This window comes from Harmonia axyridis, chromosome 6 (genome assembly GCF_914767665.1).
Source record: "Harmonia axyridis chromosome 6, icHarAxyr1.1, whole genome shotgun sequence".
Lineage (NCBI taxonomy): Eukaryota > Metazoa > Arthropoda > Insecta > Coleoptera > Coccinellidae > Harmonia > Harmonia axyridis.
In genome coordinates this window covers 11,065,895-11,354,252 of record NC_059506.1, presented here as the reverse complement: position 1 = coordinate 11,354,252, position 288,358 = coordinate 11,065,895, and the positions used below count along the sequence as shown (strand labels likewise).

The 288,358-nt window shown below is 34.7% G+C and overlaps 4 protein-coding genes and 3 long non-coding RNA genes across 7 annotated transcripts in view; 4 read left to right on the top strand and 3 right to left on the bottom strand.

Annotated features, from left to right (window-relative positions):
• LOC123683507 (methylglutaconyl-CoA hydratase, mitochondrial) overlaps nt 1–103,762 on the bottom strand; it is a 222,969-nt gene extending 119,207 nt beyond the window's left edge. Inside the window, exon 1 of the mRNA XM_045622596.1 lies at nt 103,403–103,762. Within this exon, the coding sequence (XP_045478552.1) occupies nt 103,403–103,685 (283 nt within the window). The 5' untranslated portion in view covers nt 103,686–103,762. The remainder of the gene's footprint in view (nt 1–103,402) is intronic.
• On the top strand, nt 7,524–10,354 carry LOC123683506. The gene is made up of 2 exons (XM_045622595.1): nt 7,524–9,522; nt 9,581–10,354. The coding sequence occupies exon 1, from the start codon at nt 8,051–8,053 to the stop codon at nt 9,335–9,337; it is 1,287 nt and encodes a 428-aa protein (XP_045478551.1). The 5' UTR covers nt 7,524–8,050; the 3' UTR covers nt 9,338–9,522; nt 9,581–10,354.
• Nucleotides 99,315–102,517, top strand: LOC123683508. The gene is made up of 3 exons (XR_006747993.1): nt 99,315–99,517; nt 100,494–100,566; nt 100,622–102,517. It is a non-coding gene; the product is annotated as an uncharacterized LOC123683508 (long non-coding RNA).
• A 32,327-nt stretch (nt 103,763–136,089) lies between the features above and the next one.
• LOC123683502 lies at nt 136,090–138,194 on the bottom strand. The gene is made up of 2 exons (XR_006747991.1): nt 137,728–138,194; nt 136,090–136,345 (listed from the first exon to the last, which is right to left on the bottom strand). It is a non-coding gene; the product is annotated as an uncharacterized LOC123683502 (long non-coding RNA).
• Nucleotides 138,195–138,198: 4 nt separating this feature from the next.
• On the top strand, nt 138,199–283,757 carry LOC123683500 (N-sulphoglucosamine sulphohydrolase). The gene is made up of 7 exons (XM_045622592.1): nt 138,199–138,334; nt 153,399–153,665; nt 211,177–211,324; nt 246,559–246,797; nt 246,919–247,227; nt 275,631–275,803; nt 283,352–283,757. The coding sequence occupies exons 1-7, from the start codon at nt 138,241–138,243 to the stop codon at nt 283,637–283,639; spliced, it is 1,518 nt and encodes a 505-aa protein (XP_045478548.1). The 5' UTR covers nt 138,199–138,240; the 3' UTR covers nt 283,640–283,757.
• On the top strand, nt 196,124–197,786 carry LOC123683501. Its single transcript, XM_045622593.1, has one exon. It carries the CDS (start codon nt 196,130–196,132, stop codon nt 196,817–196,819), a length of 690 nt encoding a protein of 229 aa, XP_045478549.1. The 5' UTR covers nt 196,124–196,129; the 3' UTR covers nt 196,820–197,786.
• Nucleotides 228,515–230,531, bottom strand: LOC123683503. Its single transcript, XR_006747992.1, has 3 exons — nt 230,407–230,531; nt 228,868–229,948; nt 228,515–228,788 (listed from the first exon to the last, which is right to left on the bottom strand). It is a non-coding gene; the product is annotated as an uncharacterized LOC123683503 (long non-coding RNA).
• Nucleotides 283,758–288,358: the final 4,601 nt, after the last annotated feature.

The window sequence follows — 288,358 nt, the reverse complement described above, 5'->3', positions numbered from 1 at the left end:
GAGTGGGCCAAGAATAGACCCCTGGGGAACCCCACTTGTGACTTGTCTGTCAGAAGAAAAAGAATGACCCACCTTGACAGTGAAGGTCCTGTCCGTCAAGTAATCTTGAATCCACAGGCTTAGTTGGCCCCGGATACCGAATGTGTCGAGTTTATGTATTAGCCTCCGCACTGGGACCCTGTCGAAGGCCTTGGCAAAGTCAAGATAAACGATGTCTGTCGGTATTTTTTTATCGTAAGCTGTCGTTCAGGCACTGTAGAAGATTGCTGGTGTGGACTTACCTTTGACGAAACCATGTTGCTCCGATGGAATGATTGGGTGTTTTGTTAGAAATTTTGACATATCTTCCACAATTATTGATTCCATTACTTTGGAAGGCACGGAAAGAAGAATAATGGGCCTGTAGTTGATTGGATTGAGTTTATCACCCCTTTTGAAAACAGCAGTGACAGAGGCCCTCTTCCAGGCCCGTGGGATTTGCGATTTTGCAAAAGAGACAGACATGATTGTTGACAATGGAGAGCAGAGAACCTCGGAAAATTTGTTGAGAAAAAAGGAGCTTATTCCATCCAAACCAGGAGATGAGTTTGATTTAATATTCGACTAATGATTTTTAATCTTTTCCGAAGTAAACGTCACATGGTTCAGACTATCATGCAGTCGTTCTGCCTTAATCCGCGGCAGTTGACCACCTGGAGGCTCAACTGAAAAGGAGCTTGTGAAAGAGTCAGCCAAAACTTCAGCCGACTCGGTGTTTGTAGAGGACAGGGAACCGTCAGGTTTTCGCAAGAGCGGAATGCTTACTTTGGTATTCAGGTTGGATCGTATGAACTTGTATAGTTTTTTACCGTTTTCAGAGTTTGCGATAGATTCCTCAAACTCACGACGTGAGGACTTTAGTGCTGATACCAGGTGTTCAGAGAAACTTCCATGAGTTTGATAATCCTCTGGGGCTCTTGATCTTCTGTATCTCCTCCAAAGCCTTTTTTTATGATGTATGAGTGACATTATTTCGGTATTTATCCATGGTTTAAGAGGGTTTTTTCGGCACAATTTGCTGTGGGAGTTCTTATCAATAGATGCAGTTACGGTCGAGTAAAATCTGTCCCAGAGGATGTCAACGTCGTTACATGTATTTAAGAGGGCTATCCAATCTATGGTGGAAAGTTCCTCTGATAACCGATCAAAGTCGACTATTTTGAAAACTTCGCTTTCGCATTTGTTTGGAATGAAACAATTGAGCTGAATAGTTGCGTAGATCACAACATGGTCCGATATTCCAACAGGCGGCAGTACTTCATGATCTGTGACAATGTTTTCATCGTTGGTAAAAATGAGGTCAAGAACAGATGGTTCGTTGTTGTTTCGGAATCTAGTTGGTTCGGTGATAATTTGAAAGAGGTTTGAATCGGCAACAAAATGCATGAAATTACTCATGGCACTATTTGTATCAGGTATGTTATTAATGGGCCACGCGATATTGGGGTAGTTAAAGTCACCAGCAATGATGAGATTGTCAAGTGTCGACAGTTGGCTCAGGTAATCGATCAACTGAGCATTGGCTTCGGAGGATACCTCAGGAGGTCTGTATACACCTACTAAGTTTATGTTTTCCTTGGTGAGGCTGAGAGATTGAAATACCAAAGTTCACAGGTGATATAAAAACATTTAAACCCTTTATAGACATGTTTGAAAATCTCATTCATAATAATACCTCTCTTTCGAACATCGAGAAATTCAATTATTTGATTTCCTCTTTACGAGGTCCGCCTCTCACTCTAGTGCAGACTACGCCAATGTCAAGTGCCAATTATGCGATCGCCTTTAAATCACTTTCAGAACGCTATAATAACAAAAGACTTATAGCATTTGCTCATTTTCAAGAGATTGATAATGCAATTATTATAAAAAATTCAAAGAATACTCAAAATTTGAGGATTTTACTGGACACCTACACAGAGAACCTTGCCGCGCTCGAAAATATGGGTATTCCAGTGAAGGAATGGGATTTCATGTTATATTATCTTTTCACAAAACATTTAGATCAAGAAACCATTTCACGTTTTGAATTTGAGAATCCAGTAGCATTCGATGAATTACCTTCTTTCAAAAAATTGGTTGCCTTTGTTCAACAAAGATGTAATACGCTTGATGCTATTGATCTCTCAGTGGGTAAATCCTCAAACACGCTATCACCCAGTTCGAAAAATGTTCCAAATTTTTCCTCTCATTCGAGACCAAAACAGTCTTCAACATACTTCGCAAACGCTTCTAAGGGTATAAAAAATTCAACTATTACATGTTCATTCTGTAAACAGGATCATACAATTTACAAATGCTCTGAATATCATAACAGAACACCTAATGACAGATCTCTTTTTGTCAAGCAAAACAAACTATGCACAAATTGTTTAAGTTCGCAACATTCAATTTATAAATGCAGGTCAAAATCAACTTGTCATTTTTGTCATGAAAGACATCATTCAAGCATACACGTAAATAAGGATCTAACTAAAAATTACTCTTCTTCCGATAATCTTCAAGTCAGTTCTCAAACAACTCCGCCTTTACCTAGTACTTCCAAGTCACCAGACATTTCCACATTTTCTGGAATGATGTCTTCAGCTGTTGGTGTTTTACTTTCAACTGCAATAGTCGAGGTTTCTGATTCTTATAGTAACTTTCAAAAGGTACGTGTGATATTAGATAGTGGTTCACAAACAAGTTATATCACCGAAAAATGTGCGAATAGGTTGGGTTTATCACGTTTCATTTGCTCACTTTCGATACAGGGTCTTGGAAATATGACTAACATGACATCCAAGAGTGGTGTTACATGTAAAATAAAGCCTGTTGGAAAAATATCTCCTATATTTACCATCGACGCGGTTGTTTTACCCAAACTTTGTGCCAATATGCCGGTCTCAAAATTAAATCATACTCATTGGGTTCACCTGAATAATATCCAACTAGCTGACGAATCATTTCATAAACCTGCTCCGGTAGATATGCTATTACGAGCCGATATTTTTCCACATATTTTAAAAGAAATGAACCAGTAGCTATCAACACTATTTTCGGTTACATACTTATGGGTAAATATAACGCTTATGATACTCATATTACGGCCAATGTGTCTACATTTTTCGCAGCTCTGGGCAATAATGCTTTATCGGTTGATAACTTGATTGGGCGGTTCTGGGAGGTTGAGGAAGTTCCTTTAGTCAAATCAATATATTCGCCTGAAAATGCGTTATGTGAAAAAATTTTCGCTGAGACTCATGAAAGGGGTAATTTTGGACGTTATACTGTCAATTTACCATTCAAAAATTCCGAACCTTCATTTGATTCGGAAGATATTCGCTCGATACCTCTGCGCCGTTTTTATTCGCTCGAACGTCGCTTATACAAACAACCAACAGTATTCAAACAATATTCAGATTTTTTGAATGAATATCTCAAAAATGATGATGATTATGAGAACAGTGACAATCCTATCGCAAACAAAAATATATTTTATCTACCCCATCACTGCGTAATGAAAGATAGTACTACCACACAGCTCAGAGTAGTTTTCGATGGATCTACGAGGTCGAAAGGAATATCGTTAAATGATTCCCCTCTTGGTGGGGGAGAAACTTCAGAATAATATTTTCGAAATATTACTCAAGTTCAGAGTGCATTCAATCGTTTTACTGCCGACATAAAGAAAATGTTTTTACAAATTCTAATAAATTCTAAGCATCAAGATTATCTGAGGATATTGTGGAGGTTTTCGCGAAATGATCAGGTTAGAGAATATCGCTTAAAACGATTAGTTTTCGGTTTGTCTTCCTCACCATTTATAGCAAATAGAGTCATTTTGCAGTTAGCCAGAGATGAACGCGATGATTTTCCTCTGGCCGCAAATATTTTGGAGGATGATATCTATATAGATGATGTGTGTTCTGGGTGTTCCAGTTTAGATGAAGCAAAGTTAATTCGCGATCAATTAATTAATATTTTAAACAGGGGATGTTTTGAATTGCGCAAATGGGCATCCAACACTCCATTACTTCTAGATGATTTACCAATTGAATATCGTTACAACAATAATTCATCGATTTCTTTCGATGATGAAAACTCCTGCATAAAGGTTTTAGGGTTGAGATGGCAACCATCCTTGGACGCTTTCATATATACTACAGATTCAACTGTTGTGGGTTACACAAAAAGACAAATTTTGAGCGATATAGCCAAAATTTTCGATCCTTTAGGATTTCTCGCACCATTGACATGTTTCGCGAAATTGATTATGCAACGTTTCTGGACTTTGGGTCTCAACTGGGATGATACGCCGCCTCGCGAAATTTGTGAAAAGTGGTACCAGTTTAAATCGTCTTTCGCGATGTTGTCAGATTTTAAGATTTCTCGGCGTTTTCTTGTTGACAATTGTGATGAATGCCAAATTCATGCCTTTTGCGACGCTTCTGAGAAGGCATATGCCGGGGTCAAATATTTTAGGGTTCAACAAAATAGTAAAGTTAATTTATTTTTTTGTATGTGCAAAAACAAAGGTTGCTCCCTTGAAGAGTATTTCAGTTCCCCGTCTGGAACTGTGCGCCGCGGTATTGCTTTCTAATTTACTGTCAGAAGTGTTGACAATTTTTGATAACAAAATTAAATTTTCTAATGTATATGCCTACACCGATAGTATGATTGTCATTCATTGGATTAAATCATCTCCACATAAGTGGAAAACGTTTGTCAGCAATCGAGTAACTCATATTCAAGATAAAATACCCCCAGCTTCTTGGCAACATATTTCAACAGACAACAATCCGGCAGATTGTGCCTCTCGTGGGTTTTTACCTGGTGAAATTCTACAAAATAAATTATGGTTGTCCGGCCCAGAATGGCTTCAATCGTCGAGCGAATACTGGCCAGGCAGTAAATTCGATCCGAATTATGTGAATTTGTCTGATGAAAAGGTGGAACAAAAAATCTTGACTCTCACCACTTTAAATATTCCGAATTTTATCGAGACACTAATTCAAGATTGTTCTACTTTATCTAAATTGAAAAGAATTCTCGCATATATTCAAAGATTTTTATATAATTCTGCAAATTCTGTGAACAGAAGAACTGGTGTACTCACAGTGAAGGAGCTTAATGATTCCTTAATGACGCTGGTTAAATATGTTCAGGTTTTTCATTTTCATGATGAAATTCAGGAATTGAAAAATAAAAAATCACAATCAAAATTCTTAAGAAAACTTAACGCCTTTTTAGATAAAGACGATATTCTCAGGGTAGGAGGTCGTTTGAGAAATTCAAATTTGAGCTTCCTTCAGAAGCATCCCGCAATTCTGCCTAAAAGGAGTCGTTTCACGGAATTAATAATTCAACATTTTCATATCACTCACTTATATCCGGGTGTCCAAACCCGTCAGTTTTTAATTTCACAGCAATTTTGGATCTTATCAACTAGAAGTTCCATTAAAAGGGTAGTATCAGGATGTAAACAGTGTTGGCGCTTATCACCAAGGCCTTATCAACCCCCTATGGGTAATCTTCCTGATTTTCGCGTTTCTCAGTTGAAGGCGTTTTCAGTAGTTGGTCTCGACTACGCCGGTCTCTTTGCTATAACACTTGGTAAAATACGCGGTGCTAAGACTCATAAAGCGTATATTTGTCTGTTTGTATGTATGGCTACTAAGTGCATACATTTGGAACTGGCTTCAGATATGACATGCGAGATTTTTATTTCTGCCTTGAGGAGGTTCATAGCTCGTAGAGGACGCTGTGATTGTATAATATCTGACTGCGGTACAAATTTTACAAGCGCAAGTAGGGAAATAGGCACTTTAATGAAGCAAGCTGCTGAACGCGAAACAATCAAGTTCAAATTTAATCCACCTGGTTCGCCACACTTCGCAGGTATGGCCGAAGCAGGAGTGAAGTCTGTAAAAACACATATTCATCGTGTTGTGGGTCAACAGATTATGACTTACGAGGAGTTTTACACTCTTCTGACGCAAATTGAAGCGCTATTAAATTCTCGCCCCTTATGTCCAATGAGTAATGATCCCAATGATTTGTCAGTTTTGACACCGGGACATTTCTTAACTTTAGAACCTCTGACGTCATTGCCTGACCCTGATTTAACCCATTTAAATATCAGTAAATTGAACCGATTCCAATTTTTACAACGATGTGTTCAATCCTTTTGGAAAAGGTGGCAGTTAGAATATTTGCACACACTTCAACAAAGAAGTAAATGGTTGAACGCCTCGCACCCAGTTGGGGTCGGTGCAATAGTTCTCATAAAAAATGACCAGACATCGCCAATGAAATGGTTAGTAGGGCGAATTCAAAAACTTTATTATGGAAAAGATGAGGTTGCGAGAGTTGCCGATGTACGAACGAAGAATGGCGTTCTAAAGAGGGCTTTGGTAAAATTGTGTCCTTTACCAAGTGCCGAGCTAAGTAATGGTATTTAATAATAATAATAATAATAAATTATTTAAATTATTGCATAATTTAGTGGGGGAGAATGTTCGGTATTTTCTCTTCCACTAGTTCATTTTTGTTTTGTTTAGTTTTGCTGGGATAGAAGTTCACCTCAGTTTTTCTTTTATTCTTTCTTAGTTGTTTTCGTTTTTGAATTGCGCGGGTTTTGTTGAGGGTTGCACATGTGTGCCGTGTCATGTGGAGTTTACGAAGATAGGAGACAGTATGAAAACAACCGCCGCAGAGCTATATATGCAAGATATCACCGCATGTTATTTCGTCTATGGAAAATACAGTCCACTCGCAAAAAAAGGTAAGTGCACACTCAACATTCGAAATAATTCTAAAATTTCATTATTTCCGCGACACAGACTATGCTTTGTTTAAATTTTTATTTGATTATCGAAATTCAATTCATTCCACGACTGGAGTAACACCTTCAGAATTAATGTTTCGACACAAAATTCGAAGTCAATTCAGGTCGATATTACCACCTTGTTCACCTGTAGTGAAAGAAAAAGTTAAATGTTCACAATTGAAACAAAAGTCATGTTTTAAGGGACAAAGAACGGTATGCTTTGTCCCAGGGGAGAGAGTTCTTGTCAGGAAATTTAGTGAGAATAGAGAGTATTGGGAAAAAGGTACAATAAGAAGTACAATAAGTATATCCATTTTCTTAGTATGGGTTCCAAGTAGAAATTGTGTACTGAAAAAGCACGTTGATCAATTGCGTAAAGATCATTTAGATTTGTCATTACCAATTGAAAACGAAGTTCCCAAGACAGAAGAAACTGATATTAGTGTAGAAACACAAACAGGTATTGTAAAAAATGAAACTGTTGACGAAGAACCTTTAACTCTCAGGAGAACTAAAAGAATTGTTAAACCACCTGAGAGATTTGGATTGTAAATGTATATCCTATGTATTATATTGCATATTTGTAAATAAAGAAAAATTGTAATATGGGGATTCAAATTAGTGCCATTATGTTTTGAATTTTCTGGGGGGGAATGTTATATATTGTATCCATAGCAACGGCAGTTGCGCATGTGTGATATGGCTCTCGGGGGATTAGTCGACCCCAGCCATGCCAAGGTCTGTGCTGGCATGGTTCACCGCAGCCTCCTCGGGGCGAGAGTTGGACAGTGATCGACCGACACTGACCAATGCGGTGCGACTCCCCATACCCTGCTGTAGTGTCGTGGCTTGGGGTATTGCACGGGGTTTACGATGCCAGGTATGCAAGGGATCAGCACTTCAAGCCTGATATACCGACATGTGGAATCTGATGTCTGTGTTCATGTCTCGCGAGCAGAGGACACATGCCGGGGGATTTGGCTTAACCGCCTGAACCGAGTGTATGAAAGACACAATAAAAACTTTCCCCAAGACAAGGTGGAACAGCGTATGCCGAAGTCTGCGTGGCTAGTGGGAGGATCTAGTCCTGAATATGCGAACTCCAGATACCAGGCGACCTCTGGTTTAATTGGCCTTCCAGGGGCATGCGGGGCTCTGCCTCTGGTGACTGAAATTCCCTAGCTGCACGTGGGACTTCATATGGACCAGATAGAAAAAACTAAAGAAGGGTCTAGCACTAGCCCTAATGTGCTAATCGAGGAAGTGCAAAGCCTCGCTCAGCCTGAGGAACAGGGCGCAAGTCCTGACCCCATGGCGGAGGAAATGCTGCTGAAGAGCAGCGATGAAGAGGTCGTAGCTGGCTTCGAAAAGCTGACGGTCAGGAGACATAGACTCTCCGGGGCCGCCAGAAGAAGGATGAAGTTCCTTCTAAAGAAAGGGATGGCTCCTGACGATGCCAGGAAAGAAGCCTCCAAACCAATTGGTCCAAAGCAGAAAACAGGCCGAGGGACCAAGAGAAATAGGTCGGAGGACAGCACGCCTAAAGGCAAGCAGCCAAAGAGTGCCAAATGCGAGGCTTCAAAAGTCGCACGGTCCTCAGGAGGTGCCGGGGCTCAGGCCTCGGGTGCCTCCAAAGTTCAATCCTCGGGAGCTTCCGGGGCTCAGCCCTTAGGAACTCCCAAGGGTCCCGCATCAGGTGGGCCCACCTACAGCCAGGCTACCGCTGGTCTGAAGGTGGGGATAATGCACAAAAAATTTCCAGAGGTGATTTTGGAAATGGACAAACTAATGGCCATCAAAAAATCGCTAATGGAAGAGATTATTGCATTGGGGAACGAGGACGCCATAACGCCTACGTTCCACCAACTGCATATGAGGCCAGGCTGGCTTGGGCTGACATGCTCTGACAAAGCCACTGTGGAGTGGCTGAAGAGCATACAGCCAAAACTCAAACCCTGGGAGGGAGCTGATCTAAGGATAGCCGAAGAGGCAGAACTGCCTCACCCGGAGATCCTGGTCGGATATCTCCCCTACAGCCATGATCTCTCCAATGAGAAAATTCTCAAGGCGGTAGAGAATCAGAACGCAGGGCTCAAAACCTCCAGCTGGAGAGTCCTTCGAAGGGGACCATCAGGACCCATGCTCGAGATTGTCATCTCGGCTGATAGAACATCGGTCGAGAGACTTAGAGCAAAGAATTGGCAGATAAATTACTTTTTCGGCCAAACAAATCTCCGCCTTAAGGGACCAAAGACAATGGCCGAGAGGAGAGGAGCTTCTCAGGCCCCAACCTCTGGTCCGGCGTCGAAAAGGCCCAAAGGGGAGGTAAAGAAGAAGGTGGTGAAGCCTCCAGGAAATGAAGAGGCCATAAAACTGACCACCAGCTCTGGGGGGAGGGCTGATCCGCAAGGGCGTGATAAGGGGGGGTCCGACGGAGAAAAACCGGCGGTCCCTTCCGAAAAGCCTAGCGGACAACCTACCTCATAAGGAGTAGATGTCTGACATGCCTTCAGATAAACCTCCAGCACTCGAAGGCAGCCTCTAGTGCCTTATGCTGGAGAACATCTAGAAGGCATGTTGACATAGGGCTGATACAAGAGCCCTGGATCAATGGAGGTCAAGTAAGAGGCCTACCAAACAAAGTATATCAGACGATATACTGCGATAAGGCAGTAAGTCCAAGAGCCCTAATAATACTCAGAAGCGGACTAACCTGTCTTCCACTTACAGAGTTCCTGACAAGGGATCTTGCTGCGGCATTGGTTGAGGTGCGAACTGAGAACATCAAGAGGCAGCTTGTTATCGCCTCAGGATATTTTCCAGGAGACGCCATCAGCCCACCACCGGAGGAAGTACAACGCCTCATCGAATGGTGCCGCATAGAGAAGAAACAACTTATTCTGGGCTGCGATGCGAACGCACACCACAAAGTATGGGGCAGCACAGATATAAATCATAGAGGTGAGGATTTACTTGACTTTCTATTTTCTACTAACATAGAGATAGTAAATGTGGGTAATAGTCCAACCTTCATGAATGCGATCAGAAGGGAAGTAATTGACCTTACACTGGCGACACCTTTTATTGCGGGGATGGTCAAGAACTGGAGGGTCTCAGAAGAGCCATCCATGTCAGACCATATGGCAATAGAATTCAACGTTGAAGCAACTGCTTCAGCTGATGTTGAGTGCAGGATACCCAGGAAGACAGACTGGGAACTTTACATAGCCCACATGAGTTCTGATCTGAAGGGCCTGAAATACAACATCAGCTCCAATGAGGATCTGGAGAACGCCTCTGCTCACTTCACATCATGTCTGAAGAGGGCATTTGAAAACAGTTGTCCACTCAGGAAGAAAACGATCTCCAGAGACGTCCCCTGGTGGAACAATCATCTTGAAAACCTCAAGAAAATTGCTAGAAAAGCCTTCAATAAGGCTAAGCGAGAAGGCAGCTGGAATGCCTACAGACTAGCCCTGACCAACTACAACAAAGAGGTCAGGAAAGCCATGAGGCAGTCCTGGAGAAGCTTCTGTGAGGGAATAGATAAAACGGCCCCAGCAGCTAGACTTCAAAAGGTTCTATCTAAGGATCACTCAAACCCAATTGGCCAAATAAAGAAGCCATGTGGGGAATTTACGAATGATCCTCAAGAGAGCCTAAGTCTCTACTAGAGACTCACTTTCCTGGCTCCAGGCAGATTACCAGTGAAGATGGGGCCCCCGCTGGGGAAGTATACAACCCCACCAGGTGGGATTCTCAGAAAGCTGGTAGACTATTCACACCAGAAAGAATTGAATGGGCGATAAAGAGCTTTCAGCCCTTCAAATCAGCAGGCATGGATGGTATTTTTCCAGCCATGCTTCAGAAAGGTGTTGAAGTACTTATAGCCCCGATAACTGAGCTCTTCAAGGCCAGCTTTACAAGGGGCTATATCCCGAAATCATGGAGGGAGGCGAGGGTAGTATTCATTCCCAAAAAGGGTCGAAAAGGCTCCCCAGAGCCTAAATCCTATCGACCCATATGCCTCACCTCCTTTCTCCTGAAGACCATGGAGAAAATAATTGACAACAACATACGAGGCAGTGTAAAACTCCATAGCAAACAGTTTGCTTATAGGGCGGGTAGATCTACTGTAGACGCCCTTCATCATCTTCTTAGAGAGGTGGAAGGCACCCTCAACGCAAAGGAGATTCTGCTTGCAATGTTCGGTGATATCGGAGGGGCCTTTGACAATACCCTACATACCTCCATATGCAATGCAGCCAAAAGGAAAGGGATAGAACCCTCCACTGTTAAGTGGATATCAGCTATGTTGAAAGGACGAACCGTTACAGCCTATCTGGGAGAAACCGAAGTGACTGTGCTGACGTGCAGAGGATGCCCTCAGGGAGGGGTTCTATCACCCCTGCTGTGGAGCTTAGTCATGGATGGCCTCTTGGAGAGGCTTACAACAGGCGGATTTAACGTCCAGGCTTACGCCGACGACATAGTGGTGACGGTTAGAGGCAAGCATGTGGGCCCAATAAGTAGCCGAATGCAACTTGCTCTCAAAACTATTGAAAATTGGTGCGGGGAAGAGGGGCTTACTGTCAACCCCTCGAAAACATCAATAATCCCGTTCACTAGAAGAAGGAATCTCGACCTCAGAGCTCTGGTCTTAAATGGTCAGACTCTGCACTTCTCTAGTGAGCGTAAATATCTAGGTGTTACCCTGGACAGTAAACTGAACTGGGGGAAACATATAGATAAGACTCTTTCCAGAGCCACGGCGGCTATGTGAACATGCAAAAGACTCTTTGGAAAGACATGGGGAGTGAAACCGAAAATGGTACTGTGGTTATACACAGCGGTGGTACGCCCTATTGTCACCTATGCATCTCTAGCATGGTGGACAAAAACCGAGGAGGTCACCACACGCATCAGGTTGCAGAAAATGCAAAGGCTGGCGTGCATTGGTGTCACAGGAGCTATGCGCACAGCTCCTACGGCAGCGCTGGAGGTCATACTAGACTTGCCTCCCTTACACCTACATGTAAGGAAATGTAGCCTGCTCGAAGCAATAAGGATTTCCCATAATGGAAAGCTCCTTCCTGGGAACTGGGTTGGACATATGAGGATACTGAATCAACTAGATTCAAACCTCCTCGCAAAACCATCAGATATTATGCCAACCACCTACGATTTTGAAACGCCCTTTGAAACGGTTATAAATGACCGTCATAGTGCAATAAGTTTCATAAATCGTCTAGACAAAAAGTCATCCATATGGTTTACAGATGGATCAAAAACAGAGAAGGGCACCGGCATTGGGATATATGGACCTAGACTGAGGATCTCTAAAGCCCTGGGAAGTGAGCCCTCGATTCTACAAGCCGAGATAATGGCTGTTTATGTATGCGCCCAGGAGTGTCTCAAAATGAACCTCAAAGGGGCGCATATCTACATCACCACGGACAGCCAAGCCACGCTGAGATCCCTGGAATCGTGTTGTCAGGGGTCTCTGCTGACTTGGGAGTGCCGTAACACCATAAAGCAACTGGCCAGAGGAAACAAGGTGACTCTACTATGGGTACCAGGGCACTGTGGTGTTGAAGGAAATGAGAGAGCGGACGAGCTTGCAAAAAGTGCATCTAGGCTAAGACCTGCTGGACCTGAGCCTTTCTGTGGGATAGGAAAAGACCAATATAAAGCTGCGGTCCAGCTATGGGAGTTGAACAGTAGGACAATCCACTGGACTAACACTCCTAGACTTGCTCAGGCAAAGAAATTCGTGAAGATTTCACCTACTTACACCAGAAAACTCCTGAAGCTGTCACGAGCGGAGCTTCGGGTGATGGTGGGACTGCTGACGGGGCACTGTCGGTACAAACATCATTTGTACCGTATGGGTAAGTCAGCAGACGAGATTTGCAGGCTCTGTGGATCGGAAGTAGAAACTTCTGAACACTTGATATGCAAGTGTCCAGAGCTGTCTGGCCTAAGAACCATTCACATGGGCAAGCCGGTCCTGGATACCAGAGAGGTAATGGCCACGGCCCCTAGGGAGGTTGTCAATTTTATTAACGTCGTTGACGACCTCCCTGGGTTTCTATGAATGAGTAGGGTAGTGAACAAAAGATCTGCATGGTCGCAGTTCCCGGAAGGCTCACCGAAGCAAAACGACCCCAGTTCAAATAATAATAATAATAATAATGTGTGATATGTGCCGATGTGCAGTTTAGTTGTAACAGAGTTCAGTTGTAGAATAAACGAATTAAAGTTAATGTGTAGAGAGTTTCATTCCAAATTGAATGACCCTATTTATAATATTTATATCAAATTATATAAATATTTCGATTAAATATCGACAGATATACTTGGGATGAATATAAGCGGTTGCGGAATGTGGTCAATCACGCGATAACGAAGGAAAAACGAATACATTTTTAATATGTTACATCGCACTCCTCCAATAAGAATCTGTGGAGGAAAATACAATCATTGGGCATTTCAAATAAATCGCATGTTGATGTCAGTCAGAAATTAGAGGACCCCGATGAAGTTAACGATTACTTTCTCAGCTTTTCTGGCGGTACTTACTACTGACAACTCTCTTATTGATTTTTACAAGAACAATCTTGTATGCGCGGATAAGTTTTCTCTTAGGCTTGTAGATGATGAAGAAACTGTTTTTGGTTATCTGAGGAGGATCAAAAACAGTGCTGCGGGATGTGATAAAATTTCAATTTCCTTTATTAAAATTTGCTGTCCCTATATACTTCCTTTCATTGTGAATATTTTCAACTCCTAAATACAATATGCCTATGGGAGTATCGGATTTTAGACCAATTAGTATTTTATCGGGATTGATGGAAAAAATAATGGCGGTACAACTCGAAGAGTTTCTTGAATTAAATGGGATTATTCCTGATGTTCAGTCCGGTTTTCGTCCGGGTTACAGCACCACCTCTACTCTTTTGGGTGTTACCGATGATATTCTTAGGTCAATTGATGCATCTGAATGTGCTGCTTTGCTGTTACTCGATTTCAGCAAGGCCTTTGATACTGTTCGACATGACATTCTTATTGCTATACTGAGGTCTTGTGGTATATTTGAGGGCGCACTCGATCTCTTCGAGTCTTATCTGATTCGTCGTTCGCAAATTGTTAAATTGGGTACTAAAATATCTAAAGCTAAAAGTGTATCAATTGGAGTCCCTCAGGGTTCGGTTCTTGGACCCCTGCTCTTCATTTTGTATACCAGTCAATTTGTGAAGTTCATTCGTCACTGCAGGGTCATATGTATGCCGACGACTTTCAGCTCTTCATTGATTAGCTAAATAATGCAACCATCCGAATCAATGAGGATTTACATCGGTTATGGGACATTGCTAGGAGACATGGCCTGTCTTTAAATGCAAAAAAATCATTTGCTCTTGCATTCGGCTCCAAAAACAATACACAACTCGTTAAGGATAATCGTGGTTGCGAATGATGTTGTTACTTTCGTTGATAGAGCACGTAATTTGGGGTTGATTATGGATGAGTCGCTGAGGTTTCGCGAGCATATAGAGAATACGGTTGGTAGAGCTTATGGAGCGTTGAGAATTTTATATCCGCATAGATCGTATTTACCTATCTATACTAAAAAACTTCTGTGTGAGAGTCTGGTATTATCGAAGTTCAATTACTGCTCTGTGTATAGCTTTTGCTTGGACTAGGACTCTCTTGGTCGAATTCAACGGGTACAGAACAAGTGTATAAGATTTATCTTCGGTATTAAAAAATTTGAACATGTATCTCATAAGCTGGTGGAGTTGAGTTGGCTTCCTATGACACTTCGTTTCAACTATCATGCTCTCTGTACTTTTCATAAAATAGTTGTGAAGAGAAGACCACCTTATCTCTTCAATAAGTTGCAATACAGAGCTGATATTCACAATGTTAATATCAGACATAGAAATTTGCTTACATGTCCTCATCATAGAACCTCAACATTTCAGAGAAGTTTTAGATACAACATCTGTAAATTGTACAATGTTATACCTTATGAATTGAAACAACTTAATGATCACAGATTCAGGAACAAAATCAGAGAATACCTGCTCAGTTCCTCCTAGCTCACCTTCTATCTCCGAGAGGGTAAAAAAGGAAATTATTTTTTTTCAATTCTTTATGCTCTATTATTGTTTTTTTTTTTATCTATGTTATTGGATGGATTGCACACAATGTATGTATGTGTTTAATTTTTTTTTCTTTCATGCATCAACAAGGGTTAAGTGGTAGAACACCTATGGGTGAACTTCCCCTTGAGATTTCTATGAAGAAATAAAGGCCTTATTAAATTAAATTAAATTGAAAATCTCTCCGAGAATTATCATTTTTTCGGCCGGACGAACAGAATCGAATTTCAGGACGGATTCATCATCAGTGAGTCGAACCCTCGGTCGAACCCCATTGTTTTGGACCATCGCTGGCACAAAATTCATAAATTACAGACATTAAGACGAAATAATAAAGCTGAACGACGGCTCAAAAAGATATGATCATAAGTTTTCAAGTATGGAATAATAACTCATCACATTCGTCCATTCCATCTAGGTTCCTGCTATTTGATATTCATTCTATATGTTGGTTAACTAGTATCATTCATCATTATGAAAATTCAATTTTTAATTTCATTCAAATATAGTCAAACATTTTCTACAAATAAAAATTGAATTGTTAGAAATTCAAAATCATATTTGAAGAATATGAACTTGTTCTCTTTCATTTTCATTTTGCCCATTCTTTTTTATTTTGATAATCCTGTTTATATTATCAACTTTGAAAAATAATATCTTATTTTTTTATTTTCAAAAATTTAGTATTTTGAATCAGTTCGCTTCTATAAAGTTCTGCTGTACTTCTCATCTTACCCTACCATAATCTCACATATGTTTATAGGAACAATATTTATTTCGATTAAAAAACTTCACTTTCAACAGTTCCTACTAAAGTGCTTAGTGCTCGAAATTTCGAATTACTTTTACAAAGTGCTTAGTAATCGCGAGTCTTTTGTGAAAATCGGTGCTTAGTGCTGGGTGGTTGAAGCCCTTTTTTTTCGAGTGCTTAGTACTTAGTGCTCAAGCACTTTTTTTCAGTGCTTGTCACAGCTCTGTTTATAAGAATAAATAAATTAAGAAATAATGATAGAAATTAATTTGGGATTTAGAATAAAGTAGAAAGGAGTTCTTTGTATTTGTTTCTGTTTGAATATAAGTGATATATATGAATATAAGTGATATAATATATGTATACTAGCACTGAATATTTTGGTTTTTTGTACAAAATAATGGATTGATCATAGAGCTGTACTACGATTATTTTATTGTTTCGCGGTAATTATAGTTATGAATATGTTGGAGACACTGGGATGGGATGAGGCGTCGGAGCTACGCTGGTTGGAGAGTTAGGTGCGGGGGTGTGCTTTGGGGCAGGATTATCGCGTTTTGGAGTACTACACTTCAACATAAGTTTGAGTTTATAGGTATTTGTACCTCTACTCTTATTGTAACAATAATAATAATAATAATAATAATAATAATAAGAAGTATTCACAAAAATTTTAACCAACTGTAAATATATTTAGAAGAAATTGACTTAAGAGAAGATACATGTTATAATCCTTTCAGAAACTTTCACTATTTATGGCATTGAACTATTTAAAATAGAAGGATTCGATATGTTCCATAACGGTTCAGTTCATAATAAGAATGATGGTTTATTTGTCTATTTTAGGAGTCAATGGAATGTCAAAATTCACAAAGTGGAACTCACTCAAACTATTTTCTCTAGGCTTGAAATCGCATTAGATCTGATTGTTTTAGGGATAACTGCAGTTTACAGACCCCCGTCAACTAACTAAAGTTTGTTTTTGGAGGAACTAGAAAAATATTTATAAGATTTGGAACAAAAACCTGTTGAACTTTTCATTGGAGATATAAATATTAATATTCTTGATGGCACAGATAATAGAACTGATGTATACATGAATTTGTTAGCGTCTCATGGATATTTATTCTATATTAATCAACCAACGAGAGTTACGGAGTCATCGTCAACATTAATCGATCATATTTTCGCGAAATGTAAGAACAAACTAGCAAATCAAATCACTCTGAAACCATTTATTTTCGAGTTTTCCTTGACAGATCATTTTCCTGTGGGATTAGAGTAGCAAATTCACTAAGCACACATCTAATATCAAAACAAAACAAATAATAAACAATACGAAAATCTATATTAACATGCTTAATACTCGTTTTGCCGAGGAAAACTGGCAAAATGTTTATAATATTAGTAAAGAAGAGGAAGGTTAGATCTGTTTCAAAAATACATTATTGAATTATATTAATAACTGCAAAAAGACTCATCTCATAAATAACAAAATTAAAACCTTGGATCACTCTCGGATTAATAAATTCAATCAGAAAAAGGGATGAGATGAAGTTGGAGTTGAATAAAGCTTATTCGGTTTGTAATAATCGGGAATTTGAGATTCTCGATTATTGGGTCTGGACGTCGCCAACGTGCGGTAGGTAGACGAGACCCTTTTCGAAGACGATGTAAGGTCAGGCACTTGACACTAGACTTGGTGGCGACTAATAAACTGCGAAATTTATTGGTTTGCTATTTGTCAAATCTGGATGATGGAAATATTTTTGTACAAGTCGATACTTAGGTACAGCCTCGACCTCAGGCGATAAGAGTATAGGGTGTTAAAAATTAGTTGTATCGAAGTTTGTTGAGTGGTCCCCTTATGGGAACATTCGATCCGTGGGAAGAGAAAAACTCGGCAACTACAGAAAAAACCCATGACGTTCTTTTTTGAAGGTACGCCCATCTGGGGCGGGAAATAAGTAACCTTAGGCCAAATCATAGAAAAATTAATCAGTTAGTCACAAGTAAGTTGCGGGGAGTTGAGGACAACTCAAGAAACATTACGGGAAACAGTTAGTCACGGGGAGTTCAGGGATACTCAAGAATCGGTTCGGGAATTGGTCGCGGAAATTAGGTTAAGAAGTTAAGAGTTGAAGGTAGATCGTTGAAATCTGTAGTTAGTAGAAGTTAGGCGGTATAAGTATTTTGGAAGAAACGCAGTTGATAGTTTGAAACATTCAATAATAATTTTTTTTTTGGTTCTGTCACGGGTGGATAGAAGATTTAGTAGATCTAAAGATTAGGCAATAACGGTATCGTTTCGACAAAATTACGTGAAGTTCGAGATACATTTCGCGAAAGTGGAGTGTGAGAGTCCATTTGAAGGATTATTATCCATCGAAGAAATTAACAGGTAGCAAGTTGAGAAATTCAACATTTTAATTTTTGTTTGTTTGTTCTGTCCAATGTTCTGAAATCTCCAGTAGTTTTGTGAAGTTTAAAGGGAATAAAAGAGACCTGCCAGTTTGAGGCAAGTACTTCCGAAGATTAATTTTTGTTCAATTTTGTGTTATTTTTTTGTTAGAAAAATTATAAAAGGGCTTATGCCTTTCAGTTATCACTAGACCTGTTTCCAAAGAAAAATTCAGTATAACACTAAGTCCTGTCCCTAGTGTAACAGGTCTTACCCACACTTTATCTCTTAATAAAGGAGAAAGAATTTAATTAACATCTTCAATAAAACTACCACTACTTGATCAGAGGAAAGCCGCTCTTCCGATGATCATAAGAGGCGGTGAATTAGTACAGGTTGACAAAAGAAGTAAATTCATAAAATACAGAAATACCCTCAAAAAATAATTGAACAATCAAAATACGATTACTATAAAAAAAAAATTAACGAAACTAAAAATGATACGAAAAAAGTTTGGAATTCAATAAATGAAGCTGTGAATGTATGTAGGACAAAACAAAATATAAATTGCATCTTGAGCGAGAATTATGAAGTACTCACCCAACCGGTTGAGATTGCGGATATTTTTAATCGGTATTTCACTAAAATAGGTGAGCGAATGCAAATAAATATCGAAAAAACTGATAAGAAATACAAAAACAAGATAGGTACTCATAGATCTTTCTTTTTGAGGCCGGTGACTCCGCAAGAACTGATTCAAGAGATTGCTACTTTAAAAAATGATTCGTCAATGCTTCAAAAGAAGTGAGATCCCCTCTGATTGGAAGACCTCTATAATTGTTCCCATATACAAATCCGGTGATAAACAAAAACTAGAGAACTATAGACCAATTTCCCTCATAAATAACTTCACTAAACCTTTTGAAAAATGCTTGAAAAAACGTATCATGAATTTTTTAGAAACTTAAAATTTACTAAATAAAAATCAATACGGTTTTAGATCTGAACTAAGCACAGAGGACGCAGTATTTAATTCAATTAATGAGATAAACAACACCTTGAAGTATGTATTGACTTGGCTAAGTCATTCGATACAATACCTCATGAGCTATTAATGAAAAGAATGCCTAGGATTTCGAGGGGATACGAACTCACTTCTAAAAATTATTTGTTAAACCGGAGCCAGAAGGTAAGGATTGAAGATGCCTACAGCAAACCAGAGAAGATAACTATTGGTATACCTTAGGGTACTGTTTTGGGACCTCTTTTATTCCTTATATATGAGAATGAAATAGGATCAAATTTGGATAACGCTGTAGTTATTTCATATGATGACGATACAGTTGTGGTGTTCAGAGATTACGGTTGGGAAGAAGTAAGGCGAAAGAGGGACTAGATCATTGTATAACTGGCTGAATAATAGTTCACTGAGCATTAATTTGAAGAAAACTCAATACATCACTTTTTCCGTCACTGATGTTGATAAACCCCAGAACACCCAATTGAAAATTGATAAAGAACAATGCTCAAATAATAAATGTTAAAAAATTAAATATTTGGGCATTATAGTAGATCAACACCTGAGGTGGAGTGATCACTGTTCTTACCTCAATGGGAAAATTAGAGGGTTACTCTCCAGATTTCATCAATTGAGCAAAATCCTAAATGCAAAGATGCTCAGGACAATTTACATGGCATTGGTGGAATCGGTGTTGCGCTATTGCTTGGTTGTATGGGGAGGCTGTTTAAGAAACGCTATGAGAAATGTATTCATTTCTCATAATTATGCTCTCAAAATTATTTATAGGAAAAAACGTACATATCCTACAGACTCACTCTACAGGGTCTTTCACGAGGAACCTCACCCATATTTATACGGGAAACTACTGAACGTATTTTCATGAAATTCAGCACTTATAAGTATTTCACGATGCTGATGAAATCTAAAATATTTTCAAGGCATGAGCACCTCCGGTTTTTCCGGAAATGACGTCAACTTCTGTTTTTCAAATTAGAACACCATTTTTTATTGCAGAAATAGATTCCTTAGAAAATTTCAAGTTATTTTGATGTAACATTTTTCAGTTTTGGTTGGAAAATTCTCTCTGAGCGGGAAAATTCGAAAAAAAAATCGAAAATAGAGCTCCGCTGAAACAAGAATAACTTCGAGGTTTTTGGATGGAAAATTTTCATTTTTGGGATTTTTCAAGATGTAAGATTGATGTATCCACTTTAAAAATCGAAATCGCGATTCATGATACAGGGGGTGGAAAAATCGCTTTCAAAGTTAGGGATGACAAAATCGTGCAAAATCAATTTTTTTAAATTAGAACCCCATTTTTTATGGCAGATATTGAATCTACGTTAAAAAATAATGTGAGTGTATGCATCACACCCTTGCCCTAAAGTGGATATTTTCTGAGTTATTCACAAAAAACTGTTTTTCGTCTTGAATTTTCAGCTATTTCTTTGCCCTTCACGCCAAAAAGATGAAATTTTCAGGAACTGTTACTTAAAGCATGTGTTAGATTTTACTACCCTAATATGTAAGAGAAAAAGTTACAGGTTGTTCCTAAATAGATGGCGAATTTTGATTCGAATTTGTATCGGAAACCTCTTTATTTCAACTAATCGGCCATCGGTTTTCTCTCCAGTGATGAATGAATAATTCCTTATGAACCATATGCAAAAACTTACCATGTTTTACATTCTTTTTTTTGAAGATAGATATCATTAATTACATCTGCCAAATTCCTCTTTATTCAGTAGCATTTTGTGTTTACTATTAATTTGGTGATAATTCGTATCAAGTAATAAAATTGATCACTATGCCTAATTTTACCAATGAAGATTATTTAAATCTCATTCTACTTCATGGATAATGTAATAAAGTTGTAGATAGAACGATTCGACTGTTCATTGAGAGGTTTCCTGACCGACCCAGACCAACGAGAGATACCATTAACAGAACCATGACAAACTTGAGAAATGTCGGATCTTTCGTTAAGAAAACTATACATAGAGAAAAAAGTGTAGTAGAAGATGAGAACAACGAAATTACAGTTCTTGCATATTTTCGTGTGAATCCTCAAAATTCTCTCAAAGATGCCGAGATTGATCTGGGATTATCTCAATCGAGTGTTTGGAAAATATGAAAAAAACATAAAATGCACCCATATAAATTCAATAGGGTACAGCATTTGAAGGAAACTGATTTCGCCAGGAGAACAGAGTTTTGCGAAGCTATGATGATTCGATTTCAAGAGAATGAAAACTTTTTGGACTGTATAATTTGGACAGATGAATCTAAATTCACAAAGAATGTTTCTTTCAATAGGCATAACAGTCATTATTGGGATGAAGAGAACAACCACCACTTCAGACAATGGAACTTTCAAGAGACCTGGAGTTTCAATGTTTTTTGCGCCATCAAAAATAATGCAATTCTCGATGTTCACATTTATGATGGGACTTTAACTGGTAAGATAGAACACTACGCATGTTTGCATTATTTAAAGAATGTTCTCCCTTAGGAGATAGATATTCTGACATATTGACTCAAATAATTGAGCCGCTAGTACAGAACCATAATGACTTATGGTATCAACAAGTTGGCGCGCCTCCACACAATTCACTCAATGTGTCAAATATCCTCTACAGGCTATTTGAAGATCGATGGTTGGCGAACAATGGTCCACATCTTTGGCCACCACGTTCTCCCGATTTAACTCTTTTAGACTATTATATTTGGGGTAGGATAAAAAATATTGTCTACTCAACTCCCCTGACTGATAAAGAGGACTGCATAGAACGAGTCAGAAATGCATTCAGGTTTGTTTAGATTTTTAGATTCATAGTTTTGAAACTCAATTTGGTTTTTAAACACTTTTGCAGATCTCTTCCTCCCGATGAAATAAGAAGAGCAACGCACGAAGCATTCCTGAGACGTATAAATAAATGTCTAGAAATTAACGGTCAAAACTTTGAGCATCTTCTCTAGTTATAACTGCGAGAGTTTGCCATGGTTCTCCTAATAGTAACTTGAAGTCGGTTTCAAGAAGGGGTAAAAAATCTACAGCATGGTTCAAATAACAGTTCCTGAAAATTTCATCTTTTTGGCGTGAAGGGAAAAGAAATAGCTGAAAATTCAAGACGAAAAACAGTTTTTTGTGAATAACTCAGAAAATATCCATTTAAGGGCAAGGGTGTGATGAATACACTCACATTATTTTTTAACGTAGATTCAATATCTGCCATAAAAAATGGGGTTCTAATTTGAAAAAATTGATTTTTCACGATTTTGTCATCCCTAACTTTGAAAGCGATTTTTTCACCCCCTGTATCATGAATCGAATTGATTGAAATGAAATGAACGATTTCGATTTTTAAAGTGGATACATTAATCTTACATCTTGAAAAATCCCAAAAATGAAAATTTTCCATCCAAAAACCTCGAAACTATTTTTGTTTCAGCGGAGCTCTATTTTCGATTTTTTTTTCGAATTTTCCCGCTCAGAGAGAATTTTCCAACCAAAACTGAAAAATGTTACATCAAAATAACTTGAAATTTTCTAAGGAATCTATTTCTGCAATAAAAATGGTGTTCTAATTTGAAAAACAGAAGTTGACGTCATTTCCGGAAAAACCGGAGGTGCTCATGCCTTGCAAATATTTTAGATTTCATCAGCATCGTGAAATACTTATAAGTGCTGAATTTCATGAAAATATGTTCAGTATTTTCCCGAATAAATATGGGTGAGGTTCCTCGTGAAACACCCTTTATAGGGAGACAAATGTCCTACCGCTGAGAGACCTATATGTTCATGGTTGTCTTAACTTTTTACCTAAAAACAAAATGCTATTACCTGATAACACCATAAAATACAATATTAGAACAGAGTCTTTGAGAACCCGACTATAGGGGGTGTTTCAAGTTTGACGGCCTATTAGACGTTTCTGGAGAACGGGGCCGATTTGAAATCTGAAAATTCGGAATATGACATTGTTCATGATGTCCTGTTCAGCTAAAATATTTTCGAAGTTCCGGCACTTCCGGTTATACAAGAATTGAAATTTTTTTTCAAAAAACTCTTTTTTTTTCATTTTATGATATTATCAAGATTTTCATTTTCAATAACCCTTTGCAAAATTCAAATCAATCTTTATTCATCATAATCATAACAAAAATTACAACTAAAATTCATATACATAAATTCAAAACAAAAAAAAATATATGAATGACAGCTGTTTCGCGCTAAACCAGGAAGTAAATTCCAGGTCCGTGTTGCGAAACCTCTGCCCAACCTTTAACTGTTGAACGCAAAAGAGAAATGGAGTTGTGGAGAAAAGAAGAGCCAAAGGCGACCCAGCCGGCGGCCAGCGGGAAAAGCATTCACGGGAGGAAATCTCATGAAAAAAATCACTGAGAAATTCACATGAACATCTCACCATCTTAATTTATAATAAGTCATGAAACATCCCATAGTGTTCCTGAATATATTTCTTCGTTATTACATTAAAGTTTCTCTTGTTATTTACTGTTGACTTTATGGTAGGAGGAAGTCTATTGAAAAATTTTGGAGCAAAGTAAGTTACGAATCTCTGAGTATGAGCTTTGGTATATAGTCTAGTTCGCAATGACCCTATTCTTAGATTATAATCTACAGTGTAGTCCGGAAGCATAAATCTAATTTTTGGTAGATAGATGAGGCAGCTGTGGATGAAAAGCGCTCTCAGGGGAAGAATATTTGCTTCTTTGTATGGAGACTCTGTGGAATATGTCCGTTTTTTTTATATATAACTTTGAGAACATAATTTTGAGTGACGAAGACATTATTCAGAGCGTTCCTGAAGCAACCCCCCCAAACTATCAAACAATATCTCAGTATAGATTCGACCAATGATATATAAACAATTCTTATCATTTTAGTATTTAAAATCTCCCTCAGTTGATAGAACCGATAAATCAAGTTTCTTATTTTTTTATTGATGTAATAGGCGTGTTCGTTCCATCTCAAATGATTATCGACAATAACACCTAGATATTTAATATTTTCTACATTTTTCATTATTTCGCATTGACAGTTAACATGTTCGACACAGTATTCGTTATGAATTTTTAAAACCATAGTAAGCGGCCTACCAACATCGGAGACAGAAAAAGCGATATACTTTGTCTTTTTCAGGTTTAAACTTAGGAGACTATAATTTAGCCAACTATACCGTTCTTTGCTCCTCCTCCGCCCTCCTGAAAACAACATCCCAACTCGAACCACTAAAGACAACAACAGTGTCATCCGCATAGGAAATTACGACAGCTCTATCCAAAATTCTTCCTATTTCATTTATATATATGAGGAACAAGAGAGGACCCAAAACCGTTCCCTGTGGTATATTATACCAATTGAAATTTTTTCTGGTTTGCTGTAATAATCCTCGATTTTAACTTTTTGGGTTCGGTTTGTTAAATAATTTTTGAGAAGTAAATTTGTAGTCCCTCTAATGCCTATACACTCCATTCTGTATAACAATTGTTCATGAGGAATTGTATCGAAGGCTTTTGCTAAGTCAATGAAAACTGCCAAGGTCTTCCCGTCGGAGTTGAGGTTGCTATTAATTTCATTTATTAAGTTAAAAACTGCATCCTCTGTACTGAGGTTATTTCTGAAACCATATTGATGTTTATTGAGTAATTTGTTATTTTCTAAAAATTCTATAATTCGAGTTTTCAAACACTCTTCAAAAAGTTTGGTGCAATTATTGATAAGAGAAATCTGTCTATAGTTGTCCATTTTCTGTTTGTCACCAGACTTATATATGGGTATTACAACCGAGGTCTTCCAATCCGAGGGTATTTCGTTTTTCTCAAAGCATAAATTGATTAGGTAGGTTAAAGGCTTATTAATTATTGCGTTAGTTCTCATAGTTTTCAAAATATCAAGAAAAAAACCGTAAAAAAGAGAGAATTTCCTCAGTAACAATTACGTGAATTATTTTAACTGTGAATATCCTATGCGTATACTCAATTCACTTTCTTAAACTAGAATGAATATCGTGCATATCTTGAATTTGAAAAATATCATCGCAGGGTGTTTCAAATATTGTGCCAAAAATTGTGAAAAAAATTTGATCATAACTTTCGATTTTCGAATTAGAACCCTATTTTTTTGTGATTTCGTTTGATTCTACGGTGAAAATAAGGATAGTGTGATTATGCTCTCAAATTCAATAATTCAAGAGTTATTCAAGATTTTATGAATTTATGTCATACGTAGGGTCATTTTCATTCGATCTGTTTCCAGACAGACTACCATATTCACGATGAATACAATAGAATTGGTAGAACTCATTGAATTTCAAATCAGAAATTTCCTCATCTTCTTGAAAGGATGTTTCATACTTTATGAATATCCATTGTACTGGAGTAGGTACCTACCTAGAAAAAAAAGACCTGTATCTACCAAATGAGATAAAATCATGCAGGACTCTTGTGTGCCAATTCTATTCATATAAAAAAGCGGTAGAATACTTCAGGAAAAAATTAGCGTGGTGATGAAAAGGGAGTAACAGAAAGTTTGAAACATACTTCCGAAATATCTTCTCGTCAATTGGTGGTAAATGTGAATAGTTCTGATTGAATGCTCGACAAGTTCTCGAAACAATTCTGTTGCATTCACCGTGGATATGGAATAGATCCAGAATTTCATTATTTGCATAACATAATTTTCATATCGTGAAATTATAAACTTAGCTTCAATAATGAGTACACCTGTCACTTTGGAATAATTACATATTTTAATTTCTATGATCATAGAATACTGATTTGAAACGCACTCTAGAAACAGATTGAATGAAATTGACCCTACGTATAACATACATTCATAAAATCTCGAATAACTCAAATTATTGAATTTGAGAGCATAATCATGTTTGGACACTACGCTTATTTTTCACCGTAGAATCCAACGAAATCACAAAAAAATAGGGTTCTGATTTGAAAATCGAAAGTTATGATCAAATTTTGTTCACAATTTTTGGCACAATATTTGAAACAACCTGTGACGATACCCCAAGTTCAAGATATGCACGATATTCCAACATCATTCTAGTTTGAGAAAGTGAATTGAGTATACGCATAGGATATTCACAGTAAAAATAATTCACGTAATCGTGACTAAGGAAATTCTCTCTTTTTTACGGTTTTTTCTTAATATTTTGAAAACTATGAGGACTAACGCAATAATTTTAGAAAAAGGTAATTGAAAATGGAAATCTTGATGATATCTTAGACATTAAATGAATAAAAAAGTTTTTTTTTAATTTTCCTTTCAAATTCTTGTAATAATAACAATAATAATAATAATATATACAATATACAAAATCATCACATCATGTTTGGCATCTCGTATCTACAAACATTGCGAGAAAAATAGAATAATTACAACACAGCAGAAAGGATGTTCCAAGAATGCACAAGGATCAAAGGAGCAGCTGGTAATAGATTCCATAATATGCAACCAAGCCTTCAAGAAACGTAGAAATCTTTTCATGACTTATTTGATTATAAGAAGGCTTTCGACTCACTTCCACATGGCTGGCTGAAGAAAATTTTGGAGATATACAAGATCGATTCAATTATAACCAATTTTCTAAAGCTTGCAATGGACAATTGGAAAACGAACATCGAGCTTTCCACGGCAAACATAAAAACCAAACTGATTCCAATTAAGAAGGGAATTTTCCAAGGAGACTCCTTGAGCCCTTTTTGGTTCTGCTTGGCGCTGAACCCACTCTCTAAACAGCTAAACGCTACTGAAAAGGGTTTCAACATTAAAGGAAATAATTATACTACCACTGTTCAAACCGCATTTTTTTTTTGTTTCATATTTGTTTATTTGGTTCACAAATTTCATTTTTCATTTTATTTCATTTAATATCACGCACTATTGACCAATCATTTTCGTATTCCCCCCATACCTTCAAATCTATCTTTTACGTCTTTCGACGCACGCATGGATCAACGCAATTAATAGTCGATTCAATTGACATCTACGCATAAGCAAGACGTATCAATTTTCCATACGATTTTCATCAACTTTTCAAGATTTTTCTACAAAAACAAGAATTTCTACAATTTCTGCAAAGCGGAACATGAAAGCCGAGAGCCTTTGGTTAGATTTCGACTTCTGCACCATTCATTCATTCATTCATTCTTTCTCGCTTATTGGGCTCAACCTTTGGTTATGTACCCAGTCACAAATATGTTGGATTTCTCCTAATTTTCTCACATGTATTACATTTAATTCATACTCTCATTCATTCTTATGTCAACATACAATTTTTATTATCTCTCAAAGACCCGAACAACCACTAAACATCCATGCCCTTGCCGGGATTCGAACCCGGTACCTTAGCTTTGGCAGTCGGGAACCATCCCACTGCTGCCACCAAGGCAGGCCGACTTCTGCACCACTTCAACCAAGAACCACTCAAGAGAGACCCAATCTTCTTCTTTAACTGCCGTCTCCTCAACGGAGGTTGGCGACCATCAACTGGAATTCCTCTCTGTCTCGTGCCAAATGGATGATCGTACTGGCCTCTCTTATATCAAACCACTGGCGTAGATTTCGCAGCCAAGAGAATCTTTTACGCCCGACGCCTCTTCGTCCTTCGATCTTTCCCTCAACGATTAGTTGCAGAAAACTGTACTTGCTGTTCCTAAAAATATGGCCGAAATAAGCTGCTTTTCTTCGCTTTACTGTTGTTAAAAGCTCCTGTTCTTTATCCATTCTTTGGAGTACCCTATCATTTGTTACTTGTTCGGTCCATGATATCTTTAGTATCCGTCGGTATCGTATAACCACATCTCAAAAGAATCCAAACGTGACATGGTCCGCGCCTTCAGCGTCCACCCCTCAACTCCGTATAACAGTGTGGACAGTACATAGCATTTGGTGGCTCGCCATCGAGTAGTCAAACTCAGATCACGGTTGCAAAGCAATGTCTTGATTTTAAAAAAGGTATTTCTAGCTATTTCGATTCTACTCCTAATTTCTTCATCAGGAGAGAGACCCAATCAGTGCAACGGAAAAGGTAGGATTTGAAGGGTTTAAGATTTGAAAATTTATAATACAGTCCACTTTAATTCAATCCCACAACATTTGGTCCAATTCGGGCACGGATGGTCAATTTTGAGTGTTCATTCTTTGATTCAGGTAAAAATAAATTCATTTCATTAATTTCATTTTATTATCTTATCAGTTTCATTTCTTTCACATATGCGCCTCACCTTCAATACGCTGTGTTGATTTCTATCGGGGCATACACATTGAGAGGTTATTTCGAAATTATCATAATTTTCATTTAATTTCATTTCGCATTGTCATTCATTTTATTAGGTCAGATAAATTGAAAAAGTCTTTCAATCTACGCCAATCTCAATTTAATTCATTGGATGAGATTTATAAAACTGCCATACATGCAGAAACAGACATGAGTTTATTTTCATTATTGGAAGTATCGATGGAAGGCGTGAATCGGATAAGGGATGAGTTTTACGGTTATCATAATACGATAATTGGAGTCGCTGACTCCGTTGAAGGAGTAACTTTCGAGGAACAGGATGTTGTTAGGAAACAGTTCAATGAAAAATTTCTAAAAATAAAACAAGTTTTTCATAATTTGAGTTCAATATGTACGAAAACAGACAAAGGAAATGATCAGGTTTGTAATCTTCAACTGAAAGAGATTGAGCTCAAAACATTTTCGGGTGATATTACGGAGTTTCCAAAATGGGTTGATATGTATGATGCCGTTGTTCACAACAATAAAAAACTCAGTGACATCGAAAAGTTCAATTATCTTTTAAGTTCGTTAAAGGGTCCAGCCTATTCACTTGTTCAAACGTTGACCATGACTTCACTTAATTATAAAATCGCTTATGACACTTTGAAAGACAGATATAAGAATACTCGTCATTCAGCTGTGGCGTATTGGTCTAAAATTGAAAGCACCCCAAGCATGTCATCAGACAATTCAAGTGAATTGCAAGTACTTCTAGATACCTTTGAGGAAAATAAGCGTGCATTACTCAATTTGAAAATCGACAATTTTTGGGATTTTGTTACTATGCAAATGTTACTTAATCGATTACATATTTCTGTTGCCTCGCGGTTTGAATCGTTTCATAATTCTTCAGAAATTCCCACCTACCAAAAACTTCACGATTTTCTCTCAAAACAGTGTCATGCCTTAAACAATGTTAATTTAGGCACTTCTTCCAAGATCCTACGGAAGAACACACAGATTAAAAGGCCTTTCACTAGCAATTCATTCATTTCACAAACATCAGGCAACTCGTCTATTACATGTCATTTGTGTAAATCACATCATTTAGTTTATCGATGTCCTAAGTTAATTGAATTGAGTCCCCAACAAAGATTCAAACTAATTCAAGGCGAAAAATTATGCATTAACTGTCTCAATAAACATTCAGTTTCCGTTTGTCAGTCCAAAAACTCATGTTTCAAATGCGGTCAACTACATCATACACTCCTACATTCAGATCCTCCTCCAGTTCAAAAAAATCCAACTGCAGGTTACTCGCAAAGCGCACAACAACCTAAACCTCACTCCTCTATAAATGCTGGTTTTCTTTCTTCAACCTCAAGTGTTTTACTCGGAACAGTCAAGATAAATGTTTTGGATAGTTTTCACCGTTTTCAACCATGTCGATGCGTTATAGACTCGGGGAGCATGACCTCTTTCATTTCCCAACGTTTTCTTCTGAAATTAGGTTTTCGTAGTAACGATTTAAGCATTAATCTTAACGGATTAGAATCGATGAGCAGGCCTCAAGACTAGGTTGTGTATCACTTTCAATAACTCCTCATTTTGACACCGACACTATATTCAATATTGAAGCTATCGTTCTGAGGAGAATTTGTGACCACCTCCCTTCTGGTCCTGTTTCATGTAGTTTACCAAACAGTTCAAATTTAGTATTGGCTGATCCCAATTTTGCAAAACCAGGAGCTACAGACATGCTCTTAGGAGCTGATCTTTTCTCCAAAATTCTACTAAACGGACATGTCCACGGATCTTCCGGGGAGCCAGATGCTGTTAATACCCATTTAGGATATGTTTTGATGGGTAAAATTGAGTTCGCAACTTCAAGTAATTCAATTTCATCATTTTTGTGCCATTCTTCTATGGAAGAGATCGCTTATGACATCAAAAGGCTGTGGGAAGTTGACGAAATCCCAAGTCAATCTGCTATCTCGGAAGATGACTTGCTGTGTGAACATATATTTTCAGAAACATGTTCTCGAAATTTCGAAGGTCATTTTACTGTTTACCTTCCTTTCAAACAATTTCCACGTCTACCAGAATTTCTCTGGAAAAAGAGATTAATACGGGATCCTCTCTTTTATGAGCAATACTGCTCTTTCGTGAAAGAGTACTTAGATCTAGGTCACATGTTACTCAGTACGCCATGTGAAGATGAGTTTTATAACTATATTCCACATCATCCCGTTTTGCGACCCGATAGTTCCACGACTAAACTTAGGGTGGTCTTCAATGCCTCCGCTCATCTACCACATCAACCTTCACTGAATGAAACTCTTTCGATAGGCCCTAAGCTTCAACGCGATATAGTTTCAATATTGTTGCTTTTTCGTTTACATGCAATTGTATTCACCGCAGATATTCAGATGATGTACAGACAAATTTTGGTTCACCCTAATCACTGTAATTATCAGAAAATTTCCTGGCGATTTTCACCTGATGATCCTATTCAGAAATATCGACTACTCACGGTCACCTATGGTTTGGCCTCATCCCCATATTTAGCTCTTCGTACTTTGACGAAATTAGCCGAAGTAGAAGGAAACAAATTACCTTTGGCTGCTAAGGCGGTTCAAACTCACACCTATGTGGATGACGTCGTTCATGGTGCCTCTTCTCTGGAGCAAGCTCTACTGTTGCAGACCGAGCTCATAGACCTCTTACATCTAGAGGGATTTCACTTGAGAAAATGGGCCAGTAACTCTACTGAATTACTGATGCATTTACCACCAGCTGATCTCAGCTATACACCTCTTCAGTTTGACGATCGAGCGTCCGTCAAGGTTCTGGGGTTGCAATGGGAGCCGAGGTCTGATTCTTTCGAGTTTTTTTACGATGTTCAGAATACTGACTGCACCAAACGAAACATTCTTTCACACCTGGCTCGAATTTTTGATCCCCTTGGTAACATATCACCAATAACTTGTTTTCTGAAATATTTAATTCAAATGATTTGGATTTCCAAGATTGATTGGGATGACACCCCCCTTTTGAATGTTATCAAGTTGTGGAATCTTTATTTGCAGGAGATTCCACTTCTTCGGGAATTCAAAGTTCCTCGATTCATTTTGCCTCATGGTGAAAACCACCGTCATGAGTTACATTGCTTCGGAGACGCTAGTGAGAGAGGATATTGCGGGGTTATTTACCTTCGTAGCTTTGTTGCTGAGAGAGAATGCCAGGTTCAAATTCTAACATCTCGATCTAAAGTTGCTCCAATCAAGAAATTAAGTCTACCTCGTTTGGAGGTATGTGCATCAGTTTTGGTCACTAAACTTGCCTTTCATGTTATACAAACTTTTCAGGATAATTTGCACATCAGTAGTGTTTATTACTGGAGTGACTCAACCATTGTATTGAATTGGATAAAGGCTTCTCCACACAAATGGAAAACCTTTGTTGGCAAAAGTTTGCTTCTATTAAATCTTAATCATCACCTCAATCCTGGTTTCATGTTTCCTCTGCCTTGAATCCAGCCGATGTAGGATCTAGGGGTGCAAGCCCTCAAGAATTGCTACAAGGTTCGTTATGATGGGCGGGTCCTAAGTTTCTTCAAGCTTATAATTTTCAGCCAGGACCTAGTGAACTTCCTATTTGTCAGGATGTTCTAGTGGAAGAACGACACGTATCTTTCAGCACTATTCCTTCTCACAACCTCTTAGATGATTTGATATCGAAACATTCATCATTTTCGTCTCTAACCCGAATCGTAGCTTTCATGTTTCGGTTCATAAATAATTCTAGATTTCCAACAAAAGGCATTTCAGGGTGCCTTGGTTCAACCGAATTTTATAACGCATCTCTTATTCCCGTTAAACATGTTCAAATGATATTTTTCGAAGATGAAATTGTCAAAATTCAAAAGAGCATCAAACTTCCGAAATCTTTTCTCAAACTCTCTCCGTTTATTGATTCTGATGGTGTTCTAAGAGTTGGAGGTCGCCTTAGAAATGCACCTATTTCACTAGATAAAAAATTTCCTGCTCTTCTGCCCAGTCGTTGCAAGTTAACTGATATTATTATCATGCATTTCCACAAAACTCATTTTCATGCTGGTACCCAAACGGTCCAGTTCCTGATTGCACAGCGCTTTTGGATTATATCATTTCGTCGCTCAATTAAACGAGTTCTTTCGAAATGTTTGACGTGCTTCAAACAAAATCCACGTTCTTTTCAACCTCCATTGATGGGAGATCTTCCCATTGCACGCATTTTACGCTTAAAACCGTTTCTTCATACAGGAGTCGATTACGCCGGCCCTTTCAAGGTAACTATGAGTCGACACCGAGGAATACGCTCCTCTAAAGCATATCTCTGCCTTTTCGTGTGTTTTTCGACGAAAGCGGTCCATCTCGAATTGGCTTCGGATCTCTCCATGAATTCGTTTCTGGCTGCTTTGAAACGATTTGTTGCTCGCCGCGGTAGGTGTTCTGATTTGTATAGCGATTGCGGTACAAATTTTGTGGGTGCTCATCGCCATTTGAATAAGTTGTTCGCAGATGCGGCTGCTCAAGAATCAGTTAAATGGCATTTCAATACCGCCTCTGCTCCCCATTTCGGCGGTCTCTGGGAGGCTTCGGTCAAAAATGTCAAAACTCACCTATCACGAGTCGTAGGAGATCAGATCCTCTCGTACGAAGAACTATACACGGTCATAACACAGATAGAAGCATTGCTCAACTCGCGACCCTTAACTCCATTCAGTCATGATCCGAACGATTTCACTGCTTTAACTCCGGGTCACTTTCTCACCTTGGAACCCTTAACTGCTCTACCTGAACCTTATCATTCTAGCCAGCATATAAATAGGCTCACCCGGTGGCAAATGATCGAACGAATGCATCTTGATTTCTGGACACGTTGGTCTAAAGAATACTTGCACCATTTACATCAACGAAGTAAATGGACCACTTCTGAAACTCCTATTAAAGAAAACACCTTGGTTTCAATAAAATCTGACAATCTTCCACCCTGTCATTGGCAATTAGGACAAATAATTCAATTACATCCAGGTGCTGACGGTCAGACAAGAGTTGTGTCTGTCAGAACTAAGAATAATGTTCTCAAACGCTCTATTGTAAAACTCTGTCCTCTTCCTATAGAAGACAATTAAACACTGCGTGTTTGAGGTGGGCGGCATGTTCAAACCGCATTTTTTTTTGTTTTATATTTGTTTATTTGGTTCACTAATCTCATTTTTCATTTTATTTCATTTAATATCAAGCACTATTGACCAATCATTTTCGTATTCCCCCCATACCTTCAAATCTATCTTTTACGTCTCTCGACGCACGCATGGATCAACGCAATTAATAGTCGATTCAATTGATATCTACGCATAAGCAAGACGTATCGATTTCCCATACGATTTTCATCAACTTTTCACGATTTTTCTACAAAAACAAGAATTTCTACAATTTCTGCAAAGCGGAACATCAAAGCCGAGAGCCTTTGGTTAGATTTCGACATCTGCACCACTTCAACCAAGAACCACTCAAGAGAGACCTAATCAGTGCAACGGAAAAGGTAGGATTTGAAGGATTTAAGATTTGAAAATTTATAATACAGTCCACTTTAATTCAATCCCACAACAACCACCCTCAATCATTTGCTGTACATGGATTATTTGAAACTGATAACAGGCAATAAGAACCACCTAGAAATTATGGTCAAACTAGTGGAACATTTTTCGAAAGATGTAGGTATGGAATTCGGATTGGACAAATGTCGTACTCTCAGTGTTGAGTTGCTTTCTAATTATATAAAATAAATACTTGGAAGGTGACTTTTTGTGACGATTTTTTATTGACAACTTCGTTCTGACTTAATCTTGTGTCATAAAGACAATAACTCACTACAAAAAAATATAACATTTAAAGCATGAAACAATGAAGTACAGCATGTCCTAACATTCTCCGGCCCCAAGCTTATTCCACACCCAACCTTGCTGGAGCCTTCAAGATTCGACCAAACCTTGATCTTTCGACTGGGTTTTCATTCTTCTCTTCTTTTTTCTTATTCTTTTGTTTCTTTTCTGTAGTGATAACTTCTTTACTGTTTGATTCTGATGCTGTTCCTAATTCTAATGGATAAATCCTTTGGAATGGCCTAATTATTATTCCGTTCTTCGTTTTTACTTTTGCGACCCGGCTAACTCCATCTTTCCCATTATAAATATCTAATATTCTTCCCATTGGCCAAAGTAACCGTTTCAGATTATCTGCTTCAACCAAAACTACATCACCAACTTTAATCTGCTCCGTCTTCTTCCTGTGACCTTTATTAACTAACTCTGCAAGATACTCATTTTTAAATCTTTCCCGTAATGAATTTCGAACATTTTGCAAATGTGTAAAACGACCTTTTAAAAATGTCGCGTCTACCTCGTCTAAATCCGCAACTTCACCCAAAAAATTTGTACCTAACGACTGTGAGTGTATAGGCCTTAAAAACCTTGCAGGACTAAGAACCTCCCACTCATCGGCGCTGGAAACATAGGTGAGTGGTCTTTCGTTAATTACTGCTTCTACATCGCAAAGCACAGTGTATAACTCAACATAATATAACGATGCTTTTCCCAACGATCGACGCAATAATTCTTTTACAACCTTTACTAATCTTTCCCACCATTCGCCCCACTACGAAGCCGAAGGTGGATTGAATATCCATTTAATTCTTTTTTGTCCCGAAAAATTTTCAATTTCTTCCCAATTTAATATTTTAAACAAATTATTACTTCCACGAAAGTTTGTTCCGTTGTCAGAATAAATGGTGTTTGGTCTACCTCGTCTACTGATGAAGCGTCTTAGCGAATATAAAAATGCTTCTGTTGAAAGCGATTTAGCTAGTTCAAGATGAACTGCTCTGTAGACTGCGCACGTAAACAATACAATCCAAACTTTGCTACCATCTTTTAGTAGTAATGGTCCTGCTAAATCCACACCCACAACTTCAAAAACCCCCGCGTCGTTTATTCTGTTTGCTGGAAGAGGCGCAAAAGGAGTTTCAAGTGGTTTAGATGTATGTTTTTTACAATTTACACAGGCAAATATTATGGAATTTATCGTTTTACAGGCTTTTAGTAACCAGAACTTTTCTCGGATGACTCCTAATAAAATTTTTGGTCCTGCATGACAACTATTTTCGTGCTCTTCTATAAGTAGTTTCCTAACAATTTCGTTTTTACTTGGAAGAATGATCGGGTATTTAAAACTTTCGTTAAAATTTCCAAATTCAAGTCTTGTTTCCATTCTTAAAATCCCATTATCGTCTGTCATATACTCAAACTTACGGATTCCTTTTAAATTTTCTCCTAAATCTTTCCTTTGTACTCCTCTTAAAAGACATGTTTCTGCTCTTCCAAGTTCTTCTGTACTCAAAATCAAATGTTGGAATTTATTTTTGTCTTTTGCTTCTAAGCACTTGTTTCTTAGTTTATTTTTTAAATTATCGCCAAACCTCAAAATCCATCCAATAATTCTTTTAATTTTATTATATTTTGAAATTTGATTTATTTTTTGCCAAAATGCTTCATCTACTAAACTCTCTACTAAATTTGTATTGATGATCTTTTTTCGCTCCTTCTCAATTTCATCTTCTGTGGCACATAATTTTTCGTTTGGCCATTTTTCCTTACTTTCTTTTAGCCATTCTGGTCCTTGCCACCATTTTTTCTCCATAAGCTGCTTTCCACTGCAACCACGTGATAAAACATCTGCTGAATTAATTTCTCCTGGTACGTGACACCATTGATCTGCACTACTGTATTTTCTTATTTCCTTGATTCTGTTTCCAACAAAGGTATTCCACAACCCTTTTGTTTTTTCCAGGTCAAAACGATCATGGAATCGCTCCAGTAGGTAGTTTCTAGGTGTTTGAAGTCTTCTACTTCTTTAACCGTTTCCGCTAGTCTTACCCCAATTAAAGCAGCCATTAATTCAAGCCTTGGGAGTGTAATTGGTTTTATTGGACTCAACCTAGTTTTTGCTAACAACAGTCTAATGAAAACTGAATTTTGATACTCCAACCTAAGAAAAACACAAGCCGCATAAGATACTTTTGGCGCATCTACAAAAACATGAATCGATTTTTTTGTTATCATGTCTTCATTCTCTATATTATCTGTCAAACATCTAGGAATACTACAAAAACTTAAAAGATTTACACTTTTCAGCCAATTCTCAAATCGTTTCTCTAAATCCTCAGGCAGTTTTTCATCCCACATAAGTTTCAAGCTCCAAGTTTCCTGCAGCATAAGCTTTGGTAACAACGTAAAAGGAGCTGTGAAACCAATAGGGTCAAAAACTCGCTGAGTTGCTGATAAAATACCCCATTTTGTCCTTGGAATATCCTGAAGAGAACCCAAATTTTTAATTCCGCATTTTAGAATGTCATTTGCAAAGTTCCATTGCATTCCTAGAATAGAAATAATTTTATTTTCGCTGTTTTCCTGGTTTATTAAATTTTCTTTATTTTGTCCGTTATAAGTCCACCCCCTTAAATCAAAATTTGCTCTTGGTAAGATATCTTTTGACTCCCCTATAAATTTTTCCAAATCTTTTTCGTTTTTTACGCTGTAAACACAGTTATCAACATAAAACGCATTTAAAAGTTGACCTGCAATTTCTTTAAATTTTTTCTCTTTTTTTAAGTGTAAATTTACTGTAGCTGCTAATAAAAATGAACTAGGCTTTAACCCGAAAACGACTCTACAATGTCTAAAAATTTTAATTTGTCGTTGTTCGTAATCTTTCCACCATATAAATCGCAAATAGTCCCTATCTTCTTTTTTAATGCTAATTTGTAAAAATGCTTTGACGATATCTGCTGTTATCCCTATTTTATGTAGCCTAAATTTTAAGATAAGAGGAATAACTAACTCAATCATATTGGGACCCTTTTCTAGTAGATCATTAAGAGAATTACCGTTTTTATCCTTTTGTGATGCATCAAATACTGGCCTTATTTTTGTTGTGTAGCTTCCTTTATGACAGCATGATGCGCCAATAGTGGTGTCCTTGTTCACATTCGTCCTGTTCCACCTCTTGGATAATTCCCATTTGCTCCCATTCATTGAAAACTTTATCGTAATCTTTAAATGTATTTATTGAAAATAAACGCTTCGTGTTTGAAAATAGTCGATTTTCCGCTAGTTTAAAATTTGATGTTATGTTAGGAAAACCGTCCACCCATGGTAAAGACACCTCGTACCTGTTTTCTTCATTTATTCTGATGCTTTCCATGATCTTTTCCAGTGTCTGTATCTCTAACTCCTCTCTGCATTTTTTCTCTGCTGGTTCTTTTATGCCCAACACGTCTAAATTCCATGAATTTGCTAAAGAAGAATCAGAAAAATAAGTAGAAACAAACATATTACTTTTATTACAGCTTTGTTGACCAATTATGGTCCATCCAAAGTTTGTTCCTACAACTACTATAGACTCATTTAATCTGATTATATTTCCTGTAAGAATTTTTCCAAAAATATCTGCTCCCATTAATAAGTTTACTTCGAAATCGTTAGAAGCAACGTCATTTACAAGTATATTTTTTAATTTTAACTCTTCAATAATATTGATATCATTTAGCTTTGGTATATAATTACAGATTTTATCCTGTTCAAGCAAAAACATACCAACGCTAAAAGTTTGTTCTAAATTTTGAATATTTGCTTTGAATACGCGATGAATTTTTGGATCGCTTTGTAATCCGCCAAACATGCCCTGAACAATATTTTCCTCTCCGATTTTAAAAAGTCCTAACTCTTCAGCGCATTTTGTTGTTATATATGAACGCTGTGAGCCAGAATCTAGCAGAGCCCTTACTGTTCTTGATCTATTATTATCAGAAATAATTTTTACAATTATTGTTTGCAGCAAAGTTTCTGAATTGACAGTTGTCATCGTTTGCTCAATTCTCTCCTGCCTATTTGCGTCCTTCTTTTCTTTCTCTTTCTCATGCAGATCGGGACACATAAGAGCATGATGTTTTCGTGTACATTTTACACATTTGACTATAGATTTGCAAGTTCTAAAACTGCGATTGGGTTTCAGACATGAAAAACAACCTCTTTTCTTTGCTACAGTTGTCTTTTTTTGTTCTAACGTCATTTTTGTGCTCTTATGCAATCCTGACTATTATGAGAGTTTGAATCGCAAAATATGCGAGAAAAATTGAGCTTACCTTTATTATTATTATTTGAACTGGGGTCGTTTTGCTTCGGTAAGCCTTCCGGGAACTGCGACCATGCAGATCTTTTGTTCACTACCCTACTCATTCATAGAAACCCAGGGAGGTCGTCAACGACGTTAATAAAATTGACAACCTCCCTAGAGGCCTTGGCCATTACCTCTCTGGTATCCAGGACCGGCTTGCCCATGTGAATGGTTCTTAGGTCAGCCAGCTCTGGACACTTGCATATCAAGTGTTCAGACGTTTCCACTTCCGATCCACAGAGTCTGCAAATCTCGTCTGCTGACTTACCCATACGGTACAAATGATGTTTGTACCGACAGTGCCCCGTCAGCAGTCCCACCATCACCCGAAGCTCCGCTCGTGACAGCTTCAGGAGTTTTCTGGTGTAAGTAGGTGAAATCTTCACGAATTTCTTTGCCTGAGCAAGTCTAGGTGTGTTAGCCAAGTGGATTGTCCTACTGTTCAACTCCCATAACTGGACCGCAGCTTTGTAATGGTCTTTTCCTATCCCACAGAAAGGCTCAAGTCCAGCAGGTCTTAACCTTGATGCACTTTTTGCAAGCTCATCCGCTCTCTCATTTCCTTCAACCCCACAGTGCCCTGGTACCCATAGTAGAGTCACCTTATTTCCTCTGACCAGTTGCTTTATGGTGTTACGGCACTCCCAAGTCAGCAGAGACCCCTGACAGCACGATTCCAGGATTCTCAGCGTGGTTTGGCTGTCCGTGGTAATGTAGATATGCGCCCCTTTGAGGTTCATTTTGAGACACTCCTGGGCGCATACATAAACAGCCATTATCTCGGTCTGTAGAATCGAGGGCTCACTTCCCAGGGCTTTAGAGATCCTCAGTCTAGGTCCATATATCCCAATGCCGGTGCCCTTCTCTGTTTTTGATCCATGTGTAAACCATATGGATGACTTTTTGTCCAGACGATTTATGAAACTTATTGCACTATGACGATCATTTATAACCGTTTCAAAGGGCATTTCAAAATCGTAGGTGGTTGGCATAATATCTGATGGTTTTGCGAGGTTTGAATCTAGTTGATTCAGTATCCTCATTTGTCCAACCCAGTTCCCAGGAAGGAGCTTTCCATTATGGGAAATCCTTATCATAGACAAACTAAAAAAATAGATGAGCCACTCGTACATTCCGCGCCATCTGTCGGAGTAGGACACTAATACACGAAAAAATTATTTTCAATTTGATAGTTAGATGTCGTTGCATTCATGGAGATCACTCGTGAATAGTGGCTCCCATACACGTTACGGTCTATTGGGAGGAAAGTCTCCAGGTTTATATGCAGCTTGTGTGGGGAGATGTATGAAAATAGTAAGTATAATGTATAATCATTATTATCAAAAAACCTTTGAAATGTCAACTGACACAAGGAGTTGTTTGACACGTTCTTTTTGAAATATAATAAATTTCGATATGCCTGCAAGAGTGAAGACGTGCTGTGTTATTGGATGTGAAAATCGAGATGCAAGAAGGTAATTATAAAATATGAATTCAAAACCCAATTGAAAACTTTTTAACGTCAACACAAGATTTGCAGTACCTATAAAAAGAATATATTTATTTTATTTTCGTAGATATGCCATCACTACCGATGAGAAAATTCGAAAGTTGTGGCTTGAGCGCATCGGCAATAGGAAACTTTTGGAATTGGAGAAATATCAAATTAAGCATGTTAGAATATGCCAGTGCCATTTTCATGGTGATTGTTTGGAAAGCAATGGAAAACTGAAAAAAGGTTCTTTGCCCTCAATTGATTTGCCAGGTAATTAACTACTATGATGCATCCTTCAGAATTTTATTTGAATATTTTTCACCAAATGATTTCTGAAACTATTTTCTTATTACCATTATGTTTAAACTCATTCAAAATTTTGGAAAAGTTAGCTGATCAAATTAATATTCCAAATATTGAAACAATTTTCTGCAGAAATCATGTATCTTTTTCCAATTTTCTGATCAAAAAAACTATTATTTTCTTCATTATATTTTATATTAAAAAAGTCAATAAAGTTCTGAAGGGTACAGATCTTAGACACAAAAATTTCGATGCGGTTTGTAATTTGGCTTTCCAAAAATATTTAAAATGGAAGAAGAAGAAATGAATTGATTATTTTTGGTTCATAAATTTTATATTATATTCTAGAATCTAGATAGTTTATATTATTAATTATTTCCCTATTATAAGTTAATTAGTTCTGTTACCTATAAGAATTTAGGATTTTTCATGTATTGAATAAGTTTAGTTTTGTATTTTGTATTATTGAATTCATTAGTTTTAGTTTTTGAGAATGTTTTCAATGCAATTATTAGTTTATTGATTAGATATTTATGAAATAAATCTGTATTTTCAATTGGTGATATTTCAGTTAATAAATTTTTATTCTATCCAGAATTTGATTATTGATCCTCATTTCTCGATTCCAAAAGAAAATCAGATGAAAGTTCGTTGCAGGTATTATTTTCATGAAAATAAATTTCCTCACTCATCGATAACTTGCACGAATCCATTTCTGATTTCCTTTTGGAATTTGAATTTCAAAAAACTTTTTGCCTCTTGTATATGGGTGTACCTACCTATTCAAAAGGTGCACTACAGAATTCTTTTTGAGGCAGCTTTACGATACAGATTCCTTTTTCAATTGAGCTTTTTTCACGAATTAGTAATGTTCCACAAAAACAGATGGCGTTGAAGCTTGTTCTACTAGTGTCTCATCTATTCTCCGTTTAAATAGTCTATGATCCTTATTGCTTCGAGCAGGCTACATTTCCTTACATGTAGGTGTAAGGGAGGCAAGTCTAGTATGACCTCCATCGCTGCCGTAGGAGCTGTGCGCATAGCTCCTGTGACACCAATACACGCCAGCCTTTGCATTTTCTGCAACCTGATGCGTGTGGTGACCTCCTCGGTTTTTGTCCATCATGCTAGAGATGCATAGGTGACAATAGGGCGTACCTACCATCGCTGTGTATAACCACAGTACCATTTTCGGTTTCACTCCCCATGTCTTTCCAAAGAGTCTTTTGCATGCCCACATACCCGCCGTGGCTCTGGAAAGAGTCTTATCTATATGTTTCCCCCAGTTCAGTTTACTGTCCAGGATAACACCTTGATATTTACACTCACTAGAGAAGTGCAGAGTCTGACCATTTAAGGCCAGAGCTCTGAGGTCGAGATTCCTTCTTCTAGTGAACGGGATTATTGATGTTTTCGAGGGGTTGACAGTAAGCCCCTCTTCGAGCTTACCTTTAGTCTCAGTATTTTTCACATGCAACACAGAACACCTATCCTGACCCATTTTTACTGCTTTTTCCAAAGAAAAACTGGTTTGTGCAAGTTTTATTCGCTCGTCTGCTTCCACCTCGGCTTTTAGGAACTTCAGTAGACCCTGTAACTCGTTAACAAATTTATCATTAGTTAAACGGTTTCTTTCCCAAATTATTAGCAATTCGTGTGGTATAGCTGACTCAACCAATGGTAAAAGCATCGCGGCGTATTTGTCGGTGGTCACACCCAATGTTTCCAGCGCCCTGAGCTGAGTCTCCAATTTATCGTACAAATTTGATAAAGCCATACCTGATTTTTCCGGTGAAATATGTTGACTTAAATCGAGGCTTAAAAGCTCTCTTACATAAACCTGAATTAAAACCTCGTCCCTTGCAAATCTAGTTTTGAGATGGTCAACGGCAATTTTGTAATTGTTTGCTGAGGGTGGGAAACTTTCTACCAAATTATGGGCTGGCGAGTTTTCTTCGGTGGATTGGATAAGTTACTGGAATTTGTCTTCATCGGGCAAATCTAAATTTCCATCTATCTTGCGAAATTGACCCCAAAAATTTATCCAATGTTTGACATTTCCGTCAAACTTTTTTATTTCTAATTTTGGTAGGTTAAAATTCTTTGGAGCTTTTTTCCAGTAAAAAATTGCATTTGTTTGTACACTTGGTTACCTCAGTGCAAAAATTCATTTCCTCTGTGATTTCTTCACTAAATTCTTCGTCGCTGGGTTCTTCGTTACAAAGCAATTCTTTTATATTGTTGTCTAGGGAAAATACCTTTTCTGCTTTGACTAAAACTTGTTGCAGTAGTTCACTTATTTTCTCCTTATCATCCTGTCCTACCTTCTCAATCTCTTGGAAATGTTTTCTTGCAGCGTCCTCGACAATCTTTCTTTCCGTTTTCAAAGACTGCATGCTCTTCTCCAAAATTACCAGGGATGCCAATTATGTTGAGTTGCTTTCTAATTATATAAAATAAATACTTGGAAGGTGACTTTTTGTGACGATTTTTTTATTGACAACTTCGTTCTAACTTAATCTTGTGTCATAATGACAATAACACACTACAAAAAATATAACATTTAAAGCATGAAACAATGAAGTACAGCATGTCCCAACACTCAGCGTAGTGAGAGGAAGAATACAAGATGAACCGATCACTCTCGCAAATGGACAGCAAATAGAAGCTATGAAGTCGGATGATTTTTATAAATATCTTGAAATGAAACAGAACCGACGAAGCAACTACCTAAGAATGAAGCAAGACTTAAGGACTGAGTTCATTAGGAGAATCAAAAAAATCTTAAAAACAAACCTCAAAAGCAGGAACATGACGAGAGCCATCAACACATATGCATGTTCAATTCTAACATACTCATTCGGTATAGTTCCATGGAGCAAAACAGACATCGAAAACTTGCAACGTAAAATGAGAACGTTGATGACAAAAGCAAACAAGCACCATCCGAAAAGCAGCATTGAGAGGACTACACTGCCGAGAAATGAAGGAGGCAGAGGTCTTACGGACATCATGGAACTTGCTAGTGTGCAGATAGAAAGCCTACGGGAATACTTCAGAGATCAAGTACATCAGAGTTCTACAAAATACTGTGTGAAGCAGACGAATCAACACCTTTACAACTTCACAAGGAGCAGTTTTCATTCAACCACCAGACAAACCAAGAAAAACTGGAAAGATGGCGAGAGAAGCTTCTGCATGGAAGACATTTCAACGAGGTGAACCAGGATCATGTCGACATTGAGCTTCGAACTATTGGCTCACATCAGGTGCAATGTACCCAGAAACGGAAGGTTTTCTTTTAGCCATCCAAGATCAAGTGATATCAACTAGAAATTACTGCAGGCATATCATAAAGGATCGAACTATTACTGACGATCGATGCCGATATGGGTGTTCAACAAATGAGACAATACAACATATCACGGGAGGATGTCAAATGTTTGCAGGAAATGAATATAAAGAGAGACACGATGCAGTAGGAAAGATACTACACCAAGAATTGGCAACCATATTAAAACTAATTCATTGTGAAAAAATGCTATATTACAAGTACCGACCGGAGACCATCCTGGAAAACGAACGCTATAAGCTGTACTGGGATCGTACAGTTTTGACTGATAAAACAGTCCCTCACAATAGACCAGATATATTACTAGTCGATAAACATCAAAAGACAGCATTACTCGTTGACGTAGCAATACCAAATAACAACAACCTGCGTCAAAAGGAGGTCGAAAAAATTTCAAAATATAGGGACCTCGAATTTCAGATAAAGCGCCAGTGGGGAATGGTATCAACGAAAACTATTCCAATTATCATCTCAACAACTGGAATAGTGCCCAAAAATCTCAAGAGGAATATCAAGCAACTGGGACTTAGTGAGTATATGTGTAATATAATGCAAAAAGCTGTTCTTTTAGGTACTGCAGGGACGGTGAGAAAATTCCTAGGAGGCGAAGGACAGGTCCAAGGATCACGTGTAAGAGGACCAGAAGTTCGACGAGAACCAGGGGGACCACAAGGACCGGACACGACCGAGCTCTTTCCTTCTGATATTTTAAATATCTGGGATTGAGTGAATGTTCCTCTTAGCGAGGAGTGAGAAGCCGACGGCGAGGAGAAATCCTACGCGTATAGGCAAAAGTCGGGATAATAATAACCTTTATTGATCCCATAAGACATACAAATATGTATAAGGTAAGTCAAACTGAAAAAAGTAAAGAAAAATCAATCCTTATACTATACCTAAGTAAGAAAAAGGTTTTTATCAGCTAGATATTCACTAATGGAATAATAGCATTTTTTAAGCAATTCAAATTTTACCAATTTCTTGACCCTTATTACACTCAACAGTTTAATAAAAACAGGTAAATGGTTGTACAAAATAATTGCCTGGTAAATAGGAGAACATTCAAATTTGGTTGTTGCATGAGCTGGAATACATAAAGTTGTAATATTTCTGGTGGAATAGTAATGGAAACCTGATAATTTAACCATTAATTGTTCATGTTCCTTTATATAAATTAAACATCTGTAGATATATAAACTAGGAAGAGTAAAAAGTTTATATCTTCCAAAACAGGGCTTACATGAATCACGTGAATTCAAGTTGAAAATTAAACGTAATATCCTCTTTTGAGCCACAAATACTCTACCGGAATCAATCGAATTTCCTCACAACATGACATTATAATCAAGAAAGCAATAAACCAAACTATAATAAATACTTAAAATTGACTCTATGGATAACGGGTCTTCAATTCTGCTGATAGCGTAATAAGAACTACCCAATTTTTCGCAAACTGACTCGACTTGGTGATCCCATCTCAGAGAACAGTCCAAGTGTATTCCCAAAAACTTGTCTTGTTGATATTTAAAATCAAACCATTTGAGTGACACCACTCCACAAGCTTGCAAATAAGTTTATTACATATTGCCGTGAGTTCATCAGGACTCTGTGCTGAGACCGCCATCGACGTGTCATCAGCAAATATAGACAGGATACCTGGATTTCATGAGTCTCGAAGTTATTGAGATTTTTGTGCAACCAGAACAACTTTTTCAAGTTAGCACTAGCTGTTCTTATTTCTGAATTGATCCAATTTCTCCTGTTATTTGTGAATATCCTTGAAAATTTCATAGGACAAGTTCTTTCAATAGAAAATAATATTAAATTAACAAACTCAGAGAAACAGTGATCAATATCAAAGTGTGAATATATGTTATCAAAACTTACATTACTCAAATATTCAACTAAGGCATTCAAAGAATGAGGAGTTATACTTCTGAAAGATATTCTTTCAGAGTCCAATCTGTCAACAATAGCCGGTTTATTCATAATATAATCCAAAGCTAAGACTTTATGATCACCTATGTGACCTTCAAAAAGTCGAGCTCTACAATTTGAAGTATCATTAGTAGGAATGTAATCAATTTTAGATATAATAATAATAAATATATAATATAATGTTTATTCACTATAAACATCAAAAAAAAATTACAGAGGTATTCATTTCGCATTAGATGTTGAATTATTTATGTTAGTAAAGACTCTGGTCGGATCATGAGAAGTAACCTTCAAATCAAAACAACAAATCAAATCATCAAACAGCTGTTTTCGAGAACAAGTACCATTTTAATAATTGATATTGAGGTCACAACATAAAAATAAGACCTCTGCAAGTTTGATACATCTTTGCAAAATAAAATTTAATTTTTCAAGAAAGAGAAGAAAGTCACCGTCTGGAACTCTATAGGCACTCATTACACAAAACTTTTTATCATTTTGTACCACTGTAACTCCACAAAACTCAAACTGCATTTCATCAGAGAACTTAGATATTTCTATATCTTTCACAAGTAGATCATCCCTTGTGTAAATAGCAACGCCACCATGTTTATGGGTTAGTCTGCAATAGGAAGCCACACATACATAGCCATGAATAGTTATGGACTGTAGCTTTTCAGTATTACACCAATGCTCAACAATACTCACTACAAAAGGGCGCTCCTCCTCAAACAGCAGCTCCAATGTGTCAACCTTGTTGATGAGGGATTGAACATTTATATGAAGAATCTTGAAATCATGTGAGACAGTTGCTATTTGTTTAGATTCATATTCTGGCTCCGGAAAAAATAATTAGCACAAGCATTCTTCGGCCAATTTTTAGCATCCTGTACTTTCTCAAATTCACTGACAGGTACGAGAACCTTGAAGGATGCATAGATCTCCGCATAACGTGATTTGAGGATCTCGCATTTTACATTTTTGAATTTTTGTACAAGAAATTTTTGGAGCTCTTCAACAGTGGTGGAAGGGTTCAGCCTAGAAACATGGAGGGCTTTAAATTTTTCAACACCTTGAACAGTTGTTGGTTCCGAACACTTTCCAATAACCAGAGCAGGACGATTTTTCCTTTTAGCCTTTTTTAGAGGAACAGTTTTCCAATCACTTTCATTGATTACTTCAGAATTTTTGGTAGTCTGATTAATTCCTTTACCTAATTTCACATTCATGACAACATCATTCACCTGTTTAATTGTGATCTGATTTGTTTCCTGACCAGATTTCATTTGGGGGAATTCCTTATTGGATGATCTCAACACAGATTCACGGTGAATCCTCAGGTCATTAACCTGCGCAGGATTAACAGCTGCCGCACTCGCATTGCAATCATCGTCACGAATCCTCACCTTCACAGCCTTTCGGTTGTTTACATGTTTATTATAATAATAATAATAATAATAATTGACTTTATTCCCACAAAACAAGATCAATACAAATAATTTTACAAAGAAAAAAAAATAACCTCGAAAATGTGAGAATAGGCGGAGTCCAGTGATGCACCTAAGTACATCTTCTGTTCAACTCAACCTAAACAAAATATAACAAATTTCATTGGTATAAAACAACCTGAGACGTCTAATTACATTAGAAAATTTATACATATATAATATTTACAATAACTCTCTCTCTCTCTCTCTCTCTCTTTCATTTGGTTAGGACTATTTAAATACACAATTCAGTCCTTCAAATTCGATTCTGCTCAAGTTGGTAATGAGAAAAAATACTGGACTTGAATTTTTGCAGGTTCAATATTTTTAGTTGAGAAGGAAGGGCATTGTACACAGAAGCGATGTTGTACGTGAAACACCTCTGGAAAAAAGTCGTCCTATGCGCCGGTGGTGTTATTAAACCTCTACTTCGTACATTTATATTGTGTACATGACTTCTGTAGATTATTTTTCGGTAGAGATATTTAGGTACTTTATTTACCAGGATTTTATGATAAAAACATGCAGCGTGATATTTACGGCGATAATCCATATTGAGCCAACTAATCTCTTTTAATTTAGGCAATTGCCATAGACAACATCGGCGTAGTTGAAGGTTGATAGAACAAGAGAATCGCATAATAGTTTCTTCAATTTTTCCGGGATGAAATGGCGATTATTGTATATCGTTCTTAGTTTATACCGAGCACGTTGAATACAACTGGAAACATGTTTATCGAACCTTAAATTTGAATCAAATGTAAGTCCTAGATTTCGTTTGGCGTCTTCTATTTTCAGCAAATTATCTCCTATTTTTATTTTTATCATTTTCTTGATATCTTGAAAATGACTCCTTGGACCGAACAACATAACACAACACTTCTCTGGGTTTAGAAATAAATTGTGATCCAATGAGTACTTGCTCAATTCAGAGAGTTCGCGATTCATTGTTTCACATGTGTCATGAGCATTTTCCCTGTTGAATGACAAGTATACTTGAGTATCGTCAGCGTAATAATGTACTTTTGATTTTTTAAAGCAGCAGTTTTGCCCTGAGGTATAAATGGCATATAAAGCGGGGCCTAAGATTGAGCCCTGCATTACGCCGGTTGTGGTTATCAGATCCTGCGATACGGTGTTATCGATTATTACCCTCTGTGATGTTCCCTCAAAGTAGCTTCTGAAGAACTGGACTGCGCCCTCGTCCAGTCCGATATAGTGGAGCATTGCTAACAATACTGAACGATCCAAAGTATCAAAAGCTCGAGTGTAATCCAACAACACCAGCATGGTATACTGGTTATTGTCGGCTGCTCGAACTATATCATCTACGATATCAGATAGCGCAGTAGAGCAGCTGTGATCCTTACGAAATCCAGATTGCGTTTCTGGTAGTATGTTATTTGAGGTTATGTAGTTAAGAAGTTGTCCATTAATTACCTTCTCTAGGATTTTAGATAGGCATGGGAGAATGCTGATAGGTCTGAGATCTTTATACTCATTGGGCATGTTCACCTTAGGTTTCGGAATTAGAAGGGCTTTCTTCCATGATTTTGGATATATAGATTTTGTGATGCAGAAATTAATAGTATGAGTCAAATAAGGAAGGATGAAAGGACAGCATAGATGGATAGTATACATTCCTATTTCATCTAAACCGCATGCCTTGGATTTGATTTGGCTGATAATTTTGAGGATCTCAATTTCCGTTACAATCTCGAATTTCAGTACAGAAGTCAAATTTTCTCTCTTGTTACTTGAATAATATGCAATTGTTTGATTTAAGTTTCTTGTGGTTTGAGGGATTGAGGAGATGAAATATTGATTGATTTCGTCAGGTTTTTTTAGGTTTTCTGGAATAGTTTTAAGATTATCCTCGCTGTCACCACAATAGTATTTCAAATCATGCCAGAAGTTATTAGATGTTGAAAATTTATTATCGAGAAATGCTTTTTCTTCTTTTTTGATTGTTGATGATGTTAAATTCCTAAGTGATTTGTAATAAGCTCTATTAGTATCAGAACGGCATTTTTTATATTTACTAAGCGCTTTATTACGCATTTTTATCAGATTAATGACGTTCTTCAACCAAGGTTGCCTGTTACGTTTAGTTAGTCTTACTGTTCTTTTTGGCGCATGTAGATCCAATAAAATATTCAAACTCTCAGTTATAAAATCAACCTTCCTATCTATATCATTCATGTCATATATATTCCGCCATGGGATAGATTTTAGGTCTTGTTCAAATTGGCTGATATTAATATCACTCCAGTTCCTGACCTCTTTATATTTAATAACCTTAGTTATACTAGGTATTTCTACCTCACAATAAATAAATTCATGATCCGAGAACTGGAATGGCAAAGTGTCACATTCGAATATCTTAATGTTATTAGAAATTATAATAAGATCTATTAAGGAGCTACTTTGTGTAGTTATTCTAGTGGGGTGTGGAACTATCTGAGAAAGATTCGCCGATTCCAACACAGAATTGAACTCCATAACTTCCTTCGATAGGGAATCCATGTAGTCTATATTGAAATCGCCAACGCAGCATATTCTATCACAAAGAGGTACAAAGGATGATAAGATGTCGTCAAATTCAACTAGAAAATCAGATTGTCTGTAATGAGGGGGTTTATAAATACATCCCAGAATGAATTCACTCTTGCCCATCTGAACCTTAATCCATATTTGCTCGAAGTGATCATTACTTGTTAGTTCATTTTCCATCCGCGTGAATTTATAACCTTGTTTTATGAATAAGCCAACTCCTCCTCCCCTACTTTTTCTGTTCTGGAAAATACCGTGATATCCATAAACCCCTACATTCGTGTCTAATGAATTATCATTAAGCCATGTTTCAGATATGCCAATAAAATCAAAATTCTCAGAGTTCACGAATTGATCGAAGTCAGAAAGGTTTGGAGTAAGAGATCTAATATTAATGTGACCTATTCTTAAATTTTGAGCAGTTTTCATCGGGAATAGAGTTAGCAGAGTGTATTATAAGAATTTAAAGTAAACATTCATAAGAGTGATGAGTAAAACAAAAAAAAAAGAAAAATCCAGAGAAAGAGGCACAAAGATTTCTCACTGAGTGCTACTAAAAGAAATTTATCAGAATTAATCGAAAAATGACTAGTTATTAGAAATGAGGGAGAGCTTTACAAAAAAAAAAAAAAAACCCAATATAAAATATGAGCAATAGAGAAAACGAAAAGTATACGCTCACATAGATACCGCTCCGCCCTCAATTCACCAACTCTTCTAGCTGCTTTTCATCGGCGATCTGGATCTTTCGGTTGTTATGAAAGACTAGAATTCTTCCTCGATCGGTCCATGATTTGTTCTTGAATTTCTCTCTCACTTTCAGAAGGAGACTATAATTTTCAGTTGACAGCATTTCACACACCATTATATTTTTCCCTTTGAGTCGACTTTTATTATAGAATATTTCATCACGCCGCCACTGGGTGACGAATTCAACTATCAAAGGTGATGGTCTGTTCTCTTCTTGTTTGTTGTTCTTTCTTTTCAGGCGATAACAGGAGGCGATTTCGTTTTTATCGATATTTACGCCCAGATTTTTATGAATCATACTTAACAAATCTTCCTTGATGTCTAATCTTCCATTATTTTCAGGAATTCCACGAAATAAGAGTTTCTTGTTGTTATTCCCATGCATGATCTTATTTATGTTACGTTCATTTTTACTCACTTTTGATTGAATAAGTAGTATATTTTCATTCATCCTTTTTATTTCAGCTCTGATTTCATATTCGAAGCTTTTCAATTTTTCCTCAAAAACTGATGGGCTAGATGATCCTGTTGCATTGTGGTCGATATAGTCCTTGCGTAATTTTTCGAGACCTTGCTGTAGTTTTGCTTCAATTTTAGTCATTCTTTCAGTAAGATCCGACGGTGTCTCGTTCGATGGGTTTTTTCTTGTTCCTCCCATGTTCAATTCCAAAAAAGATTTACAAAAGATATCGAAATAAATTATGAAGAATTTTTCCAGAGCAGCGGCTCAATCTTATAGTACAAATATATTTAGCGGAGCTAGTTCGTCCCGTGTTTACGCTACGAACGTCATATGACGAATCCCTTATCTTGTTTGATAATTTTTTTTTCACATCTGCTACATACTTTCGTTCTCTTATCCATCAATTCACTTTCTAACCTTGAAATTTTGTATTCAAGTAATGACGAATTTTTCTCTAATAGACGATTTTTGTCCTCCAATTCATGTATTATTCTCAAAAGCAATTCACGATTAGAAGAATCTTCAGAAATTTCAATAGTTGGCTGGAAATTATCAGTCAAAGATTCAGCCTCATCTGACATAATAGCGAGAATAGAAATCAAATAATTTGACAACTATTGTGTCTAATCCTTCACAATAATATATCTATATGATATATTTCTGTCTTGGAATGATATTCCAATTTTAAATGACAAATTTAATAATCAACCAAAAGAAAATTCAAAATTACTAAAAATGTATCAATTAAGTAAACGGTTAACTAATTAAACAACTACATCAACATAAAGACAGACGTACGTTTCGGAATTTTTGTATTTAATAATACAATTTTTCTTCATCAGTGCCTTATAGTTCAACGAAAATCATTAAATTTGCAAACTCACCACGTGTACAATATTCAATCAAACTGCAAGCTAGAAACTACAGACTAACTTAACGTACTATTTACTCTATTGAGGATTCATAGATAAACATTACTGAAGGTAGTCATAGATTTCTCTCTTGTTATTTTTTGAAATATATATACAAATCGACATTTAACATTGAATAAACACTTTCAGGAATTTTAAATTTATCAATTGGTTGGTAATGACTCTCTAATCAATAAATGATTACATCAAATTATAAAAGTTTAATGAGTCCACTTGATGAAGGATATTTAATATAAATCAAATAATTTGACAACTATTGTGTCTAATCCTTCACAATAATATATCTATATGATATATTTCTGTCTTGGAATGATATTCCAATTTTAAATGACAAATTTAATAATCAACCAAAAGAAAATTCAAAATTACTAAAAATGTATCAATTAAGTAAACGGTTAACTAATTAAACAACTACATCAACATAAAGACAGACGTACGTTTCGGAATTTTTGTATTTAATAATACAATTTTTCTTCATCAGTGCCTTATAGTTCAACGAAAATCATTAAATTTGCAAACTCACCACGTGTACAATATTCAATCAAACTGCAAGCTAGAAACTACAGACTAACTTAACGTACTATTTACTCTATTGAGGATTCATAGATAAACATTACTGAAGGTAGTCATAGATTTCTCTCTTGTTATTTTTTGAAATATATATACAAATCGACATTTAACATTGAATAAACACTTTCAGGAATTTTAAATTTATCAATTGGTTGGTAATGACTCTCTAATCAATAAATGATTACATCAAATTATAAAAGTTTAATGAGTCCACTTGATGAAGGATATTTAATATAAATCAAATAATTTGACAACTATTGTGTCTAATCCTTCACAATAATATATCTATATGATATATTTCTGTCTTGGAATGATATTCCAATTTTAAATGACAAATTTAATAATCAACCAAAAGAAAATTCAAAATTACTAAAAATGTATCAATTAAGTAAACGGTTAACTAATTAAACAACTACATCAACATAAAGACAGACGTACGTTTCGGAATTTTTGTATTTAATAATACAATTTTTCTTCATCAGTGCCTTATAGTTCAACGAAAATCATTAAATTTGCAAACTCACCACGTGTACAATATTCAATCAAACTGCAAGCTAGAAACTACAGACTAACTTAACGTACTATTTACTCTATTGAGGATTCATAGATAAACATTACTGAAGGTAGTCATAGATTTCTCTCTTGTTATTTTTTGAAATATATATACAAATCGACATTTAACATTGAATAAACACTTTCAGGAATTTTAAATTTATCAATTGGTTGGTAATGACTCTCTAATCAATAAATGATTACATCAAATTATAAAAGTTTAATGAGTCCACTTGATGAAGGATATTTAATATAAATCAAATAATTTGACAACTATTGTGTCTAATCCTTCACAATAATATATCTATATGATATATTTCTGTCTTGGAATGATATTCCAATTTTAAATGACAAATTTAATAATCAACCAAAAGAAAATTCAAAATTACTAAAAATGTATCAATTAAGTAAACGGTTAACTAATTAAACAACTACATCAACATAAAGACAGACGTACGTTTCGGAATTTTTGTATTTAATAATACAATTTTTCTTCATCAGTGCCTTATAGTTCAACGAAAATCATTAAATTTGCAAACTCACCACGTGTACAATATTCAATCAAACTGCAAGCTAGAAACTACAGACTAACTTAACGTACTATTTACTCTATTGAGGATTCATAGATAAACATTACTGAAGGTAGTCATAGATTTCTCTCTTGTTATTTTTTGAAATATATATACAAATCGACATTTAACATTGAATAAACACTTTCAGGAATTTTAAATTTATCAATTGGTTGGTAATGACTCTCTAATCAATAAATGATTACATCAAATTATAAAAGTTTAATGAGTCCACTTGATGAAGGATATTTAATATAAATCAAATAATTTGACAACTATTGTGTCTAATCCTTCACAATAATATATCTATATGATATATTTCTGTCTTGGAATGATATTCCAATTTTAAATGACAAATTTAATAATCAACCAAAAGAAAATTCAAAATTACTAAAAATGTATCAATTAAGTAAACGGTTAACTAATTAAACAACTACATCAACATAAAGACAGACGTACGTTTCGGAATTTTTGTATTTAATAATACAATTTTTCTTCATCAGTGCCTTATAGTTCAACGAAAATCATTAAATTTGCAAACTCACCACGTGTACAATATTCAATCAAACTGCAAGCTAGAAACTACAGACTAACTTAACGTACTATTTACTCTATTGAGGATTCATAGATAAACATTACTGAAGGTAGTCATAGATTTCTCTCTTGTTATTTTTTGAAATATATATACAAATCGACATTTAACATTGAATAAACACTTTCAGGAATTTTAAATTTATCAATTGGTTGGTAATGACTCTCTAATCAATAAATGATTACATCAAATTATAAAAGTTTAATGAGTCCACTTGATGAAGGATATTTAATATAAATCAAATAATTTGACAACTATTGTGTCTAATCCTTCACAATAATATATCTATATGATATATTTCTGTCTTGGAATGATATTCCAATTTTAAATGACAAATTTAATAATCAACCAAAAGAAAATTCAAAATTACTAAAAATGTATCAATTAAGTAAACGGTTAACTAATTAAACAACTACATCAACATAAAGACAGACGTACGTTTCGGAATTTTTGTATTTAATAATACAATTTTTCTTCATCAGTGCCTTATAGTTCAACGAAAATCATTAAATTTGCAAACTCACCACGTGTACAATATTCAATCAAACTGCAAGCTAGAAACTACAGACTAACTTAACGTACTATTTACTCTATTGAGGATTCATAGATAAACATTACTGAAGGTAGTCATAGATTTCTCTCTTGTTATTTTTTGAAATATATATACAAATCGACATTTAACATTGAATAAACACTTTCAGGAATTTTAAATTTATCAATTGGTTGGTAATGACTCTCTAATCAATAAATGATTACATCAAATTATAAAAGTTTAATGAGTCCACTTGATGAAGGATATTTAATATAAATCAAATAATTTGACAACTATTGTGTCTAATCCTTCACAATAATATATCTATATGATATATTTCTGTCTTGGAATGATATTCCAATTTTAAATGACAAATTTAATAATCAACCAAAAGAAAATTCAAAATTACTAAAAATGTATCAATTAAGTAAACGGTTAACTAATTAAACAACTACATCAACATAAAGACAGACGTACGTTTCGGAATTTTTGTATTTAATAATACAATTTTTCTTCATCAGTGCCTTATAGTTCAACGAAAATCATTAAATTTGCAAACTCACCACGTGTACAATATTCAATCAAACTGCAAGCTAGAAACTACAGACTAACTTAACGTACTATTTACTCTATTGAGGATTCATAGATAAACATTACTGAAGGTAGTCATAGATTTCTCTCTTGTTATTTTTTGAAATATATATACAAATCGACATTTAACATTGAATAAACACTTTCAGGAATTTTAAATTTATCAATTGGTTGGTAATGACTCTCTAATCAATAAATGATTACATCAAATTATAAAAGTTTAATGAGTCCACTTGATGAAGGATATTTAATATAAATCAAATAATTTGACAACTATTGTGTCTAATCCTTCACAATAATATATCTATATGATATATTTCTGTCTTGGAATGATATTCCAATTTTAAATGACAAATTTAATAATCAACCAAAAGAAAATTCAAAATTACTAAAAATGTATCAATTAAGTAAACGGTTAACTAATTAAACAACTACATCAACATAAAGACAGACGTACGTTTCGGAATTTTTGTATTTAATAATACAATTTTTCTTCATCAGTGCCTTATAATTCAACGAAAATCATTAAATTTGCAAACTCACCACGTGTACAATATTCAATCAAACTGCAAGCTAGAAACTACAGACTAACTTAACGTACTATTTACTCTATTGAGGATTCATAGATAAACATTACTGAAGGTAGTCATAGATTTCTCTCTTGTTATTTTTTGAAATATATATACAAATCGACATTTAACATTGAATAAACACTTTCAGGAATTTTAAATTTATCAATTGGTTGGTAATGACTCTCTAATCAATAAATGATTACATCAAATTATAAAAGTTTAATGAGTCCACTTGATGAAGGATATTTAATATAAATCAAATAATTTGACAACTATTGTGTCTAATCCTTCACAATAATATATCTATATGATATATTTCTGTCTTGGAATGATATTCCAATTTTAAATGACAAATTTAATAATCAACCAAAAGAAAATTCAAAATTACTAAAAATGTATCAATTAAGTAAACGGTTAACTAATTAAACAACTACATCAACATAAAGACAGACGTACGTTTCGGAATTTTTGTATTTAATAATACAATTTTTCTTCATCAGTGCCTTATAGTTCAACGAAAATCATTAAATTTGCAAACTCACCACGTGTACAATATTCAATCAAACTGCAAGCTAGAAACTACAGACTAACTTAACGTACTATTTACTCTATTGAGGATTCATAGATAAACATTACTGAAGGAAGTCATAGATTTCTCTCTTGTTATTTTTTGAAATATATATACAAATCGACATTTAACATTGAATAAACACTTTCAGGAATTTTAAATTTATCAATTGGTTGGTAATGACTCTCTAATCAATAAATGATTACATCAAATTATAAAAGTTTAATGAGTCCACTTGATGAAGGATATTTAATATAAATCAAATAATTTGACAACTATTGTGTCTAATCCTTCACAATAATATATCTATATGATATATTTCTGTCTTGGAATGATATTCCAATTTTAAATGACAAATTTAATAATCAACCAAAAGAAAATTCAAAATTACTAAAAATGTATCAATTAAGTAAACGGTTAACTAATTAAACAACTACATCAACATAAAGACAGACGTACGTTTCGGAATTTTTGTATTTAATAAATTAATTAATTTAATTAAATTAATTAATTTAAAATTCCTGAAAGTGTTTATTCAATGTTGAATGTCGATTTGTATATATATTTCAAAAAATAACAAGAGAGAAATCTATGACTACCTTCAGTAATGTTTATCTATGAATCCTCAATAGAGTAAATAGTACGTTAAGTTAGTCTGTAGTTTCTAGCTTGCAGTTTGATTGAATATTGTACACGTGGTGAGTTTGCAAATTTAATGATTTTCGTTGAACTATAAGGCACTGATGAAGAAAAATTGTATTATTAAATACAAAAATTCCGAAACGTACGTCTGTCTTTATGTTGATGTAGTTGTTTAATTAGTTAACCGTTTACTTAATTGATACATTTTTAGTAATTTTGAATTTTCTTTTGGTTGATTATTAAATTTGTCATTTAAAATTGGAATATCATTCCAAGACAGAAATATATCATATAGATATATTATTGTGAAGGATTAGACACAATAGTTGTCAAATTATTTGATTTATATTAAATATCCTTCATCAAGTGGACTCATTAAACTTTTATAATTTGATGTAATCATTTATTGATTAGAGAGTCATTACCAACCAATTGATAAATTTAAAATTCCTGAAAGTGTTTATTCAATGTTAAATGTCGATTTGTATATATATTTCAAAAAATAACAAGAGAGAAATCTATGACTACCTTCAGTAATGTTTATCTATGAATCCTCAATAGAGTAAATAGTACGTTAAGTTAGTCTGTAGTTTCTAGCTTGCAGTTTGATTGAATATTGTACACGTGGTGAGTTTGCAAATTTAATGATTTTCGTTGAACTATAAGGCACTGATGAAGAAAAATTGTATTATTAAATACAAAAATTCCGAAACGTACGTCTGTCTTTATGTTGATGTAGTTGTTTAATTAGTTAACCGTTTACTTAATTGATACATTTTTAGTAATTTTGAATTTTCTTTTGGTTGATTATTAAATTTGTCATTTAAAATTGGAATATCATTCCAAGACAGAAATATATCATATAGATATATTATTGTGAAGGATTAGACACAATAGTTGTCAAATTATTTGATTTATATTAAATATCCTTCATCAAGTGGACTCATTAAACTTTTATAATTTGATGTAATCATTTATTGATTAGAGAGTCATTACCAACCAATTGATAAATTTAAAATTCCTGAAAGTGTTTATTCAATGTTAAATGTCGATTTGTATATATATTTCAAAAAATAACAAGAGAGAAATCTATGACTACCTTCAGTAATGTTTATCTATGAATCCTCAATAGAGTAAATAGTACGTTAAGTTAGTCTGTAGTTTCTAGCTTGCAGTTTGATTGAATATTGTACACGTGGTGAGTTTGCAAATTTAATGATTTTCGTTGAACTATAAGGCACTGATGAAGAAAAATTGTATTATTAAATACAAAAATTCCGAAACGTACGTCTGTCTTTATGTTGATGTAGTTGTTTAATTAGTTAACCGTTTACTTAATTGATACATTTTTAGTAATTTTGAATTTTCTTTTGGTTGATTATTAAATTTGTCATTTAAAATTGGAATATCATTCCAAGACAGAAATATATCATATAGATATATTATTGTGAAGGATTAGACACAATAGTTGTCAAATTATTTGATTTATATTAAATATCCTTCATCAAGTGGACTCATTAAACTTTTATAATTTGATGTAATCATTTATTGATTAGAGAGTCATTACCAACCAATTGATAAATTTAAAATTCCTGAAAGTGTTTATTCAATGTTAAATGTCGATTTGTATATATATTTCAAAAAATAACAAGAGAGAAATCTATGACTACCTTCAGTAATGTTTATCTATGAATCCTCAATAGAGTAAATAGTACGTTAAGTTAGTCTGTAGTTTCTAGCTTGCAGTTTGATTGAATATTGTACACGTGGTGAGTTTGCAAATTTAATGATTTTCGTTGAACTATAAGGCACTGATGAAGAAAAATTGTATTATTAAATACAAAAATTCCGAAACGTACGTCTGTCTTTATGTTGATGTAGTTGTTTAATTAGTTAACCGTTTACTTAATTGATACATTTTTAGTAATTTTGAATTTTCTTTTGGTTGATTATTAAATTTGTCATTTAAAATTGGAATATCATTCCAAGACAGAAATATATCATATAGATATATTATTGTGAAGGATTAGACACAATAGTTGTCAAATTATTTGATTTATATTAAATATCCTTCATCAAGTGGACTCATTAAACTTTTATAATTTGATGTAATCATTTATTGATTAGAGAGTCATTACCAACCAATTGATAAATTTAAAATTCCTGAAAGTGTTTATTCAATGTTAAATGTCGATTTGTATATATATTTCAAAAAATAACAAGAGAGAAATCTATGACTACCTTCAGTAATGTTTATCTATGAATCCTCAATAGAGTAAATAGTACGTTAAGTTAGTCTGTAGTTTCTAGCTTGCAGTTTGATTGAATATTGTACACGTGGTGAGTTTGCAAATTTAATGATTTTCGTTGAACTATAAGGCACTGATGAAGAAAAATTGTATTATTAAATACAAAAATTCCGAAACGTACGTCTGTCTTTATGTTGATGTAGTTGTTTAATTAGTTAACCGTTTACTTAATTGATACATTTTTAGTAATTTTGAATTTTCTTTTGGTTGATTATTAAATTTGTCATTTAAAATTGGAATATCATTCCAAGACAGAAATATATCATATAGATATATTATTGTGAAGGATTAGACACAATAGTTGTCAAATTATTTGATTTATATTAAATATCCTTCATCAAGTGGACTCATTAAACTTTTATAATTTGATGTAATCATTTTTTGATTAGAGAGTCATTACCAACCAATTGATAAATTTAAAATTCCTGAAAGTGTTTATTCAATGTTAAATGTCGATTTGTATATATATTTCAAAAAATAACAAGAGAGAAATCTATGACTACCTTCAGTAATGTTTATCTATGAATCCTCAATAGAGTAAATAGTACGTTAAGTTAGTCTGTAGTTTCTAGCTTGCAGTTTGATTGAATATTGTACACGTGGTGAGTTTGCAAATTTAATGATTTTCGTTGAACTATAAGGCACTGATGAAGAAAAATTGTATTATTAAATACAAAAATTCCGAAACGTACGTCTGTCTTTATGTTGATGTAGTTGTTTAATTAGTTAACCGTTTACTTAATTGATACATTTTTAGTAATTTTGAATTTTCTTTTGGTTGATTATTAAATTTGTCATTTAAAATTGGAATATCATTCCAAGACAGAAATATATCATATAGATATATTATTGTGAAGGATTAGACACAATAGTTGTCAAATTATTTGATTTATATTAAATATCCTTCATCAAGTGGACTCATTAAACTTTTATAAGCGAGAATAGAAGTGATCTTCTCCTCGCAGCACCTTTTTACCCTAAATGCACATCTACGATGAAAGATATTTGGACAATTGTTACACTTTAGTCCACTTTTAACAATCGAATTTTTGCAGCACGCGCATTTTAAAGAATTATTACGCGCATCGCTACCGAATCCGTCCGTCTTGTTCGCCGACATGATTACTACTTCGGGTATAATCGGAAGTGCCGGAACTTCGATAAAATTTCAGCTGAATACATCATCATGAACAAAGAACAATGTCATATTCCGAATTTTCAGATTTCAAATCGGCCCCGTTCTCCAGAAACGTCTAATAGATAAATCCGTTCCAGTCTAATGGAGATCTTGATAATATCTAAGACATAAAATGAAAAAAAAAGTTTTTTTTGTAAAATTTTTTTTCATTCCTGTATAACCGGAAGTGCAGGAACTTATTTCAGCTGAACAATGTCATATTCCGAATATTCAGATTTCAAATTGGCCCCATTCTCCAGAAACTTTTAATAGGCCGTCGAACTTGAAACACCCTGTATATAAAGTCCCATACTCAAAGAATTGTCACATGCTTCGCTCCAAAATACTTTAATATACTTCTGGATAATATAAAATCCTCAATAAATAACAAAAAAAAATTCAACAATCTAACTGAAATATATATCCAGAAACATTAATTGTCTTTCATTATTCTTATGTAGAAAAGATGTATTTGATCTTGCTAATAATAACTTATAGTTCTACCAATATTTGTGGCTATTTGGCTAAGCGGCTCTTGTCTCCTCTTTTGCGCAGACTCCATGATTCTACATCTGCGTTTTTCAGTTTGTAAATGGGCAAATGTTTCACAACACGAGCTGATATCCTCATGGTACTTTAATGCTCAGCGTGAGACATCTGTCAATGACGCATTCGAAACTAAGGTAATAGTCCGAGAGCTGGCACGAATTTTTAGGTAGGTATTTGAGGCAAGCTGAAAACTTGTCAGATACCTCTCCTATTACATCCCAACTCGGAATTGCAGACCTGGGGTAGGATTCTGTAACTTTCGTTATCATAGCAAACGAAAGCGATAACGTTACGAAGCGAAGCTAAGCGAAGCGAATGCGGTATTCTGTAAGCGTCTTTTTCTTTATCGTTTCGTTATCTTTACGCTTTCAGTTTCGTTGTCGGAGCTTACCGACTTTACACGAAGGAACATTGGCAACGTTGCAAATAAGTAGATATTTAAGCTACTGTAGGATTCTGCAGGTTTTGACATATGAGGTACCTGAGATAATCTCTAATAAGTAGGGTTGCCAGATGTCCGGTTTTCGACCGGACAGTCCGGTTTTTTTCTTGTTTGTCCGTTCGAAAAAATCTGAGTAAACCGGACAGAAGATTGTCCGGTTTTTAAATTTCGCGCAATATCTGGCGCGACCGCGCAATATCTAGCGCAACCGCGTGACAACCAACAGTATTGTTTGTAGTTACATAGATAGATATTGCGCATGTCAATGTTATGGGAAATCTATGGACTGACGAAAGAAATCGTCTCGACGTAAACACTGTAAAATATGAATTGTGTGTTTATGTCAATATAAATGCTAGTTGCACGGAATTTAAGGATGCTATGTCAAGCAATAAATCTTTGTTGAAAGCAGTCTCGTCAAATGCTAAGTATATAAAGAAGTAGACTGTAAGCTTTTCGTAATTTTTTGTTATATTTTGTAATTTGTAATATGAACTAATAAAAAATAAAAATTTGTCCGGTTTTTTCCTCATATACATCTGGCAACCCTACTAATAAGAGCAATGAGATAAGAGTCCCTTTTATGGACTCTAGCTGTAATGTCCTTTGAATAATCCACAGCATTTAACTTGAGTATTGTCAGAAATTGTAGCTATTAGATTAGAACATCCATACATAAATTGGACTGTAAGGTGCTGGGTTGTTGAAGTTCGAAGGACCATGAAATTTTCCACACTATTTATTGAAGTAGGTTTATATATACAATTACACAAGGTACACTTTACAAGATTCGCTTAACTAGTTATCGAAAACTATGAATCAGTTCCACGCACTTATCCAATAACAATTTACCGACTTGGGTATTAACGATGACCGACTGAAGGATCTTTCCTAACCACGTGGCGACAAGGCCAATATTTAACTAACTTGATATGTGCAAGGTGAACACTGTGTCTCAAGGGGCGAGAGCAACGACGAACTATACTAAACTGTACTTGACTTGTACTTACTAGGCTGTGTGTAGAATATTCTGAACTGACTTGAGCTCGAATCGATTGAAGTGACGTTCGATTTCTTACCCCCCCTCGACCTTTTTGTCGAACCATCGAAAAGGGTTAAGAACATAGAAGTGCTACAGATAAAATGGACCTAGTTAAATTATCATTATAGCCAGCCGTCATTATAAGGACGACTGCGCGCAGCACACAAATAAAGTGGGCGGAATTATCTATAACCAACTTCAGGGGTGAATCTTTGGACAATGGCAGCGCTGAGTTCTACGAACCTTGATCAAAACTTAACATACTCCCCGGGCTGAACCGTCCAGGTTAAGGATAAAAGTGAAAATGAATAGAAAAAAAATTGATGTAATGATAAAGAAAATTATTTCTTGGAACAAATAAAATAAACAAAAAATAAATAAAATAGAAGAAGTAAAGAAACAATGATATTGATATATCATACTTGATTGTCAATGTTTTTCGTGCTGAATGGAAGTGGACATATCTTAGTGATTGTTCTAGTGAATGTTCCTCCTTGAGCTTTAGCACGAACAATGCGAACGCGTGAATCTTTTCCGGGAATCAATTCTACTACACGGGCTAAAGGCCATTTAAGCGGCAGTGTTAGATCTAAATTTGATTGAAGAAGAAAATCGGGACCCTGCCACCATAAATCTGAGACAAATAATTGTGATGGCAATGACCCTCTCGAAATTATACCTGCAGGATTCAGGTGCGATCGAATATGTCGCCAAGTAGCATCTTTGGAATTGTTCTGAATTTGCACAATTCGATTTGACACAAATACAGACCAACTTGATGGATGTGATCGAATCCATGCTAATACTATTTCCGAATCAGACCATAGATTTATAGAATTTATATTTCGTAAGTGAATTGGTACTAAAATTGATATTTTTGAAACAAGGGTAGACAGAAGTAGTGCACTTATTAGTTCGTGCTTGGGTATAGTAAATTTTTTCAAAGGTGCAACACGACTTTTAGCTGTAATTAGATGTGAAGTGACTTGCGGAGTCAGTCAAACAACGAGCAATAACTTGCTTGTTGTGTGAATCATATAATTTTACACAGGCAGTAGCTAAGAGAACTTGGTTATTAGAAGAGAGAGACGAAAGGCTAGACACGTTTCTACCTGGACTAATATTTCCATTACGAGTTGTAATGATTGGTTGAGCACTAGTAGACAAATAAGAAACTGCTTGAGATTCATTCTGAATTTGTGATAGATTATTTGATCTGGATACTTCGTTGTTGGATCTTGGATTAGGAACTTCATTAGAATAATGGCGAGTTGAAGTCCTATTGAAATGGAGCAAACTATGATGTTTTTTATGGCAATTGAAACATGTGTGTTGACTAGAACACGATTGTACACTATGACCCAACGTAAGACAATTCAGACAAGCATTCTTTTCTTTCACAAGACTGTGACGATCGTTATGAGACAAATTCATGAATTTCCTACACGAATATATCTTATGTTCATCCGTATTACACATAAGACATTTGAAAAATTTATTTTTGTTCGTTCGACGTGTTAGCATGATAAGAATTAGGATTTTGACTTTGCGAGTTTTCGAACTGATTTATAGTTCTCGTTGCCATAGATATAACCTTAAAATACTTAGTTTCTACAATATCTCTGTCCTCTTCATATGAGGCAGAGTCAAATAACTCCAACTGAGTTTGAACAAGTTCGTAGTCTTTGAAGATTTGCTCTATTTGACATTTTCGAGCACTACATTCTTCTCTATCTTTATTATTATCTTGGCCGAACCAATTGGCCATTCTAGTTAGTTTACTCTTAAGTATGGTTCTTTGTTTAACCAAATTATCGATTTTAGACATTTTGAACAAAAGAAATAATTAAGGAAATAGGTATATAAAATAAATAGAAATTCTAAAGTTAACTTATCACTCTCCAAATTTGCTTGCACTGGAACCAAAATGGATTCTGGACAGGAACGATACGTCGTAGACAGCGACCTTTTGTTGCGAAAGAATTCACCACACTTTGCGCATGCGTTGATAAAGTTAACCTCTAAGTTAACCAATATGTCTGCTTCAGGCACGTGGGTGATACTTCAATTGTGGAAGTTGATAATTTCTTCAGGGATATCTCCAATTTATATACGGCTCCAAGGATCAAATTTATATCCGGCTCGAAGAATCAATTTTATTTCCGGCTCGAAGGATCAAATTTATATCCGGCTCGAAGGACCAAATTTATATCCGGCTCGAAGGACCAAATTATGTAGCTATTAGATTAGAACATCCATACATAAATTGGACTGTAAGGTGCTGGGTTGTTGAAGTTCGAAGGACCATGAAATTTTCCACACTATTTATTGAAGTAGGTTTATATATACAATTACACAAGGTACACTTTACAAGATTCGCTTAACTAGTTATCGAAAACTATGAATCAGTTCCACGCACTTATCCAATAACAATTTACCGACTTGGGTATTAACGATGACCGACTGAAGGATCTTTTCTAACCACGTGGCGACAAGGCCAATATTTAACTAACTTGATATGTGCAAGGTGAACACTGTGTCTCAAGGGGCGAGAGCAACGACGAACTATACTAAACTGTACTTGACTTGTACTTACTAGGCTGTGTGTAGAATATTCTGAACTGACTTGAGCTCGAATCGATTGAAGTGACGTTCGATTTCTTACCCCCCCTCGACCTTTTTGTCGAACCATCGAAAAGGGTTAAGAACATAGAAGTGCTACAGATAAAATGGACCTAGTTAAATTATCATTATAGCCAGCCGTCATTATAAGGACGACTGCGCGCAGCACACAAATAAAGTGCGCGGAATTATCTATAACCAACTTCAGGGGTGAATCTTTGGACAATGGCGGCGCTGAGTTCTACGAACCTTGATCAAAAATTAACAGAAATTATATTTTGATTTATGACTCTCATTGGAAGTTACTTAACAAAGGGTTTCATACCATTTTAAACTGTTTAGTTTATCATTAAGAATGAATTAGCTAATTGAATACAGCACCTGAATGCAAATATTGAGTATTTCAAAAAGTCTTATTTGAGCACTGGAAGAAATTCGAAATGGAACCTCGTTCAGTGGATTATAATTCAAAACCTTCATTCTTATTCCAGTTACAAAACCTACCCATACTACAAAATAAGTTCGGGGAGTCAACTAATAGTGTGTATAGGTATAAAGAAATATTCATCATGTTTTCAATGATTCTGATCATCGACGAGGAAATCTCAAGAAGAGTTCGTCTAACTCTTACAAGAGAGGAGAATAGATTTCTTCGAGATACAAGTGATCCATTTAACTTAACGGATGAGAGATGCATAGACGTTTTCCGTTTGTCGAAACATTTAGTTCACGTTCTATTCGATGAATTGAAACCATTTATGGATAATTATTGGAGGAACACGAGAACGCCATTTGAACAGCGAATATTGATAACTCTGAGATTTTTTGCCAGTGGAAATTACCAACGCGGTATTGGACAAGAATATTTGCTAGCAGTAAGTCAACCCATGGTCAGTCGTTGTGTTAGTGAAGTGACTAAATTGATTAACCATGTATTCCAAGGAAGAATTAAATTCCCTAATGATTCTGAGAAGACCCAAAATAAAGGGAAATTTTTTGAGAAATGTGTGTGTTCTTTTCTTGAAGATAACTTTCATAACGCAATTTTTCAATAATTAATAGAATAAATTTCAAACTTAATATTAAGAATTGTGATATTGTGAAGCAAAACATTCAAAATTATAACCTCGAAATCGAAATCATTCAAGTGTCATAATATGATGCTTAAGACTTGGTCACGTGGTAAAAGTAAACCAATCAAAAACGTCGTCGGACTTTTCGTAATGACAACGAACCCTAAAATGTTTCGTTATCGTCATGAGGTCGTTCTTTGCTTCGGCAAACACGACTATTGCCGAATCCCTTTACAGAATACCGAACCGAGCAAAACTGTCGTTTCGTCACGTTTTCGCTTCGCTTTGCCGTTACAGAATCCCACCACTGGCTGGTGAGTAGCGGGGCTCAATCAACCCCTAAATTTTTAAAATTATTATTTTTTTTTCCAAAATATATATTTGAGGCACTACGCAATTTATATATGTTTCAGTGTAATACTTAATGAATACGAAAAAAAATAAGTCAGATAATTTAATTAAAAATATTTTGCAAAAAGTTACAAAAAATGTTTTTGAGGCAGCTTGAAATTTTAATGGAGTGTTATTTATAACTAAAAAATAAGATTCCCAAAAAGACAGATCATTTCGGTGGGGCCTACTACCTCCCAGGTGATCAAACAAATAATGAATAGGTACGAGCCTGTAGTGCTATAGACAAGCTGTAGTGTGAGAGAGAGCGCATAACGAAAGCTGTCTTTGTTCTTGCCTGCCGCTTTTTGAGAGTTTTCTCCACAAAAGCACTTTAGCACCATTTTTTTTACAAATAACACAAATGAACTCTTCACTAGACATTTTCAAATTATTTCAGTTTTAAAACGTGCAACACCATTAGTAGAATAATACGACTGAAAATAACGACTCCAAAATTCCGACTGGAAACCTCATAGGTCACGTGGCCTCGCCAGAGCAAATAGTAACGCTGCAAGCAAGAACGAACGTTATGCGCTCTCTCTCACACTACAGCTTGTCTGTAGCACTACAGGCTCGTATCCATTCATTATTTGTTTGATCACCTGGCAGGTAGAAAGCCTCACCGAAATGATCTGTCTTTTTAGGAATCTTATTTTTTAATTAAAAATAACACTCCATTAAAATATCAAGCTGCCTCAAAAACTATTACTTGGTTATCATCCATTGTTATTTAATAAATAAGAAAATATTGGGAATATTGGACACAATTTTATTCTATTGTTCAATTTGTAACAACGCCGACGTTTCGAAACAGTTCGTTTCTTTTTCAAGGCTAAAAAATAAATAAATATATAAGCCATACAATATGACATAACATGATAACATAACACATTACCTAGTTACGACAAACAATATTGTACGTTTATTAAAATCATTAAGACAATCTTCAAGGAATCGAAATTCTTTTTACCGCAGATAATCAACATCAACATCCATTAAGTTATTTCCAATACGACAATGACATAAACATAAGATTACGATAAAAAATATTAAATGGACTTAACACTATTGACGTGGCCAGCACTCATCTTCTAATTATATTTTTATAAATCGTACTTAGGTGTTGTACATCTTCTCTATGATTAACTGTGTTATTTACTTTTATATTAATCATTTCGCTTATATTTCTTTTATAACCAACCTCTTCCCTATCAAGAATCTGTACATTATCAAAATCAAATTTATGGCCCGTAGTCATTTGATGTAGTGTTAAAGCTGTTTTATTAAAATTTATAACACTCTTACTATCATATTTATGTTGTTTAATTCTATCTCGTAAATATTGTTTTGTTTGGCCAATATAACACTTGTTACAGTCAGCGCAAGGTATCTTATATACTAATCCCGATTCTAAGCTATGAGGAGTTTTATATTTTAAATAGGTGAAAAATTTTCTTGTTGTGAGTAAATTATAGAAAGCACACTTGACATTTAATTCCCTCAACACTAAATTTACTTTATGAGAAAGGCCAGGTAAGTACGGAAACTTGAAGTACGAAGTAACAACTGCGTTGGAAGGAACATCAACTGTATATCCAACATAAGAAGTGTGTTTACTTATTGTTTTATCAATCAAGTATAAGGGATAGTTATTCTGCTTCAAAATGTCTCTAACCCTATCTAAGTTCTTCGTATGAAATTTTTTGTTACTTAACTCTAATGATCTTTTTATCAAATTCTCCATTATATTAATTTTTTGTTGCATGCTGTGATTGCTGAAGAAATTTATGCATCTATTAGTACTTATCGGTTTGGTGTACCAATCTGTGATAATACCAGAGTTTTTTCTAATTATTAACAAATCCAAAAAAGGCAAACTATTATTTTTCTCTACTTCAAGTGTAAACTGTATTTTATGATGGTAAATAAATAAGTGTAAACTGTATTTTATGATGGAATACTTGTCAATATGTCGGAGAGTGCGGACGTCTTGACAAACGAGCTGAACAAACTAAGAAAGAATGAACTAATTGATTTAATTATAAGTGCAACATTACCGAATCATGTGACAAATGAAACACTGATAAATTTCGCCAAAAATCTCAATGATAAAACAAGCCAGAAAAATGGGGCCGAAAATACAAATCTAAGTGAACAAAAAGTAAACACAGAAAAGTTAGAATTCCTTAATCAGCAAGTATCATACCTACAGCAACTGTTAGAAAAATCCAAAGACAAAAACAATATATTGAAGCAAAATAACGGTCTACTAATCGAAAAAATTCAAACTATGGAGAATAAAGAAGAAAAACCTAAAAAAAACTCAGGTAAATAGTACAAAAACAGTCACACAATCTAACAACAAACCGAAAGATTCCAACATGAATAAAGTAGATCCCTCTACTTACGCGAAGATTACTTCAGCAATGGTAAAGAAGGTGGCGCTACGTCCCAGCCCCTATGCGCACCCGACACAAGAGTTGATCGAATATAACCTCAACATAAACAACGTCAACAAATCAAAACAAACAACTGTGCCACAAGAAAATACTATACTACATAGCAATTCTACAACAGACGAAGAAGAAGCTTTTGTAGAAGTCAAACGAAAAAGAAAAGGACGTGCCAGATTTCCAGGAAAAAATAAAGGAACTGGACAAAATCACACTAATTTCTCGGGTCAGGAAAGAAGAGCTTGGATCTATATCTATCGAGTAAAAAGAAACACGACAAGTGATATGATAGAAGAATACTTGTCTTCTAAGGAAGAACTTAAAGACATAGAATTAATGGTGAAAGAAATTCCATCAGGCGAAAAAGGGCTAAAAAGATTTGTACTGTCTACCCCACTTGAAAAGAAAGAAGTATTTTACAATTCGGATTTCTGGCCATCAGGCGTAGGAATAAAAAGATTTGATTTCACCAGACATAGAGAATTACTGAAACAAGGCGCCGATTTTTTATAAATAAGATAACCCCACAGGCAGAACCACAAAGTCAAACAAGTAAAGATAAATCCAAAACAAACAAAAGAGAAAACACCGAACGGGAGAAGAACTATAGTTCTTCTTCACTGTAAAAGTGACACACATAAACATTCAGTCAATATCAACATCTCTAAATGGCCTTGAGATCTTCACTCAACAAAATAATGTCGATTTCCTTACACTGACTGAACATTGGCAGACAAATGATCAGCTTGCAGCTTACAAACCCAATGGTTACAGGTTAGTAACAAGTTTCTGCAGAGAACGAAACAAACATGGAGGATGTGCAATATATGTAAAAGATAGTCTACATAATAAATGTAAAATAATGGAAGATATCAACAAGCTGACGGTTCCCCAGGTGATCGAGTGTGCGGCCCTAGAATATAAATCACACAATATAAAATTAATCATTATTTGCATATATAGGCCCCCACCTACAGAGAACATATACATTTTCTTCCAAAAATTAACATCCATATTAGATTCACTCGTCGCAGGAAAAAAATTTAAATATACAGGGTGTTTCCTAAACATGCGGCAAAAATTCAGGGAGTTGTTCCTTGGACTATTCTAAGAATATTTTGTCCTTTGATGATTTTTGAAAAACCTATTTGTTTCGAAGATATAGGGGAAACAAAATTTCAGATAATAACATTTTATTATGAAAAATTACATGAAAATTCAACTCAACCTACAAAAACTGTTGAAAATGACCACCTCTAGCCAGCATACAAGCATCCAATCTTCTCCTCATTGATTGCATAGCGATTCATAATAGTCAAAGATAAAATGTTAATTGCTAATACATCACAAAACGAATTCAAATGAAAACCGTGTTTAATCTGTATTCCTTTACCATCTGCACTTATCAATTTTTAGTCAAAAAACTGGCCGTTTTTAGTAATTGGAATGTTGTTAAACAAATTTAAAAATAAATTGTACCTACTTAGTAAACACAGTGCGGTACGCATTTTATTTAAACTATCAGGTGTGTGAATAAGTCTTTCCCGTTTTTTTCAAATTTTGAGCCTTTATTGTGAAAAAATGGTTACAAATGAATTATTGAAAGTATTGGCCATCGCTAGCTACACTTTTCCCCATCTTTCTGGCAACATACGAATCCCGTTGCGAAAAAATTCGACCGGTTTGGCCTCTATCCAGTCATCCACCCATTTTTTGGCTTCCTCGTAGGAATGGAAGTGCTGGTAAGCCAGGCCATGCGTCATCGATCTGAAGAGATGGTAATCAGACGGAGCAATGTCTGGACTATACGGCGGGTGGGGTAGGACTTCCCATTTGAGCATTTCTAAGTATGTTTTCACCGACTGTGCAACATGTGGGCGAGCATTGTCATGTTGCAAAATAACTTTGTCGTGCCTGTCGGAGTATTGTGGCCGTTTTTCTCGCAGTGCGCGGCTCAAACGCATCAATTGTCGTCGATAGACCTCGCCTGTGATCCTTTCATTCGGTTTCAGAAGCTCATAGTAAACCACACCTAGCTGGTCCCACCATATACAGAGCATGAGCTTGGCGCCATGAATATTTGGCTTGGCCGTCGATGATGATGCATGGCCGGGCAGTCCCCATGATTTTCTTCGCTTCGGATTATCGTAACGGATCCACTTTTCATCGCCAGTCACGATACGATGCAGAAAACCCTTTCTTTTATGTCGCTGAAGCAGCTGTTCGCAAGTGAAAAAACGCCGTCCGACGTCTCTCAGCTTCAGTTCTTCTTGCGTTTGACACGAATCTTCATCAAGCAAAGTCACCAATTCTTGATCTTCAAAGATTTGCGGCCGCCCGGAACGCTCCTTGTCTTCCACGTCGAAATCGCCACTTTTGAAGCGTCGAAACCATCCGCGAACACTTGAATCATCGACACAACCTTCTCCATAAGCTTCCTGAAGCAACTGATGCGCCTCGGCAGCAGATTTCTTCAAATTGAACCAATAAAGTGAAACTTCCCGCAAATGAGGTCGACTTGGCTCAAATTTCGACATTTTCACGATTTCAAAAATTTATGATGCGAGAAAATTTCAACTAATGTGTTAGTGTGGAATTGTTGACAGATGAATAAGCTTTGATTATGACATATGTAACCATTAAATACTCGCACAGTATTGGTGGCGCCATCTCTTACAAAAAACGGGAAAGACTTATTCACACACCTGATATTATTAATTTTAAAAATATGAAAAATGTTGTTCGCCCTGTATCTTCGAAACAAAGAGGTTTTTCAAAAATCATCCAAGGACAAAACATGCTTAAAATAGTCCAAGGAACAACCCCCTGAATTTTTGCCGCATGTTTAGGAAACACCCTGTATAATAACAGGAGACTTTAACATAGACATTTTAAATGCACAAGACAAGAATACTGAAACACTGAAGTCCATACTACAAATGCACAATCTGAAGCCACTCATTAATGAATCAACAAGAATAACATCAACCTCACAAAAATGTATTGACAACATTTTTTCAAATATTGACGAAGGAACTGTCTCAACAACACAACCACATCTATCGGACCACCTCGCACAAAGTTTTAGCTTCAAATTGAACGAGATCATAACTCCGAAGTATAAGACAATAAAAACACGGAACTTCAATGAACAAACATTTGAGAATTTCAAGGAGGAACTATCGAATTCTGATTGGACCGAACTATATAAATTTCAAGATGAAGACGTGAACGGTATGTGGAATTTTTTCTTTTCAACTTACTACAACCTGTTTGAAACAAATTTTCCATGTATCACTAGGAAAATCTATACTAATCAAAAAATACTTTACAACAAAGACCAAAAAACTGAAAAACTCAAACAAAGACTGGACATCTTATTTCTTGTGTCTAGAAGGAAACCAGAGCTACTGGAACTATACAAAAAAGTGAAGAAAGATTATGACAAAAGTATAAGAGAATATAAACAAAAATTTTTTTCTGACAGAACACGACTATCAGACAACAAAACAAAAACAACATGGCAGATCATAAAAAAACTAACTACAAACTCTAGCGACGAAACAGATCCTACAATTCCACCAGGTGATCCCATTAAACTTGCAAGTGATTTCAACAATTTCTATGTGAACATGACATCACGTATCCGAGCAAATCAACCTCATAAAGAACATACCACCAATATCAAAAAAGTCAAGAAGTCTATGTACATATTCCAGGTTACACCACAAGAAATCATACAGACAGTTAGATCAATGAGAAATAACTTCTCTAAAGGTTATGACGATATTCCTGTTCACATAATAAAGAAGACTATAGTGATAGTGGCGGACCAAATTGCTTACATTACTAACAAAGCATTTGTTGGGGGTGTCTTTCCAGATCCATTGAAGATGGCGTTGGTTAAACCTATTTTCAAGAAGGGAAATAATGAAGACTTTGGAAACTACAGGCCGATGAGTATGTTGACATCATGGTCTAAGGTCTTTGAGAAAGTGCTGGCAAACCGTCTTATATCCTTCTTCAACAAAAATGACGTATTATCTGTTCACCAACATGGATTTGTCAACAAGAGAAGTACAGATACCGCAATATTTGAAGTTGTTCAACAAATTCTGGATGCTTTTGAAGGTGGATATATTCCTATAGCTTTATTTCTAGATTTGTCTAAGGCTTTCGATTGCGTGGATCACAGAATATTACTTGGTAAACTAGAAACATATGGCGTTCGAGATAAACAACTGAAACTACTGGAAAGTTATTTGAAAGGCAGAACACAGAAGATCCTTATAGAAACTCACAATCAAACAATTACATCAGGAGAACTGGAAATTAAAGAAGGAGTAGTACAAGGTAGCATATTGGGTCCTCTACTGTTTATTATTTACATCAATGACCTACCTGAAATTGAGACAGAAACAAAAAGACAAGACATCGACAATGACAATGACCCGACAGACATAAAGAGAGACAGTGAACAACTCGACACTACTGAACCATACGAAAACAACATCACGATTTATGCAGACGATACAAACATAACTGCCACGGCTAAGGACACAGTAACAACAATAAAAAATTTAGAAATCCTTTTCAACAGAGTCGAAAAATGGTGTATACACAACAAACTTAAACTGAACATAAGTAAAACTGAATGTACCATATTCCATACTGAACAAACAGGACATACAATCCCACAAAATTTGACATTGAAAGATGAAGACATAGTACCCTCTAACGAAGTGAAATTCTTAGGAATTTGGCTTGACAACAACATCAAATGGAAGCAACACATAGAACACCTAAACAAGAATTAAACTCTGTTATATATACCTTAAAAGTCATTAAACATCACGTACATGAAAATATAATGAAAACACTATACTCCGCCAATTTTCAATCACTTATTACGTATGGGATTATTTTTTGGGGAAATAGCTCTCAGATTAAAAAAATATTCACAACTCAAAAACACGCGATAAGAGTATTATACAATATGAGGTATAGAGATTCATGCAGGGGGGTTTTCAAAGAAAAAGGTATTCTAACAATCATAGGAATTTACGTGTTGAAGTGCACTCTTTTTGTACGTAACAATAAAAAACTATTCGAAATGTACGAAAATCACAATAACACAAGAAGAACAACTCCATACAATTACCCAAAAGTTCAACTGACACTGACACAAAACAATACGAAATACATGTGCATCAAAATCTATAATTCACTACCCAGGTGCTTCCACGAAATGACCGATATGGAGTTTAAGAAGGAATTGATGAAGTTTTTGATGGATGCGGAACCATACCAAATATCGGAGTACTTTGAGAAATGCAAGACTCAGAAATAATCCCAATAATTGACTTTCAACTAACACTAATAGAATTGTATTTAAGTTTTCTTTTTAAATTGACGTCGATCTTCTGCAATATACCTATACTGTAAAGTATTTGCTTTGGGAAATAAAGTTATTATTATTATTATTGTTGGTACCATATGATAGAGTACAACACATTTTGGATGTTTTCAACTCTTACCATCATAAAATACAGTTTACACTTGAAGTAGAGAAAAATAATAGTTTGCCTTTTTTGGATTTGTTAATAATTAGAAAAAACTCTGGTATTATCACAGATTGGTACACCAAACCGATAAGTACTAATAGATGCATAAATTTCTTCAGCAATCACAGCATGCAACAAAAAATTAATATAATGGAGAATTTGATAAAAAGATCATTAGAGTTAAGTAACAAAAAATTTTCATACGAAGAACTTAGATAGGGTTAGAGACATTTTGAAGCAGAATAATACTTATAATTAATTAATATATATATATATATATATATATATATATATATATATATATAATATAATTAATTATACTTGATTAATAGAACAATAAGTAAACACACTTCTAATGTTGGATATATATAGTTGATGTTCCTTCCAACGCAGTTGTTACTTCGTACTTCAAGTTTCCGTACTTACCTGGCCTTTCTCATAAAGTAAATTTAGTGTTGAGGGAATTAAATGTCAAGTGTGCTTTCTATAATTTACTCACCACAAAAAAATTTTTCACCTATTTAAAATATAAAACTCCTCATAGCTTAGAATCGGGATTAGTATATAAGATACCTTGCGCTGACTGTAACAAGTGTTATATTGGCCAAACAAAACAATATTTACGAGATAGAATTAAACAACATAAATATGATAGAAAGAGTGTTATAAATTTTAATAAAACAGCTTTAACTTTACATCAAATGACTACGGGCCATAAATTTGATTTTGATAATGTACAGATTCTTGATAGGGAAGAGGTTGGTTATAAAAGAAATATAAGCGAAATGATTAATATAAAAGTAAATAACACAGTTAATCATAGAGAAGATGTACAACACCTAAGCACGATTTATAAAAATATAATTAGAAGATGAGTGCTGGCCACGTCAATAGTGTTAAGTCCATTTAATATTTTTTATCGTAATCGTATGTTTATGTCATTGTCGTATTGGAAATAACTTAATGGATGTTGATGTTGATTATCTGCGGTGTAAAAGAATTTCGATTCCTTGAAGATTGTCTTAATGATTTTAATAAACGTACAATATTGTTTGTCGTAACTAGGTAATGTGTTATCATGTTATGTCATATTGTATGGCTTATATATTTATTTATTTTTTAGCCTTGAAAAAGAAACGAACTGTTTCGAAACGTCGGCGTTGTTACAAATTAAACAATAGAATAAAATTGTGTCCAATATTCCCAATATTTTCTTATTTATTGCCTCAAAAACATTTTTTATAATTGTTTGCAAAATATTTTTGCACGCGTCTGGCAATGTTTAAACCCGGATTAAATTATCTGGCTTATTTGTTTTTCGTATTCATTAAGTATTACACTGCAACATATATAAATTGCGTAGTGCCTCAAATATATTTTTTGGGAAAAAAAATAATATTTTTAAAAATTTAGGGGTTGAATTAGCCCCGCTACTCACCAGCCAGGTCAGCAATTTCGAGTTGGGATATAATAGGAGAGGTATCTGACAAGTTTTCAGCTTGCCTCAAATACCTACCCAAAAATTCGTGCCAGCTCTTCTACTATAATTATTAGCATCCTCGGATAGAAATACTCGGTTAACCGATTCTTAAAATGCTCGGTAACATCCGAGCATCGAAATGTTCGCATCGCTAAATACTCGGCACTCTATCTTCAGTGCGGAGACTCGCATCTCGAAATTTTTTGTTTGATTTCGTTATTCATATGCTGTATCTACTCGTACTCGACGAGGATTCCTCGTGTACATTTCCGATTATTTAATTCACGATTCCCGTGCTCTTAAATTAAATCGTGATAATCGGGATAAGAAGAAGAATTAGGATTTAGGAATAACGAATAACAAAATAACTTGGACTTGATCAGCGAAGAATATGTGTGTGGGTGATCTATTTTTTTGGGAAAAAAAACTGAGGTGTAGTATATTTGAATTTATTGGCGTTGAATGGTAGAAACTGGAACGGAAAATGAAGATTAGTTTTTCCTCCAAAATATTTGTGAATTCTTTCACAAAATAGACACATAGCCACTTGATTATCAGCTTTGCTGAAGTATTTCCAAACAAATGACTTTTTGGCTCCAGTATGCATTTTTATTTTCTGAAATAATTAATCGTTCCAAGATGAAATCACTTTCGTTGGAACATTCGAACTGAAATGTATAAGAGCTATCCCTTTTTATTTTATAGGAATAACGGTTTCTAATAATTCATTAATGGCTACGTACTTTTCTGACTTCAATTCAGAAAATGTATTATTTTGTTGAGATCACTCTGACATGCCAAATGCATATTATTTACAATTCATGAAACTTCAACTCCAGTTTCAAATAAATTTGGAATAGAAACTCAAGTATTCCCTAATTATAAATGTTTCTGTATCAGGATTTTCGTCCAAGTTATCGATGATGAAAACGAATTACTCAGGAATTTGGACCTTTAATGTGGTTGTTAAATTATTTCAAATCTTCGCCAACGTTTCGGATACAATTTTGATCCTTTATCAAGGCTAAAAATATAACAAAATCGTTTAATAATTGCAGAGTTCGTCTGGGAGAGCAAGAAACAGGTACCCACTTCAAATTTTCTTCAATCTAACATATAAAATTTTGGAAATTCTATCATTAATTTTAAACAACTCCGTAACATTACAGTGAAAAATTTTGTCTCTTTCTTTCTTTTAGAAATACGCGAGGAAATACGTGATATGTTATCGAACAAAAAGTTAGGTTGGAGTATAGAATAATGTTTTGTTACTTATTTCTTTTCTCAAGTTTTGTGATCCGGGTAGGCATCCGAAACCTCCCCGTTCAAGCGCCATCAGCATCAACAAATTAAAACATTGTAATATAGTAATATAGAAATTGAAACAAGGTTTTTGAAAAACAATCTACAAGTCAATATTACACACAAAAACAATTAGTTGGGCACACAAAACAAATAAATTAACGTTATATAAATCTTTAACTACAACTTCAAACATTCCAAAAAATTTTTTCTTTCTTTCTTTTCTCTCAAAAAACTATTCAAAGTATAATATAGACCTTCATCCTTCACATGAGTATATTCACCCCTCGATTCACCCCAACTCGCCAACTTATCAGCTTTAAAAATATTAGTTTTAAATAATTTTATTTTTGATGAAAAATATTGTCAGAATATTATCTATTAGTCATTATTCTACCATTATTGTTCATCAAACGATCATAAATTTTGCTAAGGTGTTGAGTATCTTCTCTGAAGTTAACCGTATTATATGTTTTGATATGAATCATTTCACTTATTAACCTTCTGTTGTAATGTTGTTCTACGTCTAATATTGTAACACCGTTAAAGTCAAATTTGTATCCTTCTGTGTGCGTGTGTGCTGTCAGTGCTGTTTTTTGTGCATTGTCAAATTTCTTTGAGTCATTAGAGTGTTGTCTGATTCGTTCTTGAAGAAATTGTTTCGTTTGACCTATGTAGCATTTTTGGCAATTAGAGTATTCAGTCTTATAGACCAGTTCTGATTGTTCCAAAAGAGGTGTTTTGTCCTTTAATTTGGTGTAAAACAATCTTTTATTATCCATTTTGTTATAGAACGCAGCGGTATAATTGTGTTCTCTGAAAAATTTTTTAATTTTATATGACAAAATTGGATAGAATACCAACTTGTAGAATTTTTTCAATGTGGTCTGTGATGATGTTGTTTGTTGGTGTGGTCTGTCTGTATTGTCCTGAGTGTTAGCATTTGAGTTAGTATTTGATCGTTTTGTTCCACGATAGTTATTGATGCATGTTTTTACATAATGTATTGGATAGTTATTACTTGTCAGTATTTTTGTGACCTTTTGGAGATTTTCAAAATGATATTCTTCATTACTTAACACAACTGCTCTATTTATTAAATTCATTGCAATGTTTTTCTTTTGTGAGGCACTGTGGTTGGAAAAGTAGTTAACACATCTATTTGAATTTATGGGTTTTATGTTTCAGTTAGTCTTGAGTTCATTTTTATCTCTGATTATTACTATGTCCAAGAAGGAAATCCTAAAATTTGTTTTTTTTTCTAAGGTAAATTCAATGTTTTTGTGAAATGAGTTAAATACATCGAGAGTTTCTTCAATTTTGTTTTTGGGAACTAAGAGTAAGATATCGTCAACATATAATTTTATCAGCGGGATTGTGAAATCTAATCTTGAGACCGCAAAATCAAACAAAGCATGCATTATCAAATTTGCGAAAGTGTTACTTTCTTGAGAGCCCATTGCTGTACCTTCAATTTATTTGTAATGAACATTGTTAAGAGAAAAACAACTACTATCGAAGCATAAGTTAACCAAGGTTAAAAAATCATTCTTATCTAAATTAGTGAAGTTTTTTATGTAATGCCACTGTAATGCTATGGTTATGTTAACAAGTTGTTTTGGTATGTTTGTATATAATGATACTACATCTAACGGAATCAACTTATAATCTTCTGGTACTTGTACCAATTTAAGTTCTTCTACTAATATATAAGAGTTCTTCACATTAAATCTTGATGTTGACAATACATTGCTCAATATACCTACAATGTATAAATTTTCCAATTTTATAGCTAGGAGACTAAATGCTACTTACAACCGGTCTTAAGTTAATAAAAACTTTAGCATTTCCTTCTTGGACATGATAATAATCAGAGATAAAAATGAACTCAAGACTAACTATTACATAAAACCCATAAATTCAAATAGATGTGTTAACTACTTTTCCAACCACAGTGCCTCAAAAAAGAAAAACATTGCAATGAATTTAATAAATGGAGCAGTAGTGTTGAGTAATGAAGAATATCATTTCGAAAATCTCCAAAAGGTCACAAAAATACTGACAAGTAATAACTATTCAATACATTATGTAAAAACATGCATCAATAACTATCGTAGAACAAAACGATCAAATACTATATCAAATGCTAACACTCAGGACAATACAGACAGACCACACCAACAAACGACATCACCACAGACCACATTGAAAAAATTCTCCAAGTTGGTATTCTATCCAATTTTGTCATATAAAATTTAAAAAAATTTCAGAGAACACAATTATACCGCTGCGTTCTATAACAAAATGAATATTAAAAAATTGTTTTACACCAAATTAAAGTACAAAACACCTCTTTTGAAACAATCAGAACTGGTCTATAAGATTGAATGCTCTTATTGCCAAAAATGCTACATAGGTCAAACGAAACAACTTCTTCAAGAACGAATCAGACAATACACTAATTACTCTAAGAAATTTGACAATGCACAAAAAACAGCACTGACAGCACACACTCACACAGAAGGACACAAATTTGACTTTAACGGTGTTACAATATTAGACGTAGAACAACATTACAACAGAAGGTTAATACTTATTAACCTGAAGTAAGCCGTATTATATGTTCCGATATGAATCATTTCACTTGAAATGATTCATATCGGAACATATAATACGGTTTACTTCAGAGAAGATACTCAACACCTTTGCAAAATTTATGATCGTTTGATGAACAATAATGGTAGAACTTAGAGTAATGACTAATAGATAATATTCTGACTATATTTTTCATCAAAAATAAAATTATTTGAAACTAATATTTTTAAATTTGTAAGTTGGCGAGTTCGGGTGAATATACTCATTTGAAGGATGAAGGTCTATATTAAACTTTTAATAGTTTTTTGAGAGAAAAGGAAGAGAGAAAAAAAATTTTTGGAATGTTCGAAGAACTATTTTTGTTATTTTTAAAGTTGAAGTTAAAGATTTATATAACATTAATTTATTTGTTTTGTTTGCCCAACTGATTGTTTTTGTGTGTTATATTGACTTGTAGATTGTTTTTCAAAAACCTTGTTTCAACTTCTATATTACTATATTACAATGTTTTAATTTGTAGATGCAGATGGCGCTTGGACGGGCAGGTTTCGGATGCCTACCCGGATCACAAAACTTGAGGAAAGAAATAAGTAACAAAACATTATTCTATACTCCAACCTGATTTTTTGTTAGATAACATATCACGTTTTTCTAAAAGAAAGAAAAAGGAAAAATTTTTCACTGTAATGTTACGGAGTTTGTTTAAATTAATGATAGAATTTCCAAAATTTTATATGTTAGATTTAAGAAAATTCGAGGTGGGTACCTGTTTCTTGCTCTCCCAGACGAACTCTGCAATTATTGAACGGTTTTGTTATATTTTTAGCCTTGATAAAGGATCAAAATTGTATCCGAAACGTTGGCGAAGATATGAAATAATCTGACAACCACATTAAAGGTCCGAAATCCTGAATAATTCGTTTTTATTATTATAAATGTTTATTATGAATGTGTTGAAAATTTATGTATAAATTGTAATTTGATGAATAAATTGAATTGAATGAATTGAATAACTCTACCAAAAGTCTATTATTGGCGCATTAGAGAATAAACTGCAAGTAGACTCTATATAAACGGACTTCTCCAAAGCTTTATTAGTAGCAAAGCTCGAATCCATAGGATTTGAAGGAAATATCTCAGAGTGGATTAGATCCTATTTAAGTGATAAAGTACAATATGTCAAATACGGGAGTTCACTGTCTGACCCTATCAAGATCCCTTCTGGGATTCCTCAGGGATCTCATATGAGACCCGTTTTATTTAATATGTTTGTTAATGACCTTATTACCAATAGTTCCTTTCTGTTGTTTGCTGATGATTCGAAGATGTTTAGAACGGTTCAATCCAAATCTGATGCTGCGAGTTTGCAGTCTTATTTAAATAACCTTTCAAGGTGTGATATCAACTTGCTAAAACTGAACTTGGCTGAATGTCAAAAAATAACTTTTTCACGTAATTTTGAGACTATCGATTACAGTTACCAAATCAACGGCACCATTTTATCAGTATGCAATAAAATCAACGATAGGGGTTATTTTCAATTCGAAAATTAGCTTTAAGAATCATATAATTGAAACCTCATCTCGTGCTCGAAAAATGTTAGGCTTTTCTCTTCGTTCAGCGAGAGATCTGTCTGTCAACTATCTCAAGATTATCTATTGTGCACAAGTGAGGTCCATACTTGAATATAACTGTCATTTGATCGCCACTTTATAAAGTTGATATTGAACTCTTAGAGAGTACCCAAAATAAGTTCTTGAGATACTATGGCTATAGCTTGAGAATGAATAGAGATGAATATTTTTACCCACGAATGCTAGAAACTCCGAACTTGAACACTTTAACACATAGAAGATTGGAGATCGATTTGATGTTCCTCCATAAGATTATTATCAATGGCTGTATCGATTGTCCTCAAATTGTTAAACTTATCCCGCTATCAGTAAATGTTGGAAGAAATAGAAATAGTTACATTTTCAAGATAACAAATTATGGACAAAATGAGTCTCTCAATAAAACAATGAGATCAGCAAACACTCATAGCAACAAACTTGATCTGTTCGATTCATCCTTGGTTTCTTTTAGAGAAGCTATTAGAAGGTTGTGACTATTATTTTTGTTTTTTCTTTCTCTCCTTCTTTTTGTATTCATCCTATGATTACATTCATGTGTGCACATGTATTTTCACTTTGTATATTTCTATTTAATTGTAAATTGGCTTGCCGTTTAATAAATAAATAAATGAATATTATCTGCTCCAACAGTCAAATTTGTATCATCTGCAAATACGGTCATGCTCTCATTCCCATTCAAGTTTTCCGTTATATAACATAAATCATTCATAAAAATTAGGAAAAGAATTCGTCCTGCTATACTTCCCTGAGTATAATATCTCTGATTTTTCAACAAGTCCTTCCCTGATTATTTTTACACGCTGTGTTCTATGGGATAGATATGATTTAAACCACTCACAAGCTTTTCCTTGTACACCATATATTTCCATTTTTTTCAATTCGGCTGAACGAGTTTTTTTTATTCAGGAGCAATGTATAGACTGAGATACAGAGAGTCGTGCCGTGGTGTTTTCAAAAAGAACAACATACCAACATGTCATGGTCTATACATTTATCCACTTCGAATTTTTTTTCTCAAAGCATAGTCACTATTTTGAAGAATGTAGGGATAAGAACGACACTAGGTCACTTCCTAGTGACAGTGAACATCATATACTTCTATCCATTGCATTCCAGAAACCTGACTGAAAGAAATATGTTCTATATGGCAATAAGACTTTTTGAATCTCTAACAGAAAGAATCGAAGAATTTAGTAACTTATGGTCTTTCAAAAAGAAAGTCTACAATGTAGGAAGCTCCGGCACTTCCGGTTGTACAAGAACTGAAAAAAATGTTTTCAAAAAAAACTTTTTTTTTCATTTTGTGTCTTAGACCGAAAAAAAGAGAGAATTTCCTTAGTCACAATTACGTTAATTATTTTTACTGTGAATATCCTATGCGTATACTCGATTCACTTTCTCGAACTACGAGTAAAATGATGTAGGAATATCGTGCATATCTTGAACTTGAGAAATATCATCACAGGGTGTTTCAAATATTGTGCCAAAAATTGTCAACAAAATTTGATCAAAACTTTGGTTTTTTAAATTAGAACCCTATATTTTTATGATTGCGTTGGATCCTACGGAGAAAAATAAGGGTAGTGTCCAAATATGGTTATGTTCCCAAAGTCAATAATTCAAAAGTTATTCGAGATTCTATGAAAGTATGTAATACGTATAGTCAATTTCAATAATCATGATTCACTATTTTGAAATTATTTCTATAGGACAAGTATCTCAGAAACCAATGTTGCACGCCTTCTATGCGTTTTATGTGGCACTTATAATTTGAGTTCCACACAGGTGAAGCAAAATTTAACTTACTGAAAACAAAGGAATAATATAACGTTAGGCGTGCTTTATTACTTTTAAGTAGCTTTCCATGGTGTAATGTGAATCCAAGCAACTTATTCAAGATGAGATGACACTATCAATATGCTCAATGAAATTCAGCTCAAAGTCGAAAATCACACCTAAATCACGTACACTATCGACTTTCAGCAGTTGCACTTGATATAACGAATATTCGAAACCAATGACCATTTTTCTTGTGAAAGTTATTGAAAGACACTTGTTCAAATTTAGAAAAAGATGATTATTCAATGAATAATCAAGGGGGTCTTGACACACCCCCAAAAATGGTACCATCCAACACTTAATATGCGTTTCAAGTAGACAAGGTACAATATTGAATCAATAACAATATTAGTTGTGAATTAAAAAATTCACATATTTTCCGTTGAAGTGTACAGAAATTATCCAATTGGTACAGAAATGTGTAACGTCATAAATATGACCGAATTATTTCGAAAAATTCATATCTGAACGGGTTCCTATCTTCAAAATACATAAGTATACAATTAAGAGTTACATAAAAATGAATGAATAGCTTGTAGCAATAGGTTTACGATCCCCATCCCTAAAGAACGTGTTTCAACTTAAGGTTGTAGACTACTTTGCGCTGAAACTGCAATTCCGCTAGATGGAGCTACCCGAAAAGTTTTGGTAGATTTGTACCTGACACACCCATTCTACTTGAAGAACCGCCTGTTTGGTATTTATTGCCCCTAATAAAATCTCAACTCTCGATGAAGCCCAGCAAAGAGTAAATTTGTGTTTCTGTAAACTTTAGAAATTCAGTTCAGTTTAGATACAGTGGCGTATCCTAGGGGGGGATAAGGGGGATCTATACCCCCAGGAGGAATATCCATTATATGTAACCACCTTATATATCACAATCTTATTATGAGTAAGCAGAATTCTGTGGAAAACTTTTTCAAAAGAAGGAATATTTGAATCTGTTTTTCCTTTATCCCCCCTCCAAGGCTTATGTCTGGGTACGCCACTGTCTAGGTATATAATACTAAATAAGAAAATCGCTGAAAATATTGTGAAGACAGAAATTACAATGAACCACTGTCATGGACATATTTTGAGTATGGATAATAGAAATAGCAATTTATTTGAATTGAGAAAAAATATATGATCATCTCTGGTTGTAAGATTTCACAGAGAAAATCAGAAAAATTTGCATATTGAGATTTCTAGAATGAAAAATTCTAAAAGCTTTTGAGTTCTCATTTTATGCGCCTTTGGAGGCCACAACACTGTGTATAGGAATATGAGATATGTGATTTATTAGGTTATTGTTGTCGGTCTCTATATCTAGATGAGAATTTGTTATATTCTCCTGAAATTCAGAATTATTATTTGACATTTGACACGTATTATAAGTCGTAAAAAAAATTAGTGAGGGCAATAAGAAAAGAGTAACAGAATAGGAATGAAAAGTTGTATTTTGTTCTGTCTATCGGGTGTCACTTTGGGTTTTTACAGATATATTCAGCTCATCTAAGTTCAATATTCAAGCTTTGTTTCATCGAATCGGATGAAAAGGGTTATTGTCAAATAAAATTCACACAATAATTTGTTTTACTAGGGGACAATGTAGTGATTGACTACCTTAGCTGAATTCCCAGCCACGATACGCTCAGCCATGTATTAGTATTTTTTATAATATGACTCGGCTATGAACTATCAGCCGCGGCAATCTATCTACTACTTTGCTACCTATAGTAAAATAAATAACTATTGAAAGTATTTTTTATTTGACAATAACTATTTTTATCCGATATTAGCTTGAATATCGATCTTTTCATTTATTTTGTAGTGATAAATTAAAATAAAATTTGATACAAATTGCAATTGTTGGTATGGTTGGTTGCTATGGAAATGTAGGTATATGTCGATGTCCATAATAATTATAGTTTGACAATTTTTTGGAATGTTTTATTTCCATTAATCATTTCTGATGATGCCTATTCATGAAACTACTTACTTTGCTGTCTAGGCCATAATTGAGGTATAAAATAATAGTAATATAAAATATATCACAAATAAATGCACTGTTATTCACACGTTTTTCGAATAGCTTAAACTAATATTTTTTGTATCATCCATTCGAATATATAGGTATAGTATATCCAAAGTCACTTGAACTAGGCTTGGCCAGAGATAATTGCAGAACAGTCATAAACCATAGGCGCACACTTTTTAAACCCTTGAATTGAAAATAATATTTTTGCGTATGTATGGGACTCAGATGTCGATTCTTTCAGAAAATTTGTGACATGAGTAGCTTTCGCTGTTAATCAAAAATGATACTATGTCATTCTACGGTGTTATAATTCGATTATTCTTTATTCTCGACCTATAATATACTAGAACGTTAGAAGAAGAAGAAACGTTATCAATGATGATCGTTGCATAGAATTATAAGAACACGAAAATGTTTGAGATCAATTCGGAAAAGTTCTGTCTGAAGATAAGACAAACTAGGGTAGAATAGGTGCATGACCTTGAGATCCTTGAATGACATCCAATTTTCTACGTCAAATTAGCAGCTCCGTTGCCGAATTGAGTTTTATTTCTTCGTTATTGTTAGGCGAAATTTATGTCCCTCAGTGGAAGCAGAAGATTAAATGATAATGACGTCCAGGGTGATTCACCGCGATGGCCTATTAGACGTTTATAACTAATAATAATTTTGTGCTGAAAATTTATAAAATTTCCTTTTATACCGGAAACAGAGTACTACTTTCTTATTTCAAACGGCACACCTAGTATATTATTGCATTATCAGATAGCTTGGTTGATGATAATTTCAGCAATATGGCAATACTTGAGTATAAGCTCAGCGGTTCATAAGTTAAAGAGATTTCTATAGATATCTTATGAAAAGTTTTTTGGAAAAGACGTATATTTTTTATTCATCCAGTGAATTTTACGTAGGTATAAAAAGAGGGGGGTTTCAAGCAAATCCTATACTTGAAGAGTTATCGAGGAAAAACTAAGGAAAACTACGATTTCTCATTGAATGGAGTAGTCTATGACTTCCAGAAATCATAAAAAGAAACTAAAAAGTCGAAATTTCATGAATTGTAATAAATCATTCGTTAAGATGGTTGAAAATCCATAAACCAAAGAAATTTTCAATTACGAATAATTAATGACATTCAAATTCATGAAATGTCAAATTTAGTTATCCAAATTTCGATTTTAGTTTCTATGTTTTCCGTCATAGGTCATAGACTACTCCACTCAGTTAGAAATTGTAGTATTTCCGCAGTTCGAGTTTTTCCTAGGTAACTCTTAAATTTTTCGTATTCAGAATCAGAATAAATATTCAAAGATATATGTAACCTATTATTAAAACTGTCCCGACTGATGGCAGGAAATGGTGAAATATTTCTATTTTCTGTAGAATACTTGATTGATTTTTCGATCTGGCTACGTAGCTGCTAATTTGACGTACTAAGAGCTTCAACATCATATGCCTATTCTACATGATTTCTCAAACCAGTAATAACATTACTAAAATCAGAAAATGTAATGAAAATTTTGTTGGTAAATCCCATTTCAATCAATTCTTCCTTCAGTGGAATGAAGATATTCAGGATGCGAAATCATTGTCTTCAGAACCTGTCATATACCTATCAATTCTGACTTTGGAAGTAAATGGAGGAGTAGATTTGATTGCGAAATATTCATCTTTTTTTACATAAGCCATAGAATTGTGCCAAACATCATAGTCGAAATCATTAAAAGAATCAGTCACACAACGAACTAAAACTACGTAAAAATGCATTTCAATAATACCCCTATGGACCACACTGGTCTATGCGAATTATTAGAAAGTAATTAAGAAGTGATAGATGCAGCCAATGAGTGTAACCAAAAACGCTCTCGAAGTGGAAAGGGGAATACGAGGGGAAATATTCAGCCAATAAGATCAATCAAATCGCGACATTCTTATTTCCAAGACGGTTTGCTGAATACCAGGGATTATTTCAGAGTATTGATAGCAATATTTTCATAAATTCCAAAGGAATTTCTGAAAACCTGGACAACCCTTGTATAATTGAAATATTCAGGCTTCCTCTAAGTTACTTTGGATATACTATACTCATCATATAGAGAATATACTCATTACACAGTAATTAGTAATTAGATATTGCAATTTCTAAAACTTTTATGACATGAAATTTTCAAGGAGGTATGTATACAAGAATGGCTTCACGAAGCGAAAAATGTTTACTAAAATTTTATCATTCAGTTAATATTAATGAAGAAAGTACGAGAACATTTTCTTAATCGAGAATTGCCTATTTTTAGCGTTAAATTAAAACGATAAATATTGTAGATAGAGTTTCGGGAATAGAGAGTTTTTCACAAGAAATTTTTTTTTTGAGAATTTTTTTTCAGATTTCTCAAATATTAATAATTTTCCATATTTCGGCAAAAATCCAGATACAATTTTTTCATCTTGATTTCTTTATGACTTTTGAAATTTTCTTTATGCTACTAAGCGCTCAAAATGTACTTCTCTAGACATCATTACGAATAAAATCAGCTAGCATATATATTTTTAGGAACAGTATCGTTTGTAATTCTAACAATGATTTCATCACAAGTTTTCTATCTATCCCTATTCCTCATTGCAATATTGACATGAACTAGTAATGTCCACAATTTTAGCCAACCAGAGAAACCCTTCCTTCATAAATCATAAAAGTGTCATTCATCTCGAGCCATAAAATACAGTTCAAGATTCTATTGGTGTTTATGCTGCAAAAAGGAGTAAACCTTTGAGAGGCGTTCCAAAAAGCATAATTACATTTGAAAAACATCAATAACTAGAGCAAATCAAGAAATTTTTGAAAAATGTTTGCACCAATTCAAAACTCATAATACCACTGAACATTTATCGATGAGTTACTTAAAATGAGAAGTCAAGTGCGGTGAAGATAGCGGAGGATCGAGAAGCAGCTATAAAAAATTCCTTATCAATGAAGCCCGCATATGCTGTGTCTGAAGATACAATTTTTTACATGAATAAGGCTGGTTCAAAATATTCCAATCATCAACAATACAGAGGAAGGGGAAGCGGAAACGCAGAAGGAAAATTCAAATCAACCAAACAACGCAGCCGCGGCTTCCACTTCCAAAGACCAGAGCCAGAAACTCATCAGCGACAATAGACAAAGACAACACGATAACAGAAGCAGCTACAGACGAGAAGACAGAAACGGCAGCCGTAGGTCGAATGTGTCAAACAATTCTCAGGTACATATAACCTCAAAAACGCGTAATAATAATAAATGTTATTGTTGTGGTGGATTTGATCATTTAGTCTCAGACAATGGTCCACAATTTGCAAGTGAAGAGTTCAATGAATTTTTGAAATCGTTAGGTATACGGCACACATATTCTCCGCCCTATCACCCAGCAACTAATGGAGCAGCAGAAAATTTTGTGGGTACATTTAAAAATAAGGTTTTGAAAATTACAGGAAAGGGTAAGTCATTAAATTTTGCTGTGAATTGATTTTTGTTTGATTATCGTACAATGAAGCATTCGACAACGGGAAAATCACCATCAGATATTATTTTCAAAAGGCAGATTAAAACGAGGTTTCATCTTTTAAGAGAAAATTTAGTTAGTGAAACATCTTTTAAAAAATTCAGTATGTCAGATAAAAATAAAATAAGTAAAATTGATTTCAAGTTGGGAGATGTGGTTTTAGTAGATGTTTACAACAATAATAAGAGGCACCGAGTTCAAGCAAAAATCGTTGAAAAATTATCACCAGTTACATTTAACTTGTTATGTGATGGAGGACGAATTATAAAAAGACATGTTAATCAAATGTTGAAATTTTTAAATAATGACAATGATACAAATGAAGACTTGAAAGATGATATAAGTATAAGGAGATCTGAACGCTTAAAAAATTTAAATAAATGAAATTAAGATCCAGAATTTCTGTTTATATGTATATTGTAATTAGTTCTATATTGCATAATAATTGTATAGTAATGATAATTGATCATATATTGTATAATAATGAGTTTATTAATTAATTGTTTCTATATTACATAATAAAAAATAAAAATAAAATTTATGATTGTAAATTATTATATTGGAATCATATTGTTAAATTGATTTTGATCGTATTTGTGAATTTTGAAAAATAACAGAAAAACAAAAAAAAAATTATTATAAAATTTAAAAAATTAAAATATATGAATTCTTAGATTAAGATATAATTGTAATTTCTGATTAAATCACATTGTACTTATTTAAATGGGGGAGATTGTAATATATTGTGTGCGCATGATTGATTAAGTATCTAGGTTTCCACATGCGTTTATAAGTTCAGTATTCGGAAAGATTTTATGTTAGTAGTCGAGATTGAGAAATTGCATATCGAATAAATTTGTAAATCACCAAACGTAGTTTTCTTATGGACATGACATAAATGTTCAATGAATATTGGAATAGTCAAATCATTCATTCATGAGTCCCAGTATAAAAAGATTATACATCATAAACTATTATGATGTATAATCTATATGATATATATATATATATATATATATATATATATATAATATATATGATATATAATCTATAATCGAGTTTTTGGAGCACTAGCTCCAAAAACTCGGCTTTAATGAGATCCTCACCATCCCAATTTTTAATTTTATCGATGGCCAATATTGTTAAAAGTGCGCTATGATACTTTCAAAATTCTTCATTAATATCTTCAAAAGAAGAATATCCTACTCTGAATTTATCTTGAAAAATTTTATTGCTTTGAGCATCTACTGCTAACTGATGCAGAGCGCTTATCCCATTCAAAGCTCCTTTTCATAGTACGATGTGCCGTCGGAGCTTGACAGTCATCGTTGAATCAAAGTGCGTATAAACAGAGAACAATTCACCTGAAATTTCGAAATAAAATGAGTAGGTCTATGAGATGTGCGTTAAGCGGTTTATTTAAAACAACTAACAGATGTAGCGTGATCTTGTATGGTAATCAGAGCATTTTTCAGCAACCTTGAGTTCTTTTTGATATGCAATAAACAATTCAATATGAAAATGCAGGGAAAACTCAATAATCTGTTGGAAATGAAGTAGGGTCTACAGGACTCCACTGGTGAAAGGCCGAAAATGAGCTGCATGATTTTTTTCTGTACGATGAATGCACGATGACTCGAGGAAGATCCTCCCAATAACACGATGTTGTACTTTAGGTGAGAGTAGGCCAAAGAATAATAGATGCATATTATTTTAAATTGATTGCACAAAACTGGCAATGCATCTCCAGCGAGAATTCTTGAATATGAGGAATATTCTTAAATTGTTGTTTATTTTTTAAGTATATTACCGTTTCCCCATGAATTCTTGTAGGACGATAATATGAGGCGACCAAAACATAATTTTCAAGGTTCATGAAAGCAATCTCTATTTTATTACACCAATGTTCGACAATGGACAAAATATCAGGTTTCTCGAAATCAGCGAAGACTTCGAGTTGGTTAATTTCATTAGAAATACCCTGAGCATTCAATTGAACAATTATTAAATTGTCGAGTACCCTCAGGAACCTTTACATATTTTAAATTATTCCATAAGGGGCTATGCTGTATTGACGACGCTTCATAAAAAATTTACTAACAGCAAAACCCTCTGGCCAAAAGTTAGGATCCAAGACCTTTTGAAGAAGCTCAGCTGGTAAAGTGACCTTGAATGACGAGTAAATCTCGGGTCTTCTAGAAATTAATTTTTCGCATGTCACATTAGGTACAAGTTCACCAAAGAAAACCCTCAATTCATCATTGGTAGTTGAAGGACTGAGACGCGAGACGTGTAAATGTGCAACATGTTCTTTAGGGATCACTTTTAGGTTACTAGATGTTGATGTACCCACTATTGGCTTCAATACTCTTCTGAATGATGTAACATTCTTGGATACCAAAGCAGTAGTATGACTAGCTGGTCCAATGGGATGGTTGCGTTTCTTTTTCTTGCCAGATGTGACCAGAGTCCACTCGGAACTCTCGAAAGAGACATCATTTTTATCGTTCCATTCGTCTTCGCCACTGCTCTGTTATTCACGGCCCTTTTCTTGTCTTTCTGAGTCATAATCATATTAGACTGTAGTGCATGCGATTCAGATGGGCCCGCAACGGAATTCCCAATATGCGGAATTTAGGAAACACTCATGTCAGCTGTTTCTGCGATAACATTTTTGTTCGTTGAAAGAACGCATATTTCTTTCTTTAGTTCTTGTATCTGTTTAGATTGACTTTCTAACATAGTTTTCAAAGTATCAATCTCTTTTAGAAAAACTGTAGATAATTCACTCACAATTTCCATCCTCATAGTGGCTAAGGTCTCCTTAGTGACGAAAATACTACCAGAGGAATTACCCGTTTTGACTCGTCCCACATCAGAAGTCTTTGGTTGCCGACAGGCATCGGAACTCCATTTATTCGTGGGATTTTCACGAATTTTATTGAAACCTTCCACAGATAACTTCACACATTTGATATGATCAGTTTTCTCACAATTACTACAACAAATAGAATCATCGTATCTATCTATTTTAACGGAACATTGAGAGCAACTAATTCCACGACTGTTCGACATGTTGGCCACTGTATACTAACTGAAATAGGCGAAATGAAAAAATCAAAATTTCCCAGAAATTTCATTTTCGTCGAGAAATGATTGAAGTGACAGTATTGTATAGTACTGTTACAGAGGCGATTATGAAATCAATAAAGGTTCAACAATAATTCCTATTAGAAACGACATCTTTCCGTATTGAAAAATGGTGCGAAATCTACAAAAAAATTTAAAAAAAAATTGTAACCATCTGGCTAAAGGATCATGTACGAAGTTGAGGGTATATACAAAAAATATATTAATAGCGTTCAATAGGAACCGGGGAGAAAAACTAGACGTATAGCACCCAGAGGGTTTTTCTATGGTTTCTACCTTTGCGTGACCTATAGCCTATAGGCGATATTGAGTAATTAATAAAATAACAAGGCAGGATGAATAAATGGGCCAAAGGAAGCGCACTCACCTTGGGACGTTCTGTGTAGTGTGGAAGAAGGCCCCCTAAACTGCAAACTGTAGCAATGAGATCTCAAAATCTCATTGATCCTCAACAATAACTATCCTTTCAGAAATCCGAAGATTCAAAATAAAGAGAATATTCAAAAAGCTGCGTGATATTGAACGAAAAGCGGGATATACAATCAATCAAGGCGTGAATTCAACTAACAAGCTAAACTAGCTTATCTGACGACTTCTTTCAGTCGTAAACACATGGAGTGAGATTCCGTTTTTTCGTCTTCACTGCCAATAAGGTGAAACATACACATATAAATATAAAACAAATTAAATTTCTAACTTATGATTTCACAACAATAATAATAAATAAGGCCTTTGATAGAGTAAGACTGGATGATGTCCTGCAAATAATGCAAAGCAAAGGTATCCCAAATAAAATAATACATATAGATAGTTAAAGAGCTTAACTCCAACACAACAACACAAATCTCGGTAAACCACAAGCTAACCAGGGATGTGCCGATAACGTCAGGTTTACGTCAAGGGGACTTTTTAAGTCCGCTACTGTTCAACTTGGTTATGGATTAAATAATTGAATACGTCAAAAGAGCGGTACCAGGGTACAGATTGAATATAGGGGAGATCAAAATCATATATTACGCCGAAGACGCCGTTTTAATAGCAGAACATGAAGATGACCTACAAAGGCTGTTATACGCATTCCACACCATAAGTAAACGATTCAACATGAGAATATCCATCGAAAAAACAAAAACAATTATTATAAGCAAGGAGCCAATAAGATGCAAGCTTGTGGTGGATGACAAACCAATAGAGCAAGTCATGGTCTTCAATTACCTAGGAGTCGATATATCAGCAGAGCACGAGAAGTGAAAAGCCAAGCTAACAAGGCGAATAGAATTTCAGGAAGCTTGGCGGATATAATTTGGAACAACAAATATATGAGCAAGGCCGCAAAGGTAAGAATATACAAGACCTGCATTCGGCCAGTCATGACATACACAATAGAGACGAGAGCTGACAACAGTAAGACGAAATCAATTCTACGAGTTGCCGAGATGAGAACACTGAGAAGGATATCGGGATATACATCGAGAGATCGCATTCGTAATTCGACAATACGTGAGGAACATGGAGTACAAGACATAGTAAGATGAGGGAGGAAGCGTAGGAGAGCATGGAGCGAGCACGTGGAAAGAATGGCACTCAACAGAATAGCAAAAATCGCACGGGATGAAATCCCGGAAACCGAGGGGTAAACCGCAATGGAATTATGGTGTACAAACAAGTGGAATTCCGTGGGATTCCATGGAATTCTCTGGAATTACGTGGGATTTCCTGGGATTCCATGGGATTCCTTGGAATTACGTGGGATTCCCTGGAATTATGCGGGATTCCCTGGGATTCCCATAAGAATTCATAGCATAAGATTCATTTCATGATCGCGATCTTTTTGGGTATGTGCTGATGTTTTTCGTCAGAATAATACTTTAAAATACAACCATCATCTCTGCGTGTTTCGACTTGCATTTCGCGATTTGTTTCCGTAAGAGAAGGTTGGAGTATTTTATCATAGTGCGAACGGTGCGTGATTATAGTTCAACTAGATTTTTCTCCGAGATATTAAGGTGCGTCAAGTTGGTGATCCATTGCTCGAATTTTGGTATCAAATTGTTTTGGGTATTTTGTGCCCATTTTGTGCCAATTTTTGCCGTATGAAAAAAATTTTGTGCCCATTCAGTTTTCGAGATATTTCGATTTCTTTCCGTGAGTCACCAACTTGACGCTGTGACTCACACATGGAAATTTAAAATTTTTTTTATTTGGCTATTTTGTGCCCATTTTGTGCCAATTTTTGCCGTGAAAAAAAAATTTTGTGCCCATTCAGTTTTCGAGATATTTCGAGATTTTACCGTGAGTCACCAACTTGACGCTGTGACTCATACATGAAAATTTTCTTTTTTTTTTATTTGGGTATTTTGTGCCCATTTTGTGCCAATTTTTGCCGCAAAAAAAAAAATTTTGTGCCCATTCAGTTTTCGAGATATTTCGAGTTTTCCCTGTGAGTCACCAACTTGACGCTGTGACTCATACATGGAAATTTTGAATTTTTTTTATTTGGGTATTTTGTGCCCATTTTGTGCCAATTTTTGCTGTATGAAAAAAATTTTGTGTCCATTCAGTTTTCGAGATATTTCGAGTTTTTCATGTGAGTCACCAACTTGATGCTGTGACTCATAGTAGATGTTACATATTACTTTAACATAGTAATATTCTAAAGTAGTAAGGGCAAAACATTTCTATTTTTCATGTTTTATTTTATGAAAAGATAACAGTTTTCTTTACTGTATTTTAAAGATTTTCAAATGAAGTTAGTGTTAATTATTATTATTTTATCAAACTTATATGTACCTCATTAATGGATATGTCAACATCTTAAATTAATCCCAATATATTTATATATTAGCTTAACTACTATACTGAATTAATCTTTCTAAGTGATGAGGTATTTCTGAAGATAAAAAGGTATTGAAACGACGACTCATTGAAATTTGAGTTTCCCCACCTCAACCCAATGCCTGCCTGCCAATGCAACAACTCATAATTATAACTAGGCTTCCGATAAATATGCATTGAAAAAATTCATACTGTACAGGGTGTTTCAAGTTCGACGGCCTATTAGATGTTTCTGGAGAACGGGGCCGATTTGAAATCTGAAAATTCGGAGTATGACATTGTTTATGATGCTCTATCCAGCCAAAATATTTTAGAAGTTCCTGCACTTCTGGTTATACAGGAATTAAGAAAAAAAATTTTCAAAAAGAACTTTTTTTTTCATTTTATGTTCCAGATATTATCAAAATTTCCATTTTCAGATACTCTTTGCTAAAATTATTGCGTTAGTCCTCATAGCTTTCAAAATATCAAGAAAAAACCGAAAAAATAGAGAATTTCCTCAGTCACAATTACGTGAATTATTTGTACTGTGAATATCCTATGCGTATACTCAATTAACTTCCTCAAACTAGAATGATGTTGGAATATCCTGCATAATTCTGAATTTGAGAAATATCATCACAGGGTGTTTCAAATATTGTGCCAAAAATTGTGAACAAAATTTGATTATAACTTTCGATTTCCAAATTTGAACCCTATTTTTTTGTGATTTCGTTGAATTCTACGGTGAAAAATAAGGGTAGTGTCCGAACATGATTATGCTCTCAAATTAAATAATTCAAGAGTTATTCGAGATTTTATGAATTCATGTTATACGTTGGCCAATAAAACATTATGTGCTTCGCATCTTTCTTCTACAACCGTTGTTTGTTGTTTCATTTAATGATTAAAAGTTTTATCTTTATCTTTTCCTTACAGCTTTTGTATAGTGGCATTGTATAATGTCTGAACATAATTTTTTCGCAATAAAGATTCGTCTAGAGTATTTTGCTTATTATGTTAAAAAAAAAGTTGTAATTTCTTCAATGTCGCAAACAGAAAGTCCGCTGAAATTAGAGATTCACTCAATCCTTCAGTAAACGACTGAGACGACAAACGGATTCTAACGCCCTCATTTAAAAAAATATACAAATATATAAAAATACAAAAACATTGAGTAAGTATACAGAGTGATTTAAAATTCAGTTTCAAGATATCAGAGGCGTATTTTTCAGATCAAAATAATGCTTTTTTTCAATAACCTGTGCTCGCAAACGCTTCGTTACCGAACTACAGGGCATAAAAGATTTTTTCAGTCCTTTCTTCACAGCTCTTTCAGTTTTAGAGCTCTTAAGATAGTAAGAATTGATTGTAAGGGAGATATTTTTTCGCCTCATACACTTTTTGCAGTACGGCGCTGGTGAATTCTAACATATGAAATGAATGTATATTATATTCATACATTTTTTGGTTTCTGTTACTTTTACGCATCTGCGATCGTCATCGAGAAAAAAGTGAAATCATTTTTTGTAATTGGCTGCATTTCATTAAAATTTTTACTAATGATAAGAACCTATTATTACATTGAAAACAAAAAACTTTTGGTTTAAGAGCAAATTACAAGTTTCCTTAGACATTAACTAAAAATAAGAACTTAAACGTTTTTGGTTCGGTAACTGAGCGTTTGCGGACATATGTTCATGTAAAAAAGTCTTATTTTGACCTAAAAAATACGCATCTGAAATCTTGATACTGGATTCTGAATCACCCCCGCAATTATTATCTCTAGCAAGTATCTAGCAGGGCCGGCATTAGTGGTGAAACCGACTGTTTCGGGCGCCTCTATTCGAGGGGCAGCAATTTAGCCCAGAGTGTATTTCTATAAAAATATAATCTTGATTCTGAAAAACAACTTGAGGTTGGTCCGCTCCGCTGCGTTCATCAACATTCCCTGCAATAAAAATTTCCAGACCGTCTTTACTAAGCCGCCTGTTAAATAAATAACACATGGCAACCCAACCAATATACGCATTGACTATTACCCTAATTGAAAGAGGGATGAAATGTATTTCACAAAGACGAAAGAAAACACTATCTTCGCTTTCGAATTATATGGAAGTTGTTTACTCATTCAACATATTGGAAATTCCTACGATTCTGCATTCGAAACTAGTTACTATTAAATGCCAAATGTTTTCGGCGGAACATATGTTTTCTCATTTATTTTTCGAAGTTCTGCGTGTGATCGTACGCAGTTGATATTTCTTGTGTCTTGTGAATATGAAAATCAGATATATATCGCGTAGATCTATTTTTTCCTGTGGGGTTTATCGTCGACATTGTTCACTTATATTTATTATGTGGGAAAAAGAGGTTTGATAACGTAGTTTGAACCAAATTATTCGAAATAATTTTGTTTTTTATTAATAATTGAATTGTTTCTATCTTATACTTATACTGGATGTTCCTGAATTGGAGTTATGAAGGAAAATGAGGAATTCCGATTTTTTACTGACGGCTTGTTTCCAAAGGAAAGTGAAATGATCATTATTGGTCCATTCTATGGAGAAATTTTAGTTCTTCGTCTGTACGGTTTGATTGATACTTTTTCAGCGGGGGCGCTAAAAAATTCTTCGCTTCAGGCGCCAAAATTGCTAGCGCCAGCCCTGGTACCTAGTGATTCAAAAACAATCTATTTTCATCATGAAATTTTGCTATAGTTTTTGAACGATCTAGGGTCAATTTGGCGCTCTTGAAATATGCCCCGAGGAAAGCTCAACTTCCTTCCCACCCGGTCACTACGGCCCTGGGTGTGTTAGTTCTGTGCATAGATAAATTAGTTTGTCTATGGTTCTGTGTGTTCGATTCTTAGACGGTGTATTCAGGTATGCTGTTTTGACACATCGTTTGAATTCTCTTGATTTACTTTCAGTTTCGTTCAATCTGTTTTGCGATTGTTCGACTGTTTTGTTTTTGAAGTCGACCAAGTTAACATTCCCTTGTAATTCTCACCAGATGTTAGTAAAATTAGCAACCGGAATAAATATTTTCTCCAAACACTCCATTCCTTAGAGGTTGAGTAGACAAAACCTCATAAAAGTTGGTTGGGATTTGTCAAATATATTCTCGACGTACGGTTTTATTTGGCTTGTTTCTATTCGTTTGAAAACAAATTTTATTTTGAAAATATGCAGATGAAACAGAAAATTAGTAAATATGCACTGCAAGGCGAAAATATCTCATTCGAGCCACAAAATGTATATTTATACGCATTAGCATATGTAGTTGAGCAAATGCAGATTTATCCGAAGCATAATTTTATAATACAATGCTCGTCGCTGAACTGTGCTACATTTATCCATCTCACTGAAATTACTACAAATATTTCGAAAACTGTAGGGGCTCAAAACGAGCACAATTTATCTAAAGATGAAAATTTCCGTCCGACAAGTAAGTGACTCACAGGGAAAACTCGAAATATCTCGGAAACTGAATGGGCACAAAATTTTTTTCATACAGCAAAAATGGGCACAAAATAGATACCCAAATAAAAAAAAATGAAAATTTCCATGTATGAGTCACAGCGTCAAGTTGGTGACTCACGGTAAAAACTCGAAATATCTCGAAAACTGAATGGGCACAAAAATTTTTTTTACGGCAAAAATTGGCACAAAATGGGCACAAAATAGCCAAATAAAAAAAAATTTAAATTTCCATGTGTAAGTCACAGCGTCAAGTTGGTGACTCACGGGAAAAAATCGAAATATCTCGAAAACTGAATGGGCACAAAATTTTTTTCACACGGCAAAAATTGGCACAAAATGGGCACAAAATACCCAAAATAATTTGATACCAAAATTCTAGGAGTGGATCACCAACTTGACGCACCTGAGATATTAGTATTTCTACAATATAAACATGTAAGTATAAATTCTCAAATTTTCGTTTTATTTGTTTATCAGAGTAGGTATAAACAGTCTTATTCGAATTAATACCTTGAATAATAAATAATATAATGAAGTTGAAAAAAAATGACGCAATGTTTATGATGCTGATTGGTCAGATTAGTTAGGTAATGTGTAGTAAAATTACCATGAATTTAATTTCATGAACTTTTTCTTTCCAATTCACAGTGTTGAATTTTTTTACGTCAGTTATTCATTAGCACCTATCTCTGAATGTTATTGCTCATTTTTTCTGTTTGGAATTCAACATTGACGTTTGAAGTATCAAGTGGTTCATTTGGATTTGCTATATTAAAGATCATTAAGTCCAGTGATGTCGGAAAAAGGGTGGGCCTCAACCACTGTGATGACGAAAAAAGTGTAAGTCTAGTCCATACTTTTTCTCTTGAAATATCATTGTGTCATGCTTCGTTTTTGATTGTACAAACAATGTGAAATATTCCAGGAATATTCATAATACCAAAAAAAGTGAAGTGACTTTTTTTATAAAAGACATCATTTTAGGTCTTGATAGTAGTTGCTATGAAAAGAAAATTGATACTCTATACGGTATCAATCTGAGATATATCACAGATAGAATGTATTTACCGAGCTAATTTCACAGGAATGTTTTTGAGCATTTTCCGCAAACAGAGTGCCGAGCAGAGTGCTCAGAAAACATTCTGTATTCAATGTTCGAATTTCCAGGCGAGAATGATCTCATACCTAGAATAAGGTTCAATTCATTTATCTATAATCCTTGATCAAATTCAATTCTGTCCGTCATCCGGCGGTTATCTTCCGTACGGAAAACTTAAAGATTAGGGGTTCCGTGAATATTGGGAACCCTTTGGAGAATTTTTCCCATTGAAGAACTCAACATATTTTCAATTTCTAGTTTCATTCAACAGTTTTCGTGTAAAGGGCCGGAAATACATGATATTCACTAACATCGTGAAAAGATGCCAAAGTGATTTATACCGCCCAAAAATAATTTCAGACTATACTTACAAATTTTCATATTCATCATGTTACCAGAACCAGATATTTCAAGAAGTAAAAGCTAAAAAATTACATATTATTTCTGTGACCCCCAAACTGAAGTGGATATTTGTAAAGTAAATATAAAACAAAATTTCCAAGCATCGTGCAAAATGTCAAGCTGAACACATGAAATATTGGAAAAGAATAACTAATTTTTTTTTTATTATAACAGATACAACTTGGTCCGAATTTAGTTTGTGCATTCAATCTTTCTTTTTGCAAAATTTCAAATTGTGTAATTAAAGCTGCGAAATTTTATTTTTAATGAACAGAGCTTTTTAGAATTTCTCATTTATGAAACTTATTATTTCAGATTTGAAATAAAAAGTACCTGATTCTAAACTCTAACCAAAATTCAAGCAAAACCCTTGGCAAAACTTAACCCGGTGAGTGCGGAATATTTTTTTTTATTATTAGCATTAATCAGAATCTTGTTTATAGTATCTGAAAAATGGATGCCGAAATGAATATCCAGAGTGGTCTTTCCAACGAAAATATGTCGACTTGGGCGGAAGTTGATGGTGCCGCGACTCAGCTAAAGATCAATATACCGGAGAAACTGAGGAGTATTCTAATTATCAATGGTTTTTCATCTTTGAGGCTGATTGCAGAAATGACATCAAGATATTTCCAATATCGAAACATTCTCAAGGGAAAATTTGAAGGATATTATATCTTATGATCAATTGAAAAGTTATCTTGGTATTTTTGCGCAGTGTCCGGAAAAATTCATTATCGTTGGTGGCCACAGAAAAATTTTGGAATTATTGAAAGATTTTTTCACTAAAAAACAAAAACAAAACACTTCAGATATTTCTTACAACCAGTGTCAAAACTGTTCGACTACAAAAAAAACCTGAGTAGGACCAATCTCAGACCAACGTTACAACAACCAAGCAAAGAGTTCCTTAGTTCACAAAGTTCCTCAGAAATCGAAGAGCAGTCAACAAGGTCTAGATCTCGATCTCCTAGTATCAGATCTTCGAATAAAAATAAACAGATTGAGACTAATGCTTTCCTATCAAGAACTTTGAAGTCGTGGGCAAAATCAAAATGTACAGGTGAAATATGGGCTAATATTTATCATAAAATGGATGATATAATTTATTCTTGCAACATAGATAGTGAAGCTTGCAATATTCATTGTTTTTGTGTGACAGGAATAAAAATTATCAAGTCTAAAAGCTCTGATACTAGGCAATCAAAGTGGATATATGGCAATTACTACAAGCATTTCATGAAGCATTTGAAAAACAATGACGAATCTACCGAGAAAAATACGGATGCCGATCTAGTGAAGGAAAAGAAAGTTGGGAGAAAAGTTGTACCTATTACAAATTTTTTCAAACAGGCCCAACTTCAGGCTCACTCATCTTCTACATCTATTGAGAAACCTAATGTGAATATTTTGTCACAAGTTACATTAGATGTTCCCTCGGATGCTCCTTTTATACAAAATTCTGAGCAAAATTCTATTTCAACGGTGAACTCACCGAGAACAAAAATAGAAAAAAATGCTTCTTCCATCGATGATTCGAACACAGGCAACTCCTTTATATCCTTCAAAAACGATGGAACCTTCAAATTCATCCAGCAATGAATCCTTTGCCACGCTGTCTGTCACATTTCCATCAAAATCAAATTTAGCATTAGCTGAATCAGATTTGAATGAGATAGGTTACTTTCTAGCTTCTACGTCGGTTTCTGCCTCAATTTCTTCTCTAGCTTCTAATAAACGTTCGTCTACAGTTTACTCCAGAAATTCTATCGATAGCTCTACTGAATCATCGGATTCGGATACCGAAAAAATATACTCTGATCATTCATCCGATTCCGATAACGAGGAAATAGAAATATTTGAAGGAAAGTTTTACGCTGTCTATTATGATCAGAAATGGTTCATTGGAAAAATTATCTCCAAATTGGACACAACGAAATACAGAGTTAAATTTCTTCGAGAGAATTTAGGGGAATTTATTTGGCCAAAGCAAGATGACTGTGATATTGTTGATAGCTTATATATTTTTTATGGACCAGTGAGGATGACTGGTACTACAACTTTCAAAATTTCACGTCATGACAAAATCCAAATAGACGCATCTTATGAAAGATTTAGAAAATCTTAATGGTATCAACCAGAAAAATTATATTGCGAAATAAGCATCTACCTAACGCATTTTGATTTCAACTTATACCAAAACGATTGAAACACTGGCTAAAATACCAAATTAAGTAGTTCATATGTGATATTATTTCAGAAAATGTATGTATTTTGTGTTCCTAATATTCAGAGTTTGTAATGTAATATTTATAATATAATAAAGAAATGTGATTTTGTGTTCACATATAATTTCTGTACCTGCATTATTTATATAAATGTGTTCATTTTACTCAAATAAATATAAACACCTTTTATAATAGGTACTTGAACTATTCAGTATATCAGTACCAAAAATAGATAGATAATACGAATAGATTTGGTATTGGTAGTAAACTAATTTTATCTGATTAGATTTTCTTCATACTTAGCATGATCTATAGTAATTTTATCGATTGTTTTCTACGGCTGTTGATTTCTTTTCGGAATTTATTCTTATGCTTTGAAAAGTAGCAGCTATATAACTCAGAAGGTAACAATAATTTGAAAGAATATGTAAATTATTCATAAGCAGTCCAGTAGAATTCACTGGGATTCCGTGGGATTCTGATGGAATTCCGTGGGATTCCATGGAATTCTGTAGGATTCCGTAGAATTACATGGGATTCCTTGGAATTATGTGGGATTCCAAAGAATTTCGTGGGATTACGTGGAATTCCTACAGTAAGTGGGATTATGGTGTACAAATTTTGGCATGCGGTTTGCCCCTCGCCGGAAACCAAGAGACCCATGGGTAGACCACCTAAGAGATGGAAAGACTCCTGGATTTCATCATCTAACGAATCGCATGATTGAGTTGGAAAAAACAGGCTGTGAGCCTAAAAAAAGAGGAAGAAGAAGAAGAAGAATAATAATCATAATCCTATTTTCAGTTCTTAAATAAGCCCAGTTCTCCAGAATCGTCAAATAAACACTCGAATTTGGAACACCCCACATCTCAATGCAGTTTTTAGGAAACTAGAAATTCAGTTGTTGTGCAGTGTATTTGTATTTCCTGTTTTGGACCAATACATAAACTTCAGGATCGAGTGATCGACCAATTGAATTCAAATGGCTGTACTCACCTGCGCAAAACGTTCCTCTAACTAAACTTTTTATAACCACAACTCTAGCTTTTTCCTCATAACTGACCCTATCAAGTTCTGTTTTTAGTTGACTGACTAAATTCACACCTAATGCATTTTTTCTTTCCGGTCTATTCACTCCAATTACCACTATCCCATTATGTTTTCCATGTAGATTTTCCACAATCACTTCTCTACTTTGCGATGAATGACGATACGGAGTAATTTCGAATTGTCGAACATTTGATTTCAACAATTTACAAATTGCTATTGAACGATTCATATTTGGTTATTCGTATTTCGTTTATTAAAATTTCTCTCAATAAAGCCGACGATGAAATGAACTTGACATAATAATGATCATTTCATCGCCCGCTTTATATTTGCAGGGCCGTCGCTAGGGGGTATAGGTAAAGTAGGCGATCGCCTAGATAGCAAAATTCAGGGACTGCATTTGAAGTATGATTCAAAGTACAGAAAGATAAAATATTAAAACCTATCAAAAGTGCTGCATTATGCATTATACACAGTGTCCGTAAAGTATGGAACAAATTCATTTTTAGCTAAACAGACCATTTTAAGTGTGTGCTGAAACACGTCGAGTTTTTTTTAATTTACCGTATTTTAAAATAATAATGTAATATACAGGGTGAATTACTTTCGAGTAATGACGTCACCGTCATTTTTTAAATGGAACACCCCCATTTTCTCTCAATTTTCCGATTACTCTAGCTGAGCTGATTCCAAAAATGTATGCCATGTTGATTCCAATTGGTACAGGGTTGACAAAAATACAATAGTTTTGTGTGTGCTCAGTAAATAACGCGTAACATTCTTTATTAGTTAAATTTACAATATTATCAAAAATACTTATTGTCTAGCGGCAATTGTTTTGAATGTAAAACCCTGTAGTTTGTTACATTTTTAGATTAATAAAACTGAGCTGTTTCCAAGTTTGGTACTTGTGGTCTAGCAGACAAAATATGAAAGAAATTATTTCTTATCAATTTAAAAAAAACATAGTCGTCTAGTTTTTTGTGAAGTGTCATACTTTGTTTATTGCCGCAAGACAATAAGTATTTTTGATAATATTGTTAATTTAACTAATAAAGAATGTTATTCGTTACTTTATGAGCACACACAAAACTATTGTATTTTTGTCCACCCTGTACCAATTGGAATCAACATGTGATACATTTTTGGAATCAGCTCAGCTGGAGTAATCGGAAAATTGAGACAAAATGGAGGTGTTTCATTTGGAAAAAATGATGATGACGTCATTACTCGAAAGTAATTCTCCCTGTATATTAGGTTATTATTTTAAAATACGGTTAATTAAAATAAAAATCGACGTGTTTCAGAATTATTTCTTGAAATGATCTGTTTTGCTAAAATTGAATTTGTTTCATACTTTACGGACACAGTGTATACTCAAGAATATCTTAGATGACCTGTAATACCACTTAATACTTCTTTTCGAGTTCTTGACGCTACGACCAGCGGCGGATCTAGGATTTTTTCAAGGAAGGAGGGGCACAGCAACGAATAAACATGAAAGTTATACAGAAGGTAGTCTTTTTTCCATTTTTCAACAAGCATCATCGCTCAAGCCCCCTGCGCCTTCCCCCCCTTTATCCGCCCCTGGCGGATAAGGTTTGTCGTCGTTTTCTTTGGTAAACTTTTCCGACTTTCTCCGTTTTTGGGGTGGCACTTTTATGTTTCAGTAATAATTTTCATTTTAATCCCTTCATTCAGAATGTTGATTCCTCAGAGGAATGCTAAATATTGGAGAAACGATTTCATTTCACCATTTCCTGAAGAAGGGGGATACGATACTGTGGGTAATACGAAGGGAAAGTATAAAGATTTATTTTTTCTTACCAATCCAAAGATGTACAGGTCTGAAATTGTTTTTTTGTTAATGAATATTTCCGTAGTTTGCCCAATGTTATTAGCAAAATTTTGATAATAAATGTATTTAATTCTTTCATCTCTCGGTAGAAGACCCCGAATACCTACCCAATATTCATTCTTTGCAGTAGACCGACTCTTAAAGCGGAAAATTGAGCCTCTGCTTAGGGCGGCAGTTTGGCTAGCGACGGCTCTGTATATTTGATAAGATGTTTGTAACGAGAGCCTTGAATTCATTCTGTTATCGAAGTTGATTTGAACGGTGTTTACTTTTGATTTCGTAATCCCGAACTGAATCCCAACTTTAAAACTTTCCATTTAAATATCGATACCTTATTATTTCTTAGCTTACATCTGTAATATGTTTAATTTATATAGATCTCACTTACATCATGCGTTGAAACTGACAGATCCTATTAATAGCGAAAGTTATCCTCTGTTTGTTGTGCATAAGAATGGTAGCAGAATGTTTTTAGGGGTGGAATCCTTGTTGAAAAATGATGGGGTCTACTATGTAAACAAAAGCTTTCAGACGTTTCTTTGCAATGTTCAACACTTCCAAAAATGAAAAAAAAAACTACTTAAGTTTTGTAATTGCTGAATATTTGAAAGAATGACATTTCATAATCATTATCTACCAATAAAAAACGAGGCAGCCATGTACTAGATTTTTAGATTCTGTTTACGGAAGATCGGTTCATTCACAATATTGTATTTCATTTCTTTTTTCGGGAACTGCAGAACAACTGCGTAAAAGAGGATTTATAACATGTTATATGTATTGATAGATTACTTTTTGAGTCCTGTTTATGGTCTGGCTTGTTATGTTAAAAAATCATTAATTACTAATGTTGAATTGGTTCGCAACGGTGAAGTTGACGTAGTGTTTTTATAGCCTTCAAATTTTGTAATATTTTTTCATTAATAAAGGGTGTTTTTTTTCGAGGTATATAACTTTAAGTTGGCATAACTGTTCAAGATGGCGATCGATTTAACAGCTGTCAAGTGATTTATTCTCAGTTTGGTTTGACAATTCATCATGAATAGACTCACGCCTTAACAACGCTTGTATACAGTGCAATTTTATTTCGAAAATAATGGTTCTGTGCGGAATACGTATCACGCAGTAGGACCATTTTATCGTCGACAAAATCGTCCATCAGAGCAGTTAATTCGATTAACCATGGAACGTTTTCGCACCACGTTTACTCTTATTGATAAGTCGCATCCCCAGAGGGCAGATAGAACAATTCCCAAGAAAATTATCCATGTAACTCCATCTACAATGACAACATTCAACTATAAACCCAAATAAGATATTTCGCTGTTATTGATTCATTCAGATGTCGTAGTATTGTCTTGAATTGAAAAATTAATTTGACATTCATAATCATGATAATATAATTTGTTTGTGTTTTATGTGTGACAAGTGTCTTATATCTTTAACTTATTAAATGTAATTTGACGAAAATAGTGAAGTAAGTGTAAAGAAAACTTTAAAATTAATTTAGATATTATCACTGTTCGTATTTTACAGAAGCTAATGGATTGTTGTGAAGTAAATAACTATTTACTGGTCAAGAACCATGTGCTGCTGAAAAAACCCAAGAAAACTCTTCAAACAATTTTTATATCGATAAGCACAAGAAAATCAACAACAAATAATATAATATATATACATACATATATATATATATATATATATATATATATATATATATATATATATATATATATATATATATCGTGAATCTAGTAAGGGAATTCGACTGATAAGAAGGATTTCAGTTTTACTCTTTATTCATACCAAGCTTTCGGAACTGGTTGGTTCCTTCCTCAGGGTTACTACAATTTCAACAATTAAAATTAAAATTACATATACAAAAAGAACTATCCCAAATCTTTAAAAACAGTCACTTACAGAATTTGAGGTTGTCTCCTTAATAAGTTAAAATTCATCAATTAACGCAAATTTTTAAGTAAATTAGTCTCAAATACTCTATCAGTTGGATTAATCTCTCTTTGTCAATTGGATGTTGGATGTGAAGTATAAACAGTGTGTCTAACCTAACTTAATTATTTTCTTTGGTACATATCACAGAATCGCATCGCGTCAACTTTGGTTTACTTTTTCTTCTTATTTTTATTCGTCTAGTGGTCCATCATAGAATCGTTCCCGGTTTGGATATGTTAATAGGAACGTGTAAACATTGCTTAATCTTTGTACGTCAGTTTTTTTATTTATTGGATTTTCTTTATTTCTTATGTTGATCATTTCTTGTATCAGTCTTTTATTATATTTACCTTCCGTACATAATACTTCTGTATTTTCAAAATCAATTTTATGATCCTTTTTCATTGAGTGTACAGCTAAAGCACATCGTGGGTTCATTGTCCGGATATCACTCTTATGTAACGTTAATCGACTCTTTAACCATTGAGATGTCTGTCCCACATAGGTGCCATCACATTCGGAACATTTAATTTTATACACTACATTAGATTTCAGTGGGTTTGGTGTTGTATCTTTCAATTTACTGTATAACATCTTGATAGTTTTCGTGTTGTATGTACTTATTTTTACTTTTTCATCTTTAAAACAATTCTTAATTTTGCTGGTTAGATTTCCTATGTTGGGAAGGCTGCCATATTTTATTACAGGATCATCTTGAACTATATTTTCAATTTGTTCAGGTTTTCGTCGAGATTCTGTTATGGAGACTCTGTCAGTTTCATACATTAGTTTGTCGAGCATTTGTTTTGGATAGGAATTTTGCCGAAAGATCTCATGTAATTTCTTTATGTTCGCATCCACCATATCTGGATGGCAGATTCTTTGTATCCTGTTTTTCATTTCTTTGATACAATTTATTATACAATTATTATATATTATCATTTATTTATACGGAAGGTAAATATAATAAAAGACTGATACAAGAAATGATCAACACAAGAAATCAAGAAAATCCAATAAATAAAAAAACTGACGTACAAAGATTAAGCAATGTTTACACGTTCCTGTTAACATATCCAAACCGGGAACGATTCTATGATGGACCACTAGACGAATAAAAATAAGAAGAAAAAGTAAACCAAAGTTGACGCGATGCGATTCTGTGATATGTACCAAAGAAAATAATTAAGTTAGGTTAGACACACTGTTTATACTTCACATCCAACATCCAATTGACAAAGAAAGATTAATCCAACTGATAGAGTATTTGAGACTAATTTACTTAAAAATTTGCGTTAATTGATGAATTTTAACTTATTAAGGAGACAACCTCAAATTCTGTAAGTGACTGTTTTTAAAAATTTGGGATAGTTCTTTTTGTATATGTAATTTTAATTTTAATTGTTAAAATTGTAGTAACCCTGAGGAAGGAACCAACCAGTTCCGAAAGCTTGGTATGAATAAAGAGTAAAACTGAAATCCTTCTTATCAGTCGAATTCCCTTAATAGATTCACGATATTTATAGTACGACTGTTATCTGGAGACAATATATATATATATATATATATATATATATTAATTGAATTATCACTAAAGAATCATTGAATACTCATTGAATAAACAATGAATACTCATTGATTAGTTGAAGATTCATGACTACTCATGAATAATCAACCATGAATATTTTTTGGAATGAATTATTCGATTAATCGAAAAAATTCAAGAATCAATATTCGAATACAAAAAAGGGAAAAAGTCCCAGTCGTAACAATGATATAGCATTGCAAGTGGCCAAATTCAGTGGTCAATTATATTCAAAATGAAGCAGTCGTAGATAAATTAATTTTATTTATTCATCTGCATTCATCTATTACCGAAAGATTACAATTTTAAAAAATTTCATGTTTAAACGTATCTGCAGTCTAAAATTTCCAAAGATCTGTTTGAAGATTTCAAAGGGAGGAGCACCTATTTACGTATGCGTCAGTAAGGTACCTTTAAAGCAACAAACAAGGTCAACCACATACCTGTACCAATAAATACAATTTTTATTTGAAGGGTTTTAGAGAATTCTACGTTCTGAATAATCAATGAATATTTCAGCTGAAAGCGAAATAATAATTCTATGATATTTTAGATAAACTCCAAAACAATCCAAACTATCAATCTTATAAATTTTATGCTTTCGATGGGGGGATAATAGAAAAATTTTTTTTTCGTCAAACGAAATAAATTTTCAATTTTTAGGTAGGTAGCTTGATATGTTTAATTTCATCTGTTAAGTGTGTACTGTACTGATCGAGAATTTTAATTAATTTTATTGTTTTAACAATTTTATTAATGAACATTGTGTCGGAGTTTGAGGATACATTGAATTGAATTTGTATTTGGATATATCCTGAAACATACTAACTATTTATCTTCAAATGATAAGGAAATTCCAGGCAGCAAATTTGCAAAGTACCTCTTATGGTTTATTTTACATCTCTTGACGTTTAACACTTCTATCTTTTTAGTGTTTTCTTGTGTACCTGCAACTTCTCTCACTATTACTACACGGTCACAAGGATAATTGGATACATTACGATCTAGGGCCGCCGGCATACCATACCATAAAACACCATCTGGTACCAATTTTGCTCACTCTCAACATCAATTGAGCGGTAGTTTTTCTGAAGCATTTTACATATACTTCTGTAAATATGCAATTTTCCCTTTTCTTGTTATAAGAATCAGGGTGAATACCAGAAATCATAGTTTTGCTATTTTTGCGCATTTGGATTTGTCGCTAATGAAATGGAAAGTTCATTTTATGCGATGGTAAAAATGGAGCAAACATTTTCGCAGGTAATAAAACTGCACTACAGATGGAAATGATTGACTTCCATGAGAACACCGTTTTAAAACATAAATATTCGGAAGTTAATTGTGATAAATTTTGGATAAATTTGTGTGTGGAGATAAAAATCCAGAATTGAAGAAAAAATAGCTTTGAAAATTCGCAAAGAGCCGTCGCTAGCCTAACTGCCGTTCTAGGCAGAAACCCAAGTTACTGCCCTAGCAGAAATCAACTCTGCAGAATGCAAAAAAAAAATGGGTAAAAAGTAAGAATATGATAACACTCACTTTACATACAGAGTTAGTTTCAAGTATGGAAAGTCTCAATTCGATAATTGAGGATTTCCAGATGGAAATCTGATCTAGGCTGGTGCCAGAATTGTCAAATAACTTGTTACTTTGTTCAGTTGTTATGTGGCTCCAGCCACAAAAAAAAGGAAGTTTCTGCAAAGTGTAAGTAGTAGGCTGGAGCCAGAATTGCCAAATAACTTTGTTGACAGTTGTTATGTGAAAACATCACTCAATTTTTTTTAAATTATGTAGAACAATTTTTACAGACATTGCCAGTTGTACGCTATGTAGAGTGTTGGTATCAGCATGATTATGTAATTGATAGGACGTTGCTTATCAAACATGATTCAGGTTTTAACAAAACTCAAGTGATGATTTCACACAACAACGGAACAAAGTAACCAAGTTATTTGACAAATTTTGGACCAGGCTAATTTTCAAATAAAAAAATAAAAATTATATAAAAGTTCAAATTTGCGTTGCTAAACTCGATATTTTCTAGAGTGTGATACATTTTAGAATAAATATTTTTTTTCTTTATCACCCCATAAGGGGAACTTATAATAATAAGAACAAAATTGACTATCGCGTCACTGGAACAATGGAAAACAGAATAAATCTGAAGACACCATTAGAATCACCATATTAGATAATGGTTACAAAACAAATTGCGTGAAGGAGTCATCTCCAAAAACAAATGAGTTAGACAAAAAAAATGAAAATCCCGAGTTTTAATTTTTTCGAGATATCTCGGGAACCTTTGGAGATATTTTGGATCTGTTCACACCAGCACACTCATCCATAAATAACGCAACACTACCCTGTATTTCTGACGGTTTTCGATATCCCTGTAGTGCCACTCTAAATAGTTCTAACCCTGTATAAATATTGCAAAAATATTTCCAGCTTACATAAACTCGGCAATCGTCAAAAAATGTGAAATTATTAAATAAACAAGTCCAATTTCAAACATTCAAATGTGAAATAATTAAATATACAAGTCCAATTTTACCTATTCCTTATACTATGATACTAGGTACTGTGTTTTGGGTAAAAATGGGTATATTTCCAGATCTACGTGAAGGTCTTTGGCATTTTAGTGATGAATTATCGTCACCAACGAGTAATAGCTTAAATTCTTTGCATACAACTGAAGATTTGTCGTTCAATGAACAAACACAATTAGATTGTACAGTAAATTCATATTTTGACTCAGTTAAAGGCATTTAGTTAGGATGCACTAATGTCATTGAACATGAAATTGTTGTAACTAATAGTGAACCGATAAAGTCAATATATTATCCAGTCGCCCATATATGCAACGTAAAATTAACGAAGAGGTCGATAGAATGCTAGAACTTGACGTAATCGAATCATCTAACAGCGGTTGGAGTTCACCTATATTAATGGTACCAAAGAAAAACAACACATATCGTTTCTGTGTAGATTTTAGAAAGCTCAATGGAGTAACACAAAAATGTGCATGGCCCATACCATACCATACATGTCAACAATTTTAGACAGGACGCATATTGGCAAATTAAATTAACTGAAAATAGTAAGGAGTACACAGCTTTTACCATTCCGGGTAAAGGATTATTTCAATTCAAAAGGAAACATTTGCAGTTTGAACCTGCAGCACCACGGACCCTTACAATATATAGTCCACGTGTTCGACACCTCGGCCAAATTTGCCAAATGTTATATTAAATTTTGACCAATACTCTACAGATATGAAAATATATAAAATTAAAATGATGAAATGAGTAACACTCAAATTATAATTGAAGAATATTTAAAGAGTAAAGAATTGGTTCATATCTCAGGGTTTTTAATGCATAGGTTCGTGTCAAAGACAGATATACTAGATAATTATATATTCACAATTATTATCAACAAATAGCAATAAACTCTGAATTTAACAATGTTCTAAACTACTATTCTAATGATCACCAGGAAACTACCAATTATTCTAAAATTAAGACGTGCTCATCATCACCAATCGTGTGCTACTTTTAACTGATAATATGTAACAAAAATGAACTGAGTGTGAACTATAGAAAACTTTATGCAGTGTAGAGAAATGACAATTGAAATTTACAAAACAAAATTTACAGAGCAAAAATTATGAAATGCAATAAAAAAATACAAAATGGCAACAGGAAAAAAATACAAAAGTACACTTATCTCAAATGGCTGTTTTCCAAGGAGAGTTGTTCTAACACTTGTCTCAAATGGCTGTTTTCCAAGGAGAGTTGTTCTAGTTTCCACAATATGTTACAGTTTATACTACTCGCTAATAAGACCAAAGGGTTGTTAAATTCAATTCCACGGAATCACGTGGCGGTTCCAAAAATTCAATGTGTCTACCCTATATTCTCAAATCTTAAATTCTAGATGTACCAATATATGATGACACGTAAGATGGTGAAAAATATCTGAATGAAATGAACAAAAGACAATTAATACTCATAGAAGAAAATAAATAAAAACACTTGACTATACGTTTCACAGTTTATTATTAAAATACATAAAATCTCGTTGACTCAGTTCGAAGTCGTCCGCGATAAAGAACAAATGTGCGTTAGGTGCGCTGTGTTTACGAAAATAGATAAAAATATTTCTGTAGCTAATAGATGAGAACATCCACACATAAATTGGACTGTTAGGTGCTGGGTTGTTGAAGTTCGAAGGACCATGAAATTTTCCACACTATTTATTGAAGTAGGTTTATATATACAATTACACAATGTACACTTTACAAGATTCGCTTAACTAGTTATCGAAAACTATGAATCAGTTCCACGCACTTATCCAATAACAATTTACCGACTTGGGTATTAACAATGACCGACTGAAGGATCTTTTCTAACCACGTGGCGACAAGGCCAATATTTAACTAACTTGAAATGTGCAAGCTGAACACTGTGTCTCAAGGGGTGAGAGCAACGACGAACTATAATAAACTGTACTTGACTTGTACTTACTAGACTGTGTGTAGATATTACCATAGTATAAGGAAAGGATAGTAAGCCAACCGCCGTTTGACGGCAAGGAGCTGGTCACTTGGAGTCGCTTCTGTATTTGGAACCAATGTTTTACGGGTTGCATATATCGAACACTATTGACTACCCAAAGTGGAGAAGTAACTCGATAATAGATGGCGCTGAATCATGAGCTATAGATGGCGCAGAAATAATACGAAAATTCATTCAGTGGCGTGGTTGAAAAGGGGTCGCATAACATTGCCAACAATTTTTATGTTATTATTAAGTTACCACTACATTTGAATATTCGAATATTCATTGAATATTTATTCGAATAATTGCGTTTTGCATTACGATAAAAGTTTGAATGATCACTTAACTCTCTATTCAGGAATAATTACAACAAATTGATAGATACAATTGAATTAAAATTATTCATATAATAGTAGAAAGTGGTTTCATCCGAAGAAATATGAATAGAATTGGGATATTATCAATGAAAAAAATATAAAAATTGGATATAAGATTCAAACATATGAATTTAGCAATAAAGAGTTCTAAAAATAATAATATAAGATTCCACATTCGAAATGTAATGCCGTCTTTTAAATCGTTGGTAAAGTTTTTTCATTTGAAACCTTGCTTTTCTGATCCCTATGCATTGTGATTTTTAGACATTTCTCTATTTCAGTGGTCAAAAATTTTTTTATTCTGAATTGAGAACCGACGAATCTTTCTATTCTTTTAAACCTGGGGTCTTGAAATGTACACACATCCTCCTCTAACTAAACTGAATCAGAAAAACAAAGTGTTTTGAATCATTCATAGAATTGAGGACGAAGTGTATTCTTGGAGGATTAAATGTTCTCAAAATCCGCTCTATCATTCTTTTTGTATCTGTATACCTGTAATGAATCTTATATAGGAACAAAATTGACACAAAAATATTCGAAAGGGTATCATAAATTACAAAGTTATATTGGACAATTTACCGGCTGGGATTTCCAAACTATCGGCAGAAATTAAATAAAGGGGATGAGTTTACATCCGTTTGTTCGTTCAACAGAATATTTTGGGTATTATACCTGTTTATTTCTAGGGATTCTAAGAGTGTTAGTCTCTTGTTTTCTAAATGAAGGATTTCAAAGTTATTATTGAAGGTATGGTCCCATTCTTTTAAGTGATTCGCCTAGGTTGAAAACGAACTATCAGATGTATAACTCTTTTGGTGTTCCTTTATCCTTTTATTGAAAGATCTTCCTGTTTGTCCAATATAAACCATAGGGCAATCATTACAGGTTACTTTCCTTATACTATGTTATTATTATTAAATCACAGGCTTCGAGCGCTCAGAAAAAATCGTTAGACTTTTTGATTGCCCTATGGTTTATATTGGACAAACAGGAAGATCTTTCAATAAAAGGATAAAGGAACACCAAAAGAGTTATACATCTGATAGTTCGTTTTCAACCTACGCGAATCACTTAAAAGAATGGGACCATACCTTCAATAATAACTTTGAAATCCTTCATTTAGAAAACAAGAGCTTAAGACTAACACTCTTAGAATCCCTAGAAATAAACAGGTATAATACCCAAAATATTCTGTTGAACGAACAAACGGATGTAAACTCATCCCCTTTATTGAATTTCTTCCGATAGTTTGGAAATCCCAGCCGGTAAATTGTCCAATATAACTTTGTAATTTATGATACCCTTTCGAATATTTTTGTGTCAATTTTGTTCCTATATAAGATTCCGAAAACCTTTGTACTCTTATCAGTTCAGAAATGTAGCCTGATTGAGCCATAGTGTGGCGAAACAATTGTTGCTAACAATTAAATAATATAGTGGAAATTAATTCGTTTTATTTTATTTATAATGAATTTCCGCCAAGTAAGGACCGAATCCATTAAATATGTATTTTAGTATATCCTGAAACATACTAACTATATTTATCTTAAAATGATAAGGAAATGCCAGGCGGCAAATTTTCAAAGTGCCTGTTATGGTTTATTACATCTCTTGTCGTTAGACACTTCTATCTTTTGAGCGTTTTCTTGTGTACCTCTAATTTCTTTTATTACAAGGTCAGAACGATTATTGAACGCATTACGACCCTAGGACCGGATCATAAAATACCATTTGGTACCTATTTTGCTCACTCTTAATTGAGCGGTAGTTTTTCTATAGAATTCAACATGTACTTGGGTAAATATCTTATTTTCTCCTTTCTTGTTATAAGAATAAAGTTAAAACCAGAAATCATGGTTCTGCACTTCTGCAGTTTTTGCCCATTCTTATATTATTCCTTGAGAAGGATGAGAAAGAAATTGTGAAATGAAATTGTTTCTCGTATATTTTCCATTCCTCTGAGGAATCAACAAACTGATTGGGTAATTGAAAAAAAAACTAATACTTGAAATATCCAGAAGCTATTTCAGATGCGCAATAAAAAAGAACCCTTTTTTGTAAAACTTTAGAAATGTAATAATTTTCTCGAACAAAAGACAGTGGTGTAGAATAAGAATAGAGAAAGTATCAGATCGCTCCCCTATATTTACGCCACTGGATAATTTTGGCTGGCAATATTTACCTAATTTGTCTTCTCTTCTGTTTGTTTTATTTCGTGTGGATATTCAATTTATATATGAATAATCTTTTCAACTACCTTTGAAATATGATATGCAAATTGGTGAATATAAATATTCTATACGGTATAATTTCTCCCAATTTTTTTGCTTTACTTGAAAAACTATGAAAAAGAGCTTGAAGATAGCAGTTGTGGCTATTAAAATACAGTTTGAGGTTTGTTTGAAGTAGTCCTATCAAAGCAGTGCAAATTTTTTCCATGTAGCCATATGGGGAAAGAGAAAAACATTGATTATTTAAAAAAAGAAAATGAAAAATTGAGAAATGTTATAAAGGAGATGAGGAGAACGCTGAACCTCCGTAACACTCAGCTGAGGAATATTCAGAAGAGATTGCGTATATTACAAGGCAAAAAAAATATTGCACAAAAAAATCCATCAAACTATGTGGATACATTCATGACTATGCAGATACGGCATAAGAAAAAGACGCCTTGGCTGCCTTCTGAAAAAAAGGTAACATTGGCTCTTTTTTACAGGAGTCCCAGTACCTACAAGTTCTTGCGTCAGAAAGGGTTCCAGTTACCAGGTGTTTCGACACTGAAGTCATGGTTGACAAATTTTCGGTGTAAGCCAGGTTTCAATAAAAAAAATTTCGTCAACCTGACAATAACGGCTGAGTCGATGATGCTCAAAGAGAGAAAATGTGTTCTCATGTTTGATGAGATGAGTATTAAAAAAAATATTGATTACAATAAAAAAACTGATGAAATTGAAGGGATTGTGGATCTTGGTGAATTTGGGCGAAAATCTTCTCCTGCTAACCAGGCGCTGGTTTTAATGATTAGAGGTATTTACAGCTCCTGGAAAATACCGATTGCATATTTTGTCTCTGATAATGGGGTGTCTCATGCATCGTTGTTGCTCATCGTTACGGAGGCTTTGAAAAAACTTCAAGAATCAAAACTTTCAACGATAGGCATAGTTTGTGATTTATCCAGTACTAATCAGAAACTGTTTAGAAATTTGGGAGTCGAAAAGGCGAAACCATATTTTTTCGTGGAAGAAAAAAAATATTATGCATTTTTCGATACTCCTCACCTGTTGAAATCTATCCGTAACAATTTTTTGCATAATAATTTTATGTTAAATGGACAGTACATATGCTTTTCTGATATAAAAAAAGTATATGATATCGACAAAAAGAGTAGTACGGGAAAAGCTTTATTAAAATTGACGGATAAACATCTCAATCCTAACTGTTTCCAAAAAATGAACGTGAAGTTAGCAGCACAGTTATTGAGTCACAGTGTTTATGCTGCTATAATGACAGCCCTAAGAACTGGAGAACTAGTATCGGCAACAGCCGAAAATACTGCACGCTTTGTGGAAACCATCAACAACTTATTTGATGCTTTGAATAGCACACGGTTTCATTCAACAAAACCTTGTAATCGTGCACTTAGTGATAGAAATCCGGAAGTTATAACAGCCATTAATAATGGTTATGAATTAATTGAAAACTTGTATAAAGTTGGCAAAAATAACAAATTAACGAGGCCTGATAGTTTTGATGGTTTTCTATTAACTATAAATGCCGTGAAGCAATTTGCATATGATCAAAGAAATGAGGGATTCAACTATTTATTCACGGGAAGGCTTATTCAAGATCCTCTCGAGAATCAATTTTCTGTGTATCGTCAGAGAGGGGGATATAACAGAAATCCCACAGTAAGTTCATTCAGAACAGCATTCAAAATTAGCATTGTATCAGATTTTTTAAGGCCATCTGCAAGTGCCAATGCAGGTAGTAAGGCAGATGACGATGAAAATATTTTAGTGTCAATTGTTCAACATTATTGAATATACAAAAGGCCAATTTTTTGTAATATTGACTACTTTCAATGTGATCTTGTGTCAATGACCATAGCTGTCGAGACACGTTAATTTAAATAAATAAATAAATAATCATTCAAAATAATAATAATAATCAATAAAGTCCCATTTTTAGAAAATAGGACTTTATTGATTTAAATTCGTTATAAATGAGCAGAAAAGCAAAACAACTTATATCTTAATATTGTACGAACAGAAGGAAAGTCCAAATAACCTTCAAAATATAAAGATCAAATAGAATATTTTTCTAATGTCACTTCGGTTCGAGCTATTCGATTGTGGGACTACTAAAAATAAATAAATAATTCTCTTTATTCCACAATAATTCAAATCATAATGAAATGGCGTCATCAAAATTGAGTAGTTCGGAGGATATTTTCTCGATATCATTGAGATTATTACTCCACAACAGAATATTCGTGTCATCTACATATTTCAATAGCAGGTATAAGAGAAGGTATATAGAAGCACAATAGGCTTTCATTGAGTTTCAACATATCATAAACGGAATTGTTGTCATACTACCAAAATATTTTCATTAACATATGGCTGACTACCTTGCAGGTAGACTCTGTTGCAGATGTAATTTGTAACAATGCTAATTTTGAATGCTTATTGTGGGATTTGATTCTTGAGTCGATCTTGAATAAGCCTTTCTGTCAATGAATTTTTGAGCCCACATTTTTTATCCGTTGCAAGTTGCTACACGGTTTTTATATATAGTGACAAGGAAACCATCAAATATATGGGTCTCGGTACCTAATTTGTTATTTTTGCCAACTTCAAAGAAATAATTGCCAGTTAATTCATAATGATTATTGATGGTTGCAAGAGCATTCGCTCAGTATCTTCATGATTACAAGGTTTTATTGACTGAAACTGTGTGCTTTTCAAAGCATCAAATTCATTATCACCAGGGCAGCACTGAGACTCAATAACCCTCATCAATATCGTATAGTGTCTTATATCGGAAAAGCTTTATTCCCATAGAAAATTATTTTGTAAAGAATTGGTGCGGGTTGAATTCAAATGATAGAGAGTATCGAAAAAATACATCATATTGTTTCCTTCCAAGAACAAAAAAAAAAACAGAAACTTTTGATTTCTAATTCAGTAAAAATTGAGGAAATCTCTCTAAATTTTTATTGAATTAGAAATCGAAAGCTTCTGACCTGGTCGTAGCTAAATTCTTTAATGTATTTCTGACATCTAAATTCACCTTGATACTCACTTGTTACCATTTACTTGAATATTGAAGGGATTGAGGCAATAGGTCCTTTCTCAAATGCTGGATAAATAACAGATTTAGAACAAGATCTTGTAGAACTGATGTTAACCAGAGAGCTAAGAGTTTTAATTAAACACGGATAACAACGATTCTGATTTAAAAAATCATTTTCAGTTCTTTCTTCGTTAATGGTTGAGCTTGGATTTAATAAAGTAGCTTATTTACTTTATAAAAAAAACTGCACAGCACTAAGAGTGGCTATTTGCTTAGTATGTATAGAAAAACTAAAATTCCATCTGTCTCTACCAACTCTTGAACTTTTCTTTATAAAATTTCTTTTATTTGATATTAAAACTGAATTTTCCAATTTTCAAGTTTTTTCCTTCATTTTTACCAAAAAAGATGTATTACTAGGAAACCTCTAATATTTCAAGCTCCTGACCTATATGAAAAATCCATTGATATGTTCAATCCACAAACTACAACCCGAAAATATTCATTTCAATTTTAAATATAAGGTAAATATAAAAATAAAACATGATTTTATTTATTTTCAACATCATTGAGATATTTCAATATAATTTGGTTGTTTAAGGTAAACTTTTCTTCAAATATTCATAAAAACATGGGCTGATTTTTCGGTCAGAAAATATTATTACAGTCGAATAATAAAATACATAACTCTAAGAATCGTAAAAGGTTGGGAAAAAATGATCGAAACCAACTGTCAAATGGTAAATATAGCTTTTGAGAAATTTCATAGGAACTTACGACATTAGGAAATTAATGTTGATAGAAACTTTACCTATTCTCACTCAATCTATGACAAAACAATGTCAATCGAATATTCTTCAAATACATTCAATTGCAATATCGATATCCCGGAAAATGGAGTTTATTCCATTCATAAATCCTGAAAAAACCTAGAGATATCATTTCATGACGACTGGACCTGATTAGTGATTTCATGATAACTTGTAGCATTGTACTTGTTTATCACAAATACACGCCACTGGCGTAAATTCTTATTGTAGAGCAGAAAAAATATCAAAATATAGAAATCTTCTGACCACTCTATTTCAAATGTTTTAGTTCTTCAAAATAACACCAATTCTTTCAGAGGGCTCCACTTTACGGACCAATTTTTTGACAGTAAAATTCGAGGCTTAACGTGAGTGCAACTAGATGGCGCTCAACATCAACAAAATCGAAAAAAGCACTACACTGGCTTACTATCCTTTCCTTATACTATGATATTACTGAACTGACTTGAACTCGAAGTGATTGAAGTGACGGTTCCATTTCTTACCCCACCTCGACCTTTTTGTCGAACCATCGAAAAGGGTTAAGAACATAGAAGTGCTACAGATAAAACGGCCATAGTTAAATTATCATTATAGCCAGCCGTCATTAAAGGACGACTGCGCGTAGCACACAAATAAAGTGCGCGGAATTATCTATAACCAACTTCAGGGGTGAATCTTTAGACAATGGCGGCGCTGAGTTCTACGAACCTTGATCAAAACTTAACATACTCCCCGGGCTGAACCGTCCAGGTTAAGGATAAAAGTGAAAATGAATAAAAAAAAATTGATGTAATGATAAAGAAAATAATTTCTTGGAACAAATAAAATAAACAAAAATAAATAAAAAATAAAGGAAGTAAAAAAAAGAGTCATATTGATAATCATAATTGATTGTCAATGTTTTCCGTGCAGAATGGAGGTGAACATATCTTAGTGATTGTTCTAGTGAATGTTCCTCCTTGAGCTTTAGCACGAACAATGCGAACGCGTGAATCTTTTCCGGGAATCAATTCTACTACACGGGCTAAAGGCCATTTAAGCGGCGGTGTTAGATCTAGATTTGATTGAAGAAGAAAATCGGGACCCTGCCACCATAAATATGAGACAAGTAATTGTGATGGCAATGATCCTCTCGAAAGTATATCTGCAGGATTCAGGTGCGATCGAATATGTCGCCAAGTAGCATCTTTGAAATTGTTCTGAATTTGCACAATTCGATTTGACACAAATACAGACCAACGTGATGGATGTGATCGAATCCATGCTATTTTCGAATCAGACCATAGATTTAGAGAATTTATATTTCGTAAGTGAATTGGTACTAAAGTTGAAATTTTTGAAACAAGGGTAGACAGAAGTACTGCACTTATTAGTTCGTGCTTGGGTATAGTAAGAATTTTCAAAGGTAACGTACGAAACCGAAATAAATCGAACAAGTCGGGTCGTACTGTATAACCTTTGATAGGAAGGACAGATGAAGATTTCATTGAACCGTCGAAAACTACTCGAAGTTGAGTTGTGAGGCTTTGCTCACGCATTATACAATGATGAGGGAAGAAATATTTTGCATGCCCTAGGGATATATAATTCTTTATAAATTCCGAATACTGATGTTTCAGTTCCTGATTATTTTGTATTCTTCTTTCGAGATTCAAGAATCTTTTCTTCGCTTGCGAATACGAATCACCTAATTTAAATGGTTCGTTTGGAAGTTTGAAGGGTAGGTCAACTTGAAATCTACCCGATGGTAACCGAATGGTTTTGTTTTTGAATATCCGTTCAGCATTCTCTTCTGCTGAAGATAAAATGTGTTGAGATTGATTAGATATCTCCTTGAGGATAGCACAGGAGACCTTAATCTTTCGATGAGGGTATACTAATGGATGAATTGTTAGATCTATCATTTTATTTGACATAGAACAACTTTGTGAGATGCCAGAAATTTGAATCGTTTGATTATAAGGTTCGAGATGAAGTCTGTTGACCAGATCTTCAGTTATGAAAGACGTTTGACTTGCGGAGTCAGTCAAACAACGAACAATAACTTGATTGTTGTATGAATCATACAATTTTACACAGGCAGTAGCTAAAGGAACTTGGTCATTAGAAGATAGAGATGAAAGACTAAACACGTTTTGACCTGGACTAATATTTTCATTACGAGTTGTAATGAATGGTTGAGCACTAGTAGACAAATGAGAAACTGCTTGAGATTCATTCTGAATTTGTGACAGATTATTTGATCTGGATACTTCGTTGTTGGATCTTGAATTAGGAACTTCATTAGAATAATGGCGAGTTGAAGTCCTATTGAAATGGAGCAAACTATGATGCTTTTCATGGCAATTGAAACATGTGTGTTGACTAGAACACGATTGTACACTATGACCCAACGTAAGACAATTCAGACAAGCATTCTTTTCTTTCACAAGACTGTGACGATCGTTATGAGACAAATTCATGAATTTCCTACACGAATATATCTTATGTTCATCCGTATTACACATAAGACATTTGAAAAATTTATTTTTGTTCGTTCTGTTCGACGTGTTAGCATGATAAGAAGAACTAGGATTTTGACTTTGCGAGTTTTCGAACTGATTTATAGTTCTCGTTGCCATAGATATAACCTTAAAATACTTATTTTCTACAATATCTCTGTCCTCTTCATATGAGGCAGAGTCAAATAACTCCAACTGAGTTTGAACAAGTTCGTAGTCTTTGAAGATTTGCTCTATTTGACATTTTCGAGCACTACATTCTTCTCTATCTTTATTATTATCTTGGCCGAACCAATTGGCCATTCTAGTTAGTTTACTCTTAAGTATGGTTCTTTTTTTAATCAAATTATCGATATTAGACATTTTGAACAAAAGAAATAATTAAGGAAATATATAAAACAAATAGAAATTCTAAAGTTAACTTATCACTCTCCAAATTTGCTTGCACTGGAACCAAAATGGATTCTGGACAGGAACGATACGTCGGAGACAGCGACCTCTTGTTGCGAAAGAATTCACCACACTTTGCGCATGCGTTGATTAAGTTAACCAATATGTCTGCTTCAGGCACGTGGGTGATACTTCAATTGTGGAAGTTGATAATTTCTTCAGGGATATCTCCAATTTATATAGGTACGGCTCCAAGGATCAAATTTATTTCCGGCTCGAAGGATCAAATTATGTAGCTATTAGCTAGTTATCGAGAACTATGAATCAGTTCCACGCACTTATCCAATTACAATTTACCGACTAGGGTACTAATGAAGATGACCGACTGAAGGATCTTTTTTAACCACGTGGCGACTAGGCCAATATTTCACTAACTTGAAATGTGCAGGCTGAACACTGTGTCTCAAGGGGTGAGAGCAACGACGAACTATACTAAACTGTACTTGACTTGTACTTACTAGGCTGTGTGTAGATATACTGAACTGACTTGAACTCGAACTAATTGAAGTGACGGTTCCATTTCTTACCCCACCTCGACCTTTTTGTCGAACCATCGAAAAGGGTTAAGAACATAGAAGTGCTACAGATAAAACGGCCATAGTTAAATTATCATTATAGCCAGCCGTCATTAAAGGACGACTGCGCGTAGCACACAAATAAAGTGCGCGGAATTATCTATAACCAACTTCAGGGGTGAATCTTTAGACAATGGCGGCGCTGAGTTCTACGAACCTTGATCAAAACTTAACAATTTCCATACAAAATACGTTGAATCAAAATTGCTAAAAGAATTACGGCCAGCGCCGCAGAGTTTGAGATTTTCTACGAATCGGAAATGTCTCAAGTCGGCGACACTTCTACCTATAACTTTTCAGGAGAAGAAGAACAAAAAGATCCGCCTTTTCAAGAAGCAACTAAGAAAAAAAACGGAAGAAAAAGCCAACCAATAATACTTCATCCACAAAAAAGAAAAACGAAAATAAATCCCCTGATATTGTTTTCAAACCACCACAACTTTTGATAAATCCTACAATGAACGCACAAAGCGAAAACGATAAACAAGCAGCATCTGTTTCCACTCAATCCCAAACATCAATAAATACAACACATAATCAATCTATTCCTGATCCAGTAGAAACTGATAAGGAAGATAATGGACGAACATCATATGATAATACAACAACAAAAAATACACAACAACAAACAATGAAAAATAAAGTATATTTTCCTATGAAATCAATGAACAGAAACTTCTCTGCTAAGATGAATGAGTTAAGAAAGATTGAATATGCAAATTTATTTTACATAAATACGGAAAATGTTGAAATGGACAGAATACAGATGTCAACTATTTGGAATATGAAATTTCTGTCGTCCAGAGATATAATCATTAAAACAAAATTAGGTTTCATCTTGAAATCAAACAATGATAAACCAAATTGGAACAAGCTCTCACTGAACTCAAAAATGAAAAGAAAATTCTCAGCTACAAAGAAACAAATGCACAGAAAATAACAAACACCAAAAGAGAACCTCAGCAGACATATTCGGTGGTAATATCAAATGTAGAGACATGCATCAAAGATGAAGATATTAGTCAACATCTCCAATTCCTCAAAATTCAACATAGAGAGGATAGATAGGATTGCAAGAGGATAATCTCAAGATCTCTCTCAAAACCTACTAGATATATAAGAATTATCACTGGCGAAATAGAATCATTTGAGGCACTTCTAAATAATGGATTTTTCTTCATGAACCAGCACTATCTAGTATATCCCAGCCACCCTCCGGATCCAACTCCAATTCCGTGCAACAAACGCTTACAATTCGACCACAAAACTGAATCTTGCAAGAGTTTACCAAAATGCTCAAAATGTCAAAGACCACATAAAATGTCCCAATGCAAAACTAATAATGCTCCTAAATGCCTATCTTGTGGTGCAGAAGACATAGCACATGCACATAGCATGGTCAATTAAATGTCCGAAACACCCTAAAAAACCAATAAAAGGTATTCCAAACACGTTTGTTAAACCACTCAACAAAAAAACAAGAGAACTGGAAGAACTACATAAAAAGACAAGCCGTATCCATGCCCCAGTAACTAAACACAATGAAATAATAAATACTTACAATCGCAAGATAAATAATCCGAAGAATACCGACAGAAATGAACTCATAGTCAAATTAAAAAAGAGATTCATCAATCAATTCAATATAGATACAACAGTTATCTTCTCGGGAAATAGATTTTATATATTGATGTTTGATCTGGAAGACCCTGAAGAACCTTCTCCAACAGAACCAATTAACAACGAAATTAACAGGCAAATTCACATCAACAATTAGGATCCTCTACAATAACATAAACAGCTACATACCAAAAAAACATATTGTGAATAATTTCATTGAAAATAACGATATTACATGTGCCATATTTTTTGAAGCAAAAATCAATCAATCACACGCTATTGAATACCGAAACTGGACAACAATAAAAAAAATTGGTTATACTGTGCAAAATACCAGAGGAGGAAGTATAGTTCAATGTCATACAGCGCTGAAATGTAGTAAAGAAAATGCACCATCCATAAATAATCCTAGTAATGAAGTAATACATTTCTCAATTTCATTTAAAAATGAAAAGTTGCATATTTTTTTGGTATACTTCCATCCATTATGTTCACTCGAAGAGACAGTTTTCACCAAAGCGGCATTGTATAATTACGCAATTGTTATTGGAGATTTTAATGCCAACACAACTGCAAAAAAGAGACAAATCAACAGCTTTATAAGAAATAGCCAATTCAGCAAAGCTGATACAGAACCGACATTTTTGATGAGTGGAAATGCAGACAGTACTCCGGATTTGATACTCTATACAACAAACATAAAAAGAAACATATCTAAAATTGACCTGACTCCCGATCTTGGATCCGACCATCTTGCAATGGTAATCGACTTCAAGATGCACATAGAACCTGAAGTGATAAGAGAAGAAACAGCTTATAACTATAAAATGAATAACATGGAAAAGGTTAATGAAGAAATTAATGTGTTCCTAGAACAATATGAAAATACACATATTGATGAAGATTATATTGAAGTATTCATCGAACGTCTATCAGAAACCATCAAGAAACATACTCCAACTATCACGAGACATCCCTTCCTTCATGAACTGCCCCCATACATAATAAAACTGATTAAATATAAAAGAAAACTTTACAGGGAATATTGCATAAATAATGATGTAAACTTCAAGAGAGATATAAACAGATATAATAAGAATATTCAGCAGATGATACATCAGTATAGGGAAAGCAAATGGATCGATGCATGTCACAAAATAAATGAATCAAAAGGAAAAAAATTTTACCAAGAAGTGAATAAATTGTCTAAATATAAATTTCCACAGAAAATTCCTACTATAGTGGAAAATGATATAGAATATAAAACCGATGAAGAGAAAGCCAAAGTGTTTGCAGATTATTATGGAAACATATTCAAATTTGGTGAAGATAACGCCACTTTGAAGAACTATAAAACTACGGCAATGAGTCTAGATATCCAGAAAGCTTTTGATACCATGTGGCATAGAGGGCTACTATACAAGCTGTACAAAAATAAAGTTCCTTACCAACTCATCAGAATATGTCAACAATTCCTACTTGAAAGAGAATTAGCAGTTAAAATTGGAACATGTATATCAGAGTATTTCAGCCCTGAGCAAGGTACCCCTCAAGGAAGTCCCCTCTCGGCACTTTTGTTCATTTTTTTTTGCCATGATATGATGATATCCGCTGCTGATCCTAACTTGTATATTTTACAATATGCAGATGATACAATATTAATAGCACATGAGAAATCTATCAATGACTGCATCAAGAATACAGAGCTGCTCGCCGAGAAAATATGCCTGTGGTTTCAATTGTGGAGAATGAAGATAAATGCAGACAAATCCCGTTTTATGATATTCAATCACAGAATATCCCCAACATCACAAACTGTCCGTATTAATGGAGTAAACATTAGGGCATCAGCTTCAATGAAATACCTGGGTGTGCAAATTGATAACAAACTGAACTTCAACTTACAGACCAAAACAATAAAGAAGAAAGTAATATCTAGGCAAAGTACTTTTCTAAACTCACGCACAGAAGAAAAGGAATTAATTTAAAAAATGTCACCAAAATATATAAAATTATATGTCGGCCCCTAATAGAATATGCGCATCCAATATATATAAATTGCAGAACACCAGCATTAAAAAATCATCAAGTGGCAGAAACAACATCCCTTCGAATTATCTCAAGAATAAGGCACCCCAACAATATTTTGCACAACCCACCTAATCAACTATTATATTCGTCAACTGGGATTGAACCAATAATGAGTAGATTCACTGAACTGAACAAGAAATTCCTTCCATATGTGTCGCACAGAGTAGACGTGTGTATGTTCTGTTCCTTGAAATCTTACCTCAAAACAGTAGTTTCAGTAAATTACTATTAACAGCTTCCATTCGATTAATAATCATAGAATTATTATTGAAATCCATAAAATGCCGTTGACAAAAGGACAGAAAGATGAAATAAGACAATGTATTTTGGATTGTTTTGTCGAAGTTGGTGGAAAAAGTAACAGATGTAGTCAAGACAACAATAAATACACACCTGGAGAGTCTAGAATGTAGGGTTAGGGAATTTCAAAACAAAGTCTTATCTCAAGAGAAAGAAATTTTGAGTATGAAAACGTCAATAAATAATTTGGAACAAGAGAGTAAATTAAAAAATCTAAGGATGTATATGGTCTTGCGGAACAGCCAAAGGAAATCTTGAAAGACAATGTACATGAGGTCCTTAGCAAGATAATAACAGAAGACGAATTTGATATTCTTTCTTGCTATAGACTAGGTAAAAACAATATCGATAATAAGAAACCTAGGCCAGTTTTATTAGAATTCAATTCCATTCAGGTAAAAAATGTGATATTTTATAACAAAAAGCTATTAAAAGGAACTGGTATAGTGATAACTGAAGATTTAACTAAAATCAATCATGAACTCTTGAAAAATGCCGTAAATAAATTTGGAAGAGGAAAAGCTTGGTCTAATCGTGGAAGAATTTATTTTAAATCAAATGGTAAAACTAAAACACTTCTATCTACAGAAAATCTGAAAATGTAAATTTTATGTATTATAGGAATGGAATATATTTTCGTTGGTGCATACACATACTTTTTTTTTGTTCTTGAACAGCTGTTTGTTCTTATTCTTTTTATATTTAACTGCTTTTCACTCATATTCTTTTGAATTTTCAAAATAATTTTTTTTTTCATATATAATAGAGTGGGATAATTCCTTATACTATAATTGCTATTTTGTATATAACTTATGTAAAATGAAATGAGAAAGTTATCCATTGCCTTTTACAATGTCAGGTCACTTGTACCTCATTTTTCCGATTTTAATTTATTTTTATCTAGTCAAAAATATGATATTTTAGGCTTGACCGAGACATGGTTGTCATCAGATATTTCTACGAGTTTGGTTAATATAGATCAATATACCTTTGTGAGGGTTGACAGAGTTGGACGAGGTGGGGGTGTTGGAGTGTATATCCGTTGTGGGTTGGATTTTGAGGTCTTGCTTGGGCAGTCTTCATCTCATCTTGAACATTTATGGCTCAAAATTAAGGTTGGTGGAAAAAATATTGTAGTGGGAACTCTATATAGACCACCTAATGGTTCAATCTCAGAATTTTTTGATAAATTGGAAGATTCAATATCTAATTTTTCTAATTTCGGTCACGATGTTGTTTGTGGTGGCGATGTAAATGTTGATTTTTTTAATGTGAATGACTCAAGGACAATAAAGTTCAATGAAATAATCGATATTTTTAATCTGAAACAAATAGTGGAATGATGCTACACGGATAACTAAAAACTCTTTCACGTTGTATGATATCATTTTGGTAACTTTTGATGATAATAACTGTAGAGCTAGTGTAGAATCTGTGGACAATATTTCTGATCACAATTTGGTTTTTTGTAATATCAATATTATAAGTGAACATAAACAAACTAAAATATTCAAGTCAAGAAATTTACGTAGTATTAAACAAGAGTTACTTCAAGATTTATTGTTGCTTACACCTTTTAATGATATTCTCGATATTAATAATGTTGATTCGAAAGTCTCTTGTTTCACCGAACTATTGACTGCTCTATTTGATGAAGGTGCGCCCTTGAGAATGTATAATAGTAGAAGAAAAAGAAATGCCTGGTTCACGCCAACAATTAAAGAAATGGTGAAACTTAAAAATAAGTTTTTTAGGAAATACAGAGAAACTAGGGCACCTGAAAGTTGGGAAAGTTACAAGCGAATGAAAAATTTTGTTACTAACGCTATCAATAGAGAGAAAAAAGCTCATCTTGTTTATTGTCTCAATGGTTCCCAAGCTGACACAAAGTTTTTGTGGAGAAAACTAACTGAATTAGGTATTTATCGCAAGGTCAATAACAATTCATTGCCCAACAACCTTAAAAGCCCAAATGAAATAAATGAGTTCTTCTTGCAATATACACGTTATGAAGAACCTGATGATACTCTGATTATTATTCTAATTCACTTCTGATGGACTTTGATGAGAAATTTGATTTTTGCTTGACAAATAAACAGGAAGTTTCAACAATTGTGAATAATATAACATCCAATGCCACTGGTCCAGACCAGTTGAATATCGATATGATTCGCTTGTGCTGTCCCTTCATTCAACCTTATCTTGTAAATATTTTTAATTTCTCTATTTTGGCATCGGAGTTCCCTGCGACTTGGAAGATATCGAGAGTCTTACCGATTCCCAAGGTAAGTAACCTGGAGCAATTGAATGACCTACGACCTATTTCTATCTTGTCCCCTTGTTCGAATATTTTAGAAAAACTCTGCGCGATTTGATTCTATACTGTCTGATATTGATTTGGGGGGGACGTGTGTATTGACTTTGCTTGACTATTCCTAAGCCTTTGATAGAATGAATCACGATTTGTTATTCGCAATCTTGACGCATATTGATTTTCAGTTGATGCTGTAAATTTTGTAAAAAGTTATCTGATAGGTCGAAGGCAATATGTGGAAACGGAAAAAAGTGATTCGGATGTTGGAGTTGTGGGAGGTGGTGTACCGCAGGGTTCAGTACTGGGCCCTCTGCTTTTCTGTGTGTATACATTTTACATTACGTGTGGCATACAGTACGGTAAAGTATTTCGATATGCTGATGATATACAGGTCTTACATTCTTTTCTTTCATGTGATGCCAACAGAGCAAGTTCTATAATAAATGCTGACCTGAATGCTCTTGCAGAGACCTCAAAAAAACACCAACTTTTGCTCAACCCTAAAAAAACAAAGGTTCTCATATTCGGAAAAAACAAGGAGCATGTTTCTGCCAATTTACAGATCAGATTGAATAATGAAATTCTTCCGAGCGTGAAGTCGGCCATCAATCTGGGTGTTGTAATAGATACGGAATTGAGATTCAGTGACCATGTTTCATCGTGTACACGCAAAGCCTTTGCGAGTTTGAGGATGCTTTATCCTCACAGGCATTTCCTTACAACCAAACTCAAGATATAATAATAATAATAATAATAATAGGCCTTTATTGACAATAAAACGAAATATTTGATTCACATATTATCAAAACAAAAAATATATTACATTTCAATCACAGGGCGGAGTTCAGGTGGGTGTTAACCCTCTGTTTTTCCACTCAAACCCTGAAGACGAAAAAAGCAATTAAGTATTATTGTGCTTTATGTCAAAAAAAAAAGTACAAGTACTCTGAAGAAGAAAAATTAAGGATAAAAAAAAAACCATGGTGAGAAAAAAAAAATAATGATAACGGTGAAAATAAGAAATAATGGTTAAGAGGAACCAAAAACTTATCTCACAGGTGCACACTGTTCACTGAACAATATGTCCCAGACACGTTTTCTGAATGAATTTACTGATAATGATTTCAGATGGATGAATTGATTGTACAATTTGTATATGCAAAAGGTAAATGATCTCTCGAAGAGGGCAAGCCTATGAGGAGGGGCTGATATAAGTCCACGAGTTCTGATATTCAAATTGTGAATATCAGATCTGTATCTGATCTTCCTGTGGAGGTATGAAGGAGTTGCTGTGGTGACTATACGATGGTAAAGAACTAGAGCTGATAATTTAAACCTGTTCACCATATTGAGCCATCCAGCTTCCGGCAATTTATGACTTATCCTGTCGAACTTTCTTATGCCGTAAATAAACCTCAAACATGAGTTTTGAATTTTCTGAACTTTTCTAACTGTTTCCTGGTCTAAACAAGCGGAAAAAACTGGTGAACAATAAGTAAAATTCGACAGTACTAGTGAGTTGCAGAGCATTGTTTTAATCTTTCCGGAAAGGGATCGCCTGTGTGGGTAGAGAAGTCGCAAACTCGTAATGGATTTTTGAACACAACTAGCAATATGTGTTCTGAATCGAAAAGTGTTGTCCATGAACAGCCCCAGGTTTTTTACACTACTCACTATTGGAATGACCTCATCCCCAATTTTGAATTGAGTGCTCTGACTCAGGTCACTGCAGACCGCGGCATTTCCAAAAAATATTGCCTGCGATTTAGCTGGATTGAGTATCAACTGATGCGCGCCCGCAACCCTGTTCATAATTTGAAGATCCTCGTTTAATCTTGCTATCCCTTGCTCAACCTGATCTGCAGGAAAACTAAGGTACATCTGTGTATCGTCTGCATAGAAGTGCACAAGACAGTATTTCAGGAATGTACGAATATAATGGGTGTAAAGAATAAATAGCAAGTGTCCCAATATTGATCCTTGCGGCACACCAACTAATACTGGCAAGGGATCAGAAATTACCTCGCCACATCTCACCTGCTGGGTTCTTAAATTTAGATAGCTTCTTATGATAAAAGCCACCGCACTAGACGAAAAACCAGCGAAATGCATAATTGCGAACAGAATCTCATGTACCAGGGTATCAAATGCTTTCGAATAGTCCAGCAAAATGAGAGTGGTTATGTGTCCTCTATCCGTAGCAGTCAAGATGTCATCAGTAACCTTGAGCAATGATGTCGCGCAGCTATGACCCCTCCGAAATCCCGATTGCTCTTCTGGAATAATATTGAAGTTATTCAAATGGACCTTTATCTGATGTTCAAGTACCTTCTCTAAAATCTTAGACATAGTTGGTAGTAAGCTTATTGGTCGAAGGTCCCCATAACCCTTGACCATTTTACCCTTGGGAATTGGTAGAATAATAGCTTTCTTCCATAGTTCAGGATAGTAGCTTTCGATAATGCATGAATTTATTATATGAACAATAAAGGGAACTATAAATGGGCAGCACAATTTCAGAAGTTCACAGTTAATGTCATCAACACCTCTCGATTTTGACTTTATCTCTGTTAAGTATCCGTAAATTACAGTCTCATCAACCAAAACGAACTCCATTTTCTCATCAAATTCGCAGAATGTATTTTCGTTATAAAATTTGATAACATTAGAAGAACCTGCATTATCCGTTTGTGGAACACTACTGATGAAAAATTTATTTATTTTATTTGGATCAGCTAAATCTGTCGGAACTTCAGTTCTTCTTTTTCTTTTGCCTATATTCAAATAATTCAATTGGCTCCACACTTCTTCTTTATCCGCCCCGTGAAATACCCGTAAAAAGTAATTTCTTTTTTCACATCTTATGAGATCTGTTGTTGAATTACGAAGTGATTTGTATGCCCTCCAATCATTTTCCGATCTAGTTTTTCTAAAGTAACGTATCGCTCGCTTTTCGCGGTGTCGAAGTCAACAATGATGGAAAAAAACAGGCATATCATGGTCACTATGGTGACAATCAATAACATCTATGCATTTGAAAATTTTAGGATTATTTGAAATAATATGATCTAACAATGCATTTTTCCTGGTTGGTTGTTTAACCAGTTGATGTAAACCGAAAGCATTGAGCGAGTCTAAATATGAAGACGAATCAGGTAAAGTAGGATCCAACAAATTAACATTCATATCACCAACTATAATAATATTATCAGCTAAATGTAGGGATGCCATAACAAGATTCTCTAAATCGTTTTCTAGTAAGTGAACATTTGTCTTTCCCTCAATTCTAGGTGGTTTATATATAACGCAAAATAGTAACTTCACACCTCCACTTTCAAGTAGGATACATGTATTTTCCAACTGGAGATCGAAATCAACAATACGATAAGATATATTATTCCTTATGTAAATACCTGTGCCGCCTCCTCTTGTGAGTCTATCATTCCTAACAAAGCTGTAACCCTCAATATCAACCGAAGATGATAGTTCTGCATTAAGCCAAGTTTCCGTAAGACCGATCAAATCAAAATTATGATATTTAAGTGTGTCTTTGAATTCAGAAAAATTAGCTATTAATGAACGAACATTTAAATGTGCACCAGTAAGACCGAATTCGGAACTTCCCCCCATAAAATATATCAGAAAACAAACAAAAAATTAATTAAAACAAAAAAAAAATTTCCCCAATATTCCCCCCAAACAGAGAATGCAAATATATGTACAACCTTTATTCTTATGAAGAAATTACTTCCTCCTGCTCCGCGATTCCACTCTTCTCTCCATCTAACATTACCAAGTCTGCTTCAGATCCTATGAGCATTTTTCTAGCACCCAGTTTTGCATAAACATTACCATTAAGAGTCCATACATCTCTACTTCCCATCCTATCCATACTTCGTTTGAAAAGGGCATAGTTAGTCTTAGTTAAATCCTCAGTAATGACCAATCTAGTTCCCTTCAGCTTACTTTTATTCTTGAAAATTAAGTCTCGAGATTGTACAGATGAAAAGTGAACTATGACAGGTTTGGCCCTTTTAGTATTTGTTTTCATTCGATGGCAATAATCAATTTGAACATCGTTACGTTGAAGTTTTAATTTATCAAGAAACGTTTTTTTAACTATAGCGGTCAGATCTTCACCCTTTCTCTCTTCAAAACCAAGCAATCTTATACATTTACGTCGACGCTGTTGATCCAAATAATTAAGTTGTTCTTTCAAAATAAGATTTTCATCTCTCAATACAACAACCTCAGTCTCAACCTTATTTACTTTTTCTTGCAGGGAATTCCATTTCTCATTCAATTTATCAACAACCAGATTAGCGACAGTTTCAGCGAGCATCGATAAGATTATCTTATCTTCAAATGTGTTTCGGATGATATCTTTAACATCACTTTGTTGTTGCGACGTAAGAACCATTTTCAAAATCAAAAATTGGGATTCAAAACACTTGAAAATTGATATTCCACTTATATATTTCAGTAGAAATATATAAGAACTTTGTAAATGACACAGTTTTTTCAGTCTGAGCAGAAATTAACCTTCCGAAAATATCAAAAAACGATGGAGCGATTGACGAGCGACTATCTCTGACTAGAGCACATATTATGAATATTATATATATATATATATATATATATTGCTGACGGATTCTTTAGTTTTGAGTCATTTCAACTATTGTGACGTAGTATACGGTCCATGTCTCACAAGAGCAGATAAGAGTAGGATTCAGCGGGTTCAGAGATCTTGCCTCCGATTTATTTATGGAATACGTAAATATGATCCGGTAATCCATAAACTGAAATGTTGCAATTGGTTGGATATGGATAAAAGACGAGAACTTCATTCGGCTGTGTTGTTTCATTCCATCATAGTTCACCAGAGTCCACCTTACTTATACAATAAAATACGTTTTCGATCTGATGTACATAATCTCAATTTGAGGCATAGGGGACTGATTTCACCACCTGCTCATTCAACAGCGTTGTTCACTAGATCTTTTTCTTACCAAGTTTACGATTTGTACAATCAGATACGGAATGACTTCAAGGGTCTCGGTCTAGCCAAGTTTAGATACAGGATGAAGCTGTTGCTTCTTGGACGATTAGTGTGAGGTGCAAGCGGTATGATTGAATGTTTTCTGCTTTTTTTTTTATTTTATTTAGTGCATGGAATTATGGGGGAACTCTTTTTTTTTTCATGTAACTTGTGGAACAAACAGTTTGTGTGAATTTGGAGCTTAATTTCATATCAGTTTTGACTGCCTTAAGCTCCGGTTTGCAGACGTTATTTTTTTTTGGTGTTATATTCTCTTTGAACATTTATCTGTAATGTCATACTTCTGCAAATAAAGAAATTTATTATTATTATTAATTTATTATTATAAATTTTACAACAGACTAAAAGAAATCACTACAATAACTGAAATATACCACAGAGAGGAACATCATTCAACACATAGAAAATACCCCACACAGACCCTATTTGAGGCACTAGCGAACACTGGCTAATAACTGTACAATTATTAATGTAAGATTCAATCATAGTATAAGGATACTATGATACAATACAATATATATTATATTTAGTTGTAAAAAAGAACTTATATGTGTATGTATAAATCAAAAGGCTGAAGGACCTTAGGTCGATTTGTTCGTTTATGAACAATAAAGGACTGTTACTACTACCATTACTACTCTCTTTGACATGCATTTTCAAAACTGAAAAAAAAAGAGTTTTGAAAATGGGATGAAACCCGAAACATGCATGTCAACGAGATTTTATGTATTTTAATAATAAACTGTGAAACGTATAGTCAAGTGTATTTATTTATTTTCTTTATTAATATTGAAAGTATGTTTCCCCAAGAGATATGCAAGAAATCAATTTCGAAAGGACAATTAGTTTTCTGATTTTCGGACGACAGTAAATTCAACTTACCCTGGACTTGAGGATTTTTGTCGAGAACTGTGAATAGGCTATCCGAATCGAATCGTTAAACTATGCCTTGCCTAATCGAATTATTTGTACTACAATTGTACCAAATTCCAAAAAATTACTATCACTCAATTAGGCCTCACAAATTTCACTTCTTCTTCTAACGGTTCAGTTAAAAAGAACGATACAAATTTCTGAATTTACTGCGTCCAATTTCAAAAGGAAAAAGAAAACTAGTTTAAAATATATAAAAAAACGGATGATTCTAGAAGTTTTACAATGAGGCTTACCCCCCTCAAAACTAATTGGACTCGACCACTTGAATGAAAATATTCCAAAATTTGATCTCTACAACATCTGTAGAATGACTATTCGACTAATTAAATGAAATCACTGTTTAATGAATGAAAACTGCAATTATATTATTGAACTAAATGACAATTTCTAATAAATGAATGAAAACTGTAAATATACCTCGGATCACACTAAATCTTAGAAATATCAACTTTTGAACCACACTTTGCATTGAATGTGAGAAATCACTAGGATGTAAATTATCCGAACAGATGGATTGGTCGTGAAGGCTCTACTGGTTGGCTGGCCACCATGATCGCCTGATTTGAACCCTTTAGATTATTTTGTGTGAGGACATCTGAAAACAACAGTTTATAAGGTTGAAATTAAAATTTTCGATAAATGTAATATCTTAAAGCAAAATCAATCCTTTATCAGAACGTCAATTGGAAATTTAATGAAAAGGTCGCCAATATGTATTCAAAAAGAGGAAATCATTTCGAACATTCTATGTAAATTTTGTGTTAATCCTTAGTTTTTCCTTTCATAACATGTTCCGAATGTTTATTCTGTATTAGTTTTTTTAGATTTTTTGGTTTACGTAGGTCCTTATAAAGGTAATTTCTGGATTGAATGATTTTATACATCAGAATATAAGTGATAAGTTTTCTATCTAGTTTAGAATATCCTCACTGTCTTGAAGCGAAATAACGATATTGTTAATCTTAAAAAAAACTTTCTAGGAAAACTGAATGTGTGCCAAAAAAAATAAAAACGCTCCAGTAATGTTAACTTATGTTAGAAACCTCAGCAGGTAGCGAATTTTTGAAAACGGAATGTACAGGGTGTTTTTTCAACCTGCAAATTTAATCTGAAGTTAACATAATTCCCACCCTGTATTTTTGAAAAAGTGTTGAAATTATTGAAAGTAGACAATCATAATGTTCTACACTGAAAATTTCATCAACATTGATCAAGCCATACCAAAGTTATGAATAAAAGAAAAATCGGTCGAATCGGACAAATCACCCTGTAGACTCTCAATAAAGCCCCCGAACCATTAACCAAACATTGCTTCGAAACTGCCTTGACTAGTGTAAACTTCTCCTAATATCTGACGGTCTCCTCCAGAATCACCCTGTATTTAAAAATTTCAGAAAATTCTTATGATACTTGGGGTCGTTTTAATGTGTTGTGCTATGAATACTAAAATTTTCTGCACAAAAATTAGTTGTATCATAGAGTATTAATAAATATGAAACCATTTCAGTTTTTGTTACATGGGACGAACAAGAGATCATTAATAATGAAGTTCGACTGTGTTTTACTTATCGATTTTTTTTTTTTTTCGATTCAGTTCATTCATATCTGAAACAGTGAAATCATTTGCATAAACTTTACAACTGTGCCAGAAAATATAGCTATACTTTATTTAAATATACAAGAAGCATTGAACATGCATACAGAAAGAAAAATTGGCCACTATTCAAACAGGTTTGGTTGAATCGAGAACTGGACTCTCGTAGAACACTAACCACTGAACTGAAATACGTTTGAATTGCAACTTATTTATTTGCGTTATTAGTACTTTCTGGAATTTCTGATATCATCATAGCACTGTTTCTCAACCTATTCAGTTATCTGCAGTAATTTTTGGTCTTCAACCCTTATTTTATTATAATCTCAAATAATGCTAGCAAAAACAAAAAGGTTTTTTCATATTCATACTGTGCCACCTACCTCATTCAAAATTTATATCCTATCTGAGTTTCTTTGGAATGTACTAGAATTGTCATTTTGACTGTCTCATCAGTTAATTTCAACCTGAACTATCTTATAAAAAGCCATGAAAGCTGGAACTAATAATTTTCATTTTGACTAACAGGAAAATATCAGAATTGATGTTTATGCAATTGTTAGAACAAAAAGTATAAAACACTTCCCTTCTGATTCATATCTAGAAATGAGAATACATTATCACCACTAGCTCTTTTCTCTGTATTCCATAATGTTTCTTGTACTTAGCAGGAAAATAAATATATAAACCTTTTCTAACCAGAATGAGTTTTTTTATTTGATTTTGTAAGATCTTGCATGATAATTCGAAATCAGACAAATTTATGTTTTACATATTCGAATTTCCTAGTCACATGATCGTGATCTCCTTTCATTTTTTAGAAATCTTATTCCCTACTGGGTATGAATGAGTTCAATTTTTGGTTGAGACGGTTGAGTTGACAGCTATCGAAAAGTATGGCTGGAACTTGGTTATTGTTGGTGTTCTTTTTATTCGAATTTGAGTTTTCTAAGGGAAATCCAAGGCAGCAAAATGTATTATTAATAGTAGGTGAGTAGCTAATCTACTAATTTTATGTTAGATTCTATATGTTTATCTGAAATTTTCAATTGAGGTTATAAACGTATTGTTTTTGTGTCAAGAAGTGGATCATAGATCATAAAATATGGGTGTGTTCAAAGATTAGGAATCCTTAATCTTTGGGTGTGTTCAGTGCTGCCAACCCTACCTAAATTTAGGTAGATCTACCTAAATTTGAACTAATCTACCTATCTACCTTTTTTGAGCTCGATCTACCTTATTTCAGCTCCGCGCGAACTTTACGGTTTTAGATCAACGACAAACCGTTTTACCAGTAACAGTAACGTGACTATGAAACAAACTATTCCTTATTAAAGCTCTCACATCGTAATTTTTACGCACACCATTGGATACAAAGATCTGTGGAGATCAGCGCCGGAGTTTCAGAAATATACAGATGCAAAGAAAGGACCGAAATGGGTAATAAACTAATAAATAACGATGGCTGCGCCTCAATACGCACTTGCTTGATAGAAAAATAGCGATGGTAAATATGGTTGCATGTACGTAGGAATAATAGATAAGTTCCTATTGCTCGCAGATTAATTGAATCGATCCTTATGCTTAAAAAAAAACAGAATAAAGTAAGATCGTCGAAAGGAATGAGATGAGACCGTCTGAATGCATCGAAGGCTGCATTCTGGAAGCAATAAAAGACCCTTTTGGGTTTTAAAATAATAAAAGTTTTTGGACAACAAGCGTTTTCTTGCAAATTATCCACATCTGTTGAAATGAAATATTTCAAAGACTATTTATTCTTTCGTGTTCAACTATATATTTCTTACTTTATATTTTATTGTTTTTAATTTTTTTTATTATGTGAATTCTTATATTTTTTTATTAATTCATAAATATTTATCATTAATAAAGAATAATACTATGGACTCAGTTCTTTCAAAACTCCTAAAAATAAAGGAAAAAATAATCTACCTAAATTTGGCAACATCTACCTAAATTTCGAACCCCTATCTACCTTTATTTGAGCTCAGTGGGTTGGCAGCACTGGGTGTGTTACTGTGTTTATTTCAATCCAAATCATAGACCTACAATAACATGGACTGGCCCTGACGTGGCTTCTACTCGCTTCGCTCTGCGGACTATCGAAGAGAGAGAGGTTTTGTGAAGGATGGAAGTAGAAAGGCAGAAAATGCGAATTTACTAAGGGAATTGCGCGTTTTTAATTTTTTTTTGGAGAAATATTGAGTTTTTCGCCTTAGTTGATTATTGAAATAGCGAAATGGCTATGGGAATAAAGTGTTTTTAATTTTTTTAATGAGATATATTGAGTTATTCGGATGGAAATAGTAATGAAATAGCTTGATATGGCTATGGGAATAAAAAATATTGTGTTATTCGGATGAGAATAGTATTGAAATAGTTAAATGAATCACATTTAAGAATTGTATGGTACAGATTTTCATGTTGTCTAAAATTTCTTTCAGAAAAAGGTGAATTTTATTGAGTGCTACCTGAAAGAAAATATTTTTCAATTTCTATTCCAGAGTTTTTAGATAGTTCGGTGTATCAATAATATTATAGATAATTAAATTTATCTATGAAGGGCAGGAATTTGCTGTAAAGTATTCATTATTATTTTAGTAACACATGTTCTCAATATCAAAATTGTATTGCTCCTTCCTTCAAAACTTTGGTTCCATATAGAGATAGACATAATAGTTCTCTGTTTTTAAGTGATTACTACATATTACGGTTGTGGCAGAAGGTTTTTTTTCTTTCCTCCATATTTCCTTCACCCATTCAATTTAACCTGTGAAAATATTCAATCAAATAAACGATAAATCCCTTCTTGTTTTCTTACCTATGAAATGTCACATCCAACCCTTTTTTGGATATAACAACACAATTATAAGCTACACACGAAGCAGAGATATTTAAAATTGGTTATTATTACTAAAATAAGCACCAGAACACCAACAAACACTCAGTAAATTGTTTAAAAATCAGTAATCACCACAAGAAAACACACAATCAGTTCAGAAAACCAATGTTATGCCTTTAAACTTTCATCCTTGTCACAATAAAATACACCGATATCAATGGTCTCTCTCTAACACCCAGACCATGTTATTATAGGTCTATGATCCAAATCGATTGCTCAAAGCCAACTTTGGAATTTCAAACAGAAACCCATATTTTTATTGCAGATTCCTAATCTATGGCAAAAAATACAACAGTTTATATGACAATTTTTTATGATGCGTCATAGAAGGCTCTGCAATCGATTTGAAATGTTCCGTCTGAACGACCTTAACAACGGAGCCGTTAGATTTATCCAGATATTTTTTTCAAAAGAAGCAATGAAATAATACCTTGGAATTGAACAAAACCGACGAATCAACCATCAAAGAATAGAAAGAAGAAGACTAAACGATTGAGTTCGTTGTAGTCTAGTTATTTCGTGCGAAAAATGGGTTCCTGAAAAGTTTTCTGGAAGTTGTGTAAATTGGAGATTTTTAAATTTCGAATTTCGAATGTTTTTCTGAATTTTAATTTTAACACCTCGTATTTTTGCCGCTCAAACCGCCATCTCTGCAAAATGTACCCCAAAATCAGTTTTTTGGAAATATCCCCATTCCGACTCATTTTATGTTGAAAATAGTTATATACAATCATAGTATAAGGAAAGGATAGTAAGCCAGTGTAGTGCTTTTTTCGATTTTGTTGATGTTGAGCGCCATCTAGTTGCACTCACGTTAAGCCTCGAATTTTACTGTCAAAAAATTGGTCCGTAAAGTGGAGCCCTCTGAAAGAATTGGTGTTATTTTGAAGAACTAAAATATTTGAAATAGAGTGGTCAGAAGATTTCTATATTTTGAAATTTTTTCTGCTCTACAATAAGAATTTACGCCAGTGGCGTGTATTTGTGATAAACAAGTACAATGCTACAAGTTATCATGAAATCACTAATCAGGTCCAGTCGTCATGAAATGATATCTTAGGTTTTTTCAGGATTTATGAATGGAATAAACTCCATTTTCCGGGATATCGATATTGCAATTGAATGTATTTGAAGAATATTCGATTGATATTGTTTTGTTATAGATTGAGTGAGAATAGGTAAAGTTTCTATCAACATTAATTTCCTAATGTCGTAAGTTCCAATGAAATTTCTCAAAAGCTATATTTAGCATTTGACAGTTGGTTTCGATCATTTTTTCCCAACCTTTTACGATTCTTAGAGTTATGTATTTTATTATTCGACTGTAATAATATTTTCTGACCGAAAAATCAGCCCATGTTTTTATGAATATTTGAAGAAAAGTTTACCTTAAACAACCAAATTATATTGAAATATCTCAATGATGTTGAAAATAAATAAAATCATGTTTTATTTTTATATTTACCTTATATTTAAAATTGAAATGAATATTTTCGGGTTGTAGTTTGTGGATTGAACATATCAATGGATTTTTCATATAGCTCAGGAGCTTGAAATATTAGAGGTTTCCTAGTAATACATCTTTTTTGGTAAAAATGAAGGAAAAAACTTGAAAATTGGAAAATTCAGTTTTAATATCAAATAAAAGAAATTTTATAAAGAAAAGTTCAAGAGTTGGTAGAGACAGATGGAATTTTAGTTCTTCTATACATACTAAGCAAATAGCCACTCTTAGTGCTGTGTAGTTTTTTTTATAAAGTAAATAAGCTACTTTATTAAATCCAAGCTCAACCATTAACGAAGAAAGAACTGAAAATGATTTTTTAAATCAGAATAGTTGTTATCCGTGTTTAATTAAAACTCTTAGCTCTCTGGTTAACATCAGTTCTACAAGATCTTGTTCTAAATCTGTTATTTATCCAGCATTTGAGAAAGGACCTATTGCCTCAATCCCTTCAATATTCAAAAAAATGGTAACAAGTGAGTATCAAGGTGAATTTAGATGTCAGAAATACATTAAAGAATTTAGCTACGACCAGGTCAGAAGCTTTCGATTTCTAATTCAATAAAAATTTAGAGAGATTTCCTCAATTTTTACTGAATTAGAAATCAAAAGTTTCTGTTTTTTTTTTGTTCTTGGAAGGAAACAATATGATGTATTTTTTCGATACTCTCTATCATTTGAATTCAACCCGCACCAATTCTTTACAAAATAATTTTCTATGGGAATAAAGCTTTTCCGATATAAGACACTATACGATATTGATGAGGGTTATTGAGTCTCAGTGCTGCCCTGGTGATAATGAATTTGATGCTTTGAAAAGCACACAGTTTCAGTCAATAAAACCTTGTAATCATGAAGATACTGAGCGAATGCTCTTGCAACCATCAATAATCATTATGAATTAACTGGCAATTATTTCTTTGAAGTTGGCAAAAATAACAAATTAGGTACCGAGACCCATATATTTGATGGTTTCCTTGTCACTATATATAAAAACCGTGTAGCAACTTGCAACGGATAAAAAATGTGGGCTCAAAAATTCATTGACAGAAAGGCTTTGTTGAATGAAACCGTGTGCTATTCAAAGCATCAAATAAGTTGTTGATGGTTTCCACAAAGCGTGCAGTATTTTCGGCTGTTGCCGATACTAGTTCTCCAGTTCTTAGGGCTGTCATTATAGCAGCATAAACACTGTGACTCAATAACTGTGCTGCTAACTTCACGTTCATTTTTTGGAAACAGTTAGGATTGAGATATTTATCCGTCAATTTCAATAAAGCTTTTCCCGTACTACTCTTTTTATCGATATCATATTTTATATCAGAAAAGCATATGTACTGTCCATTTAACATAAAATTATTATGCAAAAAATTGTTACGGATAGATTTCAACAGGTGAGGAGTATCGAAGAATGCATAATATTTTTTTTCTTCCACGAAAAAATATGGTTTCGCCTTTTCGACTCCCAAATTTCTAAACAGTTTCTGATTAGTACTTGATAAATCACAAACTATGCCTATAGTTGAAAGTTTTGATTCTTGAAGTTTTTTCAAAGCCTCCGTAACGATGAGCAACAACGATGCATGAGACACCCCATTATCAGAGACAAAATATGCAATCGGTATTTTCCAGGAGCTGTAAATACCTCTAATCATTAAAACCAGCGCCTGGTTAGCAGGAGAAGATTTTCGCCCAAATTCACCAAGATCCACAATCCCTTCAATTTCATCAGTTTTTTTATTGTAATCAATATTTCTTTTAATACTCATCTCATCAAACATGAGAACACATTTTCTCTCTTTGAGCATCATCGACTCAGCCTTTATTGTCAGGTTGACGAAAATTTTTTTATTGAAACCTGGCTTACACCGAAAATTATCTAAGGTGGTAAGGCTATCCAATCAGTTTGTTGATTCCTAAGAGGAATAGAAAATATACGAGAAACAATTTCATTTCACAATTTCTTTCTCATCCTTCTCAAGAAATAATATAAGAATGGGCAAAAACTGCAGAAGTGCAGAACCATTATTTCTGGTTTTAACCTTATTTTTATACCAAGAAAGGAGAAAATAAGATATTTACCCAAGTACATGTTAAATTCTATAGAAAAACTACCGCTCAATTGAGAGTGAGCAAAATAGGTACCAAATGGTATTTTATGATCCGGTCCTAGGGTCGTAATGCGTTCAATAATCCTTCTGACCTTGTAATAAAAGAAATTGGAGGTACACAAGAAAACGCTCAAAAGATAGAAGTGTCTAACGACAAGAGATGTAATAAACCATAACAGGAACTTTGAAAATTTGCCGCCTGGCATTTCCTTATCATTTTAAGATAAATATAGTTAGTATGTTTCAGGATATACTAAAATACAAATTCAATTTAATGCATCCTCAAACCCCAAAACAATTTTCATTAAAAAAATTGGATAAAAAAATCATCCAAGTAGACTAGCAGTATCATTCATTATCGCTCATTGTTCCAAATTATCGAGAAAATTAATACCGATCATCCAAAGCGGAGCTAATTTTCGAGACTAATTCTCAATCAAAAACCTCATTTTGGAAATCCATAAATAATTTTCATTACATGACAACGTTCAAAATACAATTATAGATCCTTATGTAGACGCAGTAATCCTACGCTGGGACACAGCAATACAATCTAAATGCCATTAATAAATTCATTCTCATTACAGGTATTCAGATACAAAAAGAATGATCGAGCGGATTTTGAGAACATTTAATCCTCCAAGAATACACTTTGTCCTCAATTCTATGAATGATTCAAAACACTTTGTTTTTCTGATTCAGTTTAGTTAGAGGAGGATGGTGTACATTTCAAGACCCCAAGTTTAAAAGAATAGAAAGATTCGTCGGTTCTCAATTCAGAATAAAAAAATTTTTGACCACTGAAATAGAGAAATGTCTAAAAATCACAATGCATAGGGATCAGAAAAGCAAGGTTTCAAATGAAAAAACTTTGCCAACGGTTTAAAAGACGGCATTACATTTCGAATGTGGAATCTTATATTATTATTTTTAGAACTCTTTATTTCTAAATTCATATGTTTGAATCTTATATTCAATTTTTATATTTTTTCATTGATAATATCCCAATTCTATTCATATTTCTTCGGATGAAACCACTTTCTACTTATGAATTATATGAATAATTTTAATTCAATTGTATCTATCAATTTGTTTTAATTATTCCTGAATAGAGAGTTAAGTGATCATTCAAACTTTTATCGTAATGCAAAACGCAATTATTCGAATAAATATTCAATGAATATTCGAATATTCAAATGTAGTGGTAACTTAATAATAACATAAAAATTGTTGGCAATGTCATGCGACCCCTTTTTAACCACGCCACTGAATGAATTATCGTATTATTTCTGCGCCATCTATAGCTCATGATTCAGCGCCATCTATTATCGAGTTACTTCTCCACTTTGGGTAGTCAATAGTGTTCGATATATGCAACCCGTAAAACACCGGTTCCAACTACAGTAGCGACTCCAAGTGACCAGCTCCTTGCCGTCAAACGGCGGTTGGCTTACTATCCATTCCTTATACTATGATACAATGTACAATATTAACCTAGGAAATATTTCTTACAATGTATGTATTTTTATATACTGGCTTTTTGAAGCATGCATGTATACAGGGTCCTGCAATAGTGCGTTAGGCTTCCATTGCTGCCAAACCAGACGTCTTAGGCCCAGTTTCACCAAACAGCACTTGATCCCAGATTGATTAAACTCCGCTTGTTACTAAAGCAGGCTTAACAGTGTTTTCTGTTTCACCATGCATCAACCCGTCCGAAGATGATCGCGATTAACCAAATCGCGATTAAATAGTCAAACCATTTGGCAACGTTGTGAACAAAAAGTTATACAGTGTTCTGTATCGTATAAGCAGTGATGACCACCATTGGCGCTAGGTGTCAGGTGTCATTCATTCATAACTCATAACATTTCAAATCATTGGTCATCTTGTAAACAAAAAACAAAGTTAATTTTTGCCGAAAATGTCGAGTGATGTGCTTCGAAATGTCGGAAACTTGCAGAAGTTAAAAAGAAATTATCCCATTTCACAAAACCACACAGTCTGGAAAAAAAACTATATAAGTAATTTTATTAACTTATTTATTTTAATTAACGAGTTTAACTGCTTCTTGAATAATATTTCAATCAAACATATCAATAAATTATTCTTTGCAATAAATTTCATAAAACACAAAAACAAAGTTTACGTGTATTTTGAATGGGAAATATTGAGCCTATACATATAGTCATATTTCGATAAAATTGACCCAAAAATTAGAAATTTCCAGAAAAATCATTACATAGACAAGAGTTCCATACTGATAAATAATTATTAATCTCAACTTGAAAGGTTATAATCCTCCAAAAATGGCCGATTAGTGCTAAATCGCGATTGGTCGATTAAATGGCGCTTTGGAGTGTGGTGAAACGCTACATTACATTAATCGTGATCTAAGGCCTCACTTAAGAGCTAAGTCAAGATTAAAGCATTTGGTGAAACTGGGCCTTAGAAATTTAGTTGAAAAGCATTCCCTTTGTACTTTCAATTCTGCATCTCCGGAAATTATTTTCTAATATACAGTGTGTTGTGACGCTACCCCAACAAAATATGAAGAATTTCAAATTGTTTTTTCTCGATTTTTTCAAATGTAACACCCTGTATTTTTTTCCATGATGATGTACACAGTTTAAAACTTTACAATTTTTCAGAAGTAACCATTGGATTATTTTCACTCCTGTGTCCAGCAGGCACGAAAAATGACATTTCAACCAAAAATTTCAGGAATTATGAACATAATAACTAACGGATATTTTAAATGAGCCACACAATGAAACCAAACTGAATGACCAATTTTTGAAAAACTTTAAAACCCTTCCAAAATCATAATCGTTGAAGTTCACCATGAAAATGATAATGTTTGTCCGTTTATTGGTAACTTGTGTATTCCAACGTTTAAAGAGTTTTATCGGCATCCAAAAAAATTTTTATTCATGAAAAGGTTCATATGATTTTTATGGCGGAGCAGTGCCACAGAAACTGTTATCAAGTAAATCGATTATTATTATTGATCAAAATATTGTTATTCAGAGCTCAAAGTGATCTCCGAATACAATAAATTGAGATGAATTTTGGTAAAGATGAAATGGTTTATATGATTTTCATGTTGGGGCAGTGCCACAGAAACTGTTTATTAGCCAGCAGATCCTATGCTGTCGAATATCCCGAAAGAAGACACCCATATGAGTCGAGTTTTCAGATGATTTTGAACAGATTTGTAGAGACAGGAGATGTCAAGTATAAAAAAGAAGAGAGGATAAAATCGGTCACTAACGAAGACAAGGAGCTCGAGGCTTTACTGCATGTAACTGAAAATCCACACACAAGACAAAGGGAGCTTGGTGTAGCCTGTAGTATAAGTGAGTGTTCAGTTCAAAGAATCCTCAAAAATAATAAGTATCATGCCTACCACATTCATATGCACCAGGCGCTTACCGATAGCGGTTTTCAAAACCGTCTGAATTTCTGTAACTGGGCAAGTTTTCAAATTGAACAGGACCCTACAGTTTTTGAATTTGTTTTATTCAGTGATGAAGCAACCTTCCACAATTCCGGAGCCATCAATAGCCACAATTTTCATTATTACTCTGTAGAAAATCCAAGAATTATAAGGCAAATAGACAATCAACACAGGTTGAAATGTCATTTTTTGTGTCTACTGGACACAGAAGTGAAAATAATCCAATGGTTACTTCTGAAAAATTGTAAAGTTTTAAACTGTGTACATCATCATGGAAAAAAATACAGGGTGTTACATTTGAAAAAATCGAGAAAAAACAATTTGAAATTCTTCATATTTTGTTGGGGTAGCGTCACAACGTTACCTTGAGTTTCAAAATAGAGGATTTGTTAAGGACTCATGGGTTATGACTGAAAGGCAGATTGTGTGTAAATGCACTTTATTTCTAAAACTAACAACTATTTATGATATAATTCTAGTGACGTCAAGACCAAGCGTAAATATGATGACAATATATTTATTGATAGAATACAAATTCCACAGTTCACCGGAAATATGAAAGTAACTAGGTATTTCTCTGGTCAACGTACTTCGAACTGAAATGAAAATGCTGATTTTATAGACAAATTGAAGACACACATCCTTCAATCTACGTTTGGTTGATAAATATGAAATACCTTCTGAAATTAATTTGTATGAATATTTTTGGAAAATTATGATATGAATAAAATTTTCTGTTTCTGTTCTGTTCTGTTTCGTACATATTCCCGGCGGCCTTAGTAATGTGGTTGGAGTCATGACGTCCTGAATGGTATATTCTAAGCCAGATGAGGGTTGATCGGTCTGTCATGGGGGTGGCTGTAGATTGGCTGCAACTCAATCCCTTCTTCAATAGGCACAGGTTCATTGCTCGTCTGGACTGAGGTTCGTTGTCGGCGTTGTCGTTTCCTTAACCTTGAATAACATAATAATATTACGATGACAGTTATTATGATGACCGTAGCACTCGAGTTTATGGATGAATGTAGGTGATTGTGCTTCCATTTGTAATTAGATAATTCGTCACCTAGGTCAGTTTCTTCGACTAATAGCTTGTTTATTTCTCCAGACGTCTGCAGCTCTTGTTCGCTTTCTATATGCCGAGAAATTTTTGGGAATTCTGGTGCAGTCAAATTCATTTTCATAGGATGGATGTACGTACCAATGACGACCTTTTCGTTATAATTGTCCGATCTCAAGATGCTCCTGTCGGTTTGTATCGTGCAGTATGTAGATACTTGGACTGTTCCCGTGCCGTTTATTGTAATCTCGTCCCGTTCGCCATTACAAATTATTGAGACTCTTACGGGATGGTGGGATATATATAGCCAAGAGTTCTGTTTCTTCAGTTTCCTCCACAGTATGTTAGGTACTTGGTAACTGTAGGAGGGACACGTGTTTTGATGGGGCTCCTTAAATATTTCGTCTATCACGCAGTTAGGATGTTGGACCATGCTCCTGACTATACTTGGATTACATAAATAAACGTTTTCAGCGATGGTTATTGTTCTTGAGTCATCTTGTTTTGTGAGTTCAAAGTATTTTCGCGTGTTGTATGCAACACCGAGAAATGAGGAAGAAATTGCAGGCTCCACAGATGTTTTGTTCTGCTTTTCTTCGGGTATTGGGGTGATTTTTATCAGGTCATAATATGTCCTTTGTATCACATATAAAAAACCATATATGCCTAAAGATTCTGTGTTGGATCTCGTTTCCATCTTCCATATTGGCTTTATGAGAATCCTCAAGTCAGATGGCAGTTTCATTTCCACGTCCCTAATGATTTTTCTCAACTTTAATGGCGTTATGAAGTCTGTTATATGCCCTTGTGAGTAGTGAGTATTTATTATTTTTCGATACTTTGTGTTGATTTATTCAATATACAGGGTGTCCCATAAGTGGCACGTCACAGTGACACCGGAGGTAGGTCAGCTAAAGAGGGACCTAACCAGCCTAACATGACCCCAGTAAAAGTTGCATGGTTTTCGAGTTATTACCAAATTACGTTTTTTAGTGAATTTTCACCTTTTTTAACATTGTCAGGGTCAGAATTCTGCTGGAAAGCTCTCGAAGCTTATTTTTTTTGTTGTAATGGAATCTTAAAAAGTTATTCAAGATGACATGAGTATGATTCTGTCAAAAAGTTATGTGGATTTCCGTAAATTAATGGATAAATCTTGATTTCAATTGCTAGCAAAACGAGAACTTCGACTTTGGACACCTGCTGTGAAAAAAAAATCCTTGAAACAAAACGAGCAAGTAACATCAAAAAATTGGGCATTTTAGACAGATTTAGAAATGGTACAATACACGAATCTTATGCCCATAAAACTAGGTATTTTCATCATTTTACCGATGCCCTACTTAACTAAGTGGAAACTAGGAACCCCGCTATCAGGTAATTTTGCCGCTTGCTATGACATTACATTTGATACCGGGCTTTGTTATTATTTGTTAAAGTCACAATAGGTAAAAAGATGGATTAGGGGAAGCGAAAAAGGAATATTATTGAAAAAAAAGGTAAATTAATTAAAAACAGACTTAACTTTCGATTATTAATTTAATTCTTAAATCTAACAGGTGGATTGGGCGATTAGGACCCATACTGTGGCCACCGCGATCTCCGGATTTGAATCCATTGGATTTTTTTATTGGGGATGTTTAAAGGACAAAGTGTATGCAAAACCAATAAGAAGCGAGGAAGAATTGCGTGAACGCGTATTCGACGCAGCCCGGACCATATCGGAAATTAGTTTAAGAAAATTGAATCGTAATTTTATAAAACGGTGTCATTTATGCATTAGAGTCCGAGGGAAACAGTTTGAACATTTACTGTAAGTTAGATTTAAGAATTAAATAAATAATCGAAAGTTAAGTCTGTTTTTAATTAATTTACCTTTTTTTTCAATAATATTCCTTTTTCGCTTCCCCTAATCCATCTTTTTCCCTATTGTGACTCTAACAAATAATAACAAAGCCCGGTATCAAATGAAATGTCATAGCAAGCGGCAAAATTACCTGATAGCGGGGTTCCTAGTTTCAACTTAGTTAAGTAGGGCATCGGTAAAATGATGAAAATACCTAGTTTTATGGGCATAAGATTCGTGTATTGTACCATTTCTAAATCTGTCTAAAATGCCCAATTTTTTGATCTTACTTGCTCGTTTTGTTTCAAGGATTTTTTTTTCACAGCAGGTGTCCAAAGTCGAAGTTCTCGTTTTGCTAGCAATTGAAATCAAGATTTATCCATTAATTTACGGAAATCCACATAACTTTTTGACAGAATCATACTCATGTCATCTTAAATAACTATTTAAGATTCCATTACAACAAAAAAAATAAGCTCCGAGAGCTTTCCAGCAGAATTCTGACCCTGACAATGTTAAAAAAGGTGAAAATTCACTAAAAAACGTAATTTGGTAATAACTCGAAAACCATGCAACTTTTACTGGGGTCATGTTAGGCTGGTTAGGTCCCTCTTTAGCTGACCTACCTCCGGTGTCACTGTGACGTGCCACTTATGGGACACCCTGTAGTTGTCAGCCAGTTGGAAATTCATCATAACTTGTAAATTCAGGGTGTGCTCATTCTTCATTTTATACCATTTGCGCATTTCATCTATGATGGCTATTCCTTCGTTGAATTTGCGTTGGAAATTTTCTAGCTTCTGGTTGATTCTCGCCTCTGATGAGTTCATGGCTACCATTGTCGAGATCATAATTTTTGATTGATGATTTGTAAGACTAATCAAGTGTTGTTGGTTATCGTGTAGTTCATCGATATCCCGGTATACTTCTTCGTTTACTCCAAACACAGCAGTCATTAATTTGCCAAGGATAACTCTTCTTTTTCTTGTCTTTGAATCGAGACGACTCTCAATCATGGACGTAGTTTCCTTTTCCACCTCTCTTATGTGATGTTCGAGCTCCCTGCAATGGGTCTTTACTTCATGAGTCCCTATTTTGTCACAGATATTTCCAAATTGCTGGGAGGTGTTTCTGACGTTGTATCTGTCCGATGTGACTTGTTCCCACGGAATTTTCAACTTAAGTTGGAGGGTGCCTGCATTTATACAGGCTTTACCCATGTGCTCCACGTAAAGTCCAGGCTTTAGTGTTTGTTGAGTGTAGTTGGCATTCAATGGGGTGATTATGCACATTAGAGTCAGCAACATCGTCAATATTCCGCAAGTACTATTTTTTTTTGTACAAGTTTTTGAAATGTTCAGGTCCTGTTCATTCTCTGTTGTTACTGGGAGTTTGCATATTTTCGTGATTGATCTTCTAATGTTGAAGTTGTCTTTAGTGCGTAAGGTTACCACTCGCACTAGACCATCGTTGCCATGGTGAGTTTCTCGTACTTTTGCGAGAGGCCAGTTATTTGGATTGACATTTTCTTGTTTTATCAGCACGATGTCCCCGATTTTCAGGTTTTCTTCTTTCCTTATCCATTTAGATCTATGCTGTAGTCTAGTTAAGTATTCGTTGGTCCATTTTTTCCAAAAATCCTTTTTCATCGCCTGAATAATGGACCATCTGTTGTGAAGACTCAACCTTTCATCTGATGAAAATGGAGTTTCAGGAATCATTTTAAGGCGTGATCACATCTATATCGCCTATAGGTATCCCCATCTCGCCACAACTTCTCCTCCATCTGGTCAGCACCACTTCGACATAAAGGTTAAATAATAGAGGGGACATGCTACATTCCTGCCGTAGTCCTTTTGATGTATAAATTGGTTTCGATAGCTGTTTACCAATTCTAATATATGCAGCATTACCTTCACTATCACTAATAGCAAAATAAAACAGTAAAAAGAAAAAATTGCGCTGGGATGTGAATTCGTGAAACCCGTAATCATCATGTCGCACCACCAAGCTATTTGGTATTTATATAAAAAACGGTAATTACCATCTTAAAGCCATTTCGCTAGCCGCATTCATTTTGTGAATCGATAGTGTCAATAGAAGGGCCCTAATATGTTTTCAAAAAGAAGGCGGTGTTTTTGAACATTTACTCAATTTTTTATAGCGCTTTATCAAATCCGTTTTTATAAATGTTTCCTATTAATACTTCTGTCTTATTTTCACCTTTACGAAAACAGGTCAAATTGAAATGCATGAAAAAATAAAGGGTGTTCCAATGAAAAAAATATCATTTTATGAAATATTATGACAACGCGGCTGTCAGTTTTTGTTTTGTTTTCGGCATCAAGAAAGCCACTTAAAATGCTACCAGTTTGCCCATTTAATCAACATCGTAACATCAATAATATAGGAGTTAGCAATGATGCCGACTTAATTTGGAATACCCTGTATACCTCAAACTAATCATCAATTATTTGAAGGAGTTGCAATTCCTTAAGAACCATATTTATGTCAACCCAATTTCGATGGAATTCAGAAATCGTAGAACAACATTTTTTATCCTGGAAGTGCACAAAGCTTCTTTTACCTTCGATAGATTCGAAAGCAATAACATGAGCAATAACAAAAATTTTACACGAAGGTGATGAAGGTAAACGCTTAGACCTCTCGGAGTTTTTGAGAATATCTTCAGGTCTAAAACAAAATTTTTCAATTGTAAAACGATGAATTAGATTTCCGCCTGTTTTAACCCCTGTTACTTGCTAAATGATTCAAATGAATTGTTTCTATTTTATATAGGACGAAACCCGAAACCTCCATGTCAACGAAAAATTTTATATTTCAATTGAAATTGTGTATAGTCGAGTGTTCCATTCATTTATTCAATAAGTAATATAAGGCCAGTACATGGGGTGTTTTATATCTCTAATTCCTCTTATCCCAATTTCAAGTCATACCTTCCCTGCATAATTAAGGATATTAATTCATTCATGTAAGTGTAAGTCTATTGTCTTGAGGTAATATCTACATTTAAAATGTCGGAACAATTAACAGTTGTTATGCAGTTAACCAGAATATAAATCCCATTGTTTTGAAATCAAATTCTTTTACGTACTAGTTGGAATTGATTCTAGAAACATTAAATTTTTCTAGCTGACGACGCAGGTTTTCAACTGGGAACCTATAGAGAGAAAATATGCCAAACTCCCAATATAGATGCCCTAGCAAAAAGGAGTTTGATATTCAACAAGGCATATACTTCTGTTAGCAGCTGTTCGCCAAGTAGATCTGCTCTACTAACAGGTTTACCGTCACATAAGAATGGCATGTATGGTTTACATCAGGCAAACAATCATTTCAATTCTTTTGATGATATTATAAGTCTGCCGAATGTTTTGAGTGACCATAATATCACTACAGGTAAGTTTTTGAATATAATTTTCCGAATTTGGCAGATAAAAATTGAAATAAATCTTCAGCAGAACGACCAGAACTTACCTAATAAAATCCCATGAATTGTTCAACAAGTTTGTCATTTATTACATAACAGAAAATGATGGATACCTAATTGTGAATGTCTCATCAGGAAACAAAAACAAAGATTTTAAGATTTCTTCTTAAATTGTTCATTACGAAGAAAGAACGCGAATCGATGAATGAATTTCGTATGGTTTCAGATGTTCTAGAAAAAACTAATATACTGTTGATATCATTTTCTAAAAAGGTTTTTGAAATAATGTCAAATTTAATAATAAGAATAACCAATTCTTTAAAATTGCCGCGATTTGAATATTCATTAGATTTATCGTGCCCCTAAGTAACTTTGGAAACAGGGACCGTATTCTCGACAAGTGATCTCTCAAAACGTATACGTTCATTCAGTGTTCAGAGCACTGTAAGTACGTTTACGTTTTGAAAGATCACTTGTCGAGAATACGGTCCCTGAGGTGGAACGTAATATCTAAGATACTTTTTAGAATTTGTGGATTTTCTTTGAATCTAGCTTTAACATTTTGATTTTTTTTTGACGCGCATTCTCTATTGCTGCGGCAATATTTTGTTTTTGTATCCTCATAAGGGAAAGCTTGCGAGTCAATGAAATATGTTGAGAACTTTTATTGTGTAGCAATAGACCCCGTAATAAATTTTTCAAATCGCTATAACTACTTTCTGACCAAACTCTGTCGGAATTTGTATTAGTTGCTGTGAATAAAATGTACGGCCATGAAAACAGTTTATTTAATTTAACAGTTTATTTATTGCTAGTAAGCCAGTCGTACTTTTCATTCCATGGATTTTGAAAGCTCCGATTATATTTTCCGACCCCAACTATAGTCAGAAGGCATTTACTCTTATCTGGAACAGGTCGCTTTACTTCCTTAATTATGTATAAAATATCCTTTTAGGAATGACTCGAAAAATGTTGTTAATTTATTAAAAAATTCACAAAATCGCAAGCACTTCGAATATTTTCATTAACCTTGAAAATTCGAGACGCCTCACTCGGTCCCGCTAAATCCATTTCGCCTTCTGGTAGGTAGTAATTAAGTCGATCAACAAACGCTGATCCAAAGATCGTTGCCTAGGGATTTTTTTTCATGAACCTACATTCGGATGGTGGTCGTGAGTTGTAACGCGGTGTTACGTGAATTACGCGAGCGGGGTATAAAGTTCCGACTTACGTACCCGTACACCCCCGAACAAAATTATGTCGCTTTGGGACAATCAAACATAACGAAAAGCTAATTGTAGCTATAAAGGGTGAGTCTTTGACTTGTACATATATTTTAACCGAAGGTTCCTGAGGTCAAAAGAAATACTTTTTTCATTTACCATTTTTTCCGATTCGGCCCTGTTAAAAAGATATAGCCATTTTAAATTTTCAAAATGAGCTAATTCACTCCTGAAAACCGGAACACTGAAGTTTTCTCAAGCATAAGATATACCTTTTGAACCTTGGAAATAAACTACTAAATTAGAAAAACCATCATAAACTCACGTTTAACATTCCATTTGTTGAACAAAGTAGTGTTTATAATAAAATAAATGAGTTATTCCAATTTCGTTGACGCTAACGATTAAATATTCTTCTCTTGATTTCTATTTCATTTTCGATAATTATAATGAATTGAGCTCACTACTACCCATATTAGCTGTGATACTCATATCCATTCATTCATTATATTTCATTTATATGATATCGTTGTTTACAAGAATTGCCATTTAACCTTAAAATCTCAAATAAATAATATTCATCTATGAAAGTTCTAACACAGACTATAGTAATCTGTGGTTTTAAGTTTGAATTTCAAATTTCGAGTGATGCCAGCAGTTCGGTTCGAATAATCTATGTTCTACCCTAAAATTTTCATTTACAGTTTACACTGTTATTGTTATAAGATATTTGTTATGAAATGAAGCATTTGATTTGTTCCAACTATCTCATAAAAATATTGAAATGCATCAATATTTTTGAAGCCATCAGTATGAAAATATGGAAATATGTAAAATATTCTGGCTCTGTAATCAATGGAAAATGTTAGACTCCACTTGTAATCAAATTTGTTCTTAATGTGTACCTACATTGTAGCCAACTTTACTACTTAATTCATCTTGATTTTGGCATTGAAAATAAACGAAAAGTATTTAATTTAAATATCCACAATTGAATATCCAGTTTATTTCAACTCACCTAATTTGTTTTCACTTTAAAACAATTATGGCCCTTTTGGAAGTATGTCAATCATACGCTCTTAGGATGAATTTATGGAATAGCAAAAGAATAAAAGTATTCAATCTCAATCACATGAAAATTTGTCTAGTATGTACCTAGTCCTAGTGGTATGTTTCGATGTGAGTTTGAATGAGCCGAAGAAGAATACAGTATTGTTCGATAGCAGCAGTCTTTAGTGGGATATTGATTGTTGTCATTATAATGGGACTATTTTGTGAAAACTTTTTTAAACATGGGCTTTATGAATAATCTGGACTTTTCAAAAAGAATGTTGATTTTAGTGAAGTATCTTCTTATTATCAGAGCTGTGCCAAAGCTCAGTATTTTTTAATCAAATCGAGGAGTTGAGGTGAGCTTATTCACTTTTACAACTTCATTTTCCAACTAAGTTGGCTAGTACTTCAATCCTAAAATCTTAGACATGACATCATAGTAAATATTCATTTCTGTGGTTTTTTTTTCCACAATAGAACAGAGTTGCATTCAGCCAAAGTACCCAATTTTTTGAATTTCACAGATAATTTTTTTTTTTTGAAGATCAAGTTATTCGAAAACGGCGTTTTGTTCGAGAAAACATGAAGAATACTTTTATTTTTCAAATTAGCCAAATATTCTTCAATGAACGTTCAAATTACTCTTAAGAGTTGGTTTCTTCGAATTTCTGGTATTTTTATGGGATGTAATGTTCATAATAAAGAAACAGAAGAATGTGTATGGAATCTTGTATTCGGATAAGATGTATCACATCAAAAAAAAGCTATATTTCAAAAATCATTTCCTTCCATACAACCATTTACGAGATATAGCCGAAAAATCACATTTTTTCATTGATTTTCAACAGCCTGTATCTGTAACCGGGCCGAATCGGAAAAAATGGTAAAGGAAAAAGTGTTTCTTTTGACCTCAAGAATCTTGGGTTAAAATATATGTACAAGTCAAAGACTCACCCTGTATACGTGGATGTTGGTCTTATAGCAGAAAATAATCAGAGTGCAGTGAAAAAGTTTTTAGAAAAACTAACCTCCGCGTTTGAGATAAACCATTGGTTCGTTAGATTCATTCCTAGGAATGCATATAAAACAACGCGAAACAGGTTAATTTGTCTCACAGACAAATTATATTGAAAATCTTGCAGCGTTTTGATATGGCTGAAAGTAAACCTGTTGGAACCCCAGCTGAAAATGGACATTCAGACGACCAAAATGAACCCCTAAAAAAGTCCCTTCCATACCGATCAGCAGTTGGGACATTAATGTACTTGGCGTGTGCAACAAGACCAAACATTGCTTATGTAGTATCGAAAGCTGCCAGATCGATTTCCGGACCAACAAAAGCTGATTGGATGAATGTGAAGAGAATATTCAGATATCTTCGAGGGACTTCAGATCATAGCTTACTCTATACTCTATCTGAGGATAAGCTATGTGCATATTCTGATGCTGACTTGGCAGGTGACGTTGAAACTCGGAGGTCGAAAAACGGTTTTGTATCCTTGATTGGGGGTACTGCTGTCTCCTGGACCTCCCAACTTCAGAAGTCGGTGGCACTATCTACTACAGAGGCGGAGTTCGTTGCAGCCAGTGAAGGAGCTAAAGAATTGGTTTGGCTGAAGAGACTATTGAGTGAAATTTGTGGTAAAAGTGAAACGCCAGAGACGCCGGTGTTGTTCATAGATAACGCGAGTGCCATCAAATTAGTGAAAAATCCCGAATTCCATAAACGTTCGAAGCACATAGAAGTGAGATACTATTTTGTGGGTGAACTGTATCAAAATAAAGATATAGATGTTGAACATATGAACTCAAAAGAGCAACTTGGTGAAATGTTTACCAAACCTTTAAATTCACCAAGATTGTCTATACTTTGTAAGAAAATAGGTTCATGTACTTAATAATTATGTAGGTTAGTTTAGGGGGTAGTGTGGTAGTGTTGGAATTTAAACTACACTTGTTCAGATATGACCCTTGTGACGCCATCTACCCTCCTTATATGTCACTATATGTTTTTGTTTTGTGTGTTGCATATTTGGGCGTGGCCACTGGCCCTTAAGAGTCCGTTCACGCGGCGCAAATTCAAGCGTTTTCTTAACTAATTCGGTCTTGATTTTCTCAGGAACGGTAAACGCTATGGGGATGATTCAAAACAATATTGGAAGGTCTTTATCCCTTGTATGATCGTTAGGTAATAATTTCACTTTAAGTTGCAAATTAATTGTTTTATTGAAGTAGAAAGTACGATTTTCAATAACAATTTTGAATAATTTATTGTCGCTTCAGTTGACCTAAATTCGAAAATCTAATACAACATGGTCATAGCCTATTTCTTCTTCTTTCCAATGATACCAATTAGAAATATATTACATCATAGTTACTCAAAATTCTATGTGACGTTGCAAATCTGTTTCAAGTGCCAGAATTGTGAACTAAAAATCGTTGCTCCTCCCTGAGGGGCGTGGTTTGTAGCTATCAGGACCGTCTTTTAGGAAATATATTCTCATAAACCTGAATTATTTGTCACGAACAAAAAAAAATATTTTGCCGCTTATACCTGCATGTTTCTATTGCAGCATTGATTATCTTTAGAGTCATACGACCGATTTTCATGTAACTTTCTCGAATGAAAAAATGGATTCCTCATGGAAGGTTTTGGATTGGATCCAATAGTCAATTAATTATGATACTTCGGACCGAAGGTTCGTAAGTTTGGAAAAAAGTAAATGTCTCTTATTATGAAGGAAAGCGATTCGGATGTAATGATGGCTGGCAAATTACCTTGTTTTTACCAATTTTCATAAAATACAAAATTTGGGAAGTTCAGAAGCTCTTTTAGATTCGGTATTGTGCTTGAGGATAATACTTTGGAAGTTAACAAGAAGTGATTTCGTGTAAATTTATTTGAGTTATTTCACGATTTTATTGCCACATTAGATACACATCAGTTGTAAATAAAGGTTATTCGGTACTCTTTTGTGTACCGTATTATTTCATTGCTGGACAATTTGACAGTTTCTAGGTAGGTTCAGCATTGCATAGGTACCTGAAAGAAGGCAATTTCGGAGTAAAGATTCAAAATGGTCTATTTTTGTACCGATACATATATTTCTACTTACTCAATGATTTTATGTAGAAATGAAGAATATTAACTATACCTGACATTGAAATAACGCATTTTCAAACTGAAATTTCTAGAATGGTATTTTCAATTTGGGGTTGAGGTACCTATTCCTAGAAGTTTTCATATCTATTTGGCCTGTGCAGTTCTTCTTATAATTTTGTTTATGTGTATTGAATCGACCTTTTTTTGCTGGGAAATATCTTTGGATGAATTCCGAATTGTTTATATTCTGCAATTCATGGATTCTCTGAAAGAACTTTCTAATCACTCCGTTTTTTTTTTTAATGAAATTTATCTAATATGCGTTTGGTGAAGGAAATGAAAATTGGGTTTCAGTCGAAATTAGTTTTCGTACGTGATATGTGTAGAATTTCGAAAACAATATGTACTTGTCCAGAACATCCAGAAATACGTAAGTAGTGTCATGAATCCTGGTGATGGTTATGCACAGCTGAAGAAAATAGGAATGATATGAATATCCCTTGTTTTTCATTTTCACTGTAAGAAAGAAAGATGAAGAAAGAAAGTTTATTCAGAAGTAGGTAACAGAAAATCATTCAAATTTTTTTACAATGATCATAACAATAATAATTTCAAAATAAAAGAGTACACAATGAAGTATGGTAATGCCTGGGAACAGATAGCGTTGAAATCTATGGAAGAAGCCGCAGCAGAAGAAGTGAACTAAGCGATCGAATGTGGAAGTATCGACATAAATGGTACACCTTCAATAACGGTATTTAGTGATGGTAGTTGTGCTAAACGATCTTATCGAACTGGGGAAATTATAATTCACTCTCTGGAGTTCCTACAATTGTTGTGATGCAAACTGGAAAAATTTTATATTTGGGTGTGAAAAAAAGTATTGCATAATATGTCAAAGAGTTCAAACTAACAATGACACACCAACAGAGCATACATGCTATAAAAATTGGAATTCATCTTCGACCGCCATGGAAGCTGAAGGATTTTGTTCCAGTTCACCTATGTACAACAAAATGATTGCCGATGGGAACAATAGTTGTTACAAAAAATTCTTGATAGTAGACCTTATGAACATTGTACAGTTCAGAAAATAGAATGTACCAATCATTTACTGAGGAACTACTGTAACAAATTACGAGAACTCTCGAAAGCACGTAGTGTTCTAGGGCCGTTGAAGAATGTGATCAGCAAACATATTTCACGATGCAGAACGGCAATATTAAAATCTGTACAATTCAGAAAAGGAAAAAACGCATGAAGATAAAATCAATTTTTTGAAGATGGATATTATTGATAGCGTCAGTCATATATTTGGTGAACTTAAGAATTGTGCCACATTAGGCTACTTTTGTGAGAAAAAAGTAGCTGATCAAGACAACTATATGCAAGATTTGTGATAGTTCTATATATAAGGCAAAATTATGCAGGCGTTGAGATATTTAGCACTACATGCCAGAAGTCTCATAGAAAATGTAACAACGAACATTGTGGAAAAATTCAATCCTATGATCAAAGAGTAAGAGGTAAAAGAATTAATTACGCTTTGAGAAGATGCTACCAAAGTCCTTGTTAGGCAGTAGTTGTTGCAAAGAATAAAAAAAAACCGCTATACGCTATACACAAAGATATGATAGGTCGTAGTCCAGGACAAACGGTGAAGAGAATGGAACGAAGTAGTGTCTTCAAAAAGAAAAAGAAGAAGGGGCAGTAAGCTACAGTTCTCTGCAGGGCCAGATAATAATTATTGAGAAAATTGTGAAAAAACAGACATGAATGAGGAAACATTCCAATTATATAGGACTGAATTCTTGAGGGGTTTAATCAAAACAGAAGAAGCTCATAAAGAAATTGAGTTGAAAACACGGCTTCAAACTGATTCCGCTGATTGGCATCAGCAGAGGAGGAAATTGTTGACGGCTTCAATATTTGGAAAAATATGTAAAATGCCTCCTATGTCAAGTTATTGCTCAACAGTTGAAAGAATTTTATATAAAAATTTTTCTGCAAAAGCTATAGATTGGGGAAAAATATTGAAGATCGAGCGAAGCGTCTATTAGAGAATGAATTGTGCTCGAAGATCACAAACAGTGGCCTTTTTATTAATAAAAAAAAGGTCTAGGTCCTTCTCTAGATGGCATTTTTGAAAAAAGTAATCATTCAATTGAAATCATTGAATGCCCTTTTTTAGAAAGAAATAATATGATAAAGGACGCTATTGAAAGGAAACAAATCACATATTTGGAAAAAATGATGATCAGGAATATCGATTGAAACAAAGTCAGAATTATTATTTTCAAGTTCAGGGACAATTAAATATAGCTGAAAGAGAAAAATGCTTTTGTCGTGGGAACTTTGAAGGACACTTTATTCATCGAAGTCAACATCGATGAAGAGTTTTTCGAAGGAAAATTTCATTAGAACTGTGTTTTACCTGTAATAATTGACCTAAGACATAGAGGCTTAAAAATAAGGATCCTCAATACAAACTAGATCTTCAGGATAAGAAAAATTGAAGAAAACAGAAGGCGATTTGAATTATATCATTATGAATCAAGCTGATTTTTTTTTAATTATAACAAAGTATTATTCCTTAAAACTGTAGATATTTATGAGATGAGTTCATCAAAATTCTCAATGAAACTTTTTTATTTCGGATTAGATATTTCAAAATTCATTCCATTTAATTCATAAGGGTTTTTAACAATTCAAAAGATGAGGATAATGGTATATCAAAGCGTATTTGGATTCTCAATTCGATATCAAGTAATTATGGAAAGTAGAGTCTTTTTCAAGACCTAAAAAACAGTTCGTGTTTCTCAACTCTGTTCTTATTATAAAGAAACCGTCTTTACAATTACAACCATAATCATAGGTCACCATTTGGCAATCATTTCATTTCATCAAAATGTCGAAAATGCGGCTGCATATTCCGACACGCACTAGTAGAACTCGAGAAAGAAACGAGATCATCCCAATGCGTTACAAATTCATTCTATCTGGGCTGAGGGCCTAATACGGTCTCGATATTTTTACTACGATAGTCGACGCCCACCCGCTCTTGCCCCTTCACGTTGCGACCCCTCTGCTTCCCAAGCAGTGTGGTGCAAACAGACTCTTAAGCATTGCATCCTTTTGTCTATAATAAGTACAGTTAGTTCTTGAGTAAGGTCAATGTACGCAGGTTAGGCTTTTCTTTTCTCAATTAAACATTTGAATAGAGTTGTTATCGACTTTATTACCTAAAATCCTTGTGTAACCACCTCAGAGGAGACAAACTCACACGAGACAGTCGAGATACAGGAAACGATACCACCAACTCACAACAAAGCGAAAACTAACCGGATTTCCTGTTTCTCGATTAACCCGAATAGTTCAGAATAATTGCAGTGCGTCTGTGGCCCTTCTCGAGGAGACTACCCTGCACAGAACACTTAACACTAATATACAAGAAATGAAAACACCTAACTAATCATCAGAGGCAACAAATAAGCCGGCCAATACGCCGCCATTTTTGGTTGGAGCAATATTTGAACGGCGGGAAATTTGAACTTTACTTACTTTATTTGGGCGGGAATTTTGAATTTGTTATGATTGATTGCCATTAATTACATAAAAAATTAATAAATTATGGTATGGGACATTAATATACATCAATAATTGATAAGAATTTGAATGGTGAGTTTGTTCCAAATATAAATGAATAAAATAGAAACACATCTTGTGAGGATCGAGAATTTCGATTTGGCTTTCTTAGAAAACATTATCACATCTCTAGAAATGAACAAAATTGATCAGAACAAATCAAAGAATTATTTGAATATAAAACATTTTTTTTTCTAAAATTATCGATAACAACTCGATAAAAAGTTCAAACAAAATTTACAGTTGAATATTGAACAATTTTGAAATAATTCAAAAACTACCTCTAGAGTGATAAAAATATCAGATGCAATAACCCAAAATTTAACAAGAAATAAATAAGGTACAACAAATGAACTAATAATAAAATATGTACAACAAATGAGTCAGAAATAAAATATGTACTACAAATGAACAATATCATAGAATTGCTTTATAGATAAAGCTCGAAAAACAAAAAAAAACATCTAAAAATATCACATATCGCCCATTATATACTAGGTGTTAAAAAACGTTTCAATATTTTGGGAGATAATTTTAGACCTCAAAATAAGTAAAAAGTTTCCTATAAACATGGGTCCCCGAATAAGCCGGTATGGAGATATGAGCAATTTTCAGTTTTCAAATTATTACTAGCGCAACCAAATACAATAAATTGAAAAAGATATTTGATTTATTTTTGAAGTCTAGTGTTCTATAGAAGAAATACCATATGACCACTGTCCATTTAAATGCAGGTAGTACATTGTCACATGCAGGAATTATATAATCTTTTGAACAGACCCGATTGGGTTCAAATCATTTTACAGGTTCAATCCGATATTTCAACACTCCGATGTTATTGATAGACGTACATTAAACTTCTGAAATATGTAACCACACATACAAAAGTCCAAAGGATACAAATTGGGAGGCCCATAGCACTAGGACTCCTCGTCCTATGTATCTTGTAGGAAATGTTTGATCTGAATGTTCCCTAACAGCAAGTGTATAATGTGGGGCGCTCCATCTTACATAAACCAAGTATTCATCCACTGATATAAAGGTCTAGAAACCAGCCAAGGTATATTGAGAGAGATGAGGTTAAAAACAAAACATACTATAAACAAAAAACATACTATAAAAAGAAAACATTTTATATACAAAAAAATTCCCTAGCAATAACATCATAAATTGTGAATAGGGATAGCCTTATGATTAAGACGTTCAGGATCTATTAGATTTTAGATTATTATAATCTGATGATAAGATATGATCACTGCATACACGATAGTTATTGATTTTAGAGTTTCGACTGATAGAGCAAGCCTCCTTTCAAGCTGTTACTCTGGAAATATCTGTAGGAAATGAGAAGAACTTTTTCTGCTTGAAAACAGAAGGAGCATGGCGGTAAAAACGCACTCTTACAGAATGGAAATTTGCAATTATAAGTTCATATTAACAGGAAATACTACTGAAGTTTTTGGAATTTTAAATGTAGAATAAAATTGGGAAGATGAGAAATTTAGACATAAGATATAGTAGAACTCACCCAGTGACTGAAGTATCAGTGGATATAACATTCTTCAATAGGTCGTTCCCTAATTCTTGACTTAAATAATCGTCATGGTCATAATATCTTTCTTCAATGATCTTCTTCTTGCAGTGCATCTCCTATCGGAGGTTAGCTATCATCACAGCAATTCGGACCCTGTTGACTGCAGCCCTTCAGTGATAGACTAACCTAAATAAAAAAGATTTATAAAATTATCATCACAATAACATCAGAACTAGATTATCTCTATCATTATAATTTACTAATATACTCGTAATAAAATTTATTAATTTACCGATTACATTGAATACTATTGAAACTCACCTCGGTATATAATAATTATGAAATCTTAGCAACGAAATAGTATATTGTGCAACAAGTGGGGAAAGTCCAACTTTTCTCGCACATGTTGCACACTATACTTTTCCTACAACTGCACAAATTTCAATAATTCAAGTATTGGACTTAATTCAAATCGAAATGGCCTTCGTTGACAGTATGTGCAAATTTATTGAGTTTCCATAGAAACGACTCAAAAGCCCAATTTCATTGGTCTACCAAGCGAGGTATGGACAAAGTGCCGTGGGGAATAATATTTCCCACAGTATGAGCAATACATAGTTTTGAAATTGAGTAAGCTGTGAAGAATACTCTACTTTCCATAGTAGTTGTAAGAAAAATAATATTAATGGGTGGTTAAAAAAAAATGTACTGCTTCAATTTCATTTCAATACATGATGCTTTAGTTACGTTTGTTTGATGTTTTATATCAATCCGGTAGGGGAACAAAATAACAAATATGAATGACTTATGTCATTCCTAAATTCTGGATGTCCAACCATCAAGCGGAAATCGTCCATTTTTGGTTGGAACCCTCAGTTTCACCCCCTGCTACAGCGGATCGACTGATCGAGGCATCTATCTTTAGAAGCTGCTTTTGAAGGAGTAGGAATATTCTCGATGTAATGTAACTAGAAGTCTGTGTATTAGTGAGAATGTACGAATGACAGTTGTCTATTCAGATGGAATAAAGTATTTGCATTTGTCTATTTCAGTATCGTAATGAGTTCATTACACTTCTAAAAACAGTGCTGTAATGAACTAATTACAGCATCGTTTTCTGTTATATTTTTGGTTTTGTAGTTGTCTATACTTACTTCCAATCCTATCGAATTTCAACAGAAGTCAATATAATATAATTTCGATATAGCGAAATGATTTTCAACATTATTCGCAATTTCTCTTTATTCTGGTGGTGTTATATCGACTTAGTATGACACATAAAATTCACGAATTTGATGCGTAATTGTAAATTATTTCAGAATTCGAAACGTACGCAGTGCCGTATCTAGGACGTGGCAAAGGTGGCACTTGCCACGAGCGCAAGGTCCGCAAGGTCGCCCCAAAAAAACAAAAGAAAAAAATAAATGTAACAAAAAACAACAATTATAAACTTTTCACAAATTAAAACCAACTTTTCGGGCGCCCTCTTTAGGCAGCTGTAACTAAGCAGGGGGATGCTCACAAAAAATGTTTATATGAAAGACCCCCTATTTTGTGACAAGGAATTGCTCCCTGGATTTTTCGCTAGGTAGGTACTATTCATATTCACGCTGTATAAAATTGTGTATCATTTTAAAAGTTTAACGAAAATATAATGGATGAAAATAAAATCTTTGAAAATGGAGGGCCCTGTCTAATTCATTGCCACAGGCGCAATAGTACCTAAATACGGCTCATAACGTACGATTCATATTCAAATTCTCATTCTACCTGTGAACTCCGAGGCGAATGGACCTGTCCTTCTGAGCTCCTAAAAGTTTAACCTCTAGTGAATTTCTCCGTACATTTGATTCTATGGATAGTGATAGTGACGAAAGTTTAAAGTGAATCAAAATAAAAAAAAGGAGTTGAGGAAACTCAAACACTCCATATACTAAAAAAAATGGATATCTCGTGTGAGAATACCCATGAAAATCCATGGCAACTTGTGAAAGGTATTAAAAGAAGAAAAACATCAGAAGATGATTCAGATCAACCAACCGCAACATCCAACAATTTTAGTGTATTGAACGTCGTAGAAAACATAAATAAATCAACTCCGAAAGTGATAAAACCTCCTCCTATATTTATATATGGAGTATTAAATTACCTTCAGATGGCCACGAAACTCGCTACCTGTATAAGTGAAAAAAATTATACCACAAGAAGTCTGAAAAATAATGTTATCAAAATTAATTGTGATACTCCAGATTACTACAGAATACTCACCAAATTCTTAAATGAACAAGATATTATTCATCACACTTACCAACTGAAACAAGAAAGGTCGTATCGTGTAGTGATAAAAAAACCTCCACCATTCAATTCCAACCAGTGACATATCTATAGAATTGGATAAGTAAGGACACAAAGTCAGAAACATTATGAATGCAAGAAGCCGGCGTTCTAATGAACCACTCAATCTATTCTTTGTTGATTTGGCACCATCAGATAACAACAAAGATATTTACAGTATTGACAGATTGCAAAACGTTTTCATTAGAATCGAACCTCCGCACAAATCGAAAAATTTCATAATACAATGTACAAGGTGCCAATTGTAGGGTAATTCAAAGTCATATTGCAGCAGACCATTCGCTTGTGTAAAATGCAGCGGAAATCATAATTCTATAATCTGTAAAAAATCTAAAGATACCCCTGCCAGTTGTGTATTATGTGGAAAAAATCACACGGCAAACTACAAAGGGTGTGAATTTTATCAGAACCTCAATAAACAAGAGAATAGCAAAACAAGTGCGCCATCCCAACGCAAAAACCCACATCCTGACTGTTGCATTTTTCCTATTTGAACCAATAAAAATGAGGTTATAATAATCTTACCAATATAAACTGCTCTCTGCTTCCACACAGCACCGCACTGTATAAAGATGTGAAGAAACAGGGTATAAGGATTGAAATGGAACAAAATGGAACTTATACAATGCAAACTGACCTTCTAATGAACTGTAATTCTAATATATTTAAAATGTCCGTGAATGTCATCAAAACCGTTTCATTAAACACCGAAAACTTTATACTAACAAACTTTTAACTTTTCTTTCCGACAACCGATACATCTCATTACTAATCTAACAAAACATAAGTCTCGATTTCCCAGAATCCGCGACGTTGCCAAAACATAACATTAAAATAATTCAAAAAGGGCTAAACCATACCCCCCGCCCTGAAAACTCAATTTCAGACAATTTGAAATCAAAAACCTTTCATAAATGAACTTGTCAAAATCATCCCCTCTTAGAAAAAAATCACCAAAAAAAGAAACAAAAAATTAACCTACCAAAAAATATATATATATAGTAGTCAACTCTTCTGACTACTGGGTCGGTAAAGGACATACCTTTACTACAGGTCGTGTACTTTTACTCGTTTTCAGCATTACATTACGGACTATACCATCTTTTCCGGGATGGACCGCTGTGACCAACGCCAATGGCCAATGCAGTGGTGGCGAATTTTCACACTTTAATATGACTACCGTGCCAACTTCAATATTTGAGCATTTCAAATGTCATTTCTCCCGCGTTTGTAGGTAAGGTCGCTAGATACTCTAATTTCCAGCGCTTCCAGAAATCCTGAACCATCCGGTCAATCAGTTGAAAACGATCAAGCCTATTCAACTTGATATCCGACAAATCATGCGATGGAATACATTTTAATGGTGACATTGTCAAAAAATGTGAAGGTGTTAATGCTTCCGGTGCACTTGAATCTGATGACAGACGACAAAGAGGACGTGAATTCAATAAAGCTTCAACCTGCGTAAGAAGAGTGCTGAACTCTTCAAAAGTTAGTGTCTGAGTACCTATTACCTTATAGATCAGATTCTTAGCCGATTTAACGTTGCTTTCCCACAAACCGCCCATGTGGGGTGCCCCGGCCGTATTAAATTTCTACTCAATACCATTCAAAGCTAATTCATTTTGAATATATAGATATATCGGATTTCTACAGATGTCGCCGTCTCTCCGTCCCCAACTTCCAATTTCTCCTCTCGTAGCAATCATTCTCCTCTAAATTCCTTGAAGTCATGGCTTCATCAATCTCATCTCGCCAGCTTCTTCGAGGCCGCCCTCTTTTTCTTCTCTCTGCCGGTATCCATTCTAATACCTTCTTGGGCCATCTTTCATCTGTCATTCTCTTGACATGTCCAAACCATGTCAATTGTCTTCTTTCCAGCTCTTCTAATATTGTTCGGCTTACATTGATTTCAGCTCTTATAACATCGTTCCTGATTCTGTCCAGTCTTGACCGTCTACAGCTCCTCCTCAGGAAATCCATCTCCGTTGCCACTAGTTTCTTTTTATTCTCACCGGATATGTCCCAAACCTCTGATCCGTATAGAGTGACACTCTGGACCATACTTTTATATATATGCTTTTTGGTTTTCTTCGTTATATCCTCGTTCCAACAGAGAGAATTCAATGTACGCGTAACAAAACTTCCTTTATTTATTCTTTCCCTCATTTCATCTTTACTGCTTCCATGTTTATTCAGAATCACCCCCAGGTATTTACTCTTCTCCACTCCTCTTATACTATCATCTCCCAAGTATGAGTTCTTTATTTCCTCGTTCCCTACTGAGAGGTACTCACATTTTGCCATATTTATGGTTAATCCAGCCGCTTCATAGTCTTCTTTGAGTTTTCTTATCATGTACGAAAGATCTTCCTTATCTTCGGCTATGATTACTTGGTCGTCAGCGAAATATAATGTAAACAGGTTGTCATCTCCCACTCTTAACCCCATATTTTTACATTTTCTCGTCCATCTCACTAGAGATCTGACTAAATAAATTTTGAATAGGGTAGGAGATAGACAACATCCCTGTCTCATGCCTTTAGATATTTTGAATGGAGTGGATATTTTATTCCCTAGTTTGATTGTGGCGGTGTTATCTTTATAATACATCTTTATAGCTCTTATTACATTTGTTTTAATATTCAATTCCTCCATCGTTTGCCATAGTTGTGAAACTGGTACGCTATCATATGCCTTTTCTAAATCAATGAAAGCTATATGTGTTTCTCTGTTACGCTGTACTCTTTTTTCGGTTGCAATTTTGATGGTGAATATGTTATCCACTGTTGAACGCCCAGCTCGGAAGCCAGCTTGTTCCTCTGGTTGTTTATCCTCGATATTCTCCTCAACTAACATTTTCAATAATCGAGAGTATATTCTGCCCAAAGTAGGAATGACTGAAATCCCTCTATAGTTTTTAGGGTCCGATCTTGAGCCTTTCTTAAAAATTGGTGATATGTATGACGTCCGCCACTCTCTCGGTACTTCTTCTCCATTCAGGCATCTTTCAAATAGAGTTTGAAGCATTTCTGTCAGTTTGGGAGGACCATATCGAACAAGCTCTGGGTTTATTCCACCTTGGCCAGGCGATTTTTTCATTTTGGTACATTGAATGGCTTTCTTCACTTTTTCCAGATCCAGTGCTAGGTGTTCAGTTACTGCTGTATGAGTTTCATTTACCATGAATCTGTCTCTCGTTTCAGTTAATAAACTTTTGAAGTGTTGTAACCACTGTACTTCTGGTATATTGTTCAAGTGTACTCGATTGTTATTTGTACATTTGATATTCTTTATTGTTTTCCAGGCCTCTGCACTTCTTGTGCCTCCAAAATGACTGTCAATGTACTGACATTTTCTCTCCCATGACTCATTTTTTTTTCTTAATACCTCTTGTTTGACCTCTTTATTTATCCTCCTATATTCATCTCTGATGTCACAGTTTTTTGTTTGAAGGAATTGGAGGTGAATTTCTTTTTTTCTTTTAATTTTTTCCTCTTTATCAGAATCCCACCAGAATGGCTTATTCGATCTTTTTACTCTTCTTCCCAGGGCCTCTTCAGCGGCTTCCTTCATACAATTCTTTATGTGCTGGTACTCATCTTCAGTGGACCTCTCCATTATTACCAACTTTCGCTCCAATCTCCAAGCAAAAAGGTTTTTCACACTATCATGTTGCAAGCTATCTAAGTTGTACTTTACATTTTCAACCGTGCCTATTTCTGATTCCGTTCTTCTTGCAGTCATTCCAATAAAGGGTATATAGATCTTGGCTACCACCAGATTGTGGTCTGACCCACATTCTGCACCTCTTTGAACTCTTACATCACTAACCTTTAGGCCTGATTTCTGCTTCAGTATGATGAAGTCAATTATAGATCTCAATCCACGTGTATGCTGATACCAGGTGTATTTATGTATATCCTTGTGGGCGAAAAATGTGTTCATTATCTTTAATTCATGTTCTTCGCACAGACTTATCAGTCGCTCTCCATTGTTATTAAGTGTACCTTCTCCATGCATTCCCACAACTCTGCTGTTCCGTCGTTTTCCCACTCGAGCATTCAGATCGCCTGCTATAACTAGCTCATGACTATTCGGGACATCATCAATGGTTTCCCTTAAACATTCTTCGAAGTTGTCTTTGCTTCAACGGTTGCGTCTTCATTCAAAGCATATATTCCAATTATAGTGATGTTCCTTCCTCTCATATGCAATGTCATCTTCATTAGTCTTTCATTTATGGGCTCCCAAGATTTTATCTTATTTTGGTATTTTCTATGTAAAAATATGGACACTCCGGCTCTTGCTCGTTGGTCTTTACTGACTCCAGAATAGAAGTGTATACATGGGCGCCCGCAGAAATTTTTCTCAGGGGGGGCAAAAGATGAAAATTATTGAAAATTGATAAGGCGTCCATGATTGTCGTAAGCGATATTAGTATTCCGTTTCTTTCTTTTTATTATTATTCATAAGTGGGGGGAGGACTGTGCAAAATAAAAATTATGAAGTTTTCCACTTCAACATTTTTTTTAAACATCAACAACATTGGGTGATGTGAAATAATACGGTAACTCTCTTCAAAAAGAGTCACATTCAATGGAAGAATTTACAAAAAAATTAATATAAAAATATGGAGAACGAAATGAAATAATTATTATGATTGCTGATAAAGAAAAAACAACGAGTAATAACGAAATGAAAAATATATACATATATGCTCGATAAAACTATGTTCATAAGAATAATAAAAGAATAATAATAAATCTTGAAATATACAGTGAATGACGCAAACAATGGAGTTTAAAACAAAATAGCACAGAATTGCTCCAGAATGTGAAAACAACAAACAAGTATTTTATCAAAATTAACAAATCATAAATTGCAAAAAACAACTCATAAAAACAATATTAATTCTGAAGACAAAATACTTAATCGTTATACAACAGAGTAGGCATATTTTATTCTGATCTAAAATTTAATTCTGCGCTGAAACTACGCTCTATAGCACGAGTAGTACATGGAAATGTAAGGAGAAGAATAAGGCATTCTTTGATAGCAGGAGAAAATTTACATTGTCCGATAAGATCTTCAATTTTTATGTTTTCATCCATTTGTGATTTAGATAAATACTCATTCCAAATGTTCAATTCACTTTCTGAATTTTCAATGTTATACATATTGCCGACCTTAGATGCGAAAGATTCAATATCTAGTAATTTTGAATTCTTTGGCAATTGAAGAAAGAAAAAAGAATCTCGTTTCAAGGGCTGAAATCAAATGATCTAAATATGGGATGAATATAGATTTTTCGAAGTAATCTTCAGCTGAATCTGCTTCATAATTAGATCTGTATATTTGTCTACCGCAAATTGAACTATTGCTCTGAATCTCAATATACAGATCGGAAATCTGTATATTGAGATTCAGAGCAATAGTTGATGCTTTGGAAAAAATTTCTGTGAAGCATGCATCATCTGAGCGATGTTTTCCACATATTTCTATAAGTAAATTTATATGACGGTGAAAATCTACAAAATTAATAGAAACACCTTGTAGTGTATTTGCTATTGGTTCCAATATATTTTAATATTTACTTACTACCGTCGAACAAATCACAGAAGTGAAAGAGTTTATTGCAGCCCATAACTGAGCAGCTCTTTTTGTTGATGAAGAATTCATTGAGATTTCTCCAGATTTTATAGCAAAAAGAGTTTTGAATATAGTATTGAAGTTTTCAGTGAAAACTTGCAAAGATTTATATTTAGCTGACCAACGAGTTTCACAAAACAAAGGAATATTTGGAATCAAATTTCTTCTTAAAGTACTCTCTCGAAAAAAGACTATAATGTCATTAACGGTTCCAATGCTCTTACGAATCTCAGTTATTTTACTGATGTCATTTATTACTGAATTCAACCTAGTGGAGGCACAACGGAAATGAATTGCTATCTTGTACTTGTCTCTTGTGATATTTTGAACCCTGAGAATTTCACCAGCCATTGTTGAGCCTCCATCATAACCTTGTGCTACAAGTTTGTCCAAATTCAAACCAGCTGCGTTGAATGAATGGATCTCTAAATCTTTATCTCCAACGTCTACTCTGAATTTCAAAAGATCACTAAAATTTCCAGAGTTCTTGTTGCTCTCTCGTATAGGCATATCGTCAGTTCCGCAAAAAACTTTTGTTTTTATAATCTGTAAATTTTTTTTTCGATTTTCTCCAATAGTTTTTTTCTTACATTCATCTATTAAAGACAAAAGGAGAGTTAAGATGTTTTTTTTTAATTGACACGCGTGGATTGCGTTCGGTTCCACGATTTTTCTTCACCCAAGAAGTGCTCAACGCGTCTAAAAAAGTTTTCAATTGAAAAAAATACCTCTGCGGATTATGGATATGTGTATAGCATATTATGGATGTCTTTATAGTAATTCCATTGAAAACTGGAAAATTTTTGTGAATCCATTACCTTCCTTTTTTCCTTGCCCTTTGGATTGAGAAAGTAATATTGAGGGTGTTGTGCTGAAAAATGAGGTTATCAAAATCTCAGGGGGGGCCATGGCCCCCCCTGGCCCCCCCCTGCGGGCGCCCATGAGTGTATATATTCTCTTAGATTTTCCGTTCCATTTCCTTTCTTTTTAGTCTCCGAGAGAACTATAAAATCTATTTTCCGTTTCAAACATTCTTGTATAATTTCCTGTTGTTTATTGCGTATTCCTTGAATATTCCATGTTGCAAAATTAACTGTCCAGTTTCGCTGCTGTGGTCGTTTACCAAAATTCCAGTCCGATATCCGAGGCTTATTTTTATTGGGTTTTTTAGCGTTTTGAAATTTTTCACAGATGTAGGTTGCTGGCCTAACGATCCAACCTCCAACCTGAAGGGCCAGGGTTTAATTTTGGAGTCTCCTTCTCTTAGATAGGTTGCTTTCTTTACAGCTAAGGAGTCCTATCTACCCCACCTGTTGGTCCACGGAAGGTATTTTATTTCCATTTTACTCGCCGATTCATTTCTGAATCGGTTGGAGCTTCCCCCTATCCGCCACGTGGGGACACGCCCTCTAGGAGTTTCAGGTTCCCCCGAGGGATTCATTTTGAAAAGAAGGTATAAATTGATCCGAGTTAATAAATTCATTAATTTCGCGAAGAACTTTTTAAGCACCCACAAAGTTAGTGCCCCTATCTGAATACAGAACATTACAAGTACCCCTTCTAGATAGAAACCGTTTGAAGGCTTGCAAAAAATGATCTGTAGATAAGGAACTGACGAGTTCCAAATGAACTGCTTTTACGCTCATACATATAAACAAACAAACATATCCCTTATATACTTGAGTTTTTCTATTTTTACCGAGTGATATTTCGAACGGTCCAAAGTAATCTACCCCCGTTTGAGAAAACACTTTTGTTGGATTCACTCTAGAAGCAGGCAAATTCGCCATCAGAGGATAATTATTTCTGGGCTTCACCCTAAAACAATGATTACAGGCATGTATCTGCTGTCGTATAACATTACGACCACCCACTATCCAATATTTTTGTCTCAACAATGCTTCCTGTAGTATGTATCAGTATGAAGAACCTGTATATTTTCATACTTGAGACGACAAGGTCCGTATAACCAAACACCATCTCAATATATAAATATATTTACTATGTTTACCCTTGTCCATCGTGTTGTATTTATCAACTCGCAAGGTTGTTGTGAATATATAATATAAATAGTAAATATATATCATGTCGCTAGATACATAAAGTAGTAAGAATGATCTTATTCAAGAGTAGTCTGTAATTCATTCATTTGATGCTCACATTCTTGAATTACATCATGTGAGTTTTCATCTGTGATCAGTACAGTGTGCAGTAAGAAATAAATACCCTTTGATGAGTCTGGAGAGTATTAATTAACCATTCCTTCAACTGTATAGTGATGGACCGAACCTACCCTAGCTGGGTACATCACATGGCGATCCTGCCAGTCCTATACAGTTAGAGGACTATGGTTCTTATCAACATTTGGGTATGTGACTTCAGTAGAAAATCCTAGTTCAACCACCAATCCAAGATGGGATCAGGACAATCCAAAAAAGAAGAGATAATCATTGCCCAAACAGGGAATAGTGCAGCCACTTCAGAAATTGCAGCCAAGTCCCTGTCAGTACCAGACATCCTGGGAGATGGAGCCTTCCTGTTGCATATTGGAAAGTCGAATGGGCCATCGAGAAGAAGATCAGGAGAAGCCATCAAGATTTGGTATGAAACCGTAAGAAAAATGTAGCTTCGTCCTTGTTATGTCTGATTCTCCATGGATAGTGATGAACTATTTGCCGAGTTACGTGATGAACGTAGGGAACGGGCCGATAGAATCAATTAATTCAAAAAAAAATTTTTTTTTTAGTCAAGTTAAAATATAAATTAAATAAATTAAATGGAATTGTCAAGTCGGATCCAAATTTTCTCAAAGCAAACCTCACCAAACAAGCCTAACAAATTCACTTTCAAAATCTCGAAAAATGCTTAGCGAAAGGAAATTTTGACCATTCAAATCGAGGTCGTGACCGCAGCAAGCAGAATTACAATGCAGCGAAAAATGATCACGGGCAAGGTCGCGGTCGCCAGTTCATTAATCATTTCAAAAACAATAACAAAATCAATAAAACAATAATAATATCTCTTCAATATGACTAATCCTTCTAGTAGATTAACCAAATTCCATTTGATTTTAGAAGAATATAATTTCACGGTTCAATATGTAAAAGGTTCAGAAAATGTTACAGCAGATGCCTTATCGCGTATTAAAATAGATTCGGAAGAACGTCAAAATGAAGTAGGTTCCACTAACATTAGACGAATGCCTCCGATGGCAAAAGGATTGATCACCCTGTTGTTGTCGAAGTTTTAAAACGTCCAACAAAAAGTGTTGAGTTGAGACCACTTTCAGAAAAAGAATTTCGTAATTTGAAAAATCAACATTTAGAGGTTTACAATGAAAATTTAATATGTATATAATGTGAATTCACAAATTATTTTCATTAACCAGAACATCCGATCAGCGTACGACTTAGGTACATCGTTGAGGAAACTGGAAAAAATATGCGCAGAAAATAATATATTAGAATTGTACCTCATAAAGCTAGCTAGTAATAAAGAATTTTTGAATATGTTGACAAATTATAAGAATGAAATTCTAGGAACATCCCTAAAGATTAAAATAATACGAGATGTAACGCGAATCGAAGACAGAGAATTAAGGCAAATAATTCTGAACGATTTTCACATGCTTCCAACCGGTGGACATGCAGATATCGAACGCATGTTTAACAATATCAAAAGAGAGTATTTTTGGAATGGCTTAAGATCTGATGTTGAAAAATTTGTAAAGAAGTGTGATGATTGTCAACGTCATAAACATTCCTTACCTAGGAAAGAACCTTTGACAGTCACTACCACAGCTTCATCTGCCTTTCACAAAATTTTTCTAGATCTCGTAGGTCCATTACCTACTGATATTGAGAATAATAAATATGTACTCACAATTCAATGCGACTTAACCAAATTCGTAGAATGTTACCCACTACCAAACAAAGAAGCAGAAACAGTTTCAAAATCTTTCATTCAAAACTTTGTTTTAAGGTATGGTATTCCATCTGAAGTTGTTACAGACCAAGGCACTGAATTCTTATCAAGAATATTTAGTGAATCGTGTGATTTACTCAAAATTAAGCGTTTCAATTCAACAGCTTATCACCACGAAACACGCATAAACACTTAGGAGCTTTTCTCCGTATGCACGCAACTAAGGAAAGTAACAACTGGAGTAATTGGGTTCCGTATTGGTGCTTTTCATACAACAATACCGTGAACTCTTCAACTCGCTATACTCCTTACGAATTAGTTTTCGGAAAACCTAGTAGATTTCCACAAAATTTAAACAGCCAGTAGATCCAATCTGCAATTTCGATAACTATCATCTTGAACTAAAATATAGGTTGCAAACGGCATGGAAAGATGCTAGAGAAAACTTGGTGAAGGCCAAATTGAAGAGAAAAGAGATTTTCGACAAAAAATGTAATAAAATAAACTATAAATTAGGAGATAAGGTGCTCTCGAATAATAAAAACATTGACAATAAACTTGACCCCCTATTTAACGGTTCCTACGAAATAGTTGAAGTGTGAAACCCGAACATTATTGTGAAAACGGACAAGAACAAACTCAAAGAAGTACACAAGAACAGAGTGAAACCGTATTTCTCATAACAAGTAATAATTACTAAACAGTGCTAGAATTAAGAGACTGATGTGAATATTTAATTAGGAAAATACTGTATTAATCCTTTTAGATGTAAGATCCATTGAGATTATGTAACCTATTATGTATATATAGATATTAAGCTATAGATGAGTCAAAACAAAATTTTATATTTGTATAGAAAATTTTTTTCTCTCAAAGAGGGAAGGTGTAGTATGTATCAGTATGAAGAACCTGTATATTTTCATACTTGAGACGACAAGGTCCATATAACCAAACACCATCTTAAAATATAAATATATTTACTATGTTTACCCTTGTCGATCGTGTTGTATTTATCAACTCGCAAGGTTGTGAATATAATATAAATAGTAAATATATATCATGTCGCTAGATACATAAAGTAGTAAGAATGATCTTATTCAAGAGTAATCTGTAATTCATTCATTTGATGCTCACATTCTTGAATTACATCATGTGAGTTTTCATCTGTGATCAGTACAGTGTGCAGTAAGAAATAAATACCCTTTGATGAGTCTGGAGAATATTAATTAACCATTCCTTCAACTGTATAACGATTGACCCAACCTATTCTAGCTGGGTACATCACATGGCGATCCTGCCAGTCCTATACAGTTAGAGGACTATGGTTCTTTAATTTAAGGTAATAAATAATATAAATATGGCTATGTTCAAGCGTGCCATAATCTTATCCAATCATAAATATTACGGTCGCGCATCGGCATGTTGGCTTAACGCTATTCTCAAGAGTTTTTTGTGCTTCATCAAGCTTGTCGATATTTCGTCGACAAACGGTACCAACTATTTTTGTGTAAAGTCGTCTTCTTTTTCTTTGATACAATTTTATAACGATTCGTTTTCTTGGATAATCTGGAGTTATATCTCACCATTATATATATGTTATATGTAATTCAATGGTTTCAATAAAAATAAATAAATATGTAGAGGTTGTTTATGAATCGTTGCGAAAAAAATAAATGGGGTGATTCCTTGTCAAAGAAATGGGTGGCTCCTCCATATAAACACTTCTTTGAGCCCCTTCCCGCTTATTAATATTCCCACAAAGATGGCACTCGCAAAATAGTTTTCGATTTTTTCATTCGAGAAGGCATTCAAAACTGTGTTCCTCTATGATTCCAAGGTATAGAAAAAGCCACCTCACCAACTTGTTTGGCAATAACTTTTTCTTTATTCATCTTTTACAATAAGAAAATTAATTTTCGATCCATTCTCAACAAATAAGGTATCTTGTAATTTTCTGCTAATATTCTCGGTTTTTGGGAAAAAAAAATTCAACAAATAATACGACTGAGTTGTGGGGGTCAGAATTATATTCGACCTCAAATTTATCCAAAAGGTGGATGTCAAAATGATATTTTAATTTAGAATTGTTATAAATATAAAATAAATGTTACAAAAAACAACAATTATAAACTTTTCACAAATTAAAAACAACTTTTCGGGCGCCCTCTTTAGGCAGCTGTAACTAAGCAGGGGGAGGGCTCACAAAAAATGTTTATATGAAAGACCCCCTATTTTGTGACAAGGAATTGCTCCCTGGATTTTTCGCTAGGTAGGTACTATTCATATTCACCCTGTATAAAATTGTGTATTATTTTGAAATTTTAACGAAAATTAAATGGATGAAAATAAAATTTTTGAAAATGGAGGGCCCTGTCTAAGTTATTGCCACAGGCGCAATAGTACCTAAATACGGCTCATAACGTACGATTCATATTCAAATTCTCATTCAACCTGTGAACTCCGAGGCGAATGGACCTGTCCTTCTGAGCTCCTAAAAGTTTTACCTGTAGTGAATTTCTCCGTACATTTGATTCTATGGATAGTGATAGTGACGAAGGTTTAAAGTGAATCAAAATAAAAAAAAGGAGTTGAGGAAACTCAAACTCTCCATATACTAAAAAAAATGGATATCTCGTGTGAGAATACCCATGAAAATCCATGGCAAATTGTGAAAGGTATTAAAAGAAGAAAAACATCACAAGATGATTCAGATGAACCAACCGCAACATCCAACAGTTTTAGTGTATTGAACGTCGTAGAAAACATAAATAAATCAACTCCGAAAGTGATAAAACCTCCTCCTATATTTATATATGGAGTATTAAATTACCTTCAGATGGCCACGAAACTCGCTACCTGTATAAGTGAAAAAAATTATACCACAAGAAGTCTGAAAAATAATGTTATCAAAATTAATTGTGATACTCCAGATTACTACAGAATAATCACCAAATTCTTAAATGAACAAGATATTATTCATCACACTTACCAACTGAAACAAGAAAGGTCGTATCGTGTAGTGATAAAAAAACCTCCACCATTCAATTCCAACCAGTGACATATCTATAGAATTGGATAAGTAAGGACACAAAGTCAGAAACATTATGAATGCAAGAAGCCGGCGTTCTAATGAACCACTCAATCTATTCTTTGTTGATTTGACACCATCAGATAACAACAAAGATATTTACAGTATTGACAGATTGCAAAACGTTTTCATTAGAATCGAACCTCCGCACAAATCGAAAAATTTCATAATACAATGTACAAGGTGCCAATTGTAGGGTAATTCAAAGTCATATTGCAGCAGACCATTCGCTTGTGTAAAATGCAGCGGAAATCATAATTCTATAATCTGTAAAAAATCAAAAGATACCCCTGCCAGTTGTGTATTATGTGGAAAAAATCACACGGCAAACTACAAAGGGTGTGAATTTTATCAGAACCTCAATAAACAAGAGAATAGCAAAACAAGTGCGCCATCCCAACGCAAAAACCCACATCCTGACTGTTGCATTTTTCCTATTTGAACCAATAAAAATGAGGTTATAATAATCTTACCAATATAAACTGCTCTCTGCTTCCACACAGCACCTCACTGTATAAAGATGTAAAGAAACAGGGTATAAGGATTGAAATGGAACAAAATGGAACTTATACAATGCAAACTGACCTTCTAATGAACTGTAATTCTAATATATTTAAAATGTCCGTGAATATAATCAAAACCGTTTCATTAAACACCGAAAACTTTATACTAACAAACTTTTAACTTTTTTTTCCGACAACCGATACATCTCATTACTAATCTGACAAAACATAAGTCTCGATTTCCCAGAATCCGCGACGTTGCCAAAACATAACATTATAATTAGAATTCAAAAAGGGCTGAAACATACCCCCCGCCCTGAAAACTCAATTTCAGACAATTTGAAATCAAAAACCTTTCATGAATGAACTTGTCAAAATCATCCCCTCTTAGAAAAAAAATCACCAAAAAAAGAAACAAAAAATTAACCTACCAAAAAATATATATATATATAGTAGTCAACTCTTCTGACTACTGGGTCGGTAAAGGACATACCTTTACTACAGGTCGTGTACTTTTACTCGTTTTCAGCATTACATTACGGACTATACCATCTTTTCCGGGATGGACCGCTGTGACCAACGCCAATGGCCAATGCAGTGGTGGCGAATTTTCACACTTTAATATGACTACCGTGCCAACTTCAATATTTGAGCATTTCAAATGTCATTTCTCCCGCGTTTGTAGGTAAGGTCGCTAGATACTCTAATTTCCAGCGCTTCCAGAAATCCTGAACCATCCGGTCAATCAGTTGAAAACGATCAAGCCTATTCAACTTGATATCCGACAAATCATGCGATGGAATACATTTTAATGGTGACATTGTCAAAAAATGTGAAGGTGTTAATGCTTCCGGTGCACTTGAATCTGATGATAGACGACAAAGAGGACGTGAATTCAATAAAGCTTCAACCTGCGTAAGAAGAGTGCTGAACTCTTCAAAAGTTAGTATCTGAGTACCTATTACCTTATAGATCAGATTCTTAGCCGATTTAACGTTGCTTTCTCACAAACCGCCCATGTGGGGTGCCCCGGCCGTATTAAATTTCCACTCAATACCATTCAAAGCTAATTCATTTTGGAAAGAAGTTATAAATTGATCCGAGTTAATAAATTCATTAATTTCGCGAAGAACTTTTTAAGCACCCACAAAGTTAGTGCCCCTATCTGAATACAGAACATTACAAGTACCCCTTCGAGATAGAAACCGTTTGAAGGCTTGCAAAAAATGATCTGTAGATAAGGAACTGACGAGTTCCAAATGAACTGCTTTTACGCTCATACATATAAACAAACAAACATATCCCTTATATACTTGAGTTTTTCTATCTTTACCGAGTGATATTTCGAACGGTCCAAAGTAATCTACCCCTGTTTGAAAAAACACTTTTGTTGGATTCACTCTAGAAGCAGGCAAATTCGCCATCAGAGGATAATTATTTCTGGGCTTCACCCTAAAACAATGATTACAGGCATGTATCTGCTGTCGTATAACATTACGACCACCCACTATCCAATATTTTTGTCTCAACAATGCTTCCAGAAATGAACCAGACTTATTCTATGATAGTATTGAATTAATTTTACTGTGAAAGGATCTTTGCCTGGAAGTAGAATAGGGTGTTGGCTAGTAAACTTGAGCGAAGAATTTTCTAATCGCCCCCTCACCCTGAGAACTCCATCTTGGATGAAAGGAGTCAATTTGCGTAATTTTCCATAGATCTCTTTTTCTGAATTCAATAACCTTATTTCCGATCCGAATGCTTTTTTCTGAATAATTTTTATCAATACGATCTCTGCTCTTTTCAAATCATCGGCTATAATGAATTTTCTCTTGGAAAGCTTCTTCAAAAATCTAAGTACCCAAACCGTAATCCGCAAAATAGAAATCCACGACGAAACTCTCGAAAACATTGTTTAAAACGATTCATTCGCTACATTTTGAATAGATACATAACACCCAGTTTGCTCTTTTTTTTCTTCAGAATCTCATAAACAAGTCTCCCTAGTGATAGGCCACTCTCTGTCTGAAGATTGTAACCAAATTGGACCGGACATCCATAAAGGATTATCAATTAATTGTGACGGAATACAACCTCTAGACAAAATATCAGCGGGATTTGTTGCTCCAGAAATGTGAAACCATTGTGCTTTTGGACTATTTTCTTTTATCTGGCATACCTGATTCGCCACATATATGTCTTTCAGAAATACAGTATTCAACCATTGAATAACCGTCGAAGAATCTGAAAAGGCTATTATTTTCGAGATGATAATTCGTTTTTCATACTCTTCTGTAACACGTTTTACTAATTGGGATAAAAGTTCAACCGCAGCTAATTCCAATCTAGGAATTGTAATTAATTTAGTCGGGGATACTTTAGATTTTGCACCTAATAAATTGACAACGATTTTACCATCATTTCCGATTGTTCTCACGTAAACAACTGCACCGTATCCATCTTTACTCGCATCTGCAAAAGCAATCAACATAATAGGAGACGTTGTCACAACACCAGAATGTCGTGCAAACTGAAAATGATCAAGTATCGGCCATTCTTTTCTCAATATTGACCAACTTTTCGATCTATCCTCCGTTACATCATCATCCCTACCCAAAAGTCCGTTTCCACAATTGCTTTATTAAAAGTTTTAAGTGTAATATAAATGATGCAAGCAGTCCCAATGGATCTCATAACATCGAGCCACAGTGGACAATATTATACGCTTCGTACATTTCTGAATCTGGAACTTGAAAGAAAAATCTTAAATAATCAGTCTCCGGGTTCCAGTACATACCCAAAATTTTTGTGTCTGTTTTAAATGTTACCGCATTAACAAGTTGTTGATCTTTAGGAATTAACTTCAATATATCGAGATAGTTAGAAGACCACTATACAAATTCGTCGAATATCCGCTGTAATCGCTATTCGAAACAACCTAAAATTCAGCAATAAAGAAAATAGATCAGTTTGTAGTTTTGGACCACCATGTAAAATGTCGTTCAACGAAACATCATTATCGGATGATGTACTAGCATCTAAAACCACACGAATTGGTGTACTCGAACTACCTTGCTTAAAAATAGCATGATGAGGAATGTAATACGCAGGTTCTGAATCACTCAAATATTCATCCTCAACTAAATGCATATAACATAACTGAATTGCTTCTTTCATTATCTCATTATAACTCAAACGAAACTCCGGAAATTTCGCCAACCTTCTTTCTAATGAATAGAGCCGAATCAATGCCGTTGTCTTAGAATTACCCAAAGTGTTCGGAGAATTCTTAAAAAGAAGCGCTACCGTGAAACGTCCCTCATAATCTCTACTAAAAGATGTAGAAAACAAATTTTCGCATATTTCTTCAGCTGGGTCCGGCAAAATATTCTTTGGAACTTGTTCCATGTCCCAAAATTTACAAACCAAGTCATTTAACCTGCACTCTTCCCCTAAACTAAAGAATACACCGAACTCCCCCTTTGACTCTAACTTACGAACCTTTCCCATAATCATATGACCAAATACCGTTTGTACCGCCACTGGAAATCCCGATGCTGATGGTACCGAATTACCCACAATAACCGCAAAAAGATCCGCCCCCATAATGCCATCAACTTCAGCCGGTTCGTCAAATTGATCATCTGCCAATTGGATATTTCCAAAATTTTCAAAACACCGCGATCAATTTTGGCTATTGGAAGTTTATCCGTAATTTTATCTACTAAAAATGCCTCAATCGAATATTTCTTAGTTAAATCATACCTAGACGAAACAATAATACTTGTAAAACCTTCAATTGAATTTGAATTAGATCCAACCCCATGAATTGACGTTGAACATTGTGAAAACTTCAATCCTAATTTCTTACAACACCTATAAATGAGTAAGTTAACCTGACTGCCACTATTTACTAAAAACCTAGGTGTTTTCAAGCCACCCGAACCGTTTAAAACATTCACCACAACCGTTGACAATAAAACCGTATAAGTATCCCGATCGCCCAAAGCAGTAGCACAAAAATTGTTATTTGTTGAAACCAACGTATTTGTATTCGAATCCGATTTCGAATTTGGATATTTTTCCAATTCACCCTGTAAACGTCCCAAATGTAATAGGAAGTGGTGTTTTCTGGAACACTCTGAACATAATTTGTCTGAAGGACATTCTCTTACCCCGTGATTTGGCGATAAGCAATTGTAGCACCAGTTGTCATCCCGTACTGTAGCATATCGTTTAGATGGCGACAGTTGTTTAAATTTATCACATCTACTCAACAAATGATTTTTCCGATTACAAAAAATACATATATTCGACCGATCCATTTCTACGCAAGAATTATTTTGATGTACAAAAAAGGATTTCGAATTACGAGTTTTATAGCTATCACCGCTACTAGAGCTTGATTGCTGATTTACAGCCAAAATTTTAGATTGTTCCTTCACAAACTTAATCACATTTTCATAGGTAGGTATCCCATTACCCCTAATAGTTATTTCAAACGATCTCACCGAATCAGAATCAAGCTTAGAAAGGGCCTGATGCATTAAAATGAAGTTCGACATATCATCTAATTTAAGCTTCTTCAAAGCCTGTACCGCACAATCAAATTTTTCCAAAAATATATTGAGACCCTTAGATGACTCACGCTGTATCGATTTGAACTCTAAAATTTGGCATAGATAATTAGTTGCAAGAGCGCTATTATCCTGATATTTTTTCAGAAGCGAATTCCAGATGATTTCATAATTTTCTCCAGTAGGAGCTAATGAAGAACAAATAGTCAACGCAGATCCTTTCAAACGACCCACTAAATAATTCACTTTATCAGTATCCGTAAGTAACTTGTTTTCATGTATCAAACTTTTGAATATTGAATAAAAGGTTTCCCATTCTCTAATATTTCCCGAAAATTCCGGCAATTCAATCTTCGGTAGTGTAGGAAGATTACGTATCAATCCCGAACTTCCCTGAGGTTCAACATTAATCTTTCTGAATTTGTTCTCGTTCCAACTTAACAGCTGAAACTTGAATGTGACAACACATTTCATCAATCGTTCTAAATATATTGAAGTCTGGTTAGAACTCATCATTAATTTCAAAACTGAGCTCTGTTATATCGTCTATTATTTTCAGTAGGTCATTCTTTGTTGAATTAATTGAAATGACCATTGTTAAAAATTTAGTTTTAGCTACTTCAGTTGTTAATGATTTCGACAAATCCAATAAAATAAAGTATCGAAAATAAAGATTCTTTCTTAGCAATAAGCATCTTCATTTTCCGTTCAGTTGACGTTCCACCCATTGTGTTGAAAGTCAAGTGCGCAGAATACTCGAAAACTAACCCCACGAGTCTCAACGGTAAATTGAATACTTTTGTGTACGCTTGGCAACAACGCTACCTCTGGGACCCGAATCGTATAAGACGGCCGCTGAAAAAATACAAAAAACTACCGCACGTTTTTACTTCGCTCAATACCTTATGAACGAACAAAATAAATCGAATGAATATTACCAAATACGATTGAGAATGAAATGAAAATGAGTTCCGAAACTCTGTATACCTATTGAAACCAAAATAAATGAAAATGAAACTTGAATTAAAGTTCAAATATCCCGTGCTCGAAGAACCAAAAAATGTTGCATTTTTCATATTTGAACCAATAAAAATGAGGTTATAATAATCTTACCAATATAAACTGCTCTCTGCTTCCACACAGCACCGCACTGTATAAGGATGTAAAGGAACAGGGTATAAGGATTGAAATGGATCAAAATGGGACTTATACAATGCAAACTTACCTTCTAATGAACTGTAATCCTAATGTATTTAAAATGTCCGTGAATGTAATCAAAACCGTTTCATTAAACACCGAAAACTAACAACTTCTTTCCGACAATCGATACATCTCATTACTAATCTAACAAAACATACGTCTCGATTTCCCAGAATCCGCGACATTGCCAAAACTTAACATTATAATAATTCAAAAAGGGCTAAAACACTGACACTCCCATTATAGACTTGCAAATAATGAGAAGACTTATAACAAAAATGCAGGAAAAAGAAACGAAGAAAAAACTCATCAAAATAAATCATATTCTGAGGCAACAAAAAATGGAAAAGGTAAAGATTCTGATTCAGTGAGTATCTTTTGTCAACATTTTTTGATGAATTCAAAAGCATGTTCAACGAATTAATTCAACAGAATAACATGGTGATGAACATGCTCTCAACAGTCATAAATAAATTGGTTCACTAATGAGTAAATTTTTAAGAATAGCATTATGGAACGCCAATGGACTGGTCCAGCATTAAGATGAAGTGTCAACATTCCTCGCTAACAATTATATTGATATCTTTTTGATAGGCGAAACGCATTTCACAGAAAAAACATATTTCAATATTCATAACTATAGTACATACAGTACTAATCATCCAGACGGAAGAGCACATGGAGGAAGAGCCATACTAGTTGAAAATACAATTAAACACCACCAAGAACTGAAGTTCCAGGAAGATAATTTACAAGCAACAACAATTCAGGTAAAATCCTTACCGCTTACTCTGACCATATCAGCCGTCTATTGTCCATCTAAGTATAACCTGAAAGAACATATTTCAAAACCCTTGGCAACAGATTTATTGCAAGCGGAGATTATAATAGTAAAAATATTAAATTCGGCTCAAGATTAACAACAACCAAAGGCAGAGAAGTGTTAAAAGCAATTTAATCATGCAAATTCACATTTGCTAGCTCAGGTAGTCCAACATATAGGCCTACAGACCCACAGAAAATCCCAGACCTTTTAGATTTTTTCGTTATGAATGGCATTAACCACTCATATACTAAGATAAGATGCCCCCCAGTCTCAATGAACAATGTGCCCATACCAAAAACAAATTCGGTCAAATACCTAGGTATGCATCTTGACCAAAAATTAACCTGGAAACACCATATAATGAAAAAGAAGAAACAAATGGAAATCAAAATGAAAGAATTGCAATGGCTAATTTGAAATAAATCTAGACTTTCCATTGAAAACAAGATCCTCCTGTATAAGTGTGTCATCAAACCCATTTGGACGTATGGAATTGAACTTTGGGGCTGTGCGTCTAAGTCAAATATTCACATTATACAAAGATGTCAGTCAAAAATTCTTCGACGATGGTCGGTGCTCCTTGGTTTGTTACAAACCATACGCTGCACAAGGATCTAAACATCCCAAATATTCAAGAGACAATCCGAAGCAGATCTGAAACCTACCATCAGAAATTAGAAGCCCACCAAAACGATCTGATGCAACCCATGATCATTCCTATGAACAACAAACGATTAAAGAAAATATGGCCAATCGAATTAACAAGTATGACCAGGTGATGCTAAGGGGCATCAACCTGCAACAGTCTTTTTAATCAATTTTTTTGTTTTTTATTTTTTTATCACCTTTTAATTTTTCATCACTTTACCTTATAGATTCTTTTTTTTATTGTATTTGATTGCTGAATAAAGAATTCCAAACTAAAAAATATATTCAATTTTCGTAATGTGTCAATTTTCGTAACAGTCACACCAACTGCCAAGATACAATACAAAAGTCACTAGGATATATAATCTGAATTTTTCATTGAATTTCGACCATATTCCACAAAACTCGACTGAAATAGAGAAAATATCGTCTAATACTCGTTGCAGAAGGTAATCATGCTTTCGAAAACTCGCTCTTTCGTCGCTCGTTTTCGCATTCGTCTTGGAATAGGAACCCATTCTGCAACTTGTTTTAGGATATACCTTTTCCTACAATTGCTATGGAAAGTAGCGTATTCTTTACAGCTTAATCAATTGCAAAACTATGTATTGCTCATACTGTGGGAAATATTATCACCACAAACTTCCACACTCGCGAGAAAAGTAGGACTTTCTCCACTTGTTGCACAATATACTATAGACTATCTATCAGAGAGACAGATCATTCCCTTGTGAAATGTTATTTTGTTTTGTCTCCCACTTTGAAAGTCTCTACAATGAGTGGAACAAAGATAAAAGATCGGATCTCATTTTTCAAACTCCAGTTTTGGCAACATCGCATAAAATCTTTCTTTGGCATGGGCATGTGCATGGACGTGCGGTTTTAAATCACTTGTTCCGCGACATTAATTGCTATTCAGAAAAAAATTACCTTTCAACACAATTTTATTGAAAATAATTCACAAATGTGAAGAATAATCATTTTTCGGTCCTCATTACTTTGAAGCTTTGGAAAGAACTAATTTCCAACTGGGTTTCGGAAGGGCAATTTCACTTTACAATTTGTGGTAGTGAAAAGTATTTGAAAAACACATCATCAAAAAACGTTTTTTGCGCTACTAAGTAGGTATCATCATTTCATTTGACCTGCATTGTCTCGATGAAAATGTGAGCATAAACTTGCCTACAGTTAACTTGACGGAAGAAAAAACTTTTTTGGGATTGTGTATTGATGGGATGGTAAACTGAAAAGATCATTGTGACCACATATGGGGCAGGCTCAGTGTCGGTTACCATGTATTAAATAAGCTGAAACGGCTTTATGACATGCAGACTCTCTTGACAGTCTATCATTCACTAGTCCTCAGTCATTTACTCATTTGAATTATAATGTTGTTCTTTGGGGAAACAGTGTACATTGGATGAAGGTTTTCATTTCTCCAGTATCCTAAAAATTCAGATTTTCATCCTTACCTAACCAGAGGATCAAATGATTACATTTTTGATGTACATAAATCTACAAAGTTTGAATATTCGCTAATGTACACTGGGAGAAAACTGATGAACAAACTTTTTAAAAAGAAATTAAAAATGATTTTTAATATTATTATTATTGTTGTTGTTCTACACAGCTTCTTCAGATTTTACATTTTTGAATAACTTCAATTCAAAAATGTCAAATCTGAAGAAGCTATACAGGGTGATTCACCGGGATGGCCTATTAGATGTTAATGGAAAATCATATTCATAATATTGAGCTGAAAATTTGCATATTGGGGTTTGAGACAATGATCTCTCTCCCTAAAATATATTCAGATCTCTACAAGTTCTGGTTTTACCGGAAACAGACTACTACTTCCTCATTTCAAATGGCACCATTTTTTTTAATAGAATCCCAATAACTCATAAAGCGTTGATTTTTTACCCAAGGTATGGCATCTTGCCGAAATTGTCATCAAAAAAGCTATCTAATGATGCTATAATATACTGGGTGTGCTATTTGAAATGATGAAGTAGTAATCTGTTTCCGGTATAACCGGAAGTTGTAGAGATCTGAAAATATTTTAGGGAGGAAGATGATTGTCTCAAACCCCAAATCCAAATTTTCAGCTCAAAATTATGATCAGTTTTACATAAACGTCTAATAGGCCATTCCGGTGAATCACCCTGCATACTATGTGGCAAAACAATTGTTATTTGAATAATTAAAGATTGAAATAGAATAACTGTCATTTAATTCCTTTTGAAATCATCAAGTGAAGATCAAGGTTTCACTGATAAATTCTAGGTATTTTTCAGCTCATCCTTTTCAGTTGTTGAGAGGCCGTTGAGCAGGAAATATCCCATGGGTATTTTCCAAGAGTTGTGGATGCACACAAGCATACTAAAACCTCCCTCGCTTCCGGTAAATTACCAGAATCGAGATTAGTACCTACATCAATATACTCAGTGAATTTTTTTTCTGTCCACTCTATTTGACGTCTGAGAGACATTTCATCCATTACCAAATTGCAAATAACAGGATCAGTGGAGTCATTTTTTTTAAGTGATAGCTATCAAAGCCTCTTCGGTGAACTCTGGACTTCCATCGACAGCCTGATGCCATTTAGAAATTGTTCCTAAATGAGGAAGACTCCCATTGAAAGTTCTCCTTACATTCTTTGTTCTTAAGGAACGTATTTATGTCCTTTGCTGATAAATCACTGTCTTCACATTTTCAAGACTCCTTCTTTTCTCTGGAGTTGAGAAGTCACTACTAGACAAATCTCCATTGTATTCCCTTTTTCTGTAATGAATTGAGTAAAGCTGAGTATTGTTCAAACAGAAATTGAAAAAGCACCCACGTGAAATAAGGAGTTTTTGAGCACTCGTTCATGAATCGTACCTTTGGAGACCACATAACTGTATATAGGTATATATGTGGTCTCCAAAACATTGTGACGAAATGATACGAGCGATCTGTTCAGTGAACAAGCACTTGAAAAGTTGAAATACATTGTTCACGCATCTCCTAATTTATTTTGATTTGATATGAACTAAATATAACCTCTTTTTTGTGGACATTTTATCCTCATTCGGTTCAAGAAACTCCACTACTTGTTTCATTTTCACATTCTGATGCTGAGAGTGTTGATGAAGAATTTTTCTGCTCCAGTTTATTCTCATCTTGTACTCTCTTATATTATAACTTGATACCCACAATGTTCTAGAAAATTCAGAATGATTAATGAATATTACATCCAAAACGCCACAAATATTTGATATTTTATTGACTGGTCACACACAATAAAAATCCTCAATTGAAGAGTTTTCAATTGAAAAATAATTCATTTGTGAGATTTCAATAAAATATTGTAGAGATCATAATAACTTACTTGTCTTGTTCACTTAGACTGCTTTTCGTCTTTGAGGAGTTATCACTGAAACATTTTGAATATATATATTGTTAGCGAAAACGATAGCTCTTAAGCTGAGAGATAAAGTGGACTGTATTTGAAAAGCGATGGTATCAGAAGTCTTACCTGGATGGTGCAGTTCCAAATATTCAAGGGTGATAGAGGGTGATTTGATTCTTCCTCAAGTCTATAGTAACTCAGAGTTGAATTCCTATTGTGCACAGCAGCACAGCACTTTCACTAGTTTCAGCGAAATTACGATAGTAAAGCAAAAGCGAGAATGAAAGCAGAAAAAATATAAGCGGCGATACATGTATATTATAGCGATTGTCTTTCATGACTGACGAATTGTCTTTTTGGTGAGGGGGGATAACGAACTAAATTCCTGATACCACATGATTTAATGCGTATTATGAAAATCTAGGTTTGTTTCTCCAACATCCTGCCCCGGTAAAATGAAGAATGAATTTTGAAACTACTTAAAAAGAAAAAAAAATTAGTTCAATTTGAGTTAGAGAAAAAAAAACAAAAAATTTGATCGTTGATCGCAGATGCGCAATAGAAAATCACTTCATACAAAATAAGAAATTAAGCAAAAAAAAACAAAAAAAAATAACATATTTGATGCAACTATCTCTAAGATGGCTCACTGGAAAGTGGGCAAAGTTTTACAAGCGGGCGCTTTAGTAAGCCTGTAGAGGTTTTAATGGTGGCGACGCGAGCAACTTTATCGTCACCAGGGTGCAAATCAAGGATTCTTCCTAAATTCCATTTGCCTGGTGGAAAATTATCGTCTTTTATTAAGACCATTGTGCCAATTTTAGGGGGTGAAAGTGGGTCTAGCCACTTGGAACGCTGTTGAAGCGTATGTAAATACTCTTGACGCCAACGACGCCAAAAATCTTGATGAATGCGTTGTAGAAGTTGCCATCTCGATAAACGGTTTAGAGGTATTTCAGAAAACTCTGGAGTGGGAACTGCAGATGGCGGTTCCATCATGAGAAAGTGTCCGGGCGTCAAAATATCAACATTTTCAATGTCTGAGGACAGCGGTGTCAGTGGACGCGAATTCAAACTGGATTCGACCAACGTCAAAATGGTGTTGAATTCTTCGTACGAAAGCACTTGATCGCCAACTTGGAGTTTCACGGATTTGATACCTGCCTCTGCTAGTCCGTTGAAATGGGGACCAGAGGGTGGTGAAAACTTAAAATTGATAAATTCTTGTTGAGCTGCAGTTTGCATCAGCTTTAATTGTTTACTTGCTTCGACGAAGTTAGTGGCGTTGTCACAAAAAATGGTCTGAATTCTTCCTCTTCTTGCAATGAAACGCTGCAAGGCAGAAAGAAACGTCTCCGACGATAGATCGCTAGCCAGCTCTAAATGCACAGCTTTTGTAACAAGGCATACAAAAACACATATATAAGCTTTGCAAGCTTTGACACCACGATGACGGGTCAAAGTTATGTAATAAGGACCTCCGAAATCAACTGCAGAATTAAGAAATGGTTTAGCTTGCGTAACTCGATTTTCAGGTAGTGAAGCCATAGGGGGTTGATAAGGTTTAGGAGCAACTTTCCAGCAACGAACGCATTTTGAAATTGCTGAATTGATGGCGCGTTTGCTAGCTAGAATCCAGAATTTTTGAGAGATTAAGTATTGGGTGGTGCGGCACCCAGCATGCAAATAGATTTTATGGAAATGATCTATGATCAAAAAAGTTAAGCGGCTCTGACGCGGCAGGAGCATCGGAAACTTCGCGTCATGTGGCAGATGAGCGTGTCTGATTCGTCCTCCCACTCGTAAAACACCCTCAGAATCAATGAATGCGTGCAATTTTCGAAGAGGAAACGGAAACCTTCTGCCTTCATATTCCTGAGCAAAATACTTATGTTGGGTGAACTTGACAAGCAACAAAAGAGCGGAGTACATCTCACTGGATGACAGACTATCAATAAATTTGACGGTCCGATTCCTTACATTATTTATAAATCGCAAAACATACGTTGTAACACGTAACAAGGTATTGAATGACGAGAATCTTTCTAGCAAATTGTCAACTAAATTTTCATCATTGGGGACGCTTAACAGAACTAATTTACGCTGCTCCTCCACTGGATATGAAAAGGAAGAGGTCGGAATGAAACTTGATATCTCGCGTTCTTGCAACAGTGGTGGACCGGTAAACCACCAACTTACAGAGAGAAGACGAGAAGGTAGTACACCTCGGGAAGCGATGTCTGCGGGATTATTTTCTGTATTAATATAATACCATGAATTTTGTGGTAAATTTGTTTGTACAAACAAAACACGATTGGCCACGAACGGTTTCCAACGAGTAGATTCGCCGTTTAGCCAATGAAGCACGATTTGCGAATCTGACCAAGAGACCACTTTCTTTATATGTATGGTTGGTTCCAAAATTTTGACAGTAAATTTCATCAATTTGCTCAATAAGACGGCAGCGCAAAGTTCGAGGCGAGGAATAGTTATCTTCTTTAAAGGCGCAAGTTTAGATTTTGCACATAAAAAATTAGTAGAAATCGAAAAATCATTCAGCGCCCTCAAATAAATGACGCATGCGTATCCCCTCTCACCAGCGTCGCAAAACCCATGGATCTCGTAACCGGAGATCTCAGTTGGAATAATAAGGCGTGGAATTTTCAACTCAGAGGGTAACGGTAGTTCCGATTTATATTGTTGCCAGACACGAATAATGTCAGGGGGCGGCGTTTCATCCCAATCAATTTTTGATATCCAAAGTTGTTGGATTAGGTTTTTTGCGAGAAAAATCGTAGGTGCAACAAATCCGAGGGGATCATACACTTTTGCTAACTCAGAGAGCATAATCCTTTTCGTACATGATGAGTCATCAATGGGTTTGCAGAAAAAACTAAAGTAATCACTGCTGGGATTCCAATTCAATCCCAAAACTTTTAATGAAAATGGTTGTGACCCATTATCGAATGATAGTGAGTCAACAGACAAATGCGATGCTGGTAAATCAGTCAGAAGTGATGGTTCATTACTACAAAACTTACGCAATAGAAACCCAGCTTTGTCTAATAAAGAAATTAAATCATCGCGCAGTATGCGAGCGTCTTCAATGGTGGGTGCACTAAATATAAAATCATCGATATAGGAATTATTTGAAATAATTTCGGCGGCATGTGGATGATTCGATTTTTCATCTTCTGCGAGTTTGCGCAAAACGCGAAGTGCTAAATATGGGCTCGATCGTAGGCCATAAGTGACTGTTCTCAAACGAAAGTCTTGTACTTTATCATTCGGTGAAAAGCGAAAGAGAATTCTCTGAAAATCACAATGAGCAGAGTCCACCCAAATCATACGATACATTTGGCGTATATCACAGCATATAACAAATAGAAAAAGACGAAAACTAGTTATTATTTTGGAAATATCGGGTTGCAATTTTGGACCTGTCATTAGATGATCGTTAAGGGTTTTTTGAGAGTTAAATTTATAAAATCCGTTAAAAACAACTCGCAATTTGGTTGAGATGCTTTCAGGTTTTAGTACGCAATGATGAACTAAATAGTACGAATTCGACGGTATTTCATCGGCAGGAATAACTTCCATATGGTGTGATTTAAGATAATCCATCATAAATTCTTTGTATTGTATATGCAACTGCGGATTCTTCAATAGACGACGTTCAAGAGAGTAAAATCGAGATAAAGCGAAATCACGCATATTCATGAACTGTGGCGTTGAATTTTCAAAGAAAGGCAAAGAGACAACAAATTTTCCGTCATCGGCGCGAGATACCTTTTCAAGAAAATGTCTTTCACAATCAACTTCTTCCTGACTAAAAGGTTCGGCCTCGGGGAGAGTTTCCGCTTCCCAAAATTTTTGTATGTCACAGTCGTGCACATTTTCGAGTGAATTTATGAAAAAAGATGAAACCGGATGCGGAAAACTATTATTGGTTTTACCAAGTAAAATATACCCGAATACAGTATTCATAGCCACGGGTTGATTATCATTAGCGGTAATGCAGTCGGACAAAATAATTCGAGAAAAGATTTCTGCTCCCAGGAGCAAATCTATAGCACCGGGACGATGAAATGATGGATCAGCTAGGGGTAAATTACGAATATGATTCCATGAATTAGTACAAACTGGATGTACAGGTAAATTTTCACAAATTTTATCAATAACTATAGCATCAGTAAATAAAATCGGATTATTTGACATTACTGGTTTCAATGATAGTGACACTGATCCACCACTCAATTTAGTATTCATGGATCCCAATCCTCTGACCTCAACAGAATTAGGAACTTTACGCAAGTTCAGACGTCTTACTGCCTTTTCCGTGATGAAACAAGTCATACTACCCGAATCTATTAAACATCTAAGGCTAGGAACATAGTGAAGCGACCAAGAGGAGCGAAGAGGATAGTAGAGAGGATAGAGGCGAATTCAAACGAATGTATTCTAATAGGGTAGCACATAGTGCAGCGATCCCGACTGCGGTTGCGCTAGGCGGTTAAGCGAGGATAGAGGCGCGATCGGGGAAGTTTGTTTTCGTTCATCGCCGCGCTGCTGCGCAATAATAAATAAAAATGGATATTGAAGCGTTTATAAGTTCAATATATGTGAAAAGTGCTTTGTGGGATCAAAGAGATGCTCAACATCATAACAGATATGTTCTGGACAAGTTATGGGATGCCGTGTCGGATGAAATGAAACTAACAAGTAATTAATTTATATTTTATTTCGACATACATAATGTTTAAAAGTATCCCTAATCAGAGAAGCAGTGGCAGTTGGTCTGTTATTTTCGCGCTGTGTCCCAAATTTATTCGATTTTGATGAAAATTCTTCATCATCAATAGAAATTCCTTCCTTGTCGATAATTATGTTGTGCAAAATGCATATGCATTTGATGATCTTATCTGCCGACTCTGGAGATGTTTCCATTGGTTTCCAGAGAATCCGAAACTTGGCACTTATAATTCCAAATGCACATTCGACTACACGTCTGGCTCGTGAGAGTCGCATATTGAAATATTCTTTCTCGACATCTAAATTCCTCCTATTGAATGGTCTCATTAAATTATTCAATAAAGGATAAGCTTCATCCCCAATGAAAACATAAGGTACAGCTATTGGATATGAAGGTAACATAGCATCCTCAGGTATGTGAAGACGTTTATTTTCCATTAGATGAAAAAGCGATGAAGATCGGAATGAACCTCCATCACTCTGCTTTCCATATCCACCGACATCAATTATTGTGAATTTATAATTAGCATCAGCAACAGCTTGCAAAACAATTGAAAAAAAATTTTTGTAATTATAATACATACTTCCAGAGTGATGGGGACATTTTATTCGAATGTGTTTGCCATCAATGGCTCCCAGACAATTAGGAAAGTTCCACCTTTCATAAAATTCTTTCGCAATATTTTCAAAATCTTTTTCTGAAGGAACTTTCATATGGACTGCTTGGAATGTGTCCCAGATAACTTCCACTACTTCTCGAACGATTAATGACACAGTTGAGGCACCCATTCGAAAAGTGAAACCAAGTGTTTTGAAGGATGATCCAGTTGCCAAATATCTGCAAAATGAAATAAAAATTGGAATACTCTCCTAAAACCTATTTTCTTATTTCAGAAACAGTTGTTAGAACAAAATGGAAGAATTTACGAGACACATTTCGTAAAGAATTAAAAAAAATGCCTGTAAAGCGATCAGGAGATGGAGCTTCCTCTTGGAGTTCATCCTGGCCATATTTTGACAGCTTGCATTTTTTGAAGGATCAATTTACAGCCAGAAAAAGTACAAGTAATTTGCCTGATGACATAATCTTCGATGAAGGTTTTAATTCTCAATCATCAAATGTAGAGATTTTAGATAGAGACGTAGATTCTCCATCGATGGTCGATATATCACAAAATTTGATTGATGAACCATTGACGAGCATGCCATCGACGAGCATACCATCAGCGAGCTCGCCATCGGTGAGCAATTTCTCACGAAAAAGGGAAAGTGGAGTTAATGAATGCCACACACCTATTTCGAAAAAAATTAAGAGGAAAGTAACCAATGATTTAGATGTAGGAACAGCTCTCATTAAGCTAGAGGAAGAAAAAATTAAAATGTTAGGTAAACAGAAGAAATCTGATGAAGATGAGTGTTTTTTTGAAAGTCTCCTTCCTCATATAAGAACACTCAGTCCAAAAAGAAAGATGTTATTAAGGATGAAAATACAACAAGAAGTTTATAACTGCGTTTATGGAGATCAGCAGGAAATGACACAATCAACCAGTACTTTTGAAAAAACAGGAACACAGGAATATTCAACTTCTTCATCAATAACTTCTTACATAAATCATTTTTCTGATGAATCTTTCCATGATTTATAGAAATTCGAAATGTACTTAGAAGCATTAAATTTACGTTTTTGTCCAAGTTGAGTTTATTTCTGAATAAAAATATAAGGAATATGTGTTAACTTACCTCAAAGTCACCACTAGACGTTCTGTGGGAGTGATAGGGTTGCGAATAAAATTGGTCCAGTTTTTCATTAATTTAGATTCAATATTTTCCAGAATGTAGTCGAACGTTGCAATATTCATACGGAAATATGAATGAAATTTCTCTGGATGCTCGCGTAATTCTTCATACAAGTGATGAAATTCACCATGTACTTTCCTAGATTTATTAATTTCGTGAACACTGCAAGTTCTTCTATTTTTATCATTTTTCATTACATACCAGAGTTTCAATGAAGAATTTTCTAACAGTATAAATTCATGTAAATCCATTTTTCGGAAACGCGCCTCCCCTATAATAATCGAACTCGACTTGATTTCTTGTTCGCCTCACTATGAGATGGCACCTCGTCATCGCCGCTACTCTCGGGAACCGCTATCCTCTCTGCTATCCTCTTCGCACCTCTTGGTCGCTTCACTATGTTCCTAGCCTAAGAGATTGATAAGCACCGCGACCATCACAAACATCAACATAAGCAGTAGACAAAAGAACATGACTGGGAAGTGCCATGAATCCAGCACCAACGAAAGTCGAATGATTATCAGGGCGATTTGAGTTAGTTTGCGATAGAAATGATTCTTGACCATTTGACATAGCGGATATTGCAGATGGTGAAGAACTTAAAGCATTAGCAGAGCGAAGTTTAGTGTTGTCATGGAGAAGCGTGTGATGAAATTTTGACTTACATACTTTACATGTATGGCAGGATCTGCAAGATCGTAAATCATGAGAGGAACTTAAACAATTGAAACATAGCTTGTTTACTTTACAAAAATGATAGCGATCAGAAACAGGCTTATTAGCGAACGTAGAGCAAGTATAGAGCGAATAATTTGCTTGGCAAAAAATACAAGTAGCGGCGGGCGATTTATTGACAAACAATGCAGTAGTACGAGATGAAGCGGGACGTATAAATGAAGCAGATTTTCGCATTGTATTTTGTTTATCATTAAAATTGTTGGCGAAGTTGAAGATCCCAGCGTTTCTAAAACAAGACAATGTCTATTAATGAAATCAATTACTTCACTGAATGCTGGAACTTCGGTGGATTGATGCTCCATTTCAAAACGTGTAAGCGTATTCTTGTCAAGGCGTTTTATAATCATCATAACTAAAATAAAATCCCAAGAGTCAGTTGGAAATTTAAGGTTGTTTAAAGCAGCAACGTTTTCAGTGAAGGTATCTATCAATTTCCTATAAGATTCCGCAGAAGGAACTGTTATCTTAGGAGCGTTCTCTATTTCGGTCCACAGACTCTGAGATTGTAAGCGGCGATTGGAAAAACGTTCAACAAAACTTTTATAGGCGATGACGTAATTCGGCGATGTTAAAGGAAACGTTTTAACTAAAGAAAGTGCAGAGCCCTGAACAGAACTAACCAAGTAAGTGAATTTTTCTATTGGAGTTAAGGATGGATTGTTGTGCACAAGTGCATCAAACTGATCTCGAAAAGATGTGAAATCTTTGTAATCACCACTGAATTTCATTAATGATATTTTAGGCAGTCAAACATTTCCATGATTAAAAGGTGGACCTAATATTGTACTATTATGACTTGGTCCTGATGACGAACTTACGTATTCGTCAAATAATTCGGTAAAGCATGTTTTCACATCGTAGTAATCAGAAAGAAAACTCTCTCGAATCAAATTTTCCGGTTTCAAATCGGACTCAGGATCAGTCAAAAGCGCGGAAATTACCTTGTTGTGATGATCAAAAAATTCATCGTGAATCGTTTGTATATCTTGATAGCGCACCTTGAATGAGACGTGTTGAGTTCTATCAGTTTTAGCCTTCTGGGCTAGAATATGAAGCGCCTTCATATCGGCGATCGAATTATTTCGAAATGTTTTGGATTTCTTTAATTTATCCATCGCGCTCTGTTATTCAGACGAATTACCGTGAAATCAGCTGATCGGAAAAATAAAAGGTCAATGAACTCTTGCAGCTGACTTCTATGCAATAGACATGCGTTAATGCGCGAGATGAATTTTCAGGTTCAAGGTCACTGTGTTTTGAAATGCTGAAGAACTTATTAATATGGCGGAGCAGATGTTCGATTTCAATTACTGCTCTTGTATTGAAAAAACGATGAACTGAATTATATATCTCCTAGAAATATAATAATTGCATCAAATAAATTGAAAATATGACGAGCTTCCATTGAAAGCGGTTAGTGTTCGACCACTTGATTGATTGGCGATCTTTACGCATATGCGATCAATTTGAAACAAATGAAAATTTTGAATTTTAATTATATGGCTTATATGCGGCTACAGAAGGATCAAAATGTTGGCGAAAACGATAGCTCTTAAGCTGAGAGATAAAGTGGACTGTATTTGAAAAGCGAAGTCTTACCTGGATGGTGTAGTTCCAAATATTCAAGGCTGATAGAGGGTGATTTGATTCTTCCTCAAGTCTATAGTAACTCAGAGTTGAATTCCTATTGTGCACAGCAGCACAGCACTTTCACTAGTTTCAGCGAAATTACGATAGTAAAGCAAAAGCGAGAATGAAAGCAGAAAAAATATAAGCGGCGATACATGTATATTATAGCGATTGTCTTTTATGACTGACGAATTGTCTTTTTGATGAGGGGGGGATAACGAACTAGATTCCTGATACCATATGATTTAATGCGTATTATGAAAATCTAGGTTGGTTTCTCCAACATATATATATATATATATATATATATATATATATATATATATATATATATATATATATATATATATATATACATATATATATACGCAGGGTGGTGGAAGCCATCGGGGAGTGACGACCCCGCGTACCCTAGTCAACCAGCGAAAGGGGTTAGCTGCCCCTTCGTTGTGCAGAAAATTGAAGCTTTCGACATTCAGGACGAGGCCTCGGATACCGCCCCCGGTGTGGGGACTGCGCCGGCGGGAAGACAGATACAGGCCCTAGCAAATGTGAGTGGAGCAAGTGGCGCTCCTTTGCGAAACGGTACCACAAGGCCACGCAGATCGAGGAACCCCCAGGGCGAAAGCTTGGACCCGTCAAGTTCATCAGAACCGATACAACGCGGTCCCGCTCCAACCCTAAGACGAGAAAGGCAACGCTGGACAAGAGAGATGAATGTGAGTCTTATCAGCGCTTACTTTTTTGTTACTGAGGGTGAAACACAGACGAAGAAATACGCCGGAAAACTGGCAGAGCGATGGATAGAGTCCTACCCTGATAAACAATTCACGGGAAGACATCTGGTTGCCCAAGTAAAGAACATCAAAACAAAAAAACTAGTGGCACCAGATGAAATAGACAGAATGAAAGCAGATGCAGTAAGAAACTCTCCTACCAGAAATATGAACAACATAAGAAGGAGCATCCTAAGACAAAGTACGCTACCACAGCGCCGGATTAGCTACCAACAAGAGAGTGAAGACCAAGCGGACACGAACAACGTACCAACAAATATTCCGGAACCCGATGAGGCAACGCCCGGAATCCTGGCCAATAATATCTTGGAAACTAAGAGCACGAACAAAGACCAACAAAAACAACCCCAGCAAAAGCTCCCCTGGGAGGACCGTTTAGAAAGAAAAATAAAAATGCTCAGAAAAGAAATAGGGGTCCTCCACACCTACTTGCACAATAACAATTCCAGTAGGAAAGTAGAGAAAAAAGTACAGGCATATGCCCAAAAAGTGAGGTTGAAACGAAGCGACACCAATTACCATATGAAGCTCCGCACACATGCCGAGACGCTCAAGCAGAAGATTGCTGCACTGGGAAATAGATTGAGGAGATATCACAAACGAAGGCAACGATATCGACAGAACAACTTGTTTACCAGCAATCAAAGGGAATTCTTCAGGGACCTCCAGAAAGATCAAGCAAGCGAAAATACAACTCCACCAAAAGCAGAAGAGATGAGGAAATACTGGTCAGATGTATGGTCGCAGGAGAAGACCCACAATACAGAAGCCCCATGGATTAGAACGGAGGCAGAGGAATGCAGAAGTATGGAAGGAATGGCCGCGATATCAATTGCGGAAGAGGATGTGCGAGCTACGGTCAGCAGGATGAAAAACTGGGCGTCGCCCGGAGTAGACAGCATTCATAATTATTGGTGGAAATCCCTACCATCCACTCACAACATGCTGGCACGCTTCATCCGCGGAGCACTTGAAAAGCCAGACTCTGTCCCCGAATATTTCACACACGGCATCACGCACCTTGTGCCAAAGAAAGGAGACCTGAAACAACCTGGCAACTATCGGCCGATCACCTGTCTTCCCTCGGCATATAAGATCCTCACCTCCACTATTGCCTTCAAGATCAGTAGCTACTTAAAAGCCAACAACATCATGGCGTGGGAACAGAATGGATGCAAGCGGAAAGGAAGAGGAAGCAAGGAACTATTGGTGATCGACAACCTTATAACGACACAAGCAAAAAAGAGATTGAAAAACATATCGATGGCTTGGATCGATTACCAAAAAGCCTTCGACTCTGTTCCCCACTCGTGGCTACTTGAAGTTCTAAAAATTTACAAGATAAACCGGCAGGTCATCGCATTGCTTGGGCATCTCATGTCCACTTGGCGCACCACACTTTTTGTCCACAACATCTCAGCGTCATATCGAACATCTCAGGTACTAATAAAACGGGGCATATTCCAAGGAGACAGCTTGAGCCCACTGTGGTTCTGTCTTGCTCTCAACATCCTGAGCAAGATGCTCAACAGGTCCTCATACGGCTATTCCATCAACAGTGAGACCCTAATCACACATCTCTTTTATATGGATGACCTGAAGCTCTATGCCAAAGGAAAGAAACAGCTGGAGGGATTACTGGAGCTGGTGAGGAGATATAGCGAGGACATAGCCATGACGCTGGGACTCGAGAAGTGCGCGACGGTGAACGTGAAAAGGGGAAAGATGGCAGTGGAGGATAGTGTAACCCTAGCTGACGGGCGAGAAATGACAGGCCTGAGTAGGGAGGATAGGTATAAGTACTTGGGAGTTCAACAAACATATGAAATAAAACAGAGAGAAAATAAAGACAACACAAAAAATGAACTCCTCAAGCGGGTGAACGCTATACTAAGTACGCAACTTTCGGCGAAAAATAAAGTTATGGCAATAAACATCTGGGCCATACCATGCTTTACGTATACCGCAGGTATACTATCCTGGTCAACAACTGAGCTAGGACAAGTAGATCGAAACATCCGGACACTAGTCACGAAACACGGTATGTTACACCCGAATTCGGCAGTGGAAAGGATCTACTTACCCCGTAAAGAAGGTGGAAGAGGGATGACTAATCTCGAAGAAGCATGCCTGAAAGAAAAAGAAAAACTAGATCTCTTCTTCCGGAACTCCAGCTCACCTGTACACCGATGGGTAGCGGCATCTGATATTGTTTCCACTCCAACCAGCACAGCCGATGCAGAAGAAAATCGATTAAATAGACTCAGACAAACATGGCAAGCTAAACCGTTACACGGACGATTTTACGCCAGCCTGCATCAACCAGAAGTAGACATCGAAAATTCTAACACCTACCTTACTCAGGGCTACCTATTTCCTCAAACAGAAGGTACCTTTCTGGCCATTCAGGACCAGGTTGTACCGACACGAACATACGTCAGACATATAATGAAGCAACGAGTGGAGAGCACGAAATGCAGGTTGTGCAATAGCGCTGAGGAGTCGGTCCAGCACCTCTCATCTGGGTGCTCAGCCATCGCAGGTACCAGGTATCTGACAAGACACGACAGCATGGGGAAAGTAGTTCATCAGTTGTTGTGTCTCCAAAAACACCTTCTTCACAAATTCACACCACACCATCTATACTCATCCCATCCGATAGAGGAAAATGAGCGATATAAGATCTATTGGGACCTAAGTATTGTAAAGGACAGGAGTGTCGAACACAACAGACCGGATATGGTGGTATGGGATAAGGAAGAGAAGACTGCCCTGGTAATAGATTTTGCCGTGCCCCAGGATTATAACCTCGCCAAGACCTATGGGGAAAAGATGTCAAAATACGAGGCGTTAGCCCAACAAATTAAAGATATGTGGCAGCTGAAAAAGGTCAACATAATGCCTCTTATCATATCTGTAAATGGACTCGTCCCAAAAAGGACCACCCAACATCTAAAAGAGCTCAACCTGCCCCACAATGCAATTATGTGGATGCAGAAGGCGGTAATTCTTGGAACGGTCAACATCATAAGGAGAGTGCTCTACCCTCATTAACAGACGGGGTTGTCCTTGGCGCACGCGTGCCCGGACAATACCAGATAGAAAAAAAAAATATATATATATATATTTTTTTTTTAATTCACACTATTATTATTATTATTTGAACTGGGGTCGTTTTGCTTCGGTGAGCCTTCCGGGAACTGCGACCATGCAGATCTTTTGTTCACTACCCTACTCATTCATAGAAACCCAAGGAGGTCGTCAACGACGTTAATAAAATTGACAACCTCCCTAGGGGCCTTGGCCATTACCATTGGTATCCAGGACCGGCTTGCCCATGTGAATGGTTCTTAGGCCAGCCAGCTCTGGACACTTGCATATCAAGTGTTCAGAAGTTTCTACCTCCGATCCACAGAGCCTGCAAATCTCGTCTGCTGACTTACCTATACGGTACAAATGATGTTTGTACCGACAGTGCCCCGTCAGCAGTCCCACCATCACCCGAAGCTCCGCTCGTGACAGCTTCAGGAGTTTTCTGGTGTAAGTAGGTGAAATCTTCACGAATTTCTTTGCCTGAGCAAGTCTAGGAGTGTTAGTCCAGTGGATTGTCCTACTGTTCAACTCCCATAGCTGGACCGCAGCTTTGTATTGGTCTTTTCCTATCCCACAGAAAGGCTCAGGTCCAGCAGGTCTTAACCTTGATGCACTTTTTGCAAGCTCGTCCGCTCTCTCATTTCCTTCAACCCCACAGTGCCCTGGTACCCATAGTAGAGTCACCTTATTTCCTCTGGCCAGTTACTTTATGGTGTTACGGCACTCCCAAGTCAGCAGAGACCCCCGACTAATTCACACTAGCGTGGTAGTTCAATTGTGATTATTCGGGCCGGAAGGCCAAGAATAATTTCTGTTGTCAATGGGGAAATATTATCTGTCGTATGATACCAACTGTCCCCAAGATCACCGCCTTCTGCATCCAAAGAGTAGTGTTGGGAGGCAGCTTCAATTCCTGGAGATGCTCTGTAGTTTTTCGATGAACCATATATATATATATATATATATATATATATATATATATATATATATATATATATATATATATATATATATATATATATATATATATATATATATATATATATATATATATGTACCTTAAATGAGATTTGGAATGACATGAGACCAGATAGACGCACATATGCTCAGCATATAACGAATAGAGTTCGCTGGATATTGAATGAAAAAAAGATACACCGGACAGAGTCGAGTATGATAGAAAACAACTGTTGGCCAGACATAATTCTTGGAAATCAGAGTGACGAGGCCATTGTTGAAATAATTCCCCATGAAAATGTTGAACTGGCACGTGAGGACGAGAATATCCGGGGCGAAGGAATGGACTCACATGCTCACATTTTTACAGCGCTGAACAGGAACCTGTTGAAGTTCAGAGGAATGGATCCAAAAATTAGGCGAAAAATCCCGAGACTCAGGCATTGTAAAAAGCTAAAAGAAGATCTTTTTATAATAATAATAATAAAGATATGAGTGCAATCGACAATATACTGTCAAGGATCATTGACAGGGACCACTCTCTTCTACAGATTGTGGATATGGTTTACGCGGGGGCCATAACTGTTGCTGAACTCCAGGGTAAGACGGAATCGCCGGTTGAGACGACGAGGCCTTCTGGTGATTCGCCATGGAAGACACGCCTAGAAAAAAAGATCATTTCATATAGAAGTAAACTTGGTAGCATTCATACTTACCTTTCCACACAAAAACCGTCCAGGAGAGTATTGAAATCAATGAAGATCATAGCAAAGGAGTATAAACTAAGGTTTGGTGCGGGCGATTTCCATAATAAGATCAGGTTAGCAGCAGACAACCTTAAACAAAAAATAAAAGCATTAGGGGCTAGACTGCGGCGTTATAATGAGAGGACTAAGAGGTATAGAAACAACCTTCTATATTACGCGAATCAAAAGGAATTTTTTCGTAACTTGGAGGAGGGGGCTGATGTCTGATGGCTCACCACCGGGATGTTGAAGTATGGAGGCTTTTTGGAGTAAGATATGGAGCGAGGAGGTCAGTCACGATGAGGGTGCTGACTGGCTGAAGGACATGGAGGATCAATCAGGTGAAGGTATTATGAGTGAGGTACATATAGATGTGACAGACGTACAATGGGTCTTGAAGTCCGCGAATAACTGGGCCGCACCAGGAGTTGACAACATCCATAACTTCTGGTGAAAACATTTTAGGTCAGTTCATTCTTCCCTAGCTCGCCTGTTTCAAAAATGTTTGGAGAAACCTGAGCTGGTCCCCACTTACATGACTAGCGGAATAACATACATGCTACCAAAGTGATCCGAGTCAGAGAATCCAGCAAACTACAGGCCAGTAACATGTTTGCCAATAATTTATAAACTACTAACTGGAGTTCTAACGCGGCATATCAACAACTACCTGAGAACCAATAACATTCTAGATAAAGAACAGAACGGATGCAAATCCAAAACTATGGGCGCAAAGGAACTCCTGATATCGGATCTAATTATTACCAAACACGCAAGGAAAAAACTACGAAACATCTCGGTGGCATGGGTAGATTATAGAAAAGCGTTCGATTCTGTGCCCCACTCGTGGTTGCTCAAAGTTTTGAACATGTACGGAATATGTGACTCGGCAAAAAACCTCCTAAAACATCTTATGAGCGGGGACTATTTCAGGGAGATACACTAAGTCCTCTATGGTTCTGCTTGGCATTAAACTCCCTAAGGGCACTGATTAACAACCAAAAATATGGATATATTCTAGATAGAATTACAAAAATTAAAATAACCCATCAGCTTTACATCGATGACCTTAAGTTGTATGCATCTAATGATGAAGAACTGACAAAACAGATACAGATCGTAGCTACATTCAGTGAGGCCATAAGAATGCAAATGGGTCTAGATAAATGCACAAGGCTTACTGTGAAAAAGGGAAAAATCAGTGAGAGTGATTCAAGCTTCCTTGATCAGGACGCCATTCAGACTCTTGATCTAATGAACTCAGTTGTTGAGTCTTCCTTCATTCTTGGATGGTTTATTCGTCGGTTTTGTTTCATTCCTAGGTATTTATAAAGATCGTCTGATTTCATTGCTTCTATCTCCTGTCCATTGAAGAGAGCTATCGGTTCATCTTGGATTTTTCCACGCACTACGCTAATAGTACGACACTTGTCTAATCCGAATTCCACCCCCATAGTCTAAGATCCCGATATAAAACGACCTTCACCGAGATGCTTATTTGATAAAACGTATTTTATATTTAATTTAACATGTCAATAAAAATATCACATATGGGTTGCCTAACAAATTTTAGTCCAGAGAAGGTTTAATTAATAATTAAAGAAAATTTTTTCTCAAACATTTCACCGGTTTGATTATTAGATAAATTCTATACCAATCGAAAGTATGAAGCCCATAGAATGTGCTAACGTTAGGTTGCCTATTTTTTTCCGGTCACAACTCTCGGGTAGCCAGGTATAAACAGGTAAATTTATACTAGCATTTAGCAACGGTCTGATTATTGAATCAAAATCAATATAATTAAAGATTATTTTATTATGGACACGGTGGTATAGGGTTGCCTGCGAAAAATCAGTTCCGAATCCCGGTTGTCGAATTTTAAAAAGTTAAATATTGCTACGAGTGAATGTGTGCGACTGAGAGGTCCCAATCCACCATCTCATGCGATAGAAGAGGACACAGCATAGCAGCTGTTTGAAGTCCGTCCAGTGAAAGAAAGAGAGTGCGCATGCTATTTGTTCTTGGAAATGAAAAGGATAGCGATAGACTAGTATATGCGTGCATATATACAAATTTGATGGGATTTCTGTTTTTGTCAGAACCTAAAGACAAAATTTGGTTTTTCGCAATGCATCAGTTGAAGAATATCTTCTTTCGGCCATAACTCCAAAACGCCTGATACTATCGCTTTGCGACCTTCAGGTGTTTTTTATGCAAATTTAATGTTAATTCTGTTTCTGTTAAGAAAATCCTATCATTACATTTGAAATATTCGGAATGAAATGAACAAAACAGTGAACTTCTGACTTAGCGCCCCCTATCGAAAGCATCAAAAACAAATTTATCATGAGTATATTTTGTCCTCAATCAACAAGATGTTATCTTTCAGACGAGATCTAATTTGCTCAAAAATATTGAGCCAAACTGAAGATGCATGCACTTCAATCAGATTTCTCCCTGACACCTACCCTTATTTGATGTCGTAAAATCGGAAGTGACAATTCAAAAAGATAGAGAATTTTACAAGTAATAAAGTGATGATATTTTTTCTTCAACTTCATATGAAACATTTTCGAGTAAAATTCATTTTTCTACTCGACGATAGCTATAACGCCCCCTAGCGGTAGAGGTATGAACTTCAAAACTATTTCCAGTGTGTTTTCTTTCTATTCTACCGCAAGTCTCTACGATGAGTGGATCCTGAGATATAGCCGCTTACCTCGTTTATTTGCCCACCCTGTACAAAGAAGGTTTTTGAAGTGGCTTTCATTTCGTGAGGATGGACTGTACCCACCTAGGGGATACAATCATAGTATCTTATTATCAAGATTCAATTTGAAAAACCTTGAATGCACACGAGGTTTGCATGCCATAAAATTCCTTCATGGTCTTCTGGGTGGTAGGATTGACTGCGTTGAGTTGTTGAGTAAGCTAGATCTTCTCGTACCTCGCCCGAATTCTAGAACCAGATACCCTTTCTATGTTAGGACACCAAGAACTAATTTGCTTTTGCAGTCACCATTTAGATATGCTTGTTCCGTTTTTAATTCTATAGCGGATAGATGTGATCTGCATTCTCAACCTCTGGATTATATCTGTGATTTGTATTTAAATGAAAACATCTGAAGTTAAGAAGATCACACATGACATTGTATTGTATATGATTTCCATTTCTTTCTTTTGTTTTATTTTTCTTTTCCGCGGGGCCTGAAAACTGTCTGCTGGGGTGCATATGGGTTGTTTATCTATTAATTTTTTCTGTTTTATTGGATTACGTTCATGATATAGCATATTTTTTTCTTCATAAATTGTTATTAATTTTATATTGATTATTGTTTTTGTACAATGATGAGGCATATCAGTCACAAGGAACAATTGTATACAATTTATTCAATGGCAACGTTTCTGAGCATTCAGCTCCTTCATCAGGCTAAAAACACAAACCAATTTATAAACAACGGCATGGATCATACAATTGTTGTAGCAATAAAGACAAAAAATAGATAAAATGACGTCACTATACAATATATATGGAATATATAGATATATAATAAATATGAAATATAAACTAGATGACAAAATAACAATGAATATAAAAATAAGGCAAAACAACATAAACAATTCACGCCAGGTCGGCCAAGGAAACAATAAAATTACAAGAAAAAGCGATCTCACCCTATGAATAACGGTTATAAATCATTCGAATACATCGAAATCATCAAATAAATGTACAATAAAATGGCATTCTCAGGATAACATTAAAACCATATCAAACAAGACGTATCAGTATAAACAAAAGCATCAGGCAAGACAGACTGCATTAAAATGTGTTAGACATACTACACACCCGATTCAAAATGAAACACGAACTGCCGCGCAATAAAATTATCTACATTAACCTTATTAATTAAGTTGAAATACCCCGAACTCAAACTACCAATATCGGTGCGTGTATTCACAGAATCTTTTATTCTCTTGATAAAAACCATCTCGTTAAATGTTCGTTTGAACCAATTCTTTTCTTTATTTAAAATTCATCAATTTTTGCATGCTGTGATGATGCTGTTACTTCACAACGATTTTTGCAATCTCTCTCATGTTGTTTCAACCTCGACCCTATATACTGTTTCGTTTGGCCTATGTAACTGCCAGCACAATCTGAACAATCTATTTTGTATACTAAATTAAAATGTCTCATCAACGGATTGCCATCCTTTAGTCGACTGAACAATTTGCCCATATAATAATATATATAATTATATATTATATTATATTATTATTACAAGACTCTCGAGTAGAGTGGATAAAAATATACTTTCATCAAGTGGAATACCTAGCCCAGAAAAATTGTCAGATAATTTAACACAAGGACGATTCGAAAATTGGCGACAGAAATTTAAAAACTATTTGTTATTCCAAGGTTTGAACACAGAAAATAACGGTCAATCAAGAACCCTTTTAGTATATTCTTTCAACCAAGAGATATCAGACGTAGTTCGACTTGTTTTGAATATACATGATTTGAAGGTCCGCGACATTTTGAGCTAGAAAAAAACTTCAAGATGAATAACATCATCAGGTTGCAAAATGTGATTTGCGGAACATGTCAGTGGACGGTTTTGTTTACTCACTGTCGGATTGGAAACACATTGCATATTTCAAAACATCGAGACAAAATAGAATTATTTTGATATTTTTATGAGATAAACACCTTAAAAGAGATTTCATTGAAACTGACGAAATTTAATCTGATTAGAATACGAGGTGAGTGACGAATCGAATCTGCTGCTGTTTCATTTATATTAAAATTATTGTTCGACATTTTATCCTAGAAAAAAATCACACAAGATTCGAAACGTTGGCGATGTATTCATAGGAGATTAAATTAAAGGTGTCCAAATTCCTGTTATCGTTATTTAAATAAGTTTTTAATGTTCCTTGCTAGAATATTACAGTTAGAGAATAGGTATAGAATAATCAAATCATAACAAAGTAGAATAACATAGTCTCATTAATGATGTGACAATAAAAGCTATTCACGATGCGAATTATCTGAAAGAATCGACATCAGAATTTAATGCAATCGCCTAATTTTTTTGTTCAACTCTAGTGTTGAATAGCGTGCGCCCATGATAGCGCCATAAGATCAAACGAACATCTGGAAAAGCGCTCTTAAGGAGTAGTTTAAGAAAGATTGGGAGAACTATACCTTTATACACTTCCTCTTAAAGAACAGGCCAATTGAAAAGTCCGTGGTCTACCATAGTAAAACACATTTTTTTGGCAAAATTCGATTTTAATATTCAACATAGTTTATTCCAACTCTTCGATTTGTCTTTAGCTTCAAAATAGGCCTCAGTTTTGGCTTGGAGGTAATCAATGAATATTATACCTTGCGCATCCCAGAATACTGATGCCATAACCTTGCCAGCTGACTGTTGTGTTTTTCCTCGCTTTGGATTCGGTTCATCGTGTGCAGTCCACTCAGCTGACTGTCGATTTTGGACTCAGGAGTGAAATGATGGAGCCATGTTTCATCCATTGTCACATATCGACACAAAAATTCAGGTTTATTGTACTTGAACAGATTCAAACACTGCTCAGAATCATTAACACGTTGTTGATTTTGATCAGCTGTGAGCTCGCGCGGCACAAATTGGGCACACAGCTTTCTCATCTACAAATATTCGTGAATGATATGATGTCCACGTTCAGATGATATATTCACAATGTCTGTTATCTCGATTTGCTTCACTTCACAGTCATTTAAAATCATTTTGTGAATTTTTGTGAATTTTTTTCGTCGGTAAATGCCTCTTTTGGGCGTCCACTGCGTGCGCCGTCTTCAGTGCTCATTTCACCTCGTTTAAATTTAGCATACCAATCAATGATTGTTGATTTTTCTGATGCAGACCCCGGAAATCTTCATCAAGCCAAGGTTTTGCTTCAACTGTATTTTTCCCTCCAAAAAGCAATATTTTATCAGCACGGAAAATTTTTTTTCATCTTTTTTCAAATAAAAAAAATTGCTACACTCACAACGCAATATCTCACAAACTAATGGTCGGACTGCTGTCAAATTTTGACACGTATCGTTTGAAGGTTGGTACCAATTAAAAATCATATCGATTTAATACTAGCACCGCCATCTGTGCATCAGACCGGGCTTTTTTCAATTGGCCTAATAAGATGCGTTGTAATTGTTTTGATGAGTTTTACTCACTGTTTACTTTTTATTTGTTTCAGGTATAATAGGTAAAAAACACCTTGGACCATCATCTGTGTATCGTTTCGATTACGAGCAAACTGAAGAAAACAACTCGATTCTTCAAGTTGGAAGAAACATCACCCATATCAAATTATTAGTCCGAGAATTTTTGAGTAATGTTTCACAGTAAGTTTTTTTTGAGTCCTCATTGTTAATCTTAAAATAAAATTAAAAAAATATATATGGGGATTGAGAGTCCAACAAAAAGGTAGGTCAGTAGACTAACTGTTGTAAAACTTTTTGAATTATTGTGATGTTTAGTTTTGGCAACGTCAAGTATTCTTGGCATATCGATGCGTATGTTTTGTTAGATTATTAATTAGATGTTTTGTTATCGGAAAGAAAAGTTGAAGTTTGGTTACAACAAAACTTCAACCGAAAACTTTATACTTGAAGTTTTTTATTTTTTATAACGTTTTTGGTTTCATTTACGGACATTTTTAAATATATCTAGATTTTTGGTACTGTTTTTGCTACTGTCTTTATTTTTTTGGTCATTTCATTGTACAACTCTAGCTCTTCATCATTTTTGCGGCAGATGGTAATGTATTGTCCGAGACAGTTCCGGATTTCTAATAAGCTATCAAACGCAGTTAAGGGTTGCTATTTTTCTATAATAGTAAAGGTTGCCAATGAAATTTTTTGTGTTACAAATAGTATTTGAAGAAGTAATATTGGAAGCAAAAAAAAAATGAAATTTTTAAAAAATTAGGTGCAAACTACGCGGTTTAGGGACGCTGTTTTTCTATTATATTTCATGTAGGTCACAGATGAAATTTTTGTGTTAAGAATCGTTACTAACGTAGTACTGTCAGAAGTAAAAGGAAATGTATGTAGGATCCAGTTATTGTTCCCTGTGAATAATTGCGATGGTCAACCGGATGCTTGGAGACCTATTAGTTTATTTTAGTGTCGAGGGCATGACAGCTTCAATTGATTTACAGGGAACGAATTGTTATTGTACATTTAATGTAAATAGGATGTGTAATTCTTCGGGGTGTCGAAGATGTGTCATGTCGGTTGTAAAACTTAAGAGATTTAATGGGGTTGGGAAAGTTCGAGAACAAGACGGTTGTACCAGATGTGTAACATCTGTGTATCAGGTTCTATTCCTTCGAGAATATTCGATTTCCAGGAATCCGCGATGATCTTTATGGACGGTACGGCAAAGCTCTTATTGGACTAGGGGATGGTACTTTCCCCTAAGGGTGTGGTCAAGCCGAGAGAAGGGAGGTCGATATTCGAGAGAGGGTAGTTCCAATCGGCAGAGAGCACAGTTCAAATTAAGCCGAAGGTGGGTGGAGTCAACCTAAGTCGAAGTAAGAGTAAGTTCGGTCGGTCAACCTAAGACGTAAGACGAAAAGACGGTTCGAGGACTAGATTAAGACGAGTCGCGAACAAAGCAAAGACGAGATCTTCTCAATACTGAGTTTGTACTGTATAATTGTGGCTTTGTAAATAGATGTAAATAATTCAAAAGAGTTTAATTATTACAAATCCAACAAAGTCACGGAGAAAAAGATGAAAGGCCAGGTAATCGAATACCTCTAGAAGATCGATTAAACAAGCCTACATGTATAATTTTTGGAAAAGAGAAACGCATTTCAGGGGTTTTAGTTTTGTATTATAGTTTAGGTAACAAACGAAAATTTTGGGGTACAAATAGTTACTAATGAGTTACTAACGAATGCAAAAAAAATTCTTAATGTTCGAAAAAGTGGGTGTTAACTTCGCATTTTAGGAGTTATATTTATCCATTATAGGTAAGGTAACAAACAGAAATTTTGTGTTACCAACAGTTAGTAACGATAGACTTTCAAACAAAATTTTTTTTCGAGAAAAATCGAAAAAAAACTGTGAAGTTGGAACCCCAGTAGAATGCGATATTTTTCAATTCAGAATGATGTTTCTTCGGTTAATGTTGATCCTCAGGGAAGTTCGGGATTGATACGTAATCTTCCTACACTACCGAAGATTGAATTGCATGAATTTTCGAGAAATATTAGAGAATGGGAAACCTTTGATACATGAAAATAAGTTACTTACGGATACTGATAAAGTGAATTATTTGGTAGGTCGTTTGAAAGGATCTGCGTTGACTATTTGTTCTTCATTAGCTCCTACTGAAGAAAATTATGAAATCATCTGGAATTCGCTTGTGGAAAAATATCAGGATAAGCGCGCTCTTGCAACTAATTATCTATAATTGTATTGGTATTATGGTAATTTAGTAATAAAAACGTAAGCGTGAATAAGAGAATTGACCTAAATTTCTTGAATGTTCTTTATTCTTCTGCCAAGCTTTCGGAATATTTTATTCCATCATCAGGGCTACTACAAAAGTTACAATAAATAGATGTATAAAACATATCTCTCAAAATAAATAAAACTTTTCACTTACAGAAATTGAAAACTCGAAAAGAATTATAAAAATCGATCTTGTAAGGCTAAGACAATTCATCAGCATGCCAGTACAGAAGTCATTATTTTTTTATACATTCCTGTCTTATTGAATTTAATTTATGATTTTTATATCCATGTTGTCAATATGTTCATATTCATTCATATTAATTTATTTTCCTCAAAAATTTACAGATATATATATATATATATATATATATATATATATATATATATATATATATATATATATATATCAACAATTTTAATTCCCAATATACAACAATAGTTATAAGTATGATAAGGGGTGTGGGAAAATTGATAAGTGTTATAATTTCACTCTTCTTTATTTCATTTAGTCGACGTTTCGATCCCGATGGGGACCTTCTTCAGGACTCTACAATAGCAATAGAAAACAGTCAAAAACATGGCAACCACAAAACATGTAAAAATAGTACATACCGAAATACAGAGTTGTAAAGATCTTATTTGAACACAAATCAATAGCTCTCAATAAAGCAATGAACAAGAACATCAACAAATTTAGCGAAAAAAGATCTGATATTTCGTTAGCACAAAAGTAGAAATCAATTATCATATGTAAATAAGGTAAACAGAAAAATCAACAAAATGAGAGGTTGTCAAAAATGCTGTCAACCAGACTTGCCACAGAATACACGCACATGACAAATGAAACATAGAATAGCATTAAATCACACTTGGTCGCAGTAATTCACTCTCACCGAACTCAGAACAAATGCGATTATTGAAAGACTCCATGAACCGAATCCAATCCCCTCTCACAGAAATAGTCCGGAACACAGATTTCATCATTACGTTATCCCGACTGTAGAACTTGTGAAAATATTCATTCCATTTGATCCGCCCAATTCTCTGCCACCAAACTGGTCATAATGAATCAAATAAGTATAGATGGAGCTAATATTGTTTACATCCCTTCTGTAATTCATAGAACAAGTGTGTGATAACAAAATTTCCAAATTTCTTCGAACACCAAAGGATACGATCGATAACGAGTCTCAAGGAGTATACGAGATACCATGTTCCGCATGTCCTAGAACATACATAGGACAAACCAACAGACGTATAACTAACAGAGTATATGAGCACCAACTTGCAATACGCCAAGGAGATCCAACATCTGCCCTATTCAAACACTACTCTGAAACAGGACATAGCGTTGATTTTGAGGGATGTAAGACCATCTCTGCAGAGAGAACCCTCACATGTAGGATAATCCGTGAAGCACTCGAGATCGAAAAACGACCCAATTGTCTCAACAAACGGGATGATGGTCAAAGATTACCCAACACTTGGAAACCTTTGATTTCCCGTCTCATGGCAACACATCGATCGATAACTCAGCCCCCGACAACAACCCGATCGACAGTTCAGCTTCATACCACCCGTACCAGGCTCCCAGTTGCCACCCGTTCGAGAACAACCCGATCGATGACCCGAAGTCACGTGACATCACCATCGGTTCCTGCACAGTCGATAACAACTCGATCGACAACAAACCGAGCGAAAACAACTCGATCAATAACAACTCGATCGATGATATTGCTACATACGTTGTTGAGTGCACACGTTTTAGTTAACTTCTACATTTAATTTCAAATAAGTTGGTTAAAAGTCTCTGATTTTCTCTCAAATTGGTTTATAACCAAGTCTCAAAGCCGATCGTTGATTTGTGCGGTTTCTGCAGAGTTTTGTTTGTGAGTTTTCTTCAAAAATGCCCTTAACACGAGAGCAGTTGAGCGAGGTGAAAAACGCGACCGATGTGATGGTGAAGACAATATGTGGAGATAAGGCATTCATAAAAAGATTAGTCGATTCTGTTTCATCCGGCATATTGGAAATTCTGGGTGAAAAACTCGGTGTACTCGAGAAGAAGGTGGATACCTTAAACAATGATATGCGTCATATGAGGCTGAGTCATGAAAAGGAAATAAAAACCCTCAATGATAAAATCGAGCAGCTGGAGCAGATGACGTTGAATTCTCCGAGGGATTCCACACATACTATTCAGATATTGGAGGAAATCGAGGAAATTAAGCGTAGAGAGAATAATGTTGTGATTTTTGGAGTTCCGGAGGACGAGGACGATCCGGTCGTGATATAGTTACCAATATTATCCCTAACGTCAATATGAATAACCCGCAAATGCATAGATTGGGTAAACGGTTTCCCGGAAAGTCAAGGCCGATAAAACTTACTTTACCTAACAAAGCAGATATACCTCTTCTTATTAAGAATAATAAAACTCTGCAAAATAATGAGAGATTCCGAGGTGTATACATCAGACCCGACCAAACGGTGAGACAGCGTGACTACTTCTTGACACTTCGTCGAGAATTGATGGAACGTAAAAAGAGTGGAGAAAATGATATTATGATAAAATATCGAAATGGACACCCACATATAGTAAAGAAAAAAAACCTCTAAACTCATCCAGCAGACGTTCAGACGAGAAGACATATACCAGCGCACTAAAAATTTATTATCAGAACTGTAGGGGATTGAATACCAAGACGCACATATTTTTGCAAAATGTACTAACCAGTGGCCACAGTGTGGTTGCTATTACTGAGAGCTGGTTGAGGGACGGTGTACTCGATGGTGAGTTATTTCCACAAAACTATGCAGTTTATCGTAAAGATCGTAGTACAGGGAATCGCGGAGGAGGAGTTTTGCTGGCAGTTAACAGTAATGAATACAATTCGGAAATCTACGTGATTGACTGTCCTATTCAGAGAATTGATGTCCTGGCGGTGAAAATTTCTGGAGCTAATTATATTCCAGTGATTATATTATTAGTATCTATACATTCCACCAAATATTTCTATGGATGAGTATGATGAATTTTTTGAATCAATAGAAAATAAGGAAGATATAGACAGGATAACAATTATGGGTGACTTCAATATTCCGGAACTTCAGAATTTTTATGATTGTGATCTCCAAACTAACTTGACAGCCCGTTTCAACAGCTTTCTCAATTTTTGTGATATGAAGCAATGTAACGAGGTTAGGAACCATAATAATAGAATGCTGGATTTGGTTCTCACAAATAAAGAAGCAATTTGTGAAGTGCTGCCCCATGACGATCCATTGGTGCCAGTTGATCCACATCATCCAGTATTTGTTGTGCAAGTTCCAGCATGCCCCACTGTCCCAAGAAATTTCTCCTCCAGAGCAAAACGGTATGATTTTAGAAATTTAGACGATCAAAAATTTTGTCGGCTTCTCAGTGAGGTGGACTGGTGTCAACAATTAGGTAAACTATGCTAGTGATATTTTTGACCATATTATTCAGAATATAATTGCAAAGTGTGTACTCTTAAAAAAATGCTGCTCCCGTAATTATCCATTGTGGTATTCCAATGAATTAATTACTCAAATACAGACGAAAAATCATTACCTAAAAATGTACAGAAAACATAAATTATTTTTTTTTCTCGAGCGTTTCAAAAGTCTGAGACGTTCGGTTAAACGCGGTGTTGAATTTTCTTACAGAGAGTTCATTCAAAGGTCTGAGAACGATTTGAAGGAGGATCCTCGGGGATTTTGAAACTACGTAAATTCTAAAAAAAACAATTCTCGAATTCCCGGACAAATGCACTTTGATAAGGAGACTTTAACAACTCCAGAGTCGATAGTCAATGCATTTGCGAAAAGTTTTAGAAGTGTATACGTCATGAATGACAATAAAAACCTGTCAGATATGTACGGTGGAAATGAGGAACTTGTTGACTCCAACAGTTTTTTGAATATTTCTAACATTTCCGAGGACCTTGTCATATCAGCATCAAAAAGGCTTAAGAACAAACTGACTGTGGGACCAGATGGTATCCCGGTTAGACTCGTAAAGTCTCATATAGATTTGTTCGCCCGACCTCTATGCATCATATACAATTTGATGATAAAATCCGGCATTTTTCCGAATATCTGGAAAATTTCGCGCATTAGCCCAATTTTGAAGTCAGGAAAGAATTCGGAGATTGTTAATTACAGGCCAATTGCTCTTATATCAGTTTTTTCTAAGTTGATCGAGATAGTTTTGTCTGATATAATTTATGACCATGTTAGGGCATCATTGTCTGAGTATCAACACGGTTTTGTCAGATCTCGGAGCACTGCATCGAATCTGTGTATTTTCACTCAATATGTTTCCAAGTCACTCGATTCTCGGAATCAGGTAGATGTGGTCTATACGGACTTTAGCAAGGCGTTCGATCGTGTCTCGCATCAACAGCTGCTGAGGAAGCTGTCCAACTTTGGTATTACGAGTGCTCTCCTGTCTCTGCTGGAATCTTATCTAAGAGAACGGAAACAATTTGTTGAATATGAGGGAGTAAGGTCGTTTTCATTTGTTTCGACCTCGGGCGTACCACAGGGTTCTAATTTAGGACCACTGTTATTTCTCCTGTTCATCAATGACATTTCGGATATTTTTTGTTCTCAAAAATTACTTTTTGCGGATGATTTAAAGATTTACAGGGAGATTGGGGATCGCCGGGATTGTTTATTGTTGCAAGGTGACCTCGACAGATTGCATACATGGTGTGTGGAAAATAAATTATTCCTAAACATAAGTAAATGTAAAACTATAACGTTCACTAGGAGGTCATCCCCTATTGCTTATGATTACCACCTTTATAACACGCTATTACAAAAAGTAAATGAGTCAAGGGACCTGGGTATAGTTTTCGATCCGAAACTCACGTTTTCTTCCCATATTGCAAATATAACGGCAAGTGCTATGAGGATGATGGGTTTTGTGATTCGTAATTGTAGGGAATTTTCATCCTTTGCAGCAATTTCCTCTGTGTACCAAGCTTTGGTGAGGAGAAAATTGACATATTGCAGTTCAGTGTGGAATCCTTCCCAGGCAAAATATGTAGCTTGCATTGAGGGTGTACAGAGGAGGTTTCTCAAATTCGGTTTTCAGAGAAAACATGGTTTTTATCCCGATAGAGGATACAGTTACGACTCTCTTTTGAATGAGTTTAATTTCATTTCGCTCAGAAAGGTCCGCGAAATTAATGATTTAGTCTTTCTTTATAAGATAATTCACGGACGGATCGATTCGACAATTCTTCTTTCGTCAGTTTGTTTGAATGTTCCTCGTTTTACATCCAGATCACATTTAACTTTTCATATTGATGTACCTAATACTCAGCATCATTTTCATTGTCCACTTACGTCAATGTGCAGAAGTTATAATAATCTTCAGATTGTGGATATATTTTATTTATTTATTTATTTATTTATTTAATTGTTTATATACCAATATATAATATATAAACTATTGACCCATCAAATTTACATGGGGAGTCAACAAAATATAACATCTAAGTAAAATACAGAGTTCACATTATTTTCACCAACAAAGATTGAGAATAAAAACGGATATACTTTTTCGATGGTTCTTTTATTCCAGGTTATCATTGAAAAATTCTTGGGTATTATAGTAGGCCCTCTCCACCAACATCCTCTTGAGCTCCACTTTCAACTTCTCTCTTTTGGCTTCTTTAAGTTTGGAAGGTATCTTATTAAACAATTTGATAGGTTTATACTCATCTGAGCTGCATTTACTCTGTGATATGGAATTGTGAAATAATTCCTAGTACGGGTTTCATATTCGTGGTGACAGCTGTTCTTCCGAAGGATCTCCTTATGGTCATACACATAAATGACGCAGGCCATTATGAAAATACCTGTCAAGGTAAGTATACCTTCCTTAGGAAACAGTTCCCTACAGCTTTGTCGTCCATTTGCCCCACACAGCACTCTTATAGCGTTTTTTTGCTTTCTGAATATTCTTGTACATTCAGGGGAGTCCCCCCAAAAAAGAATGCCAAAGTTAAGAGCACTGTGGAAGTGTCCAAAATAAGCTATTTTCGCAGCTTCGGGTCCTGCTAGCTGCATCATTCTTCTCACAGTATATGTTGCCCTAGAGAGTCTCGGAACTAGCATGTCGATATGTTGTGAGGAGCTCAGATTTGGCAACAGTGTGATACCAAGAAGCTTCATGGAACAATCAGAAGACGGCTTGGTCTCGAAGAGAAGCGTCTGGGTTTTTTGGATGTTCATCATCATCCCGTTTGTATCAAACCATGACTTTGCCTCAACCATTGTTTTCTCATCCTTCTCTCGTAATTCCTGGTCTTCCACTCCAATATTCAAGAATGTGGTATCGTCGGCGAAAAGGATTGTCTGATCTGCTGTTACATTTGCTGGTAGGTTATTTATGTAGATAACAAACAAGATGGGACCCAGTATCGATCCCTGCGGAATGCCATGTTCGACCCCTTCCCAGGAGGATGATTTTTGGTTGATACAAGTTTTCTGCGTCCTAACCGTGAGATAGCTTTTCATCAGGTCAAGTGCCACCCCTCGAATACCATAAAATTCAAGCTTCTCAAGCAGCACTGAGTGTTTGATACTGTCAAAGGCCTTCGATAGATCGCATGCCTGTAGACTGGATTTCTTTTTGCTATCGAATGATTCACTTATCTTTTTAAGGATTTCTGTGAGAGCTGTTTCCACTGATCTATTTGCCAAGAAACCATGCTGTTGGGTGCAAAATATTCCTTGTTTGCTCAGAAAATAAATCATTCTATCTCTTATGATAGCCTCGAACAATTTCGATAATACAGGAAGAACCGATATCGGCCGATAGCTTTCAGGAGATCTGGAATCGCCTTTTTTATATATTGGTACCATTCTTGCTTTCTTCAGTTGTTCGGGAAAGTATCCTTCCTGTAAGCATTTTGATATCAACGAGCATAAGATTGTTTCTATCAAAGGAAATATATCTTTCAAAATAGTGGTGGTCATTCCATAGATATCTCTGGAAGATTTAGCTTTTATTTTCTTCATTGCTTTCCTCAGCTCTGTGATAGTACATTCATTCAGAAAAATAGATTTTACTGATTTGATTTTGGCCTTCTTCAATAATTCCAGTGGTTTTGACTCCCCTATGGCACATCTATTCGAGGTCATCGATCCAATACAGGCGAAGTGTTTATTCAACACATCTGGGCTTATATTAATTTCTTTCTGTTCTGTCTTTCTCTTGGTTTCATTTCCTATGATTTTCCAAATTGCATCACTTTTATTATGTGCTGTTCTAATTTTTTGCAAATTAGAGATTTTCTTCAGCTCCGTTAATTTCTGGGCGTACTTTTTTTATGTATATGATATGCTCTTGTACTCATTTCATCTCTTCGAACTTTCATTATTGTCTCCAGTGCTTCCAATTGCCTTCTCATTTCCACCACAGCTTTGTTTCTCCTGTTCTTTCTCTTTTTATTTCCTTCCGATCTCAAAATTATTTTTTCAGGACAATTCTGATCGTAGTGGTGCATCAGTTTATCCCAGAATTCATCGAAGGCCGTTTTAGCTGACGTATGTTTGGAAATTTCCCATATTTCCTCTTGCAATACTGATTTCAACTGGTTTATATTTGATCTTTTTGTGGTCCTTCGAGTGATCTTTTCAATCTTCTCCTGAACAGTGTTTACATTATAGCTTATTATTTGGCCCATATGGTCTGAAAGTTGTGGTTGGAAGGTAAAAGACTTAAAATCATTCACATTTGAAAATATATTGTCTATGAGAGTTCTACTTGAAGATGTTATTCTAGATGGTTCCATAAACTTCGCCCCGAGATCGAAATCCATGAAAACCTCCTGCAGCTGACTCGTGTCCCGCCTATCCCTCGACAGATCGATATTGAAATCACCACCAACAAAAATTGATGTGAAATCAAGATCCATCTCAAACACGCTATGAAGGCAGCATCTCATCTGTTCCAAAAACACTTCAATTGACCCCTGGGGAGGCCTATATACTCCTATTATCAATTGCTTGTTGTTTGAACTCCGCATACCGGCTATCTCTACAGTATTAGCCACAGAAAACTGCTTCAGTTCAGTTACGCTTTCATATTTATTATTGGTGTTTGCAAGCAACAGTATTCCACCATATCTCCGAGGTCTACAGAAATGATCGATTGCATTGTATCCCTGGATCTTCAATTCTCCAATGATCTCGTCCGATATCCAATGCTCTGTGATAATGGCGGCATCAACATTTTCTTCTGAAAGAACTTCCTCCAAAAGATCTGCTTTGTCTTTAATGGATCTTATATTTATGTTGAGAAGATTAAAAAGCTTGAGAGGAGATTTAATTATCTGTTTGGTTTCGGGTTGTCCGAAAAAAAAAATCGCTTGACCATAACTCCTTTTGGCCAGAAATCTTCTTTGTTCACCTTTTCCAACAGTTCGAAATCAATGCCCAATTTGAATGATGAACTTGTGCTCTCTTCTCTTGAAATTTTCTCCACGATAGGTTGAATTTTATTTTCTGGAAATTTTGTCGTTAGAAAGTTAACTACGTCATCTTTTTTACAACCTTTATTTATTTTCCCTAATATAACCACGCTTTTCTATCAACTGACTTCAAACTACAGATCTCTGTTCCAGTTCCTCTTATAACATCCATTTTGCGAGTTTTGTAGGTTCCTTTATTTGTTTGCTTTTCTTCCGATGGTGTCAACAGATTTCTTGATTCGATTTCTGCTTTGTGATGTGTATCATTAGGGTTAGATAGCGCTTCAGTATCGTTATCTTTCACATATTTCCGTTGCAGGTTTCTTCCATCCGACGTGACAGGTTTCTTTGTTGATGTTTGATTTTTTGATTTTTTCCGTTGTTTTGATTTGTGTTAACCTCGATTGTTTCTCTTTTTGTTGAATTTAGTAGTATTATGAAATTTTTCTGTTCATCTATTCTTTCTTCTAGTTGGATATTCATTTTTGTTAATAATTCTAATTCCTTCTTCATAAACCGAGTTTCCACTTGGTACTGGACACAATGGTTACAGGATGATGGTTGTTTCGCGTTCTCAGAATTGAGGGATTCACTCATAGTGTCAACATCGGTCTCAACAATATCTTGTAGTTGGTTTATAGAATTTTCAAAACATATCTCATTTAAGCTAGATAGACGGGCTTTTAAAGTCTGAATTCTATATCTTTCTCCTCACAGTTACATTTTTTGGAGGTTATGTCATCACAACACAAGATTCTTCCAATTTCGTTGACATATAATCCACCAATTTTCAAAATGCAGCTTGGGTGAAAAGTACTTCGACATTTATAACAGGTCACAAAACTTTTCACCTCTTTGGTACATTTTTTGCAGTGTTATTTACTCGCGGCGCCATTTATATTTTGTTGTCTTTTTCTTGTCTTTATACCAATTTAGGCACTTATTGTTCAGTGCACTTCAGAATTAAATTATATTTCAAAATATTTTTTTTGTAGTACGCTTATCATGATTTGTTTCTTTTTGTTTTGATAGTATAATTATTGTATAATCTTATAAGATAGTTTAATTATGTACACCTGTAATTGGGCTTTACGGCCTGTTGGATGTATTATTTTCAAAATAAAATAAAATAAATAAAATAAAATAAAATGACAGCTCGATCAATGACTGGAGGCTGCCTAACAACTGCGCAACCGGCTCCTGCGCAACCTCCATCACGTGGGTCACCTCCTTCTACTATGAATACAGGACCTCTCGTGGTTAACGTTCAGTTACCTCGAGGGACGGAAGATAACCACACCTACGAGAATACTCTTGTTGATGATACCTGGGCAGTAGGCAGATTGAGACCCCGTCGTGAAGTCAACGGTTCTTGAAAATGGCTCCAAAATCGGAGCCGAAACGACAAAATATTAGACGCGGTTCAATCCGGAACACACAAAGTTCATATATATATATATATATATATATATATATATATACTTCGAAAATGCGATTACGAGATCCCTGTAAAATATATATATATATATATATATATATATATATATATATATATATATATATATATATATACTATATATATATATATATATATATATATATATATATACTATATGCTTTGTTTTATGAACAAAAACCCTCGTTATCCTTTACACACATATATATATATATATATATATATATATATATATATATATAGATCAATGAGATAAGGGTTTATCGACTCAATGTTTGGAGGAATAAATAAAAAGATGAACTCTTTATTCTGTGCCAAGCTTTCGCATTTTTTTAATGCTTCTTCAGGGCTTCTAAAAGAATGTACAATAATTTTCACAATGAACAATTTAAAATATTTTTTACACATTGAACTTACCGAATGTGAGATTTTTAAAGTCACTAGCATCATGCTCAAACATTCGTCATTAAATAAAACTTACAGACTAGACAACACAATACAAATACAATTATCAATGTAAATTAGCCGCATCGCAGTTTATAGAAATAAATGATTGATAAACTTGTTATTGTTGCTTTGTTTACGAAATAATTACAGGTTATGTTACAGCTCTCTGTGGATTTAGATCTTTACTTTGTGTTCCCAAATCTTCCTGGTTCATTATTCATCTACAGGGCCATCGTAAAAGTTCTTGTATTTTGATATTTCCAACAAATAACTATATATTGAACTCAAATTGTTGGTGTCCGTTTTTTTATTTATCACCTTTTCTGTTTTATTGATGTGGATCATTTCATGTATCAGTCTTTTATGATAATTTGGTTCAGATTTCAATACCTTTACACTACCAAAATCTACACGATGGTCTAAATTATGCGCGGGTATTGAAATCTGAACCAAATTATCATAAAAGACTGATACATGAAATGATCCACATCAATAAAACAGAAAAGGTGATAAATAAAAAAACGGACACCAACAATTTGAGTTCAATATATAGTTATTTGTTGGAAATATCAAAATACAAGAACTTTTACGATGTCCCTGTAGATGAATAATGAACCAGGAAGATTTGGGAACACAAAGTAAAGATCTAAATCCACAGAGAGCTGTAACATAACCTGTAATTATTTCGTAAACAAAGCAACAATAACAAGTTTATCAATCATTTATTTCTATAAACTGCGATGCGGCTAATTTACATTGATAATTGTATTTGTATTGTGTTGTCTAGTCTGTAAGTTTTATTTAATGACGAATGTTTGAGCATGATGCTAGTGACTTTAAAAATCTCACATTCGGTAAGTTCAATGTGCAAAAAATATTTTAAATTGTTCATTGTGAAAATTATTGTACATTCTTTTAGAAGCCCTGAAGAAGCATTAAAAAAATGCGAAAGCTTGGCACAGAATAAAGAGTTCATCTTTTTACTTATTCCTCCAAACATTGAGTCGATAAACCCTTATCTCATTGATCTAAATATACCTGAGACTCCTAACTTCACTTATAATATATATATATATATATGTAATAGATAAAAATGTTGGGATGTTTCGATCTAGGAAATTCAGGGATACACTCACGAATTATATATATATATGTATATATATATATATATATATACATATATATATATATATGAATACAGGACCTCTCGTGGTTAACGTATATATATATATATATATATATATATATATATATATATATATATATATATATATATATATATATATATACATATATATATATATATATATATATATATATATATATATATATATATATATATATATATATATATTATATATTATATATTATATATATATATATATTATATATATATATATATATATATATATATATATATATATTATATATATATATATATATATATATATATATATATATATATATATATATATATATATATATATATATATAGTCAATAGTATTTTCTTTATTTGGAAGTGTCAGGTTCCTGACACTTCCAAATAAAGAAAATACTATTGACTATTAAAAAGCAGGTAAATAACATGCTCAAAATATATATATATATATATATATATATATATATATATATATATATATATATATATATATATATATATATATGTGAAATATTGATAAGGGTCAAACAACTCGATTATTTTGGAGAATAAAAGAAAACTCTTTATAGCCCAGTCATATTAGGTAAAAAAAGGGGTCAACGTCGGAATGAAAGATAATAAGCTGCAAATTAGTATGAACCTTTGTTTTGTCATTCTAAATGTTGTCTCAAAAGTCACAATCGTTATCGTGTCCGCGTCTCAAGATATTCAAGGTCAAAGGTCACAAAAATCGGTTTTTCGCGAATATCTGGCTTCCTATCGGTTAAATGAGATTTGCATTTATTATAAAAGTTGTAGGCTATAAAATTCCCTACAACTTTTGTTTGAACTTTTTTTTCATACGACCAACCGTTTTGAAGGTAGAGCGCGAAGAGTGCACATCGTACAGTCATATACGGCCTAATGCAAGGTCAAGCGTGAGTTATGGTTATCAGTACGTTATAAAGTCAATTATTTACTTGGAAATTATAATTATTAAACAATGCCTATTATTTATGTACTAACTATTAATTATTTATATTTAATTAAAGTAAGTAACTTGATTATTTATATATAATTATTCATATTTAACTAATTTAAAACTGTTAATATCACAACAAAACAAGCCAGAGATGATGTTGATGTTCTCATCATTGACACAGCTATTGCCTTATCAGAACATCAAAAGACTGCTGTCATCATAGGAGAAGATATCGATTTGCTCGTTATTTTAATTGGACGTACTCAGTCACATCATCAGGAAATTTTTTTGAAAAAAGTTGGCAAAGGCAATGTCAAAACACAAATATATTCTACTAAAAGTTTTGACCAATATCCTCGTACTAAAAAGCACATTTTATTTTTACACGCATTCAGTGGCTGTGACACGACTTCTGCGCTATTTAAAAAAGGAAAAAAAACTGTTACTAGAGCATTGGAAAAAATTCCTGATTTAGATAAACTGGTGGAAGTATTTCAACAAGAAAACTGCCCAAAACAAACATTATTAGAAAATGGAGTGCGCATCTTGTTGGCATTATATAATGCTCCAAAATCTGAGGACAACATTGATCATTTCCGCTACACGCAATTCATCAAATTTACAAAACTAAATAAACCTGTACAACTGTCAACACTTCCACCAACAAGTGTAGCAGCTCATCAACACATAAAACGTGTCTACTACCAGATTCAAACGTGGTTAGGGAAGGACTTAGAACCTCAAGAATGGGGCTGGATGCTTGAAAATGAAATCCTGGAGCCCATACGAACGTTATTACCTCCAGCACCAGCCGAACTACTAAACGTAATATTTTGCAATTGCAAAAATGGTTGTGGTTCCCGCTGTGGATGCAGAAAATCAGGGCTACAATGTTCTTTAGCTTGCGGCCAGTGCAACGGACAAGCTTGCCTCAACGCTTCACTGTATCCAAGTAATCCCGATGAAGAAAATACATATGATCCCGATATTCTGGAAGGTTTGGAGATGAACATGACAGATAATGAGGATGATGACAATGAATCGAACATTTTTGAGCGACAAGAAGAAGAAGACGACGAAGAAGAAGAAGATAATTAGCTTCCATTTCCAATTTCATTACAATTAAAATCAACAAAGATACTTTTGATATTTGAACTCACATTTTGATAAACGTATATTATGCCGTATTTAATAATAAATAAAAATATGTGTAAAATATATACTCTTACTATCATTTTAACTTAAAATAAAACTAAAATATATAATCCAGAATTAATAATATTTTATACTTAAATAGTTAAATATGAATAATTATATATTAATAATCAAGTTACTTACTTTAATTAAATATAAATAATTAATAGTTAGTACATAAATAATAGGCATTGTTTAATAATTATAATTTACAAGTAAATAATTGACTTTATAACGTACTGATAACCATAACTCACGCTTGACCTTGCATTAGGCCGTATATGACTGTACGATGTGCACTCTTCGCGCTCTACCTTCAAAACGGTTGGTCGTATGAAAAAAAAGTTCAAACAAAAGTTGTAGGGAATTTTATAGCCTACAACTTTTATAATAAATGCAAATCTCATTTAACCGATAGGAAGCCAGATATTCGCGAAAAACCGATTTTTGTGACCTTTGACCTTGAATATCTTGAGACGCGGACACGATAACGATTGTGACTTTTGAGACAACATTTAGAATGACAAAACAAAGGTTCATACTAATTTGCAGCTTATTATCTTTCATTCCGAAGTGAAAGCCCTAATATGACTGGGCTATTATTCCTTGCCAAGCTTTCGAATTTATTTAATTCTTCTTCAGGGCTTAGAATGTGAGGTTATGTTTAGGAAACTTGCAAAACTACAAAACATTTGTCTTAATTCAATTCACATTGATCCTTTGGACATTAAAACGACAATAATTTTCTTCAATTTGAAACGTCAACAAAATAAAAACATTTTTTTCACAACCAAAATATACTACTTAAAATATTTAATTTATTTATTTTTTCTCCTTTGTGTCAACTGGATTGACACAGTTGACATATACTTTTTCGATGGTCCAGTTGACGAGTGAAAGGAAGAAGGCAGATTACGAAAGTGTCAAAAACAAACAAAACAATATACCTATCTAGCCAGTTGACACAAAGGAGAAAAAATAAATAAATTAAATATTTTAAGTAGTATATTTTGGTTGTGAAAAAAATGTTTTTATTTTGTTGACGTTTCAAATTGAAGAAAATTATTGTCGTTTTAATGTCCAAAGGATCAATGTGAATTGAATTAAGACAAATGTTTTGTAGTTTTGCAAGTTTCCTAAACATAACCTCACATTCTAAGCCCTGAAGAAGAATTAAATAAATTCGAAAGCTTGGCAAGGAATAAAGAGTTTTCTTTTATTCTCCAAAATAATCGAGTCGTTTGACCCTTATCAATATTTCACAGTTATACACTAAAGACTCTTAAAAATAAGTTTGAAGTTTATATATATATATATATACTAGCGGACCCGACAGACGTTGTCCTGTACACACTGTTGTTAATGACGTTTGTTGCATCTACATTACCGATTACTGCATCACGCAAATGAATATACTCTTCAGCTCGAAGTTTTGCTTGATTGAATTTTATATACCTTAATCTTTCACTTTCAATTTTTACATACATATCGACGATGTACTGATGAAATAGCTGTCTACAGCGGAGAATATTATTATCTTCATTAGCACGAATCATTAACCGATATGCGTAGAAATTCATGGCACTAACTTTCTTGGTCAGTTCTTCACCTGTAAATAAATATAATTATGAGATAAACAAAAATTATTTATTCAAAAAAAAAATTGTAAGATAATCTATAAGTTGTACCTGTAGTTGGATTCCGTTGTTTAATATTTAAATGATATCCGTCTTCTCCTTCCCAAAATATTAACGGATACTGCAAAGCATCGTAAGAACGATGATTGTCTTGAATTATTTGCATCGTATTATCTCTGCGTTGTATGCGAATGTCTCTACGTTCACATGGGTCACCAGCCATAACAACTGTACTTTGTCTGCTTTAATAACAATGACTTAGTTATCGTTTTGCAGTCTGTTAGAAAGAGTCTTGAACAATTGAACTAATTGGTTATGGTTTTGCAAAAACCTTTCCAAAATGTCCACAATTTCTCGTTCCTCCATCTGTTCTATATGGTTGTAAACGCAGCGTGTATGTGATTGTTGCTCTTCATTCCCCATAAAATAAATTTGTAAAAATTTTGGATCGGCATCAGGCATTGGAAGTAACGAACCAATTTGGTGATATACTTGGCCTTGAATTTTGAATGTGGATTCAAAATTACGGCCATCTTCATTATGAATAATTTTTGTTGCTGCAAATGATGTCATTTGGAAGCATGAATTTAATTTACGAATTTTCCGTAAAAATAATTTCGATTGAGATGTGATTCCAGCTAAAAGCGTTTTTAAAGGTTCTGGTGGTGGTTTTAGCGGTGGCAGTGATATTTTTCCAGATGCGCAACATAAACCAGCTGATTCACCTTTGTACTTGAAAGCATGACAATGTGGACACTCTTTGTCCATACTACCAATCGTGATCAATGCATGTGATGAATAATCTATTTCAGGATCATATTCAAACGCGAGACGATTAAGTGATGCTCGTGCCAATGCTCGATTATCTTGTACTCGCTGTTGGTTACGTTCTCTATGTGCGTTGGTCGCTCATTGACGTGCCTCTCCTTGTCTTAATGTATTAGCACGAAGAAGTTGAGCACGTTGCTCTAAATTTTCATTTGCACGTGTACATGCAGCTCGATCTCTTAAATTTACATTATCCATAGAATGTTCTTCTACTGTTCTATTCAATCGATGATCATGAACTAATTGCGCGTGCTGAGTACGTCGACCAATATTTCTTGCTCTTCCACGAGGACGTGGCATTTTTCTACAAAAATAAAATATTGCAAAATAATATACAATGAATATGAGTTACTTATCTTAATATATATATTTGTGTAGTTAGAGGATTGAATTTTTTTAATTATTTTTATTGACAATTATTTCATTTTTGGAGATATTAAATAAAAAAACTCACAAAATGCGATTACATGTTCTTTATCTAAAATTTGTCATAATAAATCTTTTGAGTTAATTAATTAAAAATTCATTATCAATAAGTAACTCATTATTAACTCAATTAATTAACTCAAAAGATTTATTATGACAAATTTTAGATAAAGAACATGTAATCGCATTTTGTGAGTTTTTTTATTTAATATCTCCAAAAATGAATTAATTATCAATAAAAATAATTAAAAAAATTCAATCCTCTAACTACACAAATAAACTTGAAGGTTATGTTGGTTGTTAATAAACGCACGTGTAAATTAAAAATATACTCACTTCGATTCCGCACTAAATTTACAAAATGTATAAGTTATTTATATACACTTCAGAACTCTTCGAAAACTAATGACATTAAATATTTTAATTAGCAACTTCACTTGAATAACACAATTATAACACAAAATAACGAAATACTTTTTCAAAGTGATCGTAGCACTAGCTGTCGGGACAAACTAAAATTAAAATAGAATAATATTGAATGCGATGATAGCGCCATCCGTCGAATCTGATGTAAAACATTCCAAAATCAAAAACTCCTTACAAATAAAAATTAATTAAAAAAACATCTGAATTCACAAAATTATTTATACACACTTCAAAACTCTTTAAAAAACAATTACATTTAATATTTTAATCAGCACGTGAATTGAATAACAAAATTTTTTTCAAATTAATCGTAGCACCATCTGTCGGGACAAACTAAAATTGAAATAGAATAATATTGAATGCGATGATAGCGCCGTCCGCCGGATCTAATGTAAAACATTCCAAAATCAACAACTCCTTATAACATTGTTTAAGGAGAAGATAGTTAGTTACTTCGGTTCAAATATCATTGGAGGATATTGGGCAATATCGTTAGAGGGCGCCACTCCGGAAGAGGCCCAACATGATGGGTTGCCTATGTGCAATGTTTCTTCTCCTTAAACAATGCTTATAAATAAGAAATTAATTGAAAAAACATTTTCCAGTAGACCAAACTGTAAATCTAAACCATTCTCGAATCTCCACGAACACACACAAAAAATTTCATCAAAATTGGTCCAGTCGTTTAGGAGGAGTTCAGTCACATACACACGCACACAAGAAATATATATATTAAGATATAGTGAATGAAATTTAAGGGTCTTTAGGCTCGGGTTTTGGGAGTAAATGATTGACTACTCTTTATTCTATGCCAAGCTTTCGCATTAATTTAATGCTTCTTCAGGGCTTCTGCAAAAGATCAATAAAATACAATTAATAAATAACAAATTTTAGAAAACAAACAAATTTACTCACTGAATGTGAGGTTTTACATGGATAACATCTGCCACAAACGTTGTAACTAATAAAAACAAAAAGTTATATTTTAATTTCATAGGAATTCTCCAAAAACACGTCAACTAAATCTATTTCACAAATTTAAAAACTCTTCCGGTTGATAATCTTATTTATACGCAATTTAGTAACTCTCATCTAAGATAACACAATAATGACATTTGATGGTTATGTTTCTGTTATTATAGAAAACTAGTCTCTCACTCCTCTATGTTCCCTGTCTTCTTTATTCATCTATTGGGCCGTCATAAAAAGGTTCCATTTTTATCCTTTCTAACAAATAACTGTATATAGAGCTTAATTTGTTCGTATCTGTCTTCTTATTTATGGTTTCATCTTCTTTGTTTATGTTAATCATTTCGTGAATCAATCTTTTTTGATAATTTCTCTCTGTTTTGAGTACCTCAACACCTTCAAAATTCACATGATGCCTAAAGACCCTTAAATTTCATTCAATATATTTATTTTGGCTCTTACAACAATAGTTATTATTAAGATATATTTATATATATACGTTAACCACGAGAGGTCCTGTATTCATAGTAGAAGGAGGTGTCCCACGTGATGGAGGTTGCGCAGTTGTTAGGCAGCCTCCAGTCATTGATCGAGCTGTCATCGATCGAGTTGTTATTGATCGAGTTGTTTTCGATCGGTTTGTTGTCGATCGAGTTGTTATCGATTGTGCAGGAACCGATGGTGATGTCACGTGACTTCGAGTCATCGATCGGGTTGTTATCGAACGGGTGGCAACTGGGAGCCTGGTACGGGTGGTATGAAGCTGAACTGTCGATCGGGTTGTTGTCGGGGGCTGAGTTATCGATCGATGTGTTGCCAAGAGACGGGAAATCAAAGGTTTCCAAGTGTTGGGTAATCTTTGACCATCATCCCGTTTGTTGAGACAATTGAGTCGTTTTTCGATCTCGAGTGCTTCACGGATTATCCTACATGTGAGGGTTCCCTCAAAATCAACGTTATGTCCTGTTTCAGAGTAGTGTTTGAATAGGGCTGATGTTGGATCTCCTTGGTGTATTGCAATTTGGTGCTCATATACTCGGTTATACGTCTGTTGGTTTGTCCTATGTATGTTCTAGGACATGCGGAACATGGTATCTCGTATACTCCTTGAGACTCGTTATCGATCGTATCCTTTGGTGTTCGAAGAAATTTGGAAATTTTGTTATCGGCTGTGAAAACTGTTTTTATATCCTGTTTTCGTAGTATGCGACTGATTTTGTCAGTGACACCTTTGATAAAAGGTAGAAAAGCTTTATGAGTGAAATTTTCTGGAGGATTTTTGGGCTGTTGTGTATGGGTCTGATGTCGGTTGATGGCTTTCTGAAGTTGTTGGCTGTTGTAGCCATTCTGTTGTAGGGCGGTTTGAAGGATGTTGATTTCTTTTTGAATATGTAGGTTATCTGTCAGTTTTATGGATCTATGGATTAAGGAGTTCAATACGGAGTTGATTTGAGACGGATGATGGTGTGAATTTGCATTCAGGTAGCGGTTTGTGTGGGTTGGTTTTCTGTAAATCGTGTGTGTGAAGGAATCGTTGGATTTCGCTACGAGGACATCAAGAAAAGGGAGTGAGTTGTTGGTTTCAACTTCCATAGTGAATTTGATATGGATATTTATATTATTCAGATGATCAAAGAAGTTTTGGAGAGTTTTGGGTCCATGTGGCCATATGACGAAGACATCGTCCACATATCGAAGCCAGCAAGTAGGTTTTAGGTGAAACGATTCGATGGCGTTGGTTTTAAAATCTTCCATGTAAATATCAGCGATGGCTGGAGAAAGTGGAAATCCCATGGGTGCACCCCTCACCTGTTTGTAAAATGTACCTTGAAAGAGGAAGTACGTGTTCGACTCCACTTTCTCCAGTCATCGCTGATATTTACATGGAAGATTTTGAAACCAACGCCATCGAATCGTTCCACCTAAAACCTACTTGCTGGCTTCGATACAAGTCCATGCTCATCGCAAAAAAGGTGAAGTTTCATGATGAGTCGATGACGAGAAGATGGTTTCTGCAGCTCAGCCAGCTCCTCGGCAAAATGAACAGATTGAACCAGACGTATTAAGTTGGAACTGGAAAGATGGAGAGAGAAGCCCCTGCATGGAAGACATTTCAACGAGGTGAACCAGGATCATGTCGACATTGAAGCGTCGAACTATTGGCTCACATCAGGTGCAATGTACCCAGAAACGGAAGGTTTTCTTTTAGCCATCCAAGATCAAGTGAATTGGCAACCATATTAAAACTAATTCTGGAAAACGAACGCTATAAGCTGTACTGGGATCGTACAGTTTTGACTGATAAAACAGTCCCTCACAATAGACCAGATATATAACTAGTCGATAAACATCAAAAGACAGCATTACTCATTAACGTAGCGATACCAAATATCAACAACCTGCGTCAAAAGGAGGTCGAAAAAATTTCATAATATAGGGACTTCGAATTTCAGATAAAGCGCCAGTGGGGAATGAAATCAACGAAAACTATTGTAATTATCATCTCAACAACTGGAATAGTGCCCAAAAATCTCAAGAGGAATATCAAGCAACTGGGACTTAGTGAGTATATATGTAATATAATGCAAAAAGCTGCTCTTTTAGGTACTGCAAGGACGGTAAGAAAATTCCTAAGAAGCGAAGAACAGGTCCAAAGATCACGTGTAAGAGGACCAGAAGTTCGACGAGAACCAGGGGGACCACAAGGACCGGACACGACCGAGCTCTACCCTTCTGATATTTTAAATATCTGGGATTGAGTGAATGTTCCTCTTAGCGAGGAGTGAGAAGCCGACAGCGAGGAGAAATCCTACGCGTATAGGCAAAAGTCGGGAAAATAATAAACCGACTTTATTCAACAAATGTACATACATTTGGATCGGTCGAATATATGTATTTTTTGTAATCGGAAAAATCATTCGTTGAGTAGATGTGATAAATTTAAACAACTGTCGCCATCTAAACGATATGCTACAGTACGGGATAACAACTGGTGCTACAATTGCTTATCGCCAAATCACGGGGTAAGAGACTGTCCTTCAGACAAATTATATTCAGAGTGTTCCAGAAAACACCACTTCCTACTACATTTGGGACGTGTACAGAATGAACTGGAAAAATATCCAAATTCGAAATCGGATTCAAATACAAATACTTTGGTTTCAACAAATAACAATTTTTGTGCTACTGCTTTGGGTGATCGGGATACTCATACTGTTTTATTGTCGACGGTTATGGTAAATGTTTTAAACGGTTCGGGTGGTTTGAAAACAGCTAGGTTTTTAGTAGATAGTGGCAGTCAGGTTAACTTACTTACTTATAGGTGTTGTAAGAAATTAGGATTGAAGTTTTCACAATGCTCAACGTCAATTCATGGGGTTGGATCTAATTCAAATTCAATTAAAGGTTTTACAAGTATTATTGTTTCGTCTAGGTATGATTTCACTAAGAAACATCCGATTGAGGCATTTTTAGTAGATAAAATTACGGATAAACTTCCAATAGCCAAAATTGATCGCGGTGTTTTGAAGAATTTTGGAAATATCCAATTGGCAGATGAACAATTTGACGAACCGGCTGAAGTTGATGGCATAAGGGGGCGGATCTTTTCGCGATTATTGTGGGTAATTCGGTACCATCAGCATCGGGATCTCCAGTGGCGGTACAAACAGTATTTGGTCATATGATTATGGGAAAGGTTCGTAAGTCAGAGTCAAAGGGGGAGTTTGGTGTATTCTTTAGTTTAAGGGAGGAGTGTCAGTTGAATGACTTGGTTTGTGAATTTTGGGAGATGGAACGAGTTCAAAAGAATATTTTGCCGGACCCTACAGAAGAAATATGCGAAAATTTGTTTTCTTCATCTTTTAGTAGAGATTATGAGGGACGTTTCACGGTAGCGCTTCCTTTCAAGAATTCTCCGAACATTTTAGGTAATTCTAAGACAACGGCATTCATTCGGCTCTATTCATTAGAAAGAAGGTTGGCGAAATGTCCGGAGTTTATAATGAGATAATGAAAGAAGCAATTCAGTTAGGTTATATGGTTGAGGATGAATATTTAAAAGATTCAGAACCTGCGTATTACATTCCTCATCATGCTATTGTTAAGCAAGGTAGTTCGAGTACACCAATTCGTGTGGTTTTAGATGCTAGTACATCATCCGATAATGATGTTTCGTTGAACGACATTTTACATGGTGGTCCAAAACTACAAACCGATCTATTTTCTTTATTGCTGAATTTTAGGTTGTTTCGAATAGCGATTACAGCGGATATTCGATGAATGTATCATCAAATAAAATTATTTGATTATCAATGGAGGTTTCACAGATTTTTTTTTTTTTTTTTTGCTTCTTTATTTCAAATAAACAAATACAATGTTATACAAAGAAAAAATTTAAGTGAAATGACGTCATACATTTACAGGCCCTATACCGCCCCTTCGAAATATTCTGCCAGACTATATGGCTCTAACATTACTAATAAATTCTTTATTCTATTCCTGAATAGTTTGTAATCTGTTATACATTTAATTTGATTAGGCAACTTATTGAAAGCTCTCATACTCATATAAGATGGACATTTCTCTGTTAATGTTAACCTATGTGCAGGAAAGTTTATGTCTAAAGATCTTGTGTTATATAAATTTAAATTCTCTTCTGCAAAATTGTGCCTATTTTTGTGTAGAAACAACAAACATTCGAACAAATATAGACCAAAGACTGTGAAAATATTCTTATCTCTAAATTTTCCCCTACAAGATTCCCTAAAATTTAACTTAAAAACTATGCGGAAAGCCCTTTTTTGTATCAAAAATATTTTATTTAAATTTTCATTATTTCCCCAAAATATTATTCCATAATTGTAATTTGATTCAAAATTCCCAAAATAAACTATTTTTAAAGTTCTTTCATTCATGTATCTAGTGATGGATCTCAATGCAAAACATATTCTACTTAATTTCATTGATAGGATCTCAGTGTGTTGACGCCAATTAAGAAATTGGTCAATGTGTACTCCCAGAAATTTTACACAATCTGATAGCTGAAAACTGTACCCTGGCCAACTTATAATATTTGATTTTTCTTTTTGTGATCTGCTTGTATCAAATAGAATAGCTTTTGATTTAATTTCATTCAATATTAATTTATTTTGGTCAAACCATGCCTTGGACTTAAGAAATAATTGACCAGCTTTCCTTGTTAGTTCTTCAAAATTTACATCATTTACTAATAAACTGGTATCATCAACATAATTAACAACAAATTCCTGAATTTTTAACAATAATACTCCTAGATCATTAAGATATATAATGAACAAAATACCTCCGAGTGTACTTCCTTGGTCAATTCCTGTGGAGCGAGTTAATATTTTAGACTTGGCAGTTACATTATTTTGAGTGATAGTTACTCTCTGTTTCCTGTTAGTTACAAATGATTTCAACCATTTGTTTGCATTTCCTCTTACACCATAACATTCAAGTTTTTGTAAGAGATATATTGTATCTATTGAGTCGTATGCTTTGGACAAATCTAAAAATATACCCAATGCCATTTTATTATGCTCAAGCTGTTGTATTATGTACTGCACAAACCAAAAAATTGCTGTTTGAGTTGAGCGTCCTCGAAGGTAACCATGCTGGGAGTCGGTAAATATCTCATTCTCAACAAAAAAATTCATCAGCCTCAATGACATCAACATTTCAAAAATTCTTGAAAATCCTGGTAATAAACTTATGGGTCTGTAGTTGTTTATATCTTCTGGTTTTCCATTCTTAAATAATGGTTTTATTGATGCGAGTTTCAGTGATTCGGGAAAGATGCCATATTTGAAGGAGTTGTTGACGATGACAGACAATATTTCACTGACAGCTGGTAATGCTAACTTAATTATAATTATGGGAATTTCGTCTTCTCCGCTGCTAAATTTGTTTTTTATTGACTTGCCTAGGTTTTCAATTTCTGTAGATGTTGTAGGTTTTAGATAAAAGGATTTATTAATGGTTTCCATATGTGAAAAATCTGCAGTTGTTATGGGTAAATTATTCATTAGGGTGGTGACTATGTTGTTGAAATGCTCATTAAATTTATCACTAACCTCCTCTGGTGTTCCTTCTACTTGACAATCCTTCACTTCTCTAACGCAACCTGTGATTTCCTTACATATTTGCCACATAGTTTTACTTTTGTTGTCCGACTTGTTTACTCTATTTTCATAAATCCTTTTTCTTTCTTCAGCTAATGCATCATCATATTCCTTTTTTGTCTTCCTGTATTCCTCTGTGAATAAATAGCCTTGCTTATTCAACATGGAGAGAATATCCAGTCTAGCTTTTATAGCATCTATCTTGGGTGTTCTGTAGATGTTTTTATGTTTTTTTCCAACGTATGGTTTTTTAGGGAAATTTTCATTGAATATATTTCCAAACATAGACACAAAAGTATCCCACTGCTGGTTAACATTGTTTTCATCAATCTCTTTCACAGGATTCCAATCCTGATTAAATAATTTTTTCAGAAATTCTTCCTTCTCTTTTTGTCCAAAAAATCTTCGATGAGAAATATCATTATTTTTATTGCTGTCCAGGTGGAAGGTTAATTTTTGTGCTTGGTGATCAGATAAATGTAAATCGAAGACAAGACTTTCCCATTTTAAAATGTTTGTAAAGATGTTATCTATTGAAGAGCTTGATGTATTTGTAATTCTAGTAGGTTCATTAATAGTTGGATTGAGGTTGAATGATTCCATAAGGTTCATAAATTCCGATCTATCTTTGTTCATTTGCAACATTTCTATATTAAAATCACCCGCAATAATGATAAGTTTATTTTCTTGATGAATTTTGTCCAGAATATTTTCCAATTTGAAGAAGAAAGTTTTCATATCCCCATTAGGTGGCCTATATATTGTGAGAACTATCACACTTGTGTTCTTTCCATGAAATTCCACTGCTGCACATTCAATATCCCCACATTGCGAGAATTTTTGAATTTCTTTTCTTGTTTTTCCTTTGATTGATTTATGCAGATAAACTGCTGACCCTCCATGGCTACCCTCTGTTCTGCAGAAACTTCCTATGAGATTGAAATCTTTTATTGGTAAACTAATAAGTTGTTCTTTAGATTTCCAATGTTCAGTTAAACATAATATCTTGCAATTCTTATGGTCCTGAAGTCCATATTCCAATTTATTGATGGTATTACCGATAGATTGGACATTTTGATGGATTAAACTTATTTTTGAAATTATTGGTTCGATTATTACTTCATATTTATGTGGTCTCTTGCAGTCGTCATTTATTGAACTAAAAAATGCCCTCCATTATTCCTTTTATATATATCAAAATTAAATCTTCTGATTCCTACATTTGGTGGCCAGAATGATGGTTCGTATAAATTATCTTTTCTGGTTAATGGTGCTGTAACACAGAAACTTTTTAGTTGGGTTGGTTTTGTTTGTATCTCAGTAACTGTTATTTTTTCATTTTCGAATCCCTTTTGTGTTTTTATGTAACTTTCTATCATATCAGTAGTTACATGATTGTTAACTCTGTATATATTGAGCCATACCTTCCTCTCCGCTCCTGAAAACCCTGTTTTTATTACTTCTTCTGACATAGTTGCAGTGCCCAGTCTTTTGTGATATTTTTTTCTTCGTACTTGTATGAAATCATCTCCTTTTTCTGCCTTGTTGTTATCATTCTTAATCTCTACAGCCATAGGTATATCTTGTTTATGCGTAGGGTTCCGAGTTGTTTGTTTATTCCCAAGTTGCGTTCGCTGGTCAACGCTTAGGTTATGTTTGTTAGGTCTCTCGCTACTTCTGTCAGATGTTTGAACTAATATTTTTGGAACTATTTTATTGTTTATATCATTTTGACATCCACTCTTCACAATGTTGGCATATTCTGATATATTTTTTGTTTCACTTTTTTTATTTATGGAGTTCAATTGTAATAATAATAACCTATTATTTTCTTTCAAAAGTGAATTGTTTTCTTTCAATACTTCGTTCTTTTCCTGGCATTCAGCAAGTAACTTACTCATATATTCAATTTTGAGTTCCAATATTTCTTCTCTATTCATTTTCTTCTGTTTGTCAGGAATCTTATCACAGCATTCTATATGACGTTTACTAAGAACTTTAATATTTTTCTTTTTCACACAGGAACCGTGAAAAATACCTTCACAATTTATACATACTTGTATAGTGCATGTTTTTTTCGCACAACATTTATAATAATTTTCTGTTAAACTATTACTTTTGTCACTTTTGATACTCTCGTTTTCACTATGCTCATCGTCACTTGACGCCATCTTAGATATATCCTTTGCTTTGGCGTTTCAGTCCTGATGTTCCGGTTCAGGTATTTGAATTCAATCGTTTAGCATTTGGGGTAAAATCGAGTCCATATTTAGCTATTCGTACTATAAAGCAATTGATAAAAGAAAATGGATGTAGTTATCCTTTAGCAACGAAAATAGTTTCGACAGATGTTTACACAGATGATTTGGTTTGCAGCATTCCTTCCGAAGAGCATTTAATTTGTATTCACAATCAGTGTCATTATTCGCTGAAGGAAAATTCGAGTTAGTTAAGTGGTCTTCTAACTCTCTCGATTTATTGAAGTTAATTCCTTCTGATCAACAACTTGTAAATTCGGTAACATTTAAAACAGACACAAAAATTTTGGGTATGTACTGGAACCCGGAGACTGATTATTTAAGATTTTTCTTTCAAGTTCCTGATTCAAAATGTACGAAGCGTATAATATTGTCCACTGTGGCTCGATGTTATGATCCATTTGGATTGCTTGCACCATTTATTTTACACTTAAAACTTTCAATAAAGCAATTGTGGAAACTGAAGTTGGGTGGGGATGAGGATGTAACGGAGGATATATCGAAAAGTTGGCCAATATTGAGAAAAGAATGGCCGATACTTGAGCATTTTCAGTTTGCACGACATTCTGGTGTTGTGAAAACGTCTCCTATTATGTTGATTGCTTTTGCAGATGCGAGTAAAGATGGATACGGTGCAGTTGTTTACGTGAGAACAATCGGAAATGATGGTAAAATCGATGTTAATTTATTTTGTGCAAAATCTAAAGTATCCCCGACTAAATTAATTACAATTCCTAGATTGTAATTAGCTGCGGCTGTACTTTTATCCCAATTAGTAAAACGTGTTACAGAGGAGTTTGAGAAACGAATTATCATCTCGAAAATAGTAGCCTTTTCAGATTCTTCGACGGTTATTCAATAGTTGAATACTGTATTTCTAAAAGACATATATGTGGCGAATCGGGTATGCCAGATAAAAGAAAATAGTCCAAAAGCACAATGGTTTCACATCTCCGGAGTAACAAACCCCGCTGATATTGTGTCTAGAGGTTGTATTCCATCTCAATTAATTGATAATCCTTTATGGATGTCCGGTCCAATTTGGTTACAATCTTCAGACAGAGAGTGGCCTATCACTAGGGAGACTTGTTTAAGAGATTCGGAAGAAAAAATAGAGCAAACTGGGTGTTATGTATCTATTCAAAATGTAGCGAATGAATCTTTTTATACAATGTTTTCGAGAGTTTCGTCGTGGATTTCTATTTTGCGGATTACGGTTTGGGTACTTAGATTTTTGAAGAAGCTTTCCAAGAGAAAATTCATTATAGCAGATGATTTGAAAAGAGCGGAGATCGTATTGATAAAAATTGTTCAGAATAAAGCATTCGGATCGGAAATAAGGTTATCGAATTCAGAAAAAGAGATCTATGGAAAATTACGCAAATTGACTCCCTTCATCCAAGATGGAATTCTCAGGGTGAGGGGGCTATTAGAAAATTCTTCGCTCAAGTTTACTAGCCAACACCCTTTTTTACTTTCAGGCAAAGATCCTTTTGCACTAAAATTAATTCAATACTATCATAAAATAAATCTCCATACTGGTTCATTTTTTTTGGAAGCGTTGTTGAGACAAAAATATTGGATAGTGGATGGTCGTAATGTTATACGACAGCAGATACATGCCTGTAATCGTTGTTTTAGGGTAAAGCCTAGAAATCATTATCCTCTGATGGCGAATTTGCTTGCTTCAAGAGTGAATCCAACTAAAGAGTTTTCTCAAACGGGGGTAGATTACCTTGGACCGTTCGAAATATCACTCGGTAAAAATAGAAAAACTCAAGTATATAGGGGATATGTTTGTTTGTTTATATGTATGAGCGTAAAAGCAGTTCATTTGGAACTCGTCAGTTCCTTATCTACATATCATTTTTTGCAAGCCTTTAAATAATTTTTATCTCGAAGAGGTACTTTTAATGTTCTGTATTCAGATAGGGGCACTAACTTTGTGGGTGCTAAAAAAGTTCTTCGCGAAATTAATGAATTTATTAATTCGGATCAATTCATAACTTCTTTTCAAAATCAATTAGCTTTGAATGGTATTGAGTGGAAATTTAATACGGCCGGGGCACCCCACATGGGTGGCTTGTGAGAGAGCAATGTCAAATCGGCTAAGAATGTGATCTATTAGGTACTAGGTACTCAAATTCTAACTTTTGAAGAGTTCAGCACTCTTCTTTCGCAGGTTGAAGCTTTATTGAATTCACGCCCTCTTTGTCGTCTGTCATCAGATTCAAGTGCACCGGAAGCTTTAACACCGTCACATTTTTTGACATTGTCACCATTAAAATATATTCCATCGCATGATTTGTCCGATACCAAGTTGAATAGGCTTGATCGTTTTCAACTGATTGATCGAATGGTTCAGGATTTCTGGAAGCGCTGGAAATTAGAGTATCTAACGACCTTACAAACTCGGGAGAAATGGCATTTGAGATGCTCAAATATTGAAGTTGGCACGGTTTTCATATCAAAGTGTGAAAATTCGCCACCACTGCATTGGCCATTGACGTTAGTCACAGCGGTCCATACCGGAAAAGATGGTATATTTCTTAATGTAACGCTGAAAACGAGTACGACCTGTAGTACAGGTATGTCCTTTACCGACCCAGTAGTCTGAAGAGTTGACCACTATTTTTTTTGTAGGTTAATTTTTGTTTCTTTTTTGTTGAAATTTTTCATAACAGAGAATGATTTTGACAAGTTCATTTATGAAAGGTATTTGATTTCAAAGTGACTGATTTTGAGTTTTCAGGGCTTTCAGGGTATGTTTTAGCCCTTTTTTAAGTTATTATGATGTTTAGTTTTGGCAACGTCGCGTATTCTAGGAATATCGAGACGTATCTTTTTTCAGATCAATGAATGAGATGTATTGTTATCGGAAAGAAAAGTTAAAGTTTAGTAGTATGAAAATTTCGGTGTTAAATATAACGGTTTTGATTTCGTTCACGGACATTTTAAATATTAAAATTACAGTTCATTAGAAGGTCAGTTTGCATTGTATAAGTCCCATTTTGTTCCATTTGAATTCTTTACCCTGTTCCCTTACGATATAGTCTTCAATATGTCGCCAAATGATAAAGACGTCGACGCTAGTCACTCTTTAAAAATCGTTATTCCTCAGTGTGGATTGTGTAAGAAAACAATTATTAAAAGTTGTTTGAAGTGTGCTATTTGCAACAAAAGTTACCATCGAGGTTGTAGTGCTAAAATAAAAAAGTGCTGTGATGTGGAATTATCTAATTCCACTTTGGGTGATAAAATGAGTGATGACTCATCCCCAATGTTCGATCTTGGAATTAAACTCGTTAATAATGAGTCTACTCATCAAGATCTTCTTCTCAAGATAATTTCCGAACTAGAGGCGAAAAACAGCCTACTTATTGAAAATAATTCCTTGTTGAAATCCAAGATTGTTTCTCTCGAGAAAGAAATGAAAATAAAGGATACTGAAGTAGTTGAACTGAAAAAGAAGTTATCAACACACATGTACACCGACAATATCGGAGCGGGCGTGACACGCTCGAGTGCATCTGGTACTTCAGTCCCTGAGTGTTCTGCATCTGCTGATCCTCGGTCCACTCCTGTTACTATCGATGCGGTCACTTCGGAATCGGCAACTGTTGCTCCTATCAGTTCGAGAAAAGTGAAATTCACTCGTGAAGAATCGGTTCCAACGATTCATAGTGTACATAGAGAAAAATTACCCAAGCAGTTGAGCGGTTCCAGTTCTGATGCTGATAAAAGAGTAGAAACCAATGAAAATAGAGGCTCTGAATGGAAAGTGGTAAACCGAAAAAGACCGATTCGTAAAACCCGAAAATCCCTGGTTACGGGCAGCTACACAGGAGCAGCTGAAGTTGAGGGATTGGACAAGATTGTAGCCCTTCATGTCTCAAATTTGAAGCCCGAAACTTCTGTGGAAAATTTAGAAAATTTTCTAAAGCGCAATTTCACCTATGTAAAATGCGAGAAATTGACATCTAGGTACCCTGATTCATATTCCTCGTTCAAGGTACTTATATCGAGTTGTGACTATGAAAAAGCACTGAATGGTTCAAATTGGCCCAACAAAGTAAACGTACATCGTTTTTTTCAAAGAAGAGTGACTCAACATCCAGTAGGTTAAACTTCAGTTCAAATGGTTCAGGTGTAGGAATTTTTAGCATTCTTCAGTTGAACATACAATGTATTTCCAATTCTGTTAGGGAATTTCTCTCTGATTCGTTGATCACTCAATAGAATAGTACCTATATGTTGTAAATAATAGAATAGTAGATTAAATTATATTTCCTTGACTTATCCTATACACATTGTTAAGTGTCCTGAAGGATCAATAAATTATTATTATTATTATTATTATTACATCCTTAAACAGTGCGGTGCTTTGTGGAAGCAGAGAGCTGTTTGAATTGGTAAGACGATTATAACATCATTTTTATTGGTTCGAATAGGGAAAATGCAACAGTTAGGTTATAAACAAAAATGTTTGTGTTACTAACAGAAAGGTACTAACGATGAACTTCCAAACTGAATTTTTTTCTGAGAAAAATAGAGACAAAGCGTGAAGTTGGCACCCCAGCGGAATGTGACATTTTTCTACCAATATCCTTGAGGTACAAATGAATATTTTGTGTCACAAATAGTTTTTAACGAATGCAAAAAAAAGTTCTTCACTTCGCATTTCAGGAGTGATAGTTTTTCATTATAGGTCAGATTACAAACAAAAAATTTTGTGTTAGTAACAATGAACTTCCAAACTAAATTTTTGTTGGCACCCCAGTGGAATACTATATTTTTCTACCAGTATCCTAAAGGTACAAACAAAAATTTTTGTGTTACAAATAGTTACTAACGAGTCACTAACGAATGCAAGAAAAAATTTTTCATTTTCGAAAAAGTGGGTGCTAACTTCACGGACACTATCGAGACATTCCTTTGTCAATAGGTTCGTATTCTCCAAAGGAATAATAGGCTCATGTATGAACGAACGGCCAAGAGTGTCTGTTCTGCTGAAAATCATACAGGGTGGCCACTTTTTCAATGGGATTGTATTGGTAACTTTTGAACCATAAGAGTTAGAAGGTCGGTCAAATGGAGAAAAAGTTGTATGCATAGAAGCATTATCAAGCAGTTCAAACAAATCGAGATTATCAGGGCCGGTTATTGAGATATCACAGGAAAAGTAAATTCTGTCATTTTGATTTTTCTTTTTATCCCACTTTATTTCAAATATTATCAAAAAATGTAACAGGAATTTTTTATTCGACAGTAAATTGTTCTCAATTTGACGTAATCAGATTTCGTATCCAACGTTTCGTGCTCTCTGGGCCACCCTCAACCTCATTTTTTTCAATACGGACCTGCATATTTTATGACACTTTTCGAAATAACTTTTAACGCTGAATTCAACGATATATCATACAATGTCATTCAAAGTTGATTTTCAGGTGATTTTGACCCTTATCCAAATTTCTTTGGGTCGGATCTGTATTACATTTCGGTACCTTTAGTTTACAAGCAATACATTTCGATGAGAAAATCAACTTACTCATCTTGAACTAAATGGAACATATCAAAATCAAATCAAAAAACAAGTAATAATTATTTACATATTTCAATTCATAATGATTAAACGAATTATCATTTTATGAAAGAAAAATCGAATGATTATTCGAAAGTAAATGAAAATGAATGAAGTAAGTGTTCGAAATGTCCACCATTTTGTAAAATGCACTTAACGGTTCTGGAACCCATACTTCTTATACATTTGCTTATTTCGTCTTCTTGAATACCGTCAAATACGTTCTCAATCTTCTCGCGAGAAATCACTATGTTGGATTTGTCATTTGTTCCAGAATCGAACTTTATTTTGATATCATTACGATATAAGTTTTGCAAGGCTTGGTATTCAAATTTAAAATCATTTTATTCGCGTCTCTTTACTATTTTATTAACAGCAGTTTTTGATAAATTGCATTCACTACAGATCCGACCCAAAGAAAATTGGATAAGGGTTAAAATCACCTGAAAATCAACTTTTAATGACATTGTATGATATATCGTTGAATTCAGAGTTAAGAGTTATTTCGAAAGGTGTCATAAAATATACAGGTCCGTATTGAAAAAAATGAGGTTGAGGGTGGCCCATAGAGCACGAAACGTTGTATACGAAATCTGATTACGTCAAATTGAGAACAATTTATTGTCGAATAAAAAATTCCTGTAACATTTTTTGATAATATTTGAAATAAAGTGGGAAAAAAAGAAAAATCAAAATGACAGAATTTACTTTTCTTATGATATCTCAATAACCGGCCCTGATAATCTCGATTTGTTTGAACGGCTTGATAATGATTCTATGCATGCAACTTTTTCTCCATTTGACCGACCTTCTAACTCTTATGGTTTGAAAGTTACCAATACAATCCCATTGAAAAAGTGGCCACCCTGTATATCATGCAACTGTTTGCAGGAACATTCATCAAAATTAAATGGCATCATTCAAATTTTAATCCTCAAATACGAGGAGCCTATTGGATACAGGCGCCGTTTGATCAAGGATTTAAATTTTTAGGCGGCATTAAATTTTAATGAATGTTCCTGCAACTTGGTGTTATTCTATAATTAACCCCAAAGTTTTAGCACATTTCATAATAGACATTTTGTGTATTAACTTACATTTATCCTTTCAGGCCCTTTCTCCTCTATGTAGCATTCCACGATCCTCATAGGTGTGGTCACACTAATCCAGAATATGGAGAGTTTTGTGAAAAGTTTGGCAACGGCGAGAAAGGAATGGGTCGGATTCCAGATTGGGAAGGGATATATTATCAGCCTGATGAAATTATTCTACCATATCATGTTCCAGATACTCTGGAGGCCAGGGAAGATTTTGCAGCTCAATATACCACTATGTCGAGATTAGATCAAGGTTAATATTTGCAATTCTAATTTGCCCAATTTTCTAGGATATCAACAAGTTTCCATTTATTTATTTTTTGTATGCTAATACTGCTACTTATACCATTTTGAATTCCATTCTTAATTTCAAGGTGTTGGGCTGGTGCTGAAGGAATTAAAGACTGCAGGATATCTTGATAATACTCTAATAATCTTTAGTTCAGATAATGCGATACCGTTTCCAAATGGAAGGACCAATATGTACGACTCTGGCGTAGCAGTTCCTTTGTTCATATCGTCCCCATTTAATACAAAAAGATGGAATCAAGTCACTAATTCCCTCACTAGCCTTTTGGATATTTCTCCTACCATTTATGATTGGTTCAATATTGATGAAAACGTTTATTTGAAAAAGGAGCATAAACTAACAGGAAAAACACTTTTACCGTTATTAGATAAGGGTAAGTTTTATATATAATTTTGCATAAATTATGGAAAGGGTCCTCAAAATAAGTATTACGAATTTTTGCCAGCAAAAAAACTTTTATCTGAATACCAATAAGGATTTAAAGAGGGAATGCCAACCGAGGATGCAATTCATATGCAATTCAATTCCTCAAGGCTCATTTTCACGGTGAAAGTACTATCACGAAAGTGATCGTAACTATTGCAGCAACTGTTGCCATGTAAACTACTCGATAGTTACAATCGTGATAGTGCGAGAGTGCTGTCGGACTATCATGATAGTACTATCGCGATAGTTATTATCACCGTGAAAATGAACCTTCATTTATAGTTGTTAGGCTGAAAAATATCCTCTTACATTGAGCATTTTCGTTGTTCTTTCAAATATGGTTAATACCATTAAGATATTGCTCGAAAAATTAAATTGTAATATAGATTCATAGAAAAGATATATTGGGTGCCCCGGGGCATATCAGAGCTGTGCCAAAGCATTGTGCTTAGTGCTTTCGAAAGCACATGAAGCCTTTTTGTGCTCCCGAGCACTTTTCAAAATCGGTGCTTAGTGCTTAGTAATCGAAGCACTTTGACAAAAGGCTTAGTGCTTAGTAATCCCGAAAGTGCTCCCGAGCACTGAAGTGCTCGCGATTACTTTTACGGATTACTAAGCACTAAGCACTTCCGAATTTTTGTTATAACAAGAATATGCGCCGACGCCTTGATGATCGTTTCACATAATATGATTAGTCTTTGATCGTGTATGGAAATTCAATAGGTACACAATAAGGATCTAACGCTGGCTCTTTTGTGTGAATTCAGTGTGCATTTATATATCAGATAAGTTTAATTTGATAAAAAATCAATTGAATAGGAAATTGAATTTTCAATCATATGCCAGGATATTTCTTATAAAATAAAGTATAAACAGTACTATTATAATATTTTGAAATTGAACATTTCAATACTAATCTCATAGGTAAAAGAGAAAATTATTACAATTACCATCCCCTTTTCTTCAACAATAAGAATTTTAATATTTGCATGATTGAAGGATGTCTAACAAAGTTCGATCATTGGTATTTGGACAGAATGTAAACGATGAAATTGAATAATTTTCTGAAAATATGAATGCTTTGTGTCGACAATTGTCACAAATCACGATTCATTTTTCCTAATCATACCTCTATTTTTTATGCTTGCCTTGTATTCTACAAGTAAATTTAGTTTTCATATCTTGCTTTTTAGTTTTCAATATGAACCTTTTTTTCATATTTCAATGAAGCTATTTCGATCTTGTGAAATAAGACTTTTTCTAAACCTCCGATTTTGTGATTCCAAAAATGATATATTTGATTATTTTGGTGAGTCTGCAAAATTGTTTGTTTGACGGCCATCAATATGACTGCTACCAGGAACAAAACACTGGCTGACCTTGAAAAGCATTTTCAAATTCAAATGAAGAATTTCGAGGAAAAACTGAAAAGTTTTCAGGAGCCGGCAGCCTCAGTTTCTACTGCCGGTGCCGATACGATTGAATCGTTAAAATTGGAATTTAAGGTATTTAAATCGGAAATTACAAAAAAGTTAGAAAATATTATGAATGAAATATCGCAGAAAAATCTATCCAAAATGTCCTTATTTACGGCATCAATGAAAATCCGGACGAAGATCTTTTTAAAATTGTCGTTAATTTTGTTCAAGAATCACCTTAACATAGAACTAAATGAGAACCAGCTGAATAATTGTTATCGGCTAGGCAAGAAACTCGAGGACAAGGAACCAGGAATAAATAAACGTCCGATCGTTGTAGAATTTGTGTGTCAGTGGATGCGAGATGCTGTTTATTTCAGTAAATCGAAGTTTAAGGGAAAGAAAATTTTTTTGGTAGAGATAAGAAGTGAAAGATAAGTTGGAACTCTACAAAAAAGTGAGAGAAAAGTACAATCGCAGTTGTTGGACTGTCAAAGGTAACATTAAAGTGTTTGTAAACAATAAGATTTTTCAAATTGACACTTATGATCAGTTCAATCAGCTTAAAATTAATAAAGTTAATTAAAATCATCTTCCATATATTTGATGTAAAATTTTGGGATTTACTCATATTATACTGGTTTCTTCTTGGCAATTTGTGACTTAAAATTTGTTGTTTATTTTGGGGAGATACGGGGATGTAACGTTGGTTGCCAGGCTTGGTTGATTTATTGAGATATTCATACTTTATTTATTTATTATTTATACTTTGCCGTGTATATAGTCTATCTCAGTTGGGAACAAATAATTTCCTTACAGCCAGGCCGAGATTTTCTTTCTATTCTGTACTGTTATTATCTGAATTATTGGTTATATAATTATACCATTTATATGTTTTATTATTTTTGATGATTAATGTGAAGGTAGCTAATTTCAGATAGCCCATATGTAATGAACTAGCGGGATTTGAATGAATAAACTAAAGTTAGCTCATTTAAACATAAGAACGTTAGTTGGGAACTTTGCAGATTTTCGGAGTATGATCTTGTCGAATTCGTTGGATTTTGTTGCACTTAATGAAACTAGATCAGACGATACTATTGCAAATAATGCAATTGGTGTGCAGGGGTGCAGGTTTATTCGCTGTGATTGTAATAGACGGGGCGGCGGTGTTGGGGCATACGTTAGGTCGGGATTGGGTATTCTCAAGATTGGAGGACCTATAGAACAGATCTGGTTGAAGCTTGATGGTTTTGAAGGTGAATTGATGATAGGGGTCATTTATAGACCTCCTGATTTGAATTATAAATTGTTCTGGGACTTGTTCAGCGGAGAGTATGCGAGTATTGTGACGCAGGGAAGCAAGGTGGTTTGTATAGGGGATTTTAACACTAATTTGTTGTCCTTAAACAGCGAGGGTAAACATGTGTTAAAGTGTGAGATGGCCTCAACCAAACCTGTCATGTTATTCTATGATTATTCTGTGAGCGCATCTGCGCATTGTCAACGGACTGTTTCAGTAGTTAAGTAGATGTCATGTTGGTAAAAAGATGTATGGTTGCTGAAGTAATAATTAATATAGAGTTGTAAAAATTAAGAATCGTTTTACTGAATCCTGATACTTCTTCACGATAATTCCTAATCAATCTAACATTGGTTATGGGCCCAGAATAGAAGTATTGAGGATTTAAGTTAAGAGTATTATCGCTGGAACTGGAGTTGGAACGTTGGACGTCGTTGAAGAAAGAAGAAAATGGCCGGTCAAGCGGTTGAGAACAAGCATGGAATTGTTCCGTTCAATGGAAATAGGTTCGACAACTGGAAATTTCGACTGTATTCTGTGTTGAGGGCCTTGGAGCTGAATGAGGTATTGAAGTAGAAGTAAGTGGAATAAATGCCGAATGGCATAAGAAGAACAATAAAGCCTGCATGGTATCATAATTGGGTTTTAAAGTGGAATTTTATCATGAGGAAAGAGTATTCTGTTGTAATTAACTACACCTGCGGAACTTTGAAAAGTAACAGTATTTTATTCATGGAACGTTTTGGTACAGACTGACTACAGAGTACAGAAAAGAAAAGAACAAGGGGTCGATACCTCGATCGATACAACAGCTCGATGCATTGACCCACTGAGTGAACATCTCAATTGAGGAATCATTAGATGGCGTTACATGACCAATTTTTGGGGATCTATACAACACCCCCACTATCAACAATAATTGGTTAAATCTAATTTTTGGCAAAAATAGGAATTTTTCACATTAGGAAGGCCCTTAGTTAAAATATCAGCAGTCATTTCATTTGTTGGGATATACTTTATACTCAACAATTTTTGCTCAACGCAATCACGAATGAAATGATGCCTCACATCAATATGTTTTGACCTTCCATGATTGATAGGGTTCTGTGATAATTTCTGAGCACTCTGATTATCGTTGAAAATTACTATTGGGTTTTGATAATCAGTCAACTCGGCTAGCAAATTCTTTAAATAAATAGCCTCTTTGGCAGCTTCTCCGAGAGCCATATATTCTGACTCTGTGCTCGATAGAGCCACAGTTCTTTGCTTACAGCTTTTCCAACTTATAGCTGCACCAGCTAACAAAAAAACATAGCCTGTATAAGACCTTCTATCATCAGTACTATTTGCCCAATCTGCATCACAGAACACTTCCAAATCACAACCCTTTTTCATAAATTTTAATTTATAATCTTTAGTACCCTGCAAATATCTAAACAATCTTTTAACATATTGCCAATGTTGCTCTGTATATCTATTATTATACTGACTCAAATAACTTATTGAATATAAAATGTCAGGTCTTGTCAAGACAGCAAGATACATGAGGCTTCCTATTGCCCTTTGATATGGAATATTTGCATTACAAGTATCATCAGATTTCAATTTACTTAAATCTATATTACAATCTAATGGTGTACTGATCGATTTACATTCTGACATATTAAAACGTTTCAAAAGTTTTTCAATGTAATCTTTTTGATCCAAGTAGACACACTCATTTTTATGATCTCTTGTTATCCTTACTCCTAAACAATTTTTCGCTTCTCCTAAATCTTTTATTTCAAATTTAGAACTCAATTTCTCTTTTAATATTCTAGTTTCATAATCATTATTTGAAAAAATGAAAAAATCATCAACATATAATGCGACAATTACTAATGACTTGTCTTCTCTTTTTATAAATAAACAAGGTTCATGTTCAGATTTTTTATATCCGAGAGACAACATGAATTTATCTACTCTAGAATACCAAGCTCTACTGGCTTGTTTAAGACCATAAACTGCCCTTCTCAACCTATACACTTTACTTTCTAAACCTTTCCTAACAAAACCATCAGGTTGTTGCATGTAAACGGTTTCATTTAAATATCCGTTGAGGAAAGCAGTTTTAACATCTAAATGTGTAATCTTTAAGTCATGTTTTACAGCTAAACCTATTAAAAGTCTTAACGTTGAATGTCTCACTACTGGTGAAAAGGTTTCGGTGTAGTCCACATCTTTCTTCTGGGTATAACCCTTCGCCACTAGTCGCGCACGGTAATTGGCTTTGTTATCACTATCACTTTTGATTTTATAGACCCACTTGCACTTCACTACAGTACCTTCCTTGGGTAAATCTACCAATTCCCATGTTTCGTTCTTTTCGAAGGAATTGATCTCACTTAACATTGCATCCATCCACAAATGAGAATCTTCTCTGGAAATAGCTTCAGAAAAAGTTTGTGGTACATCTTCTTCAATGTTTATATTATTACTTTCGATGTTTGAACCAAAATACGTAACGAAGTCGTTGAAAGATCTGGGTTTTCTGGGACGCTGGGATCTTCTCAAATCCCCCACTGGTTCTAAATTCACCTCTTCATCAGGAACATATTCATCATCTATTTCCACTTGATCTGAGATATCTGATTCGGATTTCACCATGGTGTCTTCTGTAACATCCCCCAATTTTTCATTGATGACAACATCTCTGCTTGTGATAATCTTATTGTCAGTTGAATCGTATAGTCTAAAACCCTTGATGTTTTCACTAAATCCAACTAATATTATTTTCTTTGCCTTTTTGTCCCACTTTCGTCTCTTTTCTTCAGGTATGTGAACCATTACTTCACTACCAAAAATGCGTATATGGCTTACGTCTGGTTTGCGATGATACCACATTTCAAATGGAGTTTTATTATCTAGAACTTTCGAAATGGTTCGATTTCTAAGGTACACTGCTGTGTTTACAGCTTCTGCCCAAAACTTTTTGTCAAGTTTTGCATCAAATAAAAGGCATCGTCCTTTCTCTATGATAGTGCGATTCATCCTTTCACACATACCATTTTGTTGGGGACAATATGGATTAGTCTTCTGGTGCACTATTCCATTCTGAGATAAAATTTTTTCAAAATTTAAACTGCAACATTCACCACCTCCATCAGATCTAAAGGTTTTTATTTTAGATCCTGTTTGGTTTTCCACTAAAGCTTTAAATTTTTTGAATTGTTCAATTGTCTCACTTTTGCATTTCAAAAAGTAAACAAACACCATTCTTGTAAAATCATCTTCAAACAAAAGGAAATATCTTGACCCTCCTAGTTAGTATTTTTCCATAGGCCCACAGAGATCAGCATGTATTATTTCCAGCATTTCAGTTGCTCTATGTCCTTGTTTCGGGAATGCATTTTTACTTTGCTTTCCTTCACAACATGTTTGACATATTGGGTTACCTACTTTTCCTTTAACTTTTAAACCTTCTACTGCTCCTTCACTCATTAATTTCAGGGAATTATAACCAGGATGACCTAGTCTTCTGTGCCAAACATTATCTGTAGCAGCAACTCCCATTAATGCACTTTCAGGTTTCTCAAAGTTCAATTTGTAAACATTGTTTATTAATTCAGCTCTGGCAACTAACATACCTTGGTCGTTTAATATATCACATCCATTTTCATAGAAAGATAATTTGTTTCCATTTTTAATCAATTGACTCACCGACAGGAGATTTGTTGTAAGTCCTTGAACATAGTGTACATCTTTCACTTTTATATTAAACTTTTCAGATCCTACATTAGTTTTCATACTTATTTCACCTGAACAAATCACTGGAATCTTTTCTTTATTTGCCACTGTGATTTCTTTCACATTGGTAGAATAGTCAATGTTTTCTAGCCAATCTTTTCGAGCTGTCAGATGTAAACTAGCTCCTGAATCGATGTAGAAATCATCTGTGTTGAAATTTCCACTGAGAAAGGTTGCACTCAAAGCTTTCTCTGGTCTTTCTGTATAATTTCCTTTATATACAGGTTTCGAATTCGTTTCGTCATTCTTATTCGGACATTTTGACATGAAGTGACCGTTTTGTTTACATCGAAACCAAACAATCTGTGACAATGGAGTTTTCTGCCTGTTCTTACTGCTGCCCTCTGTGGAGTTCTTCTTGAAGTTACCACCACGACTCAGTAGAGCTCCTGCTGTTCTGTCACGGACGTCACGGTTGGCTCCATCTACTGCCATGTCCATCAACTTTGCTTTTATTGAGTCGGTACCTATGTGGATCCCTGAGTGCTCGATAGCCATTAATAATGGAGAATACCTCTCAGGCAATCCTGCCAATAATAATGATCCAACCCATTCTTCATTAATGCTAAATCCTGTTCTTCTAAGCTTTTGTGATACTTCAATTACTTGATTCACATATGATTCCATGGATTCACTGTTTTCCAATCTTAGATTGATTAGAATACGTAGAAGTCCGATTTTTCTCGAAGGTCCGGAGTCTTCATATAAACTTTTGAGTTTTTCCCAAACTTCTTTTGCATTGACGGCTTCCTTCACGTGAATGTAAATGGACGGATCCAAAGTCAGCACTAATTTCGCCTTAGCTTTCGCCACTAAAACTGGATCCATTTCAGTTCCATCGATACACTTTGTGAGACCTTCCAGCACAAGAAAATTCTCGACGGCAAACGACCAGTCACCATAATTTTCCCTTCCAAGGAGTTTTGGTACACTACTCAAGTAATTGGCGGCCATTTTTTTAATCTCGCGGTAGAACGAACAATGAAATTGTTTCTCGTTTCACAACACTTTCGTTACTTTTTCAACGCGAATCACGATCTGGGCCCATAACCTGTTATAATTGGGTTTTAAAGTGGAATTTTATCATGAGGAAAGAGTATTCTGTTGTAATGAACTACACCTGCGGAACTTTGAAAAGTAACAGTATTTTATTCATGGAACGTTTTGGTACAGACTGACTACAGAGTACAGAAAAGAAAAGAACAAGGGGTCGATACCTCGATCGATACAACAGCTCGATGCATTGACCCACTGAGTGAACATCTCAATTGAGGAATCATTAGATGGCGTTACATGACCAATTTTTGGGGATCTATACAACACATGGTTATTATCTCAAGTGTCTCCGATTCGCATTTGGAGTACATAAAAGAAATAGATGTCGCATACGAGATGGTTAAGAAGCTGGAGGGAATTTTCAGCAAAAAGGGTACGTGTTCAAAATTTTATTTGCTCAAGGAATTGATTAATCTGAAGTATAATGGTAATTCTGATTTGCAAGAACATTTTGCAAAAAGTGATCGAATTTTCCGAGAATTGAAAAGTTTAGGTAGTTGCTTTGAAGATTCAGATATGTCATGTTTTCTCCTTTTATCGATGCCACCTGAATATGAAAATGTTGTTACCGCAACCAGAACATTATCTGAAAATGATCTCAAGATAGAGTTTGTCAAAAGTAGATTACTATAGAATTTGATATGAATAAAAATTCGTCTAAAGGGGTTAAAAATAATAACAGTTTGCCTTCATCATTTAGTGCTTCTCATAAACAAGTAAAATGTTTCAAATGTGGAAAGATAGGACATGTAAAGAGCATGTGTGGTATAAAATGTTATGTTTGTGGCAAACTTGGACACAAATCAAAAGAATGTTTCAGTAATAATAACAAAAATAAATCAAATACTAATAATAAAGCCCATTTCGCAGAAGGTGAATATTCGAACAAGTCAAAGAAAGAAGTTAATAACGGTGAACCTGTAGCTTTTTGTGGTATGATGCATGATGAGAGTGAATTGGAAATGATCGAATGGTATGCAGATTCAGGAGCTACACACCACTACATTGATGATGAAAAGTCGTTGAAGAATATTAGAAAATTCACAAAGCCAAGATAAATTCAACTGGCAAAGGAGGGAAAGTTCATGGAGGCCATAAGTATGGGTGACTTTGAAGTAGTCAGCGAAGTAGAAGGAAGAGAAATACCTATTACCATGAAAAATGTTCTATGTGTTCCAGGCTTAAGGGTGAATTTACTTTCTATATCCACAGTTGAGAAGGCTGGCTTCGAAGTTGTCTGCTCAGATGGAAAAATGGTAATTAAGAAGAATAATGTTGTATATGCAGAATGTAAGAGGCATAAGTTTATATAGATTAATATTTCAATATAATGGTGCTCATGCAAATTTAGCACATAATAGAGAAGACATTGAACTTTGGCATCGTAGATATGGGCATTTAAACTATAATTCTCTGATGGAAATTAAGAATTTGAATTTAGTTAATGGGTTAGAATTTGGAAATTCAGTAGATAATGATCTCTGTGAAGTTTGCATAAAGAGTAAACAAAAATGTTTTCCGTACCATTCAAGGAAAACAAGAACAAGTTGAGTATTAGAGTTAGTACATACAGATGTGTGTGGGCCCATTACTCCACCATCACGTAATGATAATAAATATTTTGTTACCTTTGTTGATGATTATTCAAGATTTGTAATGGTTTTTCTGATGAAGAACAAAAATGAAGTTTACGACTGTTTTAAGGCATATGAAGCAAGGGTATCCTCCATATTCTGCGATAAGAAGATAAGTAAAATTAAATGTGATAATGGGGGTGAATATCGCTCAAGAATGCTTTCTGACTTTTGTTTGGAGAAAGGAATTCAGATTAGTTATACACCACCGTATACTCCCCAACTTAATGGCGTGGCTGAGAGGATGAACCAAACACTTATGGATAAAGCTAGATCAATGATAATGGACTCAAAATTGGATAAAAGTTTTTGGGAGGACGCTGTACTAGCAGCTGCATATATTACTAATAGAACGCAATCATGCTTGGAAAGAGACAAAACACCCTATGAAATGTGGTTAGGTAAGAAGCCATATGTCGGCAATATGCGTGTTTTTGGTTGCATTACTTACGCTAGAGTACCAGATTGTATGAGAACCAAATTGGAGGACAAAGGTCTCAAATGCAGATTCATTGGCTATACAGAAAATGGCTACAAGTTATGACAAGAAGAGGAAAATAAAATTATCCATAGTAGAAATGTAATATTTGATGAGAATACCTTCATATTAGAAAAGAAAAGAGTTATGCACAATAATGAACATGAAAGTGAAGACGAAATGATTGAGGATGAGAACAGAATAGAACATGTTGAAGAAATAAGTAGCAAAGAGGGCAGACGAAGGAGACAAATCAAATTGCCATCAAGATTTGATGATTTTGAAATGGATGTAAGTTGTTTGGCACTATTGAGCGAATATTCGGATTCACCGAATACATATACAGAAGCAAAAGAAAGTTCAGAATGGGACTTTTGGAAGAGAGCAGTTGAAAGTGAGTTGAGCGCACTGGAAAATAATGAAACATGGGAATTAATCGAAAGGCCAGAGAGGGAAAAGGTGATTGGTAACAGATGGGTCTTCAAAACCAAAAGAGATAATGAAGGTAAAATAATATATAAAGCACGATTGGTTGCTCGAGGGTTTGAGCAGTGCATTAGTGAAGCTGGTTCATGCTCCTGTAGCAAGACTTTCTACTTTGAGGATTTTATTGTCTATTTGTAATAATTCAAAGATGCTTTTAGAACAGCTGGATGTGAAAAATGTATTCTTGCACAGCACAATAAATGAAAAGATCTTGATGAAAATCCCAGAAGGCCTTGAAGTTTCAAAAATCGACAAAAATAAGGTATGTTTATTGAAACGGGCCATATACGGTCTCAAACAATCACCTAAAGCATGGAATGAACAATTTAATAGTGTTATGAAAAAACTGAAGTTGAAGAGATCAAAGTCTGACTATTGTCTTTTTAGTTTTTTGTATGAGAATATAATATGTTATTTAATTCTCTATGTCGATGACATATTGATAGCCTGCAATGATGGTAACTTTTTGAAATATTTAAATGAGAAACTTTGCGAATCATTCAAGATTAAGAAATTAACTAATGATGAATGTGAATTTTTGGGAATTAAAATTAAAAGAAATGGATAAAATAAATTTATAATGATGGATCAGATATTAGCTATAAAAGTTTTGATTAAAAATTTTAACGTAGAGAATTGTAAAGTGTTTAAGACCCCAATGGAGAAGAATTTGAATTTAGAAAGGAATGTTGATGAATCAAAAAGGACATGCCTACCATATAAGGAGTTGTTAGGTAGCTTAATGTATATAATGTTGGGAACAAGACCTGACATATGTTATTGTATTAGTTATTTTGGCCAATTTCAGGATTGTGCCACAGATGAACATTTTAAACATCTTCTGAGAGTTCTGAAATATTTGAAATTTACTGTTGAATATAAATTATATTTTCACTATACTAGTAGTAACATCATTGGCTATGCTGACTCTGATTGGGCAAATGATGTTCAGGACAGAAAATCTATAAGTGGCTATTGTTTTAAATTGTTTGGCAATCCTATTTCTTGGAGTTCAAAGAAACAAACCTTTGTTACATTATCCAAGTACAGAATCTGAATTCGTTGCTGTTTGTGTTGCGTCATGCGAATTACTTTTTATTAAAAATTTATTATCTGATTTGCAGATTGATCTTTTGTTACCTATTTGTTTGTATGAAGATAATCAAAGTACAATTAAGTTGCTTCAAAATTTTGAAAATAACAAGCGATGTAAGCATATTGATGTGAAACTACACTTTGTATTAGATTTAATTAAATAAAATGTTATAGAGGTCAAATATGTTTGTACTAGTGATCAATTAGCTGACATTTTCACAAAGGCACTAAGCCATTTAAAATTTTCTAAGTTTGTTTCAATGTTAAACTTATAATCGATGGGTTAAGAATAACACAGCGGAACTGTTTTAACTATGTAATATAATCAATGAAACTAATATTGAACACAAGTATAACTGATAATGAATAACAATATATGTACTTACACCAAGAGGTCTGCTTTTAATAATAATGCTCTACATCGAGCTCACAAAAAAGGTTAAAAATATGATCATAGAAATATGACATTACACGGTAGAATTGTTCTTCTTTTTACACCCTACCTCAATTCTACAATTCATGAAACACGATCATTATATGAATACATTCACAATACAATATACAAAAAACATTTACAAAACATTATTCAACACACATGTCTTTTCTGAATTTGGTGAATTTAACAACATTCAAGGCTTTTGTTAGGACATCGGCTGTCTGATGTTCCGTTGGAACATATTTCAATAAAAACTTGCCTTTACTCACTAAATCTTTAACAAAATGAAACTTCACATCTATGTGTTTTGTTCTCTTAGTTTCAAGAGTATTACTAATATGTATACAGGATTGATTATCCTCCATAATTGTAATAGGAAAAATTATTTTGTTCGTAATTTCCTCTAAGAGCTGTCCTAAAAATAAGCACTCACACATACACATAGAAAGTGCGATATACTCGGCTTCGGTGGTGGAAATTGCCACCATTGGTTGTTTCTTTGAACACCAATACAAAATATTCTGGTTCATTTTTATTAAAAAACCTGACACACTTTTCCTGTCATTAATATCTGAAGCAAAATCTGAATCGGCATAAGCTACAATTTTGCTTTCAGCCTCATCATTCTTCCTATATACTAAACCTAACTCTTGAGTACCATTCAGATACCGTAGTACATTTTTCAAATATTTATAATGGATCGAATTAAAACAACTTTGAAATCGGCCAAAATAAGCCACTGAAAAACAAATATCCGGCCTTGTACCCAACATCAGATACATTAAACTGCCTACCAATTCTCTATATTTTATATCCATACTCGAATCACTGACATTATTTTCCTTTTTTAAATACAAATTCGGCTGGATTGGTATCGGAGCAATTTTTGAATTATCCATCTGAAAATTCTTTAATATCTTTTGAAGAAGTGTCTTTTGACTTAGCTTAATTCTATTTCTTCCCGTTTCTATTTCTATACCGAGAAAAACGAATTTATTATTATTCTCAGAAATCTTTAAATCAAAACATTTCATCAGATTTTCCTTCAGATAATTCAAGTCACTTTCATTACGAGAAACAACTAACATGTCATCAACCCAAATTAAAATATATGAATATTCATTGAAATATAAACATGGATCAGTTTCTGATCTTTTGAATTTCAAGTCAGATAATTTTTCATTTAAAAATTCATTAAAACATTTTGGACTTTGCTTCAATCCATACAGTGCCTTCATCAATTTACACACTTTATTATCTGGCACTTTCAAACCACAAGGAGGTTTCATGTATACAGCATCATGTAGAGGACTAGATAAAAATGCTGATTTCACATCAAGTTGCAAAAACTTCATATTGTATTCAATTGCCAATGATAAAATTGTTCTCAAAGTAAACATACGAGCTACTGGTGAATAAAAATTCTCATCTCCTAATGCAGGTTGTTGGAAACCTCTAGCCACTAAACGAGCCTTTTTAACATCACAGTTATTGATATTTTTGACAGTGAATACCCACCTTGAATCAATTACTTCTATGTTGGGTGGTTTTTCCACCAATTCCCACGTTTTGTTAACCACCATTGATTTCAATTCGGCATCTATTGCAGATTTCCATTCTTCACTTACGATTGCTTCCTCATATGATTGGGGTACCTCAGATGGGATGTTTCCTGCGGATAGTGCCATCATCATCTCAAAGTCATTGAAATGAGCAGGAAGTTCCCGATTTCGTCTGCTTCTTCTCACTTCCGGTTGACAGTTCTGTTGACCCTCGGATAATTGCTGGGTCTTTGGCCTCGTAGCTTCGAATGTTGACTCAAGTTCTTCCTCACTTAATTGTTCTGTTTCATCATCGTCCACTTCATTACTCAGATTGGAACCTGTAACACACTTAACAAAATTCACTGATTCATCAAAAGTCACTGAACGAGACATCACAACTTTGCACTTTTCTTCGTCCCATAGTCTATATCCATTATTGCAATAACCAACTAATTTCAACTTCTTCGAATGTGGTGACAGCTTTCCTTCTCTATCTTCAGGAGGTATCAGGGCATGGGCGGTACATCCAAATATATGAATCTTCTTCAGATCGTCTTTATACCCATACCATCGTTCAGATGGTGTCATGTTATCTGGGAGTACTGAAGTTGGTATTCGATTAATAAGGTACGTAGCAGTTAAAACAGCTTCACCCCACATCTGCTTATGGAAACTTGAATCGAAAATCATACATCTTGCCTTATCCATCACTGTACGATTGAAGCGTTCGGCAACCCCGTTTTGGTGAGGGTTACGGGGAACTGTATACACAAGTTCAATACCTTTCTCCGAGCAAAACTTTCGTATACTAGCAGAAACATATTCTCCACCATTATCGCATCGAAGTTTTGATATTCTTGTGTTGAACATACTCTCAGTCAAAGCAACATATTTCTTCAAACACGACTCTACCTCATTTTTCCTCTTCATCAAATATATAATAGAAAAATGACTAAAATGGTCTATAAAAGATACAAAATATTCATATCCGTCATGTGTCGGAGGACTTATCTTTCCACAGACATCGGACGAAACACACTCCAATAATCTTTTTGGCTTTCTCTCCTCGGGTACACATTTCATAGATTTTTTATTTGATTGCTTTCCCTTCAGGCATACCTCGCACACACTATTAACGGGGAATTTGAATGAATGTCCCATTCTTCTATGCCATAGGTCATCTGAATTTTTTGTTAAGTTAGCTTCATAGGTTTGTCGAATTTGTAGTTTTAAAATGAATAGGTTTCCAGCACGTTTACCTTGTAGAATTATCTCTCCATTTTTCCACACGTTTACTACCTTCTCCTGGAACTCAACTTTCATTCCTGCCTCTACCATTTTTCGAACTGAAAGTAGGTTATAAAATAGTTTGTCACACACCAATACATCACATAATGTAATCGGCACATTATTTTCGGTAATAAGGGACAAGTCACCTGCAGTTGTTGCCTTTACAGTTTCTCCTTCCTCTGCAACGCTTATCGAATGAGAAACCTTCTTTACATTTTTGCAGAAGTCTCCAAAATCAGCTTTTATTAAGTGATTTGATGCACCTGAATCTATTACCATAATAATTTCGTTTTCTGTTTCTACATTTCCAGCGAAAACATAATCATAACCTTGTTCTGTGACATCTGGTTGACATTCAACAGCCTTATTATCTGACATAAAGGCTATGTCCCGATTATAATCAGAACTTGAACTTGAGGCCATATATGCGTTTGATCTATTATTATTACGCTGACGACACTCAGAACGTTTATGTCCCACAGCTTTGCATAACCAGCACTTAACAGCATTCTCTCTCTGTTGGTTATTTGAATTCCTATTGTTTTCATACCTTTGCTTCGGTTTGGCTCCGTTATTGAACGCATTCTTGTTTCTGTTCTGAAACTTTCTGTTCGTGTAAAATGCATTACCACTGACTTCACTTTTCACAGTTGATTTCATCATCCTTTCTTCTTCGGAAAGCAGCTTTCCTTTGACAAAATCTTCAGAGACAATTTCTGGATTTGATGTTAAGAGGATATCAATGGATGTAATCACCGACTGATACTCATCTGGCATTGAGGCAAGGAGTTGGGATACATACTCTTCATTGTCGACAGATCCTCCCACATTCCTCAGTTCAGAAACAACTTTATCAAATTCGATAATATAACTATTCAAAGAACTGTTTCCATCGAATGTCATATTTCTCAAACGTTTCTGTAAAACTATTCGTGAAGTTAAACTTTTCCTTACATAGGTGGCCTGTAATGTTTCCATCATATCCTTGGCTGTTGTTTTGCATTTGATTAATTCCAGTACAGAGTCATCTATACACTGTACAATAATGTCACGTGCCTTGGCATCATCCTTATCGAATGCATTAATTTTGCTTTCATCAATTGGACGTTCTTTCTTCAACATTATTAAAACTCCATTCCTCTCAAGTACTCTTTCTACACGGTATCTCCAATTCTCGAAATTGCTACCATCAAATGGACGAATGTTGGATATTGTTGAACACGCCATTTCAATTCTTCAATTTACACCAGATTACTTTCACACGTTCAAGACAATTGAAATTTCACTATTCAGACTACACTACACAACTCTGGGCCCATAACCTATAATCGATGGGTTAAGAATAACACAGCGGAACTGTTTTAACTATGTAATATAATCAATTAAACTAATATTGAACACAAGTATAACTGATAATGAATAACAATATATGTACTTACACCAAGAGGTCTGCTTTTAATAATAATGCTCTACATCGAGCTCACAAAAAAGGTTAAAAATATGATCATAGAAATATGACATTACACGGTAGAATTGTTCTTCTTTTTACAAAACTTAAAATTGTAAAACTTTGATAACAGGTTTGAGGGAGGGTGTTAAAGTGTGAGATGGCCTTAACCAAACTTGTCATGTTATTCTATGATTATTCTGTGAGCGCATCTGCGCATTGTCAACGGACTGTTTCAGTAGTTAAGTAGATGTCATGTTGGTAAAAAGATGTGTGGTTGCTGAAGTAATAATTAATATAGAGTTGTAAAAATTAAGAATCGTTTTACTGAATCCTGATACTTCTTCACGATAATTCCTAATCAATCTAACAACATGTAGTGAAAAATATTGATAATCTCGGGTTTTATCAAATGGTGAATTCGCCAACAAGAATTACGGATCAGTCGTCAACGTTGATTGATTTCGTTCTGTGTTCTGATGTTGAAGTTGTTTCTGATGTCAAGGTTGTACCAACCGATATTAATAGTGATCATGAGTTGGTGCTTTTGAAATTGACTGTTGGAATGAATAAGAGGTCTCCTATATTCAAAACTACCAGGGATTTCAGTAACTTTGATTATGAGCAATTCCAGTCTCACTTAAAATCTATCCCTTGGAAAAATATCTTTGATGTTAACGATGTTGACCGAAAGATTGAATTCATTAATAAAAATTTAATTATTTTAATGGATTTGCACGCGCCCTTGCGAACTATGAGAATAACAAAAAAATATGCACCTTGGCTCACGGCAACCTTGAGGGAGATGATGGACTTGAGGGATGGGACGCTTAGTGTCTATAAAAAATACAAAAGAGAAAATGATTGTACTCTTTATAAACAACTTCGTAATCTAGTTTCCTTGGCTTTGAAAAGAGAAAAAACGTCTATTATAATACTATGCTAAATTGTAAAGATGTTAAGAAATTTTGGTCAACTGTAAAGTATCTCAATGTGAGAAATCAAATATCCAATAATATCCCGGAAAAATTGAAGGATGCTGAGAAGATGAATAAACATGTCATTGAGTCCATTCCATAGATAGCAATGGACGATGAACTTCTTGCATTTTATTCCAACAATATTAAGGGCCTGAATGTTTCGCAGTTCTTATTTCGCGAGGTTGAAGAGGAGGAAATATCTAAAATAATCCGAAAAGTCGAAACTAGGGCAGTGAGTCATGACGGTATCAATGTAAAAACAATTCAACTCTGTGTTCCATTCATTTTGCCCTATTTAACACATGTCGTTAATAACTGCATCAGGCATTCCGTTTTTCCTTCCTCGTGGAAGAGGGCATTGGTGATCCCACTTCCTAAAAACTCGGATCCGAATACATTTGACGACTTACGCCCTATTAGTATACTCCCGGTACTCTCAAAAATTGTTGAGAAAGTCATGCAAAAACAATTACAGGAATATACAGAAATTAATAAGATCATTCCCTCCACACAGTATGGATTCAGACCTGGCCATGGTTGCTGCACAGCCTTGCTCAACATCACTGATGACATTTTTAAGTCTGTTGATCAGGGCAATTTGACTATTTTGACCCAGCTAGACTATAGTAGGGCTTTTGATTCGATCAATCATCAGCTTTTGATCGCTATTTTGCATTATGTGGGTCTCTCTCAGCCAGCGATAAATTTATTGGCTGATTATATCGAGTCGAGATCTCAGGCTGTCAGAATTGATGGCAATTCGTCTTCGTTTTTCGGTTTAGATAGTGGAGTCTCACAAGGGTCTATATTAGGACCACTTATTTTCATCATTTATATTTCGTGTTTCACCTCTGTATGTGTTTCGGTAACTTATTTCTTTTATGCAGACGATAGCCAACTCAAATTGTCGTTTGAGCCTTGCGAGTCATTACAGGCTGTAGTAGCCCTAAATTATGATCTGAATAATATCTACGAAATTTCAATAAAAAAAAATATTGTCTTCGTTTGAATGCGAGTAAATCAGTATGTCAAATTTTTGGTCGTAAAAATGATAGAGTACGGTTCTTGGAGATTTATGGCCAGGATGTTATCATGGATGGCAGCAAAATCAGCTTTCTGGAGTTTACAAGAAATTTGGTTTTAACGGTCGATACTGATTTGCGTTTCAGTAGGCATATATCTAACTGCTTGTTGAAAGCTTATGCCAGTTTGAGGAATTTATATCAATTTAGAAGTATTCTGAGTAAATCCAGTAAAATTCTGCTGTGTGAGTCTACTGTACTGTCATATATGAACTATTGTGATGCGCTCTACGGTCCCTGCTTGACTGCTTTCGATAAGAATAGGATTCAAGTACTACAGAATTCTTATCTAAGATTGATACACGGTCTACGGAAACTACCCTTAAACACCCTTAAAACTAACGGCTGGCTCAGTATGGAGCTCAGAAGACGTTTCCATTCATATGTTTTATTTTATAGAATCATCACTGAAAAATTACCAATAAACCTTCACAATAGGATTACTTTCCGTTCTGCTGTGCACTCCATCAATATTCGCTCCAAACGCACCATCACAATACCAAAACACCGAACCGACATATTCACTAGATCGTACTCCTATCAAGTACCCAATTGCATGAATAGCCTAGACTTTGAGTATAAAAACATTACACTTGATAAGTTTAAATTGCACATTCTGAATCATTTTCGGAACGACCCGCTTTATGCCTAGGCTAAAGACCGAATGGCTTTCCGGAAATGCTTGTGATGTTTATTTTGGCGTTTTCCTTTCATCTGCTTGTTGAATTTTGAATCTATGTGCTGTCTGAAATGGGATATTTCAAGTTTTATTTCGATTATTCGGCAGAGTTTGGATTATATTATTGTTTTAGTGCTCATGGTAAAGAGTTTTGTTTTGTTTTGTAAGCTAGGTTTAGGAGGTTTAGATGGAAGAATAGACGCATGGATAAGGTTTAAGGTAGATTGTACGGTACTAGATAATATTCTCTACCTTGTTTATGCGAGCTAAATCTCGCCCCCAATATTGTAGTTCAATGTGCTTTCTGATTTTTTTTCTGAATAAAGACCTTTATTATTCATCACTGGTATTCGTGTCCTGACTTTTTAAATATTCAACTATGTAGTGGCAAAGAGGACCTTTATTATTATTATTATTATTATTATTTAAGGTGGCTAGATATTAACCTCTTGCTAGTATATTGTTATTTCACGAAATAAAGTCCGAAAATATATCTGTGATGTGTTTACATAAAAATAAATATACAGGGTGAGTCTTTGACTTGTACATTTATTTTAACCGAAGATTCCTGAGGTCAAAAGAAACACTTTTTTCCTCTATAGTTTTTTCCGATTCGGCCCGGTTACTAAAATACAGGCTGTTGAAAATCGATAAAAAATGTGATTTTCGGCTATATCTCGTAAATGGTTCTATTGAAGGAAATTATTTTTGGAATATAGCTTTTCCTTGATGTGATACATCTTCTCCGAACACAAGATTCCCTACACATCTTTCAGTTTCTTCATTATGAACATTACATCACATAAAAATACCAGAAAATCTAAGAACCCAACTCTTAAAATTAATTTGAACATTGAAGAATATTTGGCTAATTTGAAAAATAAAAGTATTCCTCATATTTTCTCGTACAAAGCGCCGTTTTCGAGTAACTCGATCTTAAAAAAAAAAAATTATCTGTGAAATTCAAACAATTGGGTTCTTTGGCTAAATGCAACTCTGTTCTGTTGTGGAAAAAAAAAACCACAGAAATGAATATTTACTATGATGTCATGTCTCAGATTTTAGAATTGAAGTACTAGCCAACTTAGTTTGAAAATGAAGTTATTTGAATAAGCTCACCTCAACTCTTCTATTTGATTACAAATGATTGAGCTTTGACACAGCTCAGATAATAAGATACTTCATCAAAATCAACATTCTATTTTGAAAAGTCCAGATTATTCATGAAGCCCATGTTTAAAAAAGTTTTCACAAAATAGTCCCATTTTAATGACCACAATCAATATCACACTGAAGACTGCTGCCATCGAACAATACTGTATTCTTCTTGTGGTCATTCAAACTCACATCGAAACATACCACTAAGTACATACTAGACAAATTTTCATGTGATTGAGATTAAATACTTTTATTCTTTTGCTATTCCATAAATTCATCCTAAAGCATATGATTGACATACTTCCAAGAGTGCCATAATTGTTTTAATATGAAAACAAATAGGTGAGTTGAAAGAAACAGGATATTCAATTGTGGATATTTATATTAATTACTTCTCATTTATTTTCAATGGCGAAATCAAGATGAATCAAGTAGAGTTGGCAATAATGCAGGTACATATTATAGAACAAATTTCATAACAAGTGGAGTCTAACATTTTCCATTGATTACAGAGCCATAAAATTTCATTTCCATATTTTCACACTAATGGCTTCAAAAATATTGATGCAGATCATTATTTTTATGAGATAGTTGGCACAAATCAGATGCTTCATTCCATAAAGGAATTACTCTCTATCAGAATGCATACTTATTTATTTTGTATCCACACGATTAATTTGGAAATTGTTTTTAAATTTCTTGAAAATATGTATGGAACTTCAATATTCTGTTGGGTTTCTTCAAATCTTCGATGATTTTCATTTTATGCAAATATAATATCAAATATCATGAGACAATAACAGTGTAAACTTTAAATAAATATTTTAGATTTTAGGTTAGAAGTTAGAACATAGATTATTCGAACTGTTGTGTTTAAATTTGCAACACTCGAAATTTGAGGTTCAAACTTGAAACCACAGACTACTAGTCTGTGTTAGAACTGTCACAGATGAATATTATTTATTTGAGAATGTAAGGTTAAATTGCAATTCTAGTACGAAATCAAATAAACAACGATATATTATTATAAATGCGATATAATAAATGAATGGATATGAATTATGAATATCAGAGCTAAGCTAATATGGGTGGTAGCGAGCTCAATTCGTTATGATTATCGAAAATGAAATAGAAAATCAAGAGAAAAATATTTAATCTTTATCGTCAGTGAAATTGGGATAACTCATTTATTGTATTAAAAATACTACTTTGTTCAACAAATGGAATGTTAAAAGTGAGTTTATGATGGTTTTTTCAATTTAATAGCTTATTTCCAAGGTTCAAATTGTATATCTCATACTTGCGAAAACTCCAGTGTTCCGGTTACCAGGGGTGAATTAGCTCATTATGAAAATTTAAAATGGCTATATCTTTTTAACAGGGCCGAATCGGAAAAAATGGTAAATGAAAAAAATGTTTCTTTTGACCCCAAGAATCTTCGGTTAAAATATATGTACAAGTCAAAGACTCACCCTGTATAATCTGAATTATTTTTCACAGTGTTGAACATGATATTTCGAACAACCTTAATGAAATACTAAATTGGACATAATGAACTTTACGGTTATATTGGACATTTGCCGCCTGGAATTTCCAAACTATTCGAAGAAATTCAATAATAGGCATGAGTTTAGATCTGCTTGTTCATTATTGAATTTCTTCAACAGTTTGGAAATCCCAGGCGTAGTGAACGTCCAATACACTTTTAAAATGTATTTGGACATTTTTAGTATTTATGTTTTTTCAGGCAATGCTCATATTTTTGTCACTTATTTAAGGTCTGTTTTGTCAATCGAAATATATGTAACCTGATTATGTCACAGTGTTGGCGAAACAATTGTCACAAACATTGAGAGATATGTGGAAATCGCTACATTTTATTATTTTATTACTCCGAAAAATTTCCATTTAGGCGAGTTTCTATCTTCAGAAGTGATTACGGCTGTCCGCTGTTACTGTCGGCACGACCCGAGGGTAGACCCGGGTGAACACATTTTTTTAGGATTTCTTTCATCTGAATTTTTTTCCGTGAATCGAACCAGATTATTCAGCCACTTCAATTTGTCTATGAAATTTCATTTACATATATCATTTTTTGGCGAGTCTTTCTCGAGCCAAGTTTAATGTGCGCCCTCTCTAGGGGCGGTTTAGTGCTTCGTCCAGAGATCGCTGGTGGACTCTTCAGTTAGGCTATCCAGCGATATCTGCCTAAGACACACCTTCCCACACCATTTGGTGAGAAGTGAATCGGTTGCTTCGCGTCGACCCCTTTAAATATGCCGGGGCCGATGTTGTGTGGCGCATTACCACCATGGCGCCATCTCTGAGCAAACCGACTCACTACATACCCCCTCACCAGTAACGACGACCCTCCTGAGGAGGAGGTACGCAGGTGGTCCCAGGGGGGAGAGAGCGCTTGCGATGACGAAAACACGAGGCTCGGCGTGCCATCGGCTCTAGTGTCCGATGGACACCCCTGTAGCCGTAACGTTGAGCGGGGCAGTGAATCGCCTCTGCACTCCAACGCCGCAGCTTTCCGTCATCACGTCGGGGTCACCAATTTAGCGAGTCTTTCTCGAGCCAAGTTTAATGTGTTAATGTGTTTAATGCTCCAGGGGGGGTTTAGTGTTTCGTCCCGAGATCGCTGGTGGACTCTTCAGTTAGGCTATCCAGCGATCTCTGCCTAAGACACACCTTCCCACACCATTTGGTGATATGTGAATCGGTTGCTTCGCGTCGACCCCTATAAATATGCCGGGGCCGATGTTGTTTGGCGCATTACCACCATGGCGCCATCTCTGAGCAAACCGACTCACTACAATTTATTTTTTTCCGCCGACTACAATACGAGATGTAAGATAATGGTATATTTTCAATCGAATATTATACACCACCTGTTTTTAATGGGATACCCTTTGTAGATTCACCCTTTTTAGTTGTTCTCAGCCGACAGCTACCAAAGATGTTTTATGATTTTATTATGTTTACGTACTTTCTTCTAAAATCGCGTAGAATCTCAAAGAACAATAAATTGATTCATCGAAACAGTCTAGGCATCCCAATTCCCAATCGTCTCGATCATATTTATAAAACTACGAAAATCTACCAACTGATTTCTTCCTAATAAAAATCTCATGGAAATGCGATACAACTACTGAAAGGTAGATTTCTACTAAATCTGGTCACACTGCTTTGAAAATAAAAATCCGATGCTGATAAGGCACGTCTGCAAAATATGCTTTATTTTATTTTGCTATCATAAAAATTATTTAGCTTTGTTGAAAAATCATAAGAATAAAACGATGACTTATATCTTATAAATTGAAATGAGTTCTTTCATTTTTATTATCCAATCCATACAGGCTGTTCCAACATTGATGCGATGCTCTATTACAGTTGAGGGCTGATATTTTCGAATATTTTTCGACACAGTTACTCGAGCTTCTATTAGATTAGAGCTCCATTATCTAATTGTTTGGGAATATACAGGGTGTACCAAAAAAGTGTACCTCGATTAATGAACAAATATTTTTTCATGGAACACCTTTTTTTTCATTGAATTTTCAGATTGCACGGAATAAATTAACTTAAGTTGGTTCTTTCAAAATTCACCGTTTTTAAAATATTTCGATTTTTTACAAAGTGAAGGGGCTTTGGAAGATTCTAATCACTTCGAAATGAATGAATTTATTCAAAACGAGTCAATTAATTGACGACTCATTCAAACGTTATTATCGGGCTTATTCTAGATGGCATAGCCTGCATTTTTTTTCCTTTCAGGTAGCATATTTTAGTAACTTTGAAAAGTTGTCTCCTGAATGACATAATAAATTATAGGGTGTACCAGTTGAAATAACCCGATATTAACTTTTGAATGAGTTATCAATGACTTCTATCATTTTAACATCCAGTAGAGTTCTCAATGTTTTTTTTTTTTTGAAATCTCATTCAAATAAATTCATTAACATTCATCATAGAAGAATCCTAATGGAATTTTTTTTCACGTATCAATTTTTCGACCCTTAAACATGTTTATTATTAACATTCAAATTTTCGCTGTCACTTTACCTAACTGTAATTGTAAATATTTTTATGTTATATGTTATGTTTTATGGACTATTGGAAAACGTGATACTAAAATAATCAAATTTTGAGATTTTATTCTTCACGACCCCTAACCTGTTTCCGCCAGAGCATCCAATCGCTGGCAAAAATGTACAAGATACCGAATAAAAGATAACCAAATACAAAATTTTTTGAACATGATTGTTCGAGTTACTAGATACGAGATATCTTACGACATTGAATCTGAAATACTAATAAAAAAATACGTTTTCGAAAATTTTTCAAACATCATTTTATTTAATGATCTATACACTGTGTCCGCATGTTCAAAATATAAGCTGCCGAATAAGAAAGCAATAATTTCAAGATAATATTTTTCTAAAACGTTCTCATACTTCACCTCCTTCTCCCGGAACTTTCAATTACCTTTAAGGAAATTTTTCTTAATTAAACACTGAATCAGTGCCCGCTCTGGAGGATGGCTAATTGGCATTTTGCCGGGGCGGCAAATATTGGGGGCATTTTCAATTTTTTTTCAGAAATCCGAATTCCAAAAAGAATGTGTTGAATATTTCTTTTTCATTTCAAAGAATTCCAGACATGATTTTTTATCAAATCAACTATTTTTGGGGGTGGGCGCATTCGAATTTGAAATAATGGTTCATCCGTATCTTCCGATTGTTACACACTATCATCTTAAAGATAAAAAAAACAAAATGTTCAAGCGCTTTATAAAGTCGGAACTCAACAGATGAACCTGAAACCGCAGAGCCTATTCTAGAGAGGCGGAAATATTGGAGGAAGGTATTTTCTACTTTTTCCGAGAAATCTATTAAATTACTAAAATAATGTATTGAATAGATTTTTTTTACCTCAACCTTGCTTTTTTCGGATTAATAACTTGATTTTTTTTAATGCTGATTGGAAATTAGAATATTATTTCATATTTTATGAATAATAAATATTTTAAAATAAAGTTGACAAAGCCGTCAAATGTCATAAACGGGTTGGTCAGAGAATGTTGGCCACCGTTCATTTATCTCCGGTTGAGATGTTCTTTTAACCCCTGGAAGAGCGGTTTTCCAGAGGTCTCGGAGAATTAATAATTATGTAAGTTCACCAAAGATGTTATACGTAAGTCCGGCCCGTCGCTTCAATGGACAGGATTATTAGTTGAATTTCTTTCTCTAGGGACAGGATTAGTTTATTGGGTCAATGAAAATCGATTCAAATTTTAAAACTAAATATAATAAAGAAAAATAAAAAATAACCAAAGTTACAATATCCCTTGAAATTTTGACCCAACGACCAAAATTTTATGAAAAACAAAAAAAAATGTCTAAAATAATCTGTTATTCAAACAAACGAAACAATATACCAACTTTGAATTTGGGAGAATCGGGACTACTCAAATAAACTTATTTTCATCGAAAAAGCATTCAAACATCAACAAATGAAATAAAAATTAAATAGCCAAAAGACTTGCCGTTATCCCACGATGCTAGGTGAGTATTTTAGGCCCTGCCTAAACTTAGTTTTAATTTCTTCAAACTTTTCACTCGAAACGTGTAATTCCTTTCTAATAACTTCACTCCCGATCGGCGAACTCCGATCTAATCTAATTCATTCCAAAACTAATTCTAAACTTTATCCCAAAAAATATAATCCCTATTTTTCTATTTCTGACCTAAGTCTTCCTTTCTCAGAGCCAAAACAATCCCTTTTCCTGAATACTTAAAATCTCTAAAACTCACACATATACCAATTTACCGTCTATTTAACTTATCCTTATTGAATATTACTCTAATCTTGAAAAGAAATTGTTTTGCTCCAAGTCCGGTTTCGCGACCGACGTTCGAATTCTAAACCCTTCTCAATAAGAGACCCTAAGCGATACTGACTTCCTCTTTCGACCTCCACAAAAATCGTAACCTCGTACTTCTCTAAGACCGCCCCAACAATTGCCCAAATTACCATGCCAATTAGATCATTGGTCAAAAAAATTTTTCATCCTTCTTTAATCTTCCATCAGTAGAACCTACCTCGGCTTCAAACCAGATTTTTCTGTCGATCTCAGCAAGAAATATACTTCGAATATGCCTACAGCCTAACGAATTTTCTGCTGTGTCATATATGACCAAAACGCATTTACTGAACTTGGATAAGCTAATATTTAGTTTATTCGTTCTTATCCGTGAAAGATTTATCGGTTTCACCAACGTGGTGTCGAGGCGTGTGGAGACGGTAATTAAGAAAAGCTATAATTGAAAAATAAACATCCGGCTTCTAAACTAATATCGGTTTACATAAGTCGCGATCGATTTGAATTTAACGTATATTCCCTCTGCATAATAATTCCAATAGTTTCAATAATTTCCAAATATCCGATTTACTACATCACTCCCTTATCCGAAAAAGTTGTGGCATCGGATGCCATAACTTTTGCCTTACTTTAATCCTTATTAATGAAGTAGTCCTTCCTCTCCAGTTAACACAATAACTCTAACTCCTATATCAAAAATGAGACTAGCTCAAACTAATTCAAAATTTTTCATTATTAAACTAAAACTCATCATTAACAAATATCAAACTTATTTACTAACAAATACAAAATAAAACTATATCCTCGTAACCAAACTTTTCAAAAGCTAATCTTCAAAAAAAAACTATATCATTTCTACCTACTCTAAGGTCTTAAATTAAGTCTATGTTGGTATGTTTTCCGACATTATTCAATAATTCAAATAAAAATATTATTAACTCAAGAAACAAAAATCTAAATCTTAATACATAAACAAAACAACAAAACAAAATTCATCATATCAATTCAAAACAATTTTTCTCTCATGCACTTCACTATCTCCAGCATGGAGTTTATTCACTTTTCGGGATTTCAAAATTTCACTATCGCGGCACTTCCTGGTTCCATAATACTGCTTCCTCAGGTTGTCTGGTGGAATGGTAGTGTATTTCTTCCATGGATCTCATCTTTGTCACGGAAATAACCTTTTACTTCGATGTCCATCATAGTTCTGGTGATCTTCTCTTCTTGTTCTTGTTGACGATTGATTGATTGATTGACATAGGACTTATGCTTCATAGACTGGCTAGCTTTATTTTTCACATAACAACTTTCATATAAGGACTGGCGGTAGTATGATTCCAAGGCCATATTTAAGCATACGGAATACAACGTTGAATACCATAAGTCCATTCATAAATACTCGACTATCGGTGAGGGAGCCATTTCTCCCAAATTACATACTCGTCGTCCAACGACGTCTACTGTACTACTAATCCACTAGCATACTTCAACCATTACATCTTGGTTTCAAGATTCAGGATTCTCTGAGCATCTTCTTCATCCTCAGTTTCATCGTAATCCCATCTTCTTCTTCCTCCATAATATAATTAATAAATGCTTTATTTTCAGCTTTGAAAAAGGTACAAGACGTTCCGAAACGTCGGCAAAATCATAGTTGATTATTTATTATTTCTGTCCAAATTCCTGTGATAAATTGCTCAATTTTAAACATGGACGTGAATGGTACAGAATAAAAAACTAAGTGGAAGAAAACTGCAAAAATAAACAATTGCGATGTACAAGCCCATAGCTACTCTTCTTGGACTTGATACGACATTATCTCCCTCCAACTGATCTGCCAAAGCAAGAAAATGTTGTCGGACGATGTCATATTTGTCCTCAGGGCCGCAATAAATCATCAATGAAAATCTGCGTGAAATACAGAAAACACGCATGCAAAGAACATGCAGTAGATACTTGTATTGTTTGTTTGGATGGTTGAAAAAAAAAACGCAATTTTCAAGTCAAATTTCCATGCACACGACGACTTTTTATTGATTGAACGAAATATATTATTTTACTTGTTATGTTCATAAATCAGAATATTCATTTTTTTTAATAGTTATAATTGTTTTTTGTTTGTTGCCCAAAATTGACGAGAAGCCAATAAATGTTTGAAAAAAGTGATCCTTTAGGTTTTTATTCTTCACAATGCGATTTTTGGAAATTTTGATGGAAAAAAATATTCAACATTGAAGCAGAGACATGAACAAAAATAAATTCATAATAAACCCGGTGAATATTTGACTCAATATGTCATTCGATGACAAATAATTATGGTCTACGATCGTAGACCAAGCGCCTAAACGCGTTAGGAAATACCTCGCGCCTAACGAAGGGTTAAGTTGAAATTGTTTAGGATTGTAGTGAATAGAGGGGTAAAAGTTTGGAATATTATTGTTTGCTCAAAACTCATAAATTTGGAATAAATAACAGAAACTTTGTTCATAAGTTGAGTTCGCAAAAATTTAGTGTTCACAACTTCTACGAGCTTTTGACATTTTCGAATTTTGCTGGACGACTTTATGAGAATTAACTCCTATTTTCAGAACCAACTGACTTCACTAAGGAAGTCATCTTTGGCAGTCATAATCTCCATGAAGTAACAATGTACTATCCGATGAGGATGATCCGCACCCAAAGATATAAACTCATTCATAATTTGAATTACAATAGTGCTTTTCCTATTGACCAGGATTCTTATTTATCTCCTACATTCCAGGTATGTACATATTTTAATAATAATAAGGAGTTTTCATATCTAGATAGGATTGATCATTTTTCAGGTATCTAATATTGGTGTAGAATTAGGCAAATATTATGCATATTCAGTCTAACATAAAAGATGTTCAAATTTGAAGTACCCATCTTCTAGAATTATAAATAAGAAATATGTGCCATGCTTTATTATTCTTTTTGCGTTTTGTTTTAATTTTTGATATTTTACTTTTCACTTTAACGTACTAAATTTCTATATATGTGATCAATTTTTCTGATTACTTTCAATCGTTGGTTCAATAATTTTTTTATTTTTGAAAATTACATAAGTTAAAAAAAAATAGGAAGTAGCAATATTACAGAAGAAAAAGAAAGGACGTTACATACAGATAGAAAGGTACTTAGGTCCAAGCTGCTGATGGCTGGCCGTGGTCCGCTCGCTGCTCTTCGTGTCGCCTCGTGGCCAAGTCGAGATTGGGGAATCGGAGGTGGTCCAGGTGTCGAAATACGTAGAAATCCCAGAGGGAGATTAACGAAGAAAAAATCCAAAATATACTCGATTGTTGAATGTATCTCGATTTTTCCAATGATACGTTGGTTTTCCAATTCTACGTTGTTTGTTCCAACGTCGATGTAGGGAAAATAACTTGGATTGAATTCCCAGCCTAGTTTCAATTCTCGTTGGCAGGTTAAAATAATCTGAGAAAACGAATGGCAAAATTCGGCATAGCCGATGAACTAAGAGACCACTTTCGAAATCAATGTTCTTCCCAATACCTCAAACATCAATTGCAAGTTTCTTAATACTTCGGTTTCAATAATTATTTTTGATAAATGAAAGTATTACGATGAAAAAAATTACTAGAATGCACATTTCATTCGCTTCAGAAAATATTTCACAAGAGGATTATAGAAGACAGACAATTCCATATTTTTTCCCAATGAGCATGAGGTAAACTTCAGAAATTTGACAAAATATCAATGATGGAATTAGGCCTAAAAAATCTCGAAGATAAAAAATATTCTATACAATAAAATGATAAAATTCAGGGTATGTCATTTAAAATAGCCCAATATTAACCTTTGAATGTCATCAATGAATCGTTCCATTCAAATAAATTCATCGGTGTATTTAGGTTTAGACCCTCCGATTCAAGTATGGAAAATTGAAGAACTCAAAAATAGTGATATGAAATTTCGAGCAATTTTGCGTTAATTTATTCCATGCAATATGGAAATTCAATAAGAAACGAACCACAAAGCTACAGACCTATCTAATCAGCCTTCTAACAACATTTTCCAAGATACTTGAACTAACAATCTGCACTCAACTAGTAGAATACCTCGTAAAAAAAAGATCCTTTCTCCCACACAACACGGTTATGTCAGAGGTAGATCAACTCAGACAGCAGTGTTTGAGTTCATTTCAGGAATCCCACCTGCCTTGGAGGATTCTAATATAACAGTGGGTCTAATGCTGGACGAAGGCTTTGGATACTCTATCCCACGACCTCATTCTCCATATACTTTCTGCGTATTGCATAAAAGAAAACGAGCTAGACTGGTTTTGATCATATTTAGCAGACCGCAGGCAGATAGTGGCGATCTCTCAAAATGGCAAAGCAACAATTTCGGAAGAAGAATTCACAGAGCTTGGAGTTCCGCACGGTAGCTATTAGGCTCCATCATTTTCATCATTTTTCTAAATGACCAAAGTACCATATCGGATGAAACTGTGGTTAGGACAGGGAATTATGCAGATGCAAGTTTTGGCCAAGATCTTACCAGAAATGTGTGAAATGCTAAATTTAACTCTAAATCGTGCTAGCCAGTGGTTTAAAGCAAACGGTTTGTGCATGAATTCCGAAAAAACAAATGCCATCTTATTCGAGACAGCTCATTCCGGTTCCCAAGTGCTTTCATGCATTTCACTGTCTGACTCCACAATAGAGCTGACCAAATCATGTCGCTTCCTAGGCCTCACTATTGAAGATACTCTTGATTGGTGCGAACACATTTCCTACCTTTGCAGTCAACTCAGCTCTGTCTGCTCCATCATGGGAGTCCTCAATAAATATCTGGACACAACTTCACTAAGAACAATATACCAAGCAGTATTCGAATCGAAATTTAGGTATGGCAGCATGTTCTATGGTAGTTCATACAACCTACGCAGAGTGCTAAAAATGCAGAAGAGCCATCAGAATGATCTGGAGTATAAGAAGGACAGAATCATGCAGGGGAGTCTTCAGAAGAAATGGTCTATTGACTGCTCCCGCTGTACATATCCAAGATTGCCTGATCTTTGCCTTCAAGAATAAGCACTATTTCGAAGAGGAAACAGTAAGTAATTATAATACAACGACAATTGCTCTAAAATATCCGAAACACAGATCAAGCCTTACAGAAAAGGTACCTGAATACAGATGCATTCATTATTACAATAAGATAATTCACAAACTGAGAGGAGAATGGACCCTACAAGAAATTTATCTTCAAACTCCTACTTGAAATTGAACCATATAGTGTGGAAGACTTTGTGGAACACAGACTATAATGCACAAAATGACCCTGCTTCACTTGAAGTGTTCAATGTTGAAAAACTTTCATGTGTACAATTTATCTGAAATAAAGCACTTTATTTATTTACTCTTTGGATTTCTACTATGAGTTATATATACAACAAGTAAGAACACAAAAAGGGTGGGGTAATTTCTCTCACTAGTATACATAGGAATGGCCTGCTTTCAAGATTTTTTATTACTATTTATTGAAGAAATGACAAGTCAACAACAGTTTTTGTACTAATACTACCTTATATTCTGAATCTATACTCATCAATGCTTCAAATATGACTCGCTAGGCGAGTATCACCATAAAAAAAAATTCTACATCAGAGTTGACCTCAATTAGCAGACTGAATCTGAGAAACAAGGCAAATTGGTAAATTCAAAAAAATCTCCATTTATCCAATAATAAGATGATGGATTTTGATTCCTTCCACTAGCACAGTGATAAGGGGACGACAAATGCTCGACGAGCCGTTGTTCAGGATCTTCTCCTCAGATGAATGTTTCAGTCCCAAATTGATTTATTTTGATTTAGAATAAAAAAAAATCAACGAGTGAACACAAAAAACTAAAATTAACACGAAAAATAAAAATAATTATTTGTTAACTCACTCTCAATTTGAGGATTTACGTGACTGAAGGATGATTCAGGCTTACCGAATTCAATCGTCATAAAACGCCTCTCAAAAGAAATACAATCTTAGTACCTCCAAAAACTCGATTACTTTTCTCCAAAATTACTTCTTTTGATAACACCACTTCTATAGATATGTCTTACTCTTGAAATTTTTCAATTGAAAAGAAAGAGGACTAATCTGAATTTAATCGACCCGAAACAATAAAACTTGAAGGAAAAATTCTGAAACATATTGGTAATATTTATCTGAAGAATTGAATTGTTCGAACGAAATAAAGGATTCGCATTAACGTGTCTACTTCTATAACTTTTGAATGAAATTAAAAACCATCAAATTGATAATTTTTAGGATTTCTATAATTTGATTTTGAGTGAATTAGAAAGCAGATTCCGGACTGTAACAAAGGAAGGCGATGGTATAGGGTGACAAAATACTTTGGTTACATAAACGGAAAAAAATCATAATGTTCACGTACAGTGTGATCCAATATTCACAACAATAGGAAAAGTCTGGAATTTTCCTAATCCGGATCTGATTTACACGATTTCAGAAATATTGAAAGAAGGCGATAGTAAAGGGTGACAAAACTTTAAAATTTGAAATTATTCGGTCGATTAGTTAAAGAGTTATTGAACTGTGAAATTTCACTCATAAGATGAACATCACCCTGTTCCCCCAAACCCAAACGAAGACACTTAAAACCTCTTGATACGAGTCCTCTATTATGTCCTCAATTCATGGTATCCGTTTGTCGCATTCTTCCGGGACACCCTGTAGACTTTAGATTATAGACTTTACCCTACGCTCACACCAAATCCGTCATCGGTCGAACTTTGCTCGGACGATGACGGCCGAGCAAACTTGAACCGGTGCTATCGGACGGTCTGTGTACGCACTCTTATTCACTTACATGTGTTTGATTCGATCGACCGAGTGCGGCCTTCATCGTCCGGGCAAAGTTCGGCCGATGACGGATTCGGTGTGAGCGCAGGGTTTGACTGGAAGAACCGGAGACTGTGATGACCGATTAGTACAGAAATCTCCAATGGCGAAGGAGCCTGTCACCCTCGACGCTCTACCTAAAATATGTATTAACCAGATATTTTGTCACATTTAGAGGCAGATCCTATCATATGAAAAAGATTCTTTTTCCCTTTTTCAACTTTATAGGCAATTATCTGAACATTATTTTCTCATCAGATTAGATTTAGTTTTCGTATTCAGCAACTTGAAAAACGATAACGTAGAGATGGTACAAAGAAACAACGAACTCATCCAAATAATTGAGACAATTCATGGAAAACTATATTCCTCATGGAACCAGAAGCCACTAGTTCATTCCACTAAGGTTACAAATGTCGGCTGAGAAGAAACACCAGATATCTCCAATGACGAAATCACTCTCGCCCTCTGGAAAATGAAAAGCGGTAGAGTCCCAGGATGGAATTACAAAAGAAATGATACAGTTGGGAGGTGCAGCAACCCTTAATACCTTGAATATTCTCCTAAATAAATTTTTGCAAAGCGGAACAATACCTGACAACTGGAATAACGCCCAGATCGTTCAGCTCTTTAAAAAGGATGATAAATGCAACATCGAGAATTATAGACCTATAAGTCTCCTTCCACATCCGTATAAATTTCTGACAAAAATAATTACGAACAGACTCACCACTAAATTTGACAGCTATCAACATTCTGAACAGGTGTGCTTTCGAAAAGGTTTTGACACTACCGAACAAATTCAGAACATTAGAACACTAATCGATAAATGCAATGAATACAACATAACTATTCATTTGGCCTTCATTGACTACAACAAAGCGTTCGACTCCATCGAGCTATGGGCTGTGTTTCAAGCGATGGACAATGCAAGGATAGATTCCAGATACAGAAGCCTTCTTGAGTACATGTATGAAAAGGCAACGCTACAAGTGAGGATCGGAGAAGGTTTATCAACCGGACTAATTTCTGTTCGGAGAGGAGTGAGACAGGGTGACACTATTTCTCCGAAGCTTTTCACACTGGCACTGGAAGATGTTTATAAAAACCTCCATTGGGAACACAGCGGCCTTAAGATCGATGGCCGATATTTAAATCACCTGCGTTTCGCAGATGATATTGTGATTATCAGCAGCAACTTGGTCGAGTTGCAGGAAATAGTAGGATACAATACTGTAGACAATATATGAAATATAACACATAATGAAGAGCGAAATATTTCTCTCTTTTGTTGACGGCTGTGGGCATTATCCGTTACTAATTCTGATTCACAATAATATAATTATGATCAGGATTTTAGTGTAAAATATGAAGTTTTCTATGAATGCATAACAGGTGTATAAATATTGCTTTTATACAGGGTGAGTCTTTGACTTGTACATATATTTTAACCCAATATTCCTGAGGTCAAAAGAAATACTTTTTTCCTCCACCATTTTTTCCGATTCGGCCCGGTTTAAAAGATACAGGCTGTTGAAAATCGTTAAAAAAATGTGATTGTCGGCTATGTCTCGTAAATGGTATCAAAGGAAACGATTTTTGAGATATAGATTTTTTTTTTATGTGATACATCTCCTCCGAACACAAGATTCCATACACATTCTTCTGTTTCTTTATTATGAACATTACATCCCATAAAAATACCAGAAATTCCAAGAAACCAACTCTTAAGAGTAATTTGAACGTTTATTGAAGAATATTTGGCTAATTTGAAAAATGAAAGTATTCTTCATATTTTCTCGTACAAAGCGCCGTTTTCGAATAACTTGATCTTAAAAAAAAAAATTATCTGTGAAATTCAAAAAATTGGGTACTTTGGCTGAATGCAACTCTGTTCTGTTGTGGAAAAAAAACCACAGAAATGAATATCTACTATGATGTCATGTCTCAGATTTTAGAATTGAAGTGCTAGCCAACTTAGTTTGAAAATGAAGTTATTTGAATAAGCTCACCTCAACTCCTCGATTTGATTACAAATTACTGAGCTCTGGCACAGCTCTGATAATAAGAAGATACTTCACTAAAATCAACATTCTTTTTGAAAAGTCCAGATTATTCATAAATCCCATGTTTGAAAAAGTTTTCACAAAATAGTCCCATTATAATGACAACAATCAATATCCCACTAAAGACTGCCGCTATCGAACAATACTGTATTCTTCTTCGGGTCATTCAAACTCACATCGAAACATACCACCAGGACTAGGTACATACTAGACAAATTTTCTTGTGATTGAGATTGAATAGGTACTTTTATTCTTTTGCTATTCCATAAATTCATCCTAAGAGCATATGATTGACATACTTCCTAGAGGGCCATAATTGTTTTAATGTGAAAATTAGGTGAGTTGAAAGAAACAGGATATTCTATTGTGGATATTTATATTGAATACTTCTCATTTATTTTCAATGCCAAAATCAAGATGAATTAAGTAGTAAAGTTGGCCATAATGTAGGTACACATTAAGAACAAATTTGATCGCAAGTGGAGTCTAACATTTTCCATTGATTACAGAGCCAGAATATTTTAGGTACATATTTCCATATTTTCATACTGATGGCTTCAAAAATATTGATGCATTTCAATATTTTTATGAGATAGTTGGAACAAATCAAATGCTTCATTTCATAACAAATATCTTATAACAATAACAGTGTAAACTGTAAATGAAAATTTTAGGTTAGAACATAGATTATTCGAACCGAACTGCTGTGTTTATATTTGGCATCACTCGAAATTTGAAATTCAAACTTAAAACCACAGATTACTATAGTCTGTGTTAGAACTTTCACAGATGAATATTATTTATTTGAGATTTTAAGGTTAAATGGCAATTCTTGTACGAAATGAAATAAACAAGGATATCATATAAATGAAATATAATGAATGAATGGATATGGATACCAGAGCTAATATGGGTGGTAGCGAGCGTTATAATAATCGAAAATGAAATAGAAAATCAAGAGAAGAATATTTAATCTTTAGCGTCAACGAAATTGGAATAACTCATTTATTTTATTATAAACACTACTTTGTTCAACAACTGGAATGTTAAACGTGAGTTTATGATTGTTTTTAATTTAGTAGCTTATTTCCAAGGTTCAAAAGGTATATCTTATGCTTGAGAAAACTTCAGTGTTCCGGTTTTCAGGGGTGAATTAGCTCATTTTGAAAATTTAAAATGGCTATATCTTCTTAACAGGGTCGAATCGGAAAAAATGGTAAATGAAAAAAGTGTTTCTTTCGACCTCAAGAACCTTCGGTTAAAATATATGTACAAGTCAAAGACTCGCCCTGTATATGTTTCTATATATTTATTTTAATTATTGGTTTTTCTTCAGGGATTATTGAACAGGAGTAGAGCCCATAAAGATCTACGATGGTATAAAACATTAAATGAATATTACTATCGAAAAGAATGGGAATTATATGACATGAAATATGATTCTGAAGAATTGATAAATTTGGCCTATAATGTAACTTACAAACCTTTGCTGAAAGAACTGAAACTGAAGTTATTTGAATGGCAAAACAAAACTCAAGATCCTTGGATTTGTGCACCCCATGCAGTTTTAGAAGATAAAGGTGCATATAAGAATGATCCACAATGTATGTCATTAGATAATTGATATCAATACTGTTTTATAATGTAATCATAATTTTCTTTTTTTTTTCTTTTGAATCATTGAGTGTAGTACCCGTTTTTTTACTATTGAAATAACTTACAATAAATCTTCTCTACATCGATATTGTTTAAATTTCTTAATTCGATATATAGGTAATAATAATTATTATTATTATTATTTACAAAAACAAGAGTTAAAACCTACAAATTCAAATTGTGTTTCAAAAAAAAAATGTTCACACATCCTCTGAGATGATTCAAGTTTCTCTTAAACATGTCGCAAGCTTCATCTCCGAAATGACGGCGAAGGAAGCAGTATGTTATGACCAAATCTCCTCTTTGGCGTCTGCTTCTAAAGGAGGGAAGCTCAAAAATCCTGAAACGATCCTCGTAGGACTGACGATCCCATCGATAAGGAACACGCGTGTTCCATCTTTGCACCGACTACAGTAAGTCCTCCCCACTTTTCGTAGATGGCCACCAGACTGGACCCAAGTACTCAAGTATCGGTCTCACATATGTAGTGAAAAGCATACGAACAGTAGAAACGTCTCCACCCCCGAACATCTTGCAATAGTCAAGCGTTTGTCCTTGGCGCAAATGGGGGACACATGCTCAGACCACTGCAAATGCTCAGTCACCACCAGCCCAAGATCGCAATGGCTGGATACAGTTTCAGATTCCCCATCAATAAAATATGCCAAACGTGGATTATTAGTAATAGTAATAGTAATCTTTATTAATCCTTTAGATTGAGAACATTCAATATAGGACAAGTCATTGAACAATTATATTATAGGTGGTACACAATTAATTAAATTCACTATCATTCAAGAAATCATTAACATAATAATAACATTTATCCAGTAACATATTTCTCACGCTTTTTTTGAATGCAGAAATATTTTTCAATTCTCCAATGGAGAACCTATATGAAGCACGCTACACTTATCAACGTTCAGAGGTAGGCACCTATCGCTACACCAAGATCTAATGACGTTCAAGTCGTGTTGATGCTGACTGTGTTTCCCAGCGAGGGAAACATGATACAAGTCAAATACAAGGTGGCTCTAACATTTCCCTCCCCCTTAGTGTTCCACATCAAAATCTTCCAATTTATTTGGCAAACAGTATTCTCATATGGGTCTCTGAATCTGAAAACCCTCAGTATTATTGCCTGATTCCTCTGAATCTTCAGGCTGATTTTGACTTCTACTTTCCTCTTCTTGTAAAAAAATTTCTAATTTATGTGCTGACTCAGTCAAATTAATTTCAGCCGATTCTCTCGAAGAAGGCTTAAATACATGAAACCCTACCTAGATATAGCTCAGATGCGGGTACTCTATTGTTCTCTATCTGAAACTCACCTGACTTATGGGCTATGGGATAATTGCCTGGGGAGCAGCAAATGCTTGTCATATGAAGAATTACTTAGATATTTCGTATTAAACACAAGGAAGTATTGTAATGAAGGTGAATAATAATTCACAATTAATATAGGCTCATTGAAAGGATATTCAACAAATTCCCGTTTCTATTTCAATAGAGTGAACGCAAACGAAGTCGTTGTCACCCTTCGCGTTTATTAGGCACTAAGCCCTACATCCTGTATTAAGATAAACACCCCAGGGTGATTGACATATATCGGTACCCAACAATAAAAATAACCATGCTCCAATTTCATTGAATTCTACATCAGGAAGTCGAAGTTATAAAATTTCAGTTGTAAAATTCTAGGGAGGACGGAATGAGCTAAAACTTAGAACATAAAGATCAGTTTTATTCGAAGAGACAACCAGCAGTACGTTCAAAAATATGGTTCCTGATTTAAGGCGGGGCTAACAGTGCAACCCCAAGTCAATAGTACATAAGATGGGGTGGAACCAATAATCTGGGTACCTAAGGACAATCACTCTGATTGGGCAAAAGGAAAAAGAAGATAGACGCTAAGAAAAATTTGGTAGAAGGAGGGTGACGATTATTCAGCTATAATACAATAAGTTTTCAATTCAGAAGAGTTCGGTTCGAAGTTGAGACGAAAAGGGGAATTCGGCTCTAAGTTCGAGTTCGGTTCTAAGTTGAATTCAGTTCAGTTTTCTGGAACGTTTTCAGGAAAGGTTCGAGGATACGAACAAAGAGAAGTTCGGGAAGTAGAAAAATAAGGAAATTTGTTGAAAGTTTTATTCGAACAGTTCTGAAGTGATAGTGATTTCCAGAGTAAAGATATTTAATTTTTTTTTATATATTGTTTGATTTTTCATGAAATCATAAAAGATCTACCAAAGAGTAGAGTCCAAGGTTGTCTAGGGTTATTATTTTTCTTATTTATTTTCAAGGTGTTTTTCCATATATGCTAGTATTGTGCAAATTTGATAGACAATTTTTGTTTTTGTATTTTCTCATTAATAATTCTCATTAATTATTAAAGCTTGTTATTTATGAATACTTGTTCTCATATAATGAAACACCTCCTAGAAAAAGATCAAATATAAGACTTATCCTCGGGCATAATCCGGAGGCACGAAAGCTTCTTTCGGAGAGTTCTTTATTTCATAAGAGAAAATTCTGTGAATTTCAAAATAATTATACTGGCCGGAACTATAGATAGCCGCTCTTCTAATAAGTTCCTTTTTTAAACATCATCACCTAACTACATACCAATTTATTACAATAGTGGGATCTCTTTTGATCTTTTTCTGAAGAAAAACAAAACTCTGAGGACTCACGCTTGGTATTTTTTTTTGTGTTTGTAGTCAAGTGATTTTTAATATAGATTTATTTGAGGAAATATTGTTTGGCGAGGAGCAGTAAGAGGATTACGAGATCGGTGTACATGAATTTGTTGTATGCATTGATATAATTTTTTTCATGAGAAAATTTGAGTAGAAATTTTATTCCTTATTATTTTAGTAGAAATTTCGTACAGAATAAATTGTTTTGTTTGTTTATAGAGTAATCATAGAAAACACTTACAATGTTGCCGACGGCTAGCACTAACTCTACGGCGAATATACCTAAGTAGTTGATCTCAAATTACATTTGGATACCCGTTAGGAATGATCGCAATAACTTTAGACGAGTTTTCACGCAAGGACTCAAATTAGACGGGTGGAGTGAAAATGAGATGTTGACACTGCTTAAATTGAAACTCGTAGGGGACGAGTATAATTTTTTTAAATCTGATATCAAGTTGAATTTTTTATCATATGCGGAATTGAAGATTAGATTTCTTCAAAAATTCACTTCAGTTAGGTTGCCTTGGGAAAATCAGTGGAATTTGAATAATTGTTTTCAGAGACAGGACGAAGACGTGTCATCTTCTTGCACTAGATTGCGAACTATAGGGACGGAACTGTCAAGTGAAGATTTGGCCGGGGCAACGAAGAATGAGGAATCAGGTATAAGAAAGAAAAATAGGGACTTCATTTTGAATCAATTCAAAATTGGCCTACGTAAAGACGTTATGAGGGAAGTCGGTATTTTTTTATTGTGCGAAGAAAATTTAGATTTGGAAAAAGCGGAGGAACTAGTAAGATTGCAGGAAACGACTCAAAAAATGTTGCAAGGGAGATTATCTAAGAGAAGTATATCGGCAGTTAACTTTCGGAGTAACTTGCGGTGAAGTAGGTCATTCGGCAAAGGAATGTAGAAGTACTTGGGCAAATTGAAGGAACGTTCAACAAAACTTCAAAAAAGGCTGTTCTTCTTATGGCAAAACAGGCCATTTCGCTAGTGAATGTCGAACTTTTAGGATATCGGAACGAAGAAATCAGGTAGTATGTATTTGCTGCAATCAGACAGAACAATGGTCGAGAAAATGTCCAACGAAAAATTGGAGAGAAACCCAATATTATAATAATCATCATTGTCAAGTGAATAAAGAATTAAAGATCGGCAATATAAGGAAAGTTTACCTTAATCAAAATAAGTCGGAAGGAATACCGAAAAATGAAATAACGGAAATTCAGGAGGGTGAATCTCGAATTGAGAAGAGGAGCGCGCAAGCGGCCGAAAAACTGGTAAAAAGCCAGATAAATGATGATATTTTTACAAAAGCAAATGAGGTTAGGGAACTTGAGGTGGAGACGCAGTATAGAGACATTGAAAATTCGAAAATGAGAGAAGAAAGGGTTTGCGGTATTAAACAGGAGAATATAACGGATTTCGGGAAACATGGATCGACTTTCAGAAAAGTGATGAAATATGAAAAATTGAGGGACTTCGAGCTCGGGTCAGTTGATTCAGTCGTGAAGCCAAAGAAAATGCGTGAAAATGCTCACCTTAGTAAGGGGGGTTGTCAATCCGGTTCGTTCGGAAGTATTAATACCAGAATACCAGAATTGAAGGGCAATTCGGAAATCAACAACATACTCGGCGAAACATTGAAAAGTGAAGTTTACGACCAAATGTACGAAAATACTGGGGTTGCAAAATCCGCAAGGGTTACGAGGTTTAATAAAAATGTAGTAGATCCTCAGCTCAATGTGGGAGATTTGGTATATTTGAGTAAAATGAGCGTGAAAAAGGGTTATATTACAAACCATTGAAAAACTGGAATGGGCCGTATAGGGTAACTATAAAATGAGGAGGAAGGGAGGAACAAGTTGTTCATGTAAATACATTGAAAATGTACCCTGCACGAGGTAATGAAATAAAGGAAAAACTAGAAAAACGCGTAAGATCGGGATATACGGACCTAGAGACGGATTCAGATGAAGAACGG

What these genes read in the sequence shown, in the direction of transcription:
- LOC123683506 (XM_045622595.1), top strand. Translation starts at nt 8,051, where the DNA reads ATGGACCAGATAGAAAAAACTAAAGAAGGGTCTAGCACTAGCCCTAAT.
- LOC123683501 (XM_045622593.1), top strand. Translation starts at nt 196,130, where the DNA reads ATGCCTGTAAAGCGATCAGGAGATGGAGCTTCCTCTTGGAGTTCATCC.
- LOC123683500 (XM_045622592.1), top strand. Translation starts at nt 138,241, where the DNA reads ATGGCTGGAACTTGGTTATTGTTGGTGTTCTTTTTATTCGAATTTGAG. An exon ending in TTTTTGAGTAATGTTTCACA is followed by an intron (nt 211,325 to 246,558) that starts GTAAGTTTTTTT and finishes TTATCCTTTCAG; the next exon opens with GCCCTTTCTCCTCTATGTAG. An exon ending in ATTTATCTCCTACATTCCAG is followed by an intron (nt 275,804 to 283,351) that starts GTATGTACATAT and finishes GTTTTTCTTCAG; the next exon opens with GGATTATTGAACAGGAGTAG.